At 43.7% G+C, this 210,560-nt stretch overlaps 4 protein-coding genes and 1 long non-coding RNA gene across 6 annotated transcripts; 2 read left to right on the top strand and 3 right to left on the bottom strand.

Annotated features, from left to right (window-relative positions):
• The first annotated feature begins 37,779 nt into the window (after positions 1 to 37,779).
• LOC124267671 lies at positions 37,780 to 115,468 on the top strand. 2 transcript variants are annotated; one of them, XM_046702642.1, is made up of 13 exons: positions 37,780 to 38,432; positions 87,725 to 88,009; positions 90,954 to 90,998; positions 96,278 to 96,358; positions 96,892 to 96,933; positions 98,801 to 98,917; positions 99,287 to 99,436; positions 101,771 to 101,983; positions 102,424 to 102,468; positions 102,657 to 102,899; positions 105,987 to 106,016; positions 106,202 to 106,696; positions 112,657 to 115,468. In XM_046702642.1, the coding sequence occupies exons 1-13, from the start codon at positions 38,348 to 38,350 to the stop codon at positions 113,322 to 113,324; spliced, it is 2,499 nt and encodes an 832-aa protein (XP_046558598.1). In that variant the 5' UTR covers positions 37,780 to 38,347; the 3' UTR covers positions 113,325 to 115,468. The 2 variants fall into 2 exon arrangements, with proteins under 2 accessions (XP_046558598.1, XP_046558597.1); XM_046702641.1 differs by having other exon boundaries at positions 37,785 to 38,432; positions 99,284 to 99,436.
• Positions 115,469 to 118,829: 3,361 nt separating this feature from the next.
• LOC124267670 (bifunctional peptidase and (3S)-lysyl hydroxylase Jmjd7-like) lies at positions 118,830 to 141,655 on the bottom strand. The gene is made up of 8 exons (XM_046702640.1): positions 141,441 to 141,655; positions 137,676 to 137,829; positions 137,131 to 137,384; positions 128,973 to 129,029; positions 126,432 to 126,527; positions 125,499 to 125,575; positions 124,122 to 124,281; positions 118,830 to 119,521 (listed from the first exon to the last, which is right to left on the bottom strand). The coding sequence occupies exons 1-8, from the start codon at positions 141,589 to 141,591 to the stop codon at positions 119,439 to 119,441; spliced, it is 1,032 nt and encodes a 343-aa protein (XP_046558596.1). The 5' UTR covers positions 141,592 to 141,655; the 3' UTR covers positions 118,830 to 119,438.
• Positions 141,656 to 147,493: 5,838 nt separating this feature from the next.
• On the bottom strand, positions 147,494 to 149,086 carry LOC124267704 (proteoglycan 4-like). The gene is made up of 2 exons (XM_046702687.1): positions 148,992 to 149,086; positions 147,494 to 148,850 (listed from the first exon to the last, which is right to left on the bottom strand). Exons 1-2 carry the CDS (start codon positions 149,084 to 149,086, stop codon positions 147,494 to 147,496), a joined length of 1,452 nt encoding a protein of 483 aa, XP_046558643.1.
• A 6,104-nt stretch (positions 149,087 to 155,190) lies between these two features.
• LOC124267669 lies at positions 155,191 to 179,081 on the bottom strand. The gene is made up of 2 exons (XM_046702638.1): positions 178,966 to 179,081; positions 155,191 to 157,012 (listed from the first exon to the last, which is right to left on the bottom strand). The coding sequence occupies exons 1-2, from the start codon at positions 179,054 to 179,056 to the stop codon at positions 156,306 to 156,308; spliced, it is 798 nt and encodes a 265-aa protein (XP_046558594.1). The 5' UTR covers positions 179,057 to 179,081; the 3' UTR covers positions 155,191 to 156,305.
• A 27,311-nt stretch (positions 179,082 to 206,392) lies between these two features.
• Positions 206,393 to 207,447, top strand: LOC124267691. Its single transcript, XR_006896106.1, has 2 exons — positions 206,393 to 206,508; positions 207,336 to 207,447. It is a non-coding gene; the product is annotated as an uncharacterized LOC124267691 (long non-coding RNA).
• The last annotated feature ends 3,113 nt before the right edge of the window (positions 207,448 to 210,560 follow it).

The following is a 210,560-nucleotide window of genomic DNA, read 5'->3' as shown; positions in this document are numbered from 1 at the left end:
ACTGACAGAGCTGTGTCATGGATCAGTACCGCACGGTCTCTCACCATCTGACACTGTTGTCTTGGTTCGGTACAGTTGGTCGATACATTGAACTATCTGGCTAGGATCGGTACCGCACGGTCTCTCACCATCTGACATTGTTGTCTTGGTTCAGTACAGTTGGTCGAGACATTGAACTATCTGGCTAGGATCGGTACCGCACGGTCTCTCACCATCTGACACTGTTGTCTTGGTTCGGTACAGTTGGTCGATACATTGAACTATCTGGCTAGGATCGGTACCGCACGGTCTCTCACCATCTGACATTGTTGTCTTGGTTCGGTACAGTTGGTCGAGACATTGAACTATCTGGCTAGGATCGGTACCGCACGGTCTCTCACCATCTGACACTGTTGTCTTGGTTCGGTACAGTTGGTCGAGACATTGAACTATCTGGCTAGGATCGGTACCGCACGGTCTCTCACCATCTGACACTGTTGTCTTGGTTCGGTACAGTTGGTCGAGACATTGAACTATCTGGCTAGGATCGGTACCGCACGGTCTCTCACCATCTGACACTGTTGTCTTGGTTCGGTACAGTTGGTCGAGACATTGAACTATCTGGCTAGGATCGGTACCGCACAACTGACACTGCGATGGATGGTTGTTGTTACAGTCAGCTCACTAATTGTTCATCTTATGAATACAGAACATAGGTGCAAACATACAGAGTTTTGACTATCCTCAGACACAGATTGCAATATGTGTGAAGGACAAAATAGCTGTGATATATGAACGAACTGCTGAAAATCAGTGATGATACCGGATATTCTCGAAAGGGGCCCTACCGGTAGCACCAATCAGATCCAGGGTCAAGCATGTCCTGCCCCACCGGTAGCACCAACCAGATCCAGAGGCAAGCATGTCCTGCCCCACCGGTAGCACCAACCAGATCCAGGGGCAAGTATGTCCTACCCCACCGGTAGCACCAACCAGATCCAGAGGCAAGCATGTCCTGCCCCACCGGTAGCACCAACCAGATCCAGAGGCAAGCATGTCCTGCCCCACCGGTAGCACCAACCAGATCCAGGGGCAAGTATGTCCTGCCCCACCGGTAGCACCAACCAGATCTAGGTGCAAGTATGTCCTGCCCCACCGGTAGCACCAACCAGATCCAGAGGCAAGTATGTCCTGCCCCACCGGTAGCACCAACCAGATCCAGAGGCAAGCATGTCCTGCACCATCGGTAGTACCAACCAGATCCAGGGGCAAGCATGTCCTGCCCCACCGGTAGCACCAACCAGATCCAGAGGCAAGCATGTCCTGCACCATCGGTAGTACCAACCAGATCCAGAGGCAAGCATGTCCTGCCCCACCGGTAGCACCAACCAGATCCAGAGGCAAGCATGTCCTGCACCATCGGTAGCACCAGCCAGATCCAGGGGCAAGTATGTCCTGCCCCACCGGTAGCACCAACCAGATCCAGAGGCAAGTATGTCCTGCCCCACCGGTAGCACCAACCAGATCCAGAGGCAAGTATGTCCTGCCCCACCGGTAGCCCCAACCAGATCCAGAGGCAAGCATGTCCTGCACCATCGGTAGCACCAGCCAGATCCAGAGGCAAGCATGTCCTGCACCATCGGTAGCACCAACCAGATCCAGAGGCAAGCATGTCCTGCCCCACCGGTAGCACCAACCAGATCCAGGGGCAAGTATGTCCTGCACCACCGGTAGCACCAGCCAGATCCAGGGGCAAGTATGTCCTGCGCCACCGGTAGCACCAACCAGATCCAGAGGCAAGCATGTCCTGCCCCACCGGTAGCACCAACCAGATCCAGAGGCAAGCATGTCCTGCCCCACCGGTAGCACCAGCCAGATCCAGAGGCAAGCATGTCCTGCCCCACCGGTAGCACCAACCAGATCCAGAGGCAAGTCATGTCCTGCCCCACCGGTAGCACCAACCAGATCCAGGGGCAAGCATGTCCTGCCCCACCGGTAGCACCAGCCAGATCAGGGGCAAGCATGTCCTGCCCCACCGGTAGCACCAACCAGATCCAGAGGCAAGCATGTCCTGCCCCACCGGTAGCACCAACCAGATCCAGAGGCAAGCAGTATGTCCTGCCCAACCGGTAGCACCAACCAGATCCAGAGGCAAGCATGTCCTGCCCCACCGGTAGCACCAACCAGATCCAGGGGCAAGCATGTCCTGCCCCACCGGTAGCACCAACCAGATCCAGGGGCAAGCATGTCCTGCCCCACCGGTAGCACCAACCAGATCCAGGGGCAAGCATGTCCTGCCCCACCGGTAGCACCAACCAGATCCAGAGGCAAGCATGTCCTGCCCCACCGGTAGCACCAACCAGATCCAGAGGCAAGCATGTCCTGCCCCACCGGTAGTACCAACCAGATCAGAGGCAAGCATGTCCTGCCCCACCGGTAGCACCAACCAGATCCAGAGGCAAGCATGTCCTGCCCCACCGGTAGCACCAACCAGATCCAGAGGCAAGCATGTCCTGCCCCACCGGTAGCACCAACCAGATCCAGGGGCAAGCATGTCCTGCCCCACCGGTAGCACCAACCAGATCCAGAGGCAAGCATGTCCTGCACCACCGGTAGCACCAACCAGATCCAGGGGCAAGCATGTCCTGCACCACCGGTAGCACCAACCAGATCCAGGGCAAGCATGTCCTGCCCCACCGGTAGCACCAACCAGATCCAGGGGCAAGCATGTCCCTGCCCCACCGGTAGCACCAACCAGATCCAGGGGCAAGTATGTCCTGCCCCACCGGTAGCACCAACCAGATCCAGAGGCAAGTATGTCCTGCCCCACCGGTAGCACCAGCCAGATCCAGGGTCAAGTATGTCCTGCCCCACCGGTAGCACCAACCAGATCCAGGGTCAAGTATGTCCTGCCCCACCGGTAGCACCAACCAGATCCAGGGGCAAGTATGTCCTGCCCCACCGGTAGCACCAATCAGATCCAGGGGCAAGTATGTCCTGCCCCACCGGTAGCACCAGCCAGATCCAGAGGCAAGTATGTCCTGCACCACCGGTAGCACCAGCCAGATCCAGGGGCAAGTATGTCCTGCGCCACCGGTAGCCCAACCAGATCCAGGGGCATCCCTGTAATCCTCTGTTATCCCTTTATTTGTTATCATCTCATTGTTATTCCGCCTTGCCTTGTTAATTAGTCTTGTTGTATATATATCACCTGTTCTCTCCCTGTACCATTCTCACTTGAACACGATACAAGAACCTGTATCGAAACGTCGTGCTCTAGAATAAAAGAAGTTGTCATCCATATATACTTGTTCTAGCGGCTATATAATATATAGAAGTGCAAAGGATCTGAGCGCCTACAAGTAACGAAAAGAGGTTTTGGAAACAGATTCGGCTTGAGACAGCATGGTGTCTCGGACCAACAAAATCGTTTGTATTATAGATAAATATGCTACTGAGTTTATGATGAAACTCGGGGACTTCAAACCACCAGCGGAGACATCGAACCGGTTCAAGTACATATATCCAACAGCGTTGATTACCCCCACACCGTGGTCATTGTCCTTCCTGTGTGGTGACATCCCTTCTTTATGTCTTCCCCAGTGTTGGTGACCACATGTTGGCGGGGAAATCCAGTTTTACTCGAGGTCTACAGCCGTCAAATGACGCTTCAAGGGATAAAATACTACAGTAATGATGTCGATTGTTTGGTTAATGAAGCGGACAAACCACTCAATATAACATTTAACCATACTGTAACAGACAAACTAAATTTGAATTGAATTGTATTGGAGAAGAATGTTCAAATTACAAATGTAATAATAGTCCTGCTGTTCAACTGAAATACAAGTGGCGGCGGTAAAGTGAGTCATTTTATACAGGTGTTGTGATGGTGATGCTGGTAGCCCATGGCGTCCATGTCCTGGCTTCATCTTCACATCAGTGAGGATAGCTTCATGTTGGCTTCATGCTGACTAGCGACTACTGACAGAACCGTGATGGGAGGAAATCAGTGGTCCAGATGATTGGCGATGATAGACGCCTCCCGCAGAGATGGCGCTTACATGTCAGGATCTCATGTTCGATTGGCAGTTTTTGTATTGGGTTGTCACACTGCAGATCACACTGAATACCAGCAAATCACAACACAGGCAGGTGCGGGAAGGCCTTGCATCCGAAGCCACGGTCTCCCAACAATGAAAAGGGCCTATTTCACACTTGATCTCGTGCTGTGGCCGAATATACTCCGGATAAAAAAACAAGTGAAAGAAGTGCAGCTAAGCTTTGTAATTTTGGTGTAGACGATGACGCTGGCCGATCACATTCATCAATGTCGTCGTCGCTGGGTTTTTTTGGCTGTTTTAGAAATTCGGTTTTGCTATCACACTTTGTAATCAAGCAGATGTTTCAAGAACGTAACCTAGGGAGTACGGTTGAAATAGTTTGGGTTCTTGTAGCAAATTACGTCTGAACGAGGGAGAGTAATTTCTGTTAGCAAGCTTGTGACAAGCGCATGAGATGGGATAGTTTGTGAACGCGAGAACTTTTTAAAGATAATTGTTAACTCATTTCTGTGTGAATATTTTGAACCGTCGTGAAATTGTTTTGACTTTATATTGATTACCACGTGTTTACAATGTCAGAAGCCCTTGTGTGTTGTCTCCTGCTGTGAAATTACTTTTCTTTTGATAAAACGCGGCATAAAACCATACTGATTCATTCAGGATAATTAGCATGGAACATAACGGTACTAATTAATGTTCAATGTTACGACCATGTCTAGCCTCAAGTCTGAACTTAATTTGCCTTAACGCTGGTAGCCTGACTTAATCTTCCTAGTTCGAAGAACGTTCTGACCTGTTATCCACGTGACCAGTGTTATTTATATACGTCCGATGTGTGAGTACGGTTTGATGAGCATAGCTTGGGACAGGACACGTCACACTGTGTCGACTTTTTGTGGCAGTACTAGAGGATTTACAGGTCAATATTGAACAAACTTTATGGATAACACCTTCTTTTATTGCGTGAGTGTGACGTTTCGATACAGAGTCTTGTACCATTGACAAGCAGGAAAGTTTAGTTGACAGCGGTACAAGAATCTATATTGAATCGTCGCACTCACGAAATAAAAGAAGTTGTTATCCATAAACTTTGTTCAGTATTGTACGTCCCAACTTCTAAAATGCCACTCAAAGAAGTCTTACAAGTCGTTGATCTTCCACCATTGTTGACATCCCCAAGCATGGGTACTACACTTGCAAAGCATGGGAGGTGATGATGTTCTTTTATGGGATATGACTGAGCCATGAGCATCTGAGTAGGTAATGCCGAATTTGTGGCATCAGTGTAAACAGCAAACAAGGCAAGCAGTATTGTTCAAGACCTTTTCGGGGTGGGACTGTTTCTAAAAGGCTGTATTACCTACACACTGGAGATACTGATGGTGCAAAACGTGATCCGTACATCGCACCTGTCGTACAAGACTCGTCTTGATTGGTCAAGCATGACGCATGGCACACCGAAATCACCTTTCTCTTCAGGGTGCCATGTCAGAAAGTGAAGGTACTTGTATTTCACACAGTGCAGGTCATTTTCGAGGCTCTGACCCAGTATTCTCTCCAACCGATGACAAAATGTCAAAAATCACAATAACAGTCTTGGGGATATGGTTTTGGTGGTGTTACCCATTCCGGTTCAATCTTGGGGATACGATTTTGGTGGTGTTACCCATTCCGGTTCAATCCCTGAAGGCGAGATACCGTGGTCCTGGTGTATCTTGTTAATCCTTATTTGATGCGTGTATGACTTTGCTGCCTTACTTCACTCTTGCTTGACAATGGTATCTGTATAGAAGCGTCGCTTCATAATAGAATACATCGCCATCGATAACCTTGCTTTGCAATCTGGAAATTGATTTTATTTACCCTCATATGATATTGATGAAACTAATCAGTGGTATCATCAACTAATGTTAAACTGAGACGTGTGTATAGGACCCCACGTGGAGTGTGTTTTGCCCTTTGTGTCTGGTGGAGCCTGTATTGCTATTGCACTCGATGGAGACTGCTCTGTCCTTCCCGCCCGATGGTGTTAGTTCTACCACTTGCGCTCAATCATGAAGTATTTCTATACAGTGTAAGTTTCATTTGAGACAAGTCAAAATCCAAATAATTCAGGTAAATAGAATAGAATCTCAGACCAGGAACGATTTTTCCCATCCATCACACAACATATTCTGATGATAAATTGAAATAGAAATATCATTCTGCATTTGATAGAATGTGTTTGCAAGGAAGAATTTTGTTATGAATGTGGTCGTTGTGACCAACTCGGAAAATATTACTTATATATGCAAGTTCACGGATTGACCATATCCGTGTCATGTGGACAAGTGGTCCTGTGCTAGCTGACCTGATTCTCTTTGATCTGTGTACTGTGTCAAAATGACTACGAATTCTGTGTTTTGTGCCAAACTGTATGACAAGATCAACCAATTCCATTTTCAAATCATGAATTTCCCTTTCAAGTTAGCGATATATCTTCAGCTATTGAGTATGACGGACTAGTGCCCTTGGTGTTTAGTTCTCAATTACTCAGTAAACTGAAGAGCATGTTCACACTTTTCTATTCTTAACTAATCCAAGAGGATGACATCGTCCCCTCACATGAACTTAGCGGCACACAGACACAAGACACACACGCTGGCACACAGGTGCATAGTCACTCATTGAAAGGAAAGACTACTATTGTGTACAACTCGGCCGTTAGTGCTTTATGGTGTCCGCAGGTAACCTATGATGAATGGATATACTGATGACGAATGGTAGACACCCCATGGAACAATCCGTGGTCACATAACCTATTGGTCCCCTCATGAGCTGTTCACCATCATTGTCAATTGGGTACAGATCGTACAGCAGTAACCACAAGCAAGGAGTGTCAGCTAATAAGTTGGTTTGTTGCCTATATTTACTCATCTTAGTAGAGCCCAGACCCACAGTGCATGGTGTCATTGTGATCATGTACCGTCCACCCGTTTAACACGCGACTTGTACCCTTCTCTCCATATTATTTTAACGACTGTAGGTATTTCCACGTGAGGTACCAGGGGCCGAATACAGCTCCCTGTGCTCTCCAGTGTCCTCGTCACGATATGGCTGAGATATTGCCGATGTGACGTTAAATTTTAACTCACTCACTCATTCACTCCAGTGTCCAACATCCTAACTGATTGTGGGTCATCATTCTCCGATGCTACAGGTCATGCTGTCGAAACGTTCCAGCCTGTTTACAGCTGTTATGTATGTTTACTTGCACTTCACACTATAACCTGGTAACCGCCTCCGTGGTGTAGTGGTTTAGAGCGTCCGCCCGGAGAGCGGAAGGTCGCGGGTTCGATCCCCGACTGCGTCATACCAAAAGACGTTAAAATATGGTACTTGTTGGTCCCTGCCTGGCTCTCGGCATTAATGGGTACATCAAGGACTGGTCGGCTCGGAGTCAGTATAATGTGTCTGAGTTGGGTATTCATGCTTCACTGCGGCATGGTATCTCAGTGGGCTAGCACTATAAAACCAGCTTCAGTCTGGGCTAGTACAAGCAGCCGCACCTACACATACACACGCATGCACGTCGTCATATGAGCGAAATATTCTCAAGCACGACGTTAAACCCAATTTCACTTCACCTATAACCTGGTACATCTCTCTGACGATATGTCCTCAACATTGTTACCGTTGCATGTCTCCTAGCAACGTATACTCCAACCCATCACGTGATACATGTCTCCGAGAAATGCACCATCTACACCATCACGTGATACATGTCTCCTAGAAATGTATCCTCCACACAATCACGTGATACATGTCTCCTAGCAACGTATACTTCACACCATCACGTGTTACATGTCTCCTAGAAATGCATCCTCCATACAATCACGTGATACATGTCTCCGAGAATTGTATCTTCTATAGTACAACGTGATACATGTCTCCTAGAAATGTATCATCCACACAATCACATGATACATGTCATCTAGCAACGTATCCTCTACACCATCACGTGATACATGTCTCGTAGAAATGTATCATCTACACAATCACGTGATACATGTCTCCGAGAATTGTATCTTCCATAGTACCACGTGATACATGTCTCCTAGAAATATATCATCCACACAATCACGTGATACATGTCACCTAGCAACGTATCCTCTACACCATCACGTGATACATGTCTCGTAGAAATGTATCCTCCACACAATCACGTGATACATGTCTCCTAAATGTATCCTCCAACATCACGTGATACATCTCGTCCATCACGTGATACATGTCTCCTCCATAGAAACGTGTGATACATGTCTCGTAGAAATGTATCCTCTACACCATCACGTGATACATGTCTCCTATAAATTTTTCTTCCATACTACCACGTGATACATGAAATACTCTCGACCACGCAATCACGTGGCACGTCGCCTAGCAACTTATCATCCACAGAATCACGTTAGTCTCTTCTGTTCTGACGTAATCACGTGCTGTCTGTTTTGCTGCCACGTACACAAGACAGTTTTTCAGGAGGGAGTCTGTGACAGTTGAAAGCCGCATCCGATGTAATCAAGAGATGTGGACACCATGTGTAAATAATGTATAGATCTTGTCTGAGCAGTGTCGACGACTACACATGTGTGTTAGATGGAAGCTCGTCCGTCAGCCGGTCTGTACTGGGCTCTCGGTAGAGGAGAACATACTGATAAAGTTCAACCCTTGTCTGTTGTGTTCTCACATATTCGGACTGATGTTTGATGGACGTGAAACTGGTGGTGATTATGGAAACGTGTTCTTGATAACATTTGGTCGTTTTGGGGAAGGATGTTTTCTAAATCTAATTGCAAGTAATCCATTTCACAATGGCTTTGAAGTGTCGTGTGTTACCCGTCATGTGTGTGGTCTGTCGTCTGCTTCAGTAGCATGTCGTGTTTATATTCATCAAGAGTCTATGGTTGTTGGGTTCCCCTGATCACTCGCCATGACTTCGGCCTGACACATGAGTTTACGAGCTGCACGAAAACTGCCAGCTAGTTTCAATATAGTCACACCTGGATATATCGTTACACCTGGATATACCGTCACACCTGGATATACCGTCCAAATTTGTCTAGACGGATGGTGGTGGTATATCCAGGTTTAACTGTACATGATACAAAATGATGTTTCCTTTTGCATCAATATTCAGGTTGAGTTTTCAAGTTGAAAGCAATCTCCCTGTCAGTGACTTATATCACATTTCACAAAACATATAACTGGATCTCATTCGACTGTTAATCGTCAACCTTTTGTTTTATGGGGGATGGGGGCGGGTCTTCAGATTACAACACCTCAGTGACAGGAAGATGAAATCTCGCAATGATGTATATCACACATAAGTGATAATCTGTTTGTTTTGTTTGCATGTTAAAGTCCTATTCGGACCGTTTCAATCTAATCCAGGAAATGACACAGAAAGCCAAGTCTCCCTTTCACTTCCTGGACAGGAAGCAGTGGGTAAATGGCCAATGTTATGTTTCAGTTCAGAATCTATATGACAAAGTAATTATAGTAAATGTGCGATTGTTTTAATGACGCCCTTTTCTCTTGTGATAATGTATTTGTTGTGAGGCAAGCACACGCATGTCATATCTCACACCGGTACCATCAGTTTGTGAAGATTGTCATCACCTTGACCCGTGTCAGAAGGTTGACCGCTGCAAGGTGGATGCCATCTTGTTTACTATTACCACTGCTATTATACATTTATAGTAAATGTAGCCACTGTAATTGTACTCACATTGAGTTTTGTACTGCAATTACATAGTACAAGTTTGCATTGACATACATTTCTGTTTTTGGTTTCACACCGAATTCATTACGTGCAGATTTCTGGTCAACTAAGAAATCAACAGGTGACAGTTGGTGGAAACAATGGCGTGAAGGCTGAGATTACACATGGCGTCCTTGTACAAGACACGTCTTCCATGGTCTGTGAGGAGAATCGGTCGTGACTGTTGCTGCGGTCAGTCCGTTCCCATGGATCATTCATCTTGTTGCTTGTAACACTTCAGGAGCATGAACGAGTCGCCTGCAGTATAGATGTCTACACATAACAAGTATCACACGTAGCACCTTCATCAGAATTCAGTAATACTATGATGGGATGTTCCCAAGAAAAGAGGGGTTTCCACCGGCAAACTAAACACCGTCTACCTGATTGTACCTGGGTGTGACGCAATACGTGTTGATCCGCACACTAGGCAATGCACATGCGCGGTGTGATGCGTGACACGGATGCTCATCACATGAATAACTTAGACGTCCTACCTAATTTCTCATGGAATGACCCTTGTGTTCAACATATTGGGATGATGTAACCCTTTGTCATCTCTGTCTCACAGATATATGACTGAATTGGATTGAACTGGAATTGACGCGTTGTTGGCTACAGTGTTGCTTCCATTGTTAATGTCCACCCAGCCAATAACTCCACACCGTGGTCCTGTCTCCACGTCTACACTCACTGTGGTGACATTCCGTCTCTGTGACCGCTAAGAGGTGTTCATTACTCCCCTATCGAGGCCCTATTCCCACATGTCTGCAGGGAAATCAGCTTATACTCGAGGTCTATAGCCGTGAAATGACTTCTGCGCTGCTAAACTATGAAAGTGAAGATGTCGATAGTTAGGTTAATGTAGCAGACAAACTACTCAATCTAACATTTTAACCATACTCTGATAAACAAACTAAACTGAGTTTCATGGTTTTATTTGCCTGAGAGAAGATTGTTAAAATTGCAGACAGGATCTGCTGTTCAGCTGAAATATTAGTCAGTTAGATCTCTAGCTTCATGGTGAGACCTTCACATAGTGATGCTGGTAGCCCATGGCGTCCTTGTCCTGGCTTCATCTTCACGTCAGTGAGGATATCTTCATGTTGGCTTCATGCTGACTAGCGACTACTGACAGAACCGTGATGGGAGGACATCAGACAGACGCCTCCTGCTTCGGGATATATTCAGTCACACAACAGATCACTCTGAACAACAACCAATGAAACAACAAGTATGTGCGAGAAACCGCCGCTACAGACCCAGAAGAGATCCAGATCAACACTGCTCTCACAGTGAACGTTGTCCTACATTTGATCAAAGTGACGGTCTTCCAATAATGAGAGGGGCCTATTTCACACTTGAACTCGTGCTGTGGCAAATATACTCCGGATAAAAGACAAATGAAAGAGGTGCAGTTAATCTTTTGATTTTGGTGTTGATACTGACGCTGGTCGATCACGTTCATCAATGTTGATGTCGCAGGTTTTGTAATTGTACTTTAAACGCCGTTTTGATATCCCACTTTGTAAAGAAGTAGCTCTTTTAACAAGGTCGCCGAGGGAGCGTGGTTACATGAGTTTGGGTTCTTGTAGCAAATTACGTGTGGATGAATGAGTGATTTCTATTAACAAGCATGTGACAAACGCACGAAGTGGAATAATTTGTGAACGCGAGAACGTTTTAAAGATAATTGGTAACTCTGTAGGGTGTGAATATTTGTGAAACTTCGTTAAATCGTTTTGATTTGGTGTTTATTACCATATGGGTACAATATGTGAAGCCCCTTTCTGGTGTGCCCTGCCGACATGTTGCTGGACGGAAGCTAACCATTATGTCAATTATGTCAATAAATACCGAATGTCCTAATACCAAAGGGTACACGTTTGATACGATGGAGTCGAGAGAGAGAGAGAGAGAGAGAGAGAGAGAGAGAGAGAGAGAGAGAGAGAGAGAGAGAGAGAGAGAGAGAGAGAGAGAGAGAGAGAGAGAGAGAGAGAGAGAGAGAGACAGAGAGAGAGAGAGAGAGAGAGAGAGAGAGAGAGAGAGAGAGAGAGAGAGAGAGAGAGAGAGAGAGAGAGAGAGAGAGAGAGAGAGAGACAGAGAGTGAGAGAGAGAGAGAGAGAGAGTATCCATTCGCCGGTAGAAAGAGAGAGAGAGAGTGTATCCATTCGCCGGTAGAAAGCTGAGTGCCACGTCTTGTTTCTGTTCCGTGCTTGATATTCCGAGTTAACAACATAAGCATGTATACGTCCTTGGCCCATGTTCCTCAGTCTTCTCCAGGAACGAATCAAACATATATCTTGTCGCACACTCACAGGGCTCCAGCCCATTTCGCCACTGCTTCATTAGGTGCATATGTTCCTAGACCAAGGTAAAATCTCATAGCACAGTTTTGTATTGCGTTGATCGAAGAATAGTCCGTTGTTCCGTAGATTGAAATTCCATACGAAATATTTGGCCATACTAATGCATCGTAGAGTTTGGTAAAAGTTTTAAGACAGACGTTTCCTAGTGTCGTACACTTGAACGTGACGAGACCTAGAGCACGACCAGCAGCAGCTGCCACGTGACCAGCTGTAACCTTGTTGTCTAAGTGTTCCGTTATGGTCAGTCCCAAGTAACGGTACTGGCTCACTGAAGACAAACTCTTAGAGAACATAGAGGCCAGGTACAGTTATCTGCTTTTGTGTATACACGCAAAGCGTTATAGGTTCTGGATGGGCCAGTTGTTAGAAGGCTCTACCACTCACATGGTGAGATACTGAGTCCAGGCTGGTCTGGTTGTATCCGGGTTGATTGTACACCCGTGACAATGACGTGTGTCACATCCAAGTTTTCTGCAAATAATAGAACTTATATTTGGAACAGTATAACCCTTCGCCAAGACTGTGACCCTGTACTCTCTGGAACGCAGCTCATGTCTTTCTGAATGCAAGTACCCCCACCCCCAGACGAGCATATTCCTCCTTTCAATAGATGATGGTTCCCCAGTTTCCTGTGTCACGGTGTGTCACTGATTAATAAGACTAGTTGTGTGTCACCAATGTGTGTCAGTGTTTTATAAGACTTGCAGTGCGCCAGGGTGCGTCACTGATCAATAACACTTCTTGTGTAAGTCAGGTGATAACAAAACCTAGCTGATAACTTCCCTGTTCTGTTGAAATCCGTACTAGAGTTTGAAGAGCTGTTCAGAGGAGTCATCACAGTTTATTTGTGTCAGTATTTGTTGACGATCAACCAGATGAGGTTTAACCAGAAGCCATTCCACTGAGGGCAATCATTGCATCCTTTAAGGTTTGGATAAGGCTTTTACCCTGGTTGGTTAAGTATTCCAGTTTGATGAAGGGTCAAATCTAATGTCAGGGTTGTTTCAGCTGGTCCAGACAATCAAGACTAATTATTCTCCGGCGTTGAGGTTGTATATTACTGCAAATGAAACGAAAGTCAGTGAGATGAATACATTGTACAGGCCACTGGAAATAAACCATTTGAGTCATTTGGAGGTGATAGAGCGATATTATGACCAAACACAATGTTGGTACTTTTCCCCCGTGACTACGTTAGGTCTGATGGTCTGCGTGTGAATAAATGTAAGAAAAGCATACTATTAGCCATGATCCTACAACATATTTCAGAACCACAATCTAAATTCCACAGATCATCGTATAAATGAACCTTTACATAAAGCAGAACTTCCCAGTCGATTGCATAAAGCCCCAGATAAACAGGAGTGTAACAGGGCGTATTTCCATTAGGATGACTACCTATGTCTAAATGTCTCATCCCAAAAATGGCATACCTATGTTTTCAATAACGAATGTTCTACAAATATTCCCCAAATGGGTAACACATCTGCACATCTGTGGGCACCGCATTTTGTGACAGCTGTGTGGAATGAAGGTCTTCCTGGAGTTTGCCCTTACGAATAAGGGTGCACAATCTCTCTCTCTTTGTACGGCCATCAGGTGATTGTCTGGTAGCGATGGCGGCTGGGTGTGCGACGTCGGGCATCGTACCGACATTTGCTGTTTTGTGTGGTTTGCTTGGATGACCAATGCTCTCCGCTGGACGCGGTGCTTGCCCTATTTGTGTGGTTTTCAGCCAGTGGTACTTTAATGCGGTTTTCACCTCTGTGTTGGACGGCCCTGGTTTGTAGTTCTCCAGAGTTGTTTTGCAATTTAACCAGATGCGGGTTTACCCTTGTGCCGTACAGTACATGTGCCTGGCTGCCTCACTGCTTGTGTGTCCTCGTGACATTCCGACCTGACCTGTGCAGATCTTTAAAAGTCCGGACGATTTACTTGAAGTAACAGAATCCGGAATGTCCATACCCTCCACACAACTGTCCTCTCCTGATGAACTAAAAGAGGGGAAGACATACAAATTACATGATTTTAAAAAAGGATTCTAACTTATGTTTTTTAATGTGGTCAGTGATACCAAACTATTTAGTTACCTAAATACACCAGCTAATGTTTATTTTCCGATTGTCGATGTTTTTGTTATGTTAGTGGACAGAACATTTAGACAAGTTATTGGTCATATGTGCCGTGAATTAATCATTTCTCTTTCCATGCCAATCAGATTTTGCACAACGACCAACAGTTTCAACTTCAGTTTCAGTGAGTGAGTGAGTTTACTTTTACGCCGCACTCAGCAATGTTCCAGCTATATGGCGACGGCCTGTAAATAATCGAGTCTGGACCAGACAGTCCAGTGAGCAACAACATGAGCATCGATCTGCACAATTGGGAGCCGATGACATGTGTCAACCAAGTCAGCGAGCCTGACCACCCGATCCCTTTAGTCGCCTCTTACGACAAGCATGGTTTACTGAAGATCAATATTCTAACCCGGACCTTCACGGGTGACTTCAGTTTCAGACTCATGGAAGACGTCATATATTTAGAAACATGATGACATAGTCTGGTATATTCATCCCATTTATCCAGCTGGAGAAACCGCACTGTATCTGGATCTGGGCACAGAAAGTCAAAATACTGCAACGTCTACACCAGACTGTGAGGCAGGATCGATGAATTCTATTTTCCAATCATGAATTTCCCTTTCATGTCGAGCAGCATACCATGAACTCCAGCATGTGGGGTCCACATTTCCATCTGCTTTGTTCTCAGTTTAGTTTGGGGAGTGTTCATATTTTTAGTCCATAACTTAAACGTAACGTTAATCTTGAAGGGACAACGTTACACATGCATACCCAATCGAGACACACGCACACGCGCGCACACGCATGCGCGCACGCACGCACACACACACGTGACGGCAGACAGATACGCGTGCACACGCATGCGCTTTAGTGTCCTTATTGCATGGAAAGACACATTTTGCTGAGAACAGAGTTTGCGACTCTGCTAACTACCTCTGTATTCAATGGGAAACAGGTCTTTTCCCTTTGGACATTGGGCACGAGTTTACATCGTGGTGACACAGACACTTTGTTTACTGCAGTGTAGACTTCCGTCCAGGTCCATCCTGAGTGTCCTGTCTCGTCTAATCTGTGTATACACTACCGTAGGCGTGGGCACTGGAACGTGATGGCTCATAATGGTGTCCATAAACTAGTGGTCACTTAGCAACTCCTGTAATCCAGTGTTGTCCAGTAAATAGCATGTACCGAAGACCATAACATTATATACTAACCGGTAGACAGACTTGTGGCTAAACAGCTATGTCCCATTGCCTTGTCTTCAACCAAGTCAACTAACACATGTCTCCAAGTATTTTGTCCTCCACACAATCGTGAGATATGTCTTGTGTTAATTCGTCTTCCACACGATCACATGACACATGTCTCCTAGTAGTTTGTGTTCCGTGTGTGTCTTGTCTTGTGACTGACATCTGCTCCAGTAGTTAGTTAGTCATGACGTCTGTCCAGTAGTTAGTCTTGTCTTGTGACTGACGTCTGCTCCAGTAGTTAGTCATGTGTGTCTTGTCTTGTGACTGACGTCTGCTCCAGTAGTTAGTCATGTGTGTCTTGTCTTGTGACTGACGTCTGCTCCAGTAGTTAGTCATGTGTGTCTTGTCTTTGATCAGTGTGTCTTGTGACTGACGTCTGCTCCAGTAGTTAGTCATGTGTGTCTTGTCTTGTGACTGACGTCTGCTCCAGTAGTTAGTCGTGTGTGTCTTGTCTTGTGACTGACGTCTGCTCCAGTAGTTAGTCGTGTGTGTCTTGTCTTGTGACTGACGTCTGCTCCAGTAGTTAGTCATGTGTGTCTTGTCTTGTGACTGACGTCTGCTCCAGTTACTAGTCATGTGTGTCTTGTCTTGAGTCTGACGTCTGCTCCAGTTACTAGTCATGTGTGTCTTGTCTTGAGTCTGACGTCTGCTCCAGTTACTAGTCGTGTGTGTCTTGTCTTGAGTCTGACGTCTGCTACAGTTACTAGTCGTGTGTGTCTTGTCTTGAGTCTGACGTCTGACGTCTGACGTCTGCTACAGTTACTAGTCGTGTGTGTCTTGTCTTGAGTCTGACGTCTGCTACAGTTACTAGTCGTGTGTTGTCTTGTCTTGAGTCTGACGTCTGCTACAGTTACTAGTCGTGTGTGTCTTGTCTTGAGACTGACGTCTGCTCCAGTTACTAGTCGTGTGTGTCTTGTCTTGAGTCTGACGTCTGCTCCAGTTACTAGTCATGTGTGTCTTGTCTTGTCTTGCTGACTGACGTCTGCTCCAGTTAGTTAGTCGTGTGTGTCTTGTCTTGTGACTGACGTCTCCTCCAGTTACTAGTCGTGTGTGTCTTGTCTTGTGACTGACGTCTGCTCCAGTTACTAGTCGTGTAGTCTTGTCTTGTGACGTCTTGTCTTGTGTGTCTTGTCTTGTGACGTCTGCTCCAGTTACTAGTCGTGTGTGTCTTGTCTTGCTCCAGTGACTGACGTCTGCTCTGCAGTTACTAGTCATGTGTCTTGTGTGTGTCTTGTCTTGTGTGTCTTGTCTTGTGACTGACGTCTGCTCCAGTTACTAGTCGTGTGTGTCTTGTCTTGAGTCTGACGTCTGCTCCAGTTACTAGTCGTGTGTGTCTTGTCTTGAGTCTGACGTCTGCTCCAGTTACTAGTCATGTGTGTTCATTAGTATCCACTGTTTTGTGTTGTCTCCCGCCATGACTTCTGACTGCAAGACTCGGAGCCTCAAGACGTCAATAAGCTCCATATTACAGCCTGCCACCAACCACTAGTCCCCCGGAGGGGGATACAACGGGAGCGCTCTGTCTAACAGAATACCCTACCGTTTACAATTCAAAATACAACAACGTTCTGCAATGTTGCAATAAAAAAACAACAACAACAAAAAAACCGTTCTGCTGTAGATTTAAAATGGAGGATAGCTTACGTATATTTAGGCAAATTGTGTGAACGGCGGTTGCTACCGGCAGCAATTCCAGTGTTATGCATTTGATCAAACTTCCTTCTTGTGTAACTGTTTCAATCTAAATCTTTTCACGTGAAATAAAACAATAAGAGTAAATTTACACAGGAAATGACACCGAAAAACAGGCAGCATATCATCTTCATAATCACGTCGTCATCTGAGGCTGGTACCGCAGGCAGTGTTTAAAGGGCAAATGTTAGATTTCAGTTCAGAAAAGCATTACTGAGTCTAACTGGCAAATCAATTACGCTAAAAAGGTTTGATTACGCGTAATGACGTCACTGCCCACCTAAATGATTTCATTGCCACTTAACAATTTCCCCTTAAAAAGCACATTTCCCCTGGCGATAATCTTTCTTCGTTCACCTCCAAACTGACGATGCTGCATGTTTCTGTGTTGAGAGATAACAGCCTGGACGTTACTCGATCTGCCAACAGCAGTCATGCCACACTAACACAAAGTGACAGTTACATATCTCATCCTGTTGGTACACAAGACTCGCATTACAACTTGCTTTCCTAGAAAAACTAAGCATATGGTACGTTGTTGTTTGATAAAAGCCAGATAAGATCAGGAACGACTACCAAGACGTTGCCTTGACGATACACCATCAACAGACTAAAGACATTATACATCTACCCAAAATATTATAAAAACAACGATCATAGTCAAGTAGAGAACAGGACAAGTCCTTTACATATATTCTTATTGTTCGACCCGTGAAGGTCCGGGTTAGAATTGATCTTCAGTCACCCATGCTTGTCGTAAGAGGCGACTAACGGGATCGTGTGGTCAGGCTCATTGACTTGGTTGACACATGTCATCGGTTCCCACTTGCGCAGATCGATGCTCATGCTGTTGATCACTGGACTGTCTGGTCCAGACTCGATTATTTACAGGCCGCCGCCATATAGCTGGAATATTGCTGAGTGTGGCGTAAAACTAAACTCACTCACTCACTCTTATTGTTCAATACCATTATGTCGATCAGTACCTATGTCAAATACTACGAGGGGATGTCAGAAGCGCTGACCATTCCTATATCTGACTTTGCGGTAACCCCAAGGTTTCAGATGGACAACACTGAGTATAGAAATTTAGCAAAATACCAAAAATACATCATATTCTAATGAAGTTTGAAGAACAGTCTCCTGTACAGGGTTTCACATTTAGGAGAGCATGTGATCAACTATATGTTTTTCCAAAACACACTGAACGGAAACGGCAAGTAAATGACAGGTCACCAGCCTTGAGTAGTTTGTGTACAACTCTGACAAGTGTAGATTGTTACGGCTCCCTTATCCGAAACTATGAATGCACAATGCATTTTAGAAAGTGATCAAATATAGCATATGATACATATTGTTGTTGGAATTTCACTTCCTAAGTAAAGTAAAGATTCTGGTGCTTTGGGGTTTGAGTCAGGAGATACAGTAAGTACGTGGGCTAGGCAACACGTTGTCAACAGGGAACACACTCTTATAGACTGACAGCTTCTTTATTGCAACAGATGCGATGTTTCGGTGGGGATGCTAACATCATTATCAAGCACGGTGTTAGCATCTACACAGAAACGTGAATAAACCTACGTTATAAGATCCATTTCCAGAGGAACATCTACACCGAAACGTCGCATCTGTTGCAATAAAGAAGCTGTATATTTATAAGAGTGTTCCTCTTCATCATACCACTGACTGACTGAGTTTTGTTTTACGCCGCTTTTAGCAATATTCCAGCAACATCACGGCGGGGGACACCAGAAATGGGCTTCACACGTTGTACCCATGTGGGGATTCGAACCCGGGTCTTCGGCGTGACGAGCCAACGCTTTAACCATTAAGCTACCCCACCGCCCTTCATCATACCAACCTCTAAATCCACTTTATACTAGTTGTTAGTTTGCACTTTTATGGAATCTGCGCTGGCTGAGTGGGTCAGATTGCTGACTTTGTCAGTAGGCGATTAAGATTCTCACTATGTTTGAATCCCGCGTGAATCTGTACTGTACTGAGAAAGTGTACTAATCCCAAATATAACATTTTTTGACATTCGATCACCTTCTGAAAGACATGGTGTCTTCATATCCATATAGAGCACCGATCGTGATGTTATCCACAAGGTGGGAACACACTGGAGAAACTGAGGCATGCTGGGAGATTTCTGTAGGAACAGGCACGACAAGGACCTGCTAAGGGATTCCTGGCCATGTCCAGGTCAGTTCGACCCCCTCCGGATATGCCAGGTAGTTCGACATTTCACCCCAATGACACCACTTCTCTGTAGATGGTTGATGAAGCGGGAGATCTACTCATGTAACACATTTACTGTGATCAACAAACGGAAGTGAGGTTGCGTGGTTGTACTTGTCTGACAGAAGAATGTTACAGAAGAACTTGGTCTGCTGCTCAGCTGAAGTATTAGCCTCGGCAGTAAGTACTGTCTTTGACGCAGATACGCCACAGCGTGTATTGACCTTTTCAAGCCTACAGTGGTGATGAACAGGACTTGGTACTGCTACACAGAAGCCGAACCGTGCGTCTGCGTGTTCAATAGAGGAAACCACGTTTGGATGAACACTCCGTTTACTATACCCACTGTTCAGTGTGTATCTCCAGTGAAGCAATAGGAACTCTTGCCTTGGTAGTTTTTCCAAACCCGTGGCTCTAATGATGTGAGTGTATCTTGATCGTAAATAGTAACAGGCACTTCAGACATTAAGTCGGTATGTACAGGGGAGTCATCACAAGTGTGATTTGATATGTAAATATCAACCCAGTTAACTGGTATCAGCCGAACCTTTGACCAGGCAAATACCGACTGACGTGACGAGTGAGGGAGTGAGTTTAGTTTTACGCCACACTCAGCAATATTCCAGCTACATGGCGGCGGTCTGTAAATAATCGAGTCTGGACCAGACAATCCAGTGATCAACAGCATGAGCATTGTTCTGCGCAATTGGGAACAGATGACGTGTGTCAGCCAAGCCAGCGAGCCTCACCACCCGATCCTGTTAGTCGCCTCTAACTAAAGCATGGGTTACTGAAGGTTCATTCTAAACCGGACCTTCACGGGTGACTGACGTGACGAGGTCGACGTTACCCATATTACAAAAAACATTCTCGATGAATTCTATTTATCATTTTCACATTATCGCTTCCCTTTTAAGCAATATATACGTTAGGACTTACATTAGAGACTTGTCGAAATGCGTAGTGCATCGTGCGTAGTGAGGCATGTTTTTCATTGCCGTCTGAACAAACATTAACAGACTGTTAACTATATTTTGGCATACTCATTCGCTGGGAACACAAATTCCTCGGATTATTTAAAAGAAAACTTGAATTGAGTTTTGCAGACAAATTAAAACTTTTAAAACGGTAACAACAACGATTCTGTGTCAGTTGATTATTATCCCTGTTCTGGTATAGTGTTACTGATATTTAGCTTTGGGATCAAACCGCGTGTACCGGCGAAACATGCCCTACTTCCGGTTATCTAATTTTCATTCTTATGTCGTAGGGATATAACATATGTGTTTTATGTCATAAGCTCCTGTCGCGGATAAATGCTGTAGTTAAGTCATAAATTGTGTTGTGGGCCTGAGGCCTACTAAATATACTGTATGTTGACTATTGTGTGCTGTGATGGTGATTCTGGTAGCCCATGGCGTCCATGTCCTGGCTTCATCTTCACATCAGTGAGGATAGCTTCATGTTGGCTTCATGCTGACTGGCGACTACTGACAGAACCGTGATGGGAGGAAATCAGTGGTTCAGATGATTGGCGATGATAGACGCCTCCCGCAGAGATGGCGCTTACATGTCAGGACCTCATGTTCGATTGGCAGTTTTTGTATTGGGTTGTCACACTGCAGATCCCACTGAATATCAACCAATCACAACACAGGCAGGTGTGAGAAACCCTTGCAGTGCCAAGCCGAAACAGACCAATACTGCTCCCAGAATGGAAGTTGACCCCCGCTGGATCAAAGTCCCGGTCTTCCGATATTGAGAAAGACCTATTTCACACTTGATCTCGTGCTGTGGCCGAATATACTCCGGATAAAAGACAAGTAAAAGAAGTGCAGCTAAGCTTTGTAATTTTGGTGTAGACGATGACGCTGGTCGATCACGTTCATCAATGTCGTTGTCGTAGGTTTTGTGTCTGTTCTTTAAACTCTGTTTTGATATCGCACGTTGTAAAGAAGTATTTCTTTGAAGAAGGTCACTGAGGACTATAATTGCAACAGTTTAAGCCCTTGCAGCAAATTGCCTGAGTGTGACTCTTAGTAACATGACTACCACAGACACACGAGGTGAAGTAATAGCTAGGTCTCGCTCGCTTCTTGGGCACAGCGCTGCTGGGAAGGGATAGCGAAATGAGTTTTAACATAAAAATTGTAAATTGTACCAGAGGATGGTCTTGAATGCTTTACCTTACCATTTCCATACTATTTCACAGTTGAATATGATACCATGCTTTTAAGGCTACACTTATGTATGTAAATTTCATATAGTAGCATGCTTTTAAGGTTACAATTATGTATGTAAATTTCATATGATACCATGTTTTTAAGGTTAGAATTATGTATGTAAATTTCATATGATAGCATGTTTTAAGGTTACAATTATGTATGTAAATTTCATATGATACCATGTTTTTAAGGTTACAATTATGTATGTAAATTTCATATGATAGCATGTTTTAAGGTTAGAATTATGTATGTAAATTTCATATCATACCATGTTTTTAAGGTTACAATTATGTATGTAAATTTCATATGATAGCATGTTTTTAAGGTTACAATTATGTATGTAAATTTCATATGATACCATGCTTTTAAGGTTACAATTATGTATGTAAATTTCATATGATACCATGCTTTTAAGGTTACAATTATGTATGTAAATTTCATATGATAGCATGTTTTTAAGGTTACAATTATGTATGTAAATTTCATATGATACCATGCTTTTAAGGTTACAATTATGTATGTAAATTTCATATGATACCATGCTTTTAAGGTTACAATTATGTATGTAAATTCCATATGATAGCATGTTTTTAAGGTTAGAATTATGTATGTAAATTTTATATGATAGCATGTTTTTAAGGTTAGAATTATGTATGTAAATTTCATATGATAGCATGTTTTTAAGGTTACAATTATGTATGTAAATTTCATATGATAGCATGTTTTAAGGTTACAATTATGTATGTAAATTTCATATGATAGCATGTTTTAAGGTTACAATTATGTATGTAAATTTCATATGATACAATGCTTTTAAGGTGTTATGTATGTAAATTTCATATGATACCATGCTTTTAAGGTTACAATTATGTATGTAAATTTCATATGATACAATGTTTTTAAGGTTACAATTATGTATGTAAATTTCATATGATACCATGTTTTAATGTTACAATTATGTATGTAAATTTCATATGATAGCATGTTTTTAAGGTTACAATTATGTATGTAAATTTCATATGATAGCATGTTTTTAAGGTTACAATTATGTATGTAAATTTCATATGATACCATGTTTTTAAGGTTACAATTATGTATGTAAATTTCATATGATAGCATGCTTTAAAGGTTAGAATTATGTATGTAAATTTCATATGATAACATGTTTTTATGGTTACAATTATGAGTACACTTACAGAATACCGGATACATACCAACCATATTGTTAATGTCACGTCTATCTAACTCTAACGCTATCCCTAACCCTAAATTTACCTTAACCCTAAACCTTGCCCTAACCCTAACCCTAAACCTTACCCTAACTCTAGGAGTTAGGAAGGTATCCGGTATTCTGTAATCTTACCCAATTATGTATGTAAAATTCATATGATAGCATGTTTTTAAGGTTACAATTATGTATGTATATTTCATATGATACCATGCTTTTAAGGTTACAATTATGTATGTAAATTTCATATGATAGCATGTTTTTAAGGTTACAATTATGTAATTTCATACAGTCATAAGTGAGGAACCTTTATGGTGGTGCCAGGGCAAAACGGTGATTGATCTAATGAGCAGCGTTCACACAGGGTGTGGGTCCTCCTGTAACATAGAACCTCGGTTGCATAGGGTCCTGTTGACATATGGAATCTACACTGCAAAGGGTCTGGGACCTGTTCTAATATCTAATATCTGGGCTACAAATGTAAGTGCAGTCAATTGCCAGTCGGTCTACACACGTGCCAACATTTCCCAGCTACCATAAAAACAATAGGTTTCTGTGTTATTTTACACAAAAAACATGAATAATTAAGCTGCTGAGCTTTTACCTCTGTGACACCGCATTTAAATTCAATACATGGCATCAAATCCGATTCCTGTACTATATTTTATTTATTGATGGAGTCATGGTTTAAAAATGGCAGTAGCATAGCTGAGGTAGATCGTGTCTGTGTTCATCGCGGTCACAGTGCTTAATGTGTCCTAGTAAACCCATGTACAGAGACTAACAGGGTGAAATGATACTGGATCTGCAGGCAGACGGAGGATGTAATCTGCAGGGTATGGGAAGCTGTACTGTAATGGCGTCCATCACACACAGACTACAGACAGCAGGAGATTGCGGTCACAGTGCTTAATGTGTCCTCCCATGTACAGAGACTAACAGGGTGAAATGATACTGGATCTGCAGGCAGACGGAGAATGTAATCTGCAGGGTATGGAAAGCTGTACTGTAATGGCGTCCATCACATACAGACTATAGGCAGCAGGAGATATAGAATGAATATGTCAGTGACGTCATATTACTAGCAATGGGTATCATATCTACAGAGATGAGAATATTATCAACATTTGCCACCCTTAACACTTAGGACGACCAAGTTATGTTTAATTTGCAGCTGTCCTCACCTAGCATGTGGTCTATAAACCCTGGAGACGTTGACTGAAGGGCAGACAGTCTTGAGCCTGAAGACTGAATAAAAAATGGAAAGTGGAGATTACGAAAGGAGACTAGTGCTTTACTGACGATTGAAGATTAAATGGTGACTGAAGTCGAACTGAAGAAGGCTGCTCTAGTAACTAGTTGGATTCGAAGGTTAACTGGCGCCAAATAGTGATTGACTTGAAACTGAAGATTTAACTGAAGACATATGGTATACCAGACACTAACCTGATACTAAATAGGACTAAAGACTAACCGGAGGATATACCAGCAACCTGAAGTTTAACTTTGACTGGAGTCGAAATGGTGACTAACCCGAGACCAAAAATTTACTGACTGGAGCCTAACTGTACACTTGGCAGATAACCAACTTTATTTCAGTGATTTTATGTTGTGAAAGTAGATCCCTCCAAGATAGGATGTAAAGGGACGTACTATCACTTAATTTGATTGGTCCAGAACAGACATGTGACCATTTTCTCACACATATAAATACGATAAGATCCATATTGGGCCATTCTGACTTTGGAAGTCTACAGGTCAGTTTCAATCCAAGGGCAGATAATTCAGCCCAAAAGTTCCCCTTGTCCTTACATAAATCAATAGCAGATGCTGATAAAAGACTGCACTTTTTGAAAACAGAAACTCATGATTATCTAAGTAATTATCAAGTAATTCAGATTACCCAGAAAACTATATCTATATAGCAGTAAGTCACCATCATAGTCAAAGATCATAATTATATTGCCCGACAATAAACCTTAAGCTTGAGAGGGATCTACTTATAAAAACAAATTGTGCTGAAGTACTTTATACCTATATGAATAAACACCTATTTATACATTGAAAAGAGGTGTCTGGTTCTTCGATACGCCAAGACTGACAAGGTTTATTAGAAGTATCAGAGTTCCGGTCACCACACTTATTAAGTGATCTACTCTACTTCGATCTAATCAGGTAATTATTGATGAAGTGGAGAATCATGTAATTGTCTTCAAAGAGATGCTCGTGAAACATTAACGAGACACCTGTCATTTGTATCAGGCCATCCCCTGATAGTAGCGTCAGTATCCTCCGTGATACTTGTGTCAGTTCACCCCCTGATACCTGATAGCTTCATCAGTTCACCCCTGATACCTGATAGCTTCATCAGTACACCCCCTGATACCTGATGGCTTCATCAGTTCACCCCCTGATACCTGATGGCTTCATCAGTTCACCCCTGATACCTGATAGCTTCATCAGTTCACCCCCTGATACCTGATAGCTTCATCAGTTCACCCCTGATACCTGATAGCTTCATCAGTTCACCCCCTGATACCTGATGGCTTCATCAGTTCACCCCTGATACCTGATAGCTTCATCAGTTCACCCCCTGATACCTGATAGCTTCATCAGTTCACCCCTGATACCTGATAGCTTCATCAGTTCACCCCCTGATACCTGATAGCTTCATCAGTTCACCCCTTACCTGATACCTGATCAGCTTCATCAGTTCACCCCTGATACCTGATAGCTTCATCAGTTCACCCCCTGATACCTGATAGCTTCATCAGTTCACCCCCTGATACCTGATAGCTTCATCAGTTCACCTCCTGATACCTGATAGCTTCATCAGTTCACCCCCTGATACCTGATAGCTTCATCAGTTCACCCCCTGATACCTGATAGCTTCATCAGTTCACCCCCTGATACCTGATAGCTTCATCAGTTCACCCCTGATACCTGATGGCTTCATCAGTTCACCCCTGATACCTGATAGCTTCATCAGTTCACCTCCTGATACCTGATAGCTTCATCAGTTCACTGTTCACCTGATACCTGATAGCTTCATCAGTTCACCCCTGATACCTGATAGCTTCATCAGTTCACCCCCCGATGATACCTGATAGCTTCATCAGTTCACCCCTGATACCTGATAGCTTCATCAGTACACCCCTGATACCTGATAGCTTCATCAGTTCACCTCCTGATACCTGATAGCTTCATCAGTTCACCCCTGATACCTGATGGCTTCATCAGTTCACCCCTGATACCTCAGTTCACTTCTGATACCTCATAGCTTCATCTGTTCACCCCTGATACCTGATAGCTTCATCAGTTCACCTCCTGATACCTGATAGCTTCATCAGTTCACCCCCCTGATACCTTCATAGCTTCATCAGTTCACCCCTGATACCTGATAGCTTCATCAGTTCACCCCCTGATACCTGATAGCTTCATCAGTTCACCCCTGATACCTGATGGCTTCATCAGTTCACCCCTGATACCTGATAGCTTCATCAGTTCACCCCTGATACCTGATAGCTTCATCAGTTCACCCCCTGATACCTGATAGCTTCATCAGTTCACCCCCTGATACCTGATAGCTTCATCAATACACCCCCTGATACCTGATGGCTTCATCAGTTCACCCCCTGATACCTGATAGCTTCATCAGTTCACCCCCTGATACCTGATAGCTTCATCAGTTCACCCCTGATACCTGATAGCTTCATCAGTTCACCCCTGATACCTGATAGCTTCATCAGTTCACCCCCTGATACCTGATAGCTTCATCAGTTCACCCCCTGATACCTGATAGCTTCATCAGTTCACCCCTGATACCTGATAGCTTCATCAGTTCACCCTGATACCTGATAGCTTCATCAGTTCACCCCCTGATACCTGATAGCTTCATCAGTTCACCCCTGATACCTGATAGCTTCATCAGTTCACTCCCTGATACCTGATAGCTTCATCAGTTCACCCCCTGATACCTGACGGCTTCATCAGTACACCCCCTGATACCTGATAGCTTCATCAGTTCACCCCTGATACCTGATAGCTTCATCAGTTCACCCCCTGATACCTGATAGCTTCATCAGTTCACCCCTGATACCTGATAGCTTCATCAGTACACTCCCTGATACCTGATAGCTTCATCAATTCAGTTCACCCTGATACCTGATAGCTTCATCAGTTCACCCCTGATACCTGATGGCTTCATCAGTTCACCCCCTGATACCTGATAGCTTCATCAGTTCACCCCCTGATACCTGATGGCTTCATCAGTTCACCCCCTGATACCTGATAGCTTCATCAGTTCACCTCCTGATACCTGATAGCTTCATCAGTTCACCCCCTGATACCTGATAGCTTCATCAGTTCACTCCTGATACCTGATAGCTTCATCAGTTCACCCCTGATACCTGATAGCTTCATCAGTTCACCCCCTGATACCTGATAGCTTCATCAGTTCACCCCTGATACCTGATAGCTTCATCAGTTCACCCCTGATACCTGATAGCTTCATCAGTTCACCCCTGATACCTGATAGCTTCATCAGTACACCCCTGATACCTGATAGCTTCATCAGTTCACTCCCTGATACCTGACAGCTTCATCAGTTCACTCCCTGATACCTGATAGCTTCATCAGTTCACCCCCTGATACCTGACAGCTTCATCAGTACACCCTGATACCTGATAGCTTCATCAGTACACCCCCTGATACCTGATAGCTTCATCAGTACACTCCCTGATACCTGATAGCTTCATCAGTTCACCCCCTGATACCTGACAGCTTCATCAGTTCACTTCCTGATACCTGATAGCTTCATCAGTTCACCCTGATACCTGATAGCTTCATCAGTTCATCCCTGATACCTGATAGCTTCATCAGTTCACCCCTGATACCTGATAGCTTCATCAGTACACTCCTGATACCTGATAGCTTCATCAGTTCACCCCTGATACCTGATAGCTTCATCAGTACACCCCTGATACCTGATGGCTTCATCAGTACACCCCTGATACCTGATAGCTTCATCAGTTCACCCCTGATACCTGATAGCTTCATCAGTTCACCCCTGATACCTGACAGCTTCATCAGTACACCCCTGATACCTGATAGCTTCATCAGTACACTCCCCCCTGATACCTGATAGCTTCATCAGTTCACCCCCTGATACCTGACAGCTTCATCAGTACACCCCTGATACCTGATAGCTTCATCAGTTCACCCCCTGATACCTGATAGCTTCATCAGTTCACCCCTGATACCTGATAGCTTCATCAGTTCACCCCCTGATACCTGATAGCTTCATCAGTACACCCCTGATACCTGATAGCTTCATCAGTTCACCCCTGATACCTGACAGCTTCATCAGTACACCCCTGATACCTGATAGCTTCATCAGTACACTCCTGATACCTGATGGCTTCATCCCTGAGTTCACAGTTCACCCTGATACCTGATAGCTTCATCAGTTCACCCCTGATACCTGACAGCTTCATCAGTTCACCCCCTGATACCTGATAGCTTCATCAGTACACACCCCTGATACCTGATAGCTTCATCAGTTGACCCCTGATACCTTCATCAGTACACCCCTGATACCTGATAGCTTCATCAGTTCACCCCTGATACCTGACAGCTTCATCAGTTCACCCCCTGATACCTGATAGCTTCATCAGTTCACCCCTGATACCTGATAGCTTCACCAGTCCACCCCATCAGTTCACCCCTGATACCTGATGGCTTCATCAGTTCACCCCTGATACCTGATAGCTTCATCAGTTCACCCCTGATACCTGATAGCTTCATCAGTTCACCCCCTGATACCTGATGGCTTCATCAGTACACTCCCTGATACCTGATAGCTTCATCAGTTCACTCCCTGATACCTGATAGCTTCATCAGTTCACCCCTGATACCTGATGGCTTCATCAGTTCACTCCCTGATACCTGATAGCTTCATCAGTTCACTCCCCTGATACCTGACAGCTTCATCAGTTCACCCCCTGATACCTGATAGCTTCATCAGTTCACCCCCTGATACCTGATAGCTTCATCAGTTCACCCCTGATACCTGACAGCTTCATCAGTACACCCCTGATACCTGATAGCTTCATCAGTACACTCCCTGATACCTGATAGCTTCATCAGTTCACCCCTGATACCTGATAGCTTCATCAGTACACTCCCTGATACCTGATAGCTTCATCAGTTCACCCCCTGATACCTGATGGCTTCATCAGTTCACCCCTGATACCTGATAGCTTCATCAGTACACTCCCTGATACCTGATAGCTTCATCAGTACACTCCCTGATACCTGATAGCTTCATCAGTTCACCCCTGATACCTGACAGCTTCATCAGTTCACTCCTGATACCTGATATCTTCATCAGTACACTCCCTGATACCTCATAGCTTCATCAGTTCACCCCTGATACCTGATAGCTTCATCAGTTCACCCCTGATACCTGATACCTGAGGCTTCATCAGTTCACTCCCTGATACCTGATAGCTTCATCAGTACACTCCCTGATACCTGATAGCTTCATCAGTTCACCCCCTGATACCTGACAGCTTCATCAGTTCACCCCTGATACCTGATAGCTTCATCAGTACACTCCCTGATACCTGATAGCTTCATCAGTTCACCCCTGATACCTGATAGCTTCATCAGTACACTCCCCTGATACCTGATAGCTTCATCAGTTCACCCCCTGATACCTGACAGCTTCATCAGTTCACTCCCTGATACCTGATAGCTTCATCAGTACACTCCCCCCTGATACCTGATAGCTTCATCAGTTCACCACTGATACCTGATAGCTTCATCAGTTAACCCCTGATACCTGATGGCTTCATCAGTTCACCCCTGATACCTGATAGCTTCATCAGTTCACTTCCTGATACCTGATAGCTTCATCAGTACACCCCCTGATACCTGATAGCTTCATCAGTTCTGCCCCTGATACCTGATAGCTTCATCAGTTCACCTCCTGATACCTGATAGCTTCATCAGTTCACTCCCTGATACCTGATAGCTTCACCAGTTCACCCCCTGATACCTGATAGCTTCATCAGTTCACCCCTGATACCTGATAGCTTCATCAGTTCACCCCTGATACCTGATAGCTTCATCAGTTCACCCCCTGATACCTGATAGCTTCATCAGTTCACCCCTGATACCTGATAGCTTCATCAGTTCACCCCCTGATACCTGACAGCTTCATCAGTTCACCCCTGATACCTGATAGCTTCATCAGTTCACCCCCCTGATAGCTGATGGCTTCATCAGTTCACCCCTGATACCTGATAGCTTCATCAGTACACCCCTGATACCTGATAGCTTCATCAGTTCACCCCTGATACCTGACAGCTTCATCAGTTCACCCCTGATACCTGATAGCTTCATCAGTTCACCCCTGATACCTGATAGCTTCATCAGTTCACCCCCTGATACCTGATAGCTTCATCAGTTCACCCCTGATACCTGACAGCTTCATCAGTTCACCCCCTGATACCTGATAGCTTCATCAGTACACTCCCCTGATACCTGATAGCTTCATCAGTTCACCCCTGATACCTGACAGCTTCATCAGTACACGTCCTGATACCTGATAGCTTCATCAGTACACTCCCTGATACCTGATAGCTTCATCAGTTCACCCCTGATACCTGATAGCTTCATCAGTACACTCCTGATACCTGATAGCTTCATCAGTTCACCCTCTGATACCTGACAGCTTCATCAGTCTACTCCCTGATACCTGATAGCTTCATCAGTTCACTCCCTGATAACTGACGGCTTCATCAGTACACCCCCTGATACCTGACAGCTTCATCAGTTCACCCCTGATACCTGATGGCTTCATCAGTTCACCCCTGATACCTGATAGCTTCATCAGTTCACCCCCTGATACCTGATAGCTTCATCAGTTCACCCCCTGATACCTGATAGCTTCATCAGTTCTGCCCCTGATACCTGATAGCTTCATCAGTTCACCCCCTGATACCTGATAGCTTCATCAGTTCACCTCCTGATACCTGATAGCTTCATCAGTTCACCCCCTGATACCTGATAGCTTCATCAGTTCACCCCTGATACCTGATAGCTTCATCAGTTCACTCCCTGATACCTGACAGCTTCATCAGTCCAGTCCCTGATACCTGACAGCTTCATCAGCTCACCCCCTGATACCTGATAGCTTCATCAGTTCACCCCCTGATACCTGATAGCTTCATCAGTACGCCCCTGATACCTGATAGCTTCACCAGTTCACCCCCTGATACCTGATAGCTTCATCAGTACACCCCCTGATACCTGATAGCTTCATCAGTACACCCCCTGATAGCTTCACCAGCACACCCCCGGATATGGTGCATTAGTTCCATGCATCATATCAGCTTAGAACATTTCAACACCAGCAGAACATCGCAACAAACAACAATTAGAAAAGCCCATCTTGATCAGGTAGTAATTATTCTAATAGTCCAGCTCGCGTCGGCATCAATACAGCACTGCCTCCATGTCTGAGTGGGTGGGTGAGACGACGACTTCACACAGCATTATGTGACAACTCTAGCACCTCAGAGTAGATCAGGAATTGTCTTTACACAGTGTACAGATGTTGACAATCCAATGTAGGCATGTGTTATTACAAGGCTACATCATTAAACATACAGTCCGAAAAAGTCTCCACTGCAAAACGCCTTTCTTGAGAACACTCTCCAGCTCAAGTTGATTGAAGGAAAAGATGGCTACGTTTGTTTTATAGAAAATACAAGTCGATAGGCAACTGATGTGATTTGTGTAAATATGAGACGGATTTGATAGCAACGTCTTTAAATGTTGCTTAGTTACCAGCAGATGACGTTGACACGTCAATTAAAGGTTTAATCTAAACCAGAAAAAATAGTAATTCCAACTGACACGAACGTTATTTGTGTCTTACTGACTGACTATACATTGAAACATGACTCACTGTCTTTACAGAGAAGTCTAACACGATTGAGTGTATGACCGATCTAACTAGACAGACCCTTCAGTAGGTTCATATTCTGATATGATCAAACGTTGGGGACATTTCTATTCACACGTGTTACTGTGTGTTCCAAAGACATAGTCTCACTGTGTGTTCCCAAAGACATAGTCTCACTGTGTGTTCCCAAAGACATAGTCTCACTGTGTGTTCCCAAAGACATAGTCTCACTGTGTGTTCCCAAAGACATAGTCTCACTGTGTGTCCCAAAGACATAGTCTCACTGTGTGTTCCCAAAGACATAGTCTCACTGTGTGTTCCCAAAGACATAGTCTCACTGTGTGTTCCCAAAGACATAGTCTCACTGTGTGTTCCAAAGACATAGTCTCACTGTGTGTTCCCAAAGACATAGTCTCACTGTGTGTTCTCAAAGACATAGTCTCACTGTGTGTTCCCAAAGACATAGTCTCACTGTGTGTCCCAAAGACATAGTCTCACTGTGTGTTCCCAAAGACATAGTCTCACTGTGTGTTCCCAAAGACATAGTCTCACTGTGTGTCCCAAAGACATAGTCTCACTGTGTGTTCCCAAAGACATAGTCTCACTGTGTGTTCCCAAAGACAAAGTCTCACTGTGTGTTCCCGAAGACATAGTCTCACTGTGTGTTCCCCAAAGACATAGTCTCACTGTGTGTTCCCAAAGACATAGTCTCACTGTGTGTTCCCAAAGACATAGTCTCACTGTGTGTTCCCAAAGACATAGTCTCACTGTGTGTTCCCAAAGACATAGTCTCACTGTGTGTTCCCAAAGACATAGTCTCACTGTGTGTTCCCAAAGACATAGTCTCACTGTGTGTTCCCAAAGACATAGTCTCACTGTGTGTTCCAAAGACATAGTCTCACTGTGTGTTCCCAAAGACATAGTCTCACTGTGTGTTCCCAAAGACATAGTCTCACTGTGTGTTCCCAAAGACATAGTCTCACTGTGTGTTCCCAAAGACATAGTCTCACTGTGTGTTCCCAAAGACATAGTCTCACTGTGTGTTCCCCAAAGACATAGTCTCACTGTGTGTTCCCAAAGACATAGTCTCACTGTGTGTTCCCAAAGACATAGTCTCACTGTGTGTTCCCAAAGACATAGTCTCACTGTGTGTTCCCAAAGACATAGTCTCACTGTGTGTTCCCAAAGACATAGTCTCACTGTGTGTTCCCAAAGACATAGTCTCACTGTGTGTTCCCAAAGACATAGTCTCACTGTGTGTTCCCAAAGACATAGTCTCACTGTGTGTTCCCAAAGACATAGTCTCACTGTGTGTCCCAAAGACATAGTCTCACTGTGTGTTCCAAAGACATAGTCTCACTGTGTGTTAGATTCGGTACAGTCCTACACAGGTTTACCATAAAACCTTTGGAAACTTTATTGTTAATGCTACTCATCGATTGAACTAGGGGCGGTGGGGTAGCCTTGTGGTTAAAGCGTTTGCTCGTCACGCTGAAGACCCGGGTTCGATTCATCACATGTGTGTAATGTATGAAGCCCTTTTCGGGTGTCCCCCACCGTGATATTGCTGGAATATTGTTAAAAGAGGCGTAAAAAACATACTCACTCACACATCTGATGATACGTTAACCTGAAATATGTAAAAGAATCCCCAGTGTTAGACCAGCAAACAACAAGGGCATGTTGAGCAATCAACAAATACCTTCAACGGAATTGCAAAAAAAAGTGGTTGTGTAAATTAAGTTGCATTATAATTACCACTACAATGTGATATATAACAGTGATTGTAGCATAGAATGTGATGATAATATTAACCTTGCAGCAACCGTGGTCAAGCTTAAAAAATGGGTGTAGTCTATTGCTCCAGGGTGCAAAGCGATCTTTACACAGTGCTGGTCAGGATGTAATATACATCTACATGTGTTTGTGTATCTGATACGGCCTAAATACTTCGGGAACATTCTGCAACATACTGGGGCACTCCGGCTGCTCTAGAACATTCCTGATTTCTCCCAGTCTTAAATATTGTAACCAGCACATCACTGCCTTCTACAAAAGTCACTGTTTTGAAGTGAATTGCCATGTTATATTCAAACATCGATCGAACATATTCTGGACAAGAATTCCATGACATTTTTTAAAAGTTCATTGAAAGCTTGCTCGATTGTAAATCAAAGGTTGTGAAATGTAGACACCAAACACCACAACTGATAGAATATTGTTCCTCAGGAAGGGGATGTTTGCTGTTTTAAAGTTAAAGTAATCGATGCTGTATTACAGTAAGACACATTGTCCTGCAATTAGGACAAACGACAGATAAGCTGAATCAGCAATAGATGAATTGATATGTTCATGTGGAAACGCGTATAGAGAGCAACGTATTCTCCTATTATAGATACAAAGGGAACTGTTTCGGCTTCCTTTTAGCTACTGTTTTACTGTTATAATTGAACTTATCTGAAAAGGTTAATGTTATTTTGTTTAGTTCTTGATCATTGTAGAAGCAACTACCTAACAGGACACTGCCGATATAGCCCAAGTGTCTGGCTCGGGTACATCTGGTGAAGGTTCTTCAGATGGCCGTGGGGTGCCTACACCAATATACTAAATCCATTGAAATAGTTAAACTAGCATCTATTAATTTATTCTTAAAAAAAGGGAAAAGGAAAAGAAAAGAAAGATAGGTAATAATACTGGCAAGGCACATCATACTAACGTTGACACTGGTGATATCAGTGATGTTAGCGGTCCATTCATGTAATTCTCATCCCAATTGTGTCTTTAACACCCAATGAAATCTGTCTTGTCGGATCATTCTGGCAGATTTGATAACATACTGACTGGAATTTGCTTCATGTGGAGACCTAAAGTTGTACAATAAGATATACGCTGTCAAGGGGTTGACGAAACGCACGTCATTTCTGATAAAAACTGACACACAACCCGATGTCCTAGGTCCTACCTACTTACCGACCGACCGACATACAGATAGACAGACATGGAAATGAATATAATAAGAATCTGATGTAGGAAAATGCTCATGTCATTGTTTTAGTCACTAAATTCAATTCCCAACACAGCATGGCGTCCTTCAGAGATTGTGGATCCCTTGATCATAGTTGTTGACGGATGCGGTCTCGACCTTCCTGGGATGCAAACACAGGGACAGGAATCTACGGACTGGAATCTTTTCGTTCTTGCTTCAATTAAACGATTTAAAAATTCTTTTGTTGGACCATCATATTTGCCTACATGAAAGTCTGCATAATACGACCATTAAAAGCAAGCAGTGTTGCAACTATGTCAAAACGTAACTTTACAAAGCAAATCAATACTCAACATGCTCTGATGGTTGGACACATGAAGGGTTTAATTTGAAGTTGAACTATTTAATCCTAGGTTACAAAAACATGAACACAATGGAGCAGGCTATTATCAAAATAGAATAAAATGGTGACTTTCAAAACAAATGTGTGTCTTCGTGTGATGTTGCCAACGGTCGCTTGTAATAACATGGCCGCCGTGATTAGACAGTGAAAGATAAACTCCTGTCACATCTCCACACATCCATACCAACAAAACTACAAGTAAATAGGCACGTATTCACAGCCAGAGTGTCAGACCCCGATATCTGTTTTCTTTATGTGCCCTGCCCTTCATGAAATTGTCACATCAAATCAGTGAGTTTCTGATAGCGTTGTTATTCATAGCATGTAGTCATTTACTTGGCAATTTCATGGTATCATGGGCACTGCCAGGAGTTCTGTGTTGAAACGTGTGATGGTGACACCAGTCCGTCAATAGCCAAGCCGTTCTGCATTACTAATGGAAACTCCCTACAGCCCATGCAACTCCAGCAACGCTTGGTCATCTCAGTTCCACACTGTCAGTGTACGGAGCTTTCAGATGCTGATACAGAAGGCACATTCCACACAAATGTCAGATTTTCTTCCCGATAAGACGGGGCCAATCTTTAAAGCAAAGGAAGAATTGTCTCAACTGAAATTAAACTTTTTTTGAGTAAATGTCTCGGAACATTTGGGTAAGAAGCGGCGTGGATAGAAGGGAAGTTTAGTATCACGTATTTGGTTGGACAAGCCAGGGCAGACATTGGCATTTTTGAAACGCTGAAGTGATGCAATAGGTCACGGTATCCGGTCTTGTCATGAGATCAACTACGTTCTGACGATGACATAACGGGACCAGGGTGTATTCACATCACGCCCCTGTATCTGACGTCCTGCTGAACCATACGTCGTCAGTGTTCTTGTCCTCCACGTCGCTGCAATACGCGAAGCCCAAGAAGAAGCAATTCGAGTTGATTAACGAAGATGAGAGCTCAAACAATTGGTATTGTTGTCAAGAAATGGCGGAATTCTTTGTCAGGGAGTCACTCCTGTTACTGCCCTGGTGTCCGTGCAGGGCTTGCAGGATGCCTCACCAAGGCAATCTATGTCCAAGGACACATGAAGGAAGAGCACTATATATATATCAGTGAAGCTAGTGCTCTTCCTTCATGTGTCCTGTACCTGACGAGCACTCGCTTCACTGATATATATATATATATACATATATATACATATGACTTGGTGCGGCATCCTGCAAGCCCTGCAGTAACAGGAGTGGCTCCTGACAAAGAATTCCGCCATTTCTTGTGACAAAGAATTCCACCATTTCTTGTGATGTTTTTTTTTTTGGGGGTGGAGGAGGAGGAGGTATTATCAAACTATCTTTACGAACTTCAGCATTTAGTTATTTCCAAGGCTGAAAGATTACGATGTTTTCTGCTCTGCTCAGGTGTGTCAATCCTAGAGCTGTTTGTGTGCTCTACTCATACAACAATATCAGGATCTATTAGGCTCTGTTCGTGTGCTCTACTCATACAACAATATCAGGATCTATTAGGCTCTGTTTGTGTGCTCTACTCATACAACAATATCAGGATCTATTAGGCTCTGTTTGTGTGCTCTACTCATACAACAATATCAGGATCTATTAGGCTCTGTTCGTGTGCTCTACTCATACAACAATATCAGGATCTATTAGGCTCTGTTTGTGTGCTCTACTCATACAACAATATCAGGATCAATTAGGCTCTGTTCGTGTGCTCTACTCATACAACAATATCAGGATCAATTAGGCTCTGTTCGTGTGCTCTACTCATACAACAATATCAGGATCTATTAGGTTCTGTTTGTGTGCTCTACTCATATAACAATATCAGGATCTATTAGGCTCTGTTCGTGTGCTCTACTCATACAACAATATCAGGATCTATTAGGCTCTGTTTGTGTGCTCTACTCATACAACAATATCAGGATCTATTAGGCTCTGTTCGTGTGCTCTAATCTTACACCGCTATCATGATCTGTTTAGGCTATGTTTGTGTGCTCTAATCATGCGCCAACACGAGAGACTGGTTAGTTTCCGCATGTATACGCTGATAACTGAGTTTCTTTCAGATGCTGATCATACAAATTCTCACGTTAAGTCACATTCAAGCACTCTGCCTTTCTCCCGATAACGGGAACAATTTGGGTTTCGTAACCATGCTCCGCTGATGCCTTGATAACATGGTTTGTTATCGTCCTAAAGTGATGCTCGTATATTATGATGTTTATGGTAATATTTGCATGTTATGCTACTGTTCCACTAACGGGAACCTCTGTCTCGTTGCCCTTTTGCGTGCTCTGCTGGCGTCCTTGCAATTCGGTTTCATCGTCGGTAAGAATTCTCCACACCATGCAAGCATTATCGATGTTTCCGTCATACAGACCTTTGACTATTGCCCTTTGTTCCTTATTTCCAGGAATCTGCCGGAGGTGGACGCTGTGATAAGAATGATGCGACCGGTTTCATTGATAGAATCTCAAGTGAATAGTCTCAGTGAGGCTATCAATATCCATGCCTTCTGCTGACACAGAGTAGTTTACCATATCGATCCCAATACCTACACGGCTCCGTCACAAGAAGTAAATAAATCGGATATGAAGCTATACTAACAAAGCGTTCCCTACAAAGCTATTCCAGAGTTGATAAAAAAATCTGCACGTGGAAGGCATGGAGTTGCGGAATGTTAGTTTGACTGTCATTCCTACCGATGTGGAAGCAACTATTGGCTAGGCTGTCGGCAACGTTCGGAATCGATCGATTTTCTTCAGTATCGGAACTCCTGGACACCAGTCTGAAGCGATGAGATCGCCACCTAGCGGCGGGATGCCGTACTACTGAAATTGACGTCTGTTGCTTGTATCGTCTGCTTGGAACTTGTGTCGTCTGCGTTTTCATCAGTCGTGATATGGAGCAAATCTTTGTCACACAAAGCTGTTAAAGAAGATCTGGTGTCTGTTTGTGACTGTATTTGGATAGATATAATCACTGAGGAGAATTCATATCGTGTTATGTTATTTTAGAGAATATATTGCCTTCTTCTTCTCGTCCGCCATGCGTCGACCACGCTTCAAGTTTCTGCTGGGGATTGTGCTGGTGTTTCTGTGCGACTGTGGAGTGCTTGCTGTAGATCTGGACGGTAAGTCTCATATACGATTATTACTCCCCACAACAGCACTTGGCGAGAGCTAACAAGCTTCCTTCGCCGAGATGAATATTGATTTATAATCAAGAATTAATACCGGTCTTCTTGGGGAAACAATTCCTATAATGATGTGCAGCAATCTAAGGCATCCCGCTGTAATGTACGGATCATCTTCCCACATCAACATCTCCTATGTATATTTAGCATTATATTCCACGCTGTTATGTAGAATAAGTCTGGAATATGCTTGCCTAGTTATCCAGAGCCCAACCAAGGAAGCCACGGTGTCTGTTACAACGCAGTGAACCAATAGGAAAGAATTCGTCTTTGAGAAACTTAACTATGTAAAAAGTGATTTAGAAATGGCGGTCGAATGTTAACCAAATGGACCGTATAATTCATCGAAAGTGGCATGTGATTAGAGTAACGATTGATAATTCGTTATGTACCCTCTTTGATATTTTACAAAAATTCACCATCTACGATTACCTATTTTTCAAAATGCATTATGTTTTTATGTTCATGTTAGTGACAGGTGTGACCTTAAATTGAAATATATATGACTATTTGACTTCACGCTCTGGCAGCTCATGCATGCATACAATAGTAGAAGTATATCACACATAACAGACCAACAATGCCAACTCGCTCAGCTCATCAGGCGTTGCGTGTCTATAGCATGAAACTGCTATGTAGGTTTACTGTTCTAACCATATGAATGTTGGCCACAGAACAATTCACCAAATTATGACAGGGTTCCAGGGGGGAGAGGACCGGGACGGTTTAGGGATTGATAAATACATGTGTGTTAATGAAGGAGTAAGAAGTATGAAATAGCTTCTTGCCCGTTTTTCTGGTGTAATCGTGTTTTCATGGTGAGTAAGAACTGTCTGAGTGTTTGGCGTTATCGAACGTTATCTGAGCGTGTGATGCATGCAGTGACTCACGCCCGTTGATATATGAACACCGCCATTTGCTGTACGATGAACGTGTTCTTACATACATGTTTCTTTACATGTACCTATACTATGTGTCTGTAGATGACCGCGGTGTGTTTGTACACATGGGAACACCGTGGCGGTTCACGGAATAAGATCACACTGTGATGTACACATCTAAATACACTGAGGGAAAACTATTAGGGATCACATGAAAGCACAAGTGTTCCTTTATTTTTCCCAGGTTTCTTCACAAGCTATCCGATACAAAGCTTGTGAAGAAACCTGGAACAAAAATATAGGAACACTTGTGCTTTCATGTGATCCCTTATTTTATTCCCTCAGTATATAGCTCTGACGGAAGACACGTCAGGTAGACTTGCGTTATGAAACGATGTGTCAATAACACATGTAGGAACATTTGGTTAAATGTCTAATTTGTGGACTGGAGGACTATCTCCGTACGTTGTTACACTTGACGGTCAGATTGACGGTATCCCATTATCTCACCTGTGCGGGAGACCTCTATAGACATATGTCCAGGTAGTTCAGACCTCTATAGACATATGTCCAGGTAGTTCAGACCTCTATAGATATATGTCCAGGTAGTTCAGATCTCTATAGACATATGTATCGGCATTCGACGCCTCTATAGACATATAGACCTCTATAAACAAATGTACCTATATCCACAGAGGTCTTGACTATCTGTACATATATCCACAGAGGTCTTGACTATTTGTACCTATATCCACAGAGGCCTTGACTACCTGTACTTATATCCACAGAGGTCTTGACTATCTGTACCTATATCCACAGAGGTATTGACTATCTGTACCTATATCCACAGAGGTCGTGACTATCTGTACCTATATCCACAGAGGTCTTGATTATCTGTACCTATATCCACAGAGGTCTTGACTATCTCCACCTATATCCACAGATGCCTTGACTATCTCCACCTATATCCACAGATGCCTTTACTATCTGTACCTATATTCACAGAGGTCTTGCCTATCTGTACCTATATCCACAGAGGTCTTGACTATCTCCACCTATATCCACAGATGCTTTGACTATCTCCACCTATATCCACAGATGCCTTGACTATATGTACCTATATCCACAGAGGTCTTGACTATCTGTACCTATATCCACAGAGGTCTTGACTATCTGTACCTATATCCACAGAGGTCTTGACTATCTGTTCCTATATCCACAGAGGTCTTGACTATCTGTACCTATATCCACAGAGGTCTTGATTATCTGTACCTATATCCACAGAGGTCTTGATTATCTGTACCTATATCCACAGAGGTCTTGACTATCTGTACCTATATCCACAGAGGTCTTGACTATCTGTACCTATATCCACAGAGGCCTTGACTATCTGTACCTATATCCACAGAGGCCTTGACTATCTGTACCTATATCCACAGAGGTCTTGACTATCTGTACCTATATCCACAGAGGTCTTGACTACTTGTACCTATATCCACAGAGGTCTTTACTATCTGTACCTATATCCACAGAGGCCTTGACTATCTGTACCTATATCCACAGAGGCCTTGACTATCCCAACCTATATCCACAGAGGCCTTGACTATATCAACCTATATCCTTGACTATCTGTAGTCAAGACCTCTGTGGATATAGGTACAGATAGTCAAGACCTCTGTGGATATAGGTACAGATAATCAAGGCCTCTGTGGATATAGGTACAGGTAGTCAAGACCTCTGTGGATATAGGTTGAGATCGTCAAGGCCTCTGTGGATATAGGTACAGGTAGTCAAGACCTCTGTGGATATAGGTACAGGTAGTCAAGACCTCTGTGGATATAGGTTGAGATCGTCAAGGCCTCTGTGGATATAGGTACAGGTAGTCAAGACCTCTGTGGATATAGGTACAGGTAGTCAAGACCTCTGTGGATATAGGTTGAGATCGTCAAGGCCTCTGTGGATATAGGTAGAGATCGTCAAGGCCACTGTGGATATAGGTTGAGATCGTCAAGGCCTCTATGGTTAAAGGTATTTGTAGTGGATGTCACTCCCCATGTACAGTTGCTGCTATCCGAGAGCTCTGCTGACAATCATATGCATGACTGCCTCATGTGTACTAGTTACATGTAGCGTATGGAGACAAAACAGGTCTGTTCTAACACATGCTCTGAGAACAGTATACATGCATGTATACATCCAATATGCGTATGTTCTTATATGTGCCTAGAACTATTAGAACAGTATGAGTTTGTTCCAGTAAATGAGCCAGTGATGTAAAACCAGAAACCTGAAAATTCCATCTCGGAGAAGCCAGGTCTCCAGTTGAGCACATTTTAATTATTGCGCCGACAAGAGATTCCGTTTGAGTAGAAAATGTTGATGCGACATTGTATGAGATTAGTGGCGCTTGTCTCGATCCTGGACCACTGCAAGTCCCAATTAATTCCTATTTGATTGTGGCAGACCGAGGCCTTCACACCGTGTGGTGTTCGCTGACAACAAGATCCGGTCAGGCTGAGTGGAGATGGAGCTACTTGTCTTACTGATGGTCATTAGGGGCAGTACCTCCCATCTCCCACCTGCCTCTAGGGTCTCTACACAGGCACAAGGAGGGGGTGATGTGGGGGCTAGGATGAAGGGTGCTGGAGTGTTTTATAGATGAAAGAAGAAGGAGATGCTATGGTTTCTACAGACACAGAACACAGGAGAAAGGGGCGGTGTTATATAGACAGAAAGAAGGGGTGGCGTGTTAAATGCGCAGAATAAGCGGATGGTAGTGTTATACAGACAGAAGGAACGGGATGTTGGTGTTATGCAGACATAAGAAAGGGGTGTGTGTGTTATGTAGACATAAGGAAGGGATGTGTGTGTTGTATAGACAGAAGGAAGGGGTGGTGTTATACAGACAGAAGGAAGGGGTGTTGTTATACAGACAGAAGGAAGGGGTGTGTGTGTGTGTTATAGACAGAAGGAAGTGATGGTGGTATATAGACAGAAGGAAGGGATGGTGTTATATAGACAGAAAGAAGCGGATGGTAGTGTTATATAGACAGAAGGAAGTGATGGTGGTATATAGACAGAAGGAAGGGATGGTTTTATATAGACAGAAAGAAGCGGATGGTAGTCTTATATAGACAGAAGGAAGGGATGGTGGTATATAGACAGAAGGAACGGGATGTTGGTGTTATACAGACATAAGAAAGGGGTGTGTGTGTTATGTAGACATAAGGAAGGGGTGGTGTTATATAGACAAATTGAAGGTGTGTGTGTGTTATATAGACAGAAGGAAGGTGTGTGTGTGTGTGTGTGTGTGTGTTATACAGACAGAAGGAAGGGGTGGTGTTATACAGACAGAAGGAAGGGGTGTTGTTATACAGACAGAAGGAAGGGGTCTGTGTGTTATATAGACAGAAGGAAGTGATGGTGTTATATAGACAGAAGGAAGTGATGGTGGTATATATACAGAAGGAAGAGATGGTGTTATATAGACAGAAGGAAGGGATGGTGTTATAGTACAGACAGAAGGAAGAAACTCAAGCAACGTTGTTATGAATGCCGCCATGTTGCCACCCTGTGTGGAACCCGCGCTGTACAGCTATCTACAAAGTGCTGCCAAGTCATGTTTTTAGAGATGGATTTCCTGTTACAACAATGGTTTCCTTTTCGCCATGTTTAAACACGTACCTCGTGCCGACTGTTGATCTCGCTCATGTCTGCACAGACGTCACGGCTATCTGAGTCACCTACAGGTGAGTCATACCTCCCACCTGATTGCCGGGTCGCCACGCCCTTCCATGGACCATCCACAGTTACTCACAGTTGCTGCGAGGGTCCAGCACATGGACGAGTTGACTTGTGTGGTGCACAATGTGCATAACCCGTTGCCGTGAGTGACTCCCACTCATGTAATGTATCACGTAGCGCGGCATGTAACACAACTATTTGTCTTCCCGATAATGGAGTGTCATTGGGGGGTTAACTGGTTTACACTCCCGATACATAGGTTCACTACTGGTACTTGGGTGTTGATAGGCTCATTTCCGGTACATGTGTGTCGATAGGTTAACTTCCGGTGCATGTCACTCTCCTACCCAGAGTTCCATGCGGCAAGCCAGCATAGTACCTCTGCCACAGGCCACAAAAATGTGACGATTCGTCACATCTTGCAATGTCCATTCAATATAATGTACAGATTTCTTTTACTCTTTTATTTTTGACGAGTCTACACATCTAACTAAACATCTTTAATAGAATGGTTTAGTTTCACTGAGAAAATATCGAAAAACATGTAACACTATTTTGATTTGCGTAGCGATCCTTTGTTTACATAGGTTGTACGGCTCCACGTGCTGTCATCGAAGCTGATGGAGAGCAAACGATGCAGCCAGTTTGATATCTAAATATGTACTGTCATAGACCTTACTGTCGCAGTTGTTGAAGAATATATATGTAACAATGTAAAACATTATGAAGAGAGCGCCGAAAAGCTTTCGTGACTCCAGTCTCTTCTTATTAAGAAAAGTCCGGTCACGTGATATGCAAATTAGCCTGTGGCAGTGATGTTATATTAAGTGATCGCTGTGCCGGAATGTGGGTGGCTGGGTGCATGTGTGTTGATGGGTTCACTTCCGGTACATGGGTGTTGATAGGCTCACTTCCGGTACTTGTGTGTTCATAGGCTCACTTCCGGTACATGTGTGTTGATAGTCTAACTTCTGGTACATGTGTGTTGCGAGTCTCACTTCCGGTACTTGGGTATTGAAAGGTATACCATCAAAGACATTTTGGTTTGGTGAGGTAATAATACATCAAATATACAGGATATACACATTATGCATACATGGAACACACATGGTACATCCGTGATACATATGTGACACGTACATCTCGTACAGTAATCTTTCCTGGCCTGACATCGTAATTTGTGGCTTATTGGAGATCAATGCTCACCATTTAAATGGCATGCTATTACAATATTTTTGTAACAAAATGAAATATTTAGCTTGGAATATCTTGGTTATTCTCGGCGTGTTGCCGTCTTGTAGGATAACGATCGCGCCTTGATAACGAGGGCTTGAATAAGATATCAAGCACTCTTTATTCAACGTTTTAATGATTAGGTTTGACCAAGGTTTCACTGTGGACAAACATAACGCACGTTTGTGTACGCGACTGGAGTGCCTGTGAGTTCTGAATCAATACGACTCGTTCGTGAAAGTTATCTTCGTCCAAGTATGATTACTCAAGTATGATTATTCAAGAGTGAAGTCGACATAACCAATGCACGTGATGCCCGGGAAAACATGCGCCTTATGACGTCATAGCGGTATCCAACAAAGTGGATTGTGTGGGTGACCACGACTGACATATCTGTACATTCCCGGGATCTGTTCAGGCTGGTACTGGCAGACAAGGTCAGTTCCACTCAATACCTGGTCTGTCGATCACATGTACTTATCAAACCTATTTTAAACAATGTTATATTTTGGGAACACACAAGCACACAATATGTCCACGTGTTCCACAACACAGTGTTAGCAAGGTTAAGTGCAGTTGACCGTAAACAACATTATTCCAGTTTCTTCTTACCACTTACGAGTCCTGTGTTTATATGAACAGACAAAGCATGTGAAACCAACCCATCTTACCACAAACGCGCGCGCACACACACACGCGCACGCACGCTCCCTCTTCTACTGATAGCTGGCGTGATGGTGTAGTGGACTGCAGGTGACAGTCTGTCTTGTTGTCGCTAGCCTTGACAGTACAGGTCAGGTGTGTTTTTGGTGTAAAAGTCAAGTGTGTTATTGATGTACGAGTCAAGTGTATTGATGATGTACAGGTGAAGTGTGTCATTGGTGTACAGTTCAGGTGTGTTATTGATGTACAAATCAGGTGTATTAATGATGTACAGGTGAAGTGTGTTACTGAAGTTCAAAGCAGGCAATAGTGTAACTTTTGTTGTTATGATGAAGACGTGGGTTGCTGTGTATGGGGATATATGGACATGTGTTTGGTGACCATGGCAAGAGGGTTTCTGCACGTTTATCTGGATCCAGAGCTGTAAAGATATTTTTCACCATTACAAACAGACGGATATAGGTCTCTGATGTTCTCTGATGAGATGTGCTCCTAACTGATGGATTACCATTAACTTTGCCCACTGTGTATCAGGCGATATTGAAGGAACAAGTGGCAATATATCACGGTTGTTCTGGGCCATGGTGGCAGCCGTGGTTTATGAAGCTTCTGCTTGTGGGAAATTGGCAAAGGAATGATACAGTGTAGGCTGTGTCTTGTAATGAGTCTTCTTGATAGAATGGCTGCTGTATATTCATCAGTTCATAAAAGCCAGAAACAACTTAGAATCATTTACAGACCCTGATTCATTGTAACGCCCTGTGACAAGGGCCATCAATTCAGCATATATAGATGTGCTTTTTATCTTTGACTCCTTTTCTGGTTTACTTTCAGGAAGTGTCATCAAGAGATTCTTTCTGTCATATAACTTGAGACAAAGGAATGTATTTTGATTCGTTTCCGGGGTGAGCTTACAAATAAGTTACTTGACTTTGTCAAATGTCAAATGTAGAGATATGAAAGTAGTGTGTGGATACCTCACAGTCAGATGTGACGTGATGAGGAGACAGTCAGGTGTGACGCGATGAGGAGACAGTCAAGTGTGACGTGATGAGGAGACAGTCAGGGTGACGTGATGAGGAGACAGTCAGTGTGACGTGATGAGGGGACAGTCAGGTTTGACGCGATGAGGAGACAGTCAGGTGTGACGCGATGAGGAGACAGTCAGGTGTGACGTGATGAGGAGACAGTCAGGTGTAACGCGATGAGGAGTGTATTATTGATGTTTCAAGCAACTTCAGTAAGATTCGGGCATTTTAAGGATCAGGCCCATCCTTATTGGTGGTGGTAGTGTAGAATGCGGGCTCATTTGTAGCAGGCTCCCAGCAGTGACGAACCCTTTCATCCTGGGGACAAATACTTCATTGTGTTGCCTCTGACGTCTGGCGGGGAAGGTTCTTGAACTTTCCCTTAACGCCAGGCCGCACCTTCTTTACCGTTAATGATGCTGCGAACTTCTTGTGTTACTGTATGATTTACTTCTTCCACAGACTATTTCATAGCACTGATCGGCACATTAGTTATTGTATGATATACCTGGTGAAACTAATGTTGCTAACTCATAGCGGAACGAAACCGTAGGCCAACGTCTTGAACCTCATTTCACAACAACGGCTCTTTAAATGAGTTCGCAACGACGTCGGCGACTACTCGGCTGCTGTAGACGTGAAGCATTATTCATACTGTTGCATCTGTGCAGTTGTAGCCAGCTCTCATCTGTCTCACAATGGCTGAAAGGCCGTTTTATCATCGCTGATAGTTTTTTCAATCAAATGAGCATTACACTGAAGAGCACTACTGCCATTTCTGACTGAATAACGTTTAGCAAAATCGAACACCCAAAATCGATTGCGAAATGTTTTGGATTAAGGGATTGATTTTAGTATTGATTCCCAGCTGAGCTAGCTCGTGCGAGCATTAATGATCAATGTTTACCCTGAAAGATGATTGACTGCTGGACTTAGGACGAAATGGATTGAACTTTTTCTCAAAGGCACCTTAATTTATTGAAAGTAATCGATCAGTGTATTGATCAACATGTAGTATTGAATGTCGATGTTTGTGGCAGTGGCCGGAGAAGCAGAATGGAAGGTGCTAAGCTCTACACAACAAGATGTGCGGATACAGCATCGATAATAGATTTTATAATTAGTAGCTAGATGTACAATAATCAGACACACACAGAACGTGACAAATAGTAGCTAGATGTACATTAAGCTGGCGCACAGAGAACGTGACAAATAGTAGCTAGATGTAAAATAAGCTGACACACACAGAACGTGACAAATAGTAGCTAGATGTACAATAATCAGACACAGAGAACGTGACAAATAGTAGCTAGATGTACATTAAGCTGGCGCACAGAGAACGTGACAAATAGTAGCTAGATGTACAATAATCAGACACACAGAGAACGTGATAAATAGTAGCTAGATATACAATAAGGTGACACACACAGAGAACGTGATAAATAGTAGCTAGATGTACAATAAGCGGGCACACAGAGAACGTGATAAATAGTATCTAGATATACAATAAGGTGACACACAGAGAAAGTGATAAATAGTAGCTAGATATACAATAAGGTGACACACAGAGAAAGTGATAAATAGTAGCTAGATATACAATAAGGTGACACACAGAGAACGTGATAAATAGTAGCTAGATATACAATAAGGTGACACACAGAGAACGTGATAAATAGTAACTAGATGTACAATAAGCGGGCACAAAGAGAACGTGATAAAGAGTAGCTAGATGTACAATAAGCGGGCACACAGAGAACGTGATAAAGAGTAGCTAGATGTACAATAAGCGGGCACACAGAGAACGTGATAAATAGTAGCTTGATGTACAATAAGCGGGCACAAAGAGAACGTGACAGATAGTAGCTAGATGTACAATAAGGTGACACACAGAGAACGTGATAAATAGTAGCTAGATGTACAATAAGCGGGCACACAGAGAACGTGATAAATAGTAGCTAGATATACAATTAGGTAACACACAGAGAGAACGTGATAAATAGTAACTAGTAGTACAATAAGGTAACACACAGAGAACGTGACAAATAGTAGCTAGATGTAAAATAAGTTGACACACACAGAACGTGACAAATAGTAGCTAGATGTAAAATATGCTGGCACACACAGAACGTGACAAATAGTAGCTAGATGTAAAATAAGCGGACACACACAGAACGTGACAAATAGTAGCTAGATGTACAATAATCAGACACACACAGAACGTGACAAATAGTAGCTAGATGTAAAATAAGTTGACACACACAGAACGTGACAAATAGTAGCTAGATGTACAATAACGTGGCACACAGAGAACATGTACATGACAAATAGTAGCAAGAAATAATAACGTGACACAAAGTAAACGTGTGTCCAATGTGCCGACACCTGCATTCCGATCTCTACTAAATATTTTCACACCCTCTCTTCATCTTTGGACAAATCTAATCAACACAGCGGTTTTCAGTTATGTCCCCGACTCATGAGGCGAGTTCTTAGAACTGTTCGTTACGATTTGTCAAAGGCTCTAATTGGGATTCATCTCAGTTTAAGTGCTGGTGAAGACCCGAACTTGTCAGTTGTGCAATGCAGCTGTGTCTTATGGCGGGGTTTTCAGTATAACAAGTTTAATCAATCATAATTTGTGGTAGAGCGTGACACACCAACACGTTTTTCTCATATCACTGATGGAAGTAGCCCGGATGTTGTGACGTAATTACCTTGTTGTCAGCGTTTGAGAAATAAAGTTTGAAAACAAGGCCTATGGTATAAAACAAGCAACAAGTCTTTTAAGAAAATCAATAAGTTGGATTGCAATTGCTGAGCAAAGGATAACCGTGCTGTGCCGAGTCTCTACCTGCTGTAGTCGATTACATCAGCCTTCTATTACAAGCTTGTACGGGCGAACAGAAGCGTGTATTCGCCGACGAGAAAGGACATAATAGAAAACGGGAAATTACTATTTAATGATTAATCTTAACGTGTAACAAAAGCAGCGCGATTGATATCATCTCAATTTGTGACAGATCTGAGAAAATGCCTTAATGTGTGCCTGCTGTTATGTAAATTGAGGTGAACATTAAGATGGAATAGCATGACATTTACTAGAAGACTCAATTCCACAGGGATTGCTGGGAGCGGAAATACATCAGTATTCAAAGTTAAGTAGTGTCATATCTCATATTCAGTTCGCTTGATTTGTGGACACATTTGTTCCATACATACATACATTGCATTGTTGAAAGAGAGAGGACGAGTTGGACACACATGTATGAAGTATTACCAGGAAGAGGACGAGTTGGTCACACATGTATGAAGTATTACCAGAAACAGGACGGGTTGGACACACATGTATGAAGTATTGTCCACTTGTATGAAGTATTACCAGGAAGAGGACGAGTTGGACACACATGTATGAAGTATTACCAGGAAGAGGACGAGTTGTACACACATGTATGAAGTATTACCAGGAAGAGGACGAGTTGGACACACATGTATGAAGTATTGTCCACTTGTATGAAGTATTACCAGGAAGAGGACGAGTTGGACACACATGTATGAAGTATTACCAGGAAGAGGACGAGTTGGACACACATGTATGAAGTATTACCAGGAAGAGGACGAGTTGGACACACATGTATGAAGTATTGTCCACTTGTATGAAGTATTACCAGGAAGAGGACGAGTTGGACACACATGTATGAAGTATTACCAGGAAGAGGACGAGTTGGACACACATGTATGAAGTATTACCAGGAAGAGGACGAGTTGGACACACATGTATGAAGTATTACCAGAGAAGAGGACGAGTTGGACACACATGTATGAAGTATTACCAGAAAGAGGACGAGTTGGAGACACATGTATGAAGTATTGCCCACTAGTATGAAGTATTACCAGGAAGAAGACGAGTTGGACACACATGTATGAAGTATTACCAGGAAGAGGACGAGTTGGACACACATGTATGAAGTATTACCAGGAAGAGGACGAGTTGGACACACATGTATGAAGTATTGCCCAGTAGTATGAAGTATTACCAGGAAAAGGACGAGTTGGACACACATGTATGAAGTATTGTCCACTTGTATGAAGTATTACCAGGAAGAGGACGAGTGGACATGTATGAAAGTATGTATGAAGAGGTTGACACACATGTATGAAGTATTACCAGGAAGAGGACGAGTTGGACACACATGTATGAAGTATTACCAGAAAGAGGACGAGTTGGACACACATGTATGAAGTATTACCAGGAAGAGGACGAGTTGGACACACATGTATGAAGTATTACCAGGAAGAGGACGAGTTGGACACACATGTATGAAGTATTGTCCACTTGTATGAAGTATTACCAGAAGAGGACGAGTTGGACACACATGTATGAAGTATTACCACTTGTATGAAGTATTACCAGGAAGAGGACGAGTTGGACACACATGTATGAAGTATTGCCCACTAGTATGAAGTATTACCAGGAAGAGGACGAGTTGGACACACATGTATGAAGTATTGTCCACTTGTATGAAGTATTACCAGGAAGAGGACGAGTTGGACACACATGTATGAAGTATTACCAGGAAGAGGACGAGTTGGACACACATGTATGAAGTATTACCAGAAAGAGGACGAGTTGGACACACATGTATGAAGTATTGCCCACTAGTATGAAGTATTACCAGGAAGAGGACGAGTTGGACACACATGTATGAAGTATTACCAGGAAGAGGACGAGTTGGACACACATGTATGAAGTATTACCTGGAAGAGGACGAGTTGGACACACATGTATGAAGTATTACCAGAAAGAGGACGAGTTGGACAAACATGTATGAAGTATTACCAGGAAGAGGACGAGTTGGACACACATGTATGAAGTATTACCAGAACGAGGACGGGTTGGACACACATGAAGTATTACCAGGAAGAGGAGACGAGTTGGACCAGGATGTATGGACAGAGTTGGACACACATGTATGAAGTATTACCAGGAAGAGGACGAGGTTGGACACACATGTATGAAGTATTACCAGCCCACTACACACATGTATGAAGTATTACCAGGAAGAGGACGAGTTGGACACACATGTATGAAGTATTGTCCACTTGTATGAAGTATTACCAGGAAGAGGACGAGTTGGACACACATGTATGAAGTATTACCAGGAAGAGGACGAGTTGGACACACATGTATGAAGTATTACCAGAAAGAGGACGAGTTGGACACACATGTATGAAGTATTACCAGGAAGAGGGACGAGGTGGACACACATGTATGAAGTATTAAGAGGACGAGTTGAGACACACATGTATGAAGTATTACCAGGAAGAGGACGAGTTGTACACACATGTATGAAGTATTACCAGGAAGAGGACGAGTTGGACACACATGTATGAAGTATTACCAGAAAGAGGACGAGGTGGACAAACATGTATGAAGTATTACCAGGAAAAGGACGGTTTTGACACACATGTATGAAGTATTACCAGAACGAGGACGGGTTGGACACACATGTATGAAGTATTACCAGAGGACGAGTTGGACACACATGTATGAAGTATTGTCCACTTGTATGAAGTATTACCAGAAAGAGGACGAGGTGGACACACATGTATGAAGTAGTACCAGAAAGAGGACGAGTTGGACACACATGTATGAAGTATTGCCCACTAGTATGAAGTATTACCAGGAAGAGGACGAGGTGGAGACACATGTATGAAGTATTGCCCACTAGTACGAAGTATTACCAGGAAGAGGACGAGTTGGACACACATGTATGAAGTATTATCCACTTGTATGAAGTATTACCAAGAAGAGGACGAGTTGGACACACATGTATGAAGTATTACCAGAAAGAGGACGAGGTGAACACACATGTATGAAGTATTACCAGAAAGAGGACGGGTTCGACACACATGTATGAAATATTACCAGAAGAGGACGAGTTGGACACACATGTATGAAGTATTACCAGAACGAGGACGGGTTGGACACACATGTATGAAGTATTGTCCACTTGTATGAAGTCCTACCAGGAAGAGGACGAGTTGGACACACATGTATGAAGTATTACCAGGAAGAGGACGATGTTGACACACATGTATGAGGAATGGCTACAGTCAATCGAGGAGAGATATTTCCGTGGATAGAACGATGTTAGTACAGCTATGTAGGGATCAATACAAGGGGTAGTGCTCACGTGGAAAATTGCTATACATATTTATATCGATAACATGACTATTGCCTGGTCGGGACTGACAGTAGAAGGGTCTTGGTACACACTCACCACACTGCGCACTATGGAGACGGTGTATGGAACAGTAACACGGAAAAGCGCCAGTGAGAGATCCGACGAGCACTCGACAGCGCTGTTTAACTAATTAGGTAGATGTCCTTCTGAGATATGATGGTTGTGTTGTCTTTGCTTCTGAACGATATGCATAGACACAGACCATTTCACACACTGCATCACAATCTTCTACACATATATAACTATTTCATGGTATCACCGTAACGTGCATATAATATATAACTTGATTTTGATCATGGTAACGTGCACCGTACTACGGCGCTACACTGATCTACATATGAAAACGCAGAAACGCTGCTGTACATGGTAATGTTGACCTAGAAGGTAACATTGATGTACAAGGTAACGTTGATCTACATAGAAACGCTGATGTACATGGCGATGTTGACCTAGAAGGTAACATTGATGTACAAGGTAACGTTGATCTACATAGAAACGCTGATGTACATGGCGATGTTGACCTAGAAGGTAACATTTATTTACAAGGTAACGTTGATCTACATAGAAACGCTGATGTACATGGCGATGTTGACCTACAAGGTAACATTGATGTACAAGGTAAAGTTGATCTACATAGAAACGCTGATGTACATGGTACGTTGATCTACATTGATGTACAAGGTAACGTTGATCTACATAGAAACGCTGATGTACATGGCGATGTTGACCTAGAAGGTAACATTGATGTATAAGGTAACGTTGATCTACATAGAAACGCTGATGTACATGGCGATGTTGACCTACAACGTAACATTGATGTTTAAGGTAACGTTGATCTACATAGAAACGCTGATGTACATGGTCATGTTGACCTACAAGGAATTATTTATGTACAAGGTAACGTTGATCTACATAGAAACGCTGATGTACATGGTCATGTTGACCTACAAGGTAACCTTTATGTACAAGGTAACGTTGATCTACATAGAAACGCCCATGTACATTGTACTGTGGCCATGTTGACCAACAGGGTAACATCTATATACGTCAACTGGTTGACACCAGCTCATATTTGGCGCTTACGAAATATGTATCACATACATCTGGTAGTCCGTTTAAACAGTTACTAGAACAATGTAATATCAGATGTTAATATCTGAATGCACGTAATGTGGTTGACAGTTAAACTGAACAGCTTTAAACATTTACCATTCTGTAAGTGCTCTGAGACTATATGATGGTACCTGTTGTCAATGATGGTGGATATAGATACTCTGTTGTCTCTAGCAGACGCCCATATATGGACACGAACGTGTCGTGTTTCTGAAGGCGTTACACGTCTGTTGCAATCAAGAATTGGTTTCTTTGTGGAAAATATAACCTTTAAAAGTGTGAATAAGTCTGACTGATGGACATAGCTGATGATTCATGGGTTAGACTACTTAGGTTAGTCAGCGGCCTGGATTGCCGATAGCGATCAATACACACAGAATACTCACACACCGTCTTCCCGTGAACACTTCCACTACGGGTACATTAGGAGCACATGTTTGTTCCATCTGGTTTTCATAATAAGGTGAAAACGTTCACGAAATTGGAAGAAGGTCGACATTAGTAAACATCGGGTCGTCTGTGATTTCTGCCTCCTCACCTTTCCGGGAGTCATGTCTTGTACAATAAGCGAGTGGATCATCTGGTATTTGGTTCAGCTGAATATAAACGTGACACCTCAAGGCATATCATACTGTCAAATTGACCTCAAATGTACCTCAAACACCGGTACCTCTACATGTATCATATTGTGATATAATCGGCCAGGTCTGAGTGTTTTGTAGTGTGATACAGACAGGTCTGAGTGTTTCGTAGTGTGATACAGAGAGGTCTGAGTGTTTCGTAGTGTGATACAGAGAGGTCTGAGTGTTTCGTAGTGTGATACAGACATGTCTGAGTGTTTCGTAGTGTGATACAGAGAGGTCTGAGTGTTTCGTAGTGTGATACAGACATGTCTGAGTGTTTCGTAGTGTGATGCAGAGAGGTCTGAGTGTTTCGTAGTGTGATACAGAGCGGTCTGAGTGTTTCGTAGTGTGATACAGAGAGGTCTGAGTGTTTCGTAGTGTTATACAGACACGTCTGAGTGTTTCGTAGTGTGATACAGAGAGGTCTTAGTGTTTCGTAGTGTGATACAGAGAGGTCTGAGTGTTTCGTAGTGTGATACAGAGAGGTCTGAGTGTTTCGTAGTGTGATACAGAGAGGTCTGAGTGTTTCGTGGTGTAGTGTGATACAGAGAGGTCTGAGTGTTTCGTAGTGTGATACAGAGAGGTCTGAGTGTTTCGTAGTGTTATACAGACATGTCTGAGTGTTTCGTAGTGTTATACAGAGAGGTCTAAGTGTTTCGTAGTGTGATGCAGAGAGGTCTGAGTGTTTCGTAGTGTAGTGTGATAGAGAGAGGTCTGAGTGTTTCGTAGTGTGATACAGAGAGGTCTGAGTGTTTCGTAGTGTTATACAGACATGTCTGAGTGTTTCGTAGTGTTATACAGACATGTCTTAGTGTTTCGTAGTGTGATACAGAGAGGTCTGAGTGTTTCGTAGTGTGATGCAGAGAGGTCTGAGTGTTTCGTAGTGTGATAGAGAGAGGTCTGAGTGTTTCGTAGTGTTATACAGACAGGTCTGAGTGTTTCGTAGTGTGATACAGATATGTCTGAGTGTTTCGTAGTGTGATACACGCAGACGTGACCGGACCGTTCCATTGCCACAAGAAGTCTGGGCCAAAAGGAAGAGTCTGGATTCCGAGTGTATCAGAAGCATGTCCACATGAATCACTATCAAATGTCATAAATATGGCTGTTGGTTGTTGGCTGTTCCACTGATTGTACCCGTCACCAACACACGTAAAACTTGTCAATGGTTCATTTGGGGAACATACGACACAATAGGGAGTTGTTTCTGATGCGTCAAATGAGGAAATGTCCTCCATGTGTGTACTGTACACAATTTCGAAGGCATTTTAGTAACCCTGATCAAATAGATTGTTAAGTCAGTTGGCGCTGTTTGAAAGGTTCCTAGAAAGATCATCATCCCATCCCCTCAAACAATTTGAAATGTAGACACCGACGGTTTCATAAACCAGATGTGGCGATTACACAGGTTTACCTATTTTCCATTCCATGTCGGCCATCCAGTGGAATTGTCTGTTTCATGGTTACTGAACGATATCAGGTCATCCATAGCTTAACTTATTGGCACGCACGCACGCACGCACGCACGCACGCACACACACACATAGAAACAGCAAGACGCGGAAGCACAGCTGGTGATTTTGTGCTTCTTCTTGTCTAAATGTGTTTTTTCCATGTTTTACATTAAGGTTATAAGTGACGTCAAATATTTGACACTGTCTTCTCAGTAAACGTATCTGCTTTCATTTCTGACAAAATGTGCTAGAACCCATGGATACAAGAATGGAGTAATTTCAGTTTTCAGGTGGGAGAAACATTATGTTTAATCCTTTTGACGCTGATAGTTTCTGGTAACAAAGAGAAAGTTACTGATTATATATATTAAGGATTATGGTTGAAGTTTGAGAAGTTGATTTCTGGGTAAAGTTGCTTGATTTTAAGGTGTTTTGGATTCAACTATGTAGCCAGTCACGCAGATGTAGTTGGACGTTACACATACGTTTGATAACGAATCACCTGACGTTCAAAAGAAAGTACACACCTGATTCTTTGGTAAAATATTTTCTTGAAAACAGTATTAATATTTAAAAAGTGTTTGATTCTGCCTTGTCACAAACATTGTGCAAGTGTTTCCAAAACAACACAGATATTGTACCCTATTACAACACTGCTAGCAAATTATTTATGGTTTTAATGGGGATAGTCCCCAAACACCAGGTGTGTACTTTGTTATGTATGTCAGTATATCTCAAATGGGTTGCAGGTGTTTTGGAACCGAACTATTTGGACGATTAAGACAAGCCGATTTATAAGTTACGTTAAAGATGTTGACATATCCATCCAACGAATGCCCTCACAGGTTCTTGAAAGTGAAGACACTCTGTGAAATACATATCTACATGGTAATCATCTACAGACTACCCCTGCACTTGAACAAGATGTGCTTGCACTGAGGAGAAATGTTCCATGTCAGTCACCCAGTATGCTCACATTGCTGAGAAACACCAGCATGCTTCTTCGGTTACTAATTAAGAAGCTCTGGCATTAAAGTTTTATGCTCTTACTGTAAAGGGGCCGTTAAACACGAGCCGACTGTGAGTGAATAAGATGTACCCAGGTAATGCTATCTATTATTGACTCGCTCCTCACCACCGAGGCATGCAGCTGTACTAAGTGACGGCTTGCCCCCGCATTGTATATTCTGGTGCTTGATGAAACTTATAGTCTTCCGTGCATCAGACCCATCGTCTGATGATGGGGTGCATCATGACCTGACACACCTGTACCCATCGTCTGATGATGGGGTGCATCATGACCTGACACACCTGTCTGATGATGGGGTGCATTACCTGACATTGTCTGATGATGGGGTGCATCATGACCTGACACACCTGTACCCATCGTCTGATGATGGGGTGCATCATGACCTGACACACCTGTACCCATTGTCTGATGATGGGGTGCATCATGACCTGACACACCTGTACCCATCGTCTGATGATGGGGTGCATCATGACCTGACACACGTGTACCCATCGTCTGATGATGGGGTGCATCATGACCTGACACACCTGTACCCATGATGTCTGATGATGGGATGTACCCATCATGATGGGGGTGCCTGACACACCTGTACCCATTGTCTGATGATGGGGTGCATCATGACCTGACACACCTGTACCCATTGTCTGATGATGGGGTGCATCATGACCTGACACACCTGTACCCATTGTCTGATGATGGGGTGCATCATGACCTGACACACCTGTACCCATCGTCTGATGATGGGATGAATCACGACCTGACACACGTGTACCCATTGTCTGATGATGGGGTGCATCATGACCTGACACACCTGTACCCATCGTCTGATGATGGGATGAATCACGACCTGACACACGTGTACCCATTGTCTGATGATGGGGTGCATTATGACCTGACACACCTGTACCCATCGTCTGATGATGGGATGAATCACGACCTGACACACCTGTACCCATTGTCTGATGATGGGGTGCATTATGACCTGACACACCTGTACCCATCGTCTGATGATGGGTGCATCACGACCTGACACACCTGTATCCATTGTCTGATGATGGGGTGCATCACGACCTGACACACCTGTACCCATTGTCTGATGATGGGGTGCATCACGACCTGACACACCTGTACCCATTGTCTGATGATGGGGTGCATCACGACCTGACACACCTGTACCCATTGTCTGATGATGGGGTGCATCACGACCTGACACACCTGTCCCAATTGTCTGATGATGGGGTGCTTCACGACCTGACACACCTGTCCCCATTGTCTGATGATGGGGTGCTTCACGACCTGACACACCTGTCCCCATTGTCTGATGATGGGGGCACTCTAATGACTGTATACGAGTGTCTGTCTGTCTGTGTTCCCGGTAGCATTCTGTATGGCCTGCCATCCATCTTTATACCTATTGCACGTGCCTGTATCTGATGTTCGAGGAAATGTTGTCTGATACTGGAGTTACACTAGAACGGTTTATGAATTATGAAGATGAATTCATGAATTGTGAAAATTCTTTATCTGCTAGAATCAACTTTAAGATTCTCATCTTCACCCATTACTGCCTCTACAATGAAAACCTTCCCTCTCATTTCAAGCACCTTGTCTCCACAGCAAAATCGCCGATCTTCCAGTGATATCCTACTACAACAACTGAAATCAAATGGACTCCCTGACCGTGCATTCAGTGTCTGTAGCCCTCAGCCCTGGAGCTCACTCCCATAAGACACCAGAAATACTCAATCCCAGGATAGTTTCAGGCCCCTCCTAAAACCACATCTCTTTGTGACTGTATAAGTAGAACTGTCTGAGCCACCTGTCGTTGTACTCTACAATATTATAAACTCTTGTAATATGTAATAGCAACACTGAAATCTTTTAGGTGGATATTAACTGTTTTATAAATGTATTATTATTGTTTCTATACAGTGTTAGGGTGTATTATTGCAGTGTAAGTTTATATTTGTACGTCGACATACGTATGTATATTCAGTAAATAATACTATATTTTGACTGATCTGACGTATTTTCCATTTTTCCTGGAAATATATATATACTCAGCAACAAAAGTTCTTGTGACACGGATATTTTTTTAATAAATACTTACTTTTGTATACGAATCATAAAAAAACGGGTTCACGGCACTATGACAGAGTATCCAAACGCATCTGTCAAGGTAATGTTTGCAAATCATGAAAAAATGACTTTGAGACATTTGTGTTAGACTGTGGATCTTTAAACCTGGGTAGTGGAGGGAATGTTTGTGAGGAATGTGTTAGACTGTGGATCTTTAAACCTGGGTAGTGGAGAGAATGGTTCATTCCTGATAAAGACACGTTGAAGGAGTGCAATATGAAAAAACGTCAAATTTCTCAGCAGAATTAAACAGTTGTTATGCCAAGGCTAACAGAAGATGAATGTTGGCGAGTTATTGGAATGCTCCAATCCGGTACTCCACAACGAGAAGTTGCTTGCAGATACAATGTCCATCGAAACACAGTATGGAACTTGTGGCAGTGACACCAACAGACAAATCACGTCAGAGACCGTCCTCGTAATGGTCCAACCCCGGTAACGACCCGACGTCAAGACAACTGGATTCGACAGACACACCTCCGGAACCGCTTCCAGCAAGCAACAGTCACGGCAGCAATCATCCTTGGACTGAGGCGGATATCACCACAAACCGTTCGTCGACGTTTACGGCGTTTTTGGATCATCGCACGACGCCCATCAAGACGGCCGATTTTGACGTTACAACATCGCCAACAACGTCTGCAGTAGGCAAGACAGCATGTGAGATGGACTCAAGGTCAGTGGAATCATGTCCTCTTCACGGATAGGTCCAGATTTTCGCTTCACAGAGCTGATGGCCGTGTGCGAGTTTACCGTCGACGTGGCGAACGTTATGCTGACAATTGTGTAATGGAAATTGATCGGTTTGGAGGCGGTAGCGTGATGATCTGCGGTGGAATTACGGCTACAAACAAGACAGACCTTCTCATCATCGCTGGTAATCTGACAGGGCAGCGATATCGGGATGAGGTTCTCCAGCCAGTAATCTGACAGGGCAGCGATATCGGGATGAGGTTCTCCAGCCAGCCGTTTTACCGTTCATACGGCAACATGGACCAGGGATGACGTTACAGCAGGACAACGCCGTACCGCACACTGCCCGTATTGTTCAACGTTTTCTGGCTCAGAACACTGTTGATGTGCTTCCCTGACCAGCTAAGTCACCGGACATGTCGCCTATTGAGCATGTGTGGGATGAAATGGAAAGACGCTTGCGACGCTCACCAAATCCGCCTGTAACGCTGCAGCAACTGCAACAACGTCTTCGTGAGATCTGGGACAACATCCCACAACGATGTCATACACGACTGATTAATTCCATGTGACGGAGGTGTGTTGCCTGTACTAACTCTGCTGGTGGTCATACCTGGTATTAGAGTGGGACATTTTACCCCTAAGTATTCAGATTGGTGTTTTACCCTTTGAAATTCTCACTAATCCGAAATTAAGGTTGTCATTAGCAGGTCAAATGTCTGTTCTATGAAATAAAAGTGTTTGTATTAACTTCGTTTTCTTATTATGTGTTTTCTACACCGTTTTTAATAGCGTCACAAGAACTTTTGTTGCTGAGTATATATGCATCAAAATTTGATAGACGGGCAATATTGAATTAACACAGGAATTAGTTGAGTCCATGAACGCAGTACAGTATCCACATAGACATTCAGTCGGTCAGAGAATGTTGGGGTAATGACCAATACATGGCTGTATATTGCTAATTACCTACCGACAATTGGCGTTACGGCCAGCGATTATGTGGTCTATGGTACCAGTAAAGAATATTTATCACGTAACGAGCCAACGTTTGGCGTTTTGTCAAGTATTGGGGAGACCGATTCCGTCACTGGGAGGGCAGAGTAGGTTGGAAAGAGGCGAGCTGGTGGGGTCGCACACACATTCGTGGTACAGGCATCTATTGGCTCTACTTTGAATCGTGTTCTGTTGGCTCTACTTTGAATCGTGTTCTGTTGGCTCTACTTTGAATCGTGTTCTGTTGGCTCTACTTTGAATCGTGCTCTATGCGCTCTACTGATTCAAGGCGTGATAGTCTATGGAACTTGAAAGCATGACACTTGTGTAATGAATTAATCGATAGAGAATAGAAACATTCCGTTTCCATAGTAACCGTGCTATTACATTACGCGTGTGACGAAATACAAACATCTGGGGTGTTTAAATATCGAAAGTACCACCATAATGTAATGATGTAATTGTATAGGCACTGTCTTGTCATGCCCTGCAATCACATGGTGTCACCGGTCGGGCTGGTTCTAATATACTGAGACAATTCAAGGAACACGCCATGTGTCAGCTAGTCATTACTGTTGTCTATAACAATCCAAGGATGTCCAAATGTCACATACTAATTTGAGCTTCAGGCCAAGGTCGCTGTGAAGGTGATATATAAAACAGCAGATTCTGTTCTGTTATTTTTGCATATCTTGAGATATGTTTGTCAAGGTCGCTGTGGAGGTGATATATAAAACAGCGGATTCCATTCTGTTACTTTTGCATATCTTGAGATATGTCTGTCAAGGTTGCTATGAAGGTGATACATAAATCAGCTGATTCTGTTCTGTTATTTTTGCATATCTTGTGATATGTCTGTCAAGGTCGCTGTGAAGTGAAGGTGATATATAAACAGCGGCATTATGTCATTTTGGCATGTTTTGAGACATATCTGTATAAAATGCTGAAGTCATGTGACTGACATACCACTAGAACACACGTATTGAGACACATCCCATGAATACACCTGTTGAGATACATTTCATGAATACACCTATTGAGACACATCCCATGAATACACCTGTTGAGACATCCCATGAATACACCTACTGAGACACATCCCATGAATACACCTATTGAGACACATTTCATGAATACACCTATTGAGACACATCCCATGAATACACCCGTTGAGACATCCCATGCATACACCTATTGAGACACATCCCATGAATACACCTATTGAGACACATTTCATGAATACACCTACTGAGACACATCCCATGAATACACCCGTTGAGACATCCCATGCATACACCTATTGAGACACATTTCATGAATACACCTATTGAGACACATCCCATGAATACACCTGTTGAGACATCCCATGAATACACCTATTGAGACACATCCCATGAATACAATAACAGTACCATGTCCTCCGGTTGTAACCGCGTAGTCCAGTCTGGAAACACGATGCCTTTTATTTAATGGAATGCTTTAAATTTAGATTGCGATTATCATCCGATCGAGACTCCTAATCTGGCAGATATAAGCAATCTCGCCTGAGATGAATAATGCAACAGTCTGTTTAGTGACAGGCCAGCACAATCAAAACCAGAGTAATGCGGTTATATACACACAACCAACCACCTCTAATACGCGCAAAACGGGCAATTTCTATTTTTCCTATGTTAACGTGCTTTTTGAATGCAGTCTGATATCCACAAGAGGCACGGATTGGCACCGCTAGGCTAGTGCTGTGAGGATTACCTCATCGTCTCCGTCTCCCAAACGTCTTAAGGACGTACCAGTTACTGTATGAAGGGACATCGTCACGGTTAAACTATTCAGTATGTACCACCCAGCTGACACAACTCTCTGTCAGTTCTGTGTACGTACGTACATACAGTCACGCTATCAGAGTACGTGGGTTGGTTTAACACTGCTTTGGCCTATGTTTAACTCTGACGCTGGAGGAAGCCTGAAGTGCTGCTGGTCTTAAGGATGACTTTTTATGGTGAAACTAAACGCGAGATGCTGTCAAACCTTGGACCTATACTCAGAGTGAGTGAGTGAGTTTAGTTTTACGCCGCGTCTAGCAATATTCAAGCAATATCACGACGGGGGACACCAGAAATAGGCTTCATAATTGTACCCACGTGGGGAATAGAACCCGGGTGTTTGGCGTGACCAGCGAACGCTTTAAACACTAAGCTACCCCACCGCCCCTAGACTCAGAGTTTGGAACTGAACCCACTGACACTCCTCTGAGACTGCTGGACCACCCTTGCCATAGTTCCTGATAGGGCTTGAGGTTTCAAGAGGTACTGACTACAGGGTTTAGTTTTTATCTTGCTGGAGGTGGATACCATCTTAAACATTAAAAACATTCCCGAACCGACGTTCATTCTGACGTATACACAAAATTTAATTTGACACATTAATTAATATTTATCTCCAGGCTCCCTGAGACTGTGCCCGACCTTTGCGTGACATCACGTTTACAAGCTGCATGTTGCTGGCTAAGCTATGCATCACAAACGTACCATCCACGGCTCCAGTACCTCGTCAGCTGAGCCTGATGAAGAGAGCACTTGTTTAATGTCAGTCTCGTCATTACTGCCCCAACTAGTGCACGCCAACCTGACTAATCACTGACTAGTCACCGTTCATTTTACCTCACAGACCCCTGGTGGTATCTTTAGGCGTCCTTCAAATCACATGTAACATTACACATGTTGCTGGACAACTAATTACAATAACGTGTCTGAGTCAGGGCCTGACATGGAGTGTCAATCAGTGGCAACATAAGCAAGATCAATATGCCACAATCTCAGTCTCCACAATCGCCGGACACTGTGTCTGTAATGGCACCAAGGGTCGTGCAACACCTAAGTGACTTTATTAGGGTGATTCGTAGTCTGTAAGCGTTAAGGATCACAATTTATTAATTAGTTGTACAGAGCCTTTCTCTTGGTACGCCTTTACTGCAATGGTGTTTTATAAGGCTTATAACAGCCTCCTGAAAACGGTTATGGTTATATACACAAGTCTGAAAATACGCACTGGAGAGTTGAACAATAGTTATGAAAGAATCTAATGCATTTCAAGGGGAGGTAAGCTGTGTGGCTGAGTATGATGACGTACCAGTCAAAGCTAATGGTGCGTTACTATTCACTTCCTGCCAGACAATCTGCTCTGTGCGGGCGCCGTGTTCTTCTTATCAACATCCACTACACATGAAATAGTTGTTGAAGTAACCGTGTTGATGGCCAAGGAAGGCCGTGTTGTGTGGACTATCTCATCAAGCAAAGTTCACCAGTTCTTGGCGACACGTATCGCCAACAGCTGGTATTCTAAATGACATAAAGGCGTGACGTATCACGCACAAAGGTAGGGCTATTGTATCTTGATGGATAATACTACTTCTTTGACTAAAACACATTACTTCAACACGACCGACAAACACAACAACATTCCTGTTATATATGAATTTCATATATTTCTGTAGCAATGGCGAGTTAGGACAAGGTCACATGGCGACAGACCTCACTGGGAATTTCTTTCATTTGGAAAAATACTAAATTGATCATCAATCTCTCAGATACAGCTTATTTACCCCAATAAGGCATTTTGCCAAGGATTTGTGGCCAGAATAAAACAGAAATTATTCGGATGTGCAAGCCTCTTTTCCCATGTTTCACGAGTACTGTTACTCAACCCATGTCTGACTCAATGATACTCCACTTGATATTCCCTACCGTTCCTCGGTCAGAAGGAAGTGATTGGTCAACCGCTACCGTCCTGGTCAGCTATAAATTGAGCTTATTGACCGGGAAAAGAACATAGAGTTTCATGGACACGGTTACACCTAGGTTTGGGGTAATAATTTTATATTTCCATTTTTTTCTGTTTTGTTGTTAGGGGTTCAAATAAAAGAGATTCGCTCTAGCGTATAATGGCACATGCTTGTTGACACCAGTCGAGAATGGCGTGATTATCTGTGTGTGTGCAGCTTGCAGCCTCCTACTGTACATGACAGTGTTGACCCAATCACTGGTGTTTACACAGTCAGGCAGTTCGGGATGTTCCAGCCATCTCGCCATTGAGAGTGTTAACTAGGAACTGAGGAATCTGATGAAACATCTGCGGGGTCAATGGATGCCAGTCTTCTCCATCCTCTGTCTCCAGGGCCGTGTATATGCAGCGTCCGTCTCATTACTGCGAGCCCCCGCGAGGACATGGCTCAAATGTCAGGTCCAGGGGAAATAATGACCTGAATACCAGCTCTGATGATCCCTCGATCTGTCACTTCTTGCAGGGCGCAAGGGCAGGACCAGTTGATGGGGTGGGGTGGGGGTCAAACGGACAATACATCTCCCCGGGCACGGGCTGGTGACTTACAGAACGCAATTGTACGTCATGTGTGTCTGAATAGCATACACAGACTGTGTTTAGCAATCCAGTCGTGTGTCGCGTTAAGTATAACACCATAGAGGGTGGTCCAGTGGTGCGTCCATTGATCAATGGCGGTGTGTCTGTTCCTTGGTCAGTGACGCGTTGTTTCACCAAACGTCGTGGTGGGTGGGAAATACAGGGAGTTGCTGTGTCAAACATGACACACTCACTCACCGACCCTTTTACTCACTTAGATAATTACCTTGAATCACTTGCTCACTAATCACTACAATATACGTTTTGGTGAAATACAAAGTGATCTCCATGGCAGAAATTCTGCAGAGTTAATCAAAGATAGAAGACTGTTACGGAAGTACGTTTATGCTATAGCGCCAGGAAAGTACTGCCAAAGGAAAAGAAAAGGACTCCCTCCCAAGTATGGTTGTTAAATGAATGACTGAATGTCAGTATTGAATCTCTGCATGAAAACAACAAAGAATGTAACAACCTTGAGTATGCTGATACAGTGACATCATCACACAGCTTCCTTACAACATCCGGGCAACACACATGGACTTGACATTGCGTTGCAGGCCTTCCTACTCCCTCTCCACCCCTATCTCACATCTACCCCAAGTCTCCACTGTTCTCTCACCCTTCTCGCACACCCACCCTACTATCCACCCTCACCCTACACCCAACCCACTCTCAACCCCACTACCCACCCTCACCCTACATCCACCCCACTACCCACCCCACTACCCACCCTCACCGTACACCCACCCCACTCTCCACTCCGCTATCCATCGTCACCCTACACCCCCTCCCCACTCCCACTATCCATCGTCACCCTACACCCACCACACTACCCACCCCACTATCCATCGTCACCACCCTACACCCACCCCACTACCCACCCCACTATCCATCGTCACCCTACACCCACCCCACTACCCACCCCACTACCCACCCTCACCGTACACCCACCCCACTCTCCACTCCGCTATCCATCGTCACCCTACACCCTCCCCCACTCTCCACCCCACTATCCATCGTCACCTTACACCCACCCCACTACCCACCCCACTATCCATCGTCACCCTACACCCACCCCACTACCCACCCCACTATCCATCGTCACCCTACACCCACCCCACTTCCCACCAGCTGCTGTAGCTCTGAGGATGCAGACTGTCCTTCATCGTGGCAAATATAAATAGGGTCTTCATGACGAATCTTGATTGAGCGCTGTTATTGGATTGAGAAACTATAAGGATATTTGGACATCTCACTGACGTGACTTCAACTGCTTGCCAGACAATTACCCTCCGCGAACCAAATACCTTAAACTAACTGCGCAAAAGCGAAAATAGAAGGCATTGGTTTGATTGTCTTGAGGGGATCCCACACCGTGACGTGTTTCACACAGAACACACCGCGAACACACGATGTGTGTCTGGCACAAAACACAACATTTCCAGGGAATGTAATTGTCTTAGATGCTGAACTGGAAAACCAGCGGCCTGAAAATATGAACCTTTGGTAGATGTAATGAAATGAAGTAACTTACATTTCTCAGCCGCCACATTTGCTGCACCAATGCATAATGCCTATTTGAGTCGATTCTATTCATTAACTCATTAAGACACACACACACACACGCGCACACGCACAGCACGTACGCACGCACACACACACAAAGAGTATAATAATTAACCTGGGTTACAGTACATTAACAGGAAGTCTTTGACACACCGTTACACTACAGTGACGAGAGTTCTGTCGATGATACGGATCTAAGGTTTCGTGGGACTTACTTTATTGAACCTGTTTATTAGTTTGTTTGAAGAAACGTTCCCCCGGGCTATTCATTATTGATGACCTGGATAGGACAAAACTGTATATCATGTCCGGTATAGACAAAAGAGGTATAGGTTAATTAAGTTTAAGGAATTGTTTTTGGTGCATGACCTCAATCAGCCGTTAAGTTGGTGCATAAATAACTGTGTGTAGAACAGAACTATTGTCACATTCCGATTGGTAACACAAGACACAATTCTTGGAGTTTCTGATGTACACGTGGCCGGGTGAGATACATGACAATATTTACAGTCTGTCGCGAAAACCATCCTCGACACTCATGTCTAGCCAACACAGGGACTGAACTCAGACAATCCTGCTTTACTTTGTCCAATACCCATGTTTCTGCTTACGTTCCCCGGTGTCAATGTTTCACAGTGTTCCCAATTCTTCAAGACAAGTGCTTGCTTTCCTCAATGTTTATGTTGTATTGACTGCATATGTGTCCAGGTGCCTGTGCCTAGTACCTATATGTCCCACCGCCTGTTGCCATGCCAGTGTGTTCAGTGTTGGCAACTTGCTCTGTTCTCCTGTTACACAATATGCGGTGCCGGGTCAGCGGGATCGATACCAACCTCAATAAGGAAGCTTCATGCATGTTTAATCCTGGGAGCTTTATTGCCATCACGTCATTTACGTAACTTGTGGTGTGTGCAGGCTTGTCCTTAATGTGATAACCCATCCCCATACACTTAGAAAGCCCACGCTCTTGTGTGACTCCATGTTCCTTCTGTGCGAGTCCGTCAGTGCGAGTCCATGCCCCTTCTGTGCGAGTCCATGTTCCCTCTGTGAGAGTCCATGCTCCTCCTGTGCGAGTCCATCTGGGCGAGTCCATGCTCCTCCTGTGCGAGTCCATGTCCTTACTGTGTGAGTCCAATACTAACCATCGTTGTATAGAGATATGTTAATGATTGTTGCTTGACCTTTATCGGTAGATGACGCTGAACATATAACAGGAGTTAAGTAATAATCTACGTGTCAGCCACTTTTATCACATAATATTACCGTATCCCCGTACACAATATTGCTATATCTTCGTACACAATATTGTTATATCTTCCCCGCCGTGATGTTGCTGGAATGTTGCTAAAAGCGGCTAAAAAGCGGCGTAAAAAACTCAGTCAGTCAGTGCTATATCTTCGTACACAATATTGCTATATCGTCGTACACAATATTTCTATATCTCTGTACAGAATATTGGTATCTTCTCGCACTCGTTATAGGAGATTTCCAAACTTGAATATGTCTGTTGAATTTCCACTCTCCAATTAAAAAGGACTTGTTTTAAAAATGAGTATTTCTAGCTTCTTTCCTTTCATAGAAATCTTCTGCATAGACCAGGTACTGATCATTACTATTTTCTAAGGTTGATATTCCTACTTTTGATTTGAGGAAGGTTTTATGGAAAACATGCAATTAATCTTAAAATGATAAAAAACAGCATCATCCCTACCTTTTGTGTCTTATCCCAGCTTTTGAATATCATTAGACTATCAGCCACCCTTTGTACCCAATTAGAGGCATTGGCTTCTGTCACTTACCCACTATTAAAACACCATATCTGCTTTTGTATATTTTATTCTCTTTCATGTTAAAATCCGCTATTTATTGTATATACGTGCTTAAAATCAGCCTGGCTTCATGTACATCACCGGTATATATGTCTTGTATCACTGTCAGTATTAACCTGACGAGGGGCAAGGAATAGTCAGAGACGTTGTGTATAAAGAAGAAGTTGACATCGATAACATCCAGAACCGTTCTGTATAAAATACCGGTCCAGTGACCCAAACTACAGTCACATGTCTCATAAACCGTATGTAAGGAATGGACAAAACATTGTTCCTTTGTTATTTTTGGAGCATTTAGACCAAACGTGAAGGAGACACCGATTCCTCTGTTTAGGACTGGAGCTCGTTTGTGTCCCTGATAAATACACGACCTTCACAATACGCATGCGCACCTTTACCCTTATATGGAGCAAACCATCAATGGAACCAGATTAACAAAGCTCGGATTAGCACCTCTCCCATGTGCAGCTGACAAGCTCAGACCGTAGAGGGGGTATTACCTCATATGGCAGCTCTTACGTAAGAGATGAAGTGTTTTAGACACTGCACTGCTGACAAAAGCAATCAAAACAGAAGGGAAAGTATCAATAGCACAACTGTCAGCTCTATCCCTCCTCCGTCTTATTCTGTCAGAAACAGTAAGCTCAAAAACGGACGTCAGTGCTGCTCGCTCGTCGTATTAAGGCGTCAAAGGAGATTTCTGTTTTCAGCAGAACTGGTTCAAAATAGAAAAGACAGTAGTTATCGACAAGCCAGTGGCACAGGACTTGAAATACACTGACTTGTCCATCAACAAACTAATGTGTCGCAATCGTTTGAGATCACTGAGACAATACAATGTCTCAGTAGGGGTGGAGGATGAGGAGTTTGTTTTAGCAGACTGTTCTGAGAGGAAGGTCTGTGTTTAGTGTAATGGATTGGGTAATGTTAAGACACGTCATGTCATGGAGATTTAAAGTATTTACACTGTTTAGTGTTGACGGTATCGTACCTATATGGTGTATTCTAATCTACAGTTGCAAATCCTCGCAGAAGAGCGTGTATCTTAATGTTCTTCACTCTTGGATGTATGACATGTTCGTACTCAGTGGCTATGAAGGTATGACATGTTATACTCTTAAACTATGACTGTATGACGTGTTATACTCTTAAACTATGAATGTATGACGTGCTTATACTCTTAAACTATGAATGTATGACGTGCTTATACTCTTAAACTATGAATGTATGACGTGTTATACTCTTAAACTATGAATGTATGACGTGCTTATACTCTTAAACTATGAATGTATGACGTGCTACTATACTCTTAAACTATGAATGTATGACGTGTTTATACTCTTAAACTATGAATGTATGACGTGCTTATACTCTTAAACTATGAATGTATGACATGTTTATGCTCTTTAGCTGTGAAGGTACGATACGTATATACTCTTCGGTGCTGAAGTTACAATATTATACTCTTAAGCTATGAAGGTATGACATGTTTATAATCTTAAGCTATGAAGGTATGACATGTTATACTCTTAAACTATGAATGTATGACATGTTTATACTCTTAAACTATGAATGTATGACATGTTTATACTCTTAAACTATGAAGGTAAGGTATGTTTATACCCCTAAGCTACTTAGGTATGACATGTTTATACTCTTAAGCTGTGATGGTTTGGAATGTTTATACTCTTAAGCTATGCAAGTAAGGTATGTTTATACTCTTAAGCGCTGAAGGTGGTTTTGTTCCTGATTTGTTGCTGTCGTGGTGCATGAATATTGCAAGAATATCACTTGATTATTGTTAACATCGCTATGTATATGGTAGTTATCAGCACACCCCTGGGATTGTTGCAGTACCAGGCAGATATCAGTCTTCATTTAATTTCACAATCGAAACTTTAATTATACCAATCTCCAGTTCCACTGGTAATGGTTATTTGTTTGTTTATTGTGTTGGACTTTGAAAAAGCCGCAGAGCATCGTCCGTCTCCTCATCCAAGAGGGGGCACTTTATTATTGCGTTCCTCTTCCAGATAAATCGTTGCTCGAGTGAACGGGGTCGAGTCTTACGTTACGTTGTAATTGGAGGTGTATATTTGCCTAGGGTGATTTATAATTCCACTCACTGTTGACGTGATCAGCAGCTATGTCTGGGTACACTCCAGAGCTGATGCCATTGGGCTGGCCACGAGGCTGGCGAAGCTGCAAATGTTTAACTATTCTACAGTTACTGCCAAGTGCGTGTTGGCCAAGGACTCACCCCCACACTGATTTACTCACGGAAATCCATAGGAAATGGAAGCCCCAGCAGCACCGGCAGTTTATAATGTATGTGCTTTTTATTCGAAAAATCCTTGTTCGTAGAATTTAATAGCAGTCTGCCTGAATGGAATATCTTGGAGCAATTTGTGAGGAGAAAAATACGATTTCGGGAACCAAATTTCAATATTTCTGTAAAAGGCCAGATTGCGATGCACCTAGTGGAAGCACATGCTATTACTTTTTCATTCGTCTTAATGAAACTGATAAAGTGAAATATAAAGTCCTCGGGCAATGGCTGTGAGGAAGGGGAGATATCGCGATTATTGTAGCTCACCTGGATATAATATGGAGTCTCTGTGCAGTCACTTACATCGTTATGTCTCTTGTTATGTGCGCTGTGATGTGATGTGGAGAGAGAGAGAGAGAGAGAGAGAGAGAGAGAGAGAGAGAGAGAGAGAGAGAGAGAGAGAGAGAGAGAGAGACACAGAGAGTCTTTGTGTTCTCTTACATTCTTATATACTCTTATCTCTCTCTCTCTATCATTCTCTCTCCACATTACATCACAGAGAGAGAGAGGGAGAGTCTTTGTGTGCGTCTATCTTAACATCTTTAACACATTTCAGTCATGAATCTAACCATCTATCCATCTTTCTAAATCCGTCTATTTTCTGAAACATGGAAGTTTCCTGCTCAAAGCGCAAAGGCAAATACCACCCACAAAAGAAGCATTTCCTCCGCGCGGCGGAAGTGGTCCTCTAATGTCTGTAATGACGCCCCCTACCGGAGAACCGACTCGGCTTGAGGGCTTGCTTGGCGCTGAATAATTGGCTCCGTTGAAGTTACATAAGATCATGAAATATTGATTGCTTTATTGCAATGTTTAAATTGTCATGAGGGAATCGTGGAATACTTGAGCTGAGTGACATTTGTCCAGCTGCAGCAGGGTATGAGCGGCTAAGTAGCACGACTTGCTGGCGGCGCTAAATGTTGCCCTCCGTTGGGAGGCAGTTTATTATGGCAACAGGGCTTCCATTGTAGTCCCGGGAAATTGATTTGATGTCTGAATTTCAAATGAACATATATGTTTCTTAAAGACTCACTGCTTGGCGTGTACTGTGTGCAGTATGTGGCGAGTGATTCGTCATTCACTACAGAGATATATACATACATACAAACACACATACAGTTCATACAACTCCGCTACGTATATACATCGTATAATTTTGGTTCCGAGGTTTCAGATTAGTCTGACTGACTGACTGAGTTTAGTTGTACGCCGCTTTTAGCAATATTCCAGCAGTATCACGGCGGGGGACACCAGAAATGGGCTTAACACATTGTACCCATGTGGGGATTCGAACCCGGGCCTTCGTCAGATTAGTATGTCGTTAAATATATAATTGAAATATAATATTGCAGTCTAGATATTGCCGTTATTCCTTTTTTTCTTGTTGGACACACTACGTCACATTACTTGCTGGTGACAGAGGTCAATAGTATGGCCTTCGTTTAAACTTGACATTCACATGAATTAGACCAAAATAAAAAAGGCTTTAAGAAAGCATACGGTAAAGCATGTTTCTCAAATATCATATTTTATATTAATGGAATAGCTTAACTCGAAATTTTGGGACATATTCTCAGTATTTGTATCAGGTTTGTATGAGCATAGACTAACATCTAGTCTCTGAAATGAACATATTTTACAGAAAAAACAGTTCCTATATAATAATAATAAAATATAATAAAATAAGCCCAGAAGCTTTCTTCATATTCAGAAACTGTGGAAATCTAGCCTTGCCACTTATTTATTGCCTTGCTTGGGCTTTCTTGGATACACTTGTGTCAGGGTCTGTATGACAGACTAGTATGAGCACTGCGCACAGCTACATTAGGAAAATGTATTCTGAGAGTTTGTTGTAGATGTTTTCATAGTTTGCACAACTAGCAGAAAACTCCAGACATCATATGTTCAGCTGATTCAGGTACATGCTATGAGTGCATATGAGGTTTAAAACACCGGAACACACACATAACAAGCGGTACTAACAGGCCATCACTGCTTCTGTAGGGTATGTACACTTTCTACAAAAATACAAAAAGAGCATTAGCAAAACATAGTTGCCAATGGAGCCACACAGGTAAACCACAGGTGTGCTGTGACGTACGGCTACATGGAGCCACACAGGTAAACCACAGGTGAGCTGTAACGTACGGCTACACAGAGCCACACAGGTAAACCACAGATGTGTTGTGACGTACGGCTACATGGAGCCACACAGGTAAACCACAGGAGTGCTGTGACGTACGGCTACATGGAGCCACACAGGTAAACCACAGGTGGGCTGTGACGTACGGCTACATGGAGCCACACAGGTAAACCACAGGTGTGCTGTGACGTACGGCTACATGGAGCCACACAGGTAAACCACAGGTGAGCTGTAACGTACGGCTACATGGAGCCACACAGGTAAACCACAGGTGAGCTGTAACGTACGGCTACATGGAGCCACACAGGTAAACCACAGGTGTGCTGTGACGTACGGCTACATGGAGCCACACAGGTAAACCACAGGTGAGCTGTGACGTACGGCTACATGGAGCCACACAGGTAAACCACAGGTGAGCTGTAACGTACGGCTACACAGAGCCACACAGGTAAACCACAGGTGGGCTGTAACGTACGGCTACATGGAGCCACACAGGTAAACCACAGGAGTGCTGTAACGTACGGCTAAATGGAGCCACACAGGTAAACCACAGGTGTGCTGTGACGTACGGCTACATGGAGCCACACAGGTAAACCACAGGTGGGCCGCGACATGTAGATGTACGTCATTAATGTAGGACGTTTCATGCTGAAATGGCGTGTTCTTGTGCAACCATCTCTGTGCCATAAACAAGAAGTTGTTATCAATAAAGTCTTATGCATCATTATTGACTCACCAACTTCTAGAAGGTCGATCAAACAATTCTTGTTTCCAGTGAAACTCTGGATGTCGTATTTTCGGTGAATTATTTCATATGTGACTAGATCCGAGAACTGTAACTGTAAAAGAGCCGGTCTGCGGTACCAAAATATAGACCAGTCAGTGCCCATATCGCTTGCCGGAGCATCCCGTCATTCTACAGCAGTAGAAACGTCTCGTGTGGATTTTTTATTCAGCACCACGCCATTAAAGGTAAATATATGAGATCTAGAAGTCCACACGGGGTAGTCAATATTTAACTTTCGTACGATAACAGTTAAATAACGCGTCGAGTCATCCATCAATACATCGACTAAAGTAGCAGGGGGGTCTATGTGAATGGTCAATGGGGGGCTGGAGGCCGGCATGTGGCCCTGCAGTACGTCCTCACACTGGGAGGAATCAATACACGGCCGCCACAAGGTCAAGAACAATGATTTAAGTAATCAGGGTTGGAAAATGAGGAAATGAAAGAGGGGAGATGATCACCGATGGATCGCTTCCTGTGTACACTGGGGTCAAGGTGCTCTTGCTGGAGAGGTCTGGGGGGTTCACCTCAGATAACTTGCCTGTATGCCTGTACGTCTTCATGCGTGTGCATCTGTGCGTGATGACATGTGTGTGTTCTTGTGTGTGCGTGAGTGTGTGAATGTGTACGTGCACACACAGAGAGCAGTTGAACTCTGTGATGTTCAAGAAATGAAATGCACACGCAACTGCTATGGAAGAATATGTTTTCAAACACACTAATAATGTGTCAAATGTCTGAATCGCTTGCGATTTAACAATTCATTAAATATTGATATGCTTGTCAATTTCTATGCGTGCCGATATATGTCATTTATAAGACTGACATTTCCACGTTATATTATATTTAGGCAAATATACATCCGCTGACATTTCCGCTGATACAGAGAGGTTTATCCACGGACAGACACGACAGTAACAAGCGCCAGCAGTAGAAGCGATTATCTAAACTTGTATGTGACAGGAATCCAATCACCCCCTTTCTCCTGGTGATGTAACCGTACCTCTGCACCATATGTAGTTGATGCTGGCAGTATTGGGCGTGGTGTCTCTGGGGTGTCAGTCATTTGTAGTTGATGCTGGCAGTATTGGGCGTGGTATCTCTGGGGTGTCAGTCATGTGTAGTTGATGCTGGCAGTATTGGGCGTGGTGTCTCTGCGGTGCTAGTCATATGTAGTTGATGCTGGCAGTATTGGGCGTGGTGTCTCTGGGGTGTCAGTCATATGTAGTTGATGCTGGCAGTATTGGGCGTGGTGTGCTAGTCATATGTAGCTGATGCTGGCAGTATTGGGCGTGGTGTCTCTGGGTCAGTCATTTAGTAGTTGATGCTGGCAGTATTGGGCGTGGTGTGCTGGGGTGTCAGTCATATATAGTTGATGCTGGCAGTATTGGGATGTGGTGTCTCTGGTATTGGGCGTGCTCTGGGGTGTCAGTCATATGTAGTTGATGCTGGCAGTATTGGGCGTGGTGTCTCTGGGGTGTCAGTCATATGTAGTTGATGCTGGCAGTATTGGGCGTGGTGTCTCTGCGGTGTCAATCATATGTAGTTGATGCTGGCAGTATTGGGCGTGGTGTCTCTGGGGTGTCAGTCATATGCATGCTGGCAGCTATTTAGATAGTGACAGTATTGACCGCGTGTCGGTCACTTTGATGGGGACCTGAGTGCCTTCTGTGGTGCCCGCATATTTAGTTGATGCTGACAGTATTGCCCGAGTGCCTTCTGTGGTGCCCGCCATATTTAGTTGATACTGGTAGCATTAACCGAGTGCCTCTGTGGTGCCCGCATATTTAGTTGATACTGGTAGCATTAACCGAGTGCCTCTGTGGTGCCGCATATTTAGTTGATACTGACACTATTGACCGCGTGCCTTCTGTGGTGCCCGCCATATTTAGTTGATACTGGTAGCATTAACCGAGTGCCTCTGTGGTGCCCGCATATTTAGTTGATACTGGTAGCATTAACCGAGTGCCTTTGTGTTGCCCGCATATTTAGTTGATATTGACACTATTGACCGCGTGCCTTCTGTGGTGCCCGCCATATTTAAATGATACTGGCAGCATTAACCGAGTGCCTTCTGTGGTGCCCGCCATATTTAGTTGATACTGGCAGTATTGACCCCGTGCCTTCTGTGGTGCCCACCATATTTAGTTGATACTGACAGTGTTGACCGCGTGCCTTCTGTGGTGCCCGCCATATTTATTTGATACTGGCAGCCTGTGGAGTTGATCGTTATCACAATACTCAGTTGCTGGTTATGACAATACTGTGTTGATGATTATGACACTATCGAGTATATGTTTCCGTTCTTGCCGTTCTGAGATGACCTACTGGTCATCCTGTGCCTTCGCCTGGGATAGACGCACAGAGTCGCCCCTTAAGAATTATGTCCAATTTTGATATTTGAATGAAACCTTCATACGCCCCCTCCAGACCCACTGGGAAGTCTTGCTGCCACTCCACTCAATCATACTGAATAGTAAATGATTTTACTCATCTCGAGGTGCAACTGATGTCTTTTCAAGCTCCGACTTACTATGTCCCCCTACACTTACAACAAGAGTTGTTGGCAGCACACTATCCACTAGGATATCAATTATCATCTTCACTAACTAATATGTGTAAGGATCTGGATACTTCCTGACAACGACCTTGAGGCCTTCCCTTGTACAGACACTGATGCTCCCCTGTCGGGCTGCTCAGTGTCCTCCCAGCCGCCGTGATTGATGGTTCCACGACACGAGGGCGTACAGCAACGTTCTGGACTGACTGTAATACTTGCCATCATAGATGGTCGGACATCTAGGGCCATTGACCCCGCCCGAAGGCCACACTGACGTCCATTACTGCTGTACAGCAAGTGGCTGTGAGCTTCGATCTCAGTTACAGAGTGGACACTGGATCTCTATTATAGATTACACGTCGCAGACTGCCACTATTGAAGCCTGTTAGGAGATGCCCGTTCAGTGGTCTGGTTAAACTGCCCTACTCTCTTGATGAACGATTGAAGATGGACGGTACAGTTTGAACAAACGTCATTATTGGTTATGGCCATAACAAGATCAAAAGCTGCGTCAGTTTTGTTTTTGATGTGTCTTAATTATGCACCTTACCTATGTGCCTTACTTATGTGCCTTACTGAAGCCGCCGAGTATACCTTGGTCCACCAGGGGAGAGGAGGGCATACTTTCTAGCCTGTAAAAATAGGGACTCAACATTGCCGAGCACATGATTGTGGAATTCGTTTGTTCCAATATGTTTACAGCTCTTTGTTGCTGGAGTTGGTTGTAGCCAGTATACAACACAATATCTATAGCGTGGAGCTCAATGCTGTGGAAGTTGGTTGTGTGCAACCAAATGTCTATGACGGAGCTCCATTTTATATACAAGCTACTATTTCCGGCCATGTGGAAGTTCTCTATGAATAGATTCAGACTCACATCAGAGCCGGCATTCTGAAAACGTCATTCCGTGGGTCCTGTTGAAAGCATAAATCCGATTCCAGTAATATTCATGGTTGAGCCAGTTGATAGGCACAAGAATAAACCCGTTTACTGGAGAGTAATCAGCTGAAAGGATGTCTTTCTTTAATAGTCCGCATGTCGCAAGCAATTTGAAGAAAGCTGATCTCAAGACAATATTACCGTGCAGGTGGTTTGTCTAAGGCTATTATGATATCGACTCATTCCGGAATAACTATTAAACTGTTTATCTGCTTTACAATTGCCAAGTCCTAGGCGTTCGTCAACAGGCGATGGTTATGAATTATTACAACTGAAATCCGGCCAGGCCGTTCAGAATGTGCAGTTTAAAATAGAGACAGTGGAATAAGTTCTTGAATATCGACGTTACTTCAAATTGAAGAGAGAAACTTTAGCATTTCGTTACGAGCAAACATACAACCCAGATGCTATAATGTGTTTAGTAATTATCTCCAGCCATTAATTAGAAGATACTCCCTGTTATTCTGGTCTAAACCTGTGTCCCAGCTGCTGGCTCATTCTCCCAGGAGCACAGAGCGAGTACTTTTAACAATGCAATATTGTGTTGTGTCGTCAGTAGAATCTTGATGTTAGTTGGCCGATAAAAACGCTATTTGTTTCTGAAGATTGGGTACTTCCGTGAAAGTACCAGAACTTCAAGCCTTTTTTCCAAATCCCAGGACAAACTGGAAGGAACATACATTGATTGTGCGTTATTGTCCGTTATTCCTCGAGGTCGAACACAGAAACGGGGCTTATTACATCACACTGCATACAAGGCGACGAGGGAGAGTTTCGTCGGATGAAAGAACTGCCGATCGATTTGTACGTTGTGGAATGAGAACTGACAAGATGGAATTAATTCAACTTACATGTTTTACTTGTGTCTGAGAAATGATGGGAGCAGACAAATACCCAGCGGTCTGAAGCACTGTACGATGAATGAGGATTACGGGAAGATGGGGAAGATGGCTTGTTGATCACCTTCGTGGGCCTTCCCCTTGTGCCATCATAGGGAGTGATTGGTTTTGCACCTGCCACCTGCCTACAGATATAATGGCGGTCCCACACCTGCCGCATGCCTACATATCATACATTGGCGCTGTACACGTGCCTACAGATCTAATGACGGCCCCGTACATACCACGTGGATACATATCTTAGAGTGGCGCTTTTCACTTACTTACAGATATAACGAGGGCCCGAACCTGCAACGTGCCTACATATCTTACAGTGGCTTTTACATATCTTAGCTTTTTACACGTGCCTACAGATATAACGAGGGCCCCGAACCTGCCACGTGCCTTCATATCTTACAGCCACCATTGTCTGTCCTACTGTCTTTGTCATTTCATGCATCGTGAACGGCCAGGAAAAAGTAAAGATGTGACGTGTCCATGCGTCAAAGGCCACATATACCTTTCTTTTTGAAACATACAGTGTATGCATGGTTCCATGTTGATACATGTTCTTTCATTATAGGTATGTGGACAGTCGCCCAGGTCACCGTGACCCCTCTAGGTGACTCATTGTATGTATAACCTGACGTCATTCAGGAGAAGGTCGATCCTGTTGAATGTAATTCTGTCGCATGTAGGCACATGCAATCAGTGCATCGTGATCTGAATGATCTTTTCAATACCAGTTGTATAATTTCTTCATTCTCAACACACACCGTATTTTGTTTATTTCTGGTCATTTACGGGACGGTGGGGTAGCCTAGTGGTTAAAGCGTTGGCTCGTCACGTCGAAGACCCGGGTTCGATTCCCCACATGGGTACAATGTGTGAAGCTTATTTCTTGTCCCCCGCCGTGATATTGCTGGAATATTGCTAAAAGCGGTGTGAAACTACACTCACTCACTCATGCTACATAGAAATGCAGATTACTGCACGTATGTGTCCATATCGTGTCCCTGTGTATTACATACCAAAAGACGTTAAAATATGGTACTTGTTGGTCCCTGCCTGGCGCTCGGCATTAATGGGTACAACAAGGACTGGTCGGCTCGAAGTCAGTATAATGTGTCTGAGTGGGGTATTCATGCTTCACTGCGGCATGGTATAACAGTGGGCTAGCACTATAAAACCAGCTTCAGTCTGGGCTAGTATAAGCTGCCGCACATACACATTCACACGCATGCACGTCGTCATATGAGCGAAAGATTCTCAAGCACGACGTTAAACCTAATTTCACCTCACCTCACCCTGTGTGAGCCTCGCAGAGGGTGAGTAGCCCAGGGTGCGGAAGAAGCAATTCCTTATTAACGCTCATTGGAACACAGGGGTTTCAAACGTGGTGGTTAATGGCAGTTTTGTGGCAAGATAAATGTCAACCAATCAAAATCTCTTCAGGGGATACAAGCACCAATGAAACTGAAGGCCGGAAGACGAACAAATGGTGTTGAATCGATACGGCTGAGTGTGAGCCTTGGTGGCTCCTCGTTAGACTTAATTAGGTGGTTGTCTTCAGAGATCTTGTAGTGTATTATATAGGGGGAAGTGCTAGATATCACTTGGCCGAGTTGCGACAACCGCAAAAAGCCTTCTGTCAATAGTGTTGTTTAATATCATTTAGATTGGAATCAAAGAACGGTTCGTGTCGCGGACTTTGCTCGACCCACACCTGTCATTGGGGCTTTCACCAAAGGGATATCTACTGCCTGTGTTACTTCAGGCATCCCATTCTCAAGTTGAACATTCTTCTGTATCTTAAATGTTATATGCGAAACCAACCCAGTCTCTGTACAACAGCAGTGAGGTGAAGTATGCATAATTTCAATTTCCCGAACAGCTTTCCTAACATACACGTCTTCCCCATATATCATTACTGTACAGACACCTGCATATATCATAACTGTACAGACGCCTGAATATGTCATTACTGTACTGACACCTGCATATATCACTTCTGTACAGACGCCTGCACCTAGCATTACTGGAGAGAGACACCTGCATATACCCCCACTGTACCAACTTCTGTGTGTTATCGTGGCTCGTGGTTGTGGGTCCATTTTGACAATATCGATCACTGGGTTGTCTGGTCCAGACTAAACTGTTTTGGACCCAGCGTGATGTAGCAGTGTAGAATATTGATGAATTACGGTGTTAAACAACTACAGTACTGCCACGTGTGTCTGTGCGTCTGCTTCAACAATACAGGAGCATCACAGGCCAGTGACTCTTATTTCAGACTTATCATTGTCAGCGTTGTTTCTGGAAGACGCGGCTGTTGTCTGGCTCCATTAGCAGAAGTAAACGCCAGAACTTATAATTTCAGTCAGTGATCTTTGATCCTGCGCCTGTGTTGCTTGTTAGCATCGTGGGTTGTTCCACATCAAAGGGTCGAGACGGAAGGATGCTTGTGTTGTGACAGACTCGGGGAAACCAGCCGCGGATCAGGCTGAAATATTCTCATCACAGTCTGATCCCTGGGAGGATCACAAAACTGGTTTCTATGGTTTGTTGTGATACCTAATCAGTGTATTTAGGTACGTTGTTTCCGCAGACGGAACCTTTTCACCTTCATATTGACAGTTGTGTCAGATCTGGAGTCCCATACAACAGAGCTCATGTTAGGCAGAAGATTAGGACTTGGAGATCAAAGTAATACGAAAGCAGCAAATATACAAAGTCGCATTCCTCCATGTTTACAGGACGGGAGTGTTTTGTGGGAAAATCGTGTGACTTTCGTCTTTGTATTACGTTGAGTGTGACTCACTACGTCGGAGTCCCTTCTAGCGGGTTCGAATCCCAGATTATTGGTATATCAGGACCATGTCTGCATTAAGCGCCCATGGTGTTTTGTAGCTTCCTGCCCCCGTCCTGTTGAGCCACCAGGGGGCAATGTGGCTGAAATACTCCCTGTCCCCGTCCTGTTGAGCCACCAGGGGGCAATGTGGCTGAAATACTTCCTGTCCCCGTCCTGTTGAGCCACCAGGGGGCAATGCGGCTGAAATACTCCCTGTCCCCGTCCTGTTGAGCCACCAGGGGGCAATGCGGCTGAAATACTCCCTGTCCCCGTCCTGTTGAGCCACCAGGGGGCAATGTGGCTGAAATACTCCCTGTCCCCGTCCTGTTGAGCCACCAGGGGGCAATGTGGCTGAAATACTCCCTGTCCGTTACACCTGCTCATTCCAGCATTAGCTGTAAGGGGTGTTTTTTCAAGTTGATTTACAGCATGTGGTCTCCATGGTGATTTACAGCACATTTAGGACCCACAACCACTGACCATTTCCTGGACGGGTGGACGGGTGGCGATGTTGGACAATGTTGGAATGCAGCTTTAGTTTGTCCTGAAGGCGTGGGTCCAACCTTCATACTGCTGATGCGATGCTGTTGACATACACAGTACATTCCCTTTACCGGCTCTGTTATCGGGATATTCCGTGCCGTTACACATTCAGTCTTCTTTTAATTCTTTGTCTGGTTGCGGTTTTTCAGATCGAATATTGACAGTTTAAACACAGGCCTGTTAAAGAAGAAAGCACAGCACGTCTCCCCGATACTGGGAGATTTATGGGGACTTAAGCTCTGTTTGGCTAACTCCGTGGTAAAGCAATGTCACGTCTCTGGAAGAGGCAGCAGGCAGGTGTACGTGTACTTGCATGGGGGACGAGGCATCGATATCCTGGCGTGGCATCCACGAACATGTCAATGGTTATTTATAAATTAACTACACAGGCAGTTTGCACGAGTGAGTGAGTATGGTTTTACGCCGCTTTTAGCAATATTCCAGCAATATCACGGCGGGGGACATCAGAAATGGGCGTCACACATTTTTACCCATGTGGGGAATCGAACCCCGGTCTTCAGCGTGACGAGTCAACGCTTTACCTACTAGGCTACCCCACCGCCCCTCCAGTTTGCATGATATTTTAATGGTTCATGTTCAGGGTGGGTAGCGGGCGGGGAGACGCGGGTTCACCCAGATACAGACACTGTGCACCCTTGACGTAGGACAACCATACAACATGCAGCTCTCCCAACTCAATCCGTGGCCGGGACGCCTTTTATGCTTCTGCAAATAATATTGAACCTAAGTCTACGCATTAATTACATTTTAGCTTCATAGGACTACAAACCTCGTCTAGAGGTTTTCACAGCCAGTAAGCGTCTATAACGAGGGATCTTCTGAAATGGCTTAATGTTGCTGTGGCGCACTCCCTCTGTCAGCCTTGAGCCATCGGGGCCATCAGTGGACATAATGAATTTAGTCTTCATTTGTCTTACAGATGCGCCCTATATCATTCTTGACACTAACATCATCGTCCTCGTCACAGGCAACAGCTGGATGGGTTCTCCACAGAAACAATCTTCTCTAAGAGCTTTTCTAATTTCATTTCGTGATATTTGCAAAAAATATATCTATAGGAAAAGTGATGAAATTGTGATTAATCTGACTAAATAACGAAAGGATTCCTCCTAAAAGAAGTAAAACGTGGTGGATGTCGTTGTATTAGATGTGGAAAAGTTTCTAATCAGACTATCAACTCATCAGGTGAAGGGAACTAATTGAACTTCAAAGCAATGTTTTAACGTTGTTACACACGCCGCTCCCTGGAAAGTGACATTATATGTAAACACTTTAAAACTTACACATAAAACCTCCTTTTTTATAATTGTATTCTTTTGCTGCATTGATAAACATTTTAGAAATGACCTCCGGGTTACATGGACTTTGAATACATACTGAACAGCACAAGGGTGAAAAGGTGCATATAGACCCTAATATAATAGATAATACCTGTAACACACAGCCTCATTAAATATAGAGGCTTATAACTTAGTGACTCACCATGAGCAAAGACGTGTAAGCTAATGACTCACTATCAATGTACAGTCTAGATACAACTACTGATATTGCTGTAAGCTACTGACTCACTATCAATGTACAGTCTAGATACAACTACTGATATTGCTGTAAGCTACTGACTCACTATCAATGTACAGTCTAGATACAACTACTGATATTGCTGTAAGCTAATGACTCACTATCAACGTACACTACAACTACTGATATTACTGTAAGCTAATGACTCGACTCACTGACTCACTATCATGTATTAGATACTAATGACTCACTATCAATGTACAGTCTAGATACAACTACTGATATTGCTGTAAGCTACTGACTCACGACCAGTGTACAGTCTAGATACAACTACTGATATTGCTGTAAGCTACTGACTCACGACCAGTGTACAGTCTAGATACAACTACTGATATTGCTGTAAGCTACTGACTCACGACCAGTGTACAGTCTAGATACAACTACTGATATTGCTGTAAGCTACTGACTCACGACCAGTGTACAGTCTAGATACAACTACTGATATTGCTGTAAGCTACTGACTCACGACCAGTGTACAGTCTAGATACAACTACTGATATTGCTGTAAGCTACTGACTCACGACCAGTGTACAGTCTAGATACAACTACTGATATTGCTGTAAGCTACTGACTCACGACCAGTGTACAGTCTAGATACAACTACTGATATTGCTGTAAGCCACTGACTCACGACCAGTGTACAGTCTAGATACAACTACTGATATTGCTGTAAGCCACTCACTCCAGTCACGACCAGTGTACAGTCTAGATACAACTACTGTGTACAGTCTAGATATTGCTGTGAAGCTACTGACTCACGACCAGTGTACAGTCTAGATACAACTACTGATATTGCTGTAAGCTACTGACTCACGACCAGTGTACAGTCTAGATACAACTACTGATATTGCTGTAAGCCACTGACTCACGACCAGTGTACAGTCTAGATACACCTAGTGATATTGCTGTAAGCTACTGACTCACGACCAGTGTACAGTCTAGATACAACTACTGATATTGCTGTAAGCTTCTGACTCACGACCAGTGTACAGTCTAGATACAACTACTGATATTGCTGTAAGCTGCTGACTCACGACCAGTGTACAGTCTAGATACACCTAGTGATATTGCTGTAAGCTACTGACTCACGACCAGTGTACAGTCTAGATACACCTACTGATATTGCTGTAAGCTACTGACTCACGACCAGTGTACAGTCTAGATACAACTACTGACAGTCTAGATACTCAACCAGTGTACAGTCTGATACAACTACTGATGATATTGCTGCTGTAAGCTACTGACTCACGACCAGTGTACAGTCTAGATACAACTACTGATATTGCTGTAAGCTTCTGACTCACGACCAGTGTACAGTCTAGATACAACTACTGATATTGCTGTAAGCTACTGACTCACGGCCAGTGTACAGTCTAGATACAACTACTGATATTGCTGTAAGCTGCTGACTCACGACCAGTGTACAGTCTAGGTACTGCTATTGATACTGATGCACTCGATATCGTATCCAAATAAAACTGTTCAGCTCCAATATATATAATATATTGTATAACAGAAGACTGAGCCGTATCTTGGAACAGGGGAAGACACTCTTCTAGTGTGTACTCAGGCCTGGCAACGTCTCTGTGTAGTGAGAGTCGTCTTTGATTGGGGAGATCTGGCGATTACTTCACCTACTCCTGGAACAATGAGGTCAGCGCCAATCAATTCCATCAAAGAGTCAGAACTTCTTTCGAGATCTTACCGAGTCATTACGAGATCAGGCGAGAGCTCTGAAAAGGCGGCCATCTTGGTCGATGGTATTAGACGTGATGAAGATGGTCCGCGACAATTTGCGCTAAATGTAGGACGATTTAACCCACTGATTCACCTCTGGGGCTTGGGAAGCGAGGAAAACTCTTCGTATATTGAAATGCTTTTATTAGCTGGTTCAATGGGAACTGAGAGAAAATCACTCTTAGCTAAGATGATAGGTTCCATAAAGCCTCAGGTTAAAGACAGGCGCTAATTAGAGACATGTTTCTATGAATATGTCGAAATGTCGAAATGATTTGGTGAGAATGAAAGTAGCTGTTTGATGGCCATCATTTGCTCAATACGGATGGTATTGAATACGCATCCTCCTGAGTCGGCGTGGCAATATTTTGTGAAAGAATGTGTGTTTGGAGTGAGAGTGCTCTGATGAAGAGATGCACCAACTGACGTATTCTGCCTGATAAAAGAGTTTTTGAAATCCATCAGAGCAAGCTGCAGAGATGGAATATCAACCTGGGCTGTATTGGCCACTGTTCAAGTAGTTTTCATGGCTGCAACGATCTCAATACTGGTGTTACAATTAGGTTTTACAATATCTTGTCTATTTGGTCATGTCACACACCGTTTCCACAATATTCTATTTGTTGGTGTATGTTTTTACTAATTCTAATCAAGTTGTTGGTTACAGTGGTCTAGCTATGCCGATCACGAAAATCTTTGTGACAATGGACAATAGCTAGTTATCACTGTTTTGGTCTAGCTACTATTACATATGCTAGTTATCACTGTGCCGGTCACCTTTGTGACAATGGACAATAGCTAGTTATCACTGTGCCGGTCACCTGTATTACAATGGACAATAGCTAGTTATCACTGTGCCGGTCACCTTGTAATATAGACAATAGCTAGTTATCACTGTGCCGGTCACCCTGTATTACAATGCACAATAGTTATCACTTATCACTGTAGCTAGTTATCACTGTGCCAGTCACCTGTATTACAATGGACAATAGCTAGTTATCACTGTGCCAGTCACCTGTATTACAATGGACAATAGCTAGTTATCACTGTGCCGGTCACCTGTATTACAATGGACAATAGCTAGTTATCACTGTGCCGGTCACCTGTATTACAATGGACCTAGTTATCACCTGTAGTCACCTTGTATTAATGGACAATAGCTAGTTATTTTGTGCCGGTCACCTAGTTAATAGCTACTGTTATCATTGTGCGGTCACCTATATTAAATCTAGCATATTTTGTTTGGATATACAGTGTGAACATTTTCATTGATATCTGAGTAGATATCATCTAGCATGTTTTGTTTCCTGTCCCCGTGTGAGATCGATAGATCTAGCATGTTTTGTTTCCTGTCCCCGTGTGAGATCGATAGATCTTGCATGTTCTGTTTACTGTCCCCGTGTGAGATCGATAGATCTAGCATGTTTTCTTTACTGTCCCTGTGTGAGATCGATAAATCTAGCATGTTTTGTTTCCTGTCCCTGTGTGAGATCGATAAATCTAGCATGTTTTGTTACCTGTCCCCTTGTGAGATCGATAGATCTTGCATGTTTTGTTTCCTGTCCCCGTGTGAGATCGATAAATCAAGCATGTTTTGTTTCCTGTCCCTGTGTGAGATCGATAGATCTTGCATGTTTTGTTTCCTGTCTCTGTGTGAGATCAATAGATCTAGCATGTTTTGTTTCCTGTCCCCGTGTGAGATCGATAGATCTTGCATGTTCTGTTTACTGTCCCCGTGTGAGATCGATAGATCTTGCATGTTTTGTTTACTGTCCCTGTGTGAGATCGATAAATCTAGCATGTTTTGTTTCCTGTCCCCGTGTGAGATCGATAAATCTAGCATGTTTTCTTTACTGTCCCTGTGGGAGATCGATAAATCTAGCATGTTTTCTTTACTGTCCCTGTGTGAGATCGATAGATCTTACATGTTTTCTTTCCTGTACCTGTGTGAGATCCATAGATCTTACATGTTCTGTTTACTGTCCCTGTGTGAGATCGATAGATCTTGCATGTTCTGTTTACTGTACCTGTGTGAGATCGATAGATCATGTTTTGTTTACTGTACCTGTGTGAGATCGATAGATCTTGCATGTTCTGTTTACTGTACCTGTGTGAGATCGATAGATCTTGCATGTTCTGTTTACTGTACCTGTGTGAGATCGATAGATCTTGCATGTTCTGTTTACTGTACCTGTGTGAGATCGATAGATCTTACATGTTTTCTTTACTGTACCTGTGTGAGATCGATAAATCTAGCATGTTTTGTTTACTGTCCCCGCGTGAGGTCGATAGATCTTTCATGTTTTGTTTCCTGTTCTCTGAGGAAGATTTACATATGTCTATTAATTAACACGTGCTTCCATTCCGGTCTCAGAACCAGTCAGCTTACCACAAAGATGTTAAAAAACAAAGTGGTTGTTCCCGGTCAGGCTTGGCTAATGCTTTTGTCAAACTTTCAGGATGTAATGTTTTGTCTGTTTGTTTGTCTGTGGAAAACACACTTTGCCGAGCTAAATATTTATATTTCTGGTGTTTGATATGTGAGAGAAACATGACTGGTGATCGTTTCGTCAAAACTGACATACATGAAAACATCTGCTGCTAGGCATTCCGTCCACCCTTGGGGGAAACGGCAAGCTGTTAATGGTGCATCTCAGCAAAACGACATTTAATGGTAATATGTCTGGCACTGTATGATTTCCATGGAGACTGAATTACTACTAGTTCAGAAATCTCTTTGTTGGATGGGGGTCGTTGGATAGTTGGTATTACGGCAACATGTTCATTCACTGCAAGGGAGCCTTCAGACTCACATGAGTAGATTTGAGGGGATACAATAGTTCGGCGCTTGAAGCGTTCACCGTTAAGAATGAAACAAGTTTTGATTTCCCACATGGGTCCAATTATTGAAACCCCTTGGTGACCCGCCTTTATTCTGAATATCATTTAATATCCCTTACTTGTATTGGTGAGTGAGTAAGTGAGTTTCGTTTTACGCCGTTTTAGCAATATTCCAGCAATATCACGGCGGGGGACACCAGAAATGGGCTTCACACATTGTACCCATGTAGGGAATCGGACCCGGGTCTCAGGCGTGACCAGCGAACGCTTCAACCACTAGGCTACCCCACCGCCCCCTTGTATTGGATTAGCAGTACTAATGACATTTTGTCAATGTAAATCCACTGAACCCATTTCGTTTATTCCAGAATCCCTGGAAGGAAATGATGTGTCGGACATCTCAGACTTCATTGACCTTGATGATCCCTTCTACGCCCATGAAACCTCTTCAGAAGTCAAAGGTCAAACAACAACCAATGTGAATATTGATGCCTTAGTCACAGAGAAGACCACCCCAGTTGCAGTTTCCGGAGGAAATGACATCATTAGTGACGACGACGATGACCTTGAACTGTCTGGAGCAGGGTCAGGGTCTGGAATGGATACTGACCTGAGCGCCCACCAGCTCAACATCACAACCTTCCCCATACCCGGTGAGTTCCCATCTCTTACACAGTGCCCGTTCGTAGTTGCGAGGGTGAAAGTGGCTTGTATGAAGGTCGCTGAACATACTCAGGATCTCAGGATTTTGGGATGTCAGTGTGTTTAACTGGGAAGTTGGTGTAATTATATACATGCATAATGTGTTGACGGACGCTCTCTGTGGACAGTTCTGTTTCTTGGGTTTGATGTTGACGGACGCTCTCTGTAGACAGTTCAGTTTCTTGGGTTTGATGTTGATGGACGCTCTCTGTAGACAGTTCTGTTTCTTGGGTTTGATGTTGACGGACGCTCTCTGTAGACAGTTCTGTTTCTTGGGTTTGATGTTGACGGACGCTCTCTGTAGACAGTTCTGTTTCTTGGGTTTGATGTTGACGGACGCTCTCTGTAGACAGTTCTGTTTCTTTTGATGGTTTGATGTTGACGGACGCTCTCTGTAGACAGTTCTGTTTCTTGGGTTTGATGTTGACGGACGCTCTCTGTAGACAGTTCTGTTTCTTGGGTTTGATGTTGACGGACGCTCTCTGCGGACAGTTCTGTTTCTTGGGTTTGATGTTGACGGACGCTCTCTGTAGACAGTTCTGTTTCTTGGGTTTGATGTTGACGGACGCTCTCTGTAGACAGTTCTGTTTCTTGGGTTTGATGTTGACGGACGCTCTCTGCGGACAGTTCTGTTTCTTGGGTTTGATGTTGACGGACGCTCTCTGTAGACAGTTCTGTTTCTTGGGTTTGATGTTGACGGACGCTCTCTGTAGACAGTTCTGTTTCTTGGGTTTGATGTTGACGGACGCTCTCTGTGGACAGTTCAGTTTCTTGGGTTTGATGTTGACGGACGCTCTCTGTAGACAGTTCAGTTTCTTGGGTTTGATGTTGACGGACGCTCTCTGCGGACAGTTCAGTTTCTTGGGTTTGATGTTGACGGACGCTCTCTGTAGACAGTTCTGTTTCTTGGGTTTGATGTTGACGGACGCTCTCTGTAGACAGTTCTGTTTCTTGGGTTTGATGTTGACGGACGCTCTCTGTAGACAGTTCTGTTTCTTGGGTTTGATGTTGACGGACGCTCTCTGCGGACAGTTCTGTTTCTTGGGTTTGATGTTGACGGACGCTCTCTGTAGACAGTTCTGTTTCTTGGGTTTGATGTTGACGGACGCTCTCTGTAGACAGTTCAGTTTCTTGGGTTTGATGTTGACGGACGCTCTCTGCGGACAGTTCTGTTTCTTGGGTTTGATGTTGACGGACGCTCTCTGTAGACAGTTCTGTTTCTCGGGTTTGATGTTGACGGACGCTCTCTGCGGACAGTTCTGTTTCCTGGGTTTGATGTTGACGGACGCTCTCTGTAGACAGTTCTGTTTCTTGGGTTTGATGTTGACGGACGCTCTCTGCGGACAGTTCTGTTTCTTGGGTTTGATGTTGACGGACGCTCTCTGTAGACAGTTCTGTTTCTTGAGTTTGATGTTGACGGACGCTCTCTGTGGACAGTTCTGTTTCTTGGGTTTGATGTTGACGGACGCTCTCTGTAGACAGTTCTGTTTCTTGGGTTTGATGTTGACGGACGCTCTCTGTAGACAGTTCTGTTTCTTGGGTTTGATGTTGACGGACGCTCTCTGTAGACAGTTCTGTTTCTTGGGTTTGATGTTGACGGACGCTCTCTGTAGACAGTTCTGTTTCTTGGGTTTGATGTTGACGGACGCTCTCTGTAGACAGTTCAGTTTCTTGGGTTTGATGTTGACGGACGCTCTCTGTAGACAGTTCTGTTTCTTGGGTTTGATGTTGACGGACGCTCTCTGTAGACAGTTCAGTTTCTTGGGTTTGATGTTCACGGACGCTCTCTGCGGACAGTTCTGTTTCTCGGGTTTTAAAGGGTTCTAAAGAGTAACACATTATCTTCACTGCGGACAGTTCTGTTCCTTGGGTTTGATGTTGACGGACGCTCTCTGTAGACAGTTCTGTTTCTTGGGTTTGATGTTGATGGACGCTCTCTGCGGACAGTTCTGTTTCTTGGGTTTGATGTTGACGGACGCTCTCTGTAGACAGTTCTGTTTCTTGGGTTTGATGTTGATGGACGCTCTCTGTAGACAGTTCTGTTTCTTGGGTTTGATGTTGACGGACGCTCTCTGTAGACAGTTCTGTTTCTTGGGTTTGATGTTGACGGACGCTCTCTGTAGACAGTTCAGTTTCTCGGGTTTGATGTTGACGGACGCTCTCTGCGGACAGTTCTGTTTCCTGGGTTTGATGTTGACGGACGCTCTCTGTAGACAGTTCTGTTTCCTGGGTTTGATGTTGACGGACGCTCTCTGTAGACAGTTCAGTTTCTTGGGTTTGATGTTGACGGGCGCTCTCTGCGGACAGTTCTGTTTCTTGGGTTTGATGTTGACGGACGCTCTCTGTAGACAGTTCTGTTTCTTGGGTTTGATGTTGACGGACGCTCTCTGCGGACAGTTCTGTTTCTTGGGTTTGATGTTGACGGACGCTCTCTGTAGACAGTTCTGTTTCTTGGGTTTGATGTTGACGGACGCTCTCTGTAGACAGTTCTGTTTCTTGGGTTTGATGTTGACGGACGCTCTCTGTAGACAGTTCAGTTTCTTGGGTTCGATGCTGACGGACGCTCTCTCTGGACAGTTCAGTTGAGGTCCACAGCAGCGATACCGGGTTCTAAAGAGTAACACATTATCGTCACCCTTGTGCACTGAGATGAAGTATAATACTGGCCGTATATAGATCTGAAGTACTACTGAAGTACTACATATATTATACTGACCTTCTCTCTTCTGATCCAGTGTCAGAGCGATGTTGACTGTCTGCCGTGCAAATGGTGTCATTATTGAGAAAATATTGTTTTCATGAATTGGTAGCTCCTCTTGTTTCACTTTATTGTTTCGATTGTAACTTTTATTGTGTTTGAGGGCGGCGTTAATGGACGTCGTTTGTATTTTGCAGAAGGAGAGGGCATCAAGCTGAGCGCTGAGGCCACAACTGCTGAAAGTAAGTTTATACTGAACATCTCTCAGTCTACTCTGTATTAATCTTTATTCAGAACTGGGGCGGTGGGGTAGCCTAATGGTTAAAGTGTTGGCTCGTCACGCCGAAGACCCGGGTTCGAATCCCCACATGGGCACAATGTGTGAAGCCCATTTCTGGTGTCCCCCGCCGTGATGTTGCTGGAATATTGCTAAAAGCGGCGTAAAACCAAACTCAGTCAGTCAGTCAGTTTATTCAGAACTGAAGGCCACAGGCCCATAGTACAGGTATATACAAAGTTCAAAAGCAGAGTGGGTTTCTCTTCAATATCGCATGGTATATGAACAAAGCAATATTTTCAATCAATATACGATCAGAAGTTGACAACAGTTGGATAAATTTATGTTTTGACGGTTGTTTACTCTACTCTGTAGAAAGTGTATAGATGCACGTCGGAGAGAAACTATGACACCTCCGAATGAGATGCAAACAAAAAAGTACAAGAATCTGTATCTTACTGAGATTTTCATATGCCACAGCAGGTCAGCCAATGAACTTGTCTCTGTCTCCAGGAAGGGAGTGGCACGTACCTTGCTCAGTGACTCCTATGTTAGGTATTGGGACATGGGTGGCAAGTCATAAAAGAGTCGCAGTTAGCTACGTCCCCCTCGTGTGCCCAACACATGTGATCGTGGGTTCGAGTCCCGGTTTGTCCTGATTCAAGGTCTTTGTGGGTTTCACGAAGAGACAGTCATAGACCATCACTAAGGAATTCCCTCAACATCAAGCTGTCATAAAGTGGTACACTGAAACACTATCACTAAGGAATTCCCTCAACATTAAGCTGTCATAAAGTGGTACACTGAAACACCATCACTAAGGAATTCCCTCAACATGAAGCTGTCATAAAGTGGTACACTCAAACACCATCACTAAGGAATTCCCTCAACATCAAGCTGTCATAAAGTGGTACACTGAAACACTATCACTAAGGATTTCCCTCAACATCAAGCTGTCATAAAGTGGTACACTGAAACACCATCACTAAGGAATTCCCTCAACATCAAGCTGTCATAAAGTGGTAAACTGAAACACTATCACTATGGAATTCCCTCAACATTAAGCTGTCATAAAGTGGTACACTGAAACACCATCACTAAGGAATTCCCTCAACATCAAGCTGTCATAAAGTGGTACACTGAAACACCATCACTAAGGAATTCCCTCAACATTAAGCTGTCATAAAGTGGTACACTGAAACACCATCACTAAGGAATTCCCTCAACATCAAGCTGTCATAAAGTGGTACACTGAAACACCATCACTAAGGAATTCCCTCAACATATAAAGTGGTAAACTGAAACACTATCACTAAGGAATTCCCTCAACATTAAGCTGTCATAAAGTGGTACACTGAAACACCATCACTAAGGAATTCCCTCAACATCAAGCTGTCATAAAGTGGTAAACTGAAACATTGTTAACACAGCGTCAACTCCAGCTCGATAACTAATAATAATAGTGGACATTTGCCAGTGTCCACTCACTCATGCATGCTCATGGAGCATTAACACTATTTACAGAAGAAGGGAAAATGTCAATTACAGGCTTTAGTAAACAGGAATGTCTTTAGGGCCTTCTTAAAAGAGTCCAGCATACAAGCATATAGATTCCACAGATACGCTCACACTCAGTTACCGACAACATGCCACCTCCGCATCTACGTCGAAACCCCTGCCTCTATGTCAACCTCAATCTCAACCTCTATATCAACCTCTACATCAACCTCCATCTCAACCTCTATATCAACTCCATCTCAACCTCTATCAATATCTATATCAACTTCCATCTCAACCTCTATATCGATCTCCATCTCAGCCTCTACATCAATATCTATATCAACCTCCATCTCAACCTCTATATCAACCTCCATCTCAACCTCTATATCAATATCTATATCAACCTCCATCTCAGCCTCTACATCATCCTCCATCTCAACCTCTATATCAACATCTATATCAACGTCCATCTCAACCTCTATATCAACCTCCATCTCAACCTCTATATCAACATCTATATCAACCTCCATTTCAGCCGCTACGTCAACCTCCATCTCAACCTCTATATAAACCTCTATATCAACGTCCATCTCAATCTCTATATCAACCTCTATATCAACCTCCACCTCAACCTCTATATCATCCTTCATCTCAACCTCTACATAAACCTCCCTCTCAACCTCTATATCAGCCTCTATCAACCTCTAATATCAACCTCTAACCTCCATCTCAACCAACATCTATCAAACCTCTATATCCAACCTCCTCTCAACCTCTATATCAACCTCTGTATATCAGCCTCCATCTCAACCTCTACATCAACCTCCCTCTCAACCTCTATATCAACCTATACCTCAACCTCTATATCAGCCTTCATCTCAACCTCTACATCAACCTCCCTCTCAGCCTCTATATCAGCCTCCATCTCAACATCTATATCACCCTCCATCTCAACCTCTATATCAACCTCAACCTCAACTTCTTTATGAACCTCAACCTCAACCTCTATATCAACCTCTATATCAGCCTCCATCTCAACCTCTATGTCAACCTCTACACCAACCACCCTCTCAACCTCTATATCAACATCTATATCAACGTCCATCTTAACCTCTTTATCAACCTCCCTCTCAGCCTCTATATCAACCTCTACATCAACCTCTATACCAACCTCCACCTCAACCTCTATATCATCCTTCATCTCAACCTCTACATCAACCTCCCTCTCAACCTCTATATCAACCTCTACATCAACCTCTGTATCACCCTCCCTCTCAACCTCTACATCAACCTCCCTCTCAACCTCTTTATCAACCTCTACATCAACCTCTGTATCACCCTCCCTCTCAACCTCTATATCAACCTCAACCTCAACCTCTACATCAACCTCCCTCTCAACCTCTATATCAACCTCTATATCAGCCTCCATCTCAACCTCTGTATCACCCTCCCTCTCAACCTCTATATCAGCCTCCATCTCAACCTCTTTATCAGCCTCCATCTCAACCTCTATATCATCCTTCATCTCAACCTCTACATCAACCTCCCTCTCAACCTCTATATCAACCTCTACATCAACCTCTGTATCACCCTCCATCTCAACCTCTATATCAACCTCAACCTCAACCTCTACATCAACCTCCCTCTCAACCTCTATATCAACCTCTATATCAGCCTCCATCTCAACCTCTACATCAGCCTCCATCTCAACCTCTACATCAACCTCCCTCTCAACCTCTATATCAACCTCTACATCAACCTCTGTATCACCCTCCCTCTCAACCTCTATATCAACCTCAACCTCAACCTCTACATCAACCTCCCTCTCAACCTCTATATCAACCTCTATATCAGCCTCCATCTCAACCTCTACATCAGCCTCCATCTCAACCTCTACATCAACCTCCACATCAACCTCCCTCTCAACCTCTAGATTATCCCTTATCATCCACATCAGTATCAGCCCCATATCCACCTCACGTTATAACAACCAGGGGGTGATTACATCAATAAGGCAACATTACTTTATTACAAGCGTGAGTTGGGTTCAAATAGAACGTCGACATCGGCATCATCCCGCCCTACAGCGACCAAGAGAAATACCCCTGCCCCCCTCATCCAACCTTTCTTTGTGTCGAGGCTTCCATCCCCGTAATGAGGAAAACATTGAATGCCTCACGTACGAAAAGAAAGGAAACATAAAACTGATGTCGTTTTAGATTATTGTCTGGCGACATTAAGGCATGGACGATAATCCCCAGAAATTCTCCTCCGAGAGGGTTGTGATGCCGGCACCATCAACGTGGTGCAAGACCACATCATCTACATACACTTTCCTGCATCTGGATCAACTAATCTCCCTCTGTCAAATGAAAGCAATTTCACCTAGTCCGTTTCTAAATATCGTTCTCGCGTGTTCCACTGCACCCGGCCGCACAACGCTGACGGCGAATACACCGTGGACGACGATCGATAGATGTGATATCACAATTTATTGCCTCTCCTTATTATTTATTCCTTTATGTCGATAGGCTATGCTTGTCTTTAACATATAAATCATATAGATGAGCCATTTGGAGAGGGATGCTGAATTTGATTATGTTTTTCAAGGTAGGACGGGGTTACGAGTGTGACTGCAGTGATCAGCGTTAATCTCCGCCAGTGTTTGCAGGAAGACCCCATACAACTGGGCTTTGTCTAGCTGGGGTGACATTATCACGGGAATGTATTAAGGTTGTATTTAGGGGTCAATAAGCAGACATGAATTACCTTCAACACACAAGTCCTCGCTTCAAGTGGTTCCCTTGCGTGTGGAAGTCGGTTTGTCCCAAACTTCAGCTTTATCGACCGGTTAAATATTAATATGATTTAAACGCTATTAAAACCACCAAAGCTGCCAGTTTTATGTCATTAGAACGATAACTCATTTTGGAATACCAAAATTTAAGAACATGAAATTTTGAAATTATGTTGCCAGTAGTTTCTTTGCATCGTTAGGTCGAGTTATATGTCGGAGTGAGTGAGTAAAAAGATATTCAGAAATATTTTGTGCTGGTGATTTTGAGTCTCGTGGGTCCTATCAATAAATCCCCGGTTCATACTTACTTTGTAATTCTTTGATATGAAATAAAGACACGTCATATCTGCCCAGCGTTCTCAAACACGGACATGGAAGAAATTCAACGGGATATGATTAGAGAGAATTCCCACTTTTGGGGCGTAATTCAACAAACTTGTTTGCAAACTCTTGCCACGCTCACGGATAAAGACGAGTTCATCGTATGTTTGTGCTGTGATTTCAAGGTTTCCTGTGCCAAAATAATTATTTCATACATCACAAAGTACCGTCATGAAGACCGCACCGTTTCGCCAGTGTTTGTGGATGTGATCCAGGCGTATTCTAACCATTACTATGTATCGCTGTCTTGCTTCTATTAGTAGTCATTCTCACACAGGTCTGTTTGTGCCCGACACTGATCCAGCATTGATCTAAAGAACATGATCAAAATATGCTGTAAGAACAAACAAGTTGCGTTCATGTACACCAAAATATTTGAGCCAAAATTTATTTTGTGAAGAGCTCTGACCAAGTAAATAGGAATACAAGAAAGACGTTTTTTATCAATTAACTCATCCCGTTCATGAATACAAATCTTGGCCATTGTTTAATGACCAACAATCCATCCAAAGAAACGACATTGAAATGAACGTGTGTTTGTGAATGCTTTGTTGACGTTGTTTCAGGTTCGAAACTTACACCGTCAAAACCATCGACATTGTCTACATCTACAACAGCGTCTACTACAACAACAAAGCCAATCACAGGTGACCATATGTCTGTACGACGGTCTCTCGACATTCTAAACCTCTATATACCAGCCTCTCAGTAAACAGAAACTATTTCTATTCCAGCCTCTTGACATTCAGTGCCTGTGTAAGCAGAACCTATTCCTATACCAGATTTTGATACCCAGAACCTCCCTCTATACGGGCCTCTCGATAAACGGAAACCTCTTGTATCGACAACTCTGTACTAAGTCATTCTTTCACGACTGGTATATCTCAGTAATCAACCATTCTCTTTTTAACGACCTCTCTATATTACATCACTCTCTTCAGCGATATCTCTCAACCAATTTTGCTATATCATCACCTCTGTATTCATCTACTCTCTGAACGGACATCTCTGCAAGCAACCATTCTTACTATAACGCTCTGTAATCAACCGACATTGCTATACTGTCATCTCTTTAATCAACCATTATTGCTATACCGACTTCTCTATAATTGACCACTCTCGCTAAACCGACATTTCTGGAGTCACTTAAAGCTTACATTTTCCTTTTTAACATTTTTAGAATCAACAACACAAGATAAGGAGGCCAGGACAACCGCCAGAGGTAAACAAACTTTAAAGTTGCCCTTTGACATCTCACAACACATTTTGAAGCATTAAACTTGCATATTACGAACACCTTGCATATTGCGGGCAATCTGGCGAATGTGTGACCCACTAAAATGAGCGACGTGTACACAGTGTCATGTAGAAGACACGCTCAGGTTGCTTTATGGAACCTGATATAGGTTACAGGTCGGTGTTAGTGCCTTAACATCAACAGGTACCATTATGGAACATGATCTAGGTTACAGGTCCGTGTTTGTGCCTTAACTGCAACAGGTACCTGTATGGAACCTGATATAGGTTACAGGTCGGTGTTAGTGCCTTAACAGTAACAGGTACCTTTATGGAACCTGATATAGGTTACAGGTCGGTGTTAGTGCCTTAACAGTAACAGGTACCTTTATGGAACCTGATATAGGTTACAGGTCGGTGTTAGTGCCTTAACATCAACAGGTACCATTATGGAACCTGATATAGGTTACAGGTCGGTGTTGGTGCCTTAACATGCAATAGGTTACAGGTCGGTGTTAGTGCCTTAACCAACAGGTTTATGGAACCTGATATAGGTTACAGGTCGGTGTTGGTGCCTTAACATCAACAGGTATAGGTTACAGGTCGGTTTATGCCTTAACCTGATGATATAGGTTACAGGTCGGTGTTAGTGCCTTAACATCAACAGGTACCTTTATGGAACCTGATATAGGTTACAGGTCGGTGTTAGTGCCTTAACATCAACAGGTACCTTTATGGAACCTGATATAGGTTACAGGTCGGTGTTAGTGCCTTAACTGCAACAGGTACCTTTATGGAACCTGATATAGGTTACAGGTCGGTGTTGGTGCCTTAACTGCAACAGGTACCTTTATGGAACCTGATAGGTCGGTGTTGGTGCCTTAACTGCAACAGGTACCTTTATGGAACCTGATATAGGTTAACGGTGTTAGTGCCTTAACATGTACCTTTATGGAACCTTATGGGTTACAGGTCGGTGTTAGTGCCTTAACATCAACAGGTACCTTTATGGAACCTGATATGGGTACCTTTATGGAACCTGATATAGGTTACAGGTACCTTTATGGAACCTGATATAGGTTACAGGTCGTGTTAGTGCCTTAACTGCCCCTTTATGGAACCTGATATAGGTTACAGGTCGGTGTTAGTGCCTTAACCCCTTATGAACCTGATATAGGTTACAGGTCGGTGTTAGTGCCTTAACATCAACAGGTACCTTTATGGAACCTGATATAGGTTACAGGTCGGTGTTAGTGCCTTAACTGCAACAGGTACCTTTATGGAACCTGATATAGGTTACAGGTCGGTGTTAGTGCCTTAACATCAACAGGTACCTTTATGGAACCTGATATAGGTTACAGGTCGGTGTTGGTGCCTTAACTGCAACAGGTACCTTTATGGAACCTAATATAGGTTACACGTCGGTGTTAGTGCCATAACATCAACAGGTACCTTTATGGAACCTGATATAGGTTACAGGTCGGTGTTAGTGCCTTAACAGAAGGTTGGAAGCAACAAGTGAAACAATTCTGGCTTGTACAACTTCTGTGCTACTCTCTACTGATGCTACAGGAGAACTAGATTAGCCACAGTGTCGCATATAGATCACATTTCTGTTACATGGATCTACCAGGAAGAGGCTAGACGAACTTAGCACAATCGTATTTGCAATTCATGTCATTGGGAGTTCAGTATGCCGGACAAATGTACACTCTCAGAAAGATTAAATATACATACACATTGCCAGAATCTTATACTGTCGGGTCAGGCTCACCTGACTTTAAGCATGTAGCCATGACGACGCCCGAGCGTTCACCGCCTCCTCTATGCCCACTGATCTGAATGTTTCACAGAGTTCCCCGAGACGACGTCGCTGCTGCCGACATCCGCCATAGTGGACGACAACGAGGATGAGGACGAAAGAGACGACGGTGCTGCTGACGACTCCATGGTTGACTGGGCCATCAGAGGTACCCCAACCATCGCCTAACTGTACATACACCTTATCACAAATGCATCAGGGGTACCCCAACCATCACCTTACTGTATACACACCCAAACCCAAGGTCTTGAGGGGTATCCCAGCCGTCCAGCACATACATTTTTATCCTTAACCATCAGGTGTATCCCAGTTATCATCCGTAAGATGCTTGCACCGGTACCCAAACCTGAGGCTTCAGAGGTAACCGAGCATGACGCACATGCACTTTAACCATGGGCCATCAGATGGAATATTCATAAATATGGACGGATCGACATAACTGGGGTTTTAGAATACACCACGAGGTCACTCTAAGCCTGTAGCTACTACGTGCGTCTACACCCCTCTGTTCCAGAAGGTGGCGATGAGGATGGAGACGAGGCTCTGTACGAGACAACCTCACTTCGACCTTCAACTATGCCAACCACCACCAAAGTCGTTGTCCCGACGGAGAAGATGAAGGAGATCCCGGCCCTCCTCGACATCATCCAGGAAGCTGGGGCTGGAGGTAAGTGCTACAGTGTCTGTGTGGACTGACAAGTTTAGTTCCCAGTTCACGAACAGCTGACAGCCAACCTGAAACTTGTGTTACCACCTTGTGGTGTATGTGTAGACTGACAGGTTTAGTTCCCAGTTCACGAACAGCTGACAGCCAACCTGAAACTTGTGTTACCACCTTGTGGTGTATGTGTGGACTGACAGGTTTAGTTCCCAGTTCACGAACAGCTGACAGCCAACCTGAAACTAGTGTTACCACCTTGTGGTGTATGTGTGGACTGACAGGTTTAGTTCCCAGTTCACGAACAGCTGACAGCCAACCTGAAACTTGTGCTACCACCTTGTGGTGTATGTGTAGACTGACAGGTTTAGTTCCTAGTTCACGGACAGCTGACAGCCAACCTGAAACTTGAATTGTGTATGTGGTCCAGGGCCAGTCCGGTGGAAACTGCTTAATGGGTGAATAACAACAAACACGTGTATAGTAGTATTGTGTAGTTGATCTACTGCGGACCTCACGGTGAATTAATGAACAGTGAACTTTAATACCTGCTTGTAGCCACTTTGCCAGACTTCATGGCCCGTAACATGTCAATCTGGCGTATCCTGCTGCAGCTCACTCTGGCAGTATGATTGTAGAACAACATATTCTGTGACAAGTTAGATTTGGTGTATTGGATGTAGAACGCGACACCAAAGAAGACAGTCTGGCTGTATTGAGTGTAAAACGCGACACCAAAGAAGTAAGTCTGGCTGTATTGAGTGTAGAACTTTGCACCCAACAAGAAGTGAATCTGGATCGTTTGAGCACAGACCGTCAGACCAGGCAAGTCTATCTGGCCGCTTGCAGCATGCCGTCTCTGCCGTCGGTGCTGTCACTTATGTTGCGGCGCGTCACTGTATATCACTGGTGAACGTGGCAACTTGACACGGCAGATACGGCAACCTCAACTACGACGGTGAAGTAGACCCCGTGGACGTGTTATTATCCCCGTAATTATAGTGCCGGTATGAAATCATTAAGGTGTCGAGGAGGGGAGACTATAAATGTCAGTTAGTTTCTCTTTACTCTGGCCTCCTTTGTAATTTGGCATCATTAGATACTGGAGGTCTGGGTTTCACAATGGACACGCGTAAATATTTAAAGTCACTAACACACTAAATGCCAGGAACGTTAGGGATATAACGGCAACTTCAGATACAGCGATTCAAATGTCAGTACAGCCATAGCTCACATCAACTGGCATAAACTATACGTGGGACGTCTCTCTTCATTTCGTTCCAGTAGATTTTGATGTTTAACGTTCTGTGTGACTGTCCACTCAACATGATAAGTAGTACTCCGGTTGTACCCAAGTAATAATAAGGCTGTTAGTACTACACCAGGTATAACACAACGGTGACATTACTTCACAAATTACAGCAGTCTTGCCAGAACTACATTAGTTACGATTACTTTGTCATACTACCTTGAAAAGAACACAACATCGGGGCCCTTATTCTCGAAATGTTCGTAGTTATAAGAATTCATAACTTTAATCGTAGCCAATGTTTTAGGAATGGTCTTAAGAAGTTCGTAGGGTTATGAACGTTTCGAGAATACCTAGCCAGGACTGCTGTTTCAGACGTAAGTGGTCTTTACTATGTATAGGTAGTCCATGTGATGACGTCACTTCCTTGTTAGTGACCTGTACAATGTGTTTCAGACGGTAGTCCATGTGATGACGTCACTTGCTTGTTAGTCACCTGTACGATGTGTTTCAGACGGTAGTCCATGTGATGACGTCACTTGCTTGTTAGTGACCTGTACGATGTGTTTCAGACGGTAGTCCATGTGATGACGTCACTTGCTTGTTAGTGACCTGTACAATGTGTATCAGACGGTAGTCCATGTGATGACGTCACTTGCTTGTTAGTGACCTGTACAATGTGTTTCAGACGGTAGTCCATGTGATGACGTCACTTGCTTGTTAGTGACCTGTACAATGTGTTTCAGACGGTAGTCCATGTGATGACGTCACTTGCTTGTTAGTGACCTGTACAATGTGTTTCAGACGGTAGTCCATGTGATGACGTCAATTCCTTGTTAGTGTTTTGTACAATGTGTTTCAGTCTGAAGTCCATGTGATGACGTCACTTGCTTGTTAGTGACCTGTACAATGTGTTTCAGACGGTAGTCCATGTGATGACGTCACTTGCTTGTTAGTGACCTGTACAATGTGTTTCAGACGGTAGTCCATGTGATGACGTCACTTGCTTGTTAGTGACCTGTACGATGTGTTTCAGACGGTAGTCCATGTGATGATGTCACTTGCTTGTCTGTGACCTGTACAATGTGTTTCAGACGGTAGTCCATGTGATGACGTCACCTGTCTGTACGGCGGCATCTGCAAGGCTGATGGAGACAGTGTCGCGTGCGCATGCTCCATCAACTGCACTGGTCGAGCCACGCGCCCTATCTGTGGCAGTGACGGTCAGTGGTACAGAAACAGGTGCGAGATGCAGCTACAGGCCTGTCAGAGTCAGGACAACATCACCCCAGACCACAACAAGAAGTGTAAGTGTAGGTCGGGAGTGGTGTACCGGTTGTGCCGTGGTTATGGTGGCTCTAAGGAAGGTTGTGCACGATTGTGTGAGAGAATTCAATTGTACGTCGCTTCACATTTACATCACGGCATCTCAGACTATTGTGGAAGGAAATCCTGAAGTGATGTAGCAGTCCTTACCAGCAGTGTAACTGGATGAAGTAGGATCACTGGCTTCTGTCCAAGCGTCGCATCTCTATATGTGCACAGCAAATTACGGCTCTGCAGAAGCCGGGGCCCCCGTGCCCCCAGAGTGTGAGAAGTATAGAAAGAGCTGACGAGAGTAGCCAGGATGAGGTCATCACCCAGTGCAATCTAAAGCCATATCATACTATGTAGGTCGTGTAATGCATTACGAAACGGTTTGCGGTTCGTAAGTAAATACTTTCTGAAATTATATTTTCCATTGCAGGCCAAGACTCCCAGGGTGGAGCCCCGCTATGCCCCGAGAAGAACGGTGCGTTGTTATGGATGAATCACCTACACCGTGGCATCGTAAACCAAACCAAACCAAACTATTCTGTTCATAAGACACATAATTATATTAACTGAAATATTCTTAAATAATATGGTATATAGTCTATTTATCATTGACACAGTACAAGAGACATTATTCCAAACGTTTATATACCACATTTATTTCAGCAAAAGCAATGTGGGGGAGTTGGTCGCCATGGGTAGCATCAGGTGATGTAGATATCCGCTTCCGGTCATGTGACATCGACGGGAATTCTTTGGGCAAGATGGTGTCGTGCCGGGGTCCTAGGGTCGAGGTTCGATCCTGCAACATCCGGGACCAGGGATCGTGCAGATCGTGGAATGGATCCACCAATGGGAAGTTCTCGTACAGATGTGATGGTGTTGACGTGCGAGACGTCAACAACGCAGGTGCGACCTCATGACAGAGATACCTACATGCTGGAGTACTTATACGCATGCTTAAAGCTTAGAATTACCCTAACAGTCGATATATGTGAATCGTCAGGGCTCTACCAGGCTTACATAAAGCCCCAGTATTCGAGGCGCTGCCAGTTCACACTTGCCCTCACTGGTTCCTACGCACCCTCACTGGTTCACACACACCCTCACTGGTTCACACACACCCTCACTGGTTCACACACACCCTTACTGGTTCACACACACCCTCACTGGTTCATACACACCCTCACTGGTTCACACACACCCTTACTGGTTCACACACACCCTCACTGGTTCACACACACCCTTACTGGTTCACACACACCCTCACTGGTTCACACACCCTCACTGGTTTACACACACCCTCACTGGTTCATACACACCCTCACTGGTTCACTGGTTCACACACCCCTCACTGGTTCACACACACCCTCACTGGTTCACACACCCTTACTGGTTCACACACACCCTCACTGGTTCACACACACCCTCACTGGTTCACACACACCCTCACTGGTTCACACACACCCTCACTGGTTCACACACACCCTCACTGGTTCACACACACTGGTTCACCACCCTCACTGGTTCACACACACCCTCACTGGTTCACACACACCCTTACTGGTTCACACACACCCTCACTGGTTCACACACACCCTCACTGGTTCACACACACCCTCACTGGTTCACACACACCCTCACTGGTTCACACACACCCTTACTGGTTCACACACACCCTCACTGGTTCATACACACCCTCACTGGTTCACACACATTCTCACTGGTTCACACACACCCTTACTGGTTCACACACACCCTCACTGGTTCACACACACCCTCATTGGTTCACGAACACCCTCACTGGTTCACACACACCCTCACTGGTTCACACACACCCTCACTGGTTCACACATTCCCTCGATGGTTCACACACACCCTCACTGGTTCACACACACCCTCACTGGTTCATACACACCCTCACTGGTTCACACACACCCTCACTGGTTCACACACACCCTTACTGGTTCATACACACCCTTACTGGTTCACACACACCCTCACTGGTTCACGAACACCCTCACTGGTTCACACACACCCTCACTGGTTCACACATTCCCTCGATGGTTCACACATTCCCTCGATGGTTCACACACACCCTCACTGGTTCACACACACCCTCACTGGTTCATACACACCCTCACTGGTTCATACACACCCTCGGGGCGGTGGGGTAGCCTAGTGGTTAAAACGTTCGCTCGTCACGCCGAAGACCCGGGTTCGATTCCCCACATGGGCATAATGTGTGAAGCCCATTTGTGGTGTCCCCCGCCGTGATATTGCTGGAATATTGCTAAAAACGGCGTAAAAAACATACTAACTCACTCACACACACCCACTGGTTCACACACTCGATCTGTACCACAACGTCAGCTGTGTTCTGTCTATCGTATCACCCATTGATCTTGAAGATCTTGTAACACAATGATCTTGTAACACCTACACTCGACACCGCGTCAGCTGAACTGTCCAATGAACCGACCAGCGGCGAGGCTTCAGTGTAAGTGAGCAACACACCAAAGTAAGCCTGTCTGATCTCGAAAACGAAATTAAACAAGCATTGTCACTAAGGTGACATAATCCCCCGCCGCAAATTATCAAATCAAACTTATAAAGTAATGAAAGTTTAAGTTAAATGTCAACAAAAACATGACCAGTCAACCTCTCTTGATATCTTGCTCTTTAGGTGTTCAAACACACACATATTTTCAAGAGTGACTTTGACCTTGACATGAATGTCATAGTGTATGAAATATACAAAAATAGTACGAAAGAAATTGCTTATTGAAAAACATTTAAGGGAAGTCTTGAAAGTCTGAAGAAAATCCAGTGAACCGTTCTTGAAATATCTTGCTGACAATTCAGGTTAACATGCTGAAATCGTCAAAGTGTCGCTGTGACCTTGAAACTTAAGTGAAGGTCACCAAAATCGACTGGGCCCTGCGCCTTCCCTGGATGAAGCTTGGTGTCAAATATGAAGAAACTCCAGTTAATGGTTCTTTAGGTATCTCGCTGACAAGCATAACCTGCGAGTTAATATGCTGAAATCTTCAAAGTGTCGCCATGACCTTGAAAATTATGTGAAGGTCACCAAAATCGACTGGGCCCTGCGCCTTCCCTAGATAAAGCTTCGTATTGAATATGAAGAAAATCCAGTTAACGGTTCTTGAGATAGCTTAACATGCAGGTAAAACGTGAAAGTCCCCTTGTGACCTTGAAATGAAGGTCAAGGTCACCAAACCTGACTTGGACCTTTCTTATACTGTGATGAACCTAGTTACCAAATATGAAAAGAATCTAGAGAACTGTTCTTAAGATATTCCAATTCGTATGTACGGACGTACGTACGTACGTACGGACGGACAGACGGAGCCTACTACTATATCCCCCGCTTCGCGCTAAACGCGCGGCGGGGGATAACAAAACCTTCCTGAAAGTAGAACGTTTAGAAGTTCCTATATATTGTTTCTGTGAGTTGTTATGTCTACTCTGAAAATGCTATGAATGTATGAATGTCCTAGACACAAACGTGATAACGACACATTACATATGCAGACAACATATTACACACCTCTCTTACAGACACATCTATAACAAAGATATGAGTAATAAGGTTAGTGAAGTAAGGACGGTAATAAGGTTAGTGAGTTGTGAAGCACCAAATTGGACCCGAACACCCGACACGCTCCTACAACGCATCGATGGGTCAGAGACTCCAATGAGAATGAATTTTTTGTCAGTTTTTTAATTGTATTATGTGACGCAACATCTGACAGGCAGGGTAGGTATGTTGGGGAGAGAATGTTATTGGTCACCACGCCGGTGTAATCTAGTTATAGCTGTTTCAAATGTGATGTTTATCAAGGAAATCTGTGTTGCTGGCACCGTCATTGACCACGAGAACAACACTTCATTTACAAATATAACACTCCGAATTGTAGTTTGAGACGTATTTTTCATATTCAGTTGAATTCATACTTGATTCGTTCATTGCAGAGATGACGTTTGGCCCAGCAGCGAATGGAGGTAAGACAACTACCACGACCAACACTACCACTAGCAATAATAATTCTAATAATAAACACCATCGTTGTCGTCATCGGGATCGCAGTTATATATTTGTCAGTACGTTTGTCCATATCTATTGGTTTGGCCTGAATGTTTATGCACAATGCGAAAAGAACCTCATTATTATCTTGCTGTACCTCCAGGAGACTTCTGCCGCTACTCCCTATACGACCTGAAGCGGAGGAAGATTGTGTTCTCCAGCTTCAACCTTTCCCAGGTCGTGTCCAAGGGCCATCTCAGACGATGGTGCTCCAAACAGGAAGCCTTCTTGGTATCCCACACTCCTCTGCATGTCTGCAAGCGCCACCTACAGGACATCTGCAAGTCATCACGGAAGTGCAAGGGCTCCAAGCTGGCCCGACGACAGAGGAACCTCGGCGACTACACCCACAGCTGCTGGAAGGACTTCATCCTCGGCAACAGAATACCCTCCGGTATATCTGACATCCACTCCACCTTCTCCTTCCTGTGTCAGAGATTCGCCCCCGACAGCAAGTGGGGGAAGGTATTCGGACACAAGACGGCATACTACGGTACTATCTACGACACCGCCCGCCGTATCCCCGTTGTGTCCTTGGCCAAGGTCACGCAGCTTGGTGAAGACACCTGGCCAAAGACCGACTTTATGATTGAGAGAGGTAGGTGACATGGAAGAGACGAGATCAGGACTGATGTGGAAAGAATTTTGAGGTGATGTTCTTCAGTGTTTTACAGACAAATGTGTTTGGTTCATCTATGTATTGGAATCTGAGTAGTCTCGTGTTTAGAGCGTTCAGTAGTCCAGTTATATTCTCAACTCCATGGATTCTTGGGTTCAATATTGTCCCTTTCTCATGTTGCACAACATAATATTGTGTGAATCTTGCAAAACGGCGTAATATCCTTATTACTGGCATTGTGTGAACGGGTAGAAGTGGGAGTGTGGTGGAGGGCTAACTGTGACAGTGAGTGTAGAGGAGGTTAACTGTGACCGTGTGAGTGTAGAGGAGGGTTAACTGTGACAGTGACTGTGAGTGTAGAGGAGGGTTAACTGTGACAGTGAGTGTGGTGGAGGGTTAACTGTGACTGAGTGTAGAGGAGGGTTAACTGTGACAGTGAGTGTAGAGGAGGGTTAACTGTGACAGTGAGTGTAGAGGAGGGTTAACTGTGACAGTGTGAGTGTAGAGGAGGGTTAACTGTGACAGTGAGTGTAGAGGGAGGGTTAACTGTGACAGTGTGAGTGTAGAGGAGGGTTAACTGTGACAGTGTGTGTGAGGGGTTAACTGTGAGGAGGGGAGGGTTAACTGTGACAGTGAGTGTAGAGGAGGGTTAACTGTGACAGTGTGAGTGTAGAGGAGGGTTAACTGTGACAGTGAGTGTAGAGGAGGGTTAACTGTGACAGTGAGTGTAGAGGAGGGTTAACTGTGACAGTGAGTGTAGAGGAGGTGACAGTTAACTGTGACAGTGAGTGTGAGAGTGTAGGGAGGGTTAACTGTGACAGTGAGTGTAGAGAGGGTTAACTGTGACAGTGAGTGTAAAGTAGGGTTAACTTTGACAGTGAGTGTAGAGAGGGGTTAACTGTGACAGTGAGTGTAAAGGAGGGTTAACATTGACAGTGTGAGTGTAGAGGAGTGTGGTGGAGGGTTAACTGTGACAGTGAGTGTAGAGGAGGGTTAACTGTGACAGTGAGTGTAGAGGGGGGTTAACTGTGACAGTGAGTGTGGTGGTGGGTTAACTGTGACAGTGAGTGTAGAGAGGGGGTTAACTGTGACAGTGAGTGTAAAGGAGGGTTAACTGTGACAGTGAGTGTAGAGGGGGTTAACTGTGACAGTGAGTGTAAAGTAGGGTTAACTTTGACAGTGAGTGTAGAGGTGGGTTAACTTTGACAGTGAGTGTAGAGGTGGGTTAACTGTGACAGTGAGTGTAGAGAGGGTTAACTGTGACAGTGAGTGTGGTGGAGGGTTAACTGTGAGAGTGAGTGTAGAGAGGGTAACTGTGACAGTGAGTGTAGTGGAGGGTTAACTGTGAGGACAGTGAGTGTAGTTAACTGTGACAGTGACAGTGAGTGTAGAGGAGGGTTAAGCTGTGACAGTGAGTGTAGAGGAGGGTTAACTGTGACAGTGAGGAGTGTAGAGGTGGGTTAACTGTGAGGAGTTAACTGATGACAGTGTAGAGGCGTGTGTGACAGTCAGTGTAGAGGAGGGTTAACTGTGACAGTGTAGAGGTTGGTTAACTGTGACAGTGAGTGTGGTGGAGGTTAATCCAGAACTGTGACGGTAGTGAGTGTGTAGAGGAGGGTTAACTGTGACAGTGAGTCTAAGGGAGGGTTAACATTGACAGTGTGAGTGTAGAGGAGGGTTTACTGTGACAGTGAGAGTGCAGAGGAGGGTTAACTGTGATAGTGAGTGTGGTGGAGGGTTAACTGTGAGAGAGTGTGAGTGTAGAGGAGGGTTAACTGTGACAGTGAGTGTGGTGGAGGGTTAACTGTGACAGTGTGAGTGCAGAGGAGGGTTAACTGTGATAGTGAGTGTGGTGGAGGGTTAACTGTGACAGTGTGAGTGTAGAGGAGGGTCAACTGTGACAGTGAGTGTGATAGAGGGTTAACTGTGACAGTGAGTGTGGTGGAGGGTTAACTGTGACAGTGAGTGTAGAGGAGGGTCAACTGTGACAGTGAGTGTAGAGGAGGGTTAACTGTGACAGTGTGAGTGTGTGTAGAGGAGGGTTAACTGTGACAGTGAGTGTGAAGGAGGGTTAACTGTGACAGTGAGTGTGTAGAGGAGGGTTAACTGTGACAGTGAGTGTAGAGGAGGGTTAACTGTGACAGTGTGAGTGTAGAGGAGGGTTAACTGTGACAGTGTGAGTGTAGAGGAGGGTTAACTGTGACAGTGAGTGTGTGTGGAGGGTTAACTGTGACAGTGAGTGTGGTGGAGGGTTAACTGTGACAGTGAGTGTAGAGGGTTAACTGTGACAGTGAGTGTGGTGAAGGGTTAACTGTGACAGTGAGTGTAGAGGGGGGTTAACTGTGACAGTGAGTGTGAGTGTAGGGGTTAACTTAACTGTGACAGTGAGTGTAGAGGGGAGGTTAACTGTGACAGTGAGTATAGAGGAGGGTTAACTGTGACAGTGAGTGTGTGGAGGGTTAACTGTGACAGTGTGACTGTGACACTGTGAGTGAGTGTAGAGGAGGGTTAACTGTGACAGTGAGTGTGGTGGAGGGTTAACTGTGATAGTGTGAGTGTAGAAACTGTGACGGTTAACTAGAGGGGTTAACTGACAGTGAGTGTAAAGGTAGGTTAACTGTGACAGTGAGTGTAGAGGGGGTTAACTGTGACAGTCAGGGTTAACTGTGACAGTATGAGTGTAGAGGTGAAGTGGAGGGTTAACTGTGACAGTGAGTGTGGTGGAGGGTTAACTGTGACAGTGAGTGTAGAGGAGGGTTAACTGTGACAGTGAGTGTAGAGGAGGGTTAACTGTGACAGTGTGAGTGTAGAGGAGGGTTAACTGTGACAGTGAGTGTAGAGGAGGGTTAACTGTGAGGAGTGGTTAGAGGAGGTGTAAAAGTAGGGTTAACGACGGTATGAGGTGTTGGAGGGTTAACTGTGAGTGTGAGTGTAGAGGAGGTTAACTGTGATAGTGAGTGTGGTGGAGGATTAACTGTGACAGTGTGAGTGTAGAGGAGGGTGAACTGTGATGTGGTGGAGGGTTAACTGTGAGGTGAGGTGTGGTGGAGGGTTAACTGTGAGAGTGTGAGTCTAGAGAGGAGGGTCAACTGTGACAGTGAGTGTGGAGGGTTAACTGAGTGAGTGTAAGGGAGGGTTAACTGTGACAGTGTGAGTGCTAGAGGAGGGTTAACTGTGACAGGAAGGGTGTAGAGTGTTAACTGTGAGGGTTAACTTTGACAGTGTGAGTGTAGAGGTGGGTTAACTGTGACAGTGAGTGTGGTGGAGGGTTAACTGTGACAGTGAGTGTAGAGGAGGGTCAACTGTGATAGTGAGTGTGGTGGAGGGTTAACTGTGACAGTGTGAGTGTAGAGGAGGGTCAACTGTGACAGTGAATGTGGTGGAGGGTCAACTGTGACAGTGAGTGTGATGGAGGGTTAACTTTGATAGTGAGTGTAGAGGGGGGTTAACTGTGATAGTGAGTGTAGAGGAGGGTTAACTTTGACAGTGTGACTGTAGAGGAGGGTTAACTGTGACAGTGTGAGTGTAGAGGAGGGTTAACTGTGATAGTGAGTGTGGTGGAGGGTTAACTGTGACGGTGAGTGTAGAGGAGGGTTAACTGTGACAGTGAGTGTAGAGGAGGGTTAACTGTGACAGTGTGTGTAGAGGGGGTTAACTGTGACAGTGAGTGTAGAGGAGGGTTAACTGTGACAGTGAGTGTACAGGAGGGTTAACTGTGACAGTATGAGTGTAGAGGAGGGTTAACTGTGACTGTGTGAGTGTCGAGGAGGGTTAACTGTGACTGTGTGAGGGTAACTTTGAGTGTCGAACATTGAATATTTCAAGAATGACAGCCGTGAGGTGAATATTATACATTGGGGAAACAATATGTATTACGATCGTTAAAGTCTTGTAATGAAACACCTTTGATTTCTAACGTATGGAATTTTTCAATACAGAGAAATATGGCTCTGGCCCTGTGTTAATTTGGTTCGATAATACAAGAATCATTGTCTGAGACAAGGAGACTAAGAGCAACGACCGTCGATGACATCTGGTTAAGCTGTAAAACCGGCGTGATTGGTACAAACTAGCACATGTACTTGTGTCCTAGTTTACACAGTTTGTACAGACAAACATGCCCTCACGCTGATAACGTGATTTAAATTAATCAAACAGGAAACAAATATCAATCAAAATCTACAATAAATGTCAATTGGAAGCTGGCGTATATTAAATCTGTCTACAAATTGCCAATTATTAAATGCCCGATGTGTCCCTGACAGACTGAAATGCTGAACGTCTTGTGAGGTAGCCATGTTGTCTAGTATGTGTCCGAGGTATGTCTCCCGTGTACTGTATGTCTACCACACTATTCTATAACACCATCCCATAATGTCATTATGGAATAACGCCCAGCCCTGTGTCTGAGGTGTTAGTAGCTCCTGACCGAGGTGTCATTTCATGCCAGTATCTGCCCTCCTCTTCTCCACCGGAGTTGTATCAACCACATTATACCTTAGGACATTCGCAGATTTATATGTATTTGTTCTCTGATTGTTTGACCAAGGATGGAATGGAATGGTGTCAAAGATGTCTCGTTAAGTTGATTTAATCCTGAGACACGAATTTTCTACATTGCTAAAAATTATGAAAGCTTCAGTTGTAGTGGTTACAAGAATACGATTGTTTCAATTCCTGAGGAACACGGTTGATTTAGTTCCCATGGCAGCAAGACCGTGATTATGTCAGTTACCATGGCAACACAACATGATTGTTTAACATGATCGAACTAAATTCGAAATATCATTTAGACAATGCTAATTGCCGGTGGTGACTGAGCAAGTATATATATAAATATTTTGGCTTGTAGTATTAGAAAAATCTCGAGAAGTCCGTGGCCAGATTAGAAGAAAACCACATATTTTCTGGCATATTGAATCCGGTCTTCAGTGGACACTCGCTACAATCACAACGTACATTTGTGTGAATAGGTATTTATGGCTGCAATTGTTGTCTTTGTTGTCCACGGCGCTGCGAATGCCCTGTAATCAAGCCCTGGTTTGTCCCTGATTGTTGAAGGCAGTGTCAGCAGAGAGGCTGAAGGCAAAGCTTCTGCCTGTCTCTGACTGTTGTGCAGACAATTGCTCACATCTACCCACCTCGACAGTCCACGCCACGTTACTCAATCACTGCCAGTGCAAATTTATTTCTGCTATCGGCCAGTCTGGGCTGTCCAATTACTGGACAATCACATCCAGGTTCCCCGTCCCAAGAGCTACGCTCCTAGATATAAACCGTTATGTCTGTCCGGATGCGGACAGTCTACTTGGGTAAAGTGATGAATTGTGAGAGGAACTGCAAAATGATGACAATTGGATCGTGGTAGATCACCCAATTGATAATAGATGGCGCCTGAAGATGCCATCCGACAGCTGAGAGATGGGGAGACAGTGGGCTGGCAGTCTCGGGCATAAGACTCTGAAAACTGGACACAGTGGAATACAGAGAATATATATTACAGCGTTATTGAAACCTTGCCTTGTAAACTTGCAGATTTGGGAGAACGAGAAACTTACCAATATCCATGTGAATTATTGATTAGACGCAGTCTTAAATTGGCATCAGTAAAACCCCCTGTCAGTAAATGTGCGTGTGTGTGTATGAGTGTTGGGGAGGGGGTGCGTGCTACAGTGTGTGTGTGTGTGTGTGCGTGCGTGAGTGCGTGCGTGTGTGTTTAACTGTATCTCTCTTCGTGAATTGGTTAAGAGCTCAAGGTAATCCAACATTTCGTATTTAGGTCCTATTAGTTTCGTATTTAGTACTCATACCATAATCATGTTTCTTTGTCAGCATATCACAGTTTCACACATCTTCCTAAGATAATACTTAAAACAGTGTATTGTAAATGACGTATATTGTTCATGCCCACCTAGATGATATGTTGGTGTCTGTTCCAGGTCTAATTGATGAGCCAATGACGTTCAGCTGGCTGCTCAAGAGGGAGCGCGGTTTGGCCACGATGTCAGACTCCCTGAAATGTAACACGGACTGGGACTGTGACCTCGGCATGAAACAGGCGCTCCCCGTCGACTACGACATGTCCGGTTACCGAATCGCGCATCTTATGTGGCCAGAGCTCGTCGGAGCTGACGTAGACGCCAAACTTTCGACCTTCACCTTGACCAACGCTGCTCCAATGCATCCATCACTGTACTCGGCCTGGCGCCATGCTGTCGCGGAGATAAGGTCTTACGCCATCAACCACTGCAAGATTCCCGTCGACGTGGACCCGACGACAGGCCCGTCGCGACCAGAGATGTATATAGCTTCCGGCGCTGTGCCTTCCAAGGACCCTGAGATCACTATTGGCAATGATGTCCACGTACCCGATCTTTTCTGGTCAGCAGTCTGCTGTTTCAGGGACGACAAAGTCCAGTCTTTCTCCGTTTACGCCCGCAACATCGGCGACGACCCCGTCATTGTGGCTCCGGTGCTGCGACTGGAGTCCATCCTTCAAGACATGTACAAGGTCAGGAAGCGGGACGTCAACCTGCGTATCTTCCCTGCAGGGGAGGGGTCGTGTGCAGAGCTCAGGAATGACGTGTCACGGTCTATCAACTTGTAGATGTGACGGACTATTTGTTAAAATCAAACTTATCATCGGTCAAATTATGGATCATTAAGATGTTATACATCTTCCGGTTTAGAAGTAGCCCGAAGATCATATACAGTACTCTTTGTGTTGGATGTAAACCTTGTGAAACACGAGGAACAGATGCGGATGTTGATGTTGTGAAGGAATGTTCATCTGAAGAATATAACTGCTTGCCACAAGATAACCGATTAGTTTACTCATTAGGAATCGTATCATGGGAATTATACCGCCGCTTCAGTCGGCTGCTGCGTTGTGCTGATGATGAGGAATCATCTGAATGAATTTGTGAGGCACTGGACTGGTCCTCCGTGCAGCGACCAGTGCCCCTGTAGTCGTAGCTTTTGATGTCGTAATCGTAATCATATGTCATGTGACCCACTGGTCAATCCGGGAGTAGCAGAGGAGACAGAATACCGTGTGGGTTGTCTCCCTTGTGGTGGATTGCGGTAATTCACAATGGATGTCTCTCTTTTACGTTCCAATGTTTCTGTGATCGGCTTTAGTCCATGGATGTTAGATGCTGAATATTTGTGTCTTGATATTACCCGGCAATCCCAGTACGTGACCCATCAACCAGACAGGTGGCACCGCGCTGACGTGGCGTGTCTCGTTTCTTGACCAGTTGCCGCCATGTCACAGAGACAGGTAACGCCAAGGCGTACAACCGGCGCAGTTATTACGTCATAGTAGTGATCACGTGATGATGGTGTCACGCAACCTTGGTGTTAAAGACATAGTGACAATCACCCACAAAGCTCTTGGCAAGGTCTGTCAGCGACAGAATCTATCACTCACAAAACAAGAGACTGAATCTGTCAAGGCAAGATACAGGGTCCATGTACAATTATTTACTTATTCATATCAGTTGTATTGGAAGTCTGGTTCGTTGATACATATTTGACAGCTTCATATACATATATATCCCCATCGTTCTGTATATTGATATGTGTTACATGCTGCTAGTCCTCTCTCTGTGTTAAGTGTGTCATATGTACAGATATCAGTAGACTTGTGTACTCTCCTCATTCCAACGAGACAACTCACCGTCATTAAATGAAATTGATATTTTTAAATTTAGCGCTCAGCACGTCAAGGATTTATTTGTTGCGTGTTTGCATTGCACTATTTCTACAGCTACGTGACTGATGGTGGTTTCAGAAAGGATGCCAGGTTGCCAGAAGGATCTAGGCGCGAATGTCCGAAGGATCTAGGCGCGAATGTCCGAAGGATCTAGGTGACGTCAGAAAGATCTAGTCATGTCGGAGTGATCTCGTCCATCTCAGAGAATACTAAGCGCTGTTAGGATGATTTGATGAAAGGCTAACTATACGTGATGTGGAGTCTGGGGTGTTTCAAGGTGCGGGGAGTCATTGGAAGTCAGGAAGACCAGCGTTTTATGTGAATCTAGGGATGTTTACAGATTTTGGGGGCGTCTGAAGGAACTGGGTATGAAATCCAGGCGCGTTTGAATATTCAAGGAAGGGTTTAGGACTGGCCTACTGGTTGTCGGGTCTAGGGGGTGTCTGGAGGATATGGGGGTTGTTGGGACGGAATTGGAACCGTCGGGTTGGTCAAGTCTGATGTGACAAGGGCCTGAGAGATGTAAAACGTACAGTGATGGTGAAAGTACAAGTCGAGGATGTCTTGAGGCAGTAGATATAACCAAAAGCTGTAAGCATACAAACGCATCGTTGAACACGTTTTATATCCAGAAACTTTCGGTTTTGTGCAGTTTTAGTGAGCTACAGAGCACAAGTTCTGCTACCATCGCATACAAATTAATCCAATGTTTCCTGATCAAAACATGATACTGCACCGTCAAAATAACTGCCTGTCAGTCTACTTGCGAGGTTGGAGTGTATGCGTGCGCAGTGCGAGAGAGCGCCATCTGCATGTAGATCTGTAGCGCGTACATACACCTGCACTGTTGACTATTGTACTAGTAGAGATTGACATACGACTTCTAGAAGTAGACACTAGTTTGTTTTATACCAAGGTAGTTCCCCTCGTGTTTCTATTTAGATCTGTGATACAACAAACATTGGTTATTATGTTACAAAATGCACACTGTTGCTTATTATTCCTATTGTTGCAATAAAGTATATTTCTTTTCAGCTGGTAGTCTGGGTTGTCTCTGGTTGCCTCCGCTAAATGAAGTACACTTCCCCATTACATAAATATTGTTTGTACTGAAGGTGTGACCTTTAGGGCTCTGTTCTTGTACTGAAGGTTTGACCTTCAGGGCTCTGTTCTTGTACTGAAGGTTTGACCTTCAGGGCTCTGTTCTTGTACTGAAGGTTTGGCCTTCAGGGCTCTGTTCTTGTACTGAAGGTTTGGCCTTCAGGGCTCTGTTCTTGTACTGAAGGTTTGGCCTTCAGGGCTCTGTTCTTGTCCTGAAGGTTTGACCTTCAGGGCTCTGTTCCTGTACTGAAGGTTTGAGCTTCAGGGCTCTGTTCTTGTACTGAAGGTTTGACCTTCAGGGCTCTGTTCTTGTACTGAAGGTTTGACCTTCAGGGCTCTGTTCTTGTACTGAAGGTGCGACCTTCAGGGCTCTGTTCTTGTACTGAAGGTGCGACTTGCAGGGCTCCATTCTTGTATGACATTGTATCATTAACACCATCCCTCTGAAATTTGTGGCTAAGACATATAATGGCCTGTAAAAACCCTGATACCACAATCTGCGAGTATTACAGGCCATTTCATGAGACCATGACATCATACTAACTGAAAATAGTGTCAAACAAAATCAGTACTTGGGAGGCTACGATTTCAAATTTTTCAGCTGCCTCCTCCTGGACTATTTAGGAAAGGAGCAATCATATGACTGGGCCCGATTTTTTAGTGCTCCCCTTATTCAGATCTGCTTTTCTGTGCACCTGAATCGGGGTTTCTGCTGGAATTGCGGTATATAGTAGTATATGAATTGATTTTCCAAGAAGTTGAACTTCAACTGCAGGAATATCGAAGATACCTAATACCTAATTCCCTTGCGCCAGGTAGAAATAAAAGAGACAAGTGAAAACTTGTTTCACACTGATATCTATACCTTTAGATTTAGAATATCAAATACTTACAAGACTGTATGACACAAGTGATGGGTTGAACATTCAAATTGTCAACCTCCTCTCCATGCCGAGCAATCTTCAATCAGCTTTAGCCATTTGCGTCAACAAGGAAAACACTTCTTTGACTTGATCCATATATTTCTGTGCTTCTTCACATCTGTTATCACTATTTCTTTGTGATCTATAAGCACATTCGTATTAATTAATCTCTTCCGTGGGATAGTCAAGGTTGGTTATTCTTTGGAGTTGCCTTTCATATATTGCAATAAATATTTAGAACGTTTAACATGTTTGTAATGAAGATATGAGCTTCAAGGCTCCACGTCTGTTATGAAGGTTCATGACCTTCATGGCTCCACGTCTGTAATGAAGGTGTGACCTTCAGGGCTCCACGTCTGTAATGAAGGTGTGACCTTCAGGCTCCACGTCTGTTATGAAGGTGTGACCTTCAGGGCTCCACGTCTGTAATGAAGGTGTGACCTTCCGGCTCCACGTCTGTTATGGTGTGACCTTCAGGGCTCCACATCTGTAATGAAGGTGTGACCTTCACTGCTCCACGTCTGTAATGAAGGTGCGATCTTTAGGGCTCCACACATGTTATGAAGGTGTGACCTCTAGGGCTCCACATATGTAATGAAGATGTGCCCTTTAGGGCTCCACATCTGTAATGAAGGTGTGACCTTCACTGCTCCACGTCTGTAATGAAGGTGCGATCTTTAGGGCTCCATATCTGTAATGAAGGTGTGACCTTTAGGGCTCCATGTATGTAATGAAGGTGTGACCCTCAGGGCTCTACGTATGTAATGAAGGTGTGACCTTCAGGGCTCAACGTCTGTTATGAAAGTGTGACCTTCCGGCTCCACGTCTGTAATGAAGGTGTGACCTTCAGGGCTCCACGTCTGTAATGAAGGTGTGACCTTCCGGCTCCACGTCTGTTATGAAGGTGTGACCTTTAGGGCTCCACATCTGTAATGAAGGTGTGACCGACCTTCAGGGCTCCACGTATGTAATGAAGGTGTGACCTTCAGGGCTCCACGTCTGTTATGAAGGTGTGACCTTCCGGCTCCACGTCTGTAATGAAGGTGTGACCTTCCGGCTCCATGTCTGTTATGAAGGTGTGACCTTTAGGGCTCCACGTATGTAATGAAGGTGTGACCTTCAGGGCTCCACATCTGTTATGAAGGTGTGACCTTTAGGGCTCCACGTATGTAATGAAGGTGTGACCTTCAGGGCTCCACGTCTGTTATGAAGGTGTGACCTTCCGGCTCCACGTCTGTAATGAAGGTGTGACCTTCCGGCTCCATGTCTGTTATGAAGGTGTGACCTTCACTGCTCCACATCTGTAATGAAGGTGTGACCTTCAGGGCTCCATGTATGTAATGAAGGTGTGACCTTCAGGGCTCCACGTATGTAATGAAGGTGTGACCTTCAGGGCTCCACGTCTGTAATGAAGGTGTGACCTTTACTGCTCCACATCTGTAATGAAGGTGTGACCTTCAGGGCTCCACGTCTGTAATGAAGGTGTGACCTTCCGGCTCCACGTCTGTTATGAAGGTGTGACCTTCAGGGCTCCACATCTGTAATGAAGGTGTGACCTTCACTGCTCCACATATGTAATGAAGGTGTGATCTCCCGGCTCCACATCTGTAATGAAGGTGTGACCTTCACTGCTCCACATATGTAATGAAGGTGTGACCTTCCGGCTCCACGTCTGTTATGAAGGTGTGACCTTCAGGGCTCCACATCTGTAATGAAGGTGTGACCTTCACTGCTCCACATATGTAATGAAGGTGTGACCTTCAGGGCTCCACGTCTGTAATGAAGGTGTGACCTTCAGGGCTCCACGTATGTAATGAAGGTGTGACCTTCAGGGCTCCACGTCTGTAATGAAGGTGTGACCTTCAGGGCTCCACGTATGTAATGAAGGTGTGACCTTCAGGGCTCCACGTATGTAATGAAGGTGTGACCTTTAGGGCTCCACATATGTAATGAAGGTGTGACCTTTAGGGCTCCACGTATGTAATGAAGGTGTGACCTTTAGGGCTCCACGTATGTAATGAAGGTGTGACCTTCAGGGCTCCACGTATGTAATGAAGGTGTGACCTTCAGGGCTCCACATATGTAATGAAGGTTTGACCTTCAGGGCTCCACATATGTAATGAAGGTGTGACCTTCAGGGCTTCACGTATGTAATGAAGGTGTGACCTTCATGGCTCCACATTTGTTATGAATGTGCCACATTCATGGTTCCATGTTCTTAATGAAGATGAAGTTAACACCACCATTACAAACATGGAGGTGTGACTAAAGGTGTGACTTGTCTAACGAAGGATATATCTGCTTTCAAAGCTTGATGAAGGTGTGTCACTTGCTTTGTATTCAACGTATGGCAGAAGCAACAAGGCGTAAAGACTTTCCAACTGTGTTTATTGAAATCCTGTCCAACATTGTCATACATCACTTTCAACCTGACCACAAACATTCAAACACTCCACTGCCATCCAGCTGACAGTTATTTTAAATAAAAAACAAACAGAACAAGACACATGCAATCACAAGTACAGTCTTTGCACAGCTGAAGTCTAAGACCCTGATGGACACTTGTCATTCATGTTTATGTTGTAATTTAGCCATGTTTTGAGACAGAGTGAGGAGTTGTGACATTAGTTTATCCGGATATCCATTGTCCTCTTCTGTAAAAGGCATGAGTTCTCATGGAAAATCCTGACATACAGCAGCCGAAGGATCCAGGTAGATTCCCTACTACTTACTGACCACCTTACAAAACACCGATAAAACAATCAACAGTCATGAGAATCCAACTGATAAGATGCGCCCTGCTACACTGGGACCAGTGGTTTACATAAACAGGCATAAAATCAGAGCAACAGGATGGCAAAATAACATTACATACATCTTCTTCTGTCAAAATTAATATCGCCCATCTACTTCATGCACACTGTTACACATTGGTATTGTCACTAAGGTGAACAACACCTCTTCCATTCTGTGCTGACAGTCAGCTGACAATTTCCTTCATCTTCTCCACAAACTTGTAGTAGTTGTACCTGATGTCAAAGTCCATGTCGTACCAGTAGTTGACTGAAACAGTCATGTGAATCATAAACCCACTGGACTAAAAGTTGACACATAAGCTATACAAGCTATAGAGATGACACCTACAGTGTATACAAATTAGCCTATTGGATATAGAGATGACACCTACAGTGTATACAAATTAGCCTATTGGATATAGAGATGACACCTACAGTGTATACAAATTAGCCTATTGGATATAGAGATGACACCTACAGTGTATACAAATTAGCCTATTGTGTATAGAAATTAGCCTATTGGATATAGAGATGACACCTACAGTGTATACAAATTAGCCTATTGGATATAGAGATGACACCTACAGTGTATACAAATTAGCCTATTGGATATAGAGATGACACCTACAGTGTATACAAATTAGCCTATTGGATATAGAGATGACACCTACAGTGTATACAAATTAGCCTATTGGATATAGAGATGACACCTACAGTGTATACAAATATAGCCTATTGGATATAGAGATGAGACCTACAGTGTATACAAATTAGCCTATCGGATATAGAGATGAGACCTACAGTGTATACAAATTAGCCTATTGGATATAGAGATGACACCTACAGTGTATACAAATTAGCCTATTGGATATAGAGATGACACTACAGTGTATACAACATATAGTGACACCTACAGTGTATAGAAATTAGCCTATTGGATATAGAGATGACACCTACAGTGTATAGAAATTCTACAGTGTATAGAAATTAGCCTATTGGATATAGAGATGACACCTACAGTGTATAGAAATTAGCCTATTGGATATAGAGATGACACCTTCAGGTTACAATGTGACACCTATACTACTCACACTTTGTTAAGGAGCACACAAATTCACAACTTTACTTAAATGTAGATTTATAATTTGAAATTGTATCCATTTAAAACTGGATAAATAATAATATGGTAACCCCTCTTTAGGCAAACAGTCACTTTACTCTAACATCATGCACTTGATACATGAGTAACCATCAAAACCATTTTCATGGCACCAATCAACCATTTTGCAAATCATGGAACGAATCATTGACAAGTACACAACACCTGTCAATAGCAGGTATGAGATCCACAAATGAAATGACATACTGAAACCTAGTATCCATGCTTACAATAAGCTTAGATATTTAAACCAAATTTGACCCCACATTATAGTTTTCTGTTGAATCCAAGATTTGATCCTTATCAAAGTGTGAATAGTATATTAGGAAAAACATGTGCCAGATACTGCTTATACATGTTACTGCTGCCAAATTTACATTTGACATTTACTATTTATACATGAAACACCTGCCAGCTATACATGTGACACCTACCAGCTATACATGTGACACCTACCGGCTATACAGGTGACACCTACCAGCTATACATGAAACACCTGCCAGCTATACATGTGACACCTGCAAGCTATACATGTGACACCTACCAGCTATACATGTAACACCTACCGGCTATACAGGTGACACCTACCAGCTATACATGTAACACCTACCGGCTATACAGGTGACACCTACCAGCTATACATGTGACACCTACCGGCTATACATGTGACACCTACTGGCTATACATGTGACACCTGCCAGCTATACATGTGACACCTACCAGCTATACATGTGACACCTACCAGCTATACATGAAACACCTGCCAGCTATACATGTGACACCTACCGGCTATACATGTGACACCTACCGGCTATACAGGTGACACCTACCAGCTATACATGTGACACCTGCCAGCTATACATGTGACACCTACCAGCTATACATGTGACACCTACCAACTATACATGAAACACCTGCCAGCTATACATGTGACACCTACCGGCTATACAGGTGACACCTACCAGCTATACATGAAACACCTGCCAGCTATACATGTGACACCTACCGGCTATACATGTGACACCTACCGGCTATACATGTGACACCTGCCAGCTATACATGAAACACCTGCAAGCTATACATGTGACACCTACCGCTATACATGTGACACCTACCGCTATACATGAGACACCTGCCAGCTATACATGAAACACCTGCAAGCTATACATGTGACACCTACCAGCTATACATGTGACACCTACCGCTATACATGACACATGCCAGCTATACATGAAACACCTGCAAGCTATACATGTGACACCTCCACCGGCTATACATGTGACACCTGCCAGCTATACATGTGACACCTACCAGCTATACATGAAACACCTGCAAGCTAAACATGTGACACCTACCGGCTATAAATGTGACACCTGCCAGCTATACATGAAACACCTGCAAGCTATTCATGTGACACCTACCGGCTATACATGTGACATCTGCCAGCTATACATGTGACACCTGCAAGCTATACATGAAACACCTGCAAGCTATTCATGTGACACCTACCGGCTATACATGTGACACCTACCGGCTATAAATGTGACACCTGCCAGCTATACATGAAACACCTGCAAGCTATACATGTGACACCTGCCAGCTATACATGTGGCACCTGCCAGCTGTACATGTGACACCTACCAGCTATACATGTGACACCTACCGGCTATACATGTGACACCTACCAGCTATACATGTGGCACCTACCAGCTATACATGTGACACCTGCAAGCTATACATGAAACACCTGCAAGCTATACATGTGACACCTACCGGCTATACATGTGACACCTACCGGCTATAAATGTGACACCTGCCAGCTATCCATGAAACACCTACCGGCTATACATGTGACACCTGCCTGCTATACATGTGGCACCTGCCAGCTATACATGTGACACCTACCAGCTATACATGAAACACCTGCAAGCTATACATGTGACACCTACCGGCTATACATGTGACACCTGCCAGCGATACAGATGACACCTACCGGCAATACATCTGACACTTGACAGTGATACAGATGACACCTACCGGCTATACATGTGACACTTGACAGCGATACAGATGACACCTACCGGCAATACATCTGACACTTGACAGTGATACAGATGACACCTACCGGCTATACATGTGACACCTACTGGCTATACATGTGACACCTGCCAGCTATACATGTGACACCTACCAGCTATACATGTGACACCTACCAGCTATACATGAAACACCTGCCAGCTATACATGTGACACCTACCGGCTATACATGTGACACCTACCGGCTATACATGTGACACCTACCAGCTATACATGTGACACCTGCCAGCTATACATGTGACACCTACCAGCTATACATGTGACACCTACCAACTATACATGAAACACCTGCCAGCTATACATGTGACACCTACCGGCTATACAGGTGACACCTACCAGCTATACATGAAACACCTGCCAGCTATACATGTGACACCTACCGGCTATACATGTGACACCTACCGGATATAAATGTGACACCTGCCAGCTATACATGAAACACCTGCAAGCTATACATGTGACACCTACCGGCTATACATGTGACACCTACCGGCTATACATGAGACACCTGCCAGCTATACATGAAACACCTGCAAGCTATACATGTGACACCTACCAGCTATACATGTGACACCTACAGGCTATACATGTGACACCTGCCAGCTATACATGAAACACCTGCAAGCTATACATGTGACACCTACCGGCTATACATGTGACACCTGCCAGCTATACATGTGACACCTACCAGCTATACATGAAACACCTGCAAGCTATACATGTGACACCTACCGGCTATAAATGTGACACCTGCCAGCTATACATGAAACACCTGCAAGCTATACATGTGACACCTACCGGCTATACATGTGACATCTGCCAGCTATACATGTGACACCTGCAAGCTATACATGAAACACCTGCAAGCTATTCATGTGACACCTACCGGCTATACATGTGACACCTACCGGCTATAAATGTGACACCTGCCAGCTATACATGAAACACCTGCAAGCTATACATGAAACACCTGCAAGCTATACATGTGACACCTACCGGCTATACATGTGACACCTGCCAGCGATACAGATGACACCTACCGGCAATACATCTGACACTTGACAGTGATACAGATGACACCTACCGGCTATACATGTGACACTTGACAGCGATACAGATGACACCTACCGGCTATACATGTGACACTTGACAGCGATACAGATGACACCTACCGGCTATACATGTGACACTGGACAGTGATATAGGTCACACCTACCGGCTATACATGTGACACTTGACAGTGATACATGTGACACCTACCACCTATACATGTGACACTTGACAGTGATATAGGTCACACCTACCGGCTATACATGTGACACTTGACAGTGATACATGTGACACCTACCACCTATACATGTGACACTTGACAGTGATATAGGTCACACCTACCGGCTATACATGTGACACTTGACAGTGATACATGTGACACCTACCACCTATACATGTGACACTTGACAGTGATACAGGTCACACCTACCGGCTATACATGTGACACTTGACAGTGATACAGATGACACCTACCGGCTATACATGTGACACTTGACAGTGATACAGATGACACCTACCGGCTATACATGTGACACTTGACAGTGATACAGATGACACCTACCGGCTATACATGCATGAGACTGCTGAACATGATGAAACCAGAGCGACGGCAGGTACAGCGTCTCCCCTGCTTCCACTACCACCTCAAGGGGATGTGCAGACGCATACTGAGGATACTTCTTCAAGTCTGGCTTCAGCGGGTCAATCGGGATCCAGGGAACCTGAATACAAGGGACATAACTCTAAACTGTGGATTCACGGAATCCAAACCATTTTACTTAAAACCGACTTGCCCAGATAAACAATATTCAGCTATATTACCAGCTGACAATGGTTCTCTATTACCTAGATAAACAATATTCAGCTATATTACCAGTTGACAATGGTTCTCTGTTACCTAGATAAACAATATTCAGCTATATTACCAGCTGACAATGGTTCTCTATTACCTAGATAAACAATATTCAGCTATATTACCAGTTGACAATGGTTCTCTGTTACCTAGATAAACAATATTCAGCTATATTACCAGCTGACAATGGTACTCTGTTACCTAGATAAACAATATTCAGCTATATTACCAGCTGACAATGGTTCTCTATTACCTAGATAAACAATATTCAGCTATATTACCAGCTGACAATGGTTCTCTGTTACCTAGATAAACAATATTCAGCTATATTACCAGCTGACAATGGTTCTCTATTACCTAGATAAACAATATTCAGCTATATTACCAGTTGACAATGGTTCTCTGTTACCTAGATAAACAATATTCAGCTATATTACCAGCTGACAATGGTTCTCTATTACCTAGATAAACAATATTCAGCTATATTACCAGTTGACAATGGTTCTCTGTTACCTAGATAAACAATATTCAGCTATATTACCAGCTGACAATGGTTCTCTATTACCTAGATAAACAATATTCAGCTATATTACCAGCTGACAATGGTTCTCTATTACCTAGATAAACAATATTCAGCTATATTACCAGTTGACAATGGTTCTCTGTTACCTAGATAAACAATATTCCACTTTTATCTAGATATATAATATTTGATCAGGAGTGTTTCTGGTGACATAGAAGGTTTCAAAGTAATGGCGTCTGCCAAACACTCCCTACTTTATGGAAAACAAGTATATAAGAAAGAAACGTTCACATGACAATCTGACTTTCTGACACAGGTCAGTTACACATTTCAGTTTGGATAGAGAAGAATGTGAATTGAGCTAGTCTTACACAAGAGCAGAGCTTGCATACAATTGCCATTAGAGGGTTTCAGTGGAATACGATGTTGAGGGTGACATCGGTTTGCGCAATAGCAGAATGTAAGCCTTCACCGGACAAAACCATATGAATATTCAGAGTATTTACTGGTCCAAACTAACTTATGATTTAATGTGCATTCATTGAGGACTCCACGTCACCCACCTGCCCTGCCTCCTCGTCGTCCACAATATGGAAATTGCCGTCATCGTCTGTTGTATAGGCAGCAGCCTGGTATTCTCCTGGGAGATCACAAACAGATGATCAGTGACACACAGGTGACAAATGCCCCCTCACCTTACAGGTATACTATCACAGGTAGATCAATATCAAGTCATATCCCCTCACCTTACAGGTATACTATCACAGGTAGATCAATATCAAGTCACATCCCCTCACCTTACAGGTATACTATCACAGGTAGATCAATATCAAGTCATATGCCCTCACCTTACAGGTATACTATCACAGGTAGATCAATATCAAGTCATATCCCCTCACCTTACAGGTATACTATCACAGGTAGATCAATATCAAGTCACATCCCTCACCTTACAGGTATACTATCACAGGTAGATCAATATCAAGTCATATCCCCTCACCTTACAGGTATACTATCACAGGTAGATCAATATCAAGTCATATCCCCTCACCTTACAGGTATTCTATCACAGGTAGATCAATATCAAGTCATATCCCCTCACCTTACAGGTATACTATCACAGGTAGATCAATATCAAGTCATATCCCCTCACCTTACAGGTATACTATCACAGGTAGATCAATATCAAGTCACATCTCCTCACCTTACAGGTATACTATCACAGGTAGATCAATATCAAGTCATATCCCCTCACCTTACAGGTATACTATCACAGGTAGATCAATATCAAGTCACATCTCCTCACCTTACAGGACAAAGCAGGTGTTATGATCTACTGTATGTAAGTATTTAGCATTTGCTTGATATTGATGACTGCAGTAAAGTATTACAAAGATTTCACCTCATTTTCATTGAGATGAGTCGGTGTTTGAGTGAATATTGCCAGGTGTGTTCATTGAGTGAAGAAGACTCACAGACACGTATTGTACACTCACCATACGGAACGAACGGCAGGTCTGTTGGAGGGATGAGGATAAATTTCTTCCATCCCGACACCACGCAGTACAGGTTCTCATAGTGGTCTCTGTGCACTACAACCAGAACAGCAGAAAATTCACTCATAGGGAGTCACCACACAGATTCATCAATACAGAACACCTGTCATGAGAACACAACATGCTATCACTGGTACAGAATATTGAGGTGCACGGACAGGACATTCAGTGAGAATGTAAACTAACAAACCATGACACAAGTCAATACAATCATCAAGACACAATGTACAACTTGAACTTATTATCTCACTTTTGAAACTTTCATGGACATAATCTATTCATCTTATCTATTCTACCTATTATTGTATATTCTATCTATATCTACTGGTGATGATAGACAGACCATCCTCAACCCTATCAAGTTTTCCAAATACAGGAGACAATCCTATCTGTTCTACTCATTCAAGGAGAGAGTCAAACCTTCACCATTCCTATCTAGTCTACTCACTGGAGGAGACAATCCTATCTGTTCTACTCATTCAAGGAGAGAGTCAAACCTTCACCATTCCTATCTAGTCTACTTACTGGAGGAGACAATCCCATCTCTTCTACTCATTCAAGGAGAGAGTACAGCCTACACCATTCCTATCTAGTCTACTCACTGGAGGAGACAATCCCATCTCTTCTACTCATTCAAGGAGAGAGTACAGCTTACACCATTCCTATCTAGTCTACTCACTGGAGGAGACAATCCTATCTGTTCTACTCATTCAAGGAGAGAGTACAGCTTACACCATTCCTATCTAGTCTACTTACTGGAGGAGACAATCCCATCTCTTCTACTCATTCAAGGAGAGAGTACAGCCTACACCATCCCTATCTAGTCTACTCACTGGAGGAGACAATCCTATCTGTTCTACTCATTCAAGGAGAGAGTCAAACCTTCACCATTCCTATCTAGTCTACTCACTGGAGGAGACAATCCTATCTGTTCTACTCATTCAAGGAGAGAGTACAGCTTACACCATTCCTATCTAGTCTACTTACTGGAGGAGACAATCCCATCTCTTCTACTCATTCAAGGAGAGAGTACAGCCTACACCATTCCTATCTAGTCTACTCACTGGAGGAGACAATCCCATCTCTTCTACTCATTCAAGGAGAGAGTACAGCTTACACCATTCCTATCTAGTCTACTCACTGGAGGAGACAATCCTATCTGTTCTACTCATTCAAGGAGAGGGTCCAGCCTACACCAGTCCTATCTAGTCTACTCACTGGAGGAGGCAATCCTATCTGTTCTACTCATTCAAGGAGAGAGTCCAGCTTACACCATTCCTATCTAGTCTACTCACTGGAGGAGACAATCCTATCTGTTCTACTCATTCAAGGAGAGAGTCAAACCTTCACCATTCCTATCTAGTCTACTCACTGGAGGAGACAATCCCATCTCTTCTACTCATTCAAGGAGAGAGTACAGCTTACACCATTCCTATCTAGTCTACTCACTGGAGGAGACAATCCTATCTGTTCTACTCATTCAAGGAGAGGGTCCAGCCTACACCAGTCCTATCTAGTCTACTCACTGGAGGAGGCAATCCTATCTGTTCTACTCATTCAAGGAGAGAGTCCAGCTTACACCATTCCTATCTAGTCTACTCACTGGAGGAGACAATCCTATCTGTTCTACTCATTCAAGGAGAGAGTCAAACCTTCACCATTCCTATCTAGTCTACTCACTGGAGGAGACAATCCTATCTGTTCTACTCATTCAAGGAGAGAGTACAGCTTACACCATTCCTATCTAGTCTACTCACTGGAGGAGACAATCCTATCTGTTCTACTCATTCAAGGAGAGGGTCCAGCCTACACCAGTCCTATCTAGTCTACTCACTGGAGGAGGCAATCCTATCTGTTCTACTCATTCAAGGAGAGAGTCCAGCTTACACCATTCCTATCTAGTCTACTCACTGGAGGAGACAATCCTATCTGTTCTACTCACTCAAGGAGAGAGTACAGCTTACACCATTCCTATCTAGTCTACTCACTGGAGGAGACAATCCTATCTAGTCTACTCACTGAAGGCGACAATCCCATCTGTTCTACTCATTCAAGGAGAGAGTCCAACTTTCAACATTCCTATCTAGTCTACTCACTGGAGGAGACAATCCCATCTGTTCTACTCATTCAAGGAGAGAGTCCAACTTTCAACATTCCTATCTAGTCTACTCACTGGAGGAGACAATCCTATCTGTTCTACTCATTCAAGGAGAGAGTACAGCCTACACCATTCCTATCTAGTCTACTCACTGGAGGAGACAATCCCATCTGTTCTACTCATTCAAGGAGAGAGTCCAACTTTCAACATTCTTATCTAGTCTACTCACTGAAGGAGACAATCCCATCTGTTCTACTCATTCAAGGAGAGAGTCCAACTTTCAACATTCCTATCTAGTCTACTCACTGGAGGAGACAATCCTATCTGTTCTATTCATTCAATGAGAGAGTACAGCCTACACCAATCCTATCTAGTCTACTCACTGGAGGTGACAGCTCTACCATCCCCCATCCAGAAGTTCACAGCATCAGGAGACCTCCCTGAAATACAAATGATACATTTATGTCAGTAATCTATAAATTCAAACTTACATTTGAAATTCCATGCAGTACCTACATATTTATTACCTACTTTACACATACCAAATACTTTACTGCCAAGTGTCAGGTCAGCTAACCTACTAAATACTTTACTGACAAGTGTCAGGTCGGCTAACCTACTAAATACTTTACTGCCAAGTGTCAGGTTGGCTAACCTACTAAATACTTCACTGACAATCTCAGGTCAGCTAACCTACTAAATACTTTACTGCCAAGTGTCAGGTCGGCTAACCTACTAAATACTTTACTGCCAAGTGTCAGGTCGGCTAACCTACTAAATACTTTACTGCCAAGTGTCAGGTCGGCTAACCTACTAAATACTTTACTGCCAAGTGTCAGGTCGGCTAACCTACTAAATACTTTACTGCCAAGTGTCAGGTTGGCTAACCTACTAAATACTTTACTGCCAAGTGTCAGGTTGGCTAACCTACTAAATACTTTACTGCCAAGTGTCAGGTTGGCTAACCTACTAAATACTTTACTGCCAAGTGTCAGGTCGGCTAACCTACTAAATACTTTACTGCCAAGTGTCAGGTCAGCTAACCTACTAAATACTTTACTGCCAAGTGTCAGGTCAGCTAACCTACTAAATACTTTACTGCCAAGTGTCAGGTCAGCTAACCTACTAAATACTTTACTGCCAAATGTCAGGTCAGCTAACCTACTAAATACTTTACTGCCAAGTGTCAGGTCGGCTAACCTACTAAATACTTTACTGCCAAGTGTCAGGTCAGCTAACCTACTAAATACTTTACTGCCAAGTGTCAGGTCGGCTAACCTACTAAATACTTTACTGCCAAGTGTCAGGTTGGCTAACCTACTAAATACTTTACTGACAAGTGTCAGGTTGGCTAACCTACTAAATACTTTACTGACAAGTGTCAGGTTGGCTAACCTACTAAATACTTTACTGACAAGTGTCAGGTCAGCTAACCTACTAAATACTTCACTGACAATCTCAGGTCAGCTAACCTACTAAATACTTTACTGCCAAGTGTCAGGTCAGCTAACCTACTAAATACTTTTTACTGCCAAGTGTCAGGTCGGGCTAACCTACTAAATACTTTACTGCCAAGTGTCAGGTCGGCTAACCTTACTAAATACTTTTACTGCCAAGTGTCAGGTTGGCTAACCTACTAAATACTTTACTGCCAAGTGTCAGGTTGGCTAACCTACTAAATACTTTTACTGCCAAGTGTCAGGTCGGCTAACCTACTAAATACTTTACTGCCAAGTGTCAGGTTGGCTAACCTACTAAATACTTCACTGACAATCTCAGGTCAGCTAACCTACTAAATACTTTACTGCCAAGTGTCAGGTCAGCTAACCTACTAAATACTTTACTGCCAAGTGTCAGGTCAGCTAACCTACTAAATACTTTACTGCCAAGTGTCAGGTCAGCTAACCTACTAAATACTTTACTGCTAAGTGTCAGGTCAGCTAACCTACTAAATACTTTACTGCCAAGTGTCAGGTCGGCTAACCTACTAAATACTTTACTGCCAAGTGTCAGGTCGGCTAACCTACTAAATACTTTACTGCCAAGTGTCAGGTCGGCTAACCTACTAAATACTTTACTGACAAGTGTCAGGTTGGCTAACCTACTAAATACTTTACTGCCAAGTGTCAGGTCGGCTAACCTACTAAATACTTTACTGACAAGTGTCAGGTCGGCTAACCTACTAAATACTTTACTGACAAGTGTCAGGTCGGGCTAACCTACTAAATGCTTTACTGCCAAGTGTCAGGTCGGCTAACCTACTAAATACTTTACTGACAAGTGTCAGGGTCAGCTAACCTACTAAATACTTTACTGCCAAGTGTCAGGTCAGCTAACCTACTAAATACTTTACTGCCAAGTGTCAGGTTGGCTAACCTACTAAATACTTCACTGACAATCTCAGGTCAGCTAACCTACTAAATACTTTACTGCCAAGTGTCAGGTTGGCTAACCTACTAAATACTTTACTTACAATCTCAGGTCAGCTAACCTACTAAATACTTTACTGCCAAGTGTCAGGTTAGGCTAACCTACTAAATACTTTTTACTGCCAAGTGTCAGGTCGGCTAACCTACTAAATACTTTACTGACAAGTGTCAGGTCAGCTAACCTACTAAATACTTTACTGCCAAGTGTCAGGTCAGCTAACCTACTAAATACTTTACTGTCAAGTGTCAGGTTGGCTAACCTACTAAATACTTCACTGACAATCTCAGGTCAGCTAACCTACTAAATACTTTACTGCCAAGTGTCAGGTTGGCTAACCTACTAAATACTTTACTTACAATCTCAGGTCAGCTAACCTACTAAATACTTTACTGCTAGAGTGTCAGGTCGGCTAACCTACTAAATACTTTTACTGCCAAGTGTCAGGTCGGCTAACCTACTAAATACTTTACTGCCAAGTGTCAGGGTCAGCTAACCTACTAAATACTTTACTGCCAAGTGTCAGGTCAGCTAACCTACTAAATACTTTACTGCCAAGTGTCAGGTCAGCTAACCTACTAAATACTTTACTGCCAAATGTCAGGTCAGCTAACCTACTAAATACTTTACTGCCAAGTGTCAGGTCGGCTAACCTACTAAATACTTTACTGCCAAGTGTCAGGTCAGCTAACCTACTAAATACTTTACTGCCAAGTGTCAGGTCGGCTAACCTACTAAATACTTCACTGACAATCTCAGGTCAGCTAACCTACTAAATACTTTACTGCCAAGTGTCAGGTCGGCTAACCTACTAAATACTTTACTGCCAAGTGTCAGGTCGGCTAACCTACTAAATACTTTACTGCCAAGTGTCAGGTTGGCTAACCTACTAAATACTTTACTGCCAAGTGTCAGGTCAGCTAACCTACTAAATACTTTACTGCCAAGTGTCAGGTCGGCTAACCTACTAAATACTTTACTGACAAGTGTCAGGTTGGCTAACCTACTAAATACTTTACTGCCAAGTGTCAGGTCGGCTAACCTACTAAATACTTTACTGACAAGTGTCAGGTCGGCTAACCTACTAAATACTTTACTGCCAAGAGTCAGGTCGGCTAACCTACTAAATACTTTACTGCCAAGTGTCAGGTCGGCTAACCTACTAAATACTTTACTGACAAGTGTCAGGTCAGCTAACCTACTAAATACTTTACTGCCAAGTGTCAGGTCAGCTAACCTACTAAATACTTTACTGCCAAGTGTCAGGTTGGCTAACCTACTAAATACTTCACTGACAATCTCAGGTCAGCTAACCTACTAAATACTTTACTGCCAAGTGTCAGGTTGGCTAACCTACTAAATACTTTACTTACAATCTCAGGTCAGCTAACCTACTAAATACTTTACTGCCAAGTGTCAGGTCGGCTAACCTACTAAATACTTTACTGACAAGTGTCAGGTCGGCTAACCTACTAAATACTTTACTGACAAGTGTCAGGTCAGCTAACCTACTAAATACTTTACTGCCAAGTGTCAGGTCAGCTAACCTACTAAATACTTTACTGCCAAGTGTCAGGTTGGCTAACCTACTAAATACTTCACTGACAATCTCAGGTCAGCTAACCTACTAAATACTTTACTGCCAAGTGTCAGGTTGGCTAACCTACTAAATACTTTACTTACAATCTCAGGTCAGCTAACCTACTAAATACTTTACTGCCAAGTGTCAGGTCGGCTAACCTACTAAATACTTTACTGCCAAGTGTCAGGTCGGCTAACCTACTAAATACTTTACTGCCAAGTGTCAGGTCAGCTAACCTACTAAATACTTTACTGCCAAGTGTCAGGTCAGCTAACCTACTAAATACTTTACTGCCAAGTGTCAGGTCAGCTAACCTACTAAATACTTTACTGCCAAATGTCAGGTCAGCTAACCTACTAAATACTTTACTGCCAAGTGTCAGGTCGGCTAACCTACTAAATACTTTACTGACAAGTGTCAGGTTGGCTAACCTACTAAATACTTTACTGCCAAGTGTCAGGTCGGCTAACCTACTAAATACTTTACTGACAAGTGTCAGGTCGGCTAACCTACTAAATACTTTACTGACAAGTGTCAGGTCGGCTAACCTACTAAATACTTTTTACTGCCAAGTGTCAGGTCGGCTAACCTACTAAATACTTTACTGACAAGTGTCAGGTCAGCTAACCTACTAAATACTTTACTGCCAAGTGTCAGGTCAGCTAACCTACTAAATACTTTTACTGCCAAGTGTCAGGTTGGCTAACCTACTAAATACTTCACTGACAATCTCAGGTCAGCTAACCTACTAAATACTTTACTGCCAAGTGTCAGGTTGGCTAACCTACTAAATACTTTACTTACAATCTCAGGTCAGCTAACTTACTAAATACTTTACTGCCAAGTGTCAGGTCGGCTTACCTACTAAATACTTTTACTGCCAAGTGTCAGGTCGGCTAACCTACTAAATACTTTTACTGACAAGTGTCAGGTCAGCTAACCTACTAAATACTTTTACTGCCAAGTGTCAGGTCAGCTAACCTACTAAATACTTTACTGCCAAGTGTCAGGTTGGCTAACCTACTAAATACTTCACTGACAATCTCAGGTCAGCTAACCTACTAAATACTTTACTGCCAAGTGTCAGGTTGGCTAACCTACTAAATACTTTACTTACAATCTCAGGTCAGCTAACCTACTAAATACTTTACTGCCAAGTGTCAGGTCGGGCTAACCTACTAAATACTTTACTGCCAAGTGTCAGGTCGGCTAACCTACTAAATACTTTACTGCCAAGTGTCAGGGTCAGCTAACCTACTAAATACTTTACTGCTAAGTGTCAGGTCAGCTAACCTACTAAATACTTTACTGCCAAGTGTCAGGTCAGCTAACCTACTAAATACTTTACTGCCAAATGTCAGGTCAGCTAACCTACTAAATACTTTACTGCCAAGTGTCAGGTCGGGCTAACCTACTAAATACTTTACTGCCAAGTGTCAGGTCAGCTAACCTACTAAATACTTTACTGCCAAGTGTCAGGTCGCTAACCTACTAAATACTTTTACTGCCAAGTGTCAGGTTGGCTAACCTACTAAATACTTTACTGACAAGTGTCAGGTTGGCTAACCTACTAAATACTTTACTGACAAGTGTCAGGTTGGCAAACCTACTAAATACTTTACTGACAAGTGTCAGGTCAGCTAACCTACTAAATACTTCACTGACAATCTCAGGTCAGCTAACCTACTAAATACTTTACTGCCAAGTGTCAGGTCAGCTAACCTACTAAATACTTTACTGCCAAGTGTCAGGTCGGCTAACCTACTAAATACTTTACTGCTGCGTCAGGTCGGCTAACCTACTAAATACTTTACTGCCAAGTGTCAGGTTGGCTAACCTACTAAATACTTTACTGCCAAGTGTCAGGTTGGCTAACCTACTAAATACTTTACTGCCAAGTGTCAGGTCGGCTAACCTACTAAATACTTTACTGCCAAGTGTCAGGTTGGCTAACCTACTAAATACTTCACTGACAATCTCAGGTCAGCTAACCTACTAAATACTTTACTGACAAGTGTCAGGTCAGCTAACCTACTAAATACTTTACTGCCAAGTGTCAGGTCAGCTAACCTACTAAATACTTTACTGCCAAGTGTCAGGTCAGCTAACCTACTAAATACTTTACTGCCAAGTGTCAGGTCAGCTAACCTACTAAATACTTTTACTGCTAAGTGTCAGGTCGGCTAACCTACTAAATACTTTACTGCCAAGTGTCAGGTCAGCTAACCTACTAAATACTTTACTGCCAAGTGTCAGGTCGGCTAACCTACTAAATACTTTACTGACAAGTGTCAGGTCGGCTAACCTACTAAATACTTTACTGCCAAGTGTCAGGTCGGCTAACCTACTAAATACTTTACTGACAAGTGTCAGGTCGGCTAACCTACTAAATACTTTACTGCCAAGTGTCAGGTCGGCTAACCTACTAAATACTTTACTGCCAAGTGTCAGGTCGGCTAACCTACTAAATACTTTACTGCCAAGTGTCAGGTCAGCTAACCTACTAAATACTTTACTGACAAGTGTCAGGTTGGCAAACCTACTAAATACTTTACTGACAAGTGTCAGGTCAGCTAACCTACTAAATACTTCACTGACAATCTCAGGTCAGCTAACCTACTAAATACTTTACTGCCAAGTGTCAGGTCAGCTAACCTACTAAATACTTTACTGCCAAGTGTCAGGTCGGCTAACCTACTAAATACTTTACTGCCAAGTGTCAGGTCGGCTAACCTACTAAATACTTTACTGCCAAGTGTCAGGTTGGCTAACCTACTAAATACTTTACTGCCAAGTGTCAGGTTGGCTAACCTACTAAATACTTTTACTGCCAAGTGTCAGGTCGGCTAACCTACTAAATACTTTACTGCCAAGTGTCAGGGTTGGCTAACCTACTAAATACTTCACTGACAATCTCAGGTCAGCTAACCTACTAAATACTTTACTGCCAAGTGTCAGGTCAGCTAACCTACTAAATACTTTACTGCCAAGTGTCAGGTCAGCTAACCTACTAAATACTTTACTGCCAAGTGTCAGGTCAGCTAACCTACTAAATACTTTACTGCCAAGTGTCAGGTCAGCTAACCTACTAAATACTTTACTGCCAAGTGTCAGGTCGGCTAACCTACTAAATACTTTACTGCCAAGTGTCAGGTCAGCTAACCTACTAAATACTTTACTGCCAAGTGTCAGGTCGGCTAACCTACTAAATACTTTACTGACAAGTGTCAGGTCGGCTAACCTACTAAATACTTTTACTGCCAAGTGTCAGGTCGGCTAACCTACTAAATACTTTTACTGACAAGTGTCAGGTCGGCTAACCTACTAAATACTTTACTGCCAAGTGTCAGGTCGGCTAACCTACTAAATACTTTACTGCCAAGTGTCAGGTCGGCTAACCTACTAAATACTTTACTGACAAGTGTCAGGTCAGCTAACCTACTAAATACTTTACTGCCAAGTGTCAGGTCAGCTAACCTACTAAATACTTTACTGCCAAGTGTCAGGTTGGCTAACCTACTAAATACTTCACTGACAATCTCAGGTCAGCTAACCTACTAAATACTTTACTGCCAAGTGTCAGGTTGGCTAACCTACTAAATACTTTACTTACAATCTCAGGTCAGCTAACCTACTAAATACTTTACTGCCAAGTGTCAGGTCGGCTAACCTACTAAATACTTCACTGACAATCTCAGGTCAGCTAACCTACTAAATACTTTACTGCCAAGTGTCAGGTCGGCTAACCTACTAAATACTTTACTGCCAAGTGTCAGGTCGGCTAACCTACTAAATACTTTACTGCCAAGTGTCAGGTTGGCTAACCTACTAAATACTTTTTACTGCCAAGTGTCAGGTCGGCTAACCTACTAAATACTTTACTGCCAAGTGTCAGGTCGGCTAACCTACTAAATATTTTACTGACAAGTGTCAGGTTGGCTAACCTACTAAATACTTTACTGACAAGTGTCAGGTCGGCTAACCTACTAAATACTTTACTGCCAAGTGTCAGGTTGGCTAACCTACTAAATACTTTACTGACAAGTGTCAGGTTGGCTAACCTACTAAATACTTTACTGACAAGTGTCAGGTCAGCTAACCTACTAAATACTTTACTGCCAAGTGTCAGGTCGGCTAACCTACTAAATACTTTACTGACAAGTGTCAGGTTGGCTAACCTACTAAATACTTTACTGCCAAGTGTCAGGTCGGCTAACCTACTAAATACTTTACTGACAAGTGTCAGGTTGGCTAACCTACTAAATACTTTACTGCCAAGTGTCAGGTCGGCTAACCTACTAAATACTTTACTGCCAAGTGTCAGGTCAGCTAACCTACTAAATACTTTACTGACAAGTGTCAGGTCGGCTAACCTACTAAATACTTTACTGACAAGTGTCAGGTCAGCTAACCTACTAAATACTTTACTGACAAGTGTCAGGTCAGCTAACCTACTAAATACTTTATTGCCAAGTGTCAGGTCAGCTAACCTACTAAATACTTTACTGACAATCTCAGGTCAGCTAACCTACCAAATGCCTCATTGCCCAGCGTCAGTTCGGGTTCTAAATCGGACATTATGGATGTAAACTCCTCTGTAAGGTTGGAGTTCTGTTTCTGGATGTAGTAAACCTCAGCAGAGTTGTCCCCCTTGTCAAGTTTCTCGAGGAACTCTGACATCGTCATACGTTGTTCCTCTGGCATTACAAACTTCCCCTCAGTGACAGCATCAGCGTAGCCGTTAGGTGTCGCTGTGACCGTTACCTCTAGCTCTCCTATCGTCTTCCTTTGATTACAGAAACACAATGAGACATCACCTGTTGTCAGTACAAGTTGTTATTGGGTAAATATAAATACAGTCAGTCATTTTTAACTGAGACATATGTGCTGATATTTACAAGAGACTAATCTGAACATAATAAAATACAAATGTATCTGAAGTCTTTACAAAACTGTTGTAATTAGAAAGCTTATTTTGTTTGTCCATATGTAAAACATCTGTGCTACTTTATCATCATAAGTATAGTCCATGCAGATATACATGGCTTTCTGTGTGTTGGTCTGAGTTGACACCCACCTGAAATATTCCGGCGACCACTTGGACAGAGCTGGCCAGTGGTCTGTAAGTCCTCGGATCAGGACGGGTTTGTTGGGGGCGACATACTGGCGATGGAAGACCAGAGGTGTGGGTGGCGAGCTCAGCAGTGGGACTTCACTGTCCAGGTACAACTCTAACATGGAAGAGGCAGGGTGAAATGGGCTGTACTGTCACTTCAAAAATTATTGCATTTTTACAGAGAGGCCAATACACTTGTATGTGTTTGTATGTGATAGTTTGTGATACTGCAGTTTATATAATGAAAGGCCTGGCTACTGTCGGTTATATAGTGAATGGCCTGGCTACTGTCGGTTACATAGTGAAAGGCCTGGCTACTATCGGTTATATAGTGAAAGGCCTGGCTACTGTCGGTTATATAGTGAATGGCCTGGCTACTGTTGGTTATATAGTGAAAAGCCTGGCTACTGTCGGTTATATAGTGAAAGGCCTGGCTACTGTCGGTTATATAGTGAAAGGTCTGGCTACTGTCGGTTATATAGTGTAAGTTACAATAGTGAAGTGGTAAGGCGTCATCACGCTGAAGGCCCGGGTTCGATCCCCAGTGGAGGCACCTAGGTTCAGGTCCTGAGGTGGGCACATTTGTGTAGTATCCTTGCACAAGATACTTAAATCCATATTGTCTCAGTTCACCCAGCTGAAAATGGGTGCCTGTGAGGATGTGCAGGCAATATGAGTGTTTAGTTCATTGCGCCTAACAGGCATCATGGCTGTATGTTCCCCAAGGAGTTGAAAAAGTATTGGAAAGTATGATAGTGTCCTATGACCGGGGATAGTAATACATGTAGCGCCGTGAGCTGGCAATGTGCCTGGATATGAGCGCCACATAAGCGGACTATTATCATTAGTCTGTATTACTGTTGGTTATATAACAAGCATTGTCACTAAGGTGACATAATCCCCTGCCGCAAATTATGAAATCAACCTTAAAAAGTAATGAAAGTGAAGGTCGTAATTTAAGATGAAGTTAAAAGTAAACAAAAACATGACCAGTCAACCTCTCTTGATATCTTGCTCTGTAGTTGTTCAAACGCACAAATATTTTCAAGACTCACTTTGACCTTGACATGAATGTCTTAGTGTATGAAATATGCAAAAATAGTAATAAAGAAATTGCTTATTGAAAAACATTCAAGGGAAGTCTTGAAAGTCTATGAAGAAAATCCAGTGAACTGTTCTTAAGATATCTTGCTGACAATCTTAACATGCAGTTTAAGATGCTGAAATCTTCAAAGTGTCACCGTGACCTTGAAAATAAGGTGAAGGTCACCAAAATCGACTGGGCCCTGCGCCTTCCCTCGATGAAGCTTGATGTCGAATATGAAGAAAATCAAGTTAACGGTTCTTGAGGTATCTCGCTGACAAGCTTAACATGCAGCTTAACATGCTGAAATCTTCAGAGTGTCGCCATGACCTTGAAAATTAGGTGAAGGTCACCAAAATCGACTGGGCCCTGCGCCTTCCCTAGATAAAGCTTGGTGTTGAATATGAAGAAAATCCAGCAAACGGTTCTTGAGATATCTCGCTGACAAGGGTAAAACGTTAAAGTCCCCCTTGTGACCTTGAAATGAAGGTCAAGGTCACCAAACCTGACTGGGACCTTTCTTTTACTGTGATGAACCTAAGTATCAAATATGAAAAGAATCCATTCAACGGTTCTTAAGATATTCCAATTTGTACGTACGTAGCCTAATACTATATCCCCCGCTTCGCGCTAAACACGCGGCGGAGGATAATAATAGTTCAGGCTACTTTTGATCATATTGTGTTAATCTGGACTATTGTCAGTCATATAGTGCTTGACATGCACACAAGACTGTTTCATCAGTTCTGGACCAATCAGCTTTAGGCAACATTGTTTTTGGATTAATCAAGGTTTACTTTGGACAGGTGTAACAGAGTGTGGCATAGACAGAATGGTTTGAGAAAACTATAATTTTTGGGGTAGTTAAGTAATGGCATGGGGTGGGCTCATTGTGACAGGCAGAACATCATCATATATTATTCATGGACATGTCACTTGGCAGTACAACCATGACAACATCCTGGAGGTACACAAGGTGCAATGTGCACACCAACATGGATGTTATTTTGTACTTATGGATGGCAATGAGAGCATACAGGGCACATATTGTTACTGAGTACCTCCAACAGGATACTTGACCACTTTACCATGGCAGGCACTCAGTCCAGACTTGCCACCATCAAACATATATTGTCATTATCAACAACCACCAAATAGTCTCAACGATCTCACTGCTGCCCAGGAGGAAGAACTAGATAGAATGAATCTGGTTGACATTTGATGTTTGATTAGGAGCATACCTTCGGATTGTGTTGAGAACACGGTGTGTGTGTGTGTGTGTCGGTGTGTGCGTGTGTGTATTAATCATAATGAATTTGATTTTTCATGGTAAATCATGGCATGATGGACAGTGGGCACTTGAGCCTATCATCTAACAAAATCTGTGTTCATCTGATGTTCAACGACTGAAGCAAATGACAGTCAGATGTCTCTGTCACACTGTTAAACTATTTACTTCATAAAAGATATAAAATATCAGCGGTTGTGACTAGGGCTGTAACGATGCATCGAACTATCGATGGATTGCAATTGTTGAGTCTCCGATAGCAATTAATCGATGGCAGAAACGAAAAACAACTATCGATGTATCAATAGTATGTGTGACTATCAATAGTTTAGTAATTGACTTCCGTTGATAAATGTGCACCTCAAAATATAGGAAGTACCTGATTTGTTCACTTTGATTCAGAGTTATCTGCCCTTATTACCTCTTAAACACACTTGATCTGGGTTTCAGGTTTCTTGTCAGTTATTAAAAGAGACTGAAACTGCTTCAGCTTGTTTTTATTACATATAAACCATACACTCATTTAGGAAATGACTTCAAATGAGACAATTCAAAGAGAAAAACACAGCTATTGCAATAGTTGGTTGCAATAGACTATCACTATCGCGATAGTTGTTTCCCCCATAATAGTCACCCCAAGTTGTGACACTTTTCTACTGAATATCCACTACTATTTGTAAATACTATAAGACTGTGATAATTGTCATTACATAATATATTCCATGTGATAATTGTCAAGGGGTCATACAAGGGGATTTGTAGCAATGTACTGATCTGTTATTAATAATGTACTCATCAGAGGAGAACAAAAACTTTGGGGAAATTTGTACAATGTAAACATTCAAAAGCAAATTTGTATATGTATAATTCAGTTACATTTTCAGTGCATACTATTTTGGGTATCTCTGTAATCAAAGATCCATTTTGATATACAATGTGCACTATCTTGATCAGCTTGGTAATTTCAACTCCAATGTTTATTATGTTTGGCAACTTTGTACAGTTCACACCTGTAATTACAATGCTTATCAACTTTGGCAACTGTGTAATATCTCCTGCTTGTATATACAATGATTACAACCCAACCTCCTCACAGACAAGATGGTGTAGTTTCCAGAACTCAACCTATCATATGGAAGGTTATCCTTTTCTTAACTCTTAGTTTGATCATAATCTTCGTAATCATGATCTTGTGACCACTTCAGATTAATCACTGGCCGAGAAATATTAATCGGACCCTGACAGAAATAGACGATTAACCTGTCTACAGCTGGTCTACCACCTGAAGTAGATAACAGTACGTAACACGGGGGACCACCGTGTACTGCTGATCAATGTGACGTTACCAACTTACCTCTCGCCTCGTTCGACAGATATAGAAATTCTTGTTTGATCGCGGCTGTCAAATCTTTAGAATCCTTCTCAGACATCTTGCTGTCATATTCCGCTGACCGTTTGACACAAGGACCAAGACACACTCTGGACACGGTCAAACTAATCAGCATTTGTTGACATCAGGCACGTGTTCCGTTCGTACCGGAAGTTTATAAAGTTGTCTCTAAAATGACGATTTACTTAACGAAACGAAGATAGTAGAAACCGGAAAATGAGTGAAAATGAATGGAACTGTTTTCACTTTTAGCAGTCTGTTGGTGTTTCTGTGATGATAAAGGCAAATATTCAGTGAAAAAAGCGTAATGTACATAAAAAATAATGTAGAGAATTGCTTTCGATAGCTTGTCTGAAAAACCAGAGACCATATAATCTATTATATGGTCTCTTGAAAAACTAAAATAAATAAAAACAAATAAATCAGTCGGGGAAGACTTAAGATGAAACGTTCTTTGGTTATAATTGTAATATTCAACAAGTGAACTGATCTACTTAGACTTTATTGACTTAGACCTGGAATGAAGACACCTGGTAGACCGCAAGTACAGCGAAAAGACTACACAGCAAGTAGACCGAGTACATCACACAGGAAGTACACCGAGTACACTACACAGCAAGTACACCGAGTACACCATACAGGAAGTACACCGAGTACACTACACAGCAAGTACACCGAGTACACCATACAGGAAGTACACCGAGTACACTACACAGCAAGCGAACTGAGTACACCACACAGCAAGCGAACTGAGTACACTACACAGGAAGTACAGCGAGTACACCATACAGGAAGTACACCGAATAGACTACACAGCAAGTACACCGAATAGACTACACAGCAAGTAGACCGCGAGTACACCACACAGCAAGTACACCGAACAGACTACACAGCAAGTAGACCGAGTACACCACACAGGAAGTACACCGAGTACACTACACAGCAAGTACACCGAGTACACCATACAGGAAGTACACCGAGTAAACTACACAGCAAGTACACCGAGTACACCATACAGGAAGTACACCGAGTACACTACACAGCAAACGAACTGAGTACACAATACAGGAAGTACACCGAATAGACTACACAGCAAGTACACCGAATAGAGTACACAGCAAGCGAACTGAGTACACTACACAGCAAGCGAACTGAGTACACCACACAGCAAGCGAACTGAGTACACCACACAGCAAGCGAACTGAGTACACCACACAGGAAGTACAGCGAGTACACCATACAGGAAGTACACCGAATAGACTACACAGCAAGTACACCGAATAGACTACACAGCAAGTAGACCGAGTACACCACACAGCAAGTACACCGAGTACACTACACAGCAAGTACACCGAATAAACTACACAGCAAGTAGACCGAGTACACCACACAGGAAGTACACCGAGTACACTACACAGCAAGTACACCGAGTACACCATACAGGAAGTACACCGAGTACACTACACAGCAAGTACACCGAGTACACCATACAGGAAATACACCGATAATACACTACACAGCAAGTACCGGTACACCATACACCGACACGAGTACACTACACAGCAAGTACCGAGTACACCATGCAAAGTACACCGGTACACCAGCAAGGACAATCGAATAGACTACACAGCAAGCGAACTGAGTACATCACACAGCAAGTACATCGAGTACACCATACAGGAAGTACACCGAGTACACTACACAGCAAGTACACCGAATAGACTACACAGCAAGCGAACTGAGTACATCACACAGCAAGTACAACGAGTACACCATACAGGAAGTACACCGAGTACACTACACAGCAAGTACACCGAATAGACTACACAGCAAGCGAACTGAGTACATCACACAGCAAGTACATCGAGTACACTACACAGCAAGTACACCGAGTACACAGGCAGGAAGTAGACCGAGTACACCACACAGGAAGTACATCGAATACACTACACAGCAAGTACACCGAGTACACAGGCAGGAAGTAGACCGAGTACACCACACAGGAAGTACATCGAGTACACTACACAGCAAGTACACCGAGTACACAGGCAGGAAGTAGACCGAGTACACCACACAGGAAGTACACCGAGTACACTACACAGCAAGTACACCGAATAGACTACACAGCCAGCGAGCTGAGTACACCACACAGCAAGTACACCGAGTACACCATACAGGAAGTACACCGAGTACACTACACAGCAAGTACACCGAGTACACAGGCAGGAAGTAGACCGAGTACACCACACAGGAAGTACATCGAGTACACTACACAGCAAGTACACCGAATAGACTACACAGCAAGCGAGCTGAGTACACCACACAGCAAGTACACCGAGTACACTACACAGCAAGTACACCGAATAGACTACACAGCAAGCGAACTGAGTACACTACACAGCAAGTACACCGAGTACACTACACAGCAAGTACTCCGAGTACACAACACAGCAAGTACACCGAGTACACAGGCAGGAAGAAGACCGAGTACACCACACAGGAAGTACATCGAGTACACTACACAGCAAGTACACCGAGTACACCATACAGGAAGTACACCGAGTACACTACACAGCAAGTACACCGAGTACACAGGCAGGAAGTAGACCGAGTACACCACACAGGAAGTACATCGAGTACACTACACAGCAAGTACACCGAATAGACTACACAGCAAGCGAGCTGAGTACACCACACAGCAAGTACACCGAGTACACTACACAGCAAGTACACCGAATAGACTACACAGCAAGCGAACTGAGTACACCACACAGCAAGTACACCGAGTACACTACACAGCAAGTACTCCGAGTACACAACACAGCAAGTACACCGAGTACACAGGCAGGAAGAAGACCGAGTACACCACACAGGAAGTACATCGAGTACACTACACAGCAAGTACACCGAGTACACCATACAGGAAGTACACCGAGTACACTACACAGCAAGTACACCGAGTACACAGGCAGGAAGTAGACCGAGTACACCACACAGCAAGTACACCGAGTACACTACACAGCAAGTACACCGAGTACACCATACAGGAAGTACACCGAGTACACTACACAGCAAGTACACCGAGTACACAGGCAGGAAGTAGACCGAGTACACCACACAGGAAGTACATCGAGTACACTACACAGCAAGTACACCGAGTACACCATACAGGAAGTAGACCGAGTACACCACACAGCAAGTAGACCGAGTACACTACACAGCAAGTACACCGAGTACACTACACAGCAAGTACACCGAGTACAGTACACAGCAAGTACACCTAATAGACTACACAGCAAGCGAACTGAGTACATCACACAGCAAGTACACCGAGTACACTATACAGCAAGTACACCGAGTACACCAGTCAGGAAGTACACCGAGTACACTACACAGCAAGTACACCGAATAGACTACACAGCAAGCGAACTGAGTACACCACACAGCAGGCGAACTGAGTACACCACACAGCAAGTACACCGAGTACACTACTCAGCAAGTACACCGAGTACACTACACAGCAAGTACACCGAGTACACTACACAGCAAGTACACCGAACAGACTACACAGCAAGCGAACTGAGTACATCACACAGCAAGTACACCGAGTACACTGTACAGCAAGTACACCGAGTACACCAGTCAGGAAGTACACCGAGTACACTACACAACAAGTACACCGAATAAACTACACAGCAAGCGAACTGAGTACACCACACAGCAAGTACACCGAGTACACCAGTCAGGAAGTACACCGAGTACACTACACAGCAAGTACACCGAATAAACTACACAGCAAGCGAACTGAGTACACCACACAGCAAGTACACCGAGTACACCAGTCAGGAAGTAGACCGAAACACAAGGCAGGAAGTACACCGAGTACATCTCGCATCAAGTATACCGAGTACACCACACTGTTAGTACTCCTAGTAGGTCGCTCACCTTTTACAGCAAGTATACATGGAGCAGACAGCACAGCATATAGAAAGTACCAACCACAGCAAGTTTAACGCGTAGACGGCTCGTACAGACGTTATTGTCGGTGTATTTTACGGTCGCTTCAGCAAGCATGGAAACTTTACACATGGTTCAACACATACCAGCAGATGACACAGACGCCGTGCTTGCAGAAGGACCGAATTCTGTAGGTCAAGAACAACCGCCAAGCTTTACCATGTTTACAAAGTAGAAGGTTGTTTGCAATTTTGTGGGGTTGTAATCCAAAATAGCAATCATCAATCGCTAGCACCTTTAAGAACATGTTGACGGATATGATACTCAACATTGAGCCACGAACAAGAATAAACAGTGATCTTATCCTTAAAATGGATTTCAATTTTAACATAAAATTTATACAGGGTGCACGAGGTGGCCAGGCCTTTGATCAACTTGATGAGATGACCAGACCCTTGTTCAACAGTACCAGGTGATAAGAAAGTATGACACTTTATGGATAACAACTTCATCACACCCCAGTGGGTAGAACTGTTGTGTCCCGCACCTCCAGCAACCAACTCCAGACCACTGTATACAGAAAACCCACCCATACGGATCAGTATATCCACTACAACTCCAATCATCCACCTAAAGTTAAGACCGGCATCATCTCCACACTAACCAGAAGGGCCAAGAACATCTGCTCAACTAAACTACAAGATGAAATCGAACACCTCAAGAAAGTCTTCGTAGAACGCAACCACTTTCCATCCCAAATAGTCAACAGAACCATCGCTGCCACCCTGTCACCCCCTACCAAAAGACCCAAACAAGATTTAGCCCCCATCAAGATATCCATCCCCTACATTGGCAAACCGTCACATCAAATCAGCCGCCTCCTGAAAGATCAAGCTGGCATAGATACCACCTTCTCCGCGTCCTCCAACATTAACAACATTCTCCATGCCAATGGAAGAAAACCCGCCACCGTAAAGAACAACAACCCAAAATGTGTCATCTACAAAATAAACTGTGACTGTGGGCAGAGCTACACAGGCGAAACTTCCCGACCCATCAACACCCGAGTGAAAGAACATCAGACCTCTGTTACCAATTCCGACAGCAAATCAGCCATTTCCGACCACATCAAAGCAAGCCCCAATCATCAAATAGAGTGGTCTGACATCACCATTCTCTCTAACATGTCCCATTATGCTTGACAACGGTACAAGAATCTGTATCGAAACGTCGCACTCACGAATAAAAAGAAGTTGTTATCCATAAAGTTTGTTCTATATTGAACTTCATATCATATATGATGTCACGACCTGTACACGGTAACCACGACCTTGTCCCGCTGTAAGGGGTGATGATGCTTTTGTAAGGGTAAGAGATAACCATGCGTTTCCGGGTTACCTGGCAGCAGTTGATATTCAATTTAGACATTGCAAGTGTGGAATGAAACTGCTTGTTGTACACTAGACGGGTGTGAATGTTGGACAGCCCAGGGAGACTTGTCGCAACATCAGGTACATATCGTTTGTAAATTGGACATCAATATCACTCTGTAACACACTTTAATATGTTGTATGAACACTTCCCGCTTGATGCCATGGTCGCACTGTGACAGCCGACCTTGGGTGGTAATGGATGGCGTGCTGTGTCTTAATTCCTCACAGGAGACAAGGTATTTGATATGTTGCTGTGACCTTCACAAAACCGAACGTGTTCCTTTCAGCTGGTGTGCCCCCGACTGTCGCATGGCAACAAGAGTTACGTCCAGGCCACCATACAGTTTCTTTCGAATTTACAATCTTTCGTTTATTTTATGGAGTGGTAATTTGTGTATGGGCCTCACAAATGTCGGGGAAAGACCAGCAGCAATTCAAGTGATGTTGAGACTCAGATGTGCGTATGTTTGAGTTTACGTGTGACTGGGGTTTGTTTGTAAGTGGGCAATTGCATTTGTGTTGGATTGGGAGTTGGAAGGAGTGGGGTTAGATCGAATCCAATGTATGGCTTTCTTTGGTTTATCCTTGCAGCAAATCAAGGAGCAGGCATGTCTGCCCGGGTGTCGTTCATATGCTGTATGTACGTTTAATAGACGCGTTTAAAGAGGTTATTATAGAAGAGTTCGGTGTGATTGGCGGGGATGTCGGATGCTGGTGTTGCTGGATATGCTGGGAGGCTCTGCGGGTGTGAGGATCAGGCTGAGGCTGTGGGGGTGAGGATCGCGGAGGCTCTGCAGGTGTGAGGATGTGAGGATGTGCGGGGCGGAGGCTCTGCGGGTGTGAGGATGGCGGAGGCTCTGGGGATGAGGATGGCGGAGGCTCTTGGGTGTGAGGGATGGCGGAGGCTCTGCGGGATGTGCGGAGAGCTCTGCGGGTGGAGGCAGTGAGGATGGCGGAGGCTCTGCGGGTGTGAGGATGTGATGCGGATGTGAGATGTCGGGAGGCTCTGCAGGATGTCAGGATGTCGGAGGCTCTTGGTGTGTGGATGGCGGAGGATGGCGGAGGCTCTTTGGGTGTGAGGATGGCGGAGGCTCTGCGGGTGTGAGATGTGAGGATGGCGGAGGCTGAGGATGGCGGAGGCTCTTTGGGTGTGAGGATGTGATGGCGGAGGCTCTGCGGGTGTGAGGGATGGCGGAGGCCCTGCAGGTGTGGAGATGTGCGGATGGCGGCTCTGCGGGTGTGAGGATGGTGGATGCTCTTTGGGTGTGAGGATGTCGGAGGCTCTGCAGGTGTGAGGATGTGAGGATGGCGGAGGCTCTGCGGGTGTGAGGATGGCGGAGGCTCTTTGGGTGTGAGGATGTGAGGATGGCGGAGGCCCTGCGGGTGTGAGGATGGCGGAGGCCCTGCGGGTGTGAGATGTGAGGATGGCGGAGGCTCTGCGGGTGTGAGGGATGGTGGAGGCTCTTTGGGTGTGAGGATGTGAGGATGGCGGCTCTGCTCTGTGAGGATGTGATGCGATGTGAGATGCAGGATGCTCTGGGATGATGTGGCGGAGGCTCTGCGGGTGTGAGATGTGAGGATGGCGGAGGCTCTGCGGGTGTGAGGCAGTGAGGATGGCGGAGGTTCTGCGGGTGTGAGGATGTGATGCGGATGTGAGATGTCGGAGGCTCTGCGGGTGTGATGATGGCGGAGGCTCTGCGGGTGTGAGGATGGCGGAGGCTCTGCGGATGTGAGGCAGTGAGGATGGCGGAGGTTCTGCGGGTGTGAGGATGTGATGCGGATGTGAGATATCGGAGGCTCTGCGGATGTGATGATGGCGGAGGCTCTGTGGGTCTGAGGATGGCGGAGGCTCTTTGGGTGTGAGGATGTCGGAGGCTCTGCGGGTGTGAGGATGGCGGAGGCTCTGCGGGTGTGGGGCAGTGAGGATGGCGAAGGCTCTGCGTGTGTGAGGATGTGAGGGTGTTGGATGTGTGAGAGTGTGCGACTGGAGGGTTGTTAGTCTTTGCTGATGTGAAGGTGTGAGGGTGTGAATGTGAACGTGATAAGGTGCTGAAGTGAGGGTTCGGAGCAGATTAACATGATGATCTGACACAACCGAAACTGCCACCTTGCAGCTTCACCAAACCATGTTGCCTTCTTCTGAAGGAAGAGACGGAACACAATGTGCTGGAACCTGCAGCATGTCAAGACAGTTCTCCAGAATGTCCGTAACTGTGACATAGTCTCTTTAATGCTGTTTTGGCTCTGTGACGTGTGATCACATGTGGCGTGTCACATATAGTTGTATAGTATGACCAGAAATTATTGAGAATTTTAGGAATATGTTTAATGTGATTTCTAGTATAAACAACCTTGACCAGATATCAAGTGCTTGGTTTCATTCAAGAGAGACAACTCCGTTAATCCTTTTTCATTAGTTTGTGAAGAATTATCCCCCTTTGTTTACTTGCTAGCAGACGACATTTTCAGTGATCCTCAGTATGGATGATTTAGAGAAGAGGAAGTTGATTTTAGAGTATTATAACAAAGACATCAGATCAGCTAAAGTGATTTCAAGTAGAACAGGCATCCCTTTGTCCACTGTTTATCGTGTTTTTGAAAAATATTGCAAATGGATATGGCATTGAACACCAGGAAAGCGCAGGTAGGCCCAGAAAATTGACTGTCGGTGACAGGAGGCGGCTTGGTATTCTTGTTTCTGAAACCAAACGAAGGAGTTTAGAAAACTTAAGGCTGGATATGATTGATAGAGGAACTGCTGTCTGCAAGGAGACAATTAGAACTGAGCTGCATGCAATGGGTTGGCAGAAAAGTTGAGGAATGCCATCACTGATCATGAAACCTGAACAAAAGGAGCGAAGGTTGAACTGGTGCTTACAGCATAGAAATTTTAACTGGGACAATGTGATTTTCTCAGATGAAAGTTCTGTGTGGCTGTTTCCTAATACGCTGAAATTCTGGACCAAACAAACTGAAAAACCTTCAGCGCCCAAAGTACAGTTCGGAATTTAACGTGTGGGGTGGCATATCTGTGTTAGGGGCAACGCCCCTCTGTGTATTTGAAGGGAATATTAACACTGAGCGGTACACAGATATTCTCGAGGGACATTTACTTCCATCTGCTCACGTGTTCTATGGACATTTTTGGATTTTCCAGCAGGACAACGAAGTAAAGGTACGTTGTTTGCAATTTTGTGGGGTTGTAATCCTAAATAGCATTCATCAATCGCTAGCACCTTTAAGAACATGTTGACGGATATGATACTCAACATTGAGCCACGAACAAGAATAAACAGTGATCTTATCCTTAAATGGATTTCAATTTTAACATAAAATTTATACAGGGTGCACGAGGTGGCCAGGCTTTTGATGACATAACCAGACCCTTGTTCAACTGTACCAGGTGATAAGAAAGTATGACACTTTATGGATAACAACTTCATATGATATATGATGTCATATATGATTAACACTGAGCGGTACACAGATATTCTCGAGGGACATTTACTTCCATCTGCTCACGTGTTCTATGGACATTTTTGGATTTTCCAGCAGGACAACGACCCAAAACATCGTTCAAAGCATTCACAGGCCTGATTTCGGACCCAAAATATGACATTATTAGATTGGCCATTTATAGCCCTGACCTAAATCCAATAGAAAATGTTTGGGGACTTATGAAGGAAAGTGTCAATAAGAAAAATCTGACAAATATTGCTGAAATGAAAGAAGAGGTGGTCCGATATTGGGACAGCATGAACCACGACTTTCTAACTTCTTTGATCAGTAGTATGCCCCGCCGCATTGAAGCCTGCATTGCTGCCCATGGTGACTTGACAAAATACTAGCTGTTCACCTGTCTTTGAATCTGGAGTTATGTTCTGCTAATATTCACATTAATACGTGAGTAATGAGTGAAAAAATATAAAAAAATGTACAATCTTTAAATTCTCAATAACTTCTGGTTGTACTGTAACATGTAGTTTTCAATAGTTTCCTTTATGGTTGTTGTTGAAGAACTCCCTGACCTCGGATCATCTTCGGAGGTCTCTCTTTCCGTCCGGAATTCTGCAGCCAATCTTTAAACAGTGGTGAAGGCAGGACGCCCTACTCTACAGATTTCAACATGGATGGCAGTAGGAGTTTGTCCATGTAGTCTGGGATATGTGATGATTGATCGACTGATTTTTAATGCCGCACTCAGCAATATTCCAGCTATATGGCGGCGGTATGGAAATAATCGAGTCTGGACCAGACAATCCAGTGATCATCAGCATGAGCATCGTTCGCAATTGGGATACGATGACATGCATCAACCAAGTCAGCGAGCCTGACCAACCAATCCTGTTAGTCGCCTCTTACGACAAACATGGGTTGATGAAGACCGGATAGGTGATGAAATCACTGCAGCTACTTGTGCCCATTTTCATCAACAGATAACATTTAGTCACTTTCATATACTGAGCTCCATTGGCCTTGGTTTTAAGTATATTAACTTTTAATTAAGGGTTGCGTTATTCGTTATTCATAGTTAAGCTCAGAACTGTTCAGCTACAATTTAGATAGATGTGAACATAAATTCGAGCGGAGATGATTTGTGCAGGGGGTGATTGCAAATGATGAGTTAAGCTGGCCATAAGCGTTAATGAATACATTGACAATGTGTGTGGGTGTAAAGGAAATAGACTTTAGTAGTAGATCTACAGACACATGATATCGTCTACTGGTGAACACTGTTATCAGAGTGCCAGACTTCCATAATCACACAACTCTCACACTCAAAGCTGTGCCGCAATCTATGCAGTACCCAGTGTACAGAGGCCCTCGTGTCTTTGTGAGGATTAAAGATGAAAATCAGATGGATCAATCGATAGGTCTCAGTGGTGATCGATAGCCAATCATCCGTGATCATATTTACACTAAGTTCTAATCGATTGACTGCAATGGTAGCGTAGCGATCGGCAAAGTAAGCGGGTGGGGTGCACCTAAGTGTTCACGTTCTCAGTACACGTCAACACACACCCACATCTCAGACCCACCTCACACCCCACACCACCACCACCATACCATGCCCACCCTCCTACCACACCTCCTTCTCTCCCTACCTCACTTCAATACCAGCGCCTCCCTCTGATCATAACTCAATCATTTCCTACTGCAACTCCCCCACTCATTCTCTACCTCAGTTCACACTACCTCCAGTTCACTACTACACATCTCAGTTCACATCCACATCCTCCTTCCACTACCACATCTCAGTTCACACCCTCCTCCACTACCACATCTCAGTTCACACCCTCCACTGCACGTCCACTACCACATCTCAGTTCACACCCTCCTCCACTACCACATTTCAGTTCACACCCTCCTCCTCCACTACCACATCTCAGTTCACACCCTCCTTCACTACCACATCTTCCTCCCGGACGACGCGAGCCGACACATCCATCACACTGTACAGTATGTGAGACGCGAGCCGACACATCCATCACACTGTACAGTATGTGAGACGCGAGCCGACACATCCATCACACTGTACAGTATGTGAGACGCGAGCCTACACATCCATCACACTGTACAGTATGTGAGACGCGAGCCGACACATCCATCACACTGTACACTCATGTGAGACGCGAGCCGACACATCCATCACACTGTACACGGTATGTGAGACGCGAGCCGACACATCCATCACACTGTACAGTATGTGAGACGCGAGCCGACACATCCATCACACTGTACAGTATGTGAGACGCGAGCCGACACATCCATCACACTGTACAGTATGTGAGACGCGAGCCGACACATCCATCACACTGTACAGTATGTGAGACGCGAGCCGACACATCCATCACACTGTACAGTATGTGAGACGCGAGCCGACACATCCATCACACTGTACAGTATGTGAGACGCGAGCCTACACATCCATCACACTGTACAGTTTGTGAGACGCGAGCCGACACATCCATCACACTGTACAGTATGTGAGACGCGAGCCGACACATCCATCACACTGTACAGTATGTGAGACGCGAGCCGACATCCATCACACTGTACAGTATGTGAGACGCGAGCCTACACAACCATCACACTGTACAGTATGTGAGACGCGAGCCGACACATCCATCACACTGTACAGTATGTGAGACGCGAGCCGACACATCCATCACACTGTACAGTATGTGAGACGCGAGCCGACATCGACACATCCATCACCATCACTGTACAGTATGTGAGACGCGAGCCTACACATCCATCACACTGTACAGTATGTGAGACGCGAGCCGACACATCCATCACACTGTACAGTATGTGAGACGCGAGCCGACACATCCATCACACTGTACAGTATGTGAGACGCGAGCCGACACATCCATCACACTGTACAGTATGTGAGACGCGAGCCGACACATCCATCACACTGTACAGTATGTGAGACGCGAGCCGACACATCCATCACACTGTACAGTTTGTGAGACGCGAGCCGACACATCCATCACACTGTACAGTATGTGAGACGCGAGCCGACACATCCATCACACTGTACAGTATGAGACGCTATACTTCTCAGTTGTCAATGAACGGTGTGGTCTTTAACGAATGTTGGGTAGTATAGTTAATCTACGATCACTCCAAATCTGTACACGATGAAGAGGCCAATTGAAAGGGATTAAATTATAAGTGTGGCGATTTGAAAAATCTATTTCTTGATGAGTTGCTTGTAGGCGGAAAGTATGAAATAGTCTTGATCTCTGTTGATAAAAGGCTTATGGCAACGAAGCTGACTTCCTGTCTTCCCTGTCGACAGGTGTTGCAATGTCATTCTTGTGTTGCAGTAAGTCAGGCTGGCATGCTAATCCCGTCCATGGATCGTGGTTGTTGCTACCAATGTATACACGACAACAGCACGAGGATCTGTACCGACACGTCTCTCACAGCGTAAATCAGATGTTGTTACATGATAATACTGGATAATGAAGGAATCAAGTGCAAATCAGAGTTTATTCGACACTTGTATTATTCATAGTCCTTCGCCCCTGTAGTTGCTAATGATGCATTGTACAAGTTGTACAGACCTTGGCGTTCTTGTATTGGGTGTTAAAACTCGTTAACACTCACTTGCTATTAACATTTGATTTGATGATCCACTACTTTTTCGAGAGTATATATACAATATTGTATGTATCACAGTTTAGGAATTTAGCTAGACTATGGACCAAGGGTTGGACTAGCTAAACAGAGCCGATCTAAAGGACTAGAGTGAGACTAAGGACCGAGGGTTAAACTAGCTAAACATAGCAAGACTAACACACGTCAGTGTTTAGTTGTTTTGGGTGACGCTGACACACGACTGAGAGACTAACGGATAAGTTAGTTTAGTTTTACGCCGCACTCGGCAATATTCCAGCTATATGGCGGCGGTCTACATTCATACATTCATACATACATACATACATACATACATACATACATACATACATACATACATACATACATACATACATACATACATACATACATACATACATACATACATACATACATACATACATACATACATACATACATACATACATACATACATACATACATACATACATACATACATACATACATACATACATACATACATACATACATACATACATACATACATACATACATACATACATACATACATACATACATACATACATACATACATACATACATACATACATACATACATACATACATACATACATACATACATACATACATACATACATACATACATACATACATACATACATACATACATACATACATACATACATACATACATACATACATACATACATACATACATACATACATACATACATACATACATACATACATACATACATACATATACATACATACATACATACATACATACATACATATACATATACATACATACATACATACATACATACATACATACATACATACATACATACAGTACTTTGTCCAAGTTTACTGCACGTTGCTGTACCCGCAACTAGGTGTTTGCACGTATTCATGTGGCCACCATCTGGTCATCTACTAACGGATTCGTGGGTTCTTTTAAGTGCACAGGGTTGTGTACTGTACACTAGGGGTTGTGACAACACTGAAAGAGTCTGCACACAAACTTGACTCCAAGGTTTTTACACCCGGTCACAGGTGGGCTCGATCATTCATTGATGCAGACATGGATCTGGATTCTGTTGACTGAAGATGGTGTTGCCATGGTTACTATATAACGTGGCCACCCAAAGGAAACACACGCCTGAGTCACAAAGTATAAGACGAAACAGAGTTTGCAATAAAATCTATTGATGTAAAAGAAGTCTGATGTATACACCTACACGTCAATGGCAGTTTTATGAAAAAAATAAAGGACGCTGGACTGACACAGTACCAAATGTGTCGTCACAAGATATGTGTACAATAAGTTAAGATTGGACAAGTTGAAGTTTATGAAATTTGGTTCGGATATGACGAAACGTTCTGTGGTAATAGTTCCAGGAATCACATTTCTCTCTCCTTAAAGTCGTACTGGACGTCCATTGGTAGATGTTCACTGATTGATGTTCACTAGTAGATGTTCACTGGCTAACACAGGTAGTATAGATCACAGTAAAGAATTTCACACAGTGATCTAGTCAATATCTGTTGTTCCTGTTGTGTCTATACCTTTCCCTGTTAAATCCCTACCCTTCCCTGTTAAATCTATACCCTTCCCTGTTAAATCTATACTTTTCCCTGTCAAATCATATCCTTCTCTGTTAAATCTATACCTTTCCCTGTTAAATCATACCCTTCCCTGTTAAATCTATACCTTTCCCTGTTAAATCATACCCTTCCCTGTTGAGTCCCTACCCTTCCCTGTTAAACCATACCCTTCCCTGTTAAACCCCTGCCCTTCCCTGTTAAATCAATACCCTTCCCTGTTAAATCCATACCATTTCCTCATGAATCCTCTCCCTTCCCTATGGAACCCCTTCCCTCTTGAATCCACACCCCCTCCCTCATTTCCCCAGCCCCACCCATGCCACCACCAGCCGCACCCACGTCTCCCTTTACACGCAGTCTAGGACAATGTTGTCCTCAACACTTCCCAGGAGTTTCATCAGGAGCTGCACAGTGTGAGCCACGAACAGGTCCGCTTGTCATAGGGAGGGTGCCAACTTTGCTGGCGTTTTAACTCGTAAATCCATCTTGTTCGGGGCCCACACTTAGCTGTCGTCTCCTTATCTCCTGCTCTAGATCTTCATATCCAGAAGACTCGTCCTGCATATCGGCATTAGGCTCATTTTGGGTAGCAAAATTCGGGGTATAAGGCTGAAGGTCCAAAGGTCTTCCAAGACTTTCATAGTGTTCTAGAGGTCTATCGTCCCACGTGACGTCGTCAACATTCTTGCTTCTCTTACCATAATCCACGTGCCAGCCCTGTTGACGTTTCCGGTAAGCTGGACGCCAGCCCTGGGACAGCGTATTGTAGATGTCGTTCAGAGATACGTCTCCATAGGCAGAGTGCCATCATTGTCTGCATTTCGAGCGGCATGCCAGCCTGAATTTTGCCGTAATCGAAGGGCCACCCCTGTTGCCGTTTGCCATAATCGGAGTGCCATCCCTGTTGCCGTTTGCCGTAATCAGAGTGCCATCCCTGTTGCCGTTTGCCGTAATCAGAGTGCCACCCCTGTTGCCGTTTGCCGTAATCAGAGTGCCATCCCTGTTGCCGTTTGCCGTAATCAGAGTGCCATCCCTGTTGCCGTTTGCCATAATCGGAGTGCCACCCCTGTTGCCGTTTGCCGTAATCAGAGTGCCATCCCTGTTGCCGTTTACCATAATCAGAGTGCCACCCCTGTTGCCGTTTGCCATAGTCTGTGTACCAGCCTTGTTGTCTTTTATGGTGTCTTCCGTTGTCGACATCCAAGCTTTGTCGTCGCCTAATTCCCGGGGCGTTCCTCTTCCAGGGGAGGGTCTGGGCATTAGGGCGATACAGTAGGTCCCAGATCAGATCCCCGAGTTCGGAGTCGCTCGGTGTGAGCTCCTCGTCATTGTGGCGGAGGTATTCGTCGATGAAGTCGTATGAAGGGGAGTAAGAGAGGGAGTCACTTTCGCCAAATTCTCCTGAATAAAAAAACAGTACGTTAACTTAATGTATGCAAGCTAAAGGAATAACAAATTAGACATATAACATTGAAAGGAAGAAAGTTGCTACACTTCAAAGGTTGTATATGATACTGTTAAAATACCGATAATATTTTTGCATATTTTCAGCTACGTGGATTACCGCATGGAGCCTTGGTTTGAATGTTTACATCTACAAGGCTTTACATTTTACTTCTGCATCTATCTCTGTGTGGAGCCTTAGTTACATAGTTACATCTACGCCCATCCCTGTGTCGTGTCTTGGTTTACACATGTACATGGAATACCGTGTGGAGCCTTAGTTTTACATCTTTACATCTGCATGGATTATTGTGGGAAGCCTCAGTTTTACATCTTTACATCTGCATGGATTATTGTGGGGAGCCTCAGTTTTACATCTTTACATCTGCATGGATTATTGTGGGGAGCCTCAGTTTTACATCTTTACATCTGCATGGATTATTGTGGGGAGCCTCAGTTTTACATCTTTACATCTGCATGGATTATTGTGGGGAGCCTTAGTTTTACATCTTTACATCTGCATGGATTATTGTGGGGAGCCTCTCAGTTTTACATCTTTACATCTGCATGGATTATTGTGGGGAGCCTCAGTTTTACATCTTTACATCTGCATGGATTATTGTGGGGAGTTTTACATCTTTAGTTTTATTGTGGGGAGCCTCATCTTTACATCTGCATGGATTATTGTGGGGAGCCTCAGTTTTACATCTTTACATCTGCATGGATTATTGTGGGGAGCCTCAGTTTTACATCTTTACATCTGCATGGATTATTGTGGGGAGCCTCAGTTTTACATCTTTACATCTGCATGGATTATTGTGGGAGAGCCTCAGTTTTACATCTTTACATCTGCATGGATTATTGTGGGGCCTCAGTTTTACATCTTTACATCTGCATTTTATATTCAGTTGGGGATTATTGTAGGGAGCCTCAGTTTTACCTTTACAGTTTTACATCTCTTTACATCTGCATGGATTATTGTGGGGAGCCTCAGTTTTACATCTTTACATCTGCATGGATTATTGTGGGGAGCCTCAGTTTTACATCTTTACATCTGCATGGATTATTGTGGGGAGCCTCAGTTTTACATCTTTACATCTGCATGGATTATTGTGGGGAGCCTCAGTTTTACATCTTTACATCTGCATGGATTATTGTGGGGAGCCTGCATGGAGTTTTACATCTTTACATCTGCATGGATTATTGTGGGGAGCCTCAGTTTTACATCTTTACATCTGCATGGATTATTGTGGGGAGCCTCAGTTTTACATCTTTACATCTGCATGGATTATTGTGAGGGAGCCTCAGTTTACATCTTTACATCTGCATGGATTATTGTGGGAGCCTCAGTTTTACATCTTTACATCTGCATGGATTATTGTGGGGAGCCTCAGTTTTACATCTTTACATCTGCATGGATTATTGTGGGGAGCCTCAGTTTTACATCTTTACATCTGCATGGATTATTGTGGGAGCCTCAGTTTTACATCTTTACATCTGCATGGATTATTGTACATCTGCATGGATTATTGGAGCCTCAGTTTTACATCTTTACATCTGCATGGATTATTGTGGGGAGCCTCAGTTTTTACATCTTTACATCTGCATGGATTATTGTGGGGAGCCTCAGTTTTACATCTTTACATCTGCATGGATTATTGTGGGAGAGCCTTCAGTTTTTAGTTTTATATCTTTACATCTGCATGGATTATTGTGGGGAGCCTCAGTTTTACATCTTTACATCTGCATGGATTATTGTGGGGAGCCTCAGTTTTACATCTTTACATCTGCATGGATTATTGTGGGGAGCCTTAGTTTTACATCTTTACATCTGCATGGATTATTGTGGGGAGCCTCAGTTTTACATCTTTACATCTGCATGGATTATTGTGGGGAGCCTCAGTTTTACATCTTTACATCTGCATGGATTATTGTGGGGAGCCTTAGTTTTACATCTTTGCATCTGCATGGATTATTGTGGGGAGCCTCAGTTTTACATCTTTACATGTACATGGATCCACGAGTGGAGTCTTTGTCTAACATATTTTCATTTTTAGGGCAAGGTCATGCCGTCGAGAGGCATGGCTTTTGCCTTCATGGAGACCTTATGCGCTGTCTCAATTAATCCGACGGATGGTGGGAGATATTTAAGCTCTAGCTCGCCTTACTTACACGTTTCCATGATAATCCACATAATCCCATAGGGTTGGAGACTTTCTTGCCCTTAAGCGATAAATGAGCATTTGGAATAAAGCCAATACTGTAAATTAATTACAATAAGCCCGATGTTAAATGTTGCAGTCTGGAGGCCGTCGGTAGCTGCTCCTCTACAAGGACACCACACATGCTGCAGGTCAAATGGGCTGTTTGGGATCCGTGAGTATAACATAACGCTATGATAATATGAGCTATCAACAATTGCAACTGACCATATTTAGTTGATTGTGTCGGAAAGTTGTGTCCGTGGCACTGAATGTGACCTGTCGGAGAACCATGACTCTGGGGACTGTCACTGACTTCACTTTTAATTCCGGAAAATATCAACTTTTAAAGTAAACATCTAAACTATGAACTGTTTGGAGACTGACTACGTCTAAACTATGAACTGTTTTGAGACTGACTACATCTAAATTATGAACTAGTCAGACTGACAGTATGAACGGTATGAACCCTCAAGATTGACAATATCAAAAACTATGAAGTGTTTGGAGACTGACTACGTCAAAACTATGAAGTGTTTGGAGACTGACTACGTCAAAACTATGAACTGTTTGGAGACTGACTACGTCTAAACTATGAACTGTTTGGAGACTGACTACATCTAAATTATGAACTAGTCAGACTGACAGTATGAACGGTATGAACCCTCAAGATTGACAATATCAAAAACTATGAAGTGTTTGGAGACTGACTACGTCAAAACTATGAAGTGTTTGGAGACTGACTACGTCAAAACTATGAACTGTTTGGAGACTGACTACATCTAAACTATGAACTATATGGAGCCTGACTACATCTAAACTATGAACTATATGGACCCTGACTACATCTAAACTATGAACTGTTTGGAGACTGACTACGTCTAAACTATGAACTGTTTGGAGACCGACTACATCTAAACTATGAACTGTTTGGAGACCGACTACATCTAAACTATGAACTGTTTGGAGACCGACTACATCTAAACTATGAACTGTTGGGAGACCGACTACATCTAAACTATGAACTGTTTGGAGACCGACTACATCTAAACTATGAACTGTTTGGAGACCGACTACATCTAAACAATAAACTGCTAGTACTGAGCATTGAGTGTGTCAAAACCTCTAAAAAAATAAAAACGAAGAAAAAATAGCATGCACGAGTCGCCTGGATATGTGCGCTATATAAATATTCTATAATAAGTACGAAATCAGAAAAGCAAGATTTATGGATGTCAACTTCTTCTTTATTATGAATAACACGGCGTTGCGGAGTGTATGCTTGCTCCTTTATCAACCTCAGGAAGGAGTCAGCATACACTCTGAAACGTCGTGTTATTCACAATAGAGAAGTTGACATCCATAAATCTTGCTTCTTATGCAGTCCACTTCTAACTGCCCTTCAACGATTTGATTACGACATTAGTACAGACAAAACAACCAAGTACAAGGTCAACTGGACAGGATATCCCCTGTCGGTATGCTTGATACTGACGCTGAAGGGGTCGTTGTCGGCACGGGTACTACAGATATGTACCCCAGGTCATAATGAGAAACGTACCCTAGGAAGATTCCATTCCCATTGTGTCGTATTCTTGATCGGAACTGTCATACTGTTGTATTAGGTACATTTGATTGCGTTATGTAAGTAATGAGAATACACAGTAACGGATATTTCGCGATGATGAATACCACTCGCAATCAGTTGAACGGGAACAACTACATGCAGTTTCGGTTTTGGATTGCGGAATATGGACTCGTCCGCCTTTTAGGGTACCGGGTACGTTTCTGTATTTTGACTTTGTTTAGGGTACATATCTGTATATAGAAACGTACCTGGGGTACGTATCTGTAGTACCTGTGCCATGACCCCTTCAGCGATACTGGCCGGGTTAGCCTGATTGTGTCATTCACTTCTACAGACTACAAGAACAAAGGAGGCCCTGTCCGATTGACCTTGAACATCGTTGTGCATGTATAACTACAGTAAACGATAAACTTGTGACACTCGATATACAGATCAGGTTCTATAAATACGGTTTTATGACAACATGTGTCTTCAAAGGTTTACAGTTATGTAGGAAACCATTGGTTAGATTTCGACCAGAAAATCATTCTCCATCTGTATTTAGACAGGTTCAAGTCACACTACTGCACACACACACTCACAGAATACACACAGACACACGCACAACACGGGCACACTCACAGACATACACTGGATGCAAGATTCAGTTGACATATTTAATCATGGCGGCAAAATATGGAGGTAATGTCATAACCTGAGAAAGTTCTGAAAGCGCCATGGCCGATGTCCCACGTGACAAGTCACGTCGCCTCACAACGTGGCGTCGGTGACACCGTAAAACAATGGACGGGTCATGAGGATTGGTTACATCAACTGAGAGTAAATTCGATGATTGTTGGCAGTAGATTGATTGGAAGAAACCTGACCCCTTTTCCTGTCCCTCGCCATGGCTGGTCACGCCACGACATGCGCCAGAAGGACAGGCTTGGTCCACCGCTTGTAACGGCCTCACTTGATCACAGGCCACAACACGCTTGGATCACATTACAGGGTCCGTTATAGGAAGCGCTTCTGTAATATCCCGTCCCGAGTCCGTGTGAGTGCATTTATAGTCCTGATGAACAATTGACATATATCCTTGTCCCTTTCTCCGTTTTCATCTCCGATGTGTTCAGATGACATAAAACGCAGATATTGCATGTTTCTTATTGATTGGTTTGCGCCATGTTTTAATGACAAAATGAATATATTGATATTGTGCATCGCCCACGGGTTTGCATGTGGGCCCGAATAATATTTTGTTGTTTTGGAAACATGATCCTTATACTGCGACATAATCAAGGTGTGAAAACAGATTAGATACAGTTGCTGGATGGTAGCTGTTGATTGATGGGAGGCGGGGTGGGGGTGGTTGTGTGTGTGTGGGTGTGTGGGATGTGTGTGTGTGTGTGTGTGTGTGTGTGAGTGAGAGGATGTGTGTGGGTGAGGGTGTGTGTGTGTGTGTGTGTGTGATGTGGGTGTGTGGGTGGGTGTGGGGTGCTGGTGTGGAGTGTGGGTGTGGTTGTGGCTGTGGGGTGTGGATGTGGTTGTGTGGTGCGGGGTGCGGCTGTGGAGTGTGGGTGTGGAGTGTGGTGTGGGGTGTGGGTGACGATGTGGGTGTGGGGTGTGAGGTTAGGGTGAGGATGTGGGTGTGGGAGTGGGCTGTGGGGTGTGGGGGTGGATGCGAGGTGGTGGGTGCGGGGCGGGGTGAGGTTGAAATTTTTGGGTCTGGCGTTTTCGGTTTATGTTTAGGTAGGTGGTGGTATTTAGCAGGGGCCTGAGGTCCAACGTATGTGGCTGTCTCGTGTCTGAAGTCCAAGTCATCAGATAGACATGTGTACTTGACAACGCTACTTGTAAGAAAATCGGAACCCATCTTCCCCGAATTATCCCTTGTGTGTACCAACATATCAGTCTCAGACCGGCGGAAGATGACTGTCATACCAATGACGTCTTTACCAATTTCATTCATATTTTCATCACATTCTCCTCTTTCATATGGTGTTGCCCATTCACTGAGGTTTGTGTGATTATTTTCCTTGACATAATCTCCTCGGATCTGATAGTGACTTGAAGCAGCTGGCGCCCTCCCGCCGTGAGTGTGTGCGGAAGCTGGTGGCTTGTCTTATCACCATCACCGCGGCATCATTGATCACGGTACTCGAGATATTTGCGAGGAGAAGATCAGGTTGTTTATTATCAGTTAAGAGATTGAAGGTCAGACGAAAAGACAATTGGAAGCCACCAATAAACGGACTATCGACATTTGCATGAACATAAATATCGTTTTTGGTTATCGTCGTCAAGACTGCTATCCTCCTGTCAGTATATAAGTGCTCCATCATCACTGGTGCAACATGGGTATCAGTCCGTGAGTGTGAGGTACCGCAATACACCCTGGTACAGTGGTACAGTGGTACAGGTGGAGGCTGGACTAGGCAAACCAGCGAATGAGCACCAAACCTCTGTCATACCTGTAATACAATGGTTTGTACCCCAAAGTGCATCGGCAACACAAATACCGTGGTCATGTTTATGTGAAGCTGGCAAAATGAAATAATCATTTTATATTTCCACAGTCGTTTGAAGCTATATCTATGAATTAAGGTATGAGCTCACGCCGGTAACGGCTTTTGTCGACTTGGGTTCAGGAAAGATCTTCCGATGGTAGATATCGAATGCTACTTAATGTTAGCTCATATGTCTTCTTCTGACCCAGACGTACTGTTTTCCCTGTCTGGACATTCATGGGGAAGTGTTAATACTGGTATATAGAAACAAGGACATTCAGGGAGAAGTGTTAATACTGGTATATAGAAACAAGGACATTCAGGGAGAAGTGTTAATACTGGTATATAGAAACAAGGACATTCAGGGAGAAGTGTTAATACTGGTATATAGAAACAAAGAGGTGTTGACTGGCGGACATAATGGTGTCAGGGGTTATTGCTTCACAACGTATCGATCCTACGCACAATGTTTGAAGGCACACCATCGAAACTAATATATAACCGACGTATCCTATCCATGTGATATACGTATCGTCCCTACGTCTGTAGACAGGTCCCTACAAGTGATATACGTATCGTCCCTACGTCTGTAGACAGGTCCCTACAAGTGATATACGTATTGACCCTATGTCTGTGGACAGGTCCCTTCAAATAATATACGTATCGTCCCTACGTCTCTTGACAGGCCACCCGTAAAGGCCCGGGTTGGAATAAACCTTAGTAACCCATGCTTGTCTTAAGAGGCGACTAACGGGATCGGGTTGTCAGGCTCGCTGACTTGGTTGACACATGTCATCGGTTCCCAATTGCGCAGATCGATGCTCATGCTGTTGATCACTGGATTGTTTGGTCCAGACTCGATTATTTACAGACCGTGGCCATATAGCTGGAATATTGCTGAGTGCGGCGTAAAACTAAACTCACTGACTCTGGACAGGCCATTACAAGTGATATACTTTTAGAGCCTACGTCTAATTCGCCTGTACCGTAACGATAACCCGCCTGTAGTCCCTAGATGACCTTGACCTTGTCCTGGAAGACGTCACTGACGCTATGTGCGTAGTGACTCCAGTTGATTTTAATTTCGTCGGCATTGAGCCAGAACAAAAACCCTAACATTTTGGCGGCCAGATCGGTTGTGTGTTGTTCAAAGCATTATTATATACTCCTCAAAACAAATTAAGCAACAAGTATTTTCAATGTAATATCTTTATCAATATCGATAGCGATTTTTGCCGGCATGTTACTGAAAGGTGAATACTCAACGAATACATAACCTTTAGTGATTGTCAAATTGATTTATCTGATAACATTGACAACATCACCTGAACACAACCACCCTCAGAAACAACATGCAAAATGTGTGGCATGGATGTGCTCCACATTTCACACATGCAGTCTGATCGGTTAAAACCTTCCTGTAATCATTCCTCTGGTACAACAAGCGGGTCCTAACTTCATTTTTATTGTTGATAATGCCCGTCCATGGATGATAATGCCCGAGAAAGAGTTGTTAATGATGTTGTTTAGATCAATAACATCGCACATATGGACTGGCCTGCAAGGTCACCTGATCTTAATCCCACTGAACATGCTTGGGACATTATTGGAAGTCTCCATGTTCACCCCTAGACTCTGGATGAACTTGAACAGGCGTTACAAAAAGAATGTCAAAACATTCCACAAGAGCAAATTTAAAGGCTCATTTGGTCAATGTAAAGACGTGTAGATGCTTGCATTTGTGCTCATGGTGGTCATACGCGTTACTGAACACTGCTTCACTGTCCAAAACTGACTTCAACTTTAATGTTCATTCCATGATTCGCAATTTCAATAACTGAAAATGTAATGAGACTAAAAAATTGTGTTGCTTAACATTAACATGTGTTGTGAGGAGTATAATATAAACTCGCGATTTCAGCTGAAACATCCGGGAGACAGAAGGATCGCTCAGCGACGACACCGGCGTGGGAGTGACCGTAGGCAGAGAGTGAAATTGTGATCTTGCAGTTTATCTCCCGCAGCCATATGTTGGTATGTCCACCAGGAGAAGTAATCCCCCAACTCGGAAATGATGATGGCAGCTTCTGTGACATCAACAGGAGCATTTAATTAATTCTAACATCAAATGTCAACGAATGCCCATACTTAGGCTCATATCTGTGCACAGTCAATTTTACATTCTGGTATCATCAGGTCGGTCTGGGAACAAGATTGTCGTTTGTTTGGATTTAAACAGATATTTAGCATTGGTAATACATAAAATACTACACTTGGGAGATTACACTCCTGACATTTTCTGCCGTTTCTTACCAAGCAATGCTGAATGGTGATATTGCCACTGCGAGTATTCCATATTTATACCTTACATGGAGCATATGTATAAAGACACATCTGGAATTCGAACCACGGACCTTCTGATCCGAAGTCGGACGCCTTGTCCACATGACTAAAGACGCTAACCCCATTAGCAAGCTGACGAGGTAAGGACGTCATCTGTGGGATGACTCCACGTCCATTCTGCAAACAGATCTTATATCTAATGTCATTAACCTTTGTAGGATCAACTCATAAAACAGCTTCACCTTAGAATCAAATGGTGCAATTTCATATCACAGAGGACATCGCCGATGATCAGGGCGATTAAAATCTCCTACAGAACGTAACGAGGTCATTAACTTGGCATCGTATTTGTCTTCTCCTTGAAGACCACGACAATGTATATATCTATAGGTTTGGATGATGTGTGTGTAAACTCATTATGCGTCCTGTCAAGGGTTGGTGTAATATTTCCACAGTATGGAACTCTCCGAAAATAGATTTCCATGCTACAGATGGTCAAGACAAACTATCGTGATACGACATATGTTTTGGATTAAACTTTCTCAGTAAAGATCAGATTCGAGTACATTTGGTCCCTTCTGAGAGTGAGGCACAAAGTGATCGATCTAACCCATCCAATCACCGTGGCAATACAACGTATACTACTTTTGACACTTTCTAAACGGCATTGTGTATTCATATCATGATACATACTGTCATGATACAGACCTTCCTGCAGTCCCAGCACAGACGATGAAGTCTCTAGGAGCACATGGGAACGTATTCAATGTAATGTTTAAGGCCCTCTCATGCGTTGCTTTATCTCGGAGAGTCAGAATGGTGTGGAGATCCCAATGATCATGGAGACCAATCGTTAGATTACTCCCAGCTCGGGAACAGTTAGACACCGCGACCTTCTGAGATTATTGAATATGGCTCTGGCGCTGACCCCATAATGAGTTGCTGACCCTTCGATATTATGTTCGCTCCACATGGTGGCGCTGGTTTAGTTTCCTTGTGATTGTATTTCAACATAACTCCGCTGATGTCATGTGGTCAGTACCGCAGGATGTATTGTGTAGCAGTATCGCGACTGTGTATTTGTCTTGCTCTCCCAATATTTCAACTGTTTACATGGCTTGCTCGGACAGCATGAAAACATATCTGTCATCCTGGCTATGTCAATTTGTTTCACAGTGTCCTATCTATGTCCACGTGTTTCACAGTGTCCTATCTATGTCAACATGTTTCACAGTGTCCTATCTATGCCCATGTGTTTCATAGTGTCCTGTCTATGTCCAATTCCTGTATGTCCGTCTGTTTCACAGTGTCCACATGTGTTTTCACAGTGTCCGATATGTCCACGTGTTTCGTGTGTTCTATATGTCCGTCTGTATGTCCATGTGTTTCAAAGTGTTCTATCTATGTCCATGTGTTTCACAGTGTCCTATATATGTCCAGTGTTTCACAGTGTCCGATATGTGTCCATGTATTTCACAGTGTTCTATCTATGTCCATGTGTTTCAAAGTGTCCTATCTATGTCCATGTGTTTCACAGTGTCCTGTATATGTCCACGTGTTTCACAGTGTCCTGTATATGACCATCAATGCCATGCTAATGTTCGCAACAATGGTCTTTGTCGTTGAAAGAACGTAACTGCTGCTGCTTGACCGGGCGACACAAAACAAGGGTCTACAGTAACAAGTGGAGTGTATAGTTCTGTATATTATGTTAAAAACGACAGGTCAAACTAAATATCCTCAGAATTGACAAAAGGATGCCATGTCCTAAATTTGACATTTGCAATAAAATAAGTAGCAGTTCGCGACAAAAAAAGTATTTTCGTTAAATGTCAAACCATAGTGAAGTAAACACAATAAGTTTACTTTCCAACGCATCTTAGTTGTTCAATTACAGGAACGTGCTGCAGAACGTGGCCTTGGCAGCCTATAAGGCTTCTACTGTGGCTAGATTCGTTATGGTACCAGCAACTTGCAGGTCGAGTATAATCACATAGCCAGTCACTGTTGCCGACAATATTCGTCAGTTCTTCGAATACACCATAGATCTACACGCACGTCACATATATAACTAATCTATTTATATATGTGACGTGCGTGTTGATCTATGGTCTAAGTTTAACTTATATAGCGATAACGGGTTCCTGTGGGCGTACCAGACAAGAAAAACAAATTTAGAGTTATCTACTTCCATCGATTTGCATCGGTAATTTCCGTACATCATACGTGATTTAAGGTTATTCGAGATAAAGATTTACCACTACGAAGTACCAAATGAGTTCGGCATTCCCAGCGGGGTACATGGAAAATGTTACTCGCTTGTAAGCGGGGGTACATTCCAAATTATAGAAGAGCGCTCAGCCAATCAGAAAACGACATTTATGTGTGAGGCAAGATAAAAAATACTACTACATTTAAAGGCAGTATACTAAATGAGAAAAGAGCAACCGCTGTCCTTAATACAATCACAGGACAACCACGGGCCTTAATGCAATCACAGGACAAAAACGGGCCTTAATACAATCACCGAACAACCACTGTCCTTAATACAATCACGGAACAAACTGCGTCCTCAATACAATCACAGGACAACCACGGGTCGTAATGCAGTCACCGAACAACCGCTGTCCTTAATACAATCACAGGACAACCACGGGCCTTAATGCAATCACCGAACAACCGCTGTCCTTAATACAATCACAGGACAACCACGGGCCTTAATGCAATCAACGAACAACCACTGTCCTTAATACAATCACAGGACAACCACGGGCCTAAATACAATCACGGAACAAACGGCGTCCTCACTAGAATCACCGAACAACCACTGTCCTTATTACAATCACAGAACAAACTCCGTCCTTATTACAATCACCGAACAAACTCCGTCCTTAATACAATCACGGAACAAACGGCGTCCTTAATACAATCACGGAACAAACACAGTCCTTAATACAATCACGGAACAACCACTGTCCATATTACAATCACAGAAGAAACTCCGTCCTTAATACAATCACAGAACAGCCACAGTCCTTAATGCAATCACCTAACAACCACAATCCTTAATACAATCACCGAACAACCACAGTCCTTAATACAATCACCGAGCACAAGTGCAATCCTTTGCAGAATCACAGGAAGACTTTCACAGAAATTATTTGAGTCAAATGATTTATTAGCTTGTAAATTCTTAAAAATGGAAATGATTTGACAGAATTGTTGCTACCCTAGGGTTGTTGCGTGAGTATGGTTTTACGCCGCTTGTAGTAATATTCCAGCAACATCACGGCGGGGGACACCAAAAATGGGCTTCACACATTGTACCCATGTGGTAAATCGAACCCGGGTCTTCACCGGACGCTTTGACCATTGGGCTACCCAATCGCCCCTTAGGGACGTTGAAGTCGATCAGCTTTGTGCGAAACATGACAAAGTTAAATAAAAAGTCCAATGGTTGTACAATGAGGTATTAGTCACAAAACGTAGTGACTACAGACATTGCTTCATTACTATTGTCAAAGGTTCGGGACAGTTTGGAAAAGAAAAACCCACGAAAACGGCAGCTGAGGTTTATTGAGGAAACACACTGTGACTTCCTAATAAATAACATCTATGTGGAAGGTACAGTACTGACGCAGCTGAGCCCCCTTTCTCGCTGATCTGCCCTGCTATGCAGCATGCATATTGTTCGGAACTTCCATTGTTTCTATATATACTGAACATCATTGAAAACGCACCACTTATAAAAGTTCAGATTATTAAAAGCACGTGTAAGGAATTAATATTTTTTGAGTGGATAATAACAGATGGACGACTGACAAAAACAACAACACAGAAAAGACGCTCATTCATTGAAATGTGTTCCACAGTCAGAAAGGATCAAACACACGTGGGGTCAAATTGAAAAGTCAATATCGCGTGTGACCGCCATTTGCATTGACATGTGCAGTTCAACGTCTCCTCATTGAGTCAATAAGCGTCCGAATAGAGTTCTTAAGCATGGCATTCCACTTCTGCAGTAGTGCAGCCTCAACTTCCCGGATGTTTCGCATCTGTTGTCGCCGCGAAAGACTTTGACCAATTTCGTCCCACAAGTGCTCCATAAAGGATACATCTGGCGACTGTGCTGGCCAATGAATAACCTGGATGTGTTGCTGGGCCAGATACTGCATGGAAAGTCTTGTTGTGTGTGCCCGTGCGTTGTCCTGCTGAAAAGTATGGACATCTTGGTGGTGATTGAAGGCAGATACGATGTGATTCTGAAGAATCTGCTCACGGTAATAAAGGGCATTAACTCTCCCTTGAAAGACATGAAGGCAGTCCTGTGATTGTAATTTATTCCACCCCAGACCATGACACTCCCACCACCCAAAGGTCTGTCTGAACCACACACTCATCAGCATAACGTTCACCACGTCTACGCCAAACATGTAATCGGCATTACGTAGATGAAGACGTGACTCGTCAGTGACTACCACACTATGCCATTGTTGTAACCTTTACAGAAAATGCATCTTAGCCCATGGAACACGCTCATTACGGTGTCTGTCAGTCAGAATTGGTCCAACGTAAACGTCGAGCATGGAGCCCTGTAGCGTGTCGACGGCGTCGTAGCCCATGGAGTCAGCGCTTATGACCCCCACGTCAACCTTGAACAAGTGCAGCAGTCCTGGCAGTCGGCAGTATTCGATCACGGATATGGTCAAGGTCTATATGGCGATCCTGATGGAGCGTCGTAACACGTTGTTGCCAAGGTCATTGAAGGTCACGGGTGCTGCCTGTCTACTTATGTCTTCTATGAAGCCTAACGATGGTGGAGTGGCCAAGTCCAAGTTGTCGAGCAATATCCCTGCTGCTGGTGCCAACCTGAATCATGCCTAGTGCACGTTCTCTTTCGTGAGGTGTTAACCTCGGCATCTCTGTCCTCGTTTCACAATCGTTAGTGAAGCAATGAGAATCGGTTCTCATACACCTGCTTTTAATGTCACAGTCAGTATGATTTCAGAATGAAATTTGCGCTTTTTTCATGGCGTGGACAGAGTCATACTATGGACAGGAATTTGTTTCTAAAGCATTTTTTCAACTGGACATGCCCTTCGACTTCATGTTAGTTATATTCATTGATCATTGTCATGCTGAAATCCATCTTGATGAAAATATGGACAATTTTGGACTGGTGCGTTTTCAAAGATGTTCAGTATATATAAACATGCTATTAAAATCAGCGTGCATAGGTTAATTTGTCCGTGGATGTGTCAATCACAATTGACCCTAGCCTTTGATGATCTCGTCCATGCATGGCAGGACATTCTACATTAATCAAATATTGCATGAGGCGTGCTGCAGTTGAACAAAAATATCGATATGCTTATAAGAAAGACAATAAACAGTAGGATACTTCTGGAAGAGTATACAACAAACATCCAATGCACATTAACATTATTATATCTTCATGATGTGGATATCTATCCCCAAGGGTGTACCTTGTATATTTGACACACGGTAAAGGACGTCCATTGTATCCTGCAGTGACACCCCGTGTGGCTTGCAGATGTGGTCTTGGTGGAGTCTCCCACTCTCTATTGTCTGGAGAACCTGCTCATGAGTGTAGGGGAGTGATTGAACTGGGGACATCGTGTGAACATGTCAGCTTGCATAACCGTGGCCTGCTCAGCCAGACTAAGCGTCTTAAGACATCAGCAGTTGCGAAAACAGGCCAATATTTCACATTATGGTAACAAACTGGTGATGTTTTAGTAAAGGGGACAATCGGCAGATATGCAGTATTTCAATGCATTGATGTCGGATATAAGGCTTACCGTTCCAGGGATATAAACATATAAACAAATCCTTATCTATATGTGTGCTCAGATTTACTCAACAGCGACCCCATCCTTCTCTACAACCTCCACATGGCCCCGGCCCTACCACCCAACCTAACCTCCATCCAGTGCAAAAATGAAGAACAACGTTTAAACCAATGTTCTAAACCTTGCTACAAATTGAACCAGCAAGACCTTTTCAAACAAATGGCCAATCGTCTTTTCAGATTACACATATTCAATATACCTGGCACATCTCAAGGCCAAAACTTGAACAGATGTGGTACCTAATCAATGATCCTTGAAAGATGCAAACTCTCATGTATCTGGAGATTGGCGTGACGACAGCTGTAAAGTTGTACTAGCCCCCGTCACGGCAGCTTGGTGTGGGCAATACTGCAACGTGCCTTATGTATGAACTCCATGTGAACTTATGTAAACTGAGTCATCTTCTTATAGCTGATCTATAGCTGTTTGTGGGTGAATAAATAACATATCGATAACCCAAACAGAGAGAAACTTCTACCTGTGTGATGGAGAGGAGGCTATTACCTGTTGACGGCAGCACCAACGATTATTGGGAATGTTTGTTGACATGCTTGACGTACAGACCCGGGTCTCCTTATCCAATGTCAGCTAAGTGGACTGACTGAATGTGTATTACTGCCCTAATCGATAGTTCATCATTGATTGGCCATTTGCCATATAATCACTGATTACTTGATGATTAAACGCAACAAAATTGTCATTAAATTTTACATTAGGAATATTGAAAATGTCAAAATAGCATTCCTCTCGTTTGTTTTTTGTTCGAGTTTGCTTTTTTCGTTGTTAATCAGTCTGAAATTCAGTGATGGCCATTTCTAGTAGATTACACACGACGGCGCAGTTGAGTCCGTACTGCCATTTGATACACGCGACAATCATCGTTATGTTCTCCAGAACAATTTCCGGGTCTGAAGACTTCCTGAGAGTTCCTTGTTGACAGAGTATCTTCACATAGACAAGTGCCTTTTGCCCACAGCAACACAGACAGACACGCACCCGATGTCAGATCAGGAGGGTTTAACATGTGCGTACAATCAGCTGATCGCTTAAAGACATATATCTGACGCAGGTCTAGCTTAGGGAAGGGCGTTCATGTGTTTTGTAATTACGAGATTTCATCTGAGTGTGGTGTAGCAGCTTTATCGCGTTTTTGGTGATTGGTTCAAAAGCAGACACTCGCCAACAAGTTCATTGTTTTCTGTTGTTGTCGAAACACATGCTAATGATGTGATAAAACATATGTTTCTCATCATTAACATACACATATGCAGGGAAAATGGGTCCACTGTTGTTTTTATGCATATTTCACTTCTATTTAATATGTTTCCATTGTCTTCGTATTATTGAACAACCCTCTGAAATCACGATTGGTATCACCATGTCAAAGATTCAGATGGCTGCTGAGGAGGTTACACGGGTACCTATCGATGTCTCCTATAATGGAAGTTTTGATGGATGTACTTGTGATAGAAAGAAGTGGAAAAGTGAAGTAATTAACAGTATTGTATTCCATTTCATTACGTCATTCACCTATAACTTGGGTGTATGGCATCACTGAGATTTTATCCTGCACTCGATGTAACTACACCGAGCCAATGACAGTTTTTGGATGCGTCTCCACTAGACATCGTCCGTTATTGACCGTCAGTGACAGCTACACACTGAGGTATGTGGCATGCATACAATACCTACACTTACACACCGTTCGTACGTGACCATCAGTTGTAACAGAGATAGATGCGGACGCACAATGCCCACACTTACACACCGTGCGTACGTGACCATCGATGAATGTAACACACAGAAGATAGATGGCGCGCACACAATGCCTACACTCACACACCGTGCGTACGTGACCATCGATGAATGTAACACACAGAAGATAGATACGGTCACACAATGCCTACACTTACACAACGTGCGTACGTGACCATCGATGAATGTAACAAACAGAGATAGATGCGGACGCACAATGCCCACACTTACACACCGTGCGTACGTGACCATCGATGAATGTAACACACAGAAGATAGATGGCGCGCACACCCAATGCCTACACTCACACACCGTCCGTACGTGACCATCATGACTGTAACACACAGAAGATAATGGCGGACACCCAATGCCTACACTTACACAACGTCCGTACGTGACCATCAGCGACTGCAACACACAGACGATAATGGCGGACGCACAATGCCTACACTTACACACCGTCCGTACGTGACCATCAGCGAATGTAACACACAGAAGATAGATGGCGCGGACACAATGCCTACACTCACACACCGTGCGTACGTGACCATCGATGAATGTAACACACAGAAGATAGATGGCGGTCACACAATGCCTACACTCACACAACGTGCGTACGTGACCATCGATGAATGCAACACACAGAAGATAGATGTCGGACACCCAATGCCTACACTTACACACTGTCCGTACGTGACCATCGATGAATGCAACACACAGAAGATAATGTCGGACACCCAATGCCTACACTTACACGCTGTCCGTACGTGACCATCAGCGACTGCAACACACAGAAGATAATGGCGGACACACAATGCCTACACTTACACGCTGTCCGTACGTGACCATCAGCGACTGCAACACACAGAAGATAATGGCGGACACCCAATGCCTACACTTACAAGCTGTCCGTACGTGACCATCAGCGACTGCAACACACAGAAGATAATGGCGGACACCCAATGCCTACACTTACACGCTGTCCGTACGTGACCATCAGTGACTGCAACACACAGAAGATAATGGCGGACACACAATGCTTACACTCAAACACCGTGCGTGCGTCACCATCAGCGACTGCAACACACATCGATGGATGACGCAGATAACCCCCTCATTACACCGTCCCTACGACAGCACCACACACCACTCCGACTCCTACACACCCTCCGTGTGACTCCCCGTGTCGTCCTCACGTCTGGCGTCACCGACGTCCACCTTGTGGCAGAGAGAAACAGACACGAGTGATCACAAATTGGAGCCGGCTCAGATTCCCGAGCCTGTGTTTGATGGATGTGATATGAAACTGTTCTCTGCGTGTCGGGAGTGAAGGACATGCAGGGCGGACCATCTAACGTTACAGCATTAAGCCGGGGGTAATGGGACAGAGTCAGGGTAAGTTGTCTGTGATGTCTCACCTACAGCGTAAGTATGAGACCCCTCATCCGGAACATGCAGTCAAGCACAGAGTATAGCAAATACAACAAACCATAGATGCTCTACAAGAACACGCATTAACAATATTGCAAGTTGGAAACTGAATATCCTCATCTCCACATCAGGCTCTATGAAAAGGATGCATCAATGGCGGATCCAAGGGGAGAGTCCCCCAACCCCCCTTTGAAAATGACCAAAGACCACATTGAAGTTAATGTTCTGCATTGGCGGAGCTAAGGGTCCCCTTTGATAATTCCTGGATTCGCCTACGTATATATTCCAAGGGATACATTTCAAAACGCATGCACATCAAGATGAGTGTATACCAGAAGAGGCATATACCAAAACGAGGAATATTAGGAGAGGTGCATATATACACTATATATCAGAACGGGTATATATCACAATGTTTGAATACCAGTAGTATATATCAACACGGGTGTATCTCATATCTGATGTACATACTACTGAATTTATATCAAAGCGGGTGTACATCATACTGAGTGCATATCACACACACACACACTGGTGGTCAAGTAACATTTGGAATGATCATAGTAATGCTATAGTTATTAGATCCATGGTCCAACAAGACAAAATAACATTCCATTATTGAATGTATAAATGATATACCCGTATAAAACATATATACCATGGTTAACCAACCGTGCTCCTGTTACACCCACGAGTATATCAGCTCTCTACTTTGGTGGACATACAGTCTCTGTCCGTAATCAATGATTTTAACTAATGATGCTATTACCATCAGATACGACTGCTAACACACAGAAGACAATGGCTGGATCATGGTTGGTATTATGCCTTCACTTACACACTGTCCGTACGTGACCATCAGCGACTGCAACACACAGAAGATAATGGCGGACACCCAATGCCTACACTTACACACTGTCCGTACGTGACCATCAGCGACTGCAACACACAGAAGATAATGGCGGACACCCAATGCCTACACTTACACACTGTCCGTACGTGACCATCAGCGACTGCAACACACAGAAGATAATGGCGGACACACAATGCCTAAACTTACAAGCTGTCCGTACGTGACCATCAGCGACTGCAACACACAGACGATAATGGCGGACACACAATGCCTACACTTAAACACCGTGCGTGCGTCACCATCAGCGACTGCAACACACATCGATGGATAACGCAGATAACCCCCTCATTACACCGTCCTTACGACAGCACCACACACCACTCCGACTCCTACACACCCTCCGTGTGACTTCCCGTGTCGTCCTCACGTCTGGCGTCACCGACGTCCACTTTGTGGCAGAGAGAAACAGACACGAGTGATCACAAATTGGAGCCGGCTCAGATTCCCGAGCCTGTGTTTGATGGATGTGATATGAAACTGTTCTCTGCGTGTCGGGAGTGAAGGACATGCAGGGCGGACCATCTAACGTTACAGCATCAAGCCGGGGGTAATGGGACAGAGTCAGGGTAAGTTGTCTGTGATGTCTCACCTACAGCGTGACCCCTCATCCGGACCATGCAGTCAAGCACAGAGTATAGCAAATACAACAAACCTCAGATGCTCTACAAGAACACGCATTAACAATATTGCAAGTTGGAAACTGAATATCCTCATCTCCACATCAGGCTCTATGAAAAGGATGCATCAATGGCGGATCCAAGGGGAGAGTCCCCCCACCCCCCTTTGAAAATGACCAAAGACCACATTGAAGTTATGTACTGCATTGGCGGAGCTAAGGGTCCCCTTTGAAAATTCCTGGATTCGCCTATGTGTATATTCCAAGGGATACATTTCAAAACGCATGCACATCAAGAGGAGCGTATACCAGAAGAGGCATATACCAAAACGAGGAATATTAGGAGAGGTGCATATATACACTATATATCAGAACGGGTATATATCACAATGTTTGAATACCAGTAGTATATAACAACACGGGTGTATCTCATATCTGATGTACATACTACTGAATTTATATCAAAACGGGTGTACATCATACTGAGTGCATATCACACACACACACTGGTGGTCAATTTACATTTGGAATGATCATAGTAATGCTATAGTTATTAGATCCACGTGGTCCAACAAGACCAAAATAACATTCCATTATTGGAATGTATAAATGATATACCCGTATAAAACATATATACCATGGTTAACCAACCGTGCTCCTGTTACGCCCACGAGTATATCAGCTCTCTACTTTGGTGGACATACAGTCTCTGTCTAATTCCAAGTTAATCAATGATTTTAACTAATGTGTGTATGCTATTACCAATCAGATACCCCAAGCTGTAGATATCGCCCTTTGACAATTTCTGGATCATGGTTGGTATTACAGGGTCGTATCCACACAGATAACACACTCTATGGGCAGTAGCTATAATGTGAAAGTATTAGCAGGGAACAGGACTTGAAACACGTACCTAAGTGTAGGACTATGGATCACTAACATCTCTCATAAATACTAATATTCCGCCAATCAGGTAAACAAATCAGTATTAATAGACACGAATCACCTGTATTAGTAGGCGAATAGGACATACAAACATTTACCTTTGTTAAACAATCATGGACAAAAGCTGCCTTTGTGTCAACATGCCATTATCACAGTGTTCGCACAGATGTTAGCTTAATGTTCACAAGCGGTCAATGCCCGAGGTTTATAAGAGTGAAGCTGATTGCTGTGCAATATGATCAAGCTATTGTAGAAACTGGAGGCTGAGTCGTCCTCTGCAATCAAATGGGTGGCGCTGATTTATACTTGAAGAAAAGTTGACTTTTCTATAACGTGCGATTATGTCGCTATCTTGGAGTGAGTTGTGTGGTTTTATTCTCCTCTGGCTTGAATGCGTTCGGAAAATGTCACAATACATATATATTATATCACTGAACAGCAATATTAACATTCGAGACACTGCATCACTGAACTACAATATTAACATCAGAGACACTGCATCACTGAACTACAATATTAACATCAGAGACACTGCATCACTGAACTACAATATTAACATCAGAGACACTGCATTACTGAACTACAATATTAACATCAGAGACAGCATCACTTAACAGCAATATTAACATCAGAGACACTGCATCACTGAACTACAATATTAACATCAGAGACACTGCATCACTGAACTACAATATTAACATCATCACTGAACTACATCACTTCAGACATCACTGAACACAATATTAACATCAGAGACACTGCATCACTGAACTACAATATTAACATCAGAGACACTGCATCACTGAACTACATCAGACACACTATCACTAACTACAATATTAACAGGAGACACTGCATCACTGAACTACAATATTAACAGAGGAGACACTGCATCACTGAACTACAATATTAACATCAGAGACACTGCATCACTGAACTACAATATTAACATCAGAGACACTGCATCACTGAACTACAATATTAACATCAGAGACATCTGCATCACAATATTAACATCACACTGCAATATTAACATCAGAGACACTGCATCACTGAACTACAATATTAACATCAGAGACACTGCATCACTGAACTACAATATTAACATCAGAGACACTGCATCACTGAACTACAATATTAACATCAGAGACACTGCATCACTGAACTACAATATTAACATCAGAGACACTGCATCACTGAACTACAATATTAACATCAGAGACACTGCATCACTGAACTGCAATATTAACATCAGAGGCACTGCATCACTGAACTACAATATTAACATCAGAGACACTGCATCACTGAACTACAATATTAACATCGGAGACACTGCATTATACAGTGAATATAGTATAATTCGGAATAGTTAAACATTTTACAAAAACAGGTTTTAATATATTTATTGTATCGTATGTTTTTAACTTGTCAGTGGAGTTCTTCAGTGCTTTTTAGCCAACTGTTTAGTTCCATTTCTTATATGTGCGTGAATATGTTCCTATTATTTATTCATGAAATATAGTGTTTCAATAACAAACGCTATTAATATACAAGGTCTTGGAGACATGCATTTATGCATAACTTGGATATATAATAACTGATTGTTGACCTGTCGGCGACAGGTAGATGTTTCTCTGATAGTTGTATTTTGTTACCGTAGACATACGTTTAACCTTAAACAGGTTCTTTGTTCATCAGTGAATTCTTGTGTTCTTGGGTGAATTTTGAATAAAAGTAAAAGTGAAAGCACGTCCTACCTGTGGGGTACGCCATAACGTGCATGGCGAGGAGGACCAGGAGACAGCAGACGACCCACAGCACGTGCATAGTCCTCGTGCCAGGCTCCATCACCACTTCCTGTCTGTCGCCGTAGAGAGAGCCACCCGGCGGCGCAGCTCTTATATACCCCTCCCTCGGACGCTAATCGTATGCAAACTTGTTGCTGGAGCTGATAAACTGCTACAAATTAAACCTCCCGCACGCGAGCTTCCTCGAGGCGGGATTTACAACTCGTCTCGCGCCGAACGTCGAATCGTCTCCCTCCATCCGCCGTCATGACCAGTGTCCCTTATATTGAACTGCTGCTGCTGGTCGATGAGCGCGACATATATCAGACCACGCAATGACTGGCTTTAGGCATAATCTGTTGTTTGTATGTTGGTCCACAGATCACTCAAAGTCCAGTCAATACTCATCTCATCGGCGTTTCAAAAAGAATAAATTATATACCATATCCTGCCGTTCTGAACACGGGTCTGTCTCACAAAGGGTGCCGCAACCAAGAACTTTCCGAATGCCACCTCCTCCCTCCCTCCCCCTTACCCGCCACACCTTCCATTGGCGTCTTCAATTGCCAGCGAGACATTATCGTGCCATACACATATTATTGGAAACATAACAACTTATAATGGAACCGTGTTCGATATGGACCTCACGTCGGCAATATTCAGTGATGTACACGTTCTATCTGGTGTTAAACACTGTATTATTAGTGTATATCGTGCCATTTTACATCTAGTATTAACATACCGGCTTATTCTATGACCCTTATTCATGCTGTGTCTCGTGATATTGTTCACACTATATCCCATGCTGTTATACGTGTTATCATAGATGATACCTTATACACGCGCCATAGTGCCTATTGTATCTAACGTTATTGTGGCCAACGTAGTGTTTGTACACTTTTCTTTCTGTAGTATGTCAATATACATGGCCTTGTTTTTAAATATTTCCTTTTTACCAAACTCCCACCACAATTTTTTACCGCCCCTATGTCAATATATATGGCCTTGTTTTAAGGGCACATTTGTCCTACGACAATTAATGTTGTAGGTATTGAGGCTGTGTATTGTTATTTACACATTTGTCTGGCCAGATGAGTCAGCTTGATGTAGTCTAAAATAAGTGCATACTTTATGTCAGTCATTGCGGTTCACCATATTTTACCGTAGAATCATGTTTTACCTTGATATACTTCTAGATCCGTCAGCCCTATACCCATGGTCTTGTGGGTTTCACCAAAGTAGTTAACCAATCACACCTACATTGCTGCAGGCCAATTTCCTCCGCTAAACTGACATGCTAGGACAAACCTGGGGACTGTGGCGGTAGAGCCAGCTCACCCGTTAGTTGCCATTAGTTACCGTTAGTTGCCATTAGTTACCGTTAGTTGCCATTACTTACGGTTAGTTGTCATTAGTTATCGCCAGTTGCTCTAGTTCATGTGTAGCTACACAAGTAGTTTGTGTTACTGTAAGTACTTGTATATCAACTGAGTACACAGCATTAGTTGAGTTCTTACCTAACGTCATGTGAGCCATTCATTGTTTTGCTTATTTTTCAAATAAATAAAAAAACATAATAAACATAAATAGGTGTTTATTAACACTTTAAGCATACAAGTGATGAATGCCTGAGAGCCTGACGACAGACTACATAAGCACACTTATATTGACCTCTGGTAATTAAGTCTCACGTGTCAGTTATCCAGCAGCAATTGCTCTTTTATCACACATAGTTATAACTCTAAGAATATCTGCACATATCTCTCGCTTATCGTTTCATTTCATTTTCATCTCAGCACATGTAGGGGGCACAATATATTCAATACACATAACCTAATTTAGTACCTCCGGGTTAGAATTCGTCTTGTCGTCAGAGGCGACAAACGGGATCGGGTGGTCAGGCTCGCTGACTTGGTTGACACTAAGTCATCGTTTCCCAATTGCGTAGATCGATGTTCATGATGTTGATCACTGGATTGTCTGGTCCAGGCTCGATTAGTTACAGACCGCCGCCATATAGTTGGAATATTGCGGAGAGCTGTTTTAAACAAACAAACAAACAGAACCTATTTCAGATTGTAAGAAATCAGTGCTCCAACCACTTCATCATCGTTATGGTCGTGTATTGACTGTTAGACAGTTTAGACATTTAACCGGTTTGATTTTTCACCCGATTCGTTAATTTGTTCGTTATGATGTGTGTTATTGTGCAAACCATTTCCACAGTTTTCTTCAAAAGTTCATATATTACTAAGACATAATTGTGTCCAAAGTGAACCGACATGTTATCTCCTGCGCCTGTATAACGCATCCGGGGCGGTGGGGTAGCCTAGTGGTTAAAGCGTTGGCTCGTCACGCCGAAGACCCCGGTTCGAATCCCCACATGGGTACAATGTGTGAAGCCCTCTTCTGGTGTCCCCCGCCGTGATGTTGCTGGAATATTGCTAAAAGCGGCGTAAAACCAAAACTCAGTCAGTCAGTCAGTCAGTATAACGCATCCTGCAAACATTCATTGTATCTCCTCTTAATATAAACCCCCGTCGGACAGTACCCATTAATTTCCAACGCTACCAATGATCTCGCCAATGTACACGTGCATAGATAGGTCAGTGACCTTGTACCACGTGGCGTAGTGTCTTTATCCATAAACTCTGACTGACATGATCAATCAGGGAGACGGGCCAACATCATCGACGGAAGTGGACTTTGAGGATAGTCGTGGCCAAGGCCGCCGCCTCAGCAACGACTACGACGACGACGATGAATAATCGCTGTCCTACTTCTGCATGTGTGTAAGTAGCAGAGTGGGTCTCCGCCCTGGGAACAATGGCCACTGCGCCCTGGTGTGCGTTCTGTCACGTGATCACCAATATTTGTACCATTCAGACCATATTTTTCATTTTCAATAAACATTGTACATGTTGTCGGCGTCATCAACTCCCTGACGTTTGTCTTCCGTTGTCTTGGTACAATGTGTGAAGCCCATTTCTGGTGTCCCAGCCGTGATATTGCTGGAATATTGCTAAACTCACTCACTCTTCCTTTGTCTGCCACCGAGGGCTCCAAAAACGAACGCCAATGGTGGAGAATACAGGTTGCGTGAGTTTGATGTGACTTACGATTCCGCTACCCTAACTCGTAGGAAAGCAAACGGTAGTTCAGAGATGGTGAGACACACAAGCAGCGTGAACGCCGGCAGCCATCTTGCCGGCAGCCTGCAGCCTATAGTCTGTCATGCAGACCCTGGAACAAATGTATAAGAGGAAGCCCAAGTCTGGAATATGTGGCAAGTCTAGAAAATGTGGCAAGTCTAGAATATGTGGCAAGTCTAGAATATGTGGCAAGTCTAGAATATGTGGCAAGTCTAGTTTACCACAATTTCTACCAACAAATGAAGACATTCTCTGTGATCCTTTTCAATAAACTTTATTATTATGATTTAGGAATCGTTTTTTTCTGTAGAATATGATCATTTCACAAACTGGATGTTGTCAAACAACAGCCGAACCGACCCCATATTCATCGTGAGACAGAAGCTTATATCCAGCAATCCACAAAACTATCAACTTTCAACATCATCATTCAAGGCGACCAGCGTTAAGATTCTTCAGCTGCCCGTTATGCGTGTGTGTGACAATATATGTGAACATTTGTTCGAGCTCTCCAAATATTTTATATTTTCGCGGGCATTCGTGCTCATGTTAGGAATGGTGCATATTCTTAACGATTGTTCCATGTGTGTTTATATGTGTCATATTTCTCGTCTGTTGAGCATGCATTGCAATCTGTAGGTGGAGTACATCTTTATAAGATGAAGTTTTGAAATCGGTTAGGCTCTACTACACATCCTTTGCCCCAAGCATACACGCATTTAGTGCAGTGTCACGTCGTCCTATATAAACCAGACTCAACTCTAAGGTTGTGGACGTGGGGCGTGTTCCATGTGGTAAGGTTGTGGACGTGGGGCGTGTTCCATGTGGTTAGATTGTGGACGTGGGGCGTGTTCCATGTGGTAAGGTTGTAGAGGTGTTCCATGTGGACGTGGGGCGTGTTCCATGTGGTAAGGTTGTGGACGTGGGGCGTGTTCCATGTGGTAAGGTTGTGGACGTGGGGCGTGTTCCATGTGGTTAGGTTGTGGACGTGGGGCGTGTTCCATGTGGTAAGGTTGTGGACGTGGGGCGTGTTCCATGTAAGGTTGTGGACGACGTGGGGCGTGTTCCATGTGGTAAGGTTGTGGACGTGGGGCGTGTTCCATGTGGTAAGGTTGTGGACGTGGGGCGTGTTCCATGTGGTAAGGTTGTGGACGTGGGGCGTGTTCCATGTGGTAAGGTTGTAGACGTGGGGCGTGTTCCATGTGGTAAGGTTGTGGACGTGGGGCGTGTTCCATGTAGTAAGGTTGTGGACGTGGGGCGTGTTCCATGTGGTAAGGTTGTGGACGTGGGGCGTGTTCCATGTAGTAAGGTTGTGGACGTGGGGTTGGGCGTGTTCCATGTGTTCCATGTGGTAAGACGTTGTGGACGTGGGGCGTGTTCCATGTGGTAAGGTTGTGGACGTTGGGCGTGTTCCATGTGGTAAGGTTGTAGACGTGGGGCGTGTTCCATGTTGTAAGGTTGTGGACGACGTGGGGCGTGTTCCATGTTGGTAAGGGTTGTGGACGTGGGGCGTGTTCCATGTGGTAAGGTTGTGGACGTTGGGCGTGTTCCATGTGGTGTGGACGTGGGGCGTGTTCCATGGTTAAGGTTGTGGACGTGGGGCGTGTTCCATGTGGTAAGGTTGTGGACGTGGGGCGTGTTCCATGTAAGGTTGTGGAGGGGGACGTGGGGCGTGTTCCATGTGGTAAGGTTGTGGACGTGGGGCGTGTTCCATGTGGTAAGGTTGTGGACGTGGGGCGTGTTCCATGTGGTAAGGTTGTGGACGTGGGGCGTGTTCCATGTGGTAAGGTTGTGGACGTGGGGCGTGTTCCATGTGGTAAGGTTGTGGACGTGGGGCGTGTTCCATGTGGTAAGGTTGTGGACGTGGGGCGTGTTCCATGTGGTAAGGTTGTGGACGTGGGGCGTGTTCCATGTGGTAAGGTTGTGGACGTGGGGCGTGTTCCATGTGGTAAGGTTGTAGACGTGGGGCGTGTTCCATGTGGTAAGGTTGTGGACGTGGGGCGTGTTCCATGTGGTAAGGTTGTGGACGTGGGGCGTGTTCCATGTGGTAAGGTTGTGGACGTGGGGCGTGTTCCATGTGGTAAGGTTGTGGACGTGGGGCGTGTTCCATGTATGGTAAGGTTGTGGACGTGGGGCGTGTTCCATGTGGTTAGATTGTGGACGTGGGGCGTGTTCCAAGTGGTAAGGTTGTGGACGTGGGGCGTGTTTTCCATGTGGTAAGTTGTGGACGTGGGGCGTGTTCAATGTGGTAAGGTTGTGGACGTGGGGCGTGTTCCATATATGGACGTTTTGGGTGTGATGCATTTTCCGTGTGGCGAGCTTGTGTGCGTGGGGCGTGTTCCATGCTTGGAGGTTGTGGACGTGGGGCATGTTTCATGTAGGGACCTCGTGGACGCGGGCGGTTTTCAGTTGGTAGGTGTTGTGGATCAAAATGATAAGTTGTGTTGATAATCTAGACATGGGTTTTTGTATGTGACCTTGAAGTAATCTCTTCAGTGTGTTATTGATATGTTGTTTGCGAGATGATCACTTTCAGCCAGGAGTAATCAATGTTGAGCAAATCTGATCAATAGCAGCTCGTGGATACCCCGGAATGATCTGTTCAGATGAAGAGATATGACATTCTGTTATATTGACGTTTATTGAATGATTAGATGATCGCTGCGGGCATGAAACCAGTGGCTTCCGTTTGTTAATCTAAAAGATGGACACATTGACCCCCCAATAGGCCATGACATACAGCCAATACGCGAACCTATCCTAATAAAGGCACTTTTGTCCCACATTTACCCCTCATGCTCAACTGTGTTCGGGTGAGTTGTGTGTGATGTTGTGTGTGTTTGTGTGTGTGCTAGTGTATATGTATACTGTAAGCCATTAAAAACGCAATTTGACATTCATACTTTCTTTACTCACTCCAATTTCAACATATATAAACCTAACTGGCAGATATGTTTTAAGTGAACATCTGTGAATAATTTCATCTGAAAATGTCCACTCAACAACAACATCAGTGACGCAACAACGACATCAAACAAAGGAGGGGTCACTTGCAGTCAATATCGTGTGTGTCCACCGTGCGCTGCAAGACATACTCGCAGTCTTTGGGGCATTGAAAGACACATTTCTCAGGAACAGCTGTTGGATGGTCTGCAGCCTCTGATGGTCTGTGGTCTGATCATGACACCACCCCCCTCCAAAACGATCATGTTCAAGGACACAGTTTGGCGCAAGTCTTTCTCCTTTACGTCGATAAATCTGTGGACGTCCATCTGCAAAGGATAAGTTAAACCTGGATTCATCTGACAAAATGACATCTGGCCATGTCCTGTTGCCAAGATTGGCCCCATTTGCTGCCCATCGCTGTCTGGCAAGTCTGTGGCGATGCAATAAGGTTGGACCACGGTACGGGTGACGACACCGGATGTTGAAGGCAGCAAGGCGTCTTGCACCTTTTGGGCGCTGAAATGACGTTGACTTGTCCCTATTGTCCTCCTTGCCTCATCATCAGCTGTTTGGAACCGATTTCGCTAGTGTGAAACTCGGATATTGCGGTTTTGTCGAGCTGTTATCACAGGTGGTGCACCAGGTCGCGGACGATCAGCAACACTTCCGGTAGCCCGGAAACGCTGTCTGAGTCGACTTACAGTGGATGGATGCACATTAAAGTGCCTGGCAATCATCACATCTGAAGCACCTTGGCTGACCATACCGATAACCTGATTCCTTTCGTCTTGTGTCAAGTGTGGCATTTTCTCAAAGTGATTGAGTTCCACAATTCCTTGTGCTTTTACAGGGCCTGGGTGAAGGTAATGCATGTGCACAACGTGTTTCATGAATGTGGTTGTGTTCACGAGAAATGTCAAAGGTTCAGTTTTAAGTATCAAAGTTCATGTGAGAGGAATGCTCCGGGACTCGAACTCGAAATGGACCAGAATAACAGCCTTTTATCCCTACATCCTCTGTATCGCAGGCAAAAATCTTCAATAGAACTTTTGTGAGTTTCAGGACAACAAATACCAATTGCGTTTTTAATGGCTTACAGCATATGTGTGTTGTGTGTGTTTCAGTGCGTGTGCCGAGTGCTGGGCATGTACTGGTGTGTGTGTTGGGTGTGTATGTGTGTGTATTTGTGTGCTTACTGATGTGTATGTGTTTGTTGGTGTGTATGTGTCGGGATGTGTTGTATGCTGTTGTATATGTGTGTGTGTGTGTGTGTGTGTGTGTGTGTGTGTGTTGGGATGTTTCGGTGTGTGTGCTGATATGAATGCTGGGCATGTACTGGTATGTGTGTTGTTGTGTGTTAGGTGTGTGCTGGTGTGTGTGTGTGTGGATGTGTTTGGATGCGTTATATGTGTGTGTGTGTGTGCGCGCGCGCGCGTGTCGAGTGTGTGTGTTGATATGTATGTGTGTGTTGACCTGTGTGCTGGGGTGCACGTGTGTGTGTGTTTGGATGCGGGGTGTGCGTGTGTGTGTGTGTGTGTGCGTGCGTGCGTGCGTGCGTGCGTGTGTGTTGTATGTTGGTGTGTACCAACTAGTCCTGGAATTTCGGTACTTCAGCAGGAGTACTGCCATATCGGCGTCTGGCGAGAACCATTCCCACAATCTTCACTGCCAAACTACCTCTTACTGGCTATTCCAACTCACTGCCGTTTCACCATTACATTTGTAGTCCAGTGGAACACCGTAGTAGAGGCAGGGCACCCACTCATTCCACCTCTTCCACGGCGTGCACTGGACCTGGTTTTATCGCCATGATGCCAACTACCATTTTTAACTTCTTTAAGTATGACGCCGCCGAGAGGCGACCGAATCACCGACCTTCTCTTCTTTGTCCAGCTGCTCTATCCTCCATCACAACACGGACACTGGGATTTTGACAGGAAGACAGGCGGTATTGTAAAGTAACATGTTATTTGTGTGAAATCTTGTAAACACACCACCCCACGTCCATTTCACATCCATCTGCTGCCTAAATATAGATCCCAATATGTGTCTGCTTGAAAAATAGACTTTGCGGAAGTATAAGTTGAAATCTAAAATCGTTAAAAATGAATGTTTTGTGGCAACACAGTCACGTCTTCAGTCTTGGAAGCAATGATCTTTTAGTTTAAGATGTGAGAGGCCTCGCAAGGGAGGGAAGGGGGACGTGAAAGGGGAGAGAGACAGGATGTGGGGTACTGATAAGGTGATTGGGGAGGAGTGAATCCTAAAATGTCTCAACATGCTGCTGTAGAGTTTGTCACATCAGTATTCTGGACTCCTAATGTATGACCCGTGAAGATCCAGGTTTGAATCGGTCAGCAGCAGCCCATGCTTGTCGTATGAGGTTACTCGTTGGCACATGTCTGATCTCGTGAAAGTTTGTAATTTTCAAGATCGACATGTTATTAACTCCATATCGTTCATACGGTATCTGATTTAATTAGGTATGTCTAATTTTTGCAGGCAGCGATCTGTCAAACCTCCCCTTTCTGATCTATGGAACCACGCTGCTCTGATCTGACCAGGAGTCACAGAGATAATAGAATATTAAACAAGCATGCCATTTCATATTAAGTTAAGGTCGTGAGCGGAATAATTTTCACCAACTACATTGTTTCATCAAGGTCTTAAGCTTGAAATGAAAAGGGAACGGATTTTATGTTCTATTTATTACCAACGATAATTGAAATTAAAAAAATATCAACCTAATTAAATCATTTCCATGAGAACTTAAAACAGCAGAGTTGATGGGTACTTTAACTTTAAATGGACAGTCTTTGTCACAATATTTGTCGGCTTTCTTTGATTTTCCCAAATGGTGATATATACTTTACTTACATAGATGAAACAACATGGTACCGTTGACCTGACTGGGTGGCAAGACATAATGGGTCGTCGCCACTACACACGTTCACCAGCTGACGACACACACTTAGGATTGACAGTTGGAAATACCATAACAAGGAGAAAACTATGGAAGGGTATTAGTGACATAGTCTACATCAATAATACTTACATCTACATACATGATACTTTAGATTATTTACGTATATAATATCATAATCTACTAAGGAAAAGGTATCATCAGGTATCATAATCTACTAAGGAAAAGGTATTATTTGTAACAATAATATGGTATACTTTGTTTCTTGAGAAATCCCCAATACTCCCATGTCTATGTTACAGTGTATATTGTGTATATGATCTTTGTCTTAATTAACAGTTACCGATTGGTTTGACAACTCCAACCTTGATATGTCTTTACTGAGATAGTATTTGAACATTAAATAAAGTAAGTATTAAAAGTGATGAAGTTTTGATAATTGATTTGTTGTATTTTAATGATGATAGGTTGAAATTTGAAATAATTCAAGTTTGTTGTGATAAGAAAATAGGACAAATGAAAATTAACAACCACCATGCTGCCAAAATATAAAAAATCTTGTATATATACACAAAGAAAAAAGTTAAGCACCCCTGATATTTTCACAATGCCAAATGGCAAAAAACATGCCAGGTCCGCAATAGCCCTAATGCTCGGACATTCAAATGCCATCTGATAGAACAACCATCTGGCAAGACAGAAACATCGGTGAGCTGTGGTTAGAATTTAATGGCGATTACGTCATGTTACCGCAGGTACTGTTTTTACCCCGAAACAAAACTCCCCAAAAGTATGGAGCTGCAAGTCAATGAAAGGGTGTTGACATTGATATTGTCACATGAAAACGTTCCTTGAAGACACGAGTGTACGTGTTCAGTGAGACTAATCAGTACCGGGTGGACCCGCCACGTACCCGGATGACACATTCCACCCTACGTCTCATGCCTCCAGTCAGACGTCGGATCTGTTCTCGGGTCAATAACAACCACTCAGCATGCAGAGCTGCCTCCAACTGATGTAAATTCCGTACTGGAGGGTTCCGTGCCTGGATTCGCCGCCCTATAATGTCCCACACATGCTCCAGAGGGTTCAGATCTGGGCTTAACGCTGGCCAGGGTAGAGTTGTCACTGCATTGGTCCTCATGTAATCCACTACGGCACGTGATCGATAAGGCCTGGCGTTATCGTTCATGTACTGAGGTCGTGTAGCAAGTGGATGGTTATCGAAATGAGGGACAACGACTGGCTGTAGGACGTTCCGGATGTATTGAGCTCCCGTTAAGTTGCCCCTGATGGTGACCAAATCCAGCTTACAATCGTGAGGAGGCATCCCCACACCATGACAGATCCTCCTCCAAAGGCAACAGTTGGCAGAATGTTCCTGAGGGTTTAAGCTGTGATCTTATGCCTCCAAACACGCGTACGTCCATCAGTAACGTGATGTAAGAAGCGGTTTTCGTCCGACCAATGGATTTTCCTCCAGGTCCTCAGATTCCAGTGTCGTCTGGCCAAGCACCATGCCAAACGTGCACGTTTATGGTGGTCTCTCAACAAGGGACGTTTAATGACTCTTCTGGCCTTCAATTCTGCCGCTTTGAGATTATTTCTAACCGTTCTGTTGCTGATGGGTGGATTGGGTAACCACAGTGTTTCCAGCTGAGGACAGTGACAGCCGTGACAGGAGGTCTTCCAGACCTTGGACGGTCCATTGCACTTCCGGTCTGCGCATGTTTCCGAACTAAACGGCTAACAACGGTGTAATGGTAGCCCAGATTTCGTCCAGTCGCCTTAAAGGACATTCCTGCGGTATGCATACCAATAATCTGATTCCTAGTGTCGATTGACAATCGTCTCCGTGCCATGTTCAATGAATATGCTTGAATGGCCGTTTTAGCCAACGTTAAATACCAACAAAGCCGTTGGGCCAAACTGCTTTGTGTGATCCTCGAGGGTAGCATGTTGCACGTGCATGCCACAAGCGACACGAGCGCGATTGTCACGCATCACTGGTTATATCGTCTCGCGCAAACTCTACTCTTCCCATAATTATACCTTGTATCACTATTTCAAATAATGGGTGAAAAAATTAATCAAAAATATATCAGGGTATTCAACATTTGTTTATGCTTAACTACTTTTCACGTCTTTATAATACCATTATATGGAGATGAAAGTATAGCCTCCTCAGAGGAACATAGAAGAGATAAATGTTTTCTTAGAATGTGGCACAAAAACGCTTCCATAGACAGCAATCATGTTAGTTAAAACAGACAATTTTAAGAAAAGGTCATGATCCTGGACACATAGAGGCCTTCATCGCTGTTGAAATAGCGGCGACACGTGACAAGATTATATTTTACGTATCATATTGAAAGTGAGATTCAAACTGTTGAGCTGGAAAGGTAACAAAAACGTTTTCTTTTCTTTTACAAATTTCATAAACGTTTCTCAAAATACTCGGGCTTCTTAGAGACGGATGTTGGGTGTGTTTGGCCATCTCTTTTCTGTCCTATTTCACATCTTTTCGCTGAGGTATTAAAACCGCTTCACAATCTATGTATCCTTTCCTTTTTAACGGAATGGAACGTATTTGTATCTGTCTAAGACTAGAATCTAATTGCATATGAAACTATGAAACGCGTGTATAGATACATATATCCTTACCTTGTCAGCTTGCTAACAATATATGTGGGTATTCCAATCAACCGTGCACGTCTATATTATATCGTCCTTTATCTCACCTTGTGACCAGACAATTTATTTCAGCGAGTCAAAAATAGTACACAGAAAGGTAAAGGTTCGCGTATTAGCGAAATATATCAAATTCCATGTACGTTTATGACTTACATGTCAAGACATAATTTCGTAGATGCCTGTTGACGAAGCTATCCCTTGCACCACGCTAAGCTGACGTAGACGCGCAGTTGTTGATACGAGAGAGTTCTTGGAATCGAATCGAGTATGAGGAATTACAAATGATCTATCAGGATTCACATTTTTCAAATAACATTTTGACGTTTCGTGTAGGTTCTGGTTTGTATTTATCATTATCCTTTTCTAAGACAACACAAAGTGTGTTTCGTGACTAGTAGTAAAGACGTCGGTTCAAGTAACATGTTAACCATTCTTCGTATAATGTCTCATGATTTTCTGTTAACGTAGGAATACAGCACAGTTGCTACTGTACTATGAGGGTTATTATAACAACTATTTAGAGCTATTATAATTTCGTTATATACTTCTGATTTTCCAACACAGTATGTTTATCTCCTAAATGTCACCACATCGAAAATACACTTGCTATACTGTACAGAAACCTAAATGCTACAGTTACTGAATTTGTTATACGATTAGATATGAACATGGAAACATTAGCTTGCCGGCTCGACATTTTCAGATCCATATTTGTTTCTGTTGATAGAAGTACGTTCTTGTCTAAACCTAAAGTAACACAGATTCGGGTTAGCATGGTGCACTCAGTGTACTCGACGTGGGTCCATGGTGTATGCTGGGGTGACGGCCAAGCTGTAACAGCTTCTACTCACTCCAGTCTCTGATGTCGCTGACTGTAGCACGTCACGTTGTCCGTGCACGTGAAGTCGTCGCCAGAACGACCTCGATCTAAAGTCTGCAGCTAGCCACATGACAGTTCCACAAACATACACGATACAGGGTCGTTTGTACTGAACCTGTACTTGAAGTTCACTCAAGGACGTGGCAGGATGATGATCCTTTCTGCCACACAGGAACTGCATCATTTGCGAATCACCATTTTGTTACGAAAGTTATCAAATATGTTCTCAATGCATGCATGTGGGAGGACAAAGGCTTATTGTACAGGTTTTCCTGAAGGCTTTTTGCGATGTTTGAAGATAGGGAAGTCTTTGACCCATGTGGTATATGCGTGGGATTTGTAGGGAGACGCGTCACAAACATTTGGTGCAGACATCGTCTTGGACCACGGATCTGATAATATCTAGATTGTTGCTGGAACATCTGGGCATCTGCCATTCCTGGTAACCTGTGAGAAGTCCATGTCAATTAAGCGTAAAACGCAAACACGGCTAGTTATCACCAGCTATAAACCATATCAGTATCAACTTGAGACTTGGGAAGCATTCACAAGACACTAAGGAAGGATAAGGTACAGCATAGATAAGTAAGTTCTTTATTACAATTAGGTTACCCAAAACAGCTTTATCAGGCCATATGGGTGACATTCCGATTCCCTTCAAGAAGCAATCCGTATCAAATTACTGAATCAGCCGTGACCAAGCTTACATATACCATCAACGCATCGAATCAGTCCTAATCCTTTGGATTATTCTTTTGTTTATGCTACACGTTTGGGACGTTTTTTCATAAGATCTTACAGATTGTGTAATTAACAGGCTTCTCGAGGCCACTACCTTAATCCAGTCAACTGTGAAACCACTCCTTGTGTATTGGACTCTGTACATCAGTTGCATGTTAACGGCGTTCGAACCTCGACCGATTCTTATAAAGAGTTTGTTCATCCCTATATGTTACCCAGCGTCCTTCATGATATGTAACATTGTTTTGAATGACAAACGTCTCTCTTACAATCGTTAAATACATCAGCAAAACAAGTGAAGTGAAGGACACTGCGGCAGTCGTCAACCATACCTCCTGCGACACTTCATGTGTGGGCGGCTGGAAGAATGACGTCACAGCGCACCACACCACACACCACCACTGTCTCTCTCTGAACCTGCTCTATCAGGCTGACGTCATAGTCCCCTCTACGTACCTGGTTAGAACATAACATTATCAACTTCCGGTCCCAGGTGTGTGGCGTCAGTAATGTGTTTGCAGATACTGATCAGTGTGGCAGCCCATTTACATCAAGAATCTCCAGGGTCAATGATCGCAGTCTTGTCTGCTGGAACCCACGTTGAACACTGACTAGAATCTCCCCTCCCATCAGTCAGTGACACAGGGTGAGCATCTATACCACAGAGGTATTTCATCAATAGGACATGTGTCCTTGTTTCGGGCGACACGTCATTACCTATCCCACGCTTACTGAACTAATCGGATACTTACAGCAAAACAAATACCCAAAACATGTATTTTCCTGAAGCAGCTACAGATTTGTGAGGCAATGTTGGGATCAGCTGTTCTGTACCGCATTCTCTGGAAACAACAGAGCTCTTCTCTGAATAGTAGACATGGCTAGGAACTGATTCGATCTAATCTCAACCTGGTAGAACCCCTAGATGGGATCCAGCAGGCACCACTATACGCCTCTACCTTTCTCAATGAGCATCTTACGACTCCGACTAGATCTAGATGCTGCCATTAATGAGATGATATGTGATCTGCATCAACCCACGATTCATCCCCCTGACGTCCAACGTCCAACGTCCCCTTGTTTCAATAGTCCTGACATACCTGACTCTCATTAATGATATCCCCCGAGTGATACTCAGGTGTTTGTATTTATGATCCAACTTTAAAGAGTTCTTGGGACACGTTCATCAAGGTCATCCAGTGACCATCCATGAAACTAATAGCATCATATCCAACATTCTCAGCCAAATACAATCGCTAAAAACTTGGAGCGATATACAGTATATACATTGACAGGTATCACCAAAATATTAATATCCATATTTGTCAGTGATCACTCTGTTCAATGTACCTGTTTGTCAATGACAAATCTAAATGCATCGATCAACTAGTTTATCAGTTACGTCCTCCTTAATACATATGTATGTATGTATGTATGTATGTATGTATGTAGCGGCCACAAAATTTCCGAGTTCCGTGCTGGGATTCGAACCACGGACCTTCTGATCCGAAGTCGGACGCCTTGTCCACATGACCAAAGAGGTTAACCCCGTCAGCAAGCTGACAAGGTAAGGATGTCATCTGTGGGATGACTCCACGCACTGCTACATGTTTGTATGTATGTATGTATGTATGTATGTATGTATGTATGTATGTATGTATGTATGTATGTATGTATGTATGTATGTATGTATGTATGTATGTATGTATGTATGTATGTATGTATGTATGTATGTATGTATGTATGTATGTATGTATGTATGTATGTATGTATGTATGTATGTATGTATGTATGTATGTATGTATGTATGTATGTATGTATGTTTATGTATTGTGTGTGTGTGTGTGTGTGTGTGTGTGTATGTATGCATGCATGCATGGATGCATGTATATTTAATACATCTACATTCATCTATATAGTTATTTGCCACTGACTTCCTTTTCAATAAATCTATATACTCGTTTGTTAACGACATTAGTATGCAACTACCCATACGTTGACTGCGTGGGTAATAATCGTTTGTAACTTACTTCCTTTTTAATATATCTACATAATTGTTTCTCATACTTGTTGGGGACTTCTTTGTTTACATATACATACATGTATATCTATAAACTGTTCGGCAGTGACTTCTTCACCACGACATTTCTGGGAGTTGTGGACTCTTTAAACAATGGCCAGGAGAGTAGTATTTGATGAGGCTATGCTCAGTGTCCATATAAAGTTGGCTTCAGGATGAATGAGTCTCCCATTTTGCCAATTTACCCCACTGCTCAGATATATGTATTGTACAGCATGGGCGATAATAAGTGAGTTGTAGATGTCGACAAATTCCTTGGATGTATGTCTCCAGTTAGGTGAGCATTAAGGACGATATATTAGTATAATTGGTATAAGTCGGCCTGTATTTGTCCAATGCGACTTGCATACTTGAAAGAGAAGCTTCAGGTTGCTACTATTTGTCCAAAGGTCACCGAGAACAACATGTTCCTGGGTGGTAAGCTGCACAATGTTGTAAAGCTGTCCTGTGCAAATCATGCGTCCTCACACACAGTTTATCACATGAAGTTCAATGAGTTGTTCATACAGCGCTAAATAAGAGCCAACAACACCTGTCTAAACAGGATATTTTACAATCTTTTCTTTCCCAGCATGGGGGAGATTATATTCAGTTACAATTGGAAATGTCCAATCTTATGAATGCTGGTTCATCTTGTTGACTGCGGTACTGTTGTTGCCAGTCTACATGTGTTCCGTGGTCTGACTGACGATGTCTGCGCGGACATACATGACACTGTAATGTCCAGATGTGTCCGGCACGGCATCAACACGCCTGTTTACCCCTCCATCTCTCGGCTGCTTCGTGGACAGTCGATACTCCCGCTCACTGATATCGATGTTTACTCATATCGGAATAAATACATACTCCACTGTAAGACGCAAAACACCTGGACGGAGGTCACGTGATCTGTAAGCAATTACAGCCCATGCGTCACAAGGAGCGTTCTATTTCTGAATACACACCCGTGTTTGTTAGCAATAATTAAAACAAGGGCTTGGCTTTATAAACCACTTTTGACAAACAAGTTTACTAGCTTTCCTTCGAGAGACAACACGCGTTCCTAACGATTAGTGAAGCCCATTTCTGGTGTCCGTGATATTGCTGGAATATTGCTAAAAGCAGCGTAAAGCTCACTCACCCACTCCTAACGATAAATTTGTGAAAACGATCAGCTCCATTTGGAGATTACATACATCTAGGAGAAAGTTGCTTTCTTTGAATGAAGATGCTATCAATACAAACATATAATCTCTAAAGCCGTGAAATAGGGTCCACACATTACGTCAGTCCCAGTTATACCCAAACTGAGTTCCTATCATCAATACCTGCATACATCTGAGGGATGTTAGCCTGAATTCCACCTGTAGGTGTCCATCACACTAAACAGGAAGTGCCCTTGCAACGAGTCCCATTCGAGTTGAGGTGTTATTCCTGATACTATAGACATGGATATTTGAGTTGAGACGGTCACGTCTGTGTGACCTGTGCGAGTTAAAGTGGGCTCCTCCCACTCCTCTCTGTAACGCATTGCCATCTCCGTGTTATTAATGTCCGACGTAGACACAAAATCAATGTATGTGGCGTTATTAGGGGGCTAGAGTGGCATGATCAGCCTTGAGGTTGGCACAAGATTAAAAGTAGATGAGGAATTTGACTTCTCAATCTTAAACCGTTCAGTTGACAAAGCCACAATAAATCGACTTGTTGACCTTCGCTGAGGAAGGTTTCTTGCACTGATGTATGTATTTTGAAGTCCCTTCTTTATCATTTCTCCTGCAGCAACAAGTCACATTCGTGATGTTTGATGTGCATGGGCAACCAAACACGTTATGTGAACGATCATTTCACGTCATCAACAGGATGATTATGAATGAAATCCCCAACCCTAGATGAACATGTTCCGGCATGTGGGAGTGTGGGTGTGCTGTGGTTTCTAAATGGTGATTGATTCTGCCTGCCGGGTGAATTGTTTAGAAACGGGAATGGGGGGGAATATCTTTCAAAGACACAATCCATCACAGACAAGCTTCAGTTTCTTGTCGTATCTTCTCCAGATAGTATTATACATCCCTGGTTAGTTGGTGGTGAAATGTGATATCACGTCATGCCATTGTTATCGCACTTATGTAGCGACGTGCACGCAGGGTCGTGTACCTGCTTGCAATAGCCTGGACTAATCCAGGAGTATTAGTGCCAGCCCACTCAGATACCAAGTCGCAGTTTAACATTGATGCCCCGTTCATGCTAATGACGACCAGTGCCTCTTTCACCCCGTTAGAGACAAGCAAGATAACAACCAGTGTCACATGCTAATGGCTAATGAAGCTGCCGCGCTGGGATCGAACCACTGGACCACCACTCTCCAGGCAGACACTCTACCCGCTGGACCACGGCATTGTTTCTGGCAATGATGAACATGTACTGGTATACACTCAGTAGAAAAAGAATAACCTCCAAATGAATCATTTGTACTAATCAAACAACAAGAAACGATGCACTGGCGGCGGAAGTGCGTGAACCACGAGGATTACGAAGACATGAGTGTATAAGTCCTGTTTTCCGGCCTTGTAAACACAACAGGGTAGAAATATATGTGATTCTGCACAGGTAAAACAGACCAAGTCAACCCTGGTGCCATCTTCTATCTCAAACAGCGGTTGGCTTTAGACGATTTGGAAACATTATTTCGTGTTTAGAAATACCCTTTGACTTTTGAAACAGTTTTTATCTTCATAGTATTTATTTCCCGTTACGCACTGCACACATGAAACATAATCAAGCTGAAAAAGCAACACTGATCGAAATAGTCTGAGGGGATCGCTGAAATTAGACACCAGGTGAAAAAAGAAATTACTACAGTAACTCCAGTAAAGTTAAGCTCTGCTGGGTAGCACCCGCCACTACAAAAACTGTCTGTCTGCCTATCTCAGACGCTCTACCACGAAGTGCGTATTTGAGTGTTTCGTATGACAGACGCTCTACCACGAAGTGCGTATTTGAGTTTCGTATGACAGACGCTCTACCACGAAGTGCGTATTGAGCGTTTGGTATGACAGACGCTCTACCACGAAGTGCGTATTTGAGTGTTTCGTATGACAGACGCTCTACCACGAAGTGCGTATTGAGTGTTTCGTATGACAGACGCTCTACCACGAAGTGCGTATTTGAGTGTTTCGTATGACAGACGCTCTACCACGAAGTGCGTATTTGAGCGTTTGGTATGACAGACGCTCTCCCACAAAGTGCGTATTGAGTGTTTCGTATGACAGACGCTATACCACGAAGTGCGTATTTGAGCGTTTGGTATGACAGACGCTCTCCCACAAAGTGCGTATTTGAGTGTTTGGTATGACAGACGCTCTACCACGAAGTGCGTATTGAGTGTTTCGTATGACAGACGCTATACCACGAAGTGCGTATTTGAGCGTTTGGTATGACAGACGCTCTCCCACAAAGTGCGTATTGAGTGTTTCGTATGACAGACGCTATACCACGAAGTGCGTATTTGAGCGTTTGGTATGACAGACGCTCTCCCACAAAGTGCGTATTTGAGTGTTTGGTATGACAGACGCTCTACCACGAAGTGCGTATTTGAGTGTTTGGTATGACAGACGCTCTACCACGAAGCGCGTATTTGAGTGTTTCGTATGACAGACGCTCTACCACGAAGTGCGTATTGAGCGTTTGATATGACAGAGGCTCTACCACGAAGTGCGTATTTGAGTGTTTCGTATGAAAGACGCTCTACCACGAAGAGCGTATTGAGTGTTTCATATGACAGACGCTCTACCACGAAGTGCGTATTTGAGTGTTTGGTATGACAGACGCTCTACCACGAAGTGCGTATTTGACCGTTAGGTATGACAGACGTTCTCCCACAAAGTGCGTATTTGAGTGTTTGGTATGACAGACGCTCTACCACGAAGTGCGTATTTGACCGTTTGGTATGACAGACGCTCTACCACGAAGTGCGTATTTGAGTGTTTGGTATGACAGACGCTCTACCACGAAGTGCGTATTGAGCGTTTGGTATGACAGACGCTCTACCACGAAGTGCGTATTTGAGTGTTTGGTATGACAGACGCTCTACCACGAAGTGCGTATTTGAGCGTTTGGTATGACAGACGCTCTACCACGAAGTGCGTATTGAGCGTTTGGTATGACAGACGCTCTACCACGAAGTGCGTATTTGAGTGTTTCGTATGACAGACGCTCTACCACGAAGCGCGTATTGAGCGTTTGGTATGACAGACGCTCTACCACGAAGTGCGTATTTGAGTGTTTCGTATGACAGACGCTCTACCACGAAGTGCGTATGTAAATGTTTGGTATGACAGACGCTCTCCCACGAAGTGTGTATTGAGTGTTTGGTATGACAGACACTCTACCACGAAGTGCGTATTTGAGCGTTTCGTATGACAGACGCTCTACCACAAAGTGCGTATTTGAGTGTTTGGTATGACAGACGCTCTACCACAAAGTGCGTATTTGAGTGTTTCGTATGACAGACGCTCTACCACGAAGTGCGTATTTGAGTGTTTGGTATGACAGACGCTCTACCACGAAGTGCGTATTTGAGCGTTTGGTATGACAGACGCTCTACCACGAAGTGCGTATTTGAGCGTTTGGTATGACAGACGCTCTACCACAAAGTGCGTATTTGAGTGTTTGGTATGACAGACGCTCTACCACGAAGTGCGTATTTGAGCGTTTGGTATGACAGACGCTCTACCACGAAGTGCGTATTTGAGTGTTTGGTATGACAGACGCTCTACCACGAAGTGCGTATTTGAGTGTTTGGTATGACAGACGCTCTACCACGAAGTGCGTATTTGAGTGTTTGGTATGACAGACGCTCTACCACGAAGTGCGTATTTGAGTGTTTCGTATGACAGACGCTCTACCACGAAGTGCGTATGTGAATGTTTGGTATGACAGACGCTCTCCCACGAAGTGTGTATTGAGTGTTTGGTATGAAAGACACTCTACCACGAAGTGCGTATTTGAGCGTTTCGTATGACAGACGCTCTCCGACAAAGTGCGTATTTGAGTGTTTGGTATGACAGACGCTCTACCACGAAGTGCGTATTTGAGTGTTTGGTATGACAGACGCTCTACCACGAAGTGCGTATTTGAGTGTTTGGTATGACAGACGCTCTACCACGAAGTGCGTATTTGAGTGTTTCGTATGACAGACGCTCTACCACGAAGTGCGTATGTGAATGTTTGGTATGACAGACGCTCTCCCACGAAGTGTGTATTGAGTGTTTGGTATGAAAGACACTCTACCACGAAGTGCGTATTTGAGCGTTTCGTATGACAGACGCTCTCCGACAAAGTGCGTATTTGAGTGTTTGGTATAACAGACGCTCTACCACGAAGTGCGTATTTGAGTGTTTCGTATGACAGACGCTCTACCACGAAGTGCGTATTTGAGCGTTTGGTATGACAGACGCTCTACCACGAAGTGCGTATTTGAGTGTTTGGTATGACAGACGCTCTACCACGAAGTGCGTATTTGAGCGTTTGGTATGACAGACGCTCTACCACGAAGTGCGTATTTGAGCGTTTGGTATGACAGACGCTCTACCACGAAGTGCGTATTTGAGTGTTTCGTATGACAGACGCTCTACCACGAAGCGCGTATTGAGCGTTTGGTATGACAGACGCTCTACCACGAAGTGCGTATTTGAGTGTTTCGTATGACAGACGCTCTACCACGAAGTGCGTATGTAAATGTTTGGTATGACAGACGCTCTCCCACGAAGTGTGTATTGAGTGTTTGGTATGACAGACACTCTACCACGAAGTGCGTATTTGAGCGTTTCGTATGACAGACGCTCTACCACAAAGTGCGTATTTGAGTGTTTGGTATGACAGACGCTCTACCACAAAGTGCGTATTTGAGTGTTTCGTATGACAGACGCTCTACCACGAAGTGCGTATTTGAGCGTTTGGTATGACAGACGCTCTACCACGAAGTGCGTATTTGAGCGTTTGGTATGACAGACGCTCTACCACGAAGTGCGTATTTGAGCGTTTGGTATGACAGACGCTCTACCACAAAGTGCGTATTTGAGTGTTTGGTATGACAGACGCTCTACCACGAAGTGCGTATTTGAGCGTTTGGTATGACAGACGCTCTACCACGAAGTGCGTATTTGAGTGTTTGGTATGACAGACGCTCTACCACGAAGTGCGTATTTGAGTGTTTCGTATGACAGACGCTCTACCACGAAGTGCGTATTTGAGTGTTTGGTATGACAGACGCTCTACCACGAAGTGCGTATTTGAGTGTTTCGTATGACAGACGCTCTACCACGAAGTGCGTATGTGAATGTTTGGTATGACAGACGCTCTCCCACGAAGTGTGTATTGAGTGTTTGGTATGAAAGACACTCTACCACGAAGTGCGTATTTGAGCGTTTCGTATGACAGACGCTCTCCGACAAAGTGCGTATTTGAGTGTTTGGTATAACAGACGCTCTACCACGAAGTGCGTATTTGAGTGTTTCGTATGACAGACGCTCTACCACGAAGTGCGTATTTGAGCGTTTGGTATGACAGACGCTCTACCACGAAGTGCGTATTTGAGTGTTTCGTATGAAAGACGCTCTACCACGAAGTGCGTATTTGAGTGTTTGGTATGACAGACGCTCTACCACGAAGTGCGTATTTGAGTGTTTCGTATGACAGACGCTCTACCACGAAGTGCGTATTTGAGTGTTTGGTATGACAGACGCTCTACCACAAAGTGCGTATTGAGCGTTTGGTATGACAGACGCTCTACCACGAAGTGCGTATTTGAGCGTTTCGTATGACAGACGCTCTCCGACAAAGTGCGTATTTGAGTGTTTCGTATGACAGACGCTCTACCACGAAGTGCGTATTTGAGTGTTTCGTATGACTGACGCTCTCCCACGAAGTGCGTATTTGAGTGTTTGGTATGACAGACGCTCTACCACGAAGTGCGTATTTGAGCGTTTGGTATGACAGACGCTCTACCACGAAGTGCGTATTGAGCGTTTGGTATGACAGACGCTCTACCACGAAGTGCGTATTTGAGCGTTTCGTATGACAGACGCTCTCCGACAAAGTGCGTATTTGAGTGTTTCGTATGACAGACGCTCTACCACGAAGTGCGTATTTGAGTGTTTCGTATGACAGACGCTCTCCCACGAAGTGCGTATTTGAGTGTTTCGTATGACAGACGCTCTACCACGAAGTGCGTATTTGAGCGTTTGGTATGAAAGACGCTCTACCACGAAGTGCGTATTGAGCGTTTGGTATGACAGACGCTCTACCACGAAGTGCGTATTTGAGTGTTTCGTATGACAGACGCTCTGCGACAAAGTGCGTATTTGAGTGTTTCGTATGACAGACGCTCTACCACGAAGTGCGTATTTGAGCGTTTGGTATGACAGACGCTCTACCACGAAGTGCGTATTTGAGTGTTTCGTATGACAGACGCTCTACCACGAAGTGCGTATTTGAGTGTTTGGTATGACAGACGCTCTACCACGAAGTGCATATTTGAGTGTTTGGTATGACAGACGCTCTACCACAAAGTGCGTATTGAGCGTTTGGTATGACAGACGCTCTACCACGAAGTGCGTATTTGAGTGTTTGGTATGACAGACGCTCTACCACGAAGTGCATATTTGAGTGTTTGGTATGACAGACGCTCTACCACAAAGTGCGTATTGAGCGTTTGGTATGACAGACGCTCTACCACGAAGTGCGTATTTGAGTGTTTCGTATGACAGACGCTCTACCACGAAGTGCTTATTGAGCGTTTGGTATGACAGACGCTCTACCACGAAGTGCGTATATGAGCGTTTCGTATGACAGACGCTCTCCGACAAAGTGCGTATTTGAGTGTTTCGTATGACAGACGCTCTACCACGAAGTGCGTATTTGAGCGTTTCGTATGACTGACGCTCTCCCACGAAGTGCGTATTTGAGTGTTTGGTATGACAGACGCTCTACCACGAAGTGCGTATTTGAGCGTTTGGTATGACAGACGCTCTACCACGAAGTGCGTATTGAGCGTTTGGTATGACAGACGCTCTACCACGAAGAAGCGTATTTGAGCGTTTCGTATGACAGACGCTCTCCGACAAAGTGCGTATTTGAGTGTTTCGTATGACAGACGCTCTACCACGAAGTGCGTATTTGAGTGTTTCGTATGACAGACGCTCTCCCACGAAGTGCGTATTTGAGTGTTTCGTATGACAGACGCTCTACCACGAAGTGCGTATTTGAGTGTTTGGTATGACAGACGCTCTACCACGAAGTGCGTATTGAGCGTTTGGTATGACAGACGCTCTACCACGAAGTGCGTATTTGAGTGTTTCGTATGACAGACGCTCTGCGACAAAGTGCGTGTTTGAGTGTTTCGTATGACAGACGCTCTACCACGAAGTGCGTATTTGAGCGTTTGGTATGACAGACGCTCTACCACGAAGTGCGTATTTGAGTGTTTCGTATGACAGACGCTCTACCACGAAGTGCGTATTTGAGTGTTTGGTATGACAGACGCTCTACCACGAAGTGCATATTTGAGTGTTTGGTATGACAGACGCTCTACCACAAAGTGCGTATTGAGCGTTTGGTATGACAGACGCTCTACCACGAAGTGCGTATTTGAGTGTTTCGTATGACAGACGCTCTACCACGAAGTGCTTATTGAGCGTTTGGTATGACAGACGCTCTACCACGAAGTGCGTATTTGAGCGTTTGGTATGACAGACGCTCTCCGACAAAGTGCGTATTTGAGTGTTTGGTATGACAGACGCTCTCCCACGAAGTGCGTATTTGAGTGTTTGGTATGACAGACCCTCTACCACGAAGTGCATATTTGAGCGTTTGATATGACAGACGCTCTACCACAAAGCGCGTATTTGAGTGTTTGGTTTGACAGACACTCTACCGCGAAGTGCGTATTGAGTGTTTGGTTTGACAGACGCTCTACCGCGAAGTGCGTATTGAGTGTTTGGTATGACAGACGCTCTACCACGAAGTGCGTATTTGAGTGTTTGGTATGACAGACGCTCTACCACGAAGTGCGTATTTGAGCGTTTCGTATGACAGACACTCTCCCACGAAGCGCGTATTTGAGCGTTTGGTATGACAGACACTCTACCACGAAGTGGGGCTGTGGGGTGGCCAAGTGGGTAAAGCGTTCGCTCGTCACGCCGAAGACGCGGGTTCGATTGCTCACATGGGTACAATGTATGGAGTCCAGTTTCTGTTTCCCCCGCCATGATATTGCTGGAATATTGCTAAAAACCAAATTCACTCGTTCACTCACTCGCTCTAACACGAAGCGCGTATTTCAATACTGCGAGTGACAGATGTTCTACCGCGGAGTGCGTATTTGAATACTAGGGCTGACAAGATGTTCTACATCGAAATGTGTATTTGAATGCTAGGGCTGACATATGTTCTACCTCGAAATGCCTATTTGAATGCTAGGGGTGACAAATGTTCTACCTCAAAGTGCGTATTTCAATACTAGGGATGACAGATATTCTACCTCAAAGTGCGTATTTAAATGCTAGGGGTGACAGATGTGCTACATCGAAACGCGTATTTGAATACTAGGGGTGGCATATGTTGTACGTCGAATTGCATATTTGAATACTAGGACTTACAGATGTTCTACCGCATAATGCATATTTCAATACTTGGGCTGACATATGTTTCACCTCGAAATGCGTATTTCAATACTACGAGTGACAGATGTTCTATAGCGAAATGCGTATTTGAATGCTAGGTGTGACAGATGTTCTACCTCGTAGTGCGTATTTCAATACTTGGGCTGACAGATGTTCTACCTCGAGCTTATTTCAATACAGGGATGACAGATGTTCTACCACGGAGCGCATATTTTAATTCTAGGGATGATAGATGTTCCACCAGCGCCAGCAAGTACAAGTTTCAAGCTTCGGCCGTTTACACACCACTGTGGCTTATTCTCCAGCAGCCGTAGGGGCGGTGGGGTAGCCTAATGGTTAAAGCGTTGGCTCGTCACGCCGAAGACCCGGGTTCGAATCCCCACATGGGCACAATGTGTGAAGCCCATTTCTGGTGTCCCCCGCCGTAAAACCAAACTCAGTCAGTCAGTCAGTCTAGCAGCCGTACATGATTTCATGCCCTGTGTGACTCCACTAGCGGCAGTGGGTAGGTTTGTGAGAGTCGGGATTGTTACGTGTGCTTGTGACAGACGTTCTCCCAACAGCTACATTTTACTACTCCAAGGGATCCGGGTTAGATTCGGACTTCAGCAACCCATGGCCATGCTTGTCGTGAGGAGCGACTAACGAGATCGAGTGGTCGGACTCGCTGACTTGTTTGACACATGTGATGGTATTCAAGTTATGTAGATTAATGTTCATGCTGTTGATCACAGGATTGTCGATTATTTACAGACGGCCGCTATATAGCTGGGATATTGCTGAGACCGACGTTTAACAACCAACAAAAATATAATAAAATAATAATACTCCGAGTGACTTTCCTTTACCAAAGAGTATGTGTATGTGTATCAAGTTTGTACACATACAAGTTTGTACAATTAAATGTTAACAAATGATGCTTAAAATTATGAGAAGGGGTGAGTAAGTCATTGAATTGATTTTGTACAGGACATGCAGGAGGGACACTTACTTTGTACATACAGTTTCGGGGGGGATCAATCACATTGTACATACTTCGCACACACACAGACACAGACACAGACACAGACACAGAGAGAGACACAGACAGAGAGAGAGAGAGAGAGAGAGAGAGAGAGAGAGAGAGGGAGAGAGAGAGAGAGAGAGAGAGAGAGAGAGAGAGAGAGAGAGAGAGAGAGAGAGAGAGAGATGAACGGTCCCTTATGGATAATAACGCCTGGTGTATTGCTGTTCGCATGTATGTTATCTATGTTTACTCACCAACTGGTTGAATGCAACTCTGTTGGCTGATATTTTCGGGGTTCCTACATCCTCTCTGGATTTTACGAGTGATTCGCTGTATTTCAATCACACGCTACTCGCTAAAACAAGTTGGTTGTAGCTCAGGTGGAAAGCAGTATACATCCATGTTTGATGTTGACGATTTTACAGTCCTAGAAATACTGAGAGTGAAACAGTCATTGTCATGATGGAGTTGGTTCACAGATACGAAACCTTTTGAGTAGTGAATCTGACCACCACGAGCACTAGTGCATGTCCAGACGAACCGTTTCGGTGATGTCGTCAAGCATCTACTGGCGTTATTGGTGCTCCCACTTCGTCCCTCGGTGTGATAACCACCTCTCGGTTCCCTCGAGGTTGTTATCGAAGCGAATCACGAGCTTAAGGTTGTTATTTCGCATATACCACAAGGCCAAAAACATTCTTATTCCAGTTGAAATATTATTAACTGCAATGTGCAGATATTATAATATCTTAAAAAATGAATGGTTTTGTATTTATTTGTTGAAGATGTTTCCAATATAAACATTGAGGTAGAGGCATCGGGTTGTCAACCCGGATCTGCCAAGGGAAAAGTTCTTCTCGAGATGCGATACCGGGAATAAGGTGAGGCGAAGCCGAGCCTTGTTCCCGGTATGGAACCGATAGTTGGTCAGATAACACACACGCACACGTTCAGGTGCAACTCAGTACAGCCAGGTGAGATGACCCCAGCTAGTCAGGCGCTGTTCCATCAGCCGTTTGTCATCCCCCGGTGTGAAGCGGGAAAATAGCACAATATTACGTGATGGTTTCTTACTAAACAACTTTTTCCGTGATCGATAAAAAACCCGTCCGATTTCAGATCCTTTTGGGTACAGAGGTTTCAGGACCATGTGTCTTACTTATGTTTTGTGCACTTATCCCAATTTCGAGTTATTTAATCATTTGTCGTTCTCATTTGAACCCAAACGGACCATAAGTGTGCGAAATACGTTCCTGCACCAGAATCTCGTGCAAGTCGAGCTCTAAACAATCACGCAATGTCAAAACCACGTGATTTAAACTGCCATTACAGCAAATGAATTGCGACAAGGAGATGCTCTTGACTTCTCAGCGAGCTGCGACGACTGTGTTCCAGGCCGGAGTGGATTTTGAAGCAAACTGGTCATCTGGTAAGTATCGTGCCCTACATAGCATTTGTCTATATCTGTATTTGTACTCAGAAAAGCTATACTCATTACCGCCTATCTAGCGGTTCCTTTTTCGAAAATATTAGGATATTGGTAGTCATACTAATCAAGTTAAATTCAAAAATAATGAAGTAATCTAAATTAAATTGAAATGCTGGTAGTGTATTGATGCATGGTGTGTCTTATATGTAGATGTCTACCTCGTACCACTGTCCTATTCTTCTGATTAACGCTAAGGGACACTTCATAATTTGTGGGTGGGTGTGGGTGTGGGTGTGGGTGTGGGTGTGGGTGTGGGTGTGGGTGTGGGTTTTATGTAAAATGTGATGGCTCCCCCCTAAACTATATGGGAAAGGCTTCCTCCCGTAACCCCCGTATTCTGTTTTAATCATTCTATGCCTAAGAATATAGGCCTATGGTTTTTCTATGAAAAGAAACAAACCCTAAACCTAGTCCTAAACCATACCCCGTCGAAATAACCCTAATAGAATACATTTCAAGCGTGGGTTACGGGTTAAAAAGATAACACTTTATATAGGGGTCGGGGGAAAATGCACTGCTCATTTGGCCACAGTGGCCCACCGACCGAACTGTCATTCCATTGGTCAAGAGTTTGTACTAACCCCAAGTTTATTGGTATTTGAGATTTTCATGAAAAATATCCTTGATACTGATGAATGTAATTTGTTGGTAAACGCCATGTTCACGTTCTAGGAATGTTTCATCAAATTAATCATTGTTGTAACTCAAATTATTCATTACAAAACTATCTATGAGGATCCTGTCTAAACATCTATTTCATTTTTCAGATGATTCAAGTGACCCTGAGGAGAATGGAAAAGGGGGAAGGAGGTCCCGCCGGTTCCAATTTATTAACTGCAGTGTGCAGATATTGTAAACAAATAAATCATTTTGAATGGTTCTGTATTTGTTTATTTATTGAAGATGTTTCCAACAAAAACATTGAGGTAGAGGCATTGAGTTGCCAGACCCGATCTGCCAAGGGAAAAGTTCTTCTCGTGGTGCGCCTCACCTTATTCCCGGTATTGCACCGAGAGTTGGTCAGATAACCTAGGGGGCTATATGGTAACCAACCTCTATAACGCGTGATGTAGAATATCCCTGATTCAACGCACGTTATCAACCCCCTTTGATAGCAATACTTCATCTTCGTAAAAAAGATGTATTTTGTGTCCATTATCTGCGTTTCTGTATGGAAGTCGAACGGATTTCAAGCTGAGGTCGGCGGAATGAGGCTGCCAACCTCCTTCGCTTTCAGTGAATTCTTACATGGCTTTAGAGGGGATTGATTCAGTGAGGAGAAAGTGAGACTCTAGTGAATATGGTATTCGGGGTTATTACTGAATGGTATTCGGGCTTATTACGGATTGGTATTCGGGGTTATTATGGAATGGTATTCGGGGTTATTACGGAATTACTTGTATGGTCTGCGGAGAATGTGGAAGATATCCATTGTACATAGAATCAAATGTAAAAATTATATGATATTGCTTGAAATTATTAACAATGCCCTCACACAGATTGCCAAGAAAATGTTATGCAATGATGATACTATATGATAGCCATGGGAAACGTAATTGGGTAACAGACATATAACAGTTATTATCATCTATCGGCTTCGGCAATGCCTGGCATGAACAATTTGTAGAATCTCATTCTCACTTTGTCTGTACAGTTAAACAAAGAAAGATATATTCCTTCAAAATTGGTTAACTAGTCTCTCATTATCTAATAAATGTTTTTACTACAAAATAATAAGATTCCATATATACAGAACATTATCTTTCCGTCTTGACCATAAGGAAATATAAATCTTCATTGGCGAGATTCCGCTGCTCCGCGCATGATTTATACGTTGAAACTGGGAGATACCAAGGTATTGAGAAAGAAAGAATCTTCCAAATGTGCAACTTACACGAGGTCGAAGATGAGTTTTTTTTCACTTTTTATGTGTTTGCAGACAGACAGATTTATTCAGTATAAGGCCTTTGGCCCAAAATACAGACAATATAGGGTTACAAAATATCCCTGCGCATAATACATATTTACATACATTTCATAGCATAAAACAGTACAAATGCATGATATGAATATATTATATATTACTTTGCCTTATTTGTTGTGCTTTAAATAAAAAGATTGAAGAGTTATGCAAAATATCATAATTATGAGAAGCGATTATAGAATTAAAGTTATGTTGAGAGGTAGAATTGATGTATTTACCAGCATGTGTTTGCCCAGCATACTTATCGTTAAGAAATAGATATATAAAGAAATATTATTATGTACATCCTGAAACGCATAAGTTTATATCATTGATGAATAATTCCAGTAAAACACATTTAGAAAGATTGTCCATATATATCCATAAAGCTTTTATTCTCAGAAAGAATGTTCTACTACCCGCACATGATTAAACAATGTACTACAGGCGTGTGGCCTTTCAGTATGAAATAAAGATTGATTGACTCTATTACGGAATGGTACTCGGGGTTATTACGGAATGGTATTCGGGGTTATTATGGAATGGTATTCGGGGTTATTACGGAATGGTATTCGGGATTTTGTGGAAGGGGAGCTGGCACGGTCGATGACGACTTGAGCAATAGAGACCGCAGTTGTATTTTGCCAAATTTTTGTAACGTATTCATTTTTCAAACTGGAAGTGAGTGCGGACAGTATGCATTTTTATTCGTGTCTAATTGTGATTGAACCTATATTACTTTGTTTAACAGATACACTTACCAGACCATCATGTTTGTTTTGGGAATACACAGTCGCCGAGTGTGCTGGGATCTGGTGGACGGAAGGGCGAGATGTCTGATAGTTGTGACCTCCCTACTGTTCCCGAAACTCCGTCGACAGATTATACATGGAGTCTGACCAAAACCAAACTCCGTCGACAGAGATTATACATGGAGTCTGACCAATACCAAACTCCGTCGACAGAGATATACATGGAGTCTGACCAATACCAAACTCCGTCGACAGAGATTATACATGGAGTCTGACCAATACCAAACTCCGTGGACAGAGATTATACATGGAGTCTGACCAATACCAAACTCCGTCGACAGACATTATACATGGAGTCTGACCAATACCAAACTCCGTCGACAGACATTATACATGGAGTCTGACCAATACCAAACTCCGTCGACAGAGATTATACATGGAGTCTGACCAATACCAAACTCCGTCGACAGACATTATACATGGAGTCTGACCAATACCAAACTCCGTGGACAGACATTATACATGGAGTCTGACCAGTACCAAACTCCGTCGACAGAGATTATACATGGAGTCTGACCAATACCAAACTCCGTCGACAGAGATTATACATGGAGTCTGACCAATACCAAACTCCGTGGACAGAGATTATACATGGAGTCTGACCAATACCAAACTCCGTCGACAGACATTATACATGGAGTCTGACCAATACCAAACTCCGTCGACAGACATTATACATGGAGTCTGACCAATACCAAACTCCGTCGACAGACATTATACATGGAGTCTGACCAATACCAAAGTCTTCCAATGTGCCAGAGTCACCAGCTGAAAGCTGATTATCACACAAAGTGGTAGATTATTGCCCTTCAGTTTCAGTTCTCTTGTTTTGTTTGGTTAAATTAGAGTGTAAAGATGCGTGACAAACATAACACACACACCTTTTCACTCCATGTTTAAAATATAACTCAAAATAATTAGTTTTGATTAACATTTTCTGAATTTATTTCATAATGTTATTCTCTTGGTTTGACACTTACAGATCAGAGTCTACAGAAGTGTTCAAGACTTGAGCAACAAGATGACACAAGTTTCCTGGATGTGTATCACTTAGATGAGACACAGATCAAGCTTCCAGGATAGATGAGACATTGTTTGTTGCAGCAGAGACTGAGCACAAACCTGCAAATAAACCATCTTTACAGTGTGGGGCCTGAGAGAAGATTGTAAAGACCTAAGGCTCCTTAAACCTGCAAGTGAGGCGCCACACTAAAGAT

This window comes from Haliotis rubra, unplaced genomic scaffold (assembly GCF_003918875.1).
Source record: "Haliotis rubra isolate DU_JTF1 unplaced genomic scaffold, ASM391887v1 Scf133, whole genome shotgun sequence".
Lineage (NCBI taxonomy): Eukaryota > Metazoa > Mollusca > Gastropoda > Lepetellida > Haliotidae > Haliotis > Haliotis rubra.
Note: the sequence above shows the minus strand (reverse complement) of the source record. Positions and strands in the feature narration are given on the sequence as shown.

Bases quoted from the DNA above. Each gene is read 5' to 3' on its own strand.
- LOC124267704 (XM_046702687.1), bottom strand. From the start codon at position 149,086: ATGTCACAGTTACGGACATTCTGGAGAACTGTCTTGACATGCTGCAGG. The intron at 148,851-148,991 runs GTTTGGTGAAGC...ACAACCCTCCAG, and splicing joins CTTCAGAAGAAGGCAACATG to TCGCACACTCTCACACATCC.
- LOC124267669 (XM_046702638.1), bottom strand. From the start codon at position 179,056: ATGGAGCCTGGCACGAGGACTATGCACGTGCTGTGGGTCGTCTGCTGT. The intron at 157,013-178,965 runs GTAGGACGTGCT...TTTTTTATTCAG, and splicing joins CGTTATGGCGTACCCCACAG to GAGAATTTGGCGAAAGTGAC.
- LOC124267671 (XM_046702641.1), top strand. From the start codon at position 38,348: ATGCGTCGACCACGCTTCAAGTTTCTGCTGGGGATTGTGCTGGTGTTT. The intron at 99,437-101,770 runs GTAAGTGCTACA...AATGTGTTTCAG, and splicing joins CCAGGAAGCTGGGGCTGGAG to ACGGTAGTCCATGTGATGAC. The intron at 106,017-106,201 runs GTAAGACAACTA...CTGTACCTCCAG, and splicing joins TGGCCCAGCAGCGAATGGAG to GAGACTTCTGCCGCTACTCC.
- LOC124267670 (XM_046702640.1), bottom strand. From the start codon at position 141,591: ATGCTGATTAGTTTGACCGTGTCCAGAGTGTGTCTTGGTCCTTGTGTC. The intron at 125,576-126,431 runs GTGAGTGTACAA...GTGATCTCCCAG, and splicing joins CCTGCCGTTCGTTCCGTATG to GAGAATACCAGGCTGCTGCC. The intron at 119,522-124,121 runs GTAGGTGTCATC...TGACTGTTTCAG, and splicing joins GTCTCATGCATGTATAGCCG to TCAACTACTGGTACGACATG.